This window comes from Molothrus aeneus, chromosome Z, assembly GCF_037042795.1.
Source record: "Molothrus aeneus isolate 106 chromosome Z, BPBGC_Maene_1.0, whole genome shotgun sequence".
NCBI classification, from domain to species: domain Eukaryota; kingdom Metazoa; phylum Chordata; class Aves; order Passeriformes; family Icteridae; genus Molothrus; species Molothrus aeneus.
The window spans coordinates 67,374,214-67,662,571 of record NC_089680.1 but is presented as its reverse complement, the minus strand read 5'-3'; the positions used below and the strand labels follow the sequence as shown (position 1 = coordinate 67,662,571).

Here is a 288,358-nt window from a genome sequence, read left to right as displayed (position 1 = left end):
TTGGGTTAATCTATCTAAAAAAGAACCATAGGATTCTGTTTCACTTTGTCTGATAGTAGTATAAGTATTTACATGGGTACTAGCTGGCTCAACTGAAAACAAAGCTTTTCTAGCAGCATCTTTAATATCTGTTAATATAGGCTGAGGCAATTCTACTGCTTGATTTTCCGGTCTGTGGTAAGGTGGGTCACTTGCTAATTGGCTAACATCTGTATCTTCATAAGCAGTATTTGCATATCTTTCAACCAATTTATTAAGAAGGTTTTTCTATTGTAATTCTCATAAAAGATATTGTGAATTGGTTAAAATCAGGGAAGCTACATTTTGACAATCAGCAGGGACTAAGTCATAAGAATTAAAAATACTTTTCAATATATTATTAAAATAAGGAGAACTCACTTTCTTTTAAAGCTCTTTTATATCATGGTGAGAAAGACTTTCAAATCGTGGATTTACATCATTACAACCATATCTTACAGGTAATGTAAGGAGTTGTTTTTTTGAATCTAAATCTTTTTTAAAATTTTGATTAATATTTGACTAATTAGGTAATCGCAATGGAGGGTCAACCTCTAATTTAGATTGTTTTTTATCTTTCTCACTGCTCTTTTGTCTGACTCAGGGGAGCAGGTAGCATGGTCACTGACATCAGCTGTTCTGGGAATCTGCTAAGCTCGAAGTACTTGGCAGGGGTGTTGCCACAGCAACAAACTTTTCTGGGAGCGTTGCCTGTATGGGCGGGGGAAGAGAACTCTGAAATCTTGGCAACAGTGCCACCTGAACAACACGCTTCTTTGGGATCGCTGCTAGGAAGGGCAGAGGAAGAGACTTTCATGTTCTCAGCAAACTTCATAATGGAATTATCGGCTAAGGACTGGTTGTATTAGTGCCAGGAAAAAAGCCAGAGCTTGGTTTTTGCTCTCGAACTGCAGATGCTGAATTTGTATTTGTGACACTTTCTAATGCACTGTTACAGGTTCTACACCGCAGCTCTGCCTGCAGGGAATCAGCTGGAAAATTGCCAGCATCAAGCTGCGACCTTAACACGCTATTTTTCCCCTCAGCAGCGAATGAAACAGATTTCAAGGCTTCTAAGCGATCTGTCTGTGTTTCTACAGAAACTTTTCTGAGTTCTCTTGCTTCTGCCCCAGGCATCTCTCTGGGCAGAGCTATCTTGTTCTGGCTCGGCCTCTGGCTGCTGCCTGCTGCTTCTGTCTTCTTTCCTGCCCGGTCTTCTGAAGGCAAAGCTAAATCTAAAGCTCCCTTACTGCCTGTATCTGGAGGCTGGGGAACTAAAGAAAACTCTGGGAGAGACTTGGGGGAGGAATTTACACAAAAAGAATTCTCAGAATTGCAAAGCAATCTGCCTGCTTGAACCAGATCTGAGGGGGTGTCTTCTCGAGAAGGGGAAGCAGTGGCAGGAGTGACTCTCACAGCCTTTCGGCTAGGCAGAGCAGACTCAGAGCCCTCCCCGGCAGTCTCTGCCTGCACAATTTCAGAACAAGCAGCTACTGTATTGCAAAGCCTCTTCAAATTCTCGTCTCTTGGGTCCGCGCGACTTCTACCCTCTCTTGAACGCAATCTCTGAACTCCTACATTCCTGGAACGCAACGAAAATCCTGAATGCTTTTCTGGGCATGGCAGGAGTGGCTGCTTTTGCGGAAGGATGGGAGGACGGCTCGTCACAGCAGCAGGGACGCAGGGAATCTTGGAAGGAACGGAGGGCACGACTGAAGCTGAAAGCTGATCCGATTCCTATTTCCTGGGGATCGGGGTGCTGCCCACACTGCCTGGAGAAATCCCGGGCACCCCAGAAGGGAAGGAACTCTGAACAGAACTAGAAATCTTCACAGAAGAGGATGACAGCTCAGCATCACTTGGAATTAACGTCTCAGAATGAGATGTTCTGTTTTGGCGTTCGAGAAAGTCTCTGTTATGATCATTTTGTTTAAAGCTCTCCATTAAAGCTCAGGAGAGGCATTAGTCGGCTTACAGTCTCTTCCTTTTTGAGAGAGAATAAATGATAAATTTTCTAGTTTATCTAACCTCAAAAATCAAAGGTAAAAGCAGACTGCAAGTCTGTATTTTGAGTATTCGCATTTACCCAGATTAATAAATCTTTCAGTTCATTTTTTGAGATATCTGAACGTCTTTTATCTTGTAAAATTTTCTCAGCTGGTAAAAAAAAAATCCCATTCTGTTTTAGATAAATGATTTCCCATGGCATAGTTCAAGAGTCCCTTAATAAAGTTACTTACACGGACATCAGGTGCAGTTGGTGAAGGGGATGGTTTATTCCTCCTTTTCAACAACTTGGGCTTCTGGCGACTGAATTTGCTACAATTTTCTGTATCCTAGTCTAATGTAACTCCTCACAGAGGAAGCACCATTTGACGCTGGCCAGGGGCTATTTACAGACACGAACGAGACGGGGCTGCTGCTGAAAGCGCCTCGAGCTGTTTTATTTTTCAGCATCAGTCTCACTACATGATTATGACAATGGGAAAATGCTAGCAGCTCACATTCCAGGCAGCAAGCCTGAAAACTTAATGTTACAACTTCCTTTATAAGCTTCTTGACCAATCAGACAAAGCAAAAGCATACTGACAGTAGTTCTATCCAATCACCATAAGCACACGAACCTTTGGTTAAAACAATGCTTGCTTATTTGGAATACAATACCTACTTGTAAGCCTTAAAACACAACGCACAGAGCTCCATTATTAAGCTTTAACCTTCCTAATATCTTGCTAGATAAACTTTCTGCAGCTTAGACAGCTATTCAGACAAGCATCAATACACAAGCCATTGTTGTATTTGCCCTTGCTTTTCTACAGTTTAAATAATTTTTCTGCTGACCTAACTCATGACTGCTGCATAGCTCTATTCACAGTTCTGCTGTATCTGAAGCCTGCATCTTGCAGCTTTCCCAAAACCCTCTGATTTTGTAAATCCCCACAGGAAGAGGATAACATGCAGCCAGAAGTTTAGGAGAAAAGGAGGCTACATCCTCCAAAACTTCAAGAGGGACCCCATGGGGTAATAGCTAGTGAACTCTCTCCCTTTACTTGAAAAAAGTTGCAGGACTGCTCTCTCTTTCATGGACACTGGCTTTTCAGAGTGTGGTCTTCCACACACTTTCAACACAGGAAAGAACGACTGCTCCTCGTTGTAGAGTGGCAAGAGTTAACTGCTATTTTACTTGAATGAAGTGGTCTGGTTGTTCCCTTGATGATACAGGGTGTGTGGAGGCAGTACAAGTTGCTTTAAGTCCTGCAAAAAAGCAGAATTTTGACCCTTGTGATAAGCAGATGTTGCATCCCAGGACACAGAGGGAGATGTGAAGGCAGGGATGTCTTGGAAGGAGACACCCCTTTAGGTCAGAGTGAGACCAAAAGATGCTCTCTCACAGTTCACTGCCATTATATGTTGATGACCCAAGTCACATCATCTCTCTTCTCCTCCCCAGTTCTACAATGTTCCACGCTCCTGCTTTTCCTATTGGTCCCCATTCCTTACAGCTCCTCCCCTGAATTCCAGTTTGTTGTCCCTTTGCAAGCCCACCTTTGTACTGCCTCTCTTCCCTCTACCCATTGGCCCACAGATCTGACGCTCTGCCTTCCTTGTCCCATATAAAACCCTAAACTCTCCTTTGTTCTTGGTTCTTTTGTCCCTGAACCTCTTCAGAGTGTTGGCCAATAAACCACCACTGGAACTCCAAAGAAAGAGCCCCTCCCACCTGTTTCTTAGCCATTGACCTTCAAGGTACAACATGTAGTGCGAGTGTCTGGTGTCTATCCCTTTCCTAGAGGAGATGCTCCTGGCAAGGTAGTGGTCTTGGCAGCTTCTGCCGCACGGCCACAAGCAGATCTTTAAAAAGCCAGAGAACACCAGCTGTGTGGGGTTGAAAAGGTCCTTCAGAGCTTTGTACTTGGAAGAAGCTGCATATGGTAATAATAAGGCTCACACGGCCTTCTCCATAGTTGGCAGTCGCTGGTTTTAGACACAGAGCATGGCTGTAATACCAATAGTCACAGAATATTCAATACAACTTGTAAGAACACCTTTGCTGAGAGTGCTTCATTTCCAGAAGTACATTTGCCGACACGGCTCACCCACATCAAAGCTTCAGGTCTGCCTGTCTTAGATGCTCCACAAAGGTAGAGGTGGAGCATTTGCCTTGCAATTTTTGCATATCAGACATTCCTTCTTCCTGTGGATCTTCTTTGTGATGCCCACTGGCAAATAAAGGGTAGCCCCTGCTTCATTCTTTTTTAGAGGTGTCCATACTTTTGCTTTGGCTATTGGCATTAGTAGGCTTAGAGTTCTTGTCCCATTGTATAAAAAAATACCATTCTGTAGAACATAACTGTGTAAACAGAAATGGTTGGTTTGATTTTGAGAGCATGGAGGAGATCTGCCTGATCAAGGAATGCCCCAAGGAGGGCAATATTCACCCAGTAGGGGTAATAGAGGGATGCTGAGTGATGAGGGCACATAAGCACCAATTTGCAACACAGTACAGATTTTGGGAGGATCTGAATTATCCTCTCTTTTCTCAGAAACCAGTGGCTCCCTACCTAAGACAACAAATGCTTAAATCAATTTGGTGTCCAACCTGTTCTGGGCAGATCTGTTGTTATCTCAAACCCTAGTGCTGCATACTGGGTGTCAATTAAGACTGTGTAGTTTACAAAGGTACTCCCACTAAAAACACTGCCACGTCACCTCCACATCCCCTGCCCCCTCCAGCTGAATGCACAAAAGGTAAAGATCACAGGTCAAAATGAGGACAGTTTACGGGAAACAGCAATGAGGTAAGAAAATTACCAGTAATAGCACTGATATTATAATAAAAAGTATAAGAAAAGAAATTACACAGGCATGCCCTGACAATAAACACATGCCAGACTGCTCTGTGTGCCACATTTTCTCAACCAGAAGGGACTCCCTTCCCCCAGAAGAGAGAGAGTCATGTCCCCCACCTCTGGCAAAGACATGAGGTGGTCCTGAAAGTGAGCTGTTACTGACTAACATCTGAGATCCAAGCAAGCCCCCTCCTGGAGGCTGCAAAAATTAACCCTCTCCTGGCTGAAACCAGGACCTGTCCTTCAGCCACACAAGTGTCTTCAACAACATCCTCTAAAGTGCCTCTGTGCACATTTTGCATCACCAGACAGAGATCTTCATCAACAAGAGAGGTGAAAGAAGAAAAGAGTGGCCTAGAGAAGAATGTGCACAGCTGAATTACCTTATGGAAAAAACTACAGTTGAATTTTGCTTCCAGGTCACTTGCAATTGAAGACAATATAATGGAGAGACATTCCTTTTCAGCTAAATACTACTTGGAATCTGCATGGTCTAAGTGAGAAAGGAGATTAACATGATCTCTCCATAATTAGGTCACTTACAACCAGGGCAAACAACCAGGGCTGCAACATTTGTCACAGTGACTCAAAGTGAAGTAGAAAAAGACCCTCCAAAACTCTCAGTTGGGGCACTGCTATTGTTCAGGTCTGTAGCTCACAAAGAAGCCCCTCAGCACTTGCCCAAGTTCATTAGCTCATACGCTATTTTAAGTTATTCTACCGTGGTTTGCATAGCTGTATCATGGAAAAAGTATATCATGAAAGTAGTGATGTGGAACACACTCTAGTGCTGGCTGTTCCATGTGCAGCTGCAGTGCTAAAGAATAAAGACTTTATTTTTCTTTCAGAGACCTGAAGCAAAACCTTCCGGAGATCTGGCAGACCTGGCAGCACATTCTTCCAGCAAGTGGCTAACAACCCCATATCAGTTGGAAGAATGATGAAAATCAGATTATTGGACAGCCAGAGGAAAGGTGAGAGTTCAGAAGTCTGTTTGCACTGACATATACAACTTTTATCACACCCCAAACCCACCTTTTAAGTGTCTTCACTTTTTCTATGGAATTCCAGCTTTCAGCCTTCATTTGATTACCTTCTTGCTGAGGACAGATTTCAGCATTAAATGCCAGCTTTGCATTTAATGGGAAATGAGTATTTATTTATTTATTTATTAGGGAAATGAGTATTTGCCTTCGAATCAGCTCCAACCAAGCTCCACAAGTCAAATGCGCAGGTACATTTCACAAAAAAAAATCTCAAAAAAGCAATGGCAGTCCACTTTTCTTCATCTAGATTAGGATATACATCAGATATGAATGTTAAATTCTTAAGAGGAATTCAGTTACCAGACAGGAACTTAATCAACACTGCCACCACCAACAAAAATAACTTCATTCAGAAGGAAAATGTTGGTTTAGAAGCACACACTGCAAAGGCAGAACATCATACATTCACATTCCTATGCATTTCACACTCAGTATTACAGTGTTGGCTTCTTGGCTTTAACCTTGTGAAAAATGCTAATCACTTGTTTTTAAAATTTTAAAAGTTTAATAGTAATAAAATGGTTATAAAAATAGCAATAAAATTAGAGTAATAAAAATTTGGACAATTAGGATTAGGGCAATATGAGACAATAAAAACAAAGAGTGATGGACAGCCTGGGCACCTTTTTCTGGGCAAAATAAACTTGAAAAAGGACACACATTAACAGAGGATTAACTCTTAAAAGTAATAGTTTGCTGTATATTCATATATTTTATATATGAAGCATAACTTTTATTTAAACAAAGGATTCTGTCTGGTTAGTGTTAACTTCTTAATCTTGATGGTGTCTCAGGGCTGAGTGAGGTAGGAAGAAGTTAGTTTCTTTTGATAAGTGTCGTGAACGGCGGAAGAAATGCCTCACACAATATGCGTGAATTGCAAATCCCAAAGTTTATTGAAAGCTCACACATATTTATATTGGTGTTAATGAAGCTTATACATATTGCAAAAGCTGAGCTCATTATTGGTTAAAGCACACTTAGATCAACCACACCTAATTCTATGCTCTAATGATTATTTTGTTTCTATGTTTGCATTCTTCTAGCTTCTCTACCTAGGATATCTCCATTTTCTGGCAAGCGATTTTCTCCCCCATCTTCCCGTTTCAGCGAAGGTCACTATGACCTTTGTCAGTGATTGGACACTGGTTGCACAATCGCCAGCTTGTTTCCCCTATCCTTATCCAACGGTATCACATCCAAGTGGCCCTTCTCAGCTAGCCAATTATCCAAAAAGCTCTCTACAGATAAGGGAGTAATAATTTTTTTCTCTCTGAAAGATTTAGGTGTCTTGTGGCTGCTATCTCAGTGTGAGTACTTCATTCCTCTCTTTAAAAAAACTATCTTAGATAGCATAGTCTCTATTTTAACATTACATTATAACATAAAACTATATTTAACACACTACTTAAGAAAATTAATACAGCATAACTTTCTAACATAACACATATAATATTAATTTTAATATTTGTGAAAAGCCAATCATAAAATACACATTTTTCACAACCTGTAATCCCATGAATGACTATGTACCTTAGAAGAGGCAGAAATACAATGTTCAAATATATATATGAACTGAGAACTGCAATGGTTTTCTTCTTGTTCCTGACTTTACTGACATTCAGGCAAAATATTCAGGGTTTACAGCGACAATGCAGATCCTACTGCATAAGAGGCAGTGAGATGGAAAAGGAATTGCTTACAGCCAGACTGGTTAGAGGCTGCTTCTTAAAAACTTTGTTTCAAGTGCTACAGAACAAAGTTTTGACTTGGAACAGAAAGTGAAACACTGCAAAGATTTTGAGCCAAATCCCCATCTCCCTCAACCTTAATGTAGAACCTTGTCCATGGGGATATTTTAATGTGACACAAGGAAAAGTGCTACACAATGCCAATAATTAAATGACCAATGAATCTGAGGCAGATGTTGATCCAGCAAGCTCACACCACACTGATGGTCTGTACAGGATGCCTGTGATTCACCAGCAGAACACCATTTACCCACTTCCCAAAAAACTATTGCCCATAGATCTTGTCAAAGTACAGAATACAAATGTCTTGTTTAGGAGCACCTCTTGAAAGAGATGTCAAATTCATTTTTCACAGGATTCATCTGTAAGCCAGCACTATATTATACCGGGATTGTCAGGAGATGGCACTTCCACAGAATCACATCAACTATTTAAGAATGGGGCTTAGAACAGCAAACAATGCAGCTCTTTGTGTCAGAGACTGCCCTTAAACATTTTCACACCACCGTTCACAAGACCAATTCAATCCTGATGGCAGTGACTCAGATCTGCTACAGCCTAAAACACAAAGATCACTGCATACAGATTTTACTCAAATGCTGAGATTCAACAACAGTAATAGCACTGTTACAATAAAAAAGCAACCCCAAATTGGAAACAGTAATCCTTGGAAGCAAGCAATAGAGATCCTTGATGCACCAGCACCAGGACACAGAAAATCTTTTTAAGAATAGTTTGCCTGTACACCTACAATATTTCATTCTTAATGCTCTAGTTATTGAATATTTATACACAGAAGTGATCAACTATATCACTAAATACATTTTTACACTACTACAAGAAAAACTGCAGCTTCCATCATTTCCTGGAATCTTTCCTATTTTGAAGTACCACAATGGGAGCCTCCTATTCAAAACTATGCTAGCTATTCATAAACCATTAGGAAAGAAAAGTCCCAAAACAAAACAAAACGAAATCCCAAAGCATAGAATTAATCAACCCAAACAACACTTTGGAAAGCCACTACCACCTGGCAACAAAAAATGCTCGACATCTCAGCGTTATAGATACGTAATGTGATGGATTTACTTTCAGAATTAAGGGATGAAAATTGTATATATGTTAAAATAAGTTTATTGATATGTAGTTATGTTATCGTAATCTTGTTTAGACATCCTTTGTTCTACCCATAGTCCCCTTCCCCCCTCGCTATTGTCACCACCAGACAGCCTTGGCTGCGAAAGACTTGTGAAGGTGATGTACACACCGTGTCCTCCGCACACCAGCAGGGCCTTGTCTGTCTCCGCAGGAGACAAGCTGAGATGAGCAGAGCTCCTCCGGGAAAATCCCGGGGCACGCCTTGGAGGTCCGTCTTTCCCCTCTGCCCCTGAGGGGACAGAGACGGTCCCATCTGGGTCTCCAGAATGTTTTGCGGAGATACTCAAAACTCCACAACTTTTGTGAAAGTTGTAAAGCCGGTATGTTTATTACAGCACTGGACGCATGTGGGAATCGCTCCCCTCAAAATGACATGCGTACTTCTGGGAACTTCAGGTCCTTTTCTATCCCCCTCTCAGATACATATCTCAGATACATATGCATACAATTTCACAATAGGTTCATACATGTTCATTTTTACGAATTTCGTGTGACATTTGCTGCTAGTTCTTCCTTATCAGGAAGAATTCCTAGGTCAGGTCGATGGCTCTCACAGCAGTCTCTCTGTCTCTCGCTATCACTCTCTGTCCCCCCCCACCCCTTATCTCTGTCCTTCATTGAAGCAGTTTCTCTGAGCCTAGGTTTTGCAATCAGGCTAAATAGCAATAGCTATGTTTTCTAACCACAGACTCAACTCAAAAATGTACATTTCACCTAAATCAAAATGGATTTCTACCCTGGAAAATTTCTACTTTGCTTCAAAGGGAGGATGAGTACACTGTGCCCTTTGCAGGAGATGGGAAAAGCTTGTTGCTAGCAGGCGCGGCTGTGACACCACCTCACCTCCAATCAAGGTGCAAGAAAGTAACCTCCACCAATGGATGGTAAAAAAGAGTTGACAGACAGACTTTGGGAAGGGCCAGGGTTAGTGATGTAACCACAGGGGTATAAAAGGCGGAGCAGCCACTGTGTAAACAAGCACATGGCAGTTTGATTCCATGCTTTCACTGGTGCAATTTTTCTTTATTCAGTCTTGTTGTATTTTATAATAAACCTCTGAAATTTTAAAAGTCAGCATCCTTTTTCATGAGGTAGTATTTTCTTCTAGTTACTCAAAATTATTCATATTCAGCAACTATTCCAGCAGCAAATAAACCCACAAGTTCATCCGAGACAAATCAAAATAGGACAGAACCTCCATGGAAAATATACCTGTTTTCTAGGAACTGTACAGAAAAATGTCTCCATGTTCTCTTCACTTAAAAGCCTGGGTAAATCCAGGCTCATAATCATGATACCCAAGAATTTACCACCAGAGTGAACACATCAAACTCCAACACACAGGGACTCAAGGACACAAACTGCACACACATCCCTCACACCCATGCTTGAACCATCTTCCTGCTGCAATATAAGTTAGAAATAATTGATGCTATAAAAGAATGTATTTTATAAAGATTGTGAAATCCAAACGAGTCTCAGACCACAAGCAGCCAGAGAGGCGGACGTCTATTCAAATTCTGAAGTTCCTGAAGGTGGCAGGAGAATAATCAGCAGTTAGCTCATGAATAGACACACCCAGCGTGATGATCACTGTTATCCCGAGCCATCGGAAGACGCCTAAGAGTGATCATCGATCATCGCCCTGTTGATAACATTGATCAAGATAGCCAAAGTCACCAGAAAGATGCATGTGAATACAAGACTTCTTGGATTTGATCAACGCTGGCTGTCGACCAGGAAACGGCGATTGTCCAGCTCTGCACAGTGAAAGAACCAACTATGAAAATTTACAAAAGAAACTTGGACTCCTTTGCCTCAGGCATAATAAACTGTATAAAATATCCCCGCAAGAAGCGGCTCTCATGAACGAGGGGGGGTCCAATGCGATAGAGGTCAGATCCAGGTTCACCCAGCGCTGATCCCGGGCTCGACGCTGTCTCTTTGGCTGTGGTGGTTTTGAGGATCGTATTTTGGTGACAGAAAAAGATAAATCTTTTCGCATTTTTGATAATTCGGCTTTCGATTGATCATTTATAACACTGCTGAGCTGACGACAAGAAGCGACCAGAATAGCCCGGGCACTCCAGCTTCACTGCAAGGCATCCGGCAGCCTTGAAGGTAGAAAGCGAGCACAGGTCGGAGCTCCTTGTGTCCGGAGCGAGGCCGGAGGAGCCCCCACCGCGGAGCTGACGCGGCCCCGGCCCGGCCCCGCTGCGCTCCGAGCGCGGCCCCAGAGCAGCCCGGCCGAGGCGGCGAGGGACGGGCGGTGAGGGGCCGGGGGATGGGGCGCTCCAGGAATGGGCGGACATCCTGGCAGAGGGGAGAGAGACCTGGCAGAGGGAGGAGTGAGCGGGAGAGCGGAGAGATGCTGGGAGGAGGGGGAAAATCCCAAGAGAGGGGGACGAGCCTGGGAGTAGGGGAAATCACGGGAGAGAGGGGGTGAGATCCCTGGGAAAGGGTGGGTAGCCTAACAAGAGGGTAGAGCTGGGGAAAGAGGAGAGAGCCTTGGGAGAGGGGGTAGATCCTGGAAGAGGGAGGAGTAATCGGGAGAAGGGGAGATCCAGGGAGACGAATAAAAGCATTGGCTACAGCCTGGGAAAGGGGGGAGCTTGGGACAAGGGGTAGCTTGGGACTGGGGAAAACCCAAGAGAGGAGGGAGAAACCAGGAGATGGGGGAGAACCTGAGAACAGGGGGGAGATCTGGAGTAGAGTGGAGAGGGCCTGGGAACGGGGGAAAGACGTGGGAGAAGAGAGCCCAGCGGCGGGAGTTCGGGAGCGGAGGCTCCTGCAGGCGGACCGGGAAGCCGGAGAGCCCAGAATCAGGGAGTCCTGCAGCCGGGCCGAGAATGGGCGCGGGTCAGTGCGGTTCGGGAGAGCGCGGCTGCGGGGCTGGCTCCGGAGCCGCAGGCGCGTGGAAAGCGCTGCTCGGCAGCCCCGGCGGCGCTGAGAGCACAGCCCTGCCCGGGGAGGCAGCGCCACGGGTGCCGCTCGGCTTCCCAGCAAGGCCTCGGCACCGCTCGCCTTCGCCGCCGTATCCGCGGCAGCTCAGAGCATCGGTCCCTGCCCGGGCCCGAGGCTCAACTGCGCCAGGTGCACCAGAGCATCGCCTCTGCCTTGACAAGCCACAAGGAGCAGTGCTGGGCAGGGACTGCAGATCCCCATTGGTGGCAGAGAAAAAAGAGCAAAGATAAAGTCCTTTTATAAGGGATATGGAAGAGATTAACCTTGGGTAAGCAATATGTCAGCTAGAGACAGCTAAGCCATTAGTACTGAGAGGAAGAACAGCCTTGCAACACAGGTGTGAGCTCTGGCTGATATTCAGTAGAAGCAGAACTTAGGCAGGATCGGTTAGAAGGTCCTGAAGAGAGAAGGGTCTAATCCTTTGGTGCAATATTGTATGGACTTTGGATCACCACTCCATTCCAAATGGCTTTCCCTTCAGTCACAAGAGGCTTCCATCTCTTCCAAAAATTGCCTGCTGAAACTTTTCTGCTCCCTTCCAAATCAGTTCATTACTCCAGCATAACCCTTGAAGCACAGACAGATGACTCTTCAACTAATTATAGTAGAAAAGAAGGGTATTTATTGCAGCGCTGGACACATATGAAGAAGTTTCCAATGACATGTGCACGGAGTTGCAGACTCCTGCTCTCTATTTCTACAGGTTTTACATTAGGTTTCTAAGGATCCATAATACATAATTATTACCTGCCCGCTTCGTATTTTTATCAGCTGAATATCTATTACAGCTACACAATTGTACTCCCTTAACTGGGTCTGTGGAATTTTGAAATGAGGGAGTGGTTGTATGGGAGGAAGAAAGCCGTCTTCCTCATGGTGAACTCTTCTCCCATGGCCAGTTGGCAAGACCTTTTGACCTGCTGGTCATGGTCCAAGCCTCTCCTAACTGTTCAATTATTCTTAAAGCAAGGTATTTCTATGGTCTCTGCTTCTTCACAATTGCTTCCTCGATCCCCATCACTCCTAGCTTTACATTCCTAATATATTTGGTACTCTTTAACTAAGGTGTGTGAGTTCTGCTAACTTAGCTTCTTACCTCATTTTAAAATCTTAACTAAAATATGCAATCTTCTACTATCCCAATTCTATTCCCAGCTGGCCCCTCAACTCATCTGCACTTTTCAATTATCCTAATTACATTTTCAGCTAAGCCCTTGACTCACCTCAGGCACATCCCCGACTCCCTCTCTCCCAGCAGCTCAGAGCTGCATTGCACAGCGCTTGCTGTGTGCCAGAGAGCACAAAGCAGGCTGGCCTGGTGGGCCTGAATATTTCTGCCAAACACTCTGCATCTCACACCTTTGCTCTGGCTGAGTGCAGAACTGCAGGATTGCAGGCGCTTCCTCCCAGAGCTGTGTGAGGCGCTGGCTCCTGCAGATGTGCCCTGCCAAGCTGTCCCTGCCTCACGCTGGCCTCGCTTCCCCTGGCAGAAGTGCCGGGCCTGAAGGAGGCTGCCCTGTGCTCCAGCCTGCCGAGCAGCCCGGCTCCCTGCCCCGGTGCCCAGAGTGCTGCACACACTGCTGACCTTGGCCAGGAGTTGCAGGGCAGCCGGCAGAAGAGGAGGAATCCTCAGCCAGCCCAGCGGCCCTCGGCTGCCCTTGGCCTTTCTCTGCTCCTGGGCACACTCCAGACAGCCAATGCCTCCAGGCCGGGCTGTGCCCAGCACGGCTGCGCTTCCCCTTGGCAGCAGCCAGCTGCCACCTGGGCTCTGAGAGCGCAGGATTCGCCCGCTCCCAGGAACAGGCACGCAGGGCCCGGCTGCTGCCTCTCGCAGCTCCAAGGGCCTCCTTCCAGCCTGCCTCTGCCGGGGCTCAGCCTGCTCCGGCCTCTGCTGCGGCTCTGCTGGGGCTCCAGCCCGGGCAAGGCCGGGCCCGCTCTCACCTTACAGGCGCTGAGAGCTCTGCACCTCAGGAGACCTTGCTGAGCACCCTGTCTGATCTTTCTGCTTTCTCACTTGAGCAAGGCTCTCCTCCAGCCAAAGACATTGCACCTAGGGATCCAAATCCAAGTGGCAGGAGCCCAAATGCTCTCGAGTCACAGCTCAATGCCTGAATCTGCACAGGATGTCTTGGCTGCCCCACTCCTCCTTTGGTTTTTCCTGCAAATGCCATTGCTCTTTCTGCCTCAACTAGAAATACCACAGCTGTGCCAAAACCAGCCAGTGGGCGGTATTCCAAAGGCAGTGTGGTCTGGAGAGGATGACTGAAGAAGAGCCTTCCTCACTTATGAAGCCAAAAGTGTGACTTAGCACCAAGAAAAAAACAACTGGTAATTCAGAAGGAAATGTTGAATTTTCTGAAGGGGTAAGAAGGAGAAGAATCTTCCAAATGAGTTGATGTTTCAGAAACTTTATTTAAATACAACCCTAATCTCTATAATCCTATTCTACAAAATTCTTCAACAACCCTACTCTACAATCCTACTCTAAATTGGTAACAGAGAAAACATCTTGACATGATTGTTACGTTCTTGTCTCCTAGGGTTAGGGTTAGGGTTAGGGTTTAGGGTTAGGGTTGTTCTTCTTCTTCACTGAGTTGATGAGTTGTGCCAGGATGAATGCTGGCTTGGCTGAAGTTACAAATGGATGCTGTCCACCAGAAAATAAAACAACAACAAAGAACAGTGAACCATTACTTTCCAAGCTCAGTGCTTCAGAGACTCAATCAGGATACATCTAGTTCCTAGAAAGACCCAGAAAGAGGAGCAATGGGACCATCTGCTCCCCAGTCATCCCCAATGTGCAAGACCTTGCCATCACAGGCAAATGTGGCCCAGAATTCCACTCATCTGTTTATTGTGATGTCTTCATCATGATGGGATTTTTTCCCTGCCAGTGCTCTAGAAATGGTGCTTTCTGTCCCTGGGATTTCTTCCTTGCAGGAAACTCCAATGACTCACATAGGTCCCTGTCTTTGCAAGACAGGCACTGTGCTGATTCCCACAGGGACAGAAAGCAGTGTCTGCCTTTCCACACCCTGCCCCTCGTGTGCTGGATGGCACCTTCCTTCCCAGCAGGGCCAGCCCAGTGGCACTGGGCCCTGCAGTTCCCTCTCTGCCACACAACCTGGCAGTACCCTGGCACAGTTCCCATCTGCTTGGGCGTGCCAGGCAGCAGATGGGGCTGGGACAAGTCCCTCCCAGCTGTCCCTGTTTGTGTGGCAGAAACCTCTAAGGGTGGGCTGGGGGGCACAAACCAGGGCCCCTCAGAGACTCCCAGTGAGCCCCCCACAGCCCCTCCTGCCCACAGCCAAATCTCTGACTGCTCAGCTGGGACTGGCTTCCTTGGGTTCCGCCACCACCATTCCATGTCTCTGTACCCTGCATTGCTCTACTTCCATTCTTTTGCCATTAGATAAAACTGAACACCCCACCAAATTACAAAAGAGGGCGACAGAAATAGAAAACAGAGCAGCTCTCCTCTCAGGAAATGAGGAGAGAGGTGGAGTTATTCAGTTTTGTGAAGAACAGGCCCGAAGGAGACTTTACTGCTGCTTTCCAAGACTTCAGAGTGGTTTTGAAGAAAGTGGGGACCTCTTTTTTAACAGGGCCAGTTACAATAGGATGTGGGTGAATATTTTTAGACAAAATGGGGATCAAGTCAGAGTAGGTCTAAGGAAGAACTTGTTTACTCGGAGCATGGTGCAACCCTGGCACAGCTTGCCCCAAGAGCTTGTAGCTGCCCCATCCCTGCAACCATTCCAGGTCAGGTGGCAAAGGGCTCTGAGCAACCTGATCTCTTTAAAGATGTCCTTGCTCTTTGCAGCACACTTGCACCACAGGACCTTTACAGGGCTCTGCCAGCCCAGCCCAGTCTGGGATTCCTCACCATTTTCATTTGAAGAGCACCAAGAGTGGAGGTGAGGAAGAAGTGGGCTCATCTGATGCCTTGGACTTGAGTGGGGGAGGAGCCCATCCCTCAGAGCCTGTTTCACCTGCAGCCCCTTTACATTTTACCTGCAGGAGGTCCTTGGCAGACCAGCGCTGCTCCTCGTCTGTCTGCAGGCAGCAGCTCAGGAAGTCCCGCAGCAAAGCTGAGAGGAGCTTGGGCTGCCGCAGTTTTGGGGTCCCTACTGTGGCTATCAGGCGTCGAGCCTGGAGAAAAAAAACCCACGAGGCTCCACCTGCTGCTTTCACATCTCTAAGGCTCTCCCAGATCCCTTTGTTTAACCTCTGTTCTTCAGTGGCAGTTTCTGCCCTTGCAGAGACCCAGAGATGACTTTCCTTTACCAACCAAAAGCCCAAACCCCAATGCAGCCACAGCTTTTCCACCATCCCGCAGATCTTGCCTTGGCAGCTGATTTGATTGACTGACCTAGTTAGTGGGAACTACATCAACAAATGCACATTTGCTTCTCTGAGGATTCACACCAGCTTGAGAGGCTTTTTGGAAGAGGGACTGTGCTATACAAACTAATTTCAAGGGTTAGTACATGAAAGGCATCTCTGCAGTGCTTGTTGGTCCTTTAAGCACACATGCCATAGAACAAAACTCATCAAGCTTTTTGTGCTGTTCTTGAAAACAATGGGAATTGGAAGGAAAGAAAGGAAATCCATCAGTTAATCCCCAGGGAAGGAAACAAACATTTACAATCTCATCTTCAACACAGACACATTAAGATGCCTGCACAAATGTGTTGGGATGAAAATGCCTGCTTGGGCACACAGGAGCCACCTGCAGCTCTATCTCTCAGCAGTCTGGAAATTTCAGCTTCCCATTTTGCAGCAAAAGAAAAATTGTCATGGTCAGAAGGAGGAGAGGTGCCATCCCTATGGTCACCCTCTGCTCATTTGGCTACTCAAGTCAATACATTAATGGTAGGCCCATCCCAGAAAGTGCCAGGAAACAAACAGGAGCTTTTGGCTGGCTCTCCACATCACCAGGCTCTGGCTTGGCGATGCAGAGAACGGGCCTTGGGCTAGAAGAGAAACACGGTCACTAAATGCAGTGCAGCAGCACTGCACAAGAAGCAGAAGAGACTCTGTGGCCTTTACACCCTCATGCCCAGGTTTCAGGAATGTTTCCCAGTGAGAAGAAACTGCACAGGGGATGCAGTTCCTCTCTATAATCCACTGTTTTAGAAACTTTGTTGGGTTTGGGTTTCCTTCCTTCATTTATGGAAAGATAACAGCAGTTCTAAGGTGCTTGTTTCCTGTTACTGGGGCCATCTCCACAGACAAAAGAACTGGAGCCACTTACAACCCAAGGGAAAGTGTTTCCTGAGAATGGAGTTTGTTTGCATATGGTAAGGCTTGAGTTCGACCACTGATGTATCCAAATCTACAGCAGATGCTGATGTGTTGCAGGGACATTTTTAGGAGGGAAAGTAGTGGAATAGAGGGAAACTTGATGGAAGTAGCTCCAGCAGATGGCAATGGGATTTTGTCCAATGGCATGCAGGACATGGGACAGGCGAGAAAGACAGTGGGATTGGTGAGTATTGCTCCTTACCGAGGCATGACTTTGGTCCCAGTAAGGAGGTTCTTGTTCTACCATTTCAATCCCCACAATTCCAAAAGACCATATGTCCACTTTGGGGCCATATGGTTGACCTGTCACCACTTCAGGTGCCATCCACCAAGGAGTCCCGGCTACCAAGCACGGTCTGCTCTGCTCAGGGGTGAGCTGAGTAGAGAGGCCAAAATCAGCTGAGGAGAAAGCAAAATACTGGTTTTATTTGGATTCTGTGCAATTAGGAAAGCGTACAAAAGAATTCCCCAGTAGAAGTTGGAAAATGTGCTGTTGAATCTCCTGGCATTGGCGACTTAAAAAAATCCCCCCATTTTTTACACTGCCTCCAGCAGTGGCTTTTGTTTTTTGGAAACTTTAGACTTGTAGCTCCCTCCCTCTGGAAGGGACACACACAGAGCAAGGCCACCCTTGACTGCTTGTTCCTTGTCCTACCTCTGAGCATGTTGCAACTGTGCCCTCAGCTCACAGTGGGTGTCCCTGCACTGCCACCAGCACCATTTTTGGGGAGCTGGCAGTCACTCAAAGCAGCCCCACAGCCACATCCCTGGAATGCTGCACATAACCAAGAATATACTGACTCAGCTTGACAGAACCATCAGTTCTGAGAAGGATGTTGTCGCTCTTCACATCTCGATGGATCACATCGTTTGAATGAAGAAAATCCAGTCCTTGCAGGCACTGAGAAAGAATACAGAAAGAGGAGGGAAAAATGCGTGATGTGATTTCATCACATAAGAAAGGAAACAAAGAATCTAAAAGATTCCCTCTCCAGGGGAATGGGGAGTAATGGCAGTAATGGCCACTGAGAGGAAGAGCTTGCTGCTCCAACACTGGCAGAGCAGGTCCTTTCTGAGGAAAGGCACGTCAGCTTTTGAAAGAGCAACAGCACCTGCTGTTGTAGGCTGTCCCCTGCAAACCAGCCAGGATGACTCCTGCTGCAGTGGATGTGCTCAGAAGCAAAGAGCATTTTGGCTGCACTCCTATCCTTTTTAGCTGAGGACTGAGAGAAATGAGTCTCTCTTTTTTCCTTTGCTGCTTGTTTCAAATCCTGCCACCAGCACCTTTGCTCTCACAGGCAAGGAATGCAGTGAAGACAGGCAAAAGTTTAGCGAGGCAAGATGGAGAACAGCAAATACAAGAGACAGAGCGAGAGTACAACAGCAGGAGATAAGAGTACTGGCACTGAGTACAGGGAGTGCAGGGGCACTGGCAAGCCTTTCACTTGAGGTGCTTTTACTTGCCCATAGCATACCAGCCACACAGAAACAAAGCTTGGAACAGGAAATCACTCCTGTTCTGAGCCCCTGTTCCCACACAATCCTGCCCAAGCCCTCAGAAGCACAGATGGGATTGCTGACCTCCCGACTGATGGCTGCAATGTGGTCTTCAGACAGGCAGGTCTTGTGGATGACATCACTGAGGGCGCCTCCATCCATGTACTCCATAACCAGCCAGAGTTCCTCACCCAGAAGGTAGCTGAAAGAAGGAAACAAGGGCATGGAGATAAACATGCATGGCTAGCTTGACTTTTTGCCTCCAGGTTTCTTGTTTCCAGGTGCCTTTGTGACTAGGACAGAATCAAAGGAATAGACAATCTGCAGTCTGTGCAGTTCTGGAGGAGAAAGACACAGCTGTGAAAAAGAAGATGTCTTAGATGGCCAGCAAGTGAAAAATGCAGTTTAGTAACAGCCCAGGTAAAACCTGTCAGGCATGGTGTTTCTGGAAATAAGCACCTCGTCTTCCTGGCATGCACAGCAATGGCAAAGAGGGGCAACAATCTAAGGGAAATCCACTTTAGGATGGTCCATCAGCATTTAAGAAACTTTAAAAAATCAATCCTGAAAAAATGTGGAGGCAGTGTACTTTGAGGGTATTGACTTAGGAAGATACAGCTGATCCAGGTTTTGAATAAGTTTGGAATAATTTTCAAACCATGAGTGGCAGGGAAAACTCATGCAGACAAGATGCACTCTCTTCTCATCCATTGGAGATAAGTAGAGAAATATGAATAAATAAAAATTAACAGCTCTACTTTCTGCCACTAACCAAAGCAGGTTTTTAACCTCTCATGTTTGCTGTATGTAAATGCCCATTGATGGGATAAGACCATGACCTCTCACCTGTCTAAATAATTCACAACACTGCAACTCCTATACCTCTTCATGATCATGATTTCATTAACAGTTAGTTCCTTCCTCCCCAGTCCTTGGAGATTTATTTTCTTTATGGCCACCTAAAATGACATTGAAAATCAGTAAGTTGAGAAGTTGGTGGCACAAGACCACAATGCACATGGAGCGAGTGATTTTGCAATGACACAGCTGAGCTGTGCCAAACTGCCTTGTGATGAGGCACTGCAGTAATGAGGAACTGACATCCCAACAGCCCATTTCTCTGCTCCCTTGGGGGCCAGTTACAGCACACGTGGGGCCACTGACATTTTGCCTTGACCACTTGGTAACAGTGGTGTCTCAGCTATCACCCACAAACCTCTGACCACACTCTCTGCTGCTCTTTCTAGGATTCAGAAGAAGTAATCCATGCCTTAATACTCTGTGGATACATCTTGGCCTATGGGCAGGGCTTTTAGGGCACCTTACAGATCTCTCCCTACGTGCAGTTCCCAAGTGCAGCACTGCAGGTGGCTAAGGAACTACCAGTAACTTTCAGATGTATTTGCTGGCAGCCAGAAATGAGGATCCAAGACTCTGAAGCTGTAGCCCCAAAGAGCAGTGAGGTGCTCAAAGGCACCACCTTTGTTTTAGCAATGGAGAGCGAGTGAGCGCGTCCTTCTCGGAAAGGAACCGCTGCCCTCCGTGCCTTCCTTCCGAGGAAGGCTGAGGAGGACAAAGTCCCAAATGTATTTTGCAGGCTGGCACCAGTCTGTGCTTCTTGTGCCTTTTCAGCACAGCTCTACCCAAAGCTCCAGCCCCAGCTCACACCAGAGGGGAAAGCCCCTCAAGAGCAGCAGAGTTTGCAGGGCCTGTTGACATTTACCTCTCCTCCTGTGGCATTGTTGAGTGCTCTGACCACATGTCCAAAACCTCTAGAAACAAAACAGAAGCAGAGAAAGGAGAAGCTGTTTAGCTCCTAGAGTGAAAGCCAGCCCACACAGGACATCTCTGCTGGAGTGTCAAAACCTGCAGAGGATGCAGGAGGGCTCTGCCAGAAGGCAGATGATGCATTTTCCTCTCAAGTGCATCGGCAGTGGGCCTGTTCCTGAAGCACTGGGGTTCAACTTCTAAAGGGAGTTTAGTCTTTCCTCTTCAGTTTCACTTTCTAAAATGTGTGGTTCGTCCGGCTAGCTCCCAGCACTGCTAGCAGCACGAGGGGGCACTTTTCCCGAGAGCTGGCTTCGGTATAGCGCCTAAGGCAATGCTCAGCTTGCGGCTGTAGGCACGCCTTGTGCAGGACGGAATCTGGTAAAAGCTGCAGCCAGCGGAAAGAAGAGGGCGGACTCCAACTGTGGCTTAATCCAGGCTTTAATGAACCCCAGAGGGACCACCAGGAGGAGACAGAGAGGGGGGAATAACAGCAGGTTTTAAGGGGTAGGGAGAACAAGGGAGGTGCCAGCCATTGGACCAATGGGGGTACAGTGGGGAGGGGGGTCCAAGGGACTGACACCTGAGCAACACCAACGGGAAACATTCTGGGGAGGGGCCCCGGTTCCTCAGCCAACCATCAAACTCCCCTGCTGGAACATTCTAGCAGTAAGGGTGGGGATGGAAAGTGATTGGCAGGGTTCTGGGGAGGGGTCAGAAGAAAAGATACAAGGGTTTCCAGGGAAACTGGGGCGGAGTTTAGGGGATACATTGTTGACTGAGGTGCAGCCCGGGAGACAGACAACTCCAAAGGCGGGAAGGGAGAACTGGGGCAGAACCATTTTCAGACATAGGGGAGTGGAACAAACCAACCTAACAGTGCAACAGTTCCTATCCTGACCACAGAGACTTTCCTTCTGCAAACCAGGGGAAAGAAATGTTCCTGGCAACTGTTATCTTAAAGCTTTGATGGGGGTAGGTTGCTCTTTCAGGCAAGCAAGTTTCTTCTTTTTTCATTAGTGTGCCAGTATGATTTTGAGACATCCAAAAATGCTAAAGAAATTAACACAGAGCTGTCCCACACTTGAGAGACAAGGAGATCTTCCAGGTCCTGTTCCTTGATGCAGGCAAGACCTTGGCAACATGGAGATGTCGCTGACAATGCCTTCTGAGCCCACTCACAAATTCTGAGCAGCACTGAGAGATGGGACAATCTATCCCCAGTGTGTGAATATCTTTGCAGCTTGCCTGACTTCACGCTGGATAGACGTTCCACCAGAAAAACACCTGGCCCATGGTTGTGCAGGAGTAACTGTGGTTGGACTCACCCGCTGCCAATATGTTCCAGCTCAGTGTATTTCATAATGGGATTTTCCTGGTTGACCATTCTCCCTAAGGGAAATAAAATGCAGGATGCTAACTTGAAAGCAGAGATCGCAGCTTTCAGGAGATATAAAAGGCAGCCCCACTGTCTGGGGCTCTGAGCCCTTTGTGCTCAGCTGGGTAACAACAACCACAACAGCAACAGGAACAGGACAGGCAGCCCTGCAGTACAGATGGCTGGCACAGAGACTGATTTTGTACAGTCCTTTGAATAGTTCTCTTTGACAAGAAACAAAGCACAGGGAGATGCATTTCCAGGAGAGAAGGAAATCTTCTCCACCTTTCAGCAATTTGCCAAAAGAATTCCTTCCCATTTGTAAACCAGAGCAGCTCATGCTATAATCAATTCCGACAGGACTTTCAGCATCAGGACCCTCACCTGTTTATGAGCAGGCTGAGCTCAAAGATGCCCCTCTCCCAGCTAAGGAAGGCTCCAGCCTCTGCAGTCCCTCCAGCCCAGCCCTCAGGGGCAGGGCAGTGACTACAACAAGGCTGGCAAAGCCCAAGCATGAGCACTGACAAACAGTGGGAAGAAGCCAGAGTGAGCCTGAGCCCCTTATAAGCTGTTGCCCCATTCAGGACACAACAGGATGGGCTTTGAGATCAGCCACACCAAGGCACAGATCAATGTCCTTTTTGTCCCAACAGGTGATGGTAGACACAGAATCCACCGGGCTCTGGTCTCAGCCCCACCAGGTCTTATCTGAGAGCACAGCACTGGCAGCTGTTCCGGGCAAGAAGCAGATTCATTGGGTGGTGCTGCAGAATCACAAAGGACTTGATGTGTTTTCCTAGAGACTGATCTGAGCAGGGCTTGGGCCAATGGCTAGGATTCCAGCAGTCATGGGAAAGAGTGGGAATCAGGTATGGAAAAATGCCCATGGATTTGAAGAATATACCATGACTGGGCTGAAGGCTCTCTCCTGAGAAATGCCTGCAGTAAAGTTTTATCTGATCATGCCACTTGGATGTGTCTCTTGGACACATCTTAATAAGCGTAAAACTAGAAGATTAAATAAAAGTTGTTCTAAAAGTATTGCTTTTTTCTTTGGGGGCACATGGAAAACACCTTGTGCTCTCTATTTGTCCTGTAACCTGATGTTCTTTCAAAGTAGTTCTCTTTGACAAAAAGATAGCATTCTCATGAAAATATAATGCAGATGCAGTAGTGGTAACAGTAACAGTCATAAAAATGCCATCAGTAAGATGTGGGGCAGAAGGGCTCTTTCAGGATGGAGAAAAACCAACTCCACCAAAAAAACCCCACAAACCGTCAACCAAAAAAACCCAAAACACAACAAAAAAACCCCACAGAAACAAAATACCAAAAGGCCCCTACAAAAAATAAACACAAAAACAACCCCCCCCCCCAAAAAAAAAAATCCCCAACCAAAAAGACAAAACTCCAAAAGCAGTCCATTTCTGTGAAGTTTTTTTGCTCTGATGACTGGTTGGAAATCAGGAGTCTCAGGAATATTTAGGAAGCTAAAAATTCTGTTTAGTGTGGCCACTAGCACACAGGATTTGCCTAGATCATTTGCTAGGTCACAGCCTTCTGCTGATCCAAGAACAATCCTTGCTTCAGCCTTTAGCAGAGAGGGAAGCTCAGGCAAACCCAAGCCAGTCCAAGGTGCCCTCAGAGGCAGCAGGAGCACCCAGAGCACTCTCTCGCTGCCTCGGAGCACAGCACTTCCTCTGGGGAGTCCTAAATGGCCCTGTGACACCAAACTCAGGAAGAGCATCTGGTATAGCTCTGCTGACACCTGCACACAACACACTGTCCCTCAGACAAGAAATCCCCCAGACGTACCCAGCATCTCCAGGTACTTCTCCTCAGTCTCCTGTTCCAGGGAGATGAAGGAACTGCCCCAGCTTGAGCTTCCAGGTTTGACAGAAAGGCTTCCTCGAGATGATGCTGCTGCGGCAGCAGGTTCAGAGCCCATGATGTGCTGCACTTGGAGCATTTCTGGTGGGCACTGTTCCTGTGCCTCATGGCAAACTTGGGGCTCTTCATTGCCAGACATTCGCTGGAAGTCTTCGCAGGCTGCCCGGTGAGATGTCAACACTCGCACCTCAAGTCAAACAGAACAAAGCAGTCAGACACTACAGCTTGTCCCTGTCAGCCAGGAGTCATCAACTGTGAGGAAAGGCAAAGAACAGACTGACAAGGGATACAGACAGCTTGTTCCAATCCTCCATCTGGGTCACCACATTCCACTGTAAAAACACCTCAAGAAACAAGGAGAGCAGGAACAGGCCAGCAGGAATCAACTTGGATGACTGCTGGCCAAAAGGCCAAAGGACAAGTGTCACTGTCCAGGGCAGCAGTTGAGATTCAGCACACCAGGAAATGTCATTTAGAGCAACTGTGATACATACTACAGCAGGATCAGAGGCATCACCCCACTCCCTTCTGCTCTGAGTGGAAAGGCAAGAAGGGCAGAAACCACCAGCTTGGTGACTGCAGTGACTGCATCCCTCTTTCACTCACTTCTAGAGCCTGAGGGAGGCGATTAAGTTTCTCTCTGATGATTTTCATTTCTTCCTCCAGCCTCTTCTCCCTTGCCTTGTTGCTAGCCTCAGAGTCCTGCAGCTCTGCCTGCACGTGTCCCTTGATAGACTGTGAAGGAGAAGGGAGAGGACATTTCATGAGTGGAGTGGCTGCCACTCTTTCACTCACCTGGTTTTGTTGATCGCTCCTCTGCTGATGGAGATTCTCCTCTTGAATTCTACTCATGTCTTCCTTGTTCTTTCTCTTCACTGCCATGATGGCACTCTGAGCTTCGGGCAGCTCTGCTTGTGGCTCTGCTTTGATGTTCTGTACACACAAATGCAGAGCAAGTGACTGGGAGCTGCCATCAGGCTCAGCTTTTTTCGTCTTGCAGCCTCAAAATCACATTTATTCAGCCCCTTCTTTCTGCTTCCCTCCCCACATCTGCTTCCATTGCAAACCTCCTGTCCCAGGGCTGATCTCTGCAGATTCCAAAGCTCTGTGCTTCCAGTGCCTGTGGGACTCCTGGCCTCCTCAGTCCCAAGAGCTCTGCTTTATGCCCCTCTCCCTGCTCTTCCCTCTGTCCCCTGGCCAGTCAGGCTTACCTGGCCATTCTCCTGTGGCTCTTCCACCTGCTGCCTGAGCTGCTCTTCCTGCTCTCGCGCTGGGAACAGCTCTCCCTGAGTCTGCCATGGCATCTCTGATGAAGCAATCTGCTCCTGCTCTTTCTCTAGAAGCACCTGCACAGAAAGCAAGAGAAGATGGGTTTCAACTTCCCATATGGGCTTTGTGGGCCAAGACTCAAAGAATGCTGGGCTCACACGTTCCCAAAGCACTGTGCTGCTGCTCTGCTGGGTCATTCTCTGTTCGAGGGGAGGCACAGATTCCAAAGTGACCCTGGCCCTACAATCAGGGGCCATCTGGGACTGAAGCTCCAACAGCCTCTCAGGCAGCTGACAGGGAAGGTGTGGCATTTCTCAAGGGTCTGCTGAGGGCCTCCCTCTGCTTCTGCCATGTCCTGTTTGTCTTTCAGTAGTGACTGACACCCTGCCCTGTCCCACAGCTCCATCCTGGCTCTGCAGGTGGCTTCCTGGGTGAGCTCACTCCTTGTGAGAGACACTTCTGGAGTTCATGTTCTCTTCAGGCCTGCATCAGCATTCCTGCCTTTCTGACATCTACACTCTTGTTAAAAAAACTGGTCATTCAGGAGATGAGGATGCATGCAAAGATCTCTGATGGAGGTCACAGAGCCTCTATGGCCACCTCAGTATATGGAAGAGGACCAAGATGTTTCTTCTCCCTCTTTTGTCAGCTGAGAATTCTGACCAGCAGAAACAGAGACTCTCCTAAGGCCCCATTAACGAATGCACTTACACAGCCCTGGGGATGCCAGTGAAGGAAACCATGTGTCACGTATGGCATGGCATGTATGACCAGAGTCACCAAACACCACCTAAACATGGAATTGTTCCACCTCTTTAGGACAGGCAGAAATCTACAAATTAACTGAGGACTTCAGGGCACAAGAGGCTGGAGGGGGAAAACAACTCTAAAGGGGAAAACCAACATATCTGGAGGGGGAAATATCTCTGCCTGCTCAGAATTGGTCAAGGGAACATGTCTCTAATCCTCTCCTGAGAGGGATGAATTAGGTGACCTTTACACCTCCAACTGCTTTGGACCAGATCCAGGAAAATTCAATTATGGAAATGTTACATAGATAGATAGGTAGGAAGATAGACAGATAGATCTCTACTATAACCTCCCTTTAATGTTCTCTCTGTTGCTGCACATATCAAAACTTGGTACCCAGTGCCCCGATCACCCGCAATCCTGAGATTGCTCTCCTGTTGCTTCAGAAAAGCACACTCTTAGGGAATCTGGAGTGTATAGGTCCTTATGGAAAGGGATCAGACCCAGAGCATAGCACTGGGAACTGCACTCTTTATGCGTCTGTGCTTGGGTAAGTTCTCTTGGACTCAAGCACACTGATGGTGCTAAAGTGGCTGGAATCAGAAATAAAGCCCAGCAACTCCCCACAAGTGCTATGATCTCTGAGGAGCAGCTGGAATGCAAGGGCATTGACCTCCTGCTCAATTCCCTAACACAACACACACTAATTCCCTGGGCTGTAGAAAGTCACAGGCACTGTTAAACTCAAAGTAATCTTAAAGGCCATGCATGAAGGCCTGGAAACACAAAAGCTCCATCTGGATCAAGGTCCAAAAAGGGTGCAGAATGCCTTCAAGAGCTTGATATGAGCAGGAAAGATGGTGCAGAAGCATCCCTGCTTGCTGGAAAAAGAGAAAAGGAATAGAGGCCTTCACCTCCTAGGAAACCCACAAACCACAAGATGGGAAGTGTAAGCTACTCCACTGTCTAAAGCCCTTGGATGCAGTGATGGCATGTTTGGCAGAGAAACAACAATAACGCTGAGCACTGTCATGCAGGGATTGATGGAAGTCTGCCTGAAGGTCCCCCAAGAGCCTCCCACTGTCCAGGCTAAAGCTCCCCCAGCACCTCCTCACTGGCCTTGTGCTGCACCCCCTTGCCCAGCTCCTCTGTCCTTCTGTGCACGCGCTGCAGCCCCTCAAGGACTTTCTGCTGCCCAGGGGCCCACAAGTGCACCCAGCACTGCAGCTGTGGCCGCAGCGCTGCGCAGCACAGGGCCACGCTCACTGCCCTGCTCCTGCTGCCCCACTGCTGCTGACACAGGCCACCATGCCCTGGGCCCTCTTGGCCACCTGGCCACACGCTGCCTCATCCTCAGTGGCTCAAGGCCAGCAGCAACCCTGGCTCCTTTTGGCCCATGCAGCTCTCCAGCCACAAATTTGCCCATTTCACTTCAGATACAGCAGGCACCATTGTACAATGGCCTTCCTGTTCTGAGCAACACAAGACAGCAGTCAAGGACTTGCAGCTTCACCCGCACTCTGGGCTCCAATGCACTTGCCAAAACTGCAGACTTCATCACTAAACGGATCAGCAGAAACTTGCCCCTTCTGCTGTTTGCACCTTCTCAAAAGCCAAAAGGCAGTTGGGCCAGCAGTGAATTTACAAGTGAAGAACGACTCAAGAAAACTGCAGAACACTTCCACAAGCCACACACCTTTCCAAAAAGGGAAAAGCAAGCAACAAAGCCTTTTGACCTCCAGCACTACCACGTGAGCCCTTGGCCATAACACCGCAGAAGCCGAGAGATGGAGCTTCCCTGAGCCAAGCAGCCAGAAGCTCCGCCAAAGCCGCGAGCTTAACACTGGCCCAACAGGACAGGTCAAAGGCCAATTTAGCTGCAAGGGCACTTGTTTCATCCGCTTTTCTGGTTCCTTTCCCCAACAGTGGCAGATTTGGGAGTATTTGTCTTGTGCTTTGGGAGTATTTGTCTTGTGCTTTGACTTCTGGCTCAGACTTGCTTATGAATGTGTCATAAAATCTTATCTGCTGAAAATCTTTCTAGTGAAAAATGCTTGCAGACTGGTGGGAATTGCTAGAGACAAGGCTTACAAACCAGTCCCCAGTATGATTAGCCCAGTGTCCCTGCTTAAATCCAGATACGCTTGTATTAAAAAGGAACTAACTATTCTAACTCCCCTGCCCCCTACCCTCCACCTTTTTTTCTTTATTTTGTAGCTCTTGGGTCAAGAGCTGTGTGCCATTCCAACTCTTTGTTATCAAATGTGTGAAGTGGCTGCTGTAGCAGCAGGCTGGGTTCAGTGGGAACAAGCCCAAAGCACTGGGTCCCACAGCAGTGGAATGGTGGGAGGCTTGCCTCTGCTGCCATGGCCATCCAGCCATCGGGAGAGCAGCTGCTGGGGCTTCCCCCATTCTACCAACAGCAGTCTGCCTCCAACATGTGGACTGTATGGCCACGATTCTGCCAGAATGTGGACAACACATCATTTGAATGTATTTTGATGTTGTTTCACATCACCTGACTGGAGCAGTTTGGTGGGCAGGACACCCTATGGGCAGGGCCATGGCAGGGATGGGTGGCTGGCACTGGCACTGGCAGTGTTATTTTCCCAGGCAGGCTCCTGATCCAGCTGTGGGGGAAGGCACCAACAGCTGTATCAGCCCAGCGAGCAGCAGCACATGGAGAACACCCTCAAATGCAAAGAGCCCGTCACCCCTATTGCTCCTCCCATGGCAGCAAGAGCAGATTCCAGCACTGGTGAAGGGCTGCAGCAGCCTGGAGACTCCTTCAGCCAGGACGCGTTGCAGTCTCCTTCCTGCAGCTGTGCCTGGAGCACATTGGCCTGCAGCAGTGGTGCCGATGCCCAGGAATGCTGCTGGGCTCAAGGGGCAGAGTGTGTACAAAAGCTGCATTCAAAGCCCTGATTGCGAGACCCCGGAGCCGCTGGCAGGTGCAGCAGCTCTTCTTCATTCTGTGCAGGTGAGAGTCCAGCCTTGGAGCCTGTCCCTGGGCACAGGGAAATGCTCTGAGTATAGGTTTGAATTCTCAGGGACAGTCAAAATGAGAATTGTTTTGAGGCAGGTACTGTAATGTTGGTTTGGGTGTGTCTGCAGGAAAGAAAGCAGGAACAAACCCCTGCCACAAGGAAGGAGAACTTTGCATGGCCAGTTTGCACCCTACAGATACACTGATTATATTGGCCCACTGAACACTGGGGGCATCTGATGCGGAGTGCAAAAGTTCTTTGAATAGATAGGAGAGCTCCAACTAGAACTAATAATTTTGCAGATGCAGAAAAAGGGATCAGACCCACATATCCCGTGGCTCAGGCTTAGTTCTGCCAAATCAAGCAGGATTAGTTTTATCTCCTCTGTTGGGGGGGTATTTTAGAATGACCTGCCCTGTGCTATTTCCATTTAGAAAATTTGAAATTGTCAGGAACTGCCAGGATCAGAAATGTTTTGAGGCAGATCATGTTTATGTTGGGTTTGGCTGTCTCTGCAATAAAGAAAGCAGGAAACAAACCCCTGGAACAATGAAGCAGAGCAGAATTAGAATGTTTGGATGTTGAATTTGTTCCCTACAGCTCTCAGCCAGCTGAATTTAGGAGTCATCTACTAGAGAGTGCAAAGTTGCTTTTTCTTCTACTGCCTGGTGCCATTGTTTGTGTTCAAGCACTTTCTTTGATGGGAAGAGAAAGAAAGCAAATCCCACATCAACAAGTTGCAACACAGAACTGAGTGGGAATTACAGAAATAAAGGCCTTGAAAAGCAGCCTTAGAGATGGTCTACTTCTCAGAGAGTGTAAAACCCTCAGGCCTGGCCTGGCTGGGCTTAGGGCTGGCTGCCCTTGGGAAGGGATTGGAAGGGGATGGAGTTGGGGTGGGGTTTTGCAGCCATGGAAACGAGAGAACCATGGGGAATGTGTCACAAAGGGGCAGCCCCAGGCTGGGCTGGTGCAGGTTGTGCTTGACACGGCCCCAGCGGCAGCAGACGCATCTGGCTCTGCCTCTCTGTGCCGAGCGCTGGCGCTTGGAGTCGCCCGGCCTTGTTCTAAGGCTGGGACCAAGCTCCCGTCGCTGTCTACACTGAGCGTGTTCCCAGATTCAAACCCTGATACTTCTGCCAGGCAGAAGCACGGCTTCAAAGATGGATTTTACTAGAAAAGGAAAGACCCAGGAAGGAAAAGGTGAGGATAAAAAGGAGCTGAAAGGCTGAAGCTGAATGGAAAAACAATCTCCCCAGATTTCAGGGAAAACTGGTCCATGGTGGTCAGTGCTGGCTCTGTGTCAGAGTAGGTGGCTGGCAGCTACAGATGATCATGCAAGGACACCCATAGCATCACAACATTGTCACAGTTATTTACGCTGCTTTCTCCTTTTTGACAGTAGCCAAATCACTCATACTGTCAACCAGGACAGGGACTGTGGCCACAGCTGACCCCAAATCGGACATGGTCATGAGATGCAAATCCTGTTGCTTTCTCTGCCATTAATGTTGGGTTTCACTACGGATAAATTTCCCCTTCCTCCTCTGCTTGCTGATAGGGTCCAACCCTGAAGATGGTATTATAGTGCTATAGAAACACCAGAAAGGCCTGCCTGCTCTCTGAGAGGCCTTTGTGGTTTGCAGAACTAGCAGTCACAGCTGTGTGGGTCTTTCCTGGGGATTCCCAGTAGGCCAGTTTCAAGAAGGAATATTTTTTCCCCTCTTACCAATGGAGACTTCCACCTTTCCCTTCAGACATGCTAACTCAATATTGTTGAGAGGAACTAAAAACATGCTACTTCCATGAAAAATAAAACCAGAGAAATTTTCCCAATAAATAAAAATTGCTTCCCTCGACTGACACACTTATTAGAGGTGTTGATGATAAATGTGGGAGTTCACGTAACTCAATTCTTCCCTTGTGAGCATGGCTCAGACTCACACAGAGGTGAGGTGGGAGCTGGGCCGCTCTCTGGTGGGAGGAAGGGTCTTGTGGCAGCCCAGAGAGGCTGTGCGCATTGCCAGGGAACAGCTGTGCCCTGCGTGTGCCCCCTGCAAGGAGCTGTGCTGCTGCCAGTGCCCCGTGGAGCTGCAGGGCTGCTGAGCTGTGGGGCAGGGAGAGGAGCAGGAGGGTGCATGTGCAGCTGAGCCTTTCCTGGAGAGCACAGGGCTCTGGGCTCCCTGCTGTCCCAGGGCAGCCCAGAGGCCAGGCTGTTCTTGTGGTAGGTCGTGGGAAATGGGTCAGGGTTTTTGCCTGGCTTGCCTCAAGTTCCTGCCAGCAGGAGCATGTTTCCATGTGCAGCTGTTTAGAAGTTTCCAGGAAATCTGTCCCATGAAATACGGAACTTCAGATGCTTTAGGTTTGCATTGCAGGCTGTGATACATTCTGTGTTTCCACTTTGCAGGCCTGACTGCCTACCCACTTGCCAAGAGGTTTTCCCTGGAAAATCCTTCTATGCTCCTTCCCTCCAAACCATTACTTCCCATCCAGAAGAGCTCTCCTTGTACCACACCAAGTCAGATACGCAGCGGAGAGCAGGAGATTGGGAAAAATGGCACCAGCTCTGATGAGTACAGGGTAAAAATACAGGAGGTGAGTTCCGAGGGAGAAGGCCATAAGGTAAGGAGACCACGCTAAGTCCTGTGTGCCAAACTTTCACATCATGTGATTTAGGCAGAGCTGGGAGACCTTTTCCCTGACAGGAACTGACCCTTTCACAGTGAAGTTGAAACAGGTCCTGATTTGACTCTTTAGCTGGGCCAGAAATTATGGGATACTAAGGATGGGTGTGCATCTACCCCCAGTGCCTCCACCTCCCTTTATGGCCATGGCATGGGGGCCCTGGAGGGACTTGGGCAGGCAGAGAGCTTGCAGAGAGCAGCAGGGCAGGGAGCTCTGCTGAGCTTCCCAAATGCCAGGGAGCCTGAGATGCTGGATGTGTGGGAGCTGGAGAGCAGCGAGCATGCCAAGAGCTCAGCAGCATCTGGGCTCAAAGGCTGCTGGGGAACTGTAGGAGGGAAGGGCAGCAGCAGAAGAAAGGAGGGGCTTGAGAAAAGCAGGTTTTGGCATCTGTCAGAATGGCTTTGTGGGGCCATGGCCGGAGATCAGCAGTGGCTGTTGGGTGCCTAAGGCAGAGCAAGAGAACACTGATGTAAACCCACTCCCAAGCCATCCAAAAGTGCCAGTGAAGGCAGTGGCACCCCAGAACATCTTGATATCAAACATGTGGATACCAGCCGGGAATGCAGCCACACTTGCAGAGAAGTGATCATGAGGGGAGAAGTGTCAAATATGTGACATGGTCTCTCCCTCACTAATTCCCTTTTCTAGGTCAACTTTCCCTGTCCTAGGCCAATCTGCTCTGTAAGTTTGACTTTTCCTGTCAGGTTCCAGTCAAACACATGTCTAAATGTCTTGAGGCAGGAATGGGGGCAAGGCTGGATGCCTGATCTGAGCACTGTGTTCTACTCTTTCCAGGCTGCCTTGCTGTATTCCACTGGTGGGGAAATGAAGAAGAGGTCACTGGGACTGCCTCTGATTCCCCCAATACGCAAGGCAGGCAGTCCCCCTGGGGGCAGTGCCGCAGGGTCCCTGCCAAGCTCTCCCCATCTGGATTTCCAGGAGTCCCGGGAGATGAGGTAAGCCAAAGTGTCTGCTGCTCCAGTGTGCTGCTCACCTCACTCCTCCCATCTCATGTGATTATTTTGCACAGTGAACTGTCCCATGTATTTAGGCAAACCTGTGTGTATTCATCATTTTACCCATCCATAATGATCCAGCACAATGTTAAACCCAGCATCATATAACCCAAGAGCCAAGGTGGTGGTGGGGAAGAGGAGGCAGGGATTCAAAGCACCTTTAAGATGGGTCCCTTGCTGGACTTGGCTATTGATTCCCTCTGTAATTGTTGTTGTGTCATTTGGGAACTGTACTGCATGGGATAGGGTCCTGCAGGTCTTTGAATGCTGTTATCCTTGACTGTCAACTTCTGCTGCCATGAGAATATGCATGGGCAAATATTGGCTACAGGAGAAGTGTCTGCAAGTTCAGGAGCTGCTTCTGTAATCAGCAGGTGTAACTTCACTGTGCCACGGCCTCCATGATGAAATGAGATGCCAGAAAAATTTTGGAGTATACATGTATAACCCGATTGATGTTTAATATTTTGATCTGGGCTTAAGATCAAGGAGGGCATGGTGCTAGAGAAGAGTTCTAGGACTGTATCTGAGGAAAGATATTGGCTTGGAGATGCATGAGAAAATGTAGCTATCAAGCTTATCCAAGTGATAATAATAAAGCAGGAGTCCCAGAAGTATCACTCCAATTGAAAATTTTTGGTAGGGCTTTTAAAGTGCCATGTGAATATCCTTCCCTGGCAGCTGAGTCAGAAAAAGCCATTTTGTTCTGGAAAGAGCCATATCATTCTCAGGAGACAGCAGTGCTCTGACCACGTGTAGCACAAGGCTGTCACCAGGGTAAGGCACGAGCAGGCAAAGTCAAGCTTTGGCAGCAGCACAAAAGTAGCTGCCCTCCTTACAGACTCCTGTCTCAGCTCAGCAGCTCTTGCTGCTCCAGAGAGGCTGTAGGAGCCACTTGGCTCCAAAAAGGAGAGGCAGCAGAATTGGGAGTTATGATGCAAGTTGAGGAATGACAGCTGTGTTTCAGCCAGAGCTTGGCCAGCTCTGTGTGACTCCAGCACCAGAAAGCTTAAGGACAATTAATCAGCTTTTCATCTTTATGTGTTTATGTGTTACATTTCCTCCTTCATCACAGTGACCATGCTAAAAAGTCATGCCTCCTTTCATGGTATGGCCATTCCCGCCCTTCTCTTTCTACCTCCTAATATGTCCTTTTGTCCTCCAGGGCCAAGACCCTTTTCTCAAGGCCAAGACCCAGCAGCAGAAGCCAAGAGAATTCTGAAGATGCAGGTAGGTAGAGGGCATGTCTTTCCTGGAATGAATATTGTATTCTTGACTCAGAGATGACATTTGGAAAGCTTGGTTAAAACCCATTCTTTTAAAAATTTCATTTAATTCCTTGATGTGCTCAGTGGACTCTCCGAGAGCAGTAGAAGTGGTGCAGTGAAATTCCTCCAGTGTGAAGTGTTGAGTAGCAAGAGCTGGAGTGGTACCTCGGGGCCCTGGAAATGCAGCAGAGGAAAAGGAAACCTTCCTCTTTACCCTGCACATGCCTTTTATCTCCCTGCAATCATTGTGGTGTCACAATTAGTAGGGAAAAAGAAGGCATTTAGCATGAAATGCAAAATGTTCCCACTCCTTCCTCCTGCTTTTGAAGGAGAAAGCCTTTCCCTGGGGCTGTTTCTCAGCTGAACCCTTTGAGATATGATGGAGATTCATGGATATTGCCTGGTTTTGCATTGGCAGAAATTAGGAAAACCTCCTATGATAGAAAGTCCTTTTGATTTTTTCCAGTGAAGGAGAGGGAGACTTCCAAATGGTGCAGCCTAGGCAGGGTGTGAGTTTGTCATCCTCTGACAGCACAAGCCCAAAGCCACCTGTGGCAGGTTCACAGTGACAAATCTCTTCCCTGGCTCTCTCTGCCTGTGTCAGTGTTGCAGGCTGAGGCTGGGGCAGGAGATGCCTTCTGCCTTGTCCCTGTCCCTGCCTTGCCTGATCCCTGACAAGTGGAATTGTGCCAGACAAAATGCTGTGTCTGGTGCATCTGGGTCAGACAGTGCTTTCAAGTTGAAAGCCTCATTGACACTGTTGTTGTTCCTTTGGCATCTCTGGGTGTGTAATGATAGGAGAGATGAGACTTGAAGAAATAATGCTGCTGATGCAGCAAAAGGGATCAGATCTCCTGGTCCCTTTAGGGATCAGGGTTATTTCTGCCAAATGCTGGGTATGGCCCCTTTGGAATGACTCCTTCATTGCTGATATGCATCTGAATGCTTAATGAAGCTAGGGACTAGTACTGCTCAGTAAATAAGGTGATATTTTTTTCTGCATTAATTCTGGACTAGAAATGACTTATCTCTTTAAACCTTTCCTGTTTCACTCTTATTACTGACCCGAGCATTCTACATGGTGAAAGAATCCAGTCTTAAGACACTCATCCTGCTTGGCTGCCATATGATTTTATTCTCTGTGCATCCACGTAAAGAATTAGTTCTCCTAGTTTAACAGCTCTCTTGGGGAGTATTTCAGAATGACCGGCCATCAGCTATTTCCATTAAGGACATTTTGAATTGTCACTATTAGCCAGGATCAGAACTGTTTTGAGATAGGTTGCATTTATGTTGCGTTTGGGTGTCTCTGCTGAAAAGAAAGCAGAGAATAAACCCCTGGAACAAGTAAGTAGAGCAAAAGTGGAACTTTGGGATGAACACGTTGTTCCCTACAAATACAGGCTCGCAGAATACTGGGCACATCTAATAGAGAAAGCAAAGCTGCTTTTGCATCAAACACATGGTGCCATAGTTTGTGTCCCAGAACTTCCTTTGTTGTAAAGAGTAATATAAAAAATCCCCAAAACTGCAAAACCCAACCCAGAACTGAGTGGGAGTTACAGAAACAAAGACCTTGAAAACCACTTTTGAAAACAATTACTTCCTAGACACTGTCAGATTCTAGAGAGCACTGTGAATTCCCAACTCTTTGTAAGGAAAGCAATCCTGTAGTAGTGGGGAGGCAACGGGCACCACAGAGGTAGTAGAGCTCTTCTCTCTTGGCTTGCCAGCTCCATATTGTTCAGAGAAATTAAACTGATGCTAGTTTCATGAAAAATAAAAAAAACAAGCAGTCATTTCAGTAACTAAAATACGCTTTGAATTCCTCACCCATTAGATGGGTTGATGGTAAAGGCATGAGTTCAATTAACTCACTTCTTCTCTTGTACCTGGTTGACAGCTTCTTCTGAATCTACAACAAAAACCCAGAGGAAGAAGGGAAAGAGCACTTGGTGCAAGATAGGACCTGGGATGCCTCTGTTCCCAAGGAAACTGGCTGACCTGTTTGGCTTGGAGGCTCATGTGCCAGACCCCGGCCTTGGGAATGGAGGTCTGGGCTCCCGGCCGGCTCAGGGGGCCTTGGCCCAAGAGCCCCAGGAGCATGAATCAGCCTCACAAAGAGGTAAGGTGGGAGCTGGGCCGCTCTCTGGTGGGAGGAAGGGTCTTGTGGCAGCCCAGAGAGGCTGTGCGCATTGCCAGGGAACAGCTGTGCCCTGCGTGTGCCCCCTGCAAGGAGCTGTGCTGCTGCCAGTGCCCCGTGGAGCTGCAGGGCTGCTGAGCTGTGGGGCAGGGAGAAGAGCAGGAGGGTGCATGTGCAGCTGAGCCTTTCCTGGAGAGCACAGGGCAGCCCAGAGGCCAGGCTGTTCCCGCTGTAGCTCTGGGGAAGTGGGGCAGGGTTTTCCCCCGGCCAGCTTCCAGTGTCTGCCAGCAGGAGCATGTTTCCCTGTGCAGCTGTTTAGAAGCTTACAGGAAATGTGTCCCATGCAATACAGAGCTTCAGATGCTTTAGATTGCGTCATGGCCTCTGTTACATTTTGTGTGTCTATTTTGCAGGCCTGACTGACTGCCATGGTCCCAAGGAGGTTACCCTGGGATCTGTGCTTTCCCTGCCAACTTCCCAAACGCTTTTACCTTCCAAGGCCTTGCCTTCCATCTGGAATTGCCCTCCTTCCTCAAAGCCCATGTCTAACTCTCTTTTTTTATTATTAAGCTGACCATTCTGCAGGGGTAAAAAATCCTGATTTAAGACATTGGTATTTTCTACTCCGCTGCTACTTGATTGTATCATCTCTGAAGCTGTTGTATAGAATGATTAGTTCTCAGAATTTTAAGAGCTCTGTTGGAGAGTATTTCAGAATAAGCCCCAATGTTCTACCTGCAATTAGAAAACCAGCCTTTAGTCAGCCTGGCCCAAAACCCACCCAATCTCACATAGTTTAGAAGGAAAAGACTTGGGGAAAATGAATTATCTAGTATCAGGAACACAGTTCACATTTGGGTATCACTTCAGCAATGCAGTGATTTTCTTTGAATTTCCTCTAAAATATTCCAACAAAGAGAAGAAAACATTGATCTAAATGCTTACAGGTATTGGAACCTGGGACTTCTTTTAAGAACCAGAAAGAAGATGTTTACTAAAATCAGCATGAATAAGGGCAGATAAGAATCTCTGTCAAGAGCAATCTCCATCTCTGCCCTTCTCTATCAGACACAGAGGCTCTCCAGCATGCAGGGCCTGAGGCCTTTGTCATGCAGCAGGTTTCAGGCTGCTGGCCAACAGAGTAATGTCATGTCTGCTGCCACTGGCCCATCCCTTGGGAGAGGGCCTAGGCATTGTACCTTGCTGCTCTCAATCCCAATCTCTGTGTTTTAGGAGAGCTCTACAATCTGGAACATGTCTTGCCTTTTGGCCAGCATGGCGTTTTTGGGGGCTTGAAGTCTGCCAGAGCTTTACAGGAACCTTTGCTTCCATTCCCAGGCATCCCACTGAGCCAGGCCAAGGAGACGGATCACCCCAGCAGCGATGGTCTTACGAGGGACAAAGAGCTGAGGGACGGCTTTGGAAAGGTAAGGGATAAGGACAGGGATGAGCAGACTTCCTTTCCAGTGGCTGTTTAGTGCTTGGCCCAAAATGTCACTGAAAATCATAATCTTCTCCTCCTGGAGGATAAGGAGGGGGATTCTCTTGGGAATATATTTCACAGCTACAGGGCAATTGCCTGGCTATTTCCAGTGGTGCCAAGGTCACTGTTTTGGAGATGGTGCTAAGGTGACGCCAGAAGCGTTCTTTAGGTGCGAAGGCTGTTTTAGAGAAGTTCTGAATGGCAGAGCAAGCTACACATCCGCGAACGTGGGCAAAGTGCATTCCTTGGAAGCAGAGAAGCAAAGATTCTAATGTTGAGTGTAAGCAAGGCTGCAAAATCAAATGGGAGAGTTTGATTTTTCCTGGTTACCTTTGTGGCTGTATCTCACAGCCCCCTCATTATCAATTTTTCTGCTCATTAACATCAGTGTTTCTGCAACTTGTTTTCACCAAAAGGAGTCCTCCTTTTGGTCTGCTGGTCTCAGAGACCAAGTGCTTGAGAGCTGAGTCCCTCAGAAGCCAGGAAGTGAGAAACAGCTGCAATTGCTGGCCATGAGTGTTAAGCTACAGCTCATTAGCCCTCCTTGCTGGGTATTGCACATGGTTTTCATTCTCCTGCCACGGCCTGTAGGAACTGAACTGCCTGCTCACTGTCATGTGAGCTCTTCATCTGTCTTGGAGCACTCCTATGAGTTTCATGCTTCAAGCAGGGCTTCCTGACATAGGTTGTAGTTGCAGCAGTGGAAGGTTGTGGCACTACAGTGTTCCACCTCACTGTGTGTAATTGTAATCCAGGTGAGGACTGGAGACATTCCTCTGAAACTATTGGAATGTATATGGAGCTGCATTGAAGCCTATGGCACTCTGTGCTCCTGATGAGATGCTGTGTCTGGTTTGTGTGTCTCTGCTTACAGTCTACTGTATTTCCATTGCACCTAGATCCGTGCTGCATTGTGGAAGTTGGCTCAAAAGAACTTAGAGCCAAAGGACATAGAGCATATTGTGGAAGAGATGAAGGAAAGAAGACAAAAGAAAAGATTCTTGCAGCTTCCTCCAGAGATAGTTGAGCCTGGGGATGCAGCTGAAGCAAGTAAGTGGTGGCTACACTTGTGGTGATCCTTTTCAACCACTTGCTTGCCCTTTGCACAATGTTGCAATCAGACTGGGGGGGGCTGTTCCGCTTGCATCTGAGTGGAAGCTTGCATTAGGATTTAATTCTGTTGCCCAAAGAAAAATACAGAGGCATGAAGTGTCTTGCCCATGGCCTCACTGGGTCAGTAACAGAATTGCAGCTTCCCACCTTCACCTCTAAAGTCTTTCAGAGTAGAAAACTCTATCTTGCAAAGTACGCTGGGGCTTCAGACTCTCTCCTGGAGAGCAGCCTCCAGGAAGGTGAGTCCAAAAGAATGCTTTTCAACCAGGCTGCAACCTGAAAGAAACAAATTCAATTCCTTCTGATGAAAACACCAGCGATCCTTCTCCTGCCACTCCCTGCTGAGGAGCTGGCGCTGTAGAGCTGTGCTGAAGCCCCAGCCAGGGCTTCTGTTGTAGCCCCAGGAGCAAGCAGTGCTCCTGACTGAATCCTGGCTGAGGGGCTCTGCCTGCAGGGCTGTGAGCGCTGCCCCAGGGCGGCAGCAGGGCCCTGAGGAGGCAGCACTCAGCCCGAGGGCATCACGCAGGGTTATCTGCACTTTCTTTGGCAACTTGCCCTGCCTGCCTCTGGAACAGAACAAAAGCAAAGCAATACTGGCTTTTCCTGGTTTCCTGGGGGAAGAATCACCACAGTTTGCTTTTAAGCTAGAAGAGGGTAGATTTAGATTAGATATTAGGGAGAATTTTTTGTATAATGAAGGGGATGAAAAGCTGGCAGGATTTGCCCAGAGAAGCTGTTGTTGGTCCCTCCTTGAAGGTGTTCAAGGCCAGTTTACATGGGGCTCTGAGGAACCTGATCTCAATGAAGATGTCCCTGCTCACAGGGGTTGGACTAGATGGTGGTTAAAGGTGCCTTCCAACCCAAATTCTTCTAGGATTCTGTGATTCCGTGATCAATGTCCCATGTTAGCGTTATACTTGGTATAAAGTGGTATACCATTGTTATACTTGGAGTTGTTTGCAATAACAAAGGGACGTTGCCCAGCTCCAGCAAATTTTCTGGCCCTTTATATCATCACCCTGTCCAGCTGCCTCCACTTACAAGCTCCTCTTTGCTCCCTGCAGCCTTTAGCCTACCACCTATCAATGGCACAGCTCCTAGTGTGCAGATGAAACACCCTGGTAGTGCCTTGAAGAAGAAGGTCTTGAGAAAGCAGGACAACGTGCACTTACTGCCCAATAAGCACGTCATCCATGGGGATGGCAGCTTCCCACGCAGCTCCTCAGGTAAGCCTGCTCCGTGGCAGCTTTTTCCCACTCGGGATTTTTCCGGTACAAGGAGCACAAGGAGCACAAACTGCTTCCTGCCTCAGCCATCACAGCTGGGATCTTGAGCCCATAGCCTGTCCTTGGAATGAACAGCAAATCTACTTTTGAGTTACTCCAGTTTGGTAGTAGCAGAGGTTTGGTTCTCAGAGATCCATCAGAAAGTGGAGCTGAATAAAGTCGTGGTAAAGGCCTAAGCTCTGGCTTTTGCCCATCCTGGCAGTCCAAACTACAGCACTGGTGCCTGGAGGCAGCTGTGACTGCAGGGATGAGCTGCGGGGCAGTCTGCCAGGGTGTGCTCCCTGTGCACCTACGAGTGCCACCACCATCAGCTGTCCACTCACCATCTGGGCCCTCTGCCTGTGCTGCTGTCCTGCTCTGCAGCCAGCTGTTCTGCTATCCCAGCAAGGGCTGTCTCTGCATGGCCGTCAGCAGCGTGGTGCAGCCGTGCCTCTGCTCCCAGAAGTGCCCGATGGCTCCTCGCTGCCGCCATCCCACGGCCTGCAATGCCAAGAGGGAACAAGCAGCGCCTCCTGTGTCACCCACCCAATACAGAGGCCGTGTGTAGCAGATGGCAGCCAGGAGGGGCTGCCTGCTGCTCCCAGGCTGTTTGCTGCCTGCAGCAAATACCCAGCAGATAGCCCTAGTGGCTCTTGTCTCTCCTTTGTGGCTACACAGCCAGTGATCACAGCCTGTGCTGTGATCCCAAGGAGGGTGAGGTTATAGGAAGGGAGCTAGGAATGATACTTGGAATGCTCTTTCCAAGTGATGCTACTTCATGTTCAGAATTGACCAGAACTAGCCTGACGTGGCTCTCCATTCACAGTGAATCTAGATGTGTGTGTCTACATACTTCTGCAGTGCCATCACTGATGTCAGTGACTGGGGTACATCAGTGACACCGAGATTAGCTCCTGTCTGAATATTTTTGATTTTATGGTTCCTCCATACTTTCTGAGAGCATGCAAGGTAGCACAAAAACCCTCCAGAGTCTAGAAGAGTTCATCTAGGGTCTGTGCAATATTTATACTCCCTCATTTTAGACAGCTCAAATGCTGCCATCTACACATTAGAAAATGAGCTTTTGAGTACATGATGTAAAATTTTTGATTGACAGTGCTTTTCATGACAAATGGGTTTCATAAGAAATGCATTTATCATCTGATTTTTTTCATGCCTTGTAAATTTTTTTTCTTTACCAAGAAATTCATTTAAGGCAAATCCAGGTCAATTGATTAACAAGAGAGTCTGTCTGCAACAATGTGCATCTGTATTTGCCTATTTTTATCCTCAAAATGCATCTGGAAGGCTTTTTTTTATCAACTGTCCCGTCTGGAAATTGCTTTTTCCACAAGAGAGCTTAGAAACTGCTGAGTTTGCAAACACATCCATTAGATGACAAATCAATTTCACCTTAGCATCTTTGAAATACAGCCAGTGTGGACCTCTAAAAGATGAAAGATTCATGATTTTTGGAAAGAACAAAATGCATGAAAGACTCCCTTTTACTGGGAAGGGTAATTCCATGTTACCCTTCCCAATAGTAGGCTAACATGGATGTGCACTCAGCTGCCTCTGTCTAGAATATTTGAAGTCAATGAAAACAGAGGTCAGATGTGAAGGGTCAGGTATGGCTGTTTCCTGGTCGTTGCTCCGTGGGCATTGAGCCGGGCCCCGCAGGGCTGGGTTGTTCAGGCTTGGCTTGGCGCTGTCACAAGGCAGCTGCAGGTCTTTCCTGAGGGAGTTGCAGAGTGTCCCTGTCCTCAGGGTTGGGGGAAATGAGGACACCGAAAAAAGAGAGGCCCCTGAGGGGTTCCCTCCTGGGCTGGCCAGTAGTGCTGTGGGCGCTGTTTCGCAGGGAGCGGGAGCTCTGCAGCCTCAGGAAGCTGCCGCTGGCTGTGGCACCTGTGGCACTTGGGAGCTGGCGCTGTGGGGGCAATTGTCAGGTTCAGCCTGGAGCTGTGCCCAGCTGGGGGAGGCTGGGAGCAAGCAAGGAGCCCCAGGATCCAGGCAGCAGGGAAGCCTCTGACCCAGCGGCAGCGTGTGTCACACAGAGCCCTGGCTGGGAGATGGGGCTGCAGGCCGCGCCAGGGCGGGTGCCTTGCCCGGGGCTGCAGCGCCCATGGCCGACCCTCTCCTTACAGTGACCCCGCAGACGGCCACTGGTGCCAAGCACCAAGAGGAGCCGCTCCGTGCGCATGGGCAGAAGGACAGAGCCTCTTCAGACCCACAGCAGTCCTTGCAGGAGGCACTCTCCATGCTGGGCAGCGATGACTGGTAAGAAAGGCCCCGTTCCCTCTGTGTCCCTCTGAGCGTTAAGGTCGGTCAGAAGCGTGTCTTGCTCGTGCCTCGGAGCCCTGAGAGCCCCGAGGGCCAAAGGGCACAGGTGAAACCCCTGCAGAGCAGGGAGAGCATATAGATTGGAGAGCAGCCTTTTCTTGGCCTTGCTCTGCAGCAGTGCTCCAGCTGCAGCAGGCCTGTGCTGTTTCCTTGCTTTGCCTGCTGCTCCATGGAGCTGCAAAGGAAATATTGAGGGAAGAGAGAAAGCTGTGGCATGAGATGATTTGCTGGCTGAAGGCAAGAAGCAGGATGGCAGCAGCTTTGAGTGTAGAGATTTGGGTGCCTTGGGCCACTGGCCCAGTGGGACTGAGTAAGATTCCTCTGTGCTCCCACTGCTGACAGCAATGGCAGGGACTCCTGCATGTGAGTCCCAGAAGCAGCTCCAGGGAGTTCCTCTTTCTGAGAAATGGACTGAGTTGTGCTTTCAAGTCCATCAGCATGTCATTAGTGGTGAAGCACTCATGGCAGAAGAGAAGGAAAAAGAAATAAAATCCTCTAGGAATCTTGCACTTTTGGAAGTCAACTATTTCCTTCTCACTGCTTCATATGTTTTGTCAATACTGAGATGTTTTGTCAATACTCCCAATGTGTCCCAAAATTATACACAGGCAGAAGGTGGCCCAGAGGTGATAATCCTACAAATATGAGATGATAATGGTTTTCTTTTTGATGGCTTTTTGATCACTCCCTGGTGGATGCTTCATTCACACAGGGCTTAGGCCTGCATTCACACTGGGATAAGCATGAAAAACTGGCCACAATGCATCTCCTTGTGCAGATCCCTTTGCTTTGCCCTTTCTCTTTTGCTTTCTCTTCCCCATTTCTCTTTGGTGCCCTGTGAGGTACAGAGAGCTTCTGCAGGTATGGGGGGTCCTGATGACACTCAGGGGTGCCCATGGGATCGGTCAGCAGCCCTGTGCTGCAGCCCTGATGCCTCACATACCTTCCTGTGGCTGAGGGCCTGCACAAAGCAAGTGCTGAGAGATGGAGTTGTTTGCACCTTTTAAATAACATGTTGCTCTTGTGGGGGTTGTTTTAGGTAGGAGTGTTGTGGGAAAGCCAGAGTTTCAACAGTTCTTGTCCAGAGATGGAATCTTAATCTTCTGGGACATCCTGCTTCTTTTTTGGGGAATGTGTGAGGTGGAGTGGAGTGGGTGACAGACAGGCCTAGATTGTGGAGGGGGAACTCAGCTCCAGAGTGGCAGTGCTGACTCTCAGTGCTGAACTGCCTGCTGGGGCTGACAAAGAAGGAAAATGTCCCAGTAGCAGCCTGCTGGGACTGTGTCTCAGGGACAGGTACAGGGAGGTGACAAGAAACAGCAGCATGGCCCAGCCTCACAGCTTCTAGGAAGTAGTGGGAGAGGCACTTCACGTGCCAGAGCTTTCAGAAAGGCTGTCTTCTCAAACGTCCACAAATGAAGACTCTGAAAGCCCTCTCTTTGCCTCTTGGATTTGTGTACGCTTTTGACAGCCACAACATCCAGTGGCAGTGTGTTCCATCATTTCATTAAGTGCTCCTTGAAAAGCACCTCCCATTGTTTGACTGAGCTGCCAGCCTGGTCACTTCAGGGGGTGCTGCCTAGTTCTTGGGTAGAGAGGAATATCAATCTTTTTGTTACTTGCCTTTCAGGGAACTGAAGAAGAAGGGACTCTTCAACATCACACGCCTGGCTGAGTCCCATGCAGCAGTCCTGCTTTGTCGACTTCGTGAGATTTGCTTGGCAGTTACCAGCGAGGTGAGAACATTGTTCTGAATTCTTCCCCATACTTCATACACGGCTTGTAGAGTAGATATGTGCTTGTTCATCTCCATGTGTGCTCAGGGACTGCCTTCATTTCTGGTTTTAGACCTTCTACTTCTAATGTCTGTAGGATCTGTGTGTACGTGCAGCTGTATTTACTGGCAGCTTGGGTATCTGGCACTTGTCATGAGGTGCCATTTGAATGCAATGTGCAAATGCAGAAACTGAGACACTAATGATGTTATTTGCCAGAATCCTAATCTCTGCCCAAGCTGTAATTCAACACTGCAAATGAGTCTGTAGACCTGAGCCTGTGTTTTCTGTTTCCTGTCTGAGTGCTTCAACTGCTGGTGTTGCTTTCCGGAACAGGAGCATCCGACACTTTTATCTTTATGACTTGTGCCTTTATGATTTGAAAGCAGCCCTTGTTTTAATTTTCTAGTGAAAGAGCCTAAAATCAATGTAGTGCCCATTGTAGAAAGGTTAAATTTCACACTTAGGTGAAATTTTTTTAGGCCTGCAGTAAGCAGGTGTGAGGTCAGAAATTGGTGCCAGAGTAAGTGCCTTTCTGTGCTTGTGCTCTCCTGCTCTTAATGTACTTTTACGATCCTCTGGACACAGTGGGATGTGTTGTCATTTCCTGGGACTTGTGTTGAAGGCAAGTGGTTTTCTGTTCAAGGTGATAATTATATTTCCCCTCCCGATTTCCCCAGGTGACCAACCTCCGGTCCAAGGTGTCCTACTCTGCAATCGTCACACTGGGAGAGCTCTTTGCAATCTTGAAGAAGGACATGGATTCCCAGGTGGATGAGGTTGCTCCAGTCCTTCTCCAGATGGTCTGGAACTCACCAGAGTTTGTTCAGAAGGCAGCCTCTCAGAGCCTGGGGATCATGGTGGAGAACGTGACTCCTGCACGAGCAATGACTGCTCTCATGGACAAGGGAGTCAAGTAGGTTCTTCTTCATTTAGTGCTATTCTTCACCTTCTAGTGTGTGGGTGAGGGGAGGGATGAGGGAAAGAATGGGAATGCTGGGAGGGAAGGGTCCGGCATCCTGCATCTTCTCTGGACTCAGGTACTCGATTCTCCCATCAACCTCATTTCTTTCCTCTTGCCACCTATTTCTGCCCTCCTGCAGCCCATTGGGTCACAGAATCACAGAACTATACAATATGGGGAGTTGGAAGCAGCCCTTCAGGATCATCAATTCCAGCTTCTGGCCTTGCACAGAACAGCCCAAGGGTCACCCTGTGTGCCTGAGATTGTTCAAATGCTTCTTCAACTCTGTCAGCTTGGTGCTGTGACCAGTGCCCTGGGGAGCCTGTTGCAGGGCCCAAGCACCCTCTGGGTGAAAAATTTTTTCCTGATATCCAAACTAAAGCTCCTCTGAGTCAGTTTCCTGCTGCTTCCTGGAGTTCTCCCAGTCTGTCAGAGTTTCCTAGATATGGTGAACAGTGGGGAAATGCAAGTGCCTGCAAAGGCTAAGGATAGAGCCTTGTGCTTTTGTGGGAAGAGGGACAATTGCAATTGCAGCTGTGAGCGCTCTTTGATATTTCACAGCACTAACCACAGAGGCCCTGGGGAAAACCACGTTTTCCTCATGATGCCATTAACCTGAGAAATAAGGAGGGTCCTTGCTGGGGTGTGGAGCACATGGGGGAGAATGTGCTGGGTGTGGCACAGCCTGCACAGCAGGTGCAGCTCGTGCCATAAGGAGCCCTGTGTGACTGTGCTGGCCTTAGAGCTCTGCTTTCTATTCAAAATGAAGTTTCATGTTAGCCTTGAGATGATGAATCACTTCACAGGCCCCTTCACAGGCCGAGTGCCATGGGACAGCTGAAGCAAATGCTGCCCTAAGTGTTGGTGCCTGATAGTTCCCAAGAGACAATCTCTAGATCAGGACAACCTGGCTAAACTGACTGCCCCCCTTTCCTTAGCTTTGCAATAGGGTAAAGCACTCAGATGTATCTGTTGCCAAGCCTCACAGAAGAAAGAGGCTGTATTGCTGGATATTCCGCAGCTTCATGCCCCACAGTGTGTTTTCCCTGCATTTGTTTCATCCCAGAGGTCTGCAGATGTGGGAAGAAATGGGTGGAAAGAGCCTCATCCTGCTGCAGCTCTGTGTAGTGGGTGCCCTCTGATGGGTCTGCATGAATTTTCCTTAATTTCTAAATAATTCATATGCGATCTATTACTTTAATCTTTCTTCGAGTAAATTTTGGGAAAGAAATGAAATATCAGATAGTGCAGGGAGACGGAATTCCTCCCTCTTCCATGCAGGCAGTCCTTCTGTACAATGCTAACTTTGTGTTTATCTGAGGACAGAACCTTCTGCAGGTGCCTGAAGCTGCAGGGAGAGCCCAGGCTCCTTCCCCCAGCAAGGACAGGGAGCAGGCTCTGGCCAAGGCCTGTGCTGCTGCTGCTCCTTGTCCCTGTGCCCCAGGGTTTGTTCTCTCCTTCCCAGGAGCCGCTACGTCCAGGTGCGGAAGTGTGCGGCCGAACTCCTCCTGTCCTTGATGGAGAAAATGGGAGTCACCAAGCTTGCAGGCACCCCCAGGGCTGAGAGGCTGGCACACGTGGCAGGGACACTGGCTCAGGACTGTCACAAGGACACAAGGTAATGATCTTCCTTTCACCTCCAAAACCAGGAAAACTGTTTTGTCTTTGGCTTTAAAGGTAAAACTACAAAAGAGTGGAAACTCAAGGAAATAATACGTGACCTCACTGTGTGGATGAGGGTCACAGAATCGTGGAATATGCTGCGTTGGATTGGACTTATCGGGGTCATCCAGTCCAGCTCCTGGCCATGTGCAGGGCACTCCAAGGATCACTCCACGTGCCTGAGAGCATTGTCCAAACGCTTCTTGAGCTCTGTCAGGCTTGGTGCTGTGACCGCTGCTCTGGGTTGCCTGGGGAAATGACTGTAGTGGGAAACCTGAGGTTGGCCAGCAAGAAGGAGCATTGCCAACTTCCTGTGACTTGAAGTATTCTTTACTGAGTTCAAAAGAGCTCATATTAGCCAGTACAAGAGTTTATTATGGCCTTAGGTATACAACACAAAGCCAAAGTGTTCGCTAATGTTTATCACTGAAGGATCCCAAACATCTGTTTCTGGCAAAGTCACGAAGACTTTCCTAGAAATATTTCAGGGGTCTTTAGCCAATGTATTCATTCTTCCTAAACCCCTTCTGCAGATTTCTACAATGCTGTTACGTGGGGCACACTGTCCTCCAACTTTCTTCTTGAAGAAAACTGTGGTTTCCTAGTGGCAAAATCAACCCAAACCACCAAGATCCCCTTACTTTGATGATGAAGTTCCCATTAATAGTTGCCAAGAACACCAGAACAACTAGCTGACCCTGTGCATACATATAGTATAGAATAATCAACAGGATGCAGGAGGTGTTTTGTCCTGGCTTCTCTGCCAGTTAAAGAAAGGCAAATTATTGTGCAATGGCAGCAGGACACTGCTAATAGACTCTGTCAACAAAGCAGATGTGTTTTGCTTGATCCCTGGGAACACCCACAGTTTCAGAGTGAATGGTGTTTTCCTGTGGCCCCATGTTCTCCTCTTGCTTCTTGTGTTCAGCTGACAACACTGTGCAGTGTCAAGTGGAGGTAAATCTCCCTCTTTGCTGAGTAGGTTGTGCCTTCTCATGCAAGGATTGCACCTGATGAGTTTAAGGTACCAGCCCCTTCTGTTAACACTCTTCCTTGGTTCACTGTTCTTTTGTTTCCTTCCTGCCTCCCTCTCTCCCTTCTTTCTGCCATCCTTCCTTTCTTCCTTCCTCAGGCATTATGGCCAGGAGATGGTGAAGATGTTGCTGAGTCATCAAAAATTTAAAATGCTCCTGGAACAATCTCTTTCCACGCATGACCTGGAAGATATCCTGACAAGAATTAAGAAGAAAGTAAGTGCTTGGCAGAAGAAATGCTTCCTTTGTCCAAGTATTACCACTGCTAATACGAGACCAAACATACCAAATCTGTCTTTATCTCATTCCTCTTCTGCTGAATCACTTTGCTCCTGGGAATGAGCTGTTAATCCTCAGCCTGTTCATCTGCAGGCCACAAAGGAACTGCTATTATTAGGGGAAAAGTGGGGTTTTGAAGATTTTGAATATCAGTCACAAAGAGGAAAGGGAAAGAGGAGAACATGGGTTTACATTTAAGCGTAAGCCCCCACCACGCTCTCCCTACTGACTCTGCCCCCAGTAAAGCAATTAAGTGAGAACAGAAGATAACAAAGTCTGAGGATAACAGAGTCTTTGCAAAAGTGACTGCAAGTAACACTGCCAAGAAAACTTCCAAATATACAAAAGATGTCCAAGTCAGTCCTAGTTACTACAATTTCTCTCTGTCTTTTGGGAATATTGCCCTGCTGTCAAGCCCTGTGGAGCTGGAAGAAGCTTGGGGAGTGTGCCTTTGTGCAGGAGCAGGGAGAGTGAGCATTGAACCAAATCAACTTCCAACACAATGGGCCAACCCCCAGAGTCCAATTTTTTCTGCTGCTTCCTTTAAGACCACTCATTGCCTATCAGTTTGCATTGTTCCCATTTATGCTCAAGACTAGTGAATTTGGGAATTTAGACTGCTGCTCGGTGTGCTAGCACCCATAACCTGCCTTGGGCTATTGAAAACAAAGAGTTGGCACCAATGAATCTCTGGTCTGTTTATTTCTGTAAGTTAGGAAGTGTTTCCCTAAGCCTTGGTACTACATTGATCCAGGTTCTAACTTGTGTTTTAAAGAGGGAATTTCCTATTTTATATTCTGAAGATTCATAGGGTTTCTCTATGTCTTTGTAGGGGATGGAAAAGCAGAAGGGCGAACGCCCATCTGTCAAGGAGCCGGTGGAGAAGAGGAACGATGGCTCGAAGGAGCCCCAGGCCACAGTGCCTTCTAGCAAACGGTACTGAGCACTTTTGTCAGATGTGACAAAGCACATGACAAGCTCGACACGCCTCTTCCACAGAAAAATCTTTCTGCTGGAGATGACCAGTGCAAGAGATTGTTTCCTTTTCCTACAAATGCTCTAGGATAAAAAACGTCTCCTTCTGCATTGTGTTGAACACAACTTCTCTGGAGGGCTTTCCACAAAAATTGGGTGACAGAAAGACATCCATTGGTTGCAGCTCAGCCCATCCAGTGCAGTGGCAAGGGCAGTGCTGTGCAGGCTAGGAGAGGGCAGAGTTTCTGCTGCCTGCCTTGAGACAAGTAAATTCAACCAGGTTTTTTTTTCATCCAAGTGGAATGATAAATAAAACACCCTTTTTAGATGGGTGTTTTAATGAGAAGTCCCAGTCTAGAAGCAACATGCCATTCCCCAAACAAGCAGTTCCCATCCATGTGGTTTGGCCTGGCTGAATCATGGTTTTCTTACCCTCAAACAGTGCCAAGTTTGAGTAGTAAGGAGCAAGGCAATTCCTGAGCCATTTTGGTCAACAGGTGTCTCAATGTGGACTTTTGTCTTGGTATTCCTTTCCTTCATAGAGTTTGCTTGATGGACAGCATGTTTGGTTTATTTCCCCCTGTGCTGCAATCAGCATTGAAGATAGGAATTTGGTCCTTGCTGTCTCTTCATGCCACTGGCAGAGCTACTTGCTCCTCTGATAAGAGAGGGAATTTCTTGAGCTCTGTCCTGCTCAGCGGTGGCAGGAAAGTGACCACATGCCTCAGTAGCATGGCCAGCATCTTCCCGTGCTCATGGAAGAGACAGGTTCATCCAAGGGGATTACTCCCAGAGAATTTGTTAAGTTGTGCATCTAGTCTCTAGGGAAGAAAAGGAAATGTGACTGTAATTCTTGGAGGTCTGGCTTCTGTTTCTATCTCTGTTACTGATTTTCTGGATCCTTCAGATATGCCCCTGTTCACCTGTTCAGATGCATCTGAGCTACTTTTCCAGATTCTCATGCCTGGTTGTTGAGACACTTCTCCAGAGTGATGAGTTTCCTTACTATAAGACACACACGTGCCATATGAGGAGGCATTTAAACTTGGAAGTAGTGTCTCCCTTTCCCCACAAAGCAATGTGACCTGTGTGCCTTGGAAGGCATCTGAAGATAGATCAGGTGCATCTCATCCTTGGTTTTCCTGAGGGAGCAGTGATGAGAATGCCACTTGCAGATTGTCTCCCGTAATGATTGTCACGAGGTCCACATTGTTCTTCAGAGCTTCAAGATTTTCTAGCTTGAAATCACATTGTTAGGAAAACTTGTCAGGATGTTTGGCTCACAATTAACTGAAGGTATTATCAGCAACAGGCCCTAATTTGGTTTTGTTTTCCAGGGTGAAATCTACCTCTGATGGACACCTCCTACACCGTGCAAAAGCCCAGGTCAGATTACCAGCAGCTGTGGAAGGAAGGGAGTCACTCCAGAAGCTTTACCATCTCCTGGAAGCCAAGGGGTTTCAGACACGGATGGAAGGAGTGGCACTCCTCCTAGACCTGTCCAAAACCAGCCCCCAGCTCATCTCCACTAACATTGTCCAAGTATGTAGGGCATCTTCATTGCTCTTTTCCTTTTGCTCCTTTCCCAAGCCTGGAGAAGCAAACTTAATTCAGTGTGTCTTGGCACTACACCCTGGTTGTTTGGGACAGGCTGGTTCCCTCTTACCCAGACAAATTTAATTCTGGTCCAGGCTTCAGGACAAGTTATTTCAGTCTAGTTGTATAGGTCTGGCAGGTGCCTATTGCTGCTGTTCATCAGAGATGATGGCAGAATTTTCGCTGGTGTAACTGCTGCTGTCTCCTACTGCTAGCTGGGTGAAGTGAAGGGAAAACCAGCCCTTGAAAGCATGGCAATTATTCTCCAGACCAAAGATGGGTTTTCCTGGGGAAGAGAAGTATCAGGCTGGGTTGGTTTAAACCCAGTTATTTTTAAAAGGATACTTCTGTAAACTCCATTTTGTCTTGCACAAGCACAACTCTGGCTACTCATTTCCATCCTCATCCCTATTCCTCTTGGTAAAGATGGTGCTCACCCTTCTTGAGGGGACCTTTTTTCTCTTTGGAAAAGGAGGAAAACAGCTAAGAACGGATCTCTGCCTTCTCCTCCCAGCAGCTGCTTTTTCCCTTTTTCCAGAAAATGGTGCCTGATGATGTGGCTGTCAAGGCACTGAACCTGCTCTAATGAGAGCTGTAGAGCACATTCCATTTCAGAAGTCCACCTGTTAGAGAGATGGTCTGGATCCTGGAAGAGTTGATCAGAGTCCTGCACTTCACCAGGCACAGGTTCTGAGACAGACAAAATAAAACTTAGATCTCCTCCAGCCACAGTCTTGATAAAATCATAACTGCCCTCAGTACTTGAGGCAACTGTATAGAAAAATGGGCATGGTAAATATCTGCTTCCATACTTGTAAAGCAAAGGTAGCCTTTTACAGTAATAAATGGAATTGATTTAATGATTTATAGATGGAGAGAAATACCATAGGAACATTTCTGGCCCCAGCCAAACCTCTTAAAAACAGATGAAAATCTCTCCAGCAGCATCAGGTTGTGCAACCATTCCAGTGCAACCATTCCCACAGGAAAACAGTGAAATTGTGCAAGCAAGGGCTGACCTGACAGAAAGGACCACTTTCATCTTTTATATTGCTGAGTGCTCATTTCTACATCCCCTCTTCAAACAAGGTCATTTTAATCCAGCTTTCATGTTGTTTGTTCTCTCCACAGATTTTTGATTATTTTGTCCTGAGAATAAATGACACCCACAAGAGAGTGAAGGAAAAGGCGCTGGACGTGCTGGCAGAAATCATTGGACTCCTGAAAGATGCCCTGAAGCCGGTGATGACCCCTTTGGTTGAAGGCATAACAAAGAACCTGAACTCAAAGGATCCTGGGGTTCATGCCGCAGCTGTGAAGGCACTGGACAAATCCGTTGCTCATTTAGGTAAGGCTGAGCCCTGGCATGGACTCTCCTCAGCCGTGTCTCTGTCTGTCCCACACGAGAGAGCGCTGAGTGCCTTGGGAGCTGTTGTTGTCTGTGGAACGCTCCAGCTGACACCCACCAGGAGCTGTGCAGGTGCAGTCCTTATGCACCAGTCCCCAACAGGCTGGAATGTGCAGCAGCATTTCCCAACAGTCCCAGGCTCCCTTGGCTCTGTGCTGCTTGTCTGAAGAGCAAGTCCTGGACTCCAGCTTTGCTACAATTCAGAGGCAAAGGAGTTTTGGAGTTTGCTTGGGCCCTGTCTGACTTCCCAAATGACCAGCTTTGCTGCTGGCATGAAGGGACACCGGCCCATCAGAGCTTCTGCAGAGCAGCCACCTGGAAGGCTCTACATTAGAGGCATTAGCTGCCTATTTCCCACCTTTCTTCTTTGTCTTCTTTTTCCAAAGAGGAACTGATGATTCACCAAGTTCATTTCTTTAGAACAAACAGGTCTAAATCCAGCTGTCAATGATGCCTTGTTCCACATGTTGTTTTGCATGGGGCAAGATGGCAACAGCATATACCTGCCTAGGCAAGGGCTGCTGTAAATTCCTTTGCCACAGAGATTTATGTCGCTCTGAAAATGCCTGAAAAACGGAGTGTTGAAGAGGCAGGTCTTCAAGGGGAGTTTCCACTTTCTCCACTTCAGCTGCTCTGTGAACTCACAAACTGCCTGAGTCAGTGCCTTTCTGTGTCCCAATATGGGCTTCTTCCCTTTTGCTCTGGGATGCAAAACTTTTTCACTGCTTCCATGTGACTGAACTGTTGAGGTCCCTGATGTGAAATATTTTAACATAGCTCCTGGTACAGCAGACAACTTTGGATTCACAAATGTGAAAGGAGAGCTTTTCTTTTGGAATTTAAAACTCTGCCAAGTAGGCTGGAAGGAAAGACAAAAAGGAATCAAAAATCAGCAGAAGTTGATTTTATTGTATAAAATGGGGTTGCCCCTGCTCTTTCCCTCCTCCTCACTCTCCTTTCTGCTATGCCCTCACACAAGTGAGCAGAAACGTGTGTTTCACTTGTAGATGAAGTGTCACTGATGAAAGAGCTCAGCAACCAATGGAGCAAACTGAGTGGCCAAGCCCTGCTGGATGTCACAGAGCGTATCACAGGTATGGCCTCCCCTTCTAAGCCAAGAAGTCTCTGGGGGAGTATTTACAGGGAATGCCTGTGAACAGACAGCAGAGTAGCTCCTCCAAATCAGGAGGTGCTGAGCTTGTCCCTCCTGCCCAATAGCCAAGGCAGGTGTAGCTGGAAGGCATTCCCTGGCTGCTGCAGAGCTGTGCAGCATCTGAGATGGGGGCAGAGCTCGGCCTGGGGGCTGAGCTCTCACTGGGGCATCTCAGAACCCACCTGCAGGAGAAGGAGGGCCTAAAAAGTACCCCAGCTGGCTCCTCTCTTGGAAGCCCAGGGACATCTGTGATCCTTAAGGGAAAAGGGTGACAAACCCTGTTTCAGGGAATCTGTTTTGTTCTCACAGAATCCTTGTTTTTCTCCTGGAAAGTTTTGAGGCTGAACCGTGCAGAGCCTAGGGGTCACAGCTTAGGTCAAAACTCAACACAGCTCTTAGAGGCACAGATTTAGTGCAAGGCAGGCTTTGGGGACACAGGGGCAGAAGCAGAGTGCTGGGGCTCCCTGCCTCTGCTGTCCAAGTGGCACTGGACTGAGCAGTTCAGCGTGTGCAGACAGTGTCTTCCTGTGTCTGCACTGTCCAAAATGCTACAAATGCAGCTGATAATTGATTCCTCAGAGGAGCTTGCTATGTCAGCAGTAGCCAAGGGATGGAAAAATGATAATCTCAATAGATAGTAGAGAAGACAACTGATAGCCTTGCATGAACTGGGGCTAAATCCACTGCTAATTATGCCAACATCTTTAAATGCAAGGTGTAATACACTTGGTGTCTTCATTGGGAATCTCAAAAGGGCATGTTCAGTGATTAGGATGTCAAAGGCCCTTTAAAGAGCATTTAATAAAGTAGATCTCCAGCCATAGGGAATTTAGTTTTGCAGACATTTTGATCTCTTTTTCAAAGAAAGGAATTAAGCATAAATTAGGACTACTTTAGAAAGAGCAGATGTTCTCTCTGAGATTTAGTAGGAACAGACAGCTTGCTCCTCATGTTAAGTAGTCACCAATGTCTTTAATGACATTTAAACTCAAATGAGCTCCCAATATAAAATGGGTACCATAACCCTTTTTCTGCTTAGCAGAATTGGTTTTGGGTACTTTCAGGAGATGTTTCAGTGTTGAATTGTCGCATTAAGGTGCTGGTGGATTAACAGCATAGAGAAAATGAAGTCTCTTCCACCACAGAATAATAAATGGCTACTGCATAACATTTTGCATGATCAGAAAATAAGAATGGACTCCAGAGCGTATTTCAGCTTTTGATCTCTCAGCCAGATTTGCCATGCAAGAAACCTGTTGGTAGTCATTTTTTGTCTGTGTTTGATATAGTTCAGAAAATGAGCAGAGAGCAGATTTCAGACACAATGATGTTAGGAAGCAATTGTGTTTTGGTTAAATTTCAGTCCCCTGTGTATTATTCTTCTCTCTCTATTACCCCTATTTCAGTGGACATTATAAGGAAAAATGCTATTAACATTGAGAGGGGAAATGCCATAAAAATGTGGAGATGCTCAAATGCCAGGGCAATGGGTAATTCTCTAAGGCACCCTGAGGTTTGCAACAGCTCTTTGCTGGAAGCCACAAAAGCATTCTGCCAGAGACACCAGCTAGCCACTGATGTTTCTCATCCAGCTGTCAAGCAGCAGCCATCTCTGGTGGGCTGGAGTTTTGAAGTGTGTTCTAATACTGCCCTTTGCTGCATGCCACAGAGCAAAGGGAAGAGCCAGATAAGACTTTTGGCCCTTGGCATCAAAGTTACAAAGATGGAATCATCCCTTTTATTAGAAATCTCTCCATTGCCTCTCTAGGGTGCATTTCCAAATCTTCCGTGTGGGTTTAGACAACTTCTTAATGGAAAAAAAAAGGAAGTTTGACATTTCAGTCATTGTTCATGCAGAAACAGATTGTGAAATGATTTAGTAAAGGTACAAAGTCTGCCACAGGTACAAAGCTCTGGCTGGAGAAATTGCTCCTGAGGGGTTGGTGGTTCTGTTTCAAGGATGATCAGCTGCAATGCCCATTTCTGGGCCATGGGGCTCTGTGTGCTATTTCACTGATCTTGGCCAGAGAGGCTTCCAAGAAGCAAACCCAGAGGTAGATCCTTGTTTGCATTGAGGCTGGTGGGTAAGGAGCTGTGTCTCTGTCCCGGCAGTGCTTGTGGAATGGGTCCATGCCAGGAGCCCTGAAGTGGTGCAGCGCTACGCCCTGCCCGTGCTCTGGTGCTGCCTGGAGAACAAGGCGCTGCCTGTGCGAAGCGCCAACGTCTGCGCCGTGGTCACCAAGCTTGCCTGTGCCCTCTGCCATGTGATGGGCACCCAGATGATTAAGTGTGCTGAGAGCAAGCCTCCACACATGCAGGAAAACCTCTCCAGCCTTTTGGGCTGGTGAAGGTTTGATGTTCTCCAGAGAGCTGACCAAGTGCTGAGTTGGACACCTCCGGATGGGACTTGTTAGCTGTGCCAAAAATAACAAAACACTAAGGAAGGGTGTGCATCTGCCCCCGCTCTCTCCATTGCCCTTCCTAGTCATGGTATGGGGGGCCTGAAGCAACTCCAGGCTGAGGACAAAGTGAAGACCAAGCATGGATCAGCCTCACAAAGAGGTAAGGTGGGAGCCGGGCCGCTCTCTGGTGGGAGGAAGGGTCTTGTGGCAGCCCAGAGAGGCTGTGCGCATTGCCAGGGAACAGCTGTGCCCTGCATGTGCCCCCTGCAAGGAGCTGTGCTGCTGCCAGTGCCCCGTGGAGCTGCAGGGCTGCTGAGATGTGGGGCAGGGAGAGGAGCAGGAGGGTGCATGTGCAGCTGAGCCTTTCCTGGAGAGCACAGGGCTCTGGGCTCCCTGCTGTCCCAGGGCAGCCCAGAGGTCGGGCTGTTCCTGTGCTAGCTCTGGGGAAGTGGGGCAGGGTATCGCCCTGGCCTGCCTCAAGTGTCTGCCAGCAGGGGCATGTTTCCCTGTTCAACTATTGAAAAGTTTCCAGGAAATGTATCCCATGAAACGTACCTTTAGCTGCTTTAGGTTTGCATTGCAGCCTCTGTTACTCTCTGTGTTTCCACTTTGCAGGCCTGACTGGCTACACTCTTACCAAGAAGTTTTCTCTGCACACTTCCCATTGTCTCTCCACCACGAAGTCCTTGCCTCCTGTCCAGAAGAGCCCTCATTCCTCCAAGCACAGGAAGAAGTTGGCACCTGCTAGAAGACTGTTGGAAGATTAGGATTTATATGTTAGGCTTTATAGTTGCAGATGTTACATATGTTCAGATCTTTAGATGTAGTTCTGAATAACTGTCTTTTCATTGTATCTTGAAATTTTGATTACTTATTTTTAATTGTATATTTTTTTTGATGATTTTAAAAAGTTAAATAAATGTGGCATTCACATTCTCTGAACAGAGAGAGAATTCTCTCTCAGAGGATTTTTCCTGGAGAAGTACAGAGAGAAGAAGAGGAAACATTTTTTAACTCTGCTTGCTGCTCCTGTTGTTTTGCACATGTGGAATGTGTTAAGAGGATTGTTTACTTGAAGGGACTTCCTAATTGGATTCTGGTTGTTCATATTAATTGGCCTGTTGGGTCAATGCTGTGTCCTGGCTGTCACAAGACAGCCACAGGTTTTTCTTTAGTATTCTTTGTAGTATAGTGTTCTTTAATATAGTGTAGTATAATGGAATATAATATACTTTTAATAAATTGTTCAGCCTTCTGAATCAATGGAGTCAGATGCCAATCATTCCCTGGTCAGCGGTGCCCTGCTTTTCAATAAATAAACAAACAAACAAACAACAAATAAATAAAATTGAAATGGAGAATGTGAGACCAGGACCTGCCAGCCTAGAGCTTCTGGGAGTGCAGCTCACTCGATGTGCCAGTGTCTCACCACATGCTTTCCTCATTGGGCCGCTCCACTTCCTCTTTTGCCATGGCTTCTCTGTGTCATTTGTGCTGCTCTTCGTTACTTGGCATTACAACGGGACCAGCTTTTCGCAAGTTTGGGGGACAATGGACCCAAAAGATCCTGTCTAGTCAAAAGTTTTCCATGTAGATGTATTCTCTGCTCACCAAAGGCCTGAGCAAAGAAACCTGGAGGAGTGTGCCCAAATGGCAAAACTTTGCTCCTTTGCAATCTCGCACTGGAAAAAGGCACATCTCTGCAAGTGTCAGTGTCTTCTGTCTGCCATCAATTGTTTTGCTGCAACTAGCACAGCAGGCATCAGGCTGGAGAGAGGCTCAGCTGATGTCAGGGAGCTGCCCCACAGTGAAAAAAAGCAATGAACTTTTATCTCCCAAACCCATCTCCCCAGAGGCTCCAGCAGGATTCCTCTGCTTCCCAGAAATACAAAGAAATAGGGCTGAGAAGACCCTCTGCAGCTATGTGTTCATGCCCAAGACTTTGCTGATGCCATTTGGGTTTTGCCTTTTTTTCTTTTCTATCTTTTCTGTATTCTTGCACATCTATTTAGAGCTCTGTAGACTACTCTATTTGTGACTACTTTTCCCAGTCCTTTGCCACGGCCTTTGCCTAAGCAGAAAGACAAACTTGCAGAGCTCCAAGCGCCGGGGAGGGGGGTAGAAGGCCCCAGTGTTATCTTGGTTCTTCCTGGGACAGACCCCTCCGGGGAGCTGGTGGACTCACCATCCCTGCAAGCCTTTAAAAGAAGACTGGATGTGGTACTCGCTGCCGTGCTTTAGTAGAGGTGTCAGGAAATAGGTTGGACTCGATCATTTTTGAAACTGGCTGTCTTCCAAGGCAGCGATTCTGTGATTCTGTCACTGAGGGAGCTTTTCTGCCAGCCCTGGAAAGGGCTGCGGGGACCCTTGGCCGAGGACCGCCATCAGGGCTCATGGAAAAGCAGCAAAGGGCTCAAGGCGAAGGCCGAGAGGGCAGAGCTGCCCCAGCGCGGCCCAGAGCGAGCCTCACGTCCTCCTCCTCAACCTGCGCCCTCTGCGCTGCCTTTGCGGCACCGGCGGCTCCTCTCGCTGCGGGGCTCCAGGGCGCGCTGGGGGCCGGGCCCCTCGTCTTCGGCAAGCGCCGGAGCCTCGGGGAGAGCTGCGGCTGCGGCCCTGGGCACGGCCAGCTGCCGCTATAGCCGGCTCCTGCCGCGGCTCCTGCCTCTGCTCCGGCCTCTGCTCCTGCCTCTGCTCCTGCCCTGTGCGCAGACACGGCCGAGGGCTGCCCGGCAGCTCCCTGCCGCTCCGCGGCGGGCCCGGCCGGGCTGCTGCTCTCTGCGGCCTCTGCCCGCCGCTGCCGGCCCCGCCGCGCTCCCGCCCGCCTCTGCCGCAGCCGGGCCCACACGGGAGGCAGCACATTGCGGCCGGCTCGGAAAAGCCCTGCCCGCAAACTGCCCGCCACGGCCTCGGCCTCAGGGCACGGGCTGCCGGCGTCCTTGCAGCTGCGAGCCGGCCCAGGCCGCCTGCCGGCCTCGGCCACAGCTCCGGCCTGTGTCCCCATGGCCGCGGCTGCTCGGCCCAGCGGGCTGAGCACAGCGGGCGCCAGCAGCAGCAGCTCCTGACGGGCCCAGCCTCCGCGCGCTCCGAGCCCGCCCTCCCCTGAATTCCAGCCCTGAGGGCCTTGGCGTCCCAATGCATCCCCTGCGGACAGCAGAGTCGGCTGCTGAGCTCAGCCCATGGTGACACCACCAAGTGACCAATGGAAAATTCACCAAATCCTCAGCAGAGACAAGAGAAAACTCCCATGCTGCCTGACAGCCTGAAGCAACTGCCAATTCCACATCATTCCATCCACGTGGGAAAAGAGACTTTTGTATTAAAGCAGAAAAGAGTTGTCTAAAAGGAGGCCAGGAACAAACAACAAAGTTCTTTGGACTCATGTTTCTTGTGGCTGTTTGAAAGACCAAGAAAATGCAATCTTTGCTCTTCTGACACAGCTCTCTCTTCATCATGTGGGACAGCGAGTGCTGATGTGCAGGAGAGTTCCAGCTGATGGAAGGCACAAGGACGAGGATGCAGCAGGCACAGTGCCAAGCTGACAGAGGGATGATCTCTGGCAGTGGCACTGAAGGAGAGGAGTTTCCAGGCAGGACAGAAAATGGCTCTTGCTTTCACCTCTTCTTTCAGTGCTGCTAAGAATGTAGCTTGGAGGAGGCTGCAACACCAGAGCATGGAGCCCTTTCCAGGCAGGGCTGCGTCTGCTGCAGGGGCAGAGAGAGCCCAGCAGGGATCAGACACAAAGCAGCAGGCGACTGAGGAGCCCCTGCGGTGGCAAGTGAGCAGCCTCGGGCTCCGCTCACTGCTGGTGCCATTTTCCATTGAACCATCTCCCAGGACTTCTGTTGAGCTCTGTATTTCTTAGCGTTTTCCCTCCTGAGATTTTTTGCTTGTGTCCTGCACCTTTATTTCTCTACATTTTCCTACTCTGTCAACAGCAGCCTTTGTCCAGAACTGGCTCTAAAAATATGAACAAAGCAGCTGGCAACAGCAGTGCATGCAATCCTGTGGCTCAGGAATTCTTATGCCGGAGCCTGCCTACGCCTTATGCTTGTCAGTACCTCGTCTTCTGTGCAAAAACTAGTCATCGGTGGAGTTTTTTTGCCTAAGAGCTCCTGAGAAGCCAATGATTGTGCTAGAATTCTCATGAGTGTATCTGTTAAGTTCATTGCTGGGAAACAGAAAGTAAGGCCAGGGTAGCAGAGCAGCTGGGAGCTGGTCACTCCCTGCAAAGGGCTGCTCTGTGATGTGGGAACACCACACATGCCAGGATGGGCAAAAAGGGTAAATGTGCTCAAGGTGCTGCAGGTGAGGTTTGGGTTCACTCAGAGGGCAGGTAGGGGTGGTGAGCACTGCAAGATCCAACTGCAGTCCTCATCCATGACCCTTTCAGTGCTGGCTTTAGGGTGTCTGCAGCCTGGATCCAGAGCGCCCTGGGGGGCTCCTGTGGCTGCCTTTGCACTCAGGGTGAGGATGCCCAGGAGCCCCCGAGGCCGGCAGTGGGGACCAGGGCTGGGGCTTGTGGCCTGGCAGGTGCGGCTCTGGGGGCTGTGGCATGCCAGGGCATGGGTCACTGTCACTGGCCTCCGGAGCCCTGGCTAGCTCTGTGATGTTCCAGAGGCAATGGCAAGAGTGAGGAACTGGCTAGGTTAGGGTTTTGCCTTAGCCAGAACCTCTAGGCCAACTGCCTAGCAGTAGAGACCCCTGGAGGACCGACAAGAACCGAGTGAAGGAGGCAGAGGAGGCTCTTCTGCGGCATAAAATACAGCAAATTTATAAGGAGACGCGGGAGAAAGGTGCATAGAAGAAAACTGCCAAAGGCAAGCAGACGTGAAAAGAGCTCCCAACACCCCTATGCACAGGTTTTTAAAATCTTTCAAAGTGGAGGATGGACACCATATAGTAACCAAGAAGCGACTCTCAGGGTGTGGCTTTGAGGGCTACAGCAAATCAGAACAAGGGGAGGAGAGAGGGTTGGGATAGGGATTGGATCTTAGGGTGAGAGACAGGGAACTTTCTGGAACAAAGGGTAGGGTTTGGGCTGATGGATGGGCCAAAGGGGCCGGGTTGTCTTGACAGACAGGGAAAAATCTGGTGAGGAGGGAGGGGATTCCTTGAGGGACGCCTGGGTAGGAGGGCATAACACAGGGGAGAAACTAACTGTAGTAACTCGGGGAGCACTCGAACGTACCACAAGATAACAGAAGATTTGACTCAGAAACTAACACACTGCAACACAGACATTCAGGCTTTCAGCAGCCGAGAGGTGGCACTAGTAGAACCCGCAGCAGCTGGTGAAAGCCATCTCTCTCCTTCAGGTTCTTGCTGCGTGGGAAGGGGCTGCGAGTTGGGGTGGCTGCACTCCCCCTTTGCTGGGAGGGTGATCTGTACCAGGGGAGAGCAGAAAGCTGCCATGGTGAGCAGAAGATGCTCAGAGCATTACAGTTGAGAGAATGGCACTGGCCCTGAAGTGCAAAAAGCTTGAAAGCATATAGTTCTGTGCAGAATCATTGTACAAAATTTGTCTTCTGGAATGTGCCCATTATTGTATTCTGTAGATGAATACTCTGGTTTTTACAGAATACATGGAGTTTTTTCTTAAGGTTTTTTGGGAGAACTCTCAAGTTTATTTTTATTTGCATTTTACATCCAGCATGTATACAGATTTTTTTTTAATTGTTCCTTTGTAAATGCTTAGGGAACAAATACCCAAGCATTTCTTAATCCTTTGGGATATTGTGATTAATATTCTTAGAAAGAAAACCTTGTTGAGAAGTGTGAAAACGGAGAGGGTAAACAGTAGAAAAGTCTTTTAGAACTTTTCTAAAGGGCATGTAATAGGTAGGTTCTGTATCCAAGGGTAGAGACCTCGGGATTGTTTTGCATTGTTCATTTGAGTTACTCATGGCAAGCTTGCATAACAGCCCTTTCTTGCCTCTGTGCTCTCTATCTGTTTTTTCAGAGCATCTTTAATTCTGTCCACAAATTTGATAAAGCTTTCATCTACTCCTTGTTTAATATTAGAAAGGTGTTGGGTAGGGATAGAGTCATCTGGCGTAAGAAGTAAGGAGGTTTTTGCTGCAAGTGCCACATCTTGTAATGCTTCCTTAGGTATCAGCTTGGTCAGAGGGTTTCTGTAAATCCCCTCCCCCAGCCAGCGTTCAACTGTAAAATCTGACTTATCAGCATTTGTAGAATTTGAGTCTGATAATGTTTTGAATTGTCTTTTCCAATGCCTTTTCCATAACATATATTCTGCTGGGGAAAGGAGGCAGTGGGCAATATTTTTAATGTCATGGGGTACTAAAACATGTGCTGAGAACATAACTTCTAGGAAATTTCTAAAACTATGTGGACTTCTGCCATGTTCTTTGGCAATATTTCTTAATTGTATGAGTTCCTTATTTGAGTTAGGTTCCCATGTCTTTCTGTTAGTGGTCCCTCCTCTTTTTCCCTTTTTATAATCTACGGAGAAGGTGTTAGTTTTTTGTGCCATCTGCCAGTCTCCTGCCTTGGTCGCTTCTATCTTAATTAGAGCCCATGGGTCAATGTCTTCTGTATCAGAATCAGAATCACTGTCACTGCTGTCCTTAGAGGAGGAATGAGAGCGAGCAGGCCATGCCCTATGCTTTTTACGGCGTGTTGGAGCAAGATTTTGCAGGGGTTTTGTGGCTGCGAAGAGGCACGTGGCAGAGGTTGGCCAAGGGAGCCAGCAGTGGAGCTGGAATGGCAGCACCATGGCATGCACAGGGTGGGGGAAGTGGGCTGGTACCGTGGGGGGTCTCTGAGGCTGCGTTCGGGTGACATTGAGGGTGGGTGGGCAGCTGGAAAGCCTGGGGGTGGCGGTAAGGGAGAAGCGGGGCAGAGGGGGCGGTGGGATTGGTCTGGGCTGCCGCGGGTACAGCGAGGTGTGCTGGGGCTGGCGTGCGCTGGCATGCAGGGAGACCTCCCGCTAGGGCAGGCAGGGATGGGATAGGGATACACACCAGGGTGCAGGTGGCAGCAGCAGCGGTGGGGGCTGGGATTGAGGGACTGGTGGCAGGGGTGGGAAGGACTGCGGCGGGAGGGGTGGGGAGAACGGGAGGAGGGGTAGGGGGAGCCGCAGCAGAGGTGGCTGCAGTGGGGGCAGGGGAAGCCGTGGTAGGGGTAGGAGAAGCAGCAAGAAGGGTGGGGGGAGCCGACTCAGTGGAAAGAGGCACATTTGCACTTGCAGATAAGCCACAGGATGCTGCAGTATTCGTGTTTGCTGTGTCCAGGCTGGGGAAGGGGGGACCACTGGAACCCTGCAGGTGCGGAGGGAGGCGGCGAGAGGTTTGCAGGGAAAGGGACAGAGGATGGAACAGTGGCAGAGGTGGCACTGGGACCAATGGGACCCGGAGCCGGAGGGCAGAATTCCAGGGAAAGATTGTTATCAGTGTGATTAGGATTTGAAGGGAGGTGGTCTGTCCCTGCTGCAGGAGGTTGCCAGTGAGCTATCTCTGTTGGCTTTCTCTATGGCTTTAGTTATAATGTGGAACATAGGAATAAACTGAGTTACAGAAAAATCTTGGTTAGTTGAAGTTATATATCATGTTCCCAACTTTGTCCCAAAAGAAGTCTTTAGTAATGATGTCTGTGTTAGTATCTGGAAACTGAGAAAGAATCCGTTTTATAAATTTTTTCAGGTTAGTTTTTGAAAGATTACATTTAGAGAAAGAAAAGTTGTTAGAAGATAGGATTTCTAGGATTAGTAAGTATAAATCTCCCTTGTTCTGGGATCCTTTCAATGTACTAAGTTTTGATCCCATGTTTTCCCATTCCCTACCAGCAGACAAAAGGACAAAAAAAAAAAAAAGAAAAAAAAAAGAAAAAAAAAAAAACCAAAAAGGGGACCCAAGATACCCGTGATAAAAGCTGTTTTAAAACTTACACTTCTTCAGCTGGGTGTGGGTCATGTTGCTGTTACGGCGTGACGACCTGGTTCGGGAGGTCCGGCACGGTGACCCAAGGCCCAGGGTCACTCGGTCCAATGCTACATACACCAATGTGGTGGACAGCAAATGGCGTTTATTGAGGGGTCTCAGGGGTATTTATGGCTTGGGCAGTCTGTGTCACTTCCCTCTGCTCATGTCCGGCCGGGTGTGGCCGGGTACGGAGCAACAGTCAGACTGCAGGGTGAGGTGGGCCTTCTTATCTACCCGTACAGCCCGAGATCTTCCGCACGCAGATCCCTAGCTCTCCACATTTCCCCCCCTCTCATGATTAGTAAAAATCTTATAAAGTTATAAAATGTAAAGGTTACAAAATTTCATGGGTTAGTAGAATTAGTGTAAAATCGTGTGTTAGTAAGTGGCACGCCTTAGAGTAATCGTCGGCGCTCGAGAAACAAAATGTTAGCCATTTCCAAACGCCTTTTAACAAATTGCACCAGTTTGTTTAATATGCAGGGCACGAAGATTAGGGTTAGTAAGATTATAGTGACTGGGCCTATTAGGGTAGAAATCAGGCTGGTGAGCCATGGAGACCGGCTGAACCACGACTCGAACCAGCCCTGTTGAGCTTCTCTATCTGCTTTCCTTAGGTTTAGCCGATTTCTCAGTTTGGCCATGGAGTCTCTGACGACTCCGGTGTGGTCTGCATAAAAGCAGCATTCCTCTTTCAAGGCAGCACAGAGGCCCCCTTGCTGCATGAATAAGAGGTCCAGTCCTCTCCTGTTTTGGAGGACAACCTCTGAGAGTGAGGAAAGGGATTTTTCCAGGGAAGAGATGGATTTCTCGATCCTTTGCAAGTCCTCGTCGACTGTCATCTGCAGTTGTGCCAGTCTCTGATGTTGTGTTGCAAGGGCTGAGATGCCTGTGGCAGCGCCAGTAGCTCCTAAACCGAGGAGCATTGCGATGGTGACGCCTGTTATCACCTCTCGTTTGTAGAGCCGGTTGGGTTCTTTGAACAAGCAGTACGCCTCTTCTTCTTGGCAATACAGGACTCTGGGGACAATTAGAACTTGGACACAAAAGTCAGTAGAATGGTCGAATTTGTCAAGGAGTACACATGGGCTTACCCCGGATCCGTGACAGACCCACATTCCTGATGCAGCTGGGATCACCCACTGGAACTTCCCTCCCTTAAGTTTGATGAATTCCTTGCAGACGTTGCCCATCTGCTTTGCCAAGGTTGCATTGCCAAAGCATTTGCCCTGGCCCGTAACCTGACTTAGGGTGATACCTCTCCGGGGGGTGTCCCATCTGCATTGGCGTGGATTGTTTGACTTAGAGAAGATGAATGGGAGATCAAAGGCAACACCTTCGTAAAAAGGGGGTTGTGCATCATAGCATAACCAGCATGATTCTGTGAAGTTCGGGTTGGATTGGTTTAACGATAAGAAGGTAGCATTTAACCTGAACTCGAAAGATGGGATGTCGGCTGTAACAATTTCTTTGATGACCCCCTCACCTGAGAGATGGCGTAGAACCCACCTGAATGGCTGGTGAAGGTAATGTTTTGTGTCTGCTTGTCCTCCGCCTACTAACCCTAGAAACAAGATTACACAGAGATACCGTTGCTGCTTTTATTTTGATGGCGCGAGCTTCTCAGGTGATGTTGGGTTGCTTGATTGCCTCTCTCTCTTTCCCAGTAGTGGGGCATATGAGTTTCGGGGACATCCAATGATCCAGTCCTGTAAACAAAGTCTCACAATTCTCATGAGTTTCCCTATGAAGGTCTGGTTTGATAGATTTGAGTGGACACCATTTAATGTCCCCGTCCTTTTAAACGGCCGCATATCCCCGCCCCGTGAGCACCAATCTCCAACCCTGTTCCCACTCCCCTAGTTCATTTTTGATCACCACCTGTGGGCCTTCCTCTAGCGCCCGAGTGGCCCAGTGTCTCTGAGCAGGACTGTTTGTTTCGTCCCCCCTAGGGAATTGATTTAACGCTAGCAGCGCAGTTGCCAGCCTGGTCACCTGGGGGAATGGCATTGGTGAAGCCTTCTGCCTTTGCTAGCACTTCCAGCTTAGTTTTCAGAGTCTGGTTTGCTCTTTCGACGATGGCTTGCCCAGTGCTGTTGTATGGGATGCCATGCACCAAGGCGATGTTCCATTTCGAGGTGAATGCTTGGACTACCTTTGAGATGAAGTTTGGGCCGTTATCTGTTTTGATCTGTTTTGGAACTCCAAGCCATGCCATGGCTGTTAGCCAATGTTGGATGGTCGCTTTGGAATCGGTCTTGAGATGCTGTGTGGCCACAATCATGCCGCTGTACATATCTACAGTAACCGCGAGCCACGCTTGGGGTTTCAACAGCTGGCATTGTGTAAAGTCTGTTTGCCATATTTCTGAGGCTTTGAGGCCTCTGGGGTTGACGCCACTCGACCACAGTGGCGACTTCTGGCAGTGGGGGCACGTAGCGATGACGTGCTTTGCGTCCACGGTAGAAATCCCGCACCTTTTCGCAAGCGCTTTAGCTCCGATGTGAAGGGATTCGTGCAACTGACGAGCTTCTTTCAGTGTCCATACGCCCTTTGCGGCAGCGTCAGCCTTGTCGTTGCCTATTTGGTAGAATCCTTTGATTGGGTCGTGGCTGTTGACGTGGATGACTGATATGGTGCCTTTCTGTGAATAGAGTGCTTCCTCCAGCATCGTTGCCACTGTGGACACTGACACACCTGGTCCGGACATGGCTAGGCAGAGCTTGGCCACAAATATGGAATCAGTCACAATGTTAAGGTGTTCTTCTGGGAACAGTCCGCACGCTAGCACTACAGCTGCTGCTTCAAGCTGTTGGACCGAAAGCGTGGGGTTGGTTGCCTTGACACATTGCCACTGTTCTCCTGACTGCCATACTGCCGCCGCGGTGGAGGTCTGCGATGATGCGTCCGTGAAGATGGTTGGTCCCGCCCGCGGTCGGTGAAGTACTTTTGGTGGGAGGTCGATATTGATGACCGTGAGCAGCCGAGTCCAAGGGGGTTTTTCCACGTAGCGAATCTCTCCTCCAAAGCCTGTAAGGGCCATGGCTAGATATTCCGATATTGTTGTTGACTGCGCAGAGACCTGTTTGTGGAGAGGCAGGCTTATCCTGGAAGGTTCGATGCCCAGATGTCTTAGGGCGAGTTTCCTGCCTTTCATGATGAGGCTGCAGAGGCACTCGACTCCCGGGGAAAAGGCACGCGACGGTTTCCCCAAGACCACCCATAGTATTGGTTGGGCCTTGTCGGAGGGTCCTTGGGCTAAGGCTCCCACTCCCCCCTTTTTTGTAAAGTGGACATACAGATCGACTGGAGCACTTGAGTCCCATCTGGTGAGCATGCTCTCTGACATCTGACGTTCGATGAAGTTGAGCGAGCCTACCGCTTCTGGTGTCAGGGTTTTTTGCTCCCATGGGTTCTTCCCTTTCAAGAGGTCATTCAGAGGGTCCATGACCTCGGGAGGAATCAGGACGATGTTGCGGAGCCACTGTAAGGACCCTACCAGCTGTTGCATGTCGTGGAGCGTCTTGATGTCTCGGCGGATTTTCATCTGGGGAGGAGTTATATAGGAGCTTGTGATTCCCACTCCTAGGAAGGTCACGCACGGTCCCTTTTTTATTTTTGCACTCGCTACCTCAAAGCCATTTGTCCTTAAGGTCTCGGAGATGGTAGACACCAGCTGGTCCACTTGTCTCGTGGATGGTGCGGTGATCAGGATGTCGTCCATGTACTGCACAATGGTTACAGTCGGATTGCTCTGCCGGACTGGTGCTAGCGCTCGGTCCACGGTGATCTGGCAGATAGTCGGGGAGTTGAGCATTCCTTGTGGAAGCATCCTCCATTGGAAGTGTAGGTTGGGCCGCTGGCTGTTTGGGAAGACGATGGAGAAGGCGAAACGCTCCTTGTCGTCTTCGTGCAGGGGAATAGAAAAGAAGCAGTCTTTGATGTCGAGCACTGCACAGGGTTGTCCTTTCGGTATCACAGAGTTCATGGGCAGCGAAGTTTGCACAGGGCCCATAGGCTGGATTCTCTTGTTCACTTCTCGCAAGTCGTGCAGGAGTTGAAAGCCTTCACCAGACCGCTTAGGTATTACGAAGATCGGAGTGTTCCATGGACTCGTGGAGGGTTCTATATGATTCTTGTGTAATTCACGGCTAACTAACTCAATGAGGGCAGTCATTCGAGGCGTTGACAAGGGCCACTGTTTGACCCACACTGGGTCGGCTGATTTCCAAGTCAGTGTGGTGGTTTGACAGGAAATGTGTTTTTTGGGATGCTGTGTTTTTGGCCAATGGATATTCAGACTTTAATATTGGCATTTAACCTGGCCATTGGGACTTGGACACGCCTCTGAGAACACGGGGTTAAAAGCAGAGCTCTCCCCTGGGAGGGTCCTCTTGGGTTTCCGGCAGGAAAGAGTTCGGGTCTCTCCCCTGGCCCAGCTGCTGGCTGGGCAGGGGGAGGGGAAAGCCATGAGGCTGAGAGAGGTAGGCCTGAGCCCCGGGGTGGAAGGGTGGAAGAGAGAGAGAGAGAGACCGGGAGCCATCGGGCAGCCCCCCCTGAGAGACACAGAGAGAGAGAGAGAAAGAGAGAGCCGCTGCCTGGGACTGTAACCTTGAAGCTTGATAAACATGGGCCTGTGCCGGCAGCACGGCTGGGACGGAGAAGAGGGGGAGGTTCAGCCGGCCGCTTGTAGGAGCTTTTAACCCCTTTTTGGAGAATGAGAACTTTACAGAACATTGACCTTTCCTAGAAGATAGAGTGGAAGATGAGGAAGGAAATGGGCCAGTGTGAGAGAGGTCTGGGCGAGTGAGAGATAGTAGAAGAATAGAGAAGAATCCTAGTGGGAAGGGATGACAGAGTAGCTTTTGCTGGACTCTTTTTGTATAGCCATGGACAGAACCATGTTCCTTGTGATACAGAGACTGCATTCTAGGGGGAGGCAATGGCCTCAGAACCAAGAGGGTTCAGTGTTGATGCCCCTTGGCCCCAGGGGGTGAAAAATATGGGGGGGACAGGTGTCCCAAAGGAGAGATTGTGGGGACAGGTGTCCCAAAGGAGAGACTGTGCCTTTTTTGGATTGGGACAGAGCATCCTTAAAAGACAACCCTAGAAGCAGCTCTGGTCCGTGTTCAGTGGTGAAAGTGCTGGACATGAAAAGGAAGAAGTCACGACGGCAGATGTACTCCGGGCGGTGCCACGAGTGACACAGAAACACACGAGGCTTCGACTGTGTTTCCAGGGGAAGCCCATGGTACAAGAAGGACTCCTCTCCTCTTGATGAACTGAGGATTGATTGTCTAAAAGGTGGTGCTGGACCGAGAGTTGGTGATTTGAGGAATAAATGTATTGTGTTGGAAATTTGGTGGGGGGAGGAGGAAATGCATTTGTGAGGTTTTCATTTTCCCTGTGTGTGTGTTCCTTTTTATCTGTAGTTGTAGAGTAGATAATAAAGTTCTGGTTCTTTTTTCCCTAAGTAGGAGCCTGCTTTGCTTGTTCCTGGTCACGTCTCACAGCAGAAACCAGGGAGAGGGTGTCTTCATGGGGGCACTGGCATTGTGCCAGTGTCAAACCATGACAGTCAGCTTGATGGGCAATGGTGGGTACGTGACAGTGGCCCTTAGAATAAATTTGTCACCCTAACATCCAGCAAGGCTAGGGCATCCCTCCCTAGCAAGGGTGGGCAGTCCGACATCACATATGCAGTGAGGGTGATAGTTCTTCCCGGTCCTCTCTCGGTGCAGAGGGTTATTGCCACTGGTTGGGTGCTCTTGTGGGCTCGGGACAGCCCTCCAACTCCGCCCACCATGGGGGCTACTTCTAGCTTCCATGGTCGAGGCCAATGTATGTCTGGGATGACGGTGACATCTGACCCTGTGTCCACCCAAAAGGGAAGGCAGATGGCTGAGTCGTCGGAGCTGTTGTGGAGACGACACACTGCCCACACGATCAGTGGGTGTTTCCCCACCTTCGCGGCGAAGGCCACCCATGGATCCCATTCCCATGCTTTCATGGCCAAAGCCACCCAGGGGCCTCGGCCCCAGGGAGCGGTTCTTGGTATTCCTGAGGTGCAGATGGGTTTGATTGAGCCTCTGGCTGGGCGACAAAGTTGGTCATTCCCTGAGGGGGTGGTGGTGGTGGGCATGAGAGCCCTGTGCCCCATTGGGGGTTGCTGTAGCTGGGCCGCTGCATGTTCCAGGTGGGAGGAGGCTGGATACGGCCCGACTGCCCCTTCCCTCTCCCGTTTCCCTGATGCCTGGATCTGCATTCCGTAGCTAAATGCCCCTTCTTTCTACATGCCCAGCATGGTCCCCTAGGTCTCCCCTGGCGTGGTGGAGCAGCTGCTGGTGGGCATCCCGACTGGGGGCAGTTTGTTGCCACGTGCCCAGCTTGGCCACACTTAAAGCATGCCATGACACTCGTTATTGCAGTGTGAACTGCTGCTTGAATGGGAGCTAGGTGTTCTTCTTTTGCAACGTGTCTGATCATGGCAGCTAGATTAGACCCTTGCGGCAGTGATCTTAAAATGTCCTTGGTGGCTGAGTTGCATTGCTGGCGTAGGCACTCTGCCAGCACAGGACCCTTTGCCTCTGAGGGTAATGTTGAGGAGTCCAAGGCAGCCTGTAAACGATCCACAAACTGAGTGAAGCTTTCACTCTCACTCTGCTTTATTGTGGACCAAGGCGACGGTTTGGCTATTACTTTGGAAGCAACACGGATGGCTTCTCGGGCAGCACGGGTTGTTGTCATAACCTCATGTGCCCGCAAGCCCTCAGCCTGTGCCTGAGGGGTGATCATTGTAGGGTCTGTGCCCATTAGCCTCTGTATGCTGGAGCCGTGCAGTGGATGGTCTGCCCCTGTTACCAGGGCCAGCTGCTTAATACAGTTATCCTCCCATTCCTGCTTAAAAACGATCATCGCTGCCCCATCGAAAATCATTCTGCAAGTCTGCTTAATATCAAAAGGTAACATGTCATCCCCTCCAAAAACGCTGTCAATGAGTGTGGAAACCATGGCAGAATTAATTCCCCTATCCGCAATTGCTTTAATAATTGCCTGCACGTCTTTCGGGTTTACCGGGGAATAGGTCCTTTGATTCCTGCCGGCTCCCCCCACCCGAACGGGGAACACCAGTTTCGCCGACGGAGTCCATTCAGCACACGCTATTTTTATTTTCCGCCAGTCTATAAGCGGAGTTCGATCTTTCTGCAATATCCCATTCACCCATGCAGGAGCGCTGTGGCTAGTGACCTTGTATGCCGCTGCTCTCCTTCTGTTAAAACCCGAATCCGAGTCGTGTAGTAGGCATAGGGACAGGCGTTCGGAAGATTTCGGGCTGTGACGGAAAATTACAGGAATCCTTCTACCCCCCTCCCCATAGATAAGGATCACCCTTGGAATGTAGCCAGACGTGTAGCCCCCCTAACCTATGCATGCCAGTAACTTTCCACTCCATACTAACCCTAAAAAGTATAGCCAAACCCCTGTCTGACGTAGAGAAGCCCCTTAGTCCATAAATACCCTCGAGACCCCTCAATAAACGCCTTTAACCGTCCACCACATTGGTGTCAGCGTCCGTTGTTGGCCACGAGGGATCCCAAGGGGAAGATCGCGGTGCTGGACTCCGATACCAGGTCATCGCGGCCTTCACAAGAAGGCAACATAGTGGTGCCGAAACCCGGGACACGGGAACGAGTCCGGGCGACGGGGGAACTCCTGGCCAGGAGACAGCACTCAACACCGGAACGGCTATAGCAAAGAAGGGGGACATCCCAGGACCCGCGATTCGTATGGAAGCGATAGCGAAGGTCGTAAGTTTGATACATATGCAATGGGGAATCAAATGTGAGCTCAAGAATTTTAATCTCGCATTGACGAGACTCTTAGAGCTTGGGGTCATTGCTCGACCCATAGATATATTACACTCTGAAGTGTGGCAGAAATGTACTGTTGCGCTAGCAGAGGATACAAAAGCCACAGGCAGCAGCAAAAGCCTGAAAGCGTGGGGGAAGGCAGAAGCCACCCTACGCAAAGCATTAGAAGAACAGGAGGCATGGAACACTGCGCGGTCCTGTCTGTTAATCACGCCGGAGCTGGGGGAGGGGGCGATAATGCGAACCCCCCCCGGTGGCGACCCGATTGAAAACGGGGAAACGCGGGGACCGGGCGCATCCCATCCCTCCCCGAGCCCAGAGCCCCCGGAGCCCCCGGGGGACCTACTGACCCCTTCGGGGGACCCGCCGGGGGCCAGACCACCTCCGGAGCCCCCCGGGGTGCCCGCGGACCCCTCGCCCATCCCTTCCCCGCCGATAGCCAACTTAGCGCAAGAAGCGGAGGGACTCGCACGGTCCTTTTGGGAGGGATTGGCGGCAGAAGCCCGAAATATCGAGAGGGCTGGCGCGCGGGCGAGTGGCGGAGGGGATCCGCTGCCCTACCCGTTTGAATATGGCGTGGGTGGCCGGGAAGAGGGGCGGAGCCCACCGGCCTACGGCGGGAAGAACCCGGAGACGCGGCCAGCCGCGAACACGCATGCGCGGGAAACCAGCGCTGAGCCCATGCCCAGCCGGGAGCGGTGGATCCCAGCAGACGCGCATGCGTGGGGGTGCGACAGAGGGCGGGCACTCACTCGGGAGCCGCGCCCACTGCTGCCACCATATATGGGAGAGATCCCTCCCTGCGGGAGGCAGGGCGAGCCCAAGGGGCGGGAGCGGCACCGCCCCCGAGGGGAGGAGCGGGGCCGAAGCCGAACAAAACGGCAGCAGAGACCGGAAGTTCATTGGCAGTCGACTTCCGACTCTGAAGGAAGCCACAGCTCCTCGGATTGCTCTACAGAGCCCACCGAGTCCAGCAGCGACTCGGAAGCAGAGAAAACTGAATCAATGCGGTTTCGGACGAAACCAAATGAAACTTTTAACACAATCGAGAACCAGCCCCAATACGAACTCACCGACTGGGGTAAAATCAAAATCGAATGCGCGGGATGGGCACCCGCAGCATCGGTGCATGCCTTCCCGGTGAGAATTACAGGACCCCAGGGGAACCAGCAAAGAACATATACTCCCGTTAATTCCAAAGACGTTCAAACGATAGTAAAAGCTATTTCAGAAAAAGGAATTAACTCAGGAGTGGTTTCCACTCTCGTAGACGGTCTTTTTAGCAATGATGATTTACTCCCTTTTGATATAGTGCAAATAAGCCGTATGCTTTTTGATGGGGCGGGTTTGATAATATTTAAACAGGAATGGACAGACCGATGTACGGCCATGCTCACTCAGGCAGCGGGAGAAGGGCAGCCACTCCACGGGTCGAGTTTATCTAGGTTGTTGGGGAAGCATGACGCAGTAGCCACACCCCAGCAACAAGCTGCGCAGCTTCGGACTGAGGAGGTCAGGGCGACTTCCCAGGCGGCCAGAGAAGCTATACGCGCCGCATCCAGGGTTGTGGACAGACCGACACCATGGTCGACCATCAAACAGGGGGAGAGTGAAGGCTTTACACAATTTGTTGACCGCCTTCAGGCTGCGGTAGACTCTTCTAACTTACCCGCTGTTGCTAAAGGTCTGGTGATAACCAACTGCCTTCGGCAGCAATGTAACACCGTAACCAAAGATATATTGCGTTCCCTGCCGGCCGGGGCCAGCCTGGCTGACATGATTAAGCATGTTGTGAGGGAAGAACAGCTGACCCCACTCCAAGCAGCCGTCCACACCCTAACCAGTGCGATGGCCTGCTTTAAATGTGGCCAGTCAGGTCATGTGACGGCCAGCTGCCCCCAACCAGCACAGCTTCCTCAGGTGACACCCTCGCCCCAGCAGCGCCCCAGAGGGATCTGCTGGAACTGTGGGAAGAGAGGTCACCTCGTTAGGGACTGTAGATCCCGGCCCCGGGGAAACGGGGGGGGGGGGGGGCATGCGGGCCATATTCGGCCCCCTCCCGCTATGGATGCGAGACGGCCCATCTATGCCAACCCACAGTGGGGCAGGGGACCTTCATACCCTATGCTCCCACAGGAGGCAGTCAGTATCACACCCCCGCCAGCGATACAATGGCAGAGCTATGCAGTACCACCAACCGTGCCTCACACCCCCCATCATCACAAGCCAAGCAAGCGCTACAGGACCAGCAGGGGACGCCCCAAACCAGGACCCCTGGGTGGCCCTGGCCATGAAAATAGGGAAGGAACCCCCGAGGGTGCGGGGGACATGCCGCCTCTATGGCAGTCAGGACCCCCACATCGTAGGACTTCAGTTTTGGGTAGACACGGGATCAGACTGCACGATTCTCCCCCAATCGCATTGGCCCAGACATTGGCAGTTTAAGGAAGTCCCTCCAGTGAATGGGGTGGGGGGACAAATCCGGGCGTGGAAAAGCACCCAGCTGGTGGCTATAACGCTTCACACAAACAAGGGACCAGAACAAACAGTAGCAATTTACCCCTACATTTTGCAAAACTCTCCGCCACTAATAGGAAGGGACGTCCTTGCTATGCTAGGAGTCAAGATTACAAATTTATCATAAGGGCCACTGCTGTACACCCTCAGCTGCCAATCAAATTGACTTGGAAATCGTCAGATCCTATTTGGAGGGAGCAGTGGCCTTTGTCAGAGCCTCGAGTGGCAGCTTTGCTGGAACTGGTCAACCGCGAACTGCAAAAGGGTCACATAGAACCCTCCACCAGTCCATGGAACACCCCTGTGTTTGTAATCCCCAAAAGGTCCGGAGAGGGTTATCGTCTCGTCCACGACCTGAGAGAAGTGAACAAGACGATTCGACCCATGGGTCCAGTCCAGACACTGCTACCCATGAATTCAACTATCCCTGAAGGACAGCCGTGCGCAGTGCTGGACATCAAAGACTGTTTCTTTTCGATACCCCTGCATCCGGACGACAGAGAACGCTTTGCCTTTTCCGTGGCGTTTCCAAACGGTAATCGGCCTAACCTCCGTTTCCAATGGAGGGTGCTTCCACAGGGCCTAGTGGACAGTCCTGTTATCTGCCAGATCACCGTGGACAGAGCACTGATGCCAGTCCGACATTCCTACCCTGCCGCGACCATCATTCAATACATGGACGACATCCTAGTCACTGCACCATCGACGAGCCAGGTGGACCACCTGGTGTCTGCAATCACAGAAACCCTCCGGGCCAACGGCTTCGAGATCGCAAGCGCAAAGGTCAAGAGAGGACCCTGCGTGACCTTCCTGGGAGTAGGAATCACAAGCTCCTACGTGACTCCTCCCAAGGTAAAGATCAACCGGGATATCAAGACACTTCACGACGTGCAATGCCTGGTGGGATCGCTGCAGTGGGTCCGCAACGTCGTCCTGATCCCCCCCGAGGTCATGGACCCTTTATATGACCTCCTGAAGGGACAACACCCCTGGGAACCCAAGGAACTGACACCACAAGCGGCGAGCTCCCTCGATTTCATCAACCAGCAGATGTCCACTAGCACGCTAGCCAGGTGGAACCCGGCCATGCCCCTGGACTTATACGTTCACTTCACACCAAAGGGCGGAGTGGGAGCACTAGCACAAGGACCTTCCGAAAAATCCCGACGGATCCAATGGGTAGTCCTTGGGAGACCCGCTCGTGCATTCTCCCCGGGAATCGAATGCGTCGCCAACCTCATCAGAAAAGGCAGGAAACTGGCCTTGAGACACCTAGGAACTGAGCCAACGAGAATACACCTTCCCTTTCGCAAGCAACCGTCTGCGGAGTCACCCGCGATTTCCGAGCACCTAGCCCTTGCTCTCACCGGCTTTGGAGGAGAAATCTCCTACTCTACAAAACCACCCTGGACTCGGCTGCTGACCATCGTCGAAAGAGACATACCACTAAAGGTCAAGGACCGACCACAGCCAGGACCAACGGTCTTCACGGACGCTTCCTCCACGACTTCTACTGCGACGGCAGTGTGGCAGGCAGGGGAACAATGGCATTGCATTAAAGCGTGTGACCCCACACTGTCAGTGCAGCAACTGGAAGCGACAGCAGTGGTCTTAGCGTGCGGACTTTTCAAAGATGAACACCTCAATATAGTAACGGACTCTATATTCGTGGCGAGGCTTTGCCTAGCCATGGCAGGACCAGGTGTGTCAACATCTACAGCAGCCCTAATGCTGGAAGAAGCGCTCTCCTCACGACAGGGCACCGTGTCCATCATTCACGCCAACAGCCACGACCCAATCAAAGGTTACTTCCAGACAGGCAACGACAAGGCGGATGCCGCAGCAAAAGGCGTATGGACATTGCAGGAAGCTCGTCAGCTGCATGAATCACTCCATATCGGGGCCAAGGCCCTGGCGAAGAGATGCGGGATTTCTACAGCAGACGCAAGACATGTGGTGGCGACCTGTCCTTACTGCCAGAAGTCACCCCTGTGGACCAGTGGAGTCAACCCGAGAGGTCTCAAGCCTTCACAAATCTGCCAGTCAGACTTCACCTTGTGTCAACTGCTGAAGCCCCGAGCGTGGCTTGCCGTGATGGTGGACACTTTCAGCGGAATGATCGTGGCCACACAGCACCCCAAAACTAACTCTAAAGCCACAATTCAGCACTGGCTGACAGCCATGGCGTGGCTTGGCATCCCCAAACAGATCAAAACTGACAACGGTTCCAATTTCACCTCCAAACCAGTACAAGAATTCGCCTCGAAATGGGGCATCACATTAGTACAGGGTATCCCGTACAACAGTACTGGGCAGGCCATAGTCGAGCGGGCGAATCAAACCCTGAAAACCAGGCTGGAGGTGTTGGCAAAAGCAGAGGGTTTTGCCAATTCTATTTCCCCGGGAGATCAGGCACACATACTAGCAACCGCCTTACTAGCACTGAATCAATTCCCTAGGGGGGATGAAACAAACAGCCCCGTCCAGAAACACTGGGCCACCAAGGCGCTAGAGGAAGGCCCACAGGTTGCAATTAGAAATGAGCTAGGCGAATGGGAACAGGGCTGGAGGTTGATGCTCACGGGACGAGGGTACGCGGCTGTCAAAAATGACGGCGAAATTAGGTGGTGTCCGCTTAGGTCGATCAAGCCTGACCTTCACACTGGGCGGGACAAGACTGATGAGAATTGTGAGTTTCTATTTACAGGACATGCTTATGGGTCGTCCCCGGGATGCGTATGTTCCCCTCCCAGAAGAAAGTGACAGTCCACCGAGCCGCCAGACAGCACCCGAGAGACCCGCACGGGCGAGACCCAAGCTACAACGGTGTTTCTGTGTGATTATGCTATTGGGGCTCGTCACCGGAGGGCAAGCCAGCCCAGACCACTACCCTCACCAGCCCTTCAGGTGGGTCATGCAACATCTTGATGGTGACAAGATGCTCAGAGACATCACCACGCCAAACGCCCCGTCCTTCATGCTTAGCATCACCGACCTGTTTCCGGGACAGCCAAAGGTAGACCCCCATTCTTCACACGCCACACACATGTACCTAACTTACTGGTGCCCAGCATCAAACCCAGGAAAAAGTTATTGCAATCGCCCAGGGTGGGGATACTGTGGGCACTGGGGCTGTGAAACAATAGTTACAGACGCCAGGCCGTCAGGACCTGCGTGGGACCCACAAGAGCCCGACAGATTCCTACAGTTCACCTGGGCACCCGCAGGTTGCAAAACACCCATCTTCCTTCAGGGAAGTTTCTATCGAAACCACCATAAAGTCCCCAAATTCCGGAAATGCACTCACTATAACATGACAGTTTCACAGCCAAATCACCCTAGCTGGGCCGTAGGCAAAACGTGGACAGTAGTCCTTCAAGGGTCAGGAAAATGGGTGAATGTGCGAATTACCAGACTCCAACCGTCAGCACCCAGAGCAGTTGGGCCCAACAAAGTAATCAAAAGCACACAGAAAGGGAGAAACATGACCTACCCCAAACCCTTGCCCACAAGGGTAACCGACGTCCCGACTGGCGATGAGGAAGCCTTCCAGATAGGCCGCTCAGCCAGGTTGGACCCGGACCCAATCCTTCGCATGTTAGAAGCTACCTTTCTATCCCTGAATGAATCTAACCCTAACCTAACCGATTCCTGCTGGCTTTGTTACGATGTTAAACCCCCTTTTTACGAAGGAATCGCTTTAGATACCCCCTTCAGCTATTCCACAGCCGATGCCCCTCGCCAGTGCAGATGGGACACACCCCGCAAAGGAATTACCCTGAGTCAAGTCACAGGTCAGGGCAGATGCTTTGGCAATGCAACCCTAGCTAAGCGGAAAGGCGATGTCTGCACTGAAGTAGTTGAGCCCGACAGGAAGAATAATAAGTGGGTAGTCCCATCCGCATCTGGGATGTGGGTTTGCCAGAGATCTGGAGTGAGTCCCTGCGTGTCTCTTGACAAATTTGATAACTCTAACGACTTTTGTGTTCAAGTTCTGATCATCCCTAGGATCCTGTATCACTCAGACGAGGAGGTGTACCACCTTTTCGAGGAAAACAGCCGGCTCCACAAGAGAGAAATATTAACAGGTATAACTATCGCAATGCTGCTCGGCCTAGGAGCGGCTGGAACAGCAACAGGTGTCTCAGCCCTAGCAACTCAACACCAAGGACTGTCCCAGCTGCAGATGACCATCGATGAGGACCTGCAGAGGATCGAGAAATCCATTTCCTTTCTAGAAAAGTCAGTCTCCTCGCTCTCGGAAGTGGTCCTGCAGAACAGGAGAGGACTGGATCTCCTGTTCATGCAGCAAGGGGGCCTGTGTGCCGCCTTGAAAGAAGAATGTTGTTTCTACGCTGACCACACAGGAGTCGTTAGAGACTCCATGGCAGAACTCCGAAACAGACTGGCTCAGAGACAGAAAGACAGGGAAGCCCAACAGGGCTGGTTCGAATCCTGGTTCAATCAATCACCATGGTTAACCACCCTAATTTCTACCCTAATAGGTCCATTGGCAATGCTGCTTTTAGCTATTACCTTCGGGCCATGCCTGCTGAACAAGCTAGTCTCATTCGTTCAGGCCCGACTAGAATGGACTAACATCCTGTTCGTGGGACAGCAACAATTACTGTGAATTCAACAGGGAACACTGCCAGTCACGAGAGACTTGCCTGGCAGAAACTTACTCAGGTTTCCCAAGACCCTTTTCCCTAGTCAGATCTCAACCTCCTACCTCATTTCGGTGCCTATGTATAAGACTACCTCGTTCATTTGTGAAAGAGGGGGGGGAAGTGTAGTAGGCATAGGGACAGGCGTTCAGAAGATTTTGGGCTGTGACGGAAAATTACAGGAATCCTTCTACCCCCCTCCCCATAGATAAGGATCACCCTTGGAATGTAGCCAGACGTGTAGCCCCCCTAACCTATGCATGCCAGTAACTTTCCACTCTATACTAACCCTAAAAAGTATAGCCAAACCCCTGTCTGACGTAGAGAAGCCACTTAGTCCATAAATACCCTCGAGACCCCTCAATAAACGCCTTTAACCGTCCACCACATTGGTGTCAGCGTCCGTTGTTGGCCATGAGGGATCCCAAGGGGAAGATCACGGTGCTGGACTCCGATACCAGGTCATTGCGGCCTTCACAAGAAGGCAACAGAGTCGGAACTCCCCGATCCCCTCTTGAGCTCGGAGCTCGAGTCCAAGTCCGAGCCGGAAGTCGACTGCCTGGATGTTTCTGGGCTGCTCTGCCTTTTTCTCAGGCTCCGACCCCGCCCCTTCTTGCGGGGGTCGGGCCGTTCCCTCCCCCTGGGGTCCCCCCGCCTCCTACTGGGGGAGGTCCTTGCCCCATAAGGACCTAAAGTGAACTGAGCGCTCTGATTGGCCTTACGCTCCTCCGCGGGGGCTGCCCTGTCCCCCCGCTTGCCCGCGCATGCGTTGTTAAGCAGGCTGACTGCATTTCCGCCCCCCGTGTTTCCCTTTCCGCCCTGAACACGCGGTTCAGCGCCATTTTCAAACACATATGGTGGGGGTGCTCTTTTATCCACCCCTTCGGGGTCCGGCAATTTCGCCGCCTCCCGCGCTTCCTCCGTTAACCCCCGCCAAAACGCCTGCGCGTGTTCCCCCCCCTCTGATGGTGAAGCGGTCTGCTCGGGGGAATCCAGCATTCACGGTTCCGCGGTGCCGATCTGATCGAAGCCCTCCGCGGTCTGCGTTGCCGCGCCCACCCCCAACTGCGGCGTGGCTAATAACCAAGCCTGCATGGCTTTCCAGATCTCCCGCTCTTCTCTAGCTTTCTGCAGAGCCTGCACGACTCTGCCCCATGACTTTAGAGCTTTCCCTGAGCCTGAGGACATAGTCTCCTCAGCTACAACCTTTGTACAAGTATCCCATATCTCCGAATGGAGAATATCCACCGGGCTGTCTATCGCCCCCAGCTTAATAAGTCTCAGTATAGCAAGACATAAATCTTTTAGCTTACAATCAATCCCCCATTAGGCATGCATCTGAGTTATGACCTTCGCTATGGCTTCCACGGTCCACGCTGGTCTGGGGGCGTCCCCCCCGCTGCACTAGGCCTGCTGTGCAGCCGCCAGTCCCCTGTCCAGGCGAAATCCCGAACTCCGGGCGCTGCAGCTTTCCCGGGGTTCCGGCACCAGATGTTGCCGTTATGGCGTGGCGACCTGGTTCGGGAGGTCCGGCACGGTGACCCAAGGCCCAGGGTCACTCGGTCCAATGCTACATACACCAATGTGGTGGACAGCAAATGGCGTTTATTGAGGGGTCTCAGGGGTATTTAGGGCTTGGGCAGTCTGTGTCACTTCCCTCTGCTCACGTCCGGCCGGGTGTGGCCGGGTACGGAGCAACGGTCAGACTGCAGGGTGAGGGGGGCCTTCTTATCTACCCGTACAGCCCGAGATCTTCTGCACGCAGATCCCTAGCTCTCCACAGGGTCAGGGGTCTGCTGGAGGCAGTCTGTTGTTGTCAGTCTCCTCGAACACTCGTTCAGATGTCAGCTGTGAGGGTCGACTGACCCCCCCCCCCCCCAGCAGAGGAGTCCTGCTATAATGAAGGCTTTTCTTCGGGGGTCCTAGCAATCTGAAGGCAATAACGATTTCAAAAGAAATGCTGCTCCAGAGTTCCTTCTGTTTGGTGTGCCATTTCTTGCGACCTTTTGCTGGGTTTCGGGGTGTCTCTAGCAGGCTGCAGCAGCCCAGGTAGCGCAGTCTGGTTCAGGACAGACTGTCCGAGCTCCCAAGCAATTCTTAGCCGCAGGCCACCTTAGCAAGTTTAAGTGATAGCAGCTCTTTAGTGACTATCAGCTCATTGTGATTGCAGCCCTTCAGCTTGCTAGGTGCCTAGGCAGGCAGACACAGGGAGAGAGAGGAGAAGTCTGTGTGGGGTTCCACAGGAGCATCTTTATTGATTCTTCTGCGAAGTTCCCAGTGACAGCTGTTCTGCCCGAGCTGGGCAAAAGCAACTGTTTATCTAGGGTACAGGGGTATGAGAAATAGTCCAATAGAAAGGGTTAAAGGAAAGTGACCTATAGCCTTACAGAGAGATAAGCAGGGGTCCGAAGGCAGAAGAGAGGGGCTTCTAGTCCATTCACCATGGCTTGGCATTTCCCATCTTAGGCTTCTCCATGTCAGGGAGCCCTTGCAGGCCCTGTGTCTGCTACATTGCTTATCATCTGCCCAGTCCCAAGTTACTGCAGCTGGCAAAACCAATCAGTCTGTCCTTACGGCCAAATAATAGTTGCGTGCCAGTGCAGGGACCCACCGTCTTCACTGATGGCTCAGGAAAAACAGGGAAGGCTATCGTTACCTGGAAGGATGAGTCCGGATGGCAAGTGCTGGAAGGCCACGTGTCCGGCTCGGCCCAATTGGTTGAACTAAAGGCTGTTGCTGTGGCATTCCAGAAATTTTCTCAGGTGCCTCTGAATTTGGTCACTGACTCTGCCTATGTGGCAGACATAACCAAGCATTTGGATTGCTCACTTCCGAGAGAGGTCAATCAGGCAGCTTTCTTTCAGTATTGAAAGCCTTGTGGTGTGCAATTCAAACCCAGGTTCATTTGTATTCCATCCTGCACATTCGGAGTCTCACCACTTTACCAGGTTTCATAGCAGAAGGTAATGCCAGGGCTGACAGGTTGGCTAACCCTGCATGGGTAGCGCTTCAGCCTGACACGATTGCGCAAGCCAAAGCATCGCACGATTTTTTCATCAAAGTGCACGTACTCTGCAAAAGCAATTTCAGTTAATGTTGACTGAAGCTCATGACATTGTCAGTTCCTGTGCTGACTGTCATGGACTTGCTGCACCTTTACCAGCAGGGGTGAACCCCAGAGGCCTAAGGGGCTTGTAGCTTTGGCAAATAGATGTTACTCACATTGCCGAGTTTCCTATGTGCTTGTGTCTATTGACACCTTCTCCTCTGCTGTGACCGTGGTCACAGGGGTTTTCAGGTGAAGGAAGAGACGAGAATGTTGACTCCATGATCAGAAGGCTCCATTTATTATTTGATGATATATATATATATTACATTATAACTATACTAAAAAGAGGGACAGGTTTTCTCAGAAGCTAGCTAAGCTAAGAATAGAAAAGAAAAGAATGATAACAAAGGCAGCTCTCTCGAATTCTGTCCGAGATAGCTCGGTCCTTGATTGGCCATTAATTATAATCCAAGATGGGCCAATCACAGGTGGACCTTTTGCATTCCACAGCAGCAGATCAGCATTGTTTACATTCTGTCCCTGAGGCCTCTCAGCTTCTCAGAAGGAAAAATCCTAAAGAAAGGATTTTTAGTGAAAAGATGTCTGCGACACTCTGCCATGTGGGCATCTGCTCAAAGGGGTTGCAACGTGATTGCCCATTGGAGGATGGCTTTGGCAGTTTTGGGGATACCTTCTTCTGTGGAAACTGACAATGGCCCTGCCTTGTCTCACAAGAAAACACGTCATTCTGTATGCTTATGGGGAGTCTCACACAAACTTGGTATTCTGCATTCACCAATGGGTCAAGCTATTGTTGAACACACTCATGCACTTGAAGCATGTTCTGGAAAAATATAAAAGGGGAATGCCGGGAGAGACTTCACATAGTCGACTAGAAAAAGCTTTATATCCAATTAATCACCTTACAGTGCCAAAGAATTCAGACATTCCTGTAATTCTGAATCATTTTCTCTTGTTGAATTCAGCAGGTGAGACGCACCTGCCTGGAGCCAAGGTCTGGATATGGGACCTTGCCACCAAGAAGTGGGAGGGCCCGTGCCACCTTATCGCCTGAGGCCGCGGGTATGCATATGTCTCCGCAGGTACCGGGGTACGATGGATACCTGCAAGGAGTGTTCACCCTGACTTGCAACATCAGAAACAGAATGTGGCCAGCAGGCAACCTTCAAGCAGTGGCCAAAGTGCTGACCATCGATCATCAGTCTGTGAATGATGATCAAGACACCGACTGGAGCGGTGTGGCCAGTAGAGCACGCCCAGGCTAGATGACCAGCCTGTCTCCAGCCGATGGGGCGCTTCCCCAACTCGAAGCTGGGTACCGTGCCTAAGGCGATAATCCGCCTTGAGGACGTTGGCCGCTGAACTCCAACCTGCAGGAAAGAAGAGGCGTCTCTCAGTGGTTCGGTGTAATCGGGTTTATTAGGCCCCAGAGGGACCAAACACTCCCAATGGATCCAGAGGCTGAGAGCCCTGAGATGAGGAAAACCTTGCCTTATAAAGGAGGTGGGAGGGGAGGGGGGCAACAAATCAGGAGAGAGAAGGGAAGGATACATTGAGGATTGACATAACGACAAAACCAATCATACACAACTAAGGGAGGGGCCCCGGCCCCCGAGCCAATCACCCGACACCCTGACCAGAAGCTTCTGGAAAAAGAGGCAGGGGTGCCGAGTGACAGGCAAGCAACCGGGGGTGGAGAAGTAAAAGGATACATGTCGTAACCATGGAAGTTGGGGAGGGGTTTGGGGATTGACAGTTAACTGAGTTAGGACAGAACCTTTTATCATGACAAAGGAAAGGGGAAACAGAACAAACTCAAAACGAACCACAACAACCTACCATCAACAAGCTGAGCCGTCTACAAGTGGGGAATGAACATTTTCTCTTTTCTTTGTTTCCAGAAACAGATTGTTGATGAGTTAGACTCCCAGTGTTATCAGCAGATTAACAATGTTGCTATACTAAAAGTTGGTAACTGACTTTTAGAATTAATAGTTAAAGTTTATGGAATGTAATAGAATAAGTATGAGATCTCTTTGACCATTCTGAGCCAATGTCTGATTGAGGTTTTGATCGATAACTGATAAAGCTCTGGAGCTGTGTTTATTCTCTTTCCTGCAAGGGATCGCACAGGATCAAACAAACACCGCCTCCTCCTCTAAACAAAAAGGGGGAATTGTGAATATCCTCAGTTCAGTCGAAGAAAGAACAGAGATAATTTCTCCCAGGCCAAGCCTGGGAAAAGAATTAAAACAATTATTATCTCTCCTTCTGTAACCGTTGTTTATAGATATGGTTCTCCAGTGTGTGCTATTCATAGTTCACCAATAGTGTGAGAGGTTTTTACTTTGAGACCAACCAAGTTTCGCCTTAGCAAGTCACATTATAAAAGACACACTACCTTCATTCAATTGCCTTCTGATTCAGCTTCTGAAGACTGGAGTCTTTCATTCCATCTCTGACTCAACAGCATCAGTTAATTGTTCTACTCATTCATCTGGAGGTTGCTGAGGCAGCAGCAATGCAGTTCAATATCAAAGATTTGTTATTGTTTAGGCCACATTATGAAATCTCTTGATTATCCATGTGCAGCATGATTCATTCCTTTGGCTAATATTTGTGCTCTTGGTAAGCAGCTATGGATTGTAGGAGACATTTTAGATCACAGACTCTATAGTTTCCATCTAGGAAAAGTAATATTAAAAAAGCTTTCATATTCTCCACATTTTGTTATTTTAAGCCATCTAAACCAAGAATTGCTTTTGCCTAAGTTTTTGTCTTTGCTCTTCTGGGCTGCTCCAGGATTGTATCTGAAGGCTCATCAAGTCTGTGATAACCAGGTATCTAGAATTTAGATATCTATAGTTTAGAATATCTAAATATTCTATAATTTAAAACCAGATATCTAGAATTTATCTGTAGTCTCAGCACAGCTGTCTAATATTGTTTTAAATGCAAAATGTCCACAATATGACCCAAGACCTGCAGAAAATGCCCTTTGGGACATGCAAAGAAAAAATTTCATATACCATTAAAATTGATAACAAACACTCTTAGGCAGCTACAGAAAGTCTCTATAGTAGGACTGCATCTTCTTTGCATTCCTTATTTCCCCCATTCCTTATTTCCACAGGTGTATTGTAGTTAGAGATTTAATCATTTCGGGCTGTACTTTAGTCTCCCATGTACCTGTGCCTCCATGGGAGCTTGTTTAGATCGATAGATAGATAGATAGATACAGATATAGATATATAGATTTATACACATCTACATCTAGAGATTAGACACAGCTATAGATATAGATATATAGATATCTATCTATATAGATATGTAGATGTATAGATATATAGATGTATGAAAATCTAGCTCAGCTCGGAGGCATGAGGGTCTGCAGGAGATGTTGGCAGCTACAGATGTGCTCAGCTGGCACTTCTGCTCTTAATTCTCAAGACAAACCCAAGAGGCTTTGTTGAAGAGGTCTCCATTGGTGGGAAAGCAGCTTCATGAAGGGCACTGACTTTAGGAGTCTGACTTTTGAAACAAATTAATCCCTTTACTGAATGGCTGTGATATTTAGCAGGTATGAATGGTTATAGTGAAACTCACTTAAGGAGAGGGTCACACACGTATGTGACATAGCAATAAAAAAACAAAAAACCACACAGTTGGGGTGCACTTTTTGACTCTTCACTGTGAGCTGTCAGCACTTTTGTCCCTACTCATGTGACTGCTAGAAGAATAGAAAGGAGAACAGCAAATTCCATTTTAAGAGTGCTGTGAAATACCAAACTAAGACTAATAGCAGAGGAATGATTGTGATTTATAAGCATGTATCTTGTTTTTATTGGAGGAAACAGACTGATTACAAAGGATACGAAGATCAGTTTAATGTTTTCTCTGGGATCTTTTCACAAAGTTAATTATTTCCAATTTGCATTTTCCAACCCACTGCAGTGAGCAAGAATCCTTTCACTGATCTGAACTGACCTAATTTTTTGTCATAGTAGAAAGCACTTATGCATGGATATTTATTAAAGATGTCCTAGCCAATCTTGTCTTTTTTTGCATTTATTCTGGTGTTTCTACTGTTCCTTTCAGTCAGCGACTAACCAGCAGACTTCAGATAGCTTCAGAAATTGCTTGACATGGTTTGACATGATTTGATTCTGCCTGTGTTTAACATCACTCTTCAGACGGTACTAGGTGTACTTCATGCTTTTCTTACTTTATTTGTACAGTCCTACTTAAAAATAAATGATGGAAAAATACATGAAAACTTATACAACTTGAAATAAAAGTTTCAGAGTCATAGCCATTCAGTGTATAAGATAGGTTAAAATCTGTATTATGTGTTTCTGTGCTTTTATTCTCAGCTCTAAGCTAAGTTTCTTTTTGATCCCTCTATTGCTTCATTGCCTTCTTTGAAGTGCAGCTTTCTCAGGCAGGTCTAGGGAATTCCCTGTTGTAAACACTATTTTTCTCTTTGGAAAACCAACATTTTTTCTTACCCATAAATCGCAGATCAAGCCAGGAGAGGATGTTTTTCCAATATCCCTTAACTGCTTTATTAAACACTGCTCAGAGTATGGAAGGATTACCATCTAACACATGAAATGCAAGTTGGTCCCTTCAGGCTTTACTCATGATGCAGTTCTTGAGGCATAGAGAGGGATTATCCACCAGTTCCTGAGGAAAGCAGTTCTTGACCATACAAACTGCCAGACCAAACAGCACCGAGTAAAATCATGTTCTCCTCTGTGTTTGCTACATCTGCTTCCCTGGAAGACACAAAATAAAAACTGATCTTTGAAGAGTTAGGTTTTAATAGAATTGAAGAGTTGTTCATACTGCCTACTACTACTTTTGCTCGTCCCTTCAGGTGGTAAGAGGAACAACTTGGAGCGACTGAGAGCATTCAGCTGTTTATTGCAACTTGCAGCATGAGTTGGGAGATGAGAGAGCAAGTGTGTTTATGTACATATTTGTGTATACATATAGGGTTTAGTTACATAGATTGATATCTGTATAGGTAGAGGCCTCTTTTTAACCTGTTTCTCTGCTCTGCTTCCTCCCTCCCTTCCTGCTTTTCCCCTGGTGCCCCCTGTGTCCCCTGTCCCTGTGCTGGGTCCCAGCTGGCGGCCGGGCCGGGTGGAGCAGCACTTCCAGCCCCGGCTGTCCCTGGAGCGGTGGGAGCTGCCGCTGGCCCCAGGCACTGTCCCCTGAGGAGCTGCGGAAGGACGGTGAGACAGAGGGGGCTTGTGAGAAAAAGTGAGAGGAGAGAAAGAGGGAAAAAATTCTCGAGACCAGTGTCTCTGCTAGCAAAAGGCAGGATTTCTCTGTTAACATTACAAAACAAACAAGCTCCAGTTGCTGTGAAATTCCTCCGAGACAATCTGTAATTTACAAGGTTGTGAGGGAGGAAAAGAACAGTGAGAATTCTAGTGATTCTGAAGAAGTTAACATATTACATACTAATCCCACAAAAAGAGAAAGAAAACCTACTTTACCTTCTTTTGATTCAGAAAATAATTGAAAAAGACTGACCGATTGGGGTAAGGTGAGATGTAAAGTCGTACAAGATAAAACCATCTCCCAAGTGATCCCAACTTATTGCCCCCAGGAGCACGATGCAAACTAACAAATTCCAAATTAATTTATTTTTAAAAAAACTTTTACCATGAATACACTCACACAGGAAATGTATTCACAACAAAAACAAGATTTTTTCATTATAGGCAAGGACAGTAATAAAATTCTTGGACTTTCGATTTTTCCAACTGTTGTCTCAGCAAATTATAATGAGGAGTTGATGATTTCAGCTCTTACTTACAATGCTCCAATGGTAATGTACCAAAACCAGCAATAGCTATCACTAGTACATTACCAGTGAATAGAAATAAGTAAGTTGTATGCTGAAAGTTCTTTTGAGAGTTTTAAGAGTTCTGGACCGATGCCTAATGTCCTTTGGATAAAACATGTCAGCAATGAAGGGCCAGAGCTGACATGGAGTCTTACACACCTTGGTCAAACCGTTCATATTGCAGGTATGCTGGACACAGGGGCAGACATCACTGTGATTTCTTGTGCATCCCGGCTGTGCAATTGGAATTTGGTGACAGCCATGGGTGCTCTCACAGGAACTGGAGGAGCTATCTTGTGTCTGCAAAGTGAATTCATGATTACTGTTCTAGGTCCCAAGGCAAGGACAGCAACCATCCGTCCCTTCGTGGTGCAGAAGCCCATCACAGTACGGGGGAGAGACGTGTTGTCCCAGTGGGGAGCAAAGACAGAAGTGGGTTTTTGACAAAAACCACAGCAACGCCTGCCGCTCTGAAATTACCATGGAAAACCAATCAGCCAATTTGGATTGATCAATGGTCTCTTGAGCAGAAAAAATTGAATATTCTCAAAAAATTAGTAAGTGAACAACTACAAAAAGACCACATCAAACCTACAAAGAGTCCCTGGAATTGCCCAGTTTTTGTCATTCATAAGACGACTTTATGATTCCTGGAGATTGCTCCACGAGCTGAGGAAGATCAACAAGATCATAGAGGACATGGGGCCTCTGCAACCTGGACTTCCCTCTCTTTTGATGATTCCACAAGACTGGCCTCTTGTTGTCATCTCTGGATGCTGACAGAAACAGACAACTTTCCCAGGCATTGTCCTAGGGAAGTTGTGAGAATGCTGAGAGAAAGAATGAAAACAATTCTTATCTTAATCTCTGCACCTGGTATTTGTGAACACGTGGAATGTTTGTACATGTTTATGGAAAGATATTTTTCTAGAAGATGTTGTTCCTCATTAACCAGTGGTGTGAGGGGCGCTCAAGTTCTGGGTGAACGATCTTGCCCCTAAATATGTGAAGTTCCTAATAAATCTCGCTTTATGCTCTCTGATCCTAGGAGTCAATGTCACCTTTCTTCATCCCTTCCTAACTCAACAGCGACAGTGTACCACAGCAAAACCCAGTCTTAAGTAAGAACTGTGTGTAAGATTTCATGGTGTCAAGTTTATTGATTTGAGTATAATGCAAATACTAATAGAATAAGGGGTGGATAATGTCTTGGGTTGGAAAATGTGTCTGGGAGTATGTATTCTATTGCTGTCTGTTAAGAGATTGGGCAATTATCTTCTGCTGATTGGGCCACCTGTTAAAACCAGGTGGGGCAGTTTTATTCATCTCTTCCACAACCAATCCTCCCTCCAGAAAATATCTTCTGTTAGTGGGCCACTGAATCTCACTGCATGACTGAAAAAATTGCATCATCCCACTGGGAGATGCTCTACCCAGGGGAAGGACCCAAGCATTCCTACCTGGATATAACCTGCAACACCACGGCAGCCTTTTCTCACTAGATTCCCAGAAGAGCAGCTTTCTTTTAGCAGATTTCCAGAAGAAGACCAAGTGCATCTACACCACCACTGCACCTTCAGAGGAAGACTGCACCCTTCTCCAGGATCACTGCTTGAAGAGAAGCACATCTGCCACTCCAAGAAAGCTACAGCCACCATGTATTTTTGGACTGCTCCCAACACCCCAACCAACACAGTGTCAGGGCATATTCTGACTCTGTCAGTAGTTTGTTTTTGTACTAGTGCATTTGTATTTTAATTTTCCTAATAAAGAACTACTATTCCTACTCCCATGTCTTTGCCTGAGAGCCCCTTAATTTCAAAATGATAATTCAGAGAGAGGGAGTTTGCATTTTCCATTTCAAGGGAGGCTCCTTCCTTCCTTAGCAGACACCTGTCTTTTCAAACCAAAACACAAGGCCATGACATTCCACAAGAGGAATCACTGGTGTACATATCATGGACCTCTCCCAATCCTATTAAAGTATTGAAATCCTGGTTTAGAATAGACAGATATGAAACAACTATGAGAGACAGAGACTAAAATGGCTTGTGATTGATTTATTTTTTTTTAGGAATGGGGAAAACTACCCAAAAGGTGTTGTTTTATAACATTTTAAAATATACTACATAAAAATTAAAAACTGCAATAAAAAGAGTTCTATAAATAAATGCTTTTTAATTAGAAACACAGAAATGTGAAGATATGAATGACATTTTCATAAAAATATGAAATTACAAAACAATATATACAGTGAACTACAATACAAAGGTAGGGAAGAGTGTACTTTATTTAGATCTTCTTGTATTGCTGGAGTATTTTCCTTCTGAAGAGAAGCTAGTATTTCAATGAAGAAGTCTCTCACATCTGATAATTAAAAGTCCTTCTTTCTTCTAGTGCTGGGTAACACATCCCGGCTGAAAGGAGCTACTGAAGGCAAAGAACTGGTTCTGCGTGGTCTGAAACTGAAGGATGAAGAGCCAGTACCAGCTCTGTTTCCTGTCAGACAGGAGGCCATGTTGCTTGAAGGGAGGGTAAAAGCTCTGTTTCGTCTGGTGTGGGAGGATGCATCCATGGAGGGCCCACTATTGGTTCTGGTTGGTATCAGGTTGATGGCTGGTTCCATTGATGACCCAAAACCTGTTGTGCGTGGCATGGCACGGAGGCTGCGTTGGTGTCAGATGCGCTGTAGGGGTTGGCCGGTAGCACAACGGGAGGAACGTTGGTGTCAGACACAGTATGGACTCTGTGTCTAGGCACTCTCCGCTGTGCTGGGGTTAACAAAAGGACAAAAAACAAAGCAAGAGAGAATCTATGTTTGCTGTCAAATGCTGCTCACAAGGGCACGTATGTGAAGTACTTATAAATGTTTGCTCCTTAATGCTTCTTTGAAACACATGGCACCTGATTATTAGATATAAATATTTAATAGACAAAGGACATTAGCACAAGTATCCTGCCCCATAAATTGGTGGTATAGCACTTCAAATAAAGTGCTACAAATACTCACTTCAAGACATCTTTTACCTCTCATCATATTAACTCCAAAGCTGTGTTTTTTATTCAAGGAAACAAACTTATTCTGAATGTTAATAGTTTATAACAGAAAGAAAGGAAAAAGCGTTTGGCTCTTAAAAAGAAAGCAAGAAAGCAAGCAAGAAAGAAAGAAATTAAAATAGGTTAGAAAAGAAAAAATTCAAAAATAAGACTTACCAGCAGGAGCAGAAGTAGCAGGTGTACGGGGTGCTCTGGGTCCAAAGCTCACCTGAAATATATCTGTTCAGAGATAATAAATTTACTTCAGAGAAGGTAAATTTTAAAAGCAAGGAAATGCACAGAACTGAAATGGTTGTGTTTGTAAGAGAAGATGATTAAAAAACATTAATGGTATAAAACATAATGAAAGGAAGAAGCATTTGGCAAAAAAAGAGAAGAGAAAATAAGAAAAAAAATTTAAAAAGTCAAAAAACCACCCACCCACTACTGCTACTCTATAAAAGCAAAAAAACCGTAACAAGTAAACAACTGAAGAAAAACCCCAAACCAAAAATAGCCAAGCAATTGGGCACCAATAGGAAGAACCACAGTAGTAATTTTAATCCCTGTGTTAGCTTTCACCACCCCTTTCTCTTCTGAGAAATGTCTCAGAATATTTCTGTTAGCAATAGTTTTAATGCTCCACTATGTTTCCAATTAAGGATTGTTGTATTTGCCTGCAGAAGCTGTGCAGGCAATATCCATGAAGGGAGATGCTGGCTAGGAAGCCACAGCCCAGGGACTCCAAGTGTTTGACAAGCAGACTTAGCATCATGAGCTTGTGCTGGTGGAGGAGGTGTACGAGCAGCTTGGGCTGAAAACTAAAAAGAGGCTGTTCAGAGAAAATGAATAAATAATTACTTCAGAGGAGGTAGATTTTTAAAAGCAAGGAAATGTACAGAATTGAAATGTTTATCGTTGCAAGAAATGGCTCTTTCAAAATGTCTGCAATAGTGTTATTGGTCCATGATGTTTACAATCAAGTATTGTTGTATTTGTCTGCATAAGTTGCGCAGCATGAAGGAAGATGCTGGCAAAGATCCTACATCCAAATGACTATCATTTCTTGACAAGCAGACTTCCCATCAGGATCAGGAGTACGAGGTGAAATGGGTCCTTGGGTATGAAGACAAGCTGAAATGATTCTATGTAGAGCAAGTAAATGTACTTCAGGGAAGGTGAATTTTAAAAATATGGAAATGCATGGAACTGAAATGGTTATGTTTGCAAGGGAAGGCTATTACAATGATTTATCACATCAAGAAAATAAATGCCTTCAGTAAAAAAAAAAAGTTGAAAGCGGAGATAATTTTAAAAAAGAAAAAAATTAAAACGTAACACCAAACCACCCAGTGGAACCACTCCCCAAAACCAAAGAACCCAACCAACCAACCAAATCCAAACTGAAAACAAAAATTTTGCATGCAGTCGAGAACCAAAAGAAAAATCACACAAGTGATTTTAATCCCTGTGTTAGGTTTCACCATCCCCATTCTCTCCTTTAAAAACTCTCACATTTCTGTTAGCACTCGTTTTATTGCTCCATTATGTTTAAAATCAAGGATTGTTGTATTTACCTACAGGATCTGTTCAGCATGAAGGGAGATGCTGCCTAGAAACCCACATCCAAGAAACTATCATTTCTTGAAAAGCAGACTTAGCATCAGAAGTAGGAGCAGCAGGTGTACTGGCTGCTTGGGATAAAATTGGAGGCTGAAAATTACCTGTTGAGTAAAAGTAAGTTTTAAAAAACAAGGAAATACTCAGAACTGAAATGCTTATGGTTGAAAGGAAAGGCTATTACAAAAATGTTAATGGTTTAAAACAGAAAGAAAGGAAAAAGGATTTGGTTAAAAAAAATGCAAATAATAGAAGTCATAAAAGAAAAAAAATCAAAAATAAAACAACGCCCACCCACAAGGACCACTTTGAAAAACCAAAAAGAATCCAACCAACCAAGCAGCTAAACCCAGACTAATATAAAAAATATCTAAGCGAATAAAAGACCCATAGGAAAAAAAAAATCCTCCAGCGTTAATTTTAATCCCTGTGTTACCCTCCAACTTCCCCTTTCTCATCTTTAAAAAGTATTACACCATTTCTGTTTGCATTAGGTTTAACGCTCCATTGTGTTTATAATTAAGTGTTGCAGGATTGGCCTCCAGAAGCTGTGCAGCATGAAGGGAGATGCTGGCTACGAACTCACATCCCAGTGACTAAAATTGCTTGAGAAAGAGACTTTGGAGAAGGAGCAGGAGCAGGACAAACAGGAGGTGTACGAGCTGCTTGGGGTGAAACATGAGGCTGAATATTATCTCTTGTGGAAAAACAGGACTTACAAACCAAGGAAATGCACTGATTGGAAATGGTTATGGTTGAAAAAAAAGCCTATTGCAGAATATGAATAGTTTGTAACAGAAATAAAGGAAAACCAATTTTGCAATTAAAAAAAAAAAACAACAAAACAGAACGAAAGCAAGCATGCAATTAAAAGAAGTAATAAAAGAAAAAAAATCAAAATGCAAACACCCACACATCCACATCATCCACTCCCAATGGATGTGGGCTCTGAACCCACATCCAAATGACAATAATTTCTTCACCAGCAGACTTATAATCAATAGCAGGAGTAAGATCATTAGGTGAAATAGGTCCTTGGGGACGCTGTGAGGAGTCTGTCCAGAGAAAGTGAATTTGCTTCAGATATAGTAAATTTTAAAAAGCAAGGAGATGTAAGGAATGGAAATGGTTTTAGTTGGAAGGAAAGGCAATGTTGGGTCCAGAGACAGTACAGGTTCTGTAGGATGACACACCGGCAAATACGTTGCTTCCAGACGCAGTACAGTATCTGCTGGGTGAGTGGCCTTCAGATGCAGTACAGTATCTGCTGGGTGAGTGGCCTTCAGATGCAGTACAGTATCTGCTGGGTGAGTGGCCTTCAGACGCAGTACAGTATCTGCTGGGTGACGTACTGAAGGCTGAGCCGCTTCCAGACACAGAATAGGTTCTGCCTGGTGTCATGCTACTGTAGCCTGAGTCGGTTTCAGAGTATAGGTTCTGAATCTTGGACGTCCCCAGAATGCTGGAATAAAAAAAAAATGAATATAAACAAATCAGGAGAGAATCTACATTTGCTGTTAAATAGCTCTGACAAGAGTAAGGATTTGAAGTACTTACAACTGTTTGCTCCTTGTCTTAATTGCCTATTTGAAACACATGGCATATAAATATTCTATATTAATCCTTAATAGACAAAGGACATTAGCACAAGTATCTTGCCCTAGGAAGTATTGTAATCAGACGTTGTTTGAAGTTCTACATATTCTCACAGACATATTTTACCCCTCGTCCTTATAATTTCTAGGGTGTGTTTTTTAATCAAGGAAACAAACTTCTACAGTTGGACAAAAATTTTAATCCCTGTGTTAGTTACACCACCGCTTTCATGTCTGAAGAATGTCTCAGAACATTTCTCTTTGCGCTAGGTGAATTGCTCCACTATCGTTACACTAAAGTGTTGCTGTATTTGCCTACAGAAGCTGTGCAGCATGAAGGGAGATGCTGGCTAGGAGCCCACATCCCAGTGACTACAGTGATTGCTCTCTTGAAGAAGAGACTTACCAGCAGGACCAGGACCAGGTCCAGGAGCAGGAATGACAGCAGGAACTGGAGCAGGAGCAGGAGGAAGAACAAGAGCTGGAACTGGAGCAGGAGCAGGAATGGGAACAGGAACAGGAGCAGGAGCAGGAGCTGGCGCAGGAACTGGAGCAGGAGCCAGAATTGCATGAGCTGCTTGGGGTGAAACACGAGGCTGGAAAATATCTTTTGAGTAAAAGTAAGATTTAAAAACTAAGGAAATTAACTGTTTGGAAATGGTTATGTTTGAAAGGAAAGCCTAATATAAACTGTGAATGTTTTATATCAGATAGAAATGAAAAACCCTTTGGTTATTAAAAAAAAGGAAAGAAAGGATGAAAGAAAGAATGAAAGAAAGAAAGAACGAAAGAAAGTAAGAAAGAAAGAAAGTTGGAAAAGAAAAAATTCAGAAATCAAACACCCACCCACCTACCCACCTCAACCACTCCCCAAAACCAAAAAATGTCCAAGCAACCAAACATCAAAACCCAAACTAAAACCAAAACAAATCCACAAGGACATAGGAACTAACAGAAAATACATTCCAGTAATGATTTTAAACCCTGTGTTAGCTTTCACCATCCCCTTTTTCTTCTCTAAAACGTATCACAACAATTTTGTTAGCACTAGTTTTAATGCTCCTTTATGTGTTCCCTTAAGTTGCTTTATTGGCCTACAGAAGCTGTGCAGCATGAAGGGAGATGCTGGCTAGGAACCCACATCCAGGGGACTACAATTGTTTGACAAGCAGACTTACTTGCAGGAGCTGGAACAGGAATAGTAGGTGGATGGGGTGGTCTGGGTCCAAAGCTAATCCGAAATATATCTGTTCAGAGAAGGTAAATTTTTAAAAGCAAGGAAATGCATAGAACTGAAATGGTTATTTTTGCAGAAGATGATTAAAAACTATTAATGCTTTATAATAAAATGAAAGGAAGAAGCCTTTGGGAGAGGAGGGGAAAGGGAGAAAATAAGAAAAAAAATTAAAAAGGTAAAAAACAAACACCCACCCACTCACTATTGCTACTTTGCAAAACAAAAAAATCCATGCAACGAAGCAACCAAGCAAAAAAAAAAAAACAACAAAACTCAACCCTAAAATAGCCAAGCAAATGGGGACCAATAGAAAAAAAACACAGTATTTACAGAATTCACAGAATGACTAGGTTGGAAAAGACCTTAAACACCCTTGAGTCCAACCCATGCCTTAACACCTCCACTAAACCATTAACCATGGCACCGAGTGCCACATCCAGTCTTTTTTTAAACATATCCAGGGATGGTGACTCCACCACCTCCCTGGGCAGACCATTCCAGTACTTTATCACCCTTTCTGTAAAAAACGTTTTCCTATTATCAAACCTATATTTCCCCTGATGCAGCTTGAGCCTGTGCCCTTGGGTTCTGTCAGTTGCTGCCTGGAGAAGGAGACCAACCCTCACCTGACTGCAACCACCTTTCAGCGAGTTGGAGAGAGTGATAAGGTCACCTCTGAGTCTCCTTTTCTCCAGGCTGAGCACCCCCAGCTCCCTCAGTCATTCCTCACAGGGTTTGTGCTCCCAGCCCCTCACCAGCCTCGTTGCCTCCTCTGGATGCCCTTAAGCATCTCAAGATCCTTCCTAAACTGAGGGGCCCAGAACTGGACAAAACACTCAAGGTGTGGCCTCACCAGTGCTGAGTATAGGGCAAGGATGACCTCCCTGCTCCTGTTGGCCACACCATTCCTGCTCCAGGCCAGGATGCTATTGGCTTTCTTGGCCACCAGGGCACACTGCTGGCTCATGTTCAGCCAGTGTCAAACAGTAACCCCAAGTCCTTTTCTGCCTGGGCACTGTCCAGCCGCACCATCCCCAGCCCATAACATTGCAGGGGGTTATTGTGGCCAAAATGCAGGACTCAGCACTTGGATTTATTAAACTTCACCTTGTTAGACTCTGCCCATCCATCCAGCCATTCCAGATCTCTCTGCAGAGCCCTCCTACCCTCCAATGGATCAACACACACTCCCAGCTTAGTGTCCTCTGCAAACTTACTCATGAAAGACTCAGTCCCCTCATCCATGGCATCAGTGAAGATACTGAACAGAGCTGGCCCAGCACAGAGCCCTGAGGGACACCCCTGGTGCCCGGCTGCCAGCTGGATGCAGCACTGTTCACCACCACTCTCTGGCCCGGCCATCCAGCCAGCTCTGAACCCAGCACAGAGTGCTCCTGCCCAAGCCGTGGGCTGCAGCTTTTCCAGGAGTATGCTGTTGGAGACAGTGCCAGAGGCCTTGCTGGAGTCCAGGCACACACCATCAACAGCCTTTTCTGCATCGACCAGGTGGGTCACTTGCTCATAAAGGGAGACCAGGTTGGTCAAACATGACCTACCCCTCCTAAACTCCTGCTGGCTCGCTCTGATACCCTGGCCATCCTGTAAGCGCTGTGTGATGACACTGCATATAAACTCTTCAGTCCCCCTTACTGGGGACTGAGGTCAGGCTGACTGGCTATCATTAACAGGATCCTCCTTTCCACCCTTTTTATCAATGGGTGTCACATCGGCCAGCTTCCAGTCTTCTGGAACCTCACCAGTGAGCCGGGACTGTTGGGAAATGATGGAGAGCAGCTTCGCAATCTCATCTGCCTGCTCTCTCATCACCCTGGGATGGATCCCATCTGAACCCATGGATTTGTGAAGGTCCAAGCAGCTCAGCAGTTCTCTGACTGCCTCCTCTTGCATAATGGGGGGACCATTCTGCTCCCCAATATCATTGAGCAACCCAAGAGGACAGTTGTCCTGAAGGCAAGCCTTCCCACTAAAATCTGAGGCAAAGAAGGTGTTAAGCACCTCTGCCTTCTCCTCATCTGCAGCTACTAAGTTCCCTTCTGCATCTAATAAACAACAAAGGTTGATCTTACTCTTCTTTTACCATTTACCAAATGATCTTTTACCATTAATCTATTTACAAAAGCATTCTTTACAAAAGTCAACACTTTAAGTTCCAACTGAGCTTTGGCCTCTTTAATTTTTTCCTACATGCTCTAGCAGCCCCCTTAAATACTTCCTGAGAGACCTGACTCTCCTTCCAAAGATAATACATCCTTTATTATATTCCTAAGTTCCTCCAAAATCTCCTTGCCCATCCAGGCTGGACATTTGCCTCATCGACTCATCTTTCGGCACACAGGGACAGTCTGTTTCTGTGCCCTCAAGATCTCTGTTCTGAAGCTCACCCACCCTTCCTGAACTCCTTTGTTTTTAAAGGCTGCTTCCCAAGGAACTCTCTGAATAAGTGTCCTGAACAGGACAAAGTCTGCCCTCCAGAAATCACATGTGAAAGTCTTATTAATGTTCCTCTTGATTTAACCAAATATAGAAAATGTTATAATTTTATTATCACTGCAGCCTAAGTGACTTCCAACCACCACATCTCCCACCAGTCTGTCTCTATTTGCAAATAACAGATCTAACATTGTCCCTCCCCTGGTGGGCTCACCCACCACCTGTGACAAAAAGTTGTCCTCTGCAAACTCTAAAAATTTCCTGGACTGCCTTTTTTCAGCTGTGTTGAGTTCCCAAAAAATGTCCGGCAGGTTGAAATTGCCAGCAAGAAAAATGGCTGATGATCCAGAAACATTCTCTAGCTGTTTATAGAATGAATTGTCCACCACTTCTTCCTGGTTGCGTGGACAAGAACAGACTCCCAGTAGGATGTCAGCCTTGTTGGCCTATATATTCCCTAATATAAAGGGCCACCCCTCCACCTCTTCTCCCTTTCCTGTCTCTCCTGAAGGACTTGGAGCCATCCAGTGCAGCATTCCAGCCACGTGAGTCATGCCACCACATTTCTGTGATGGCAATTGCATCATAGCTTTGCTGCTGTACCGTGGCCTCCAGCTCTTGTTTGTAACCTGTGCTGCGTGTATTGGTATACCTGCACCTCAGCTGGGCTGCTGATTTCACTCCTGTCTCAGGCTTACCACCCTTGGGCCTGCTTCCAGACAGCCCAGATGCATCCCCTTTCCCCTTCAGACCTAGTTCCATGTCCTTTCAACAAGTTCTGCCAGTTCGTTCATGAGCTAAAAACCTTCTGTCCTTAACAGAGAGACAGAGCCCATCTGGTTCCAGTAGAGCAGGTGCTGTAAAAGTTGCCCCATGATCAAAGAACCCCAAATTCTGCCGATGACAGCAACCTTTGAGACACTTGTTGATAATGTGAGCTCTCCTATTCCTTTCACTGTTTTTCTCAGCCACCAAAGGAACTGAGGAAAAGACTACCCCTGTCCTATCAACCACTTGTCCCAGTGCCCTCAAGTCCCTTTTAATTGTCCTGACACTCCTCTTTGCAATCTCATCACTGCCAACCTGGAATATCTGCAGCGGGTAATAATCAGAGGGCTGAATCAGCCCAGGAAGCCCCTCAGTGATATCCCAGGCCCCAGGGAGGCAGCAGACCTCTCTGTGGGGTGGGTCCTGTTGACATGTGGGGCCCTCTGTTCCCCTCAGAAGGGAGCCATCCACTACGAGTACCCTTCTTTTTTTCCTGATGTTAGAGGTGGTAATCCTTCTCACAGATGAGTCATAACTGGGAGGCTCACTGGGCAGATAATTTTCTTCTAAATCATCTGGTTGACTCTCTAGATGGAGGGGTTCAAATCTATTCTGAAGTGGCACCTGACTTGGGGATGGGGGTCGGGAGGAATTTTTATTTATTTTTATTATTACCTCCTCAAGTAGGTACCCATTTCCAGTCCCCTTCACCTCTCAGGTGTCCTTCTATTGTCTGACAGTGAGAGACATGGGAGTCCTCTGACTCTTGGTGGGCTTCCCTCAAGGATGGAAGGGCAAATCCACCAATCTATTTCCCTTTCACTTTCCCTGATACTCCTTAGTCTTTCAACTTCCTCTCTAAGCTCAACCACCAGAGAAAGGAGATTGTTCACCTGTTCACACTGCAGGCAGGTTTGCTCCACAACGCCCCCTGAAACTGCTACTAAGCTCAAACAGTCCGCACAGGAATGGGTCTGGACCGATGTAACCTTTTTGGAGGGTTCCATTTGATTATGTACACGTGTACTAACTACAGTTTTCAATTGCATAAAAACCATTACTAACACAAACCCCAAAAACCACCAACCAACAGAAACACTGCAAACAACACACAGCAAACCTTGCGGGCAAGAAAAGCTGCAACCCTGCCTGCTTGCCCTGCCTGCGCCAACTGCTACGCAAACTGCTGTGCCACACCCTCAGAGAATAAAAATTCATACTAGTAAGTTTTAGTATATTTTTAGTATATAAAATGTAATTTCAATCCCTGTGTTAGGTTTCACCATCCTCTTTCTCTTCTGAGAAAAGTCTTACGGCTTTGCTGTTAGCGCCAGCTTTGCTACTTCATGATGTTTGCAATGAAGTATTGTTGTATTTGCCTACAGAAGCTTTGCAGCACGAAGGGAGATGCTGGCTGGGAACCCACATCCAAGGGACAACAATTTCTTGACAGGCAGACTTACCAGCAGGAGCAGAAACAGGAGCACGAGGTCTTCCAGCTGCTTGGGTGAAATGGGACACTGAAAGGCGTCTGTTCAGAGAAAGTAAATTGACTTCAGAGAAGTCAATTTTAAATTTTCTTCAGAGAAGAAATTTTAAAAAGCAAGGAAATGCTGAAATGGTTATGGTTGAAAGGAAAGACGATTAAAAAAACGTTACTGGTTTATAACATAATGAAAGGAAGAAGTCTTCAGTTAAAATAAATACAGAGAAATAAAGAAGAAATAAAATAAAAAAATAAAAAATCAAACACCCACCCACCCACCACCACCACTCCCCAAAACTAAAAAATCCAACCAGTTTAGCAGCCAAACCCAAAATAAAAGCAAAAATAGGGACCAATAGAAAAAAACATTACAGGAGTAATTTTAATCCCTTTGTTAGGTTTCACCACCCCCTTTCTATTTTCCAAAAAGTCTCAGATAATGTTTCTCTTAGCACTAGATTTAATTTTCCCTTATGTTTATAGTTAAGTATTGTTTGCCTCCAGAAGCTGTGCAGCATGAAGGGAGGTGCTGGCTAGGAACCCACATCCCAGTGACTACAATTGCTTGGAACACAGACTTACCAGCAGGAGCAGGAACAGCAGCAGCAGAAGGAACTGGAGCAGGAGCAGAAACAGGAAAAGCAGCAGGAACAGAAGCAGGAATAGGAGGAGGAAGAGGAATAGGAGCAGGAGGTGTACCACTAGGTTAAAGTGAACTTGCGGAGATTCTGTTTAGAGAAAGTCAATTTTAATAAGCAAGGAAATGCACAATACTGGAATGGTTGTGGCTGCAAGGAAAGGCTATTACAAAATGTTAATGGTTTCTAATAGAAAGAATGGAAAAAGCCTTTGTTAAAAAAAAGGAAGGAAGGAAGGAAGGAAGGAAGGAAGGAAGGAAGGAAGGAAGGAAGGAAGGAAGGAAGGAAGGAAGGAAGGAAGGAAGGAAGGAAGGAAGGAAGGAAGGAAGGAAGGAAGGAAGGAAGGAAGGAAGGAAGGAAGGAAGGAAGGAAGGAAGGAAGGAAGGAAGGAAGGAAGGAAGGAAGGAAGGAAGGAAGGAAGGAAGGAAGGAAGGAAGGAAGGAAGGAAGGAAGGAAGGAAGGAAGGAAGGAAGGAAGGAAGGAAGGAAGGAAGGAAGGAAAGAAAGAAAGAAAGAAAGAAAGAAAGAAAGAAAGAAAGAAAGAAAGAAAGAAAGAAAGAAAGAAAGAAAGAAAGAAAGAAAGAAAGAAAGAAAGAAAGAAAGAAAGAAAGAAAGAAAGAAAGAAAGAAAGAAAGAAAGAAAACAAAAAATAGTAATACCAAAAAAACCCAATAAACCCACCCACTCACAGCCAACACTTCCCAAAACCAAAAAAATCCAACTCCCCAAGCAACTAAAACCAAAGGAAAATAAAAAAACCCAAACAAAGGGGGTCAAATAGAAAAAATAAATTACTGTAGTAATTTTAATCATTCTGCTATCTTCCACCATTCCCTTTCTCTTCTGAAAAGTCATAGATCATTTTCATTAGCACTGCTTTTGCTGCTCCATTATGTTTACACTAAAAATTATTGTGAAGCGAGATGCTGGCTAGGAACCCACATTCAAATGACTACAATTGCTTGACAAGCAGACTTACCAACACTAATAGGAGAAGGAAGAGGAATAGCACCACCAGGAGAAAGAGGAGACAATCCAGCTGCTTTGGATTCAAAGTGAACTTGTAAAAATTTTGTTCGGAGGAAGAAATTTTAAAAAGCAAGGAAATGACAGAACTGAAGGGGTTATGGTTGCAAAGAAAGGCCAATACAGACATGTTAATGGTTGCTAACAGAAAGAAAGGAAAAAAGGCTTCATTAAAAAAAAAAAAAAGAAAGTAACAGAAAAGAAAGAAATGAAAAACAAAACCAGCAAAAATCAAAAACCCACCAAAAATCAAAGCCCATCAAAACCAAAAAGGAAACACCCTCCCAACAACCACCACTACTACCCAATAACAAAAGATTCAACCAACCAAACCCAAACTAAAACAAAAAATATCTAAGCAAATCAAGACCAATAGAAAAAAAATAACAGTAGTAATTTTAGTGCCTGTTTTATCTTTCACCATCCCCTTTCTCTTCTGTAAAGTCACAGATCATTTCTCTTATCACTAGTTTTATTGCTCCACTATGTTTAAAATCAAGTATTGTTCTATTTACCTACAGAAGCTGAGCAGCATGGAGGGAGATGCTGTCTGGAAACTCACATCTAAAAAGCTATAATTTCTTGAAAAGCAGACTTACCTGCAGGAGCAGGAGGAGTAAGAGGAATAGGAGATGAAGTAGCTGGTGCAGGTGCAAAGTGAACTTGTGGGGATTCTGTTCAGAGAAAGTAAATGTTAAAAACCAAGGACATGGACAGAACTGAAGGGGTTATGGTTGCAAAAAAGGCTATTGCAGAAATGTTAATGGTTTATAACAGAAAGAAAGGAAAATCCTTTGGTAAAAAAAAGGAAAGAAAGAGAAAGAAAGAGAAAGAAAAATAAAGACAGAGAAGGAAAAAGAGAAAGAGAGAAAAAAGAACAGAAATAAAGGTAATGTATAAAAATAAAAAAAACTAATACCCACCCACCCGTCACCACCACTCCCCAAAACCAAAAAACAGTCCAACCAATCAAGCAAGGAATCTGAACTAAAACCAAAAAACCCCCAATCAAATAGTGAGCAATAGAAAAAAAAACATACAGTAGTAATTTCAATGATTGTGTTAGCTTTCACCATCCTTTCTCTTCTGGAAAATATCTCAGGCTATTTCTCTTTGCAGTAATTTTATTGCTCTCCATTATGTTTACAATTAAGTGTTGCTGTATTGGCCTACAGAAGCTGTGCAGCATGAAGGGAAATGCTGGCTAGGAACCCACATCCCAGGGACTACAATTGCTTGCAAAGCAGACTTAGCCTCAGCAGAAAGAGTAAGACTCTCAACAGCTGATAAGGATCCATAGTTAGAGCTCAAAGAGTCTCTTCCTGCTCTTAATACGTCAGTTTTGGAAGCCGCCAGTGAGTAGACATCCTCAAAATTTCTAACCACATTCTTAAATCAAAGTAGAAGGAATCATTAGTGCCAGGCAAACTACACTTAAATGGCAAATAGCACATATCCAAATTTTTTACAAAAGACACATTTTTTTTTTAGCAGAGAAATAAAATAGAGTTTGTAAGCTGTGGTAGGCATAGGGACAGGCGTTCGGAAGATTTCGGGCTGTGACGGAAAATTACAGGAATCCTTCTACCCCTCTCCCCATAGATAAGGATCACCCTTGGAATGTAGCCAAACGTGTAGCCCCCCTAACCTATGCATGCCAGTAACTTTCCACTCCATACTAACCCTAGAAAGTATAGCCAAACCCCTTTCTGATGTAGAGAAACCCCTTAGTCCATAAATACCCTCGAGACCCCTCAATAAACGCCTTTAACCGTCCACCACATTGGTGTCAGCGTCCGTTGTTGGCCATGAGGGATCCCAAGGAGGGGATCGCAGTGCTGGACTCCGATACCAGGTCATCGCGGCCTTCACAAGAAGGCAACAGTAAGCCAGGGAGAGTGTCAGTCTCAGGACTTAAACATCAAAAACACCTAACACTGGATTTTCTATTTTTTATTTTAAATGTTGAATATTAATATCATTGAGGAAAAGGGAATTGCTCCCTAGTTAGGAGCTGCTTTGATGAGATGTTTTCAAGTATGCAATACAGCGTTGAGCTCTTGATACAACTTTTTCATTTTATTTCAATACAAGACGTAGTGCAGGTTCAATTTCTGTTCACAATTACCACACAGTTTCAGGCTAATGTTCACACTTGCAAGATCAATCCATTTACTAATCCTTCCACTCCACAGCAAAACAATTAACCTAGCAGTAAGAAAAGAAACATCACAAACCTACAGACTTCTGAAAACAAATAATCTGATTGCACTAGAACTGGAAAAATGTAGCTGTTTCCATGTATGCAGTGGAAGAATGTCCCAATTTTGTTATATTGATTGGATTGATCATAAAGTTAGCAGGACAAGAGAGCACAGATGATTTGGCAGTACTAGTCACTTTATATCTACCCCAAATAGTGTCAACTAACTGTTGAAATTATTGGTCTTCTTTGCAATGGTTAATCACATTTTATTTGTTATGATTTTTCCCTTCAGATAGTATTACATTGGTCTTTTGAATGCAAACCTCTGATACAGACAAAAATCAGCTAAGTATCACAAACAGGGATTTGCAAAGGTTTTTCAGTTTTCCTTTCCTTGGTTTCACATTGATGATTTTCAGAATAGATGTTAACACAGCTAAAATCCATCAGGTTATTTCATCATGGTGTCTAGGAAACAGCAGTGGCAAATTAACCCGTATCACATCTTTTCTCATCAGAAAGAATCTCCAAAATGTCTTGGTGCTGTGGTCCTAGTGCCAAAAAAGGATTATTGAAGATTATAAGGCCTTTAATTGAAATGTTCCCATCACAGACTAAGGCAGTTCTAGAGAATGTGCCTGCAAACAACTCCACTGCTTTTAATGACAAGTGTCCCTAAAGTCATTCCTAGCTGCTTACCTCACTCAAGATTGCAGGACTGCCCTTAATACAGTTTGGCATAGAGTAAAACTAAAATCCATTAAGTCACCTCTGTCCATAAAAGGCAAACTTTGTAATAAAACCTCAGTAATGAGCTTGGAAAGAAATCAAACAGGAACTAGAGATGAGGGCTGAGGAGAGAGAGAGGGAAAAGGGTGAAAGAGAGATGAGGAAAGGGAGAAAGAGAAAAAGGGATGGAGAAAAGGAAGTTCACAGTGACACAGACTGTGAGCCATTGCTGCTGTTTGTATATGTATTGAGTTACCAAATGCACCTGAGGCTGCAGGTGAACAAGAACTTCACAGTTCTGCCCCACCAGCGAGCTCCCCAGCACATACTGTACTATGTTATTTATACCACAAGCACTCTGTGCAAATATGAAATGCAACTTTTTGTGTTTATGATTCTCTTCTAGAGAGAAAGAGGGAACAGGCTGCAGGTTCTTCTGCAATCATTGTGAGGTCAAAAAAGAATGGGAGTTGAGATGGGACTTAAAAAAAAAAAAAGCAGCATCCACTACCAAATTCGAAAATAAGGATTTTAAAGCTGGTGATTGCCACAATGCCTCCTGTGGAAAGATGCCACCCATGGGACCTTTTGTGCAGCTCTAAAATGGATCATCACTGTACTGGGGAAATATTTGTAATTCAACCGTTTGACAAAAAAAATTCATCTGTGCTAATTAGCTTTATGGGAATCTCAAGGCATTCCATATTCCATATTTCCATATTTTAGTGTGGAAACATGATAATGCACACATAATTTATATCTTTATCATATTGAAATGTATGTATGCATGCAAGAGGGCAACAGTGAAAAATTTCCAGTTTAGAATCTGCCTTTCTTGAATGTTTGATTTTGTGACCCCGATCCTGCAATTATATACTGCATTAGAACAGAAAATCTACAATCAATTGGGAGGAATTACTGCAGAAGCTTACACACTGTATGCAATACTTACTTTGCTAAGTTCCTTGCACTTTACTTGATTACCTACTCTCTCTCTAATTCAGACAGGGAAGCACAATGAAAGACATATGTACTCACTTTGCCTTTTGTTCTCTCATTGGGAAAAAAATTCTGTCTTGGCACTAATGTATTCTGCACAGCTCTAAAGACTAATATAGTTTCTGTAGAAGACATCTAACTTACAAACAATGAGGAGGCATTGCACTGAATCTATGTTCAGAGCTGAAAATATGGCACATCTTCTGTTAATTTCTCTTTTTTTCCCACTCATTGTTTTCATATTACTACTAAAATTAGTAGTTTGAAATGTGCAAGTTTTTAAACCTACATGGGCAACATAGCTTCTATGTTTAAACATTCTAAATAGCAGTTTCTTTTAAATAAGGAATGCTCAAAACCCCACAACTGATTCTAAAACTCTGGGTTGAAAAAAATCGGATACTGACCAAGAAGGAATATGAAAATTTTGTCTTTTTTTGTTTTGGTTGGTTTTGTTTGTTTGTGGGGATCTTGATTTTGGTTTTGTTTGTGGTTTTTTGGGTTTTTTTAAATTAGTCTTTTGTATATCAATAGGAAAAAAGGGAGGGGGATAGAGGGATATTAATTTTTAGGTATATATACTTCTGTCCATGTTTGTATTGCTGTCAGTTATTTAACACTGTAACTGCAAAATTAAAAGTTACCATCATCTCTGAAATACCATCTGCAGGAGTATAACTGGAAATTGTCTTTCAACTGTTGACTGCAATAGTTTTGAAGCTTTTTGCTCTCCACATGCTCAGAGCAGCTGTATCTCAGATGCAAAAAATGAAAGAAAATTTAAAAAAAAATTAAACAGGATTGGTTTTAGACTCTAACCTGGAAGGATGCAGCCTCTGGCCTGCCCGCCGTTGCTTCCTCTGGAAGGGTCTGCAGCTGCAGGCTGGGGAGTGGCGCGGCTGCTTCAGCACCTGATGCCGCTGCCTGCTCTTTGGCCTGAAGGGAAAATACCCCAGCATCAGTGGTAATTCTCCTTCAGAGACACCAGCGGGGATGAACGGTGGCCCCTTGAGCCCATTGAGTGGACTTGCTTTGATCACTGCACCTAACATCCATGAATAAAGTATGACTGATTGAATTTTCGTTGCAAATAAATCTCTAATTCAAAGGGCTGGGAGAGAATGCTACCAAAACAAAGCACCTTGCCCTGCCCTGAAAAGAGAAAGAACCAGGATATGGCACATATGTATTACTGTAAGAACACAGCACTTGCTGCATGACATTCACTTCCAAAGTTTGAAAGAAGCAGTATGGAGATGGTGGTGGCACAAAGGAAATTTTCTATCAGCACAGTTTGCTGTAGGAGAAAGATGCAGTTCAGATTCTGCCACTTTCTGTGAGCATTAAAGGAAAGAGACTTGAAAAAGATATCTGAAAATAAATAAATTAAATAAATAGCAACAGTTTTGGTGACCTCTGAAACTAAAATAGTGATTCCCACATTGCTGGGAATTAAAGATATAGTAAGGGAAATTGACACTCCCAGGTAATGAAATCACTTTTGCTCTGTGCTGCTCTAGATTAAAAACAGTTATGAAACCATCTGCCATGAGAGCTATAGTTGAAAAAGTCCTTTCTCCTAAATAATTCATATGTACAGCTTTGTTGGAATTTCAAATAGTCCTATATCAGGGCACAATTGCACAAGTCAGAGGGAAAACTTGAGATTACTATTAAGGTTAAAATATGATTTTAAAAAATACTATGGAAGTTTCTGACCACAGATTACTACTTCCTGCCTTTTCCTTTCCTATTGATGATGTTTCATAGGTTAAAGTAGCAGACACAAAGCCAAACGTTTTATGGCCACCAAGTATGTGACGTTTTATTATTCAGTAGAGGGGGTAACTCCACAACAATTGCCAATTTTTGGTGTGTTCCATTAGTCTTCACTTGTCAACCAGAAACAGTGCTCAGTGAGGGAAGGCAAGTGAATTTTGTCATAACTTCTACATTCAGAAAAAGTTGTGTATGTACTACAAACTTGCCTTTTATTTCACTGTGGTTTTTTAAGATGGAACAAGTTGAGAGGGGAATCTTCAACACTAAGGAAAGGAAGTTGCTTTGCTACAACTTCTCTCGTCCCCTGAGAATAAGCAGTTCTAAGGCTTTAGCTGATTTAGAAACACAAATCAGAGGGAACACATCAAATTCTTACCTCATTCAGGGCAGCTTCCACAGCTTTCATTTGACTAATGATCAACTCTTTGTCTCTATTATAAAAGAAAATAAAAGAAAACAAAACAAAACAAGAACAATGAGGTAACTTTATGGAACTGAAACTACCAATGTAGAAATTAATCTTCTGCTACTTTATGGCTGTCATGTCTTGTAAAATAATTGTTGATAATACAAACTGTTAGGATTTTCTCTCTTTTTCATATTTCCAATGCCAGCCCTAAATATGTACCACTATTTTGGTGCATTTCCATATGAAAGATGCTTCTGTTGAGGATAAGCAATTAAAATTGAGATAATTATAGGCCTATCAATGAACAACCATCATGGCTTGGATATAGAGGTCATAAAAAGTCTCTAGCAGGATGGAATTATATTCTTGTATTGGAAACCACAGACAGATTCTGTTTATTTAATCTCTTTTGTTTATATTCCAAAGGGAGATATAAAACCTATTAGTTGTGAAGAGTTGCTGTAAGATTGGAGGAAGAGTAGCTTTCTTTGTTGATATTCAGCTGCTATATACAGGAGAAAAAAAATAAAGTCAGTTTTAAAGTTACTTCACATTAGAATAACCTTTTCTGGTTATATATATGGCCACAAGGAATGATCTCTACTGAAATGCCCAAAATAGATTGGGGCAGGATGAAAAGGGCAAGCTTTCTGGAACAAATCTTTCTGCAGGTGACACCTGCTTTGATCAACTCATACCAAATAACATTTGTCATTTTAATTAGCTCGTTAAACATTTCATTGATGACCATACAAATTGCATTATTTCCCTGGTGCATAAAACCCCTAAAGCTTCTCAGATATTGTTCTTCAGAGGTTGAATGATCCCAGGTATGATGAGAAATTTTAATTAACTAAAATTTTTTTAGATCCTAGCCATGGAACAACAATATTCATAACACATACTTCATACTATGAAAAGTATTAGACAACAAAGTCTGCAAAGACTTATTTTTTTCATATGGTGTAAGAATAGGTTAGTAATAAGCTCCTTCAAGTCAAGGGGGCTCCTTTTGACTACCAATCTTTTCAAAACCAGTGCCTGAGCCTTTTCTGCCACTCCAGGTTATGGTGCAAGTGGTGTGGGGATTAGGTCTAAATCCAAAACTCCCTGAAATCAGCTGGAAGATCTGTCTTGTACCACAGGAAAGGCGAGATCCAAAATGGGTTTCAGTCCCTTTGGCAGTGAAGACCTGTCCCCTAGCTGATGCTTCTGTATTTACTATAAATAAATTGTATCTGTCTATAAAAAGTTGGCGTGGAAACACAGAGACCAAACAATCATTTCTTAAATAAACAGAACTTTAAGGATCTGCCAAAGAGATGTTGTCAGATCAGTAAGATCACACAGGTCTTTTGTTTGCCAGTTATTTCAGCACCCAGAATTTGGAGCACTATTATGGGATAACTGCATAAAATGTATGACCTAATATTTTGAACTAACACTTTTGCTTTTAGAAGACTATCCCTGAATTTCAAAATAAAAGAGACAGATGTACTTTTCTCTTCTAACCTTATGCTGTCCAGGGAAGTAAAGCCCTGCCCATGGAAGTAGGAATTTCAATTTTTGTTCATTTTAAGTGACATCCCCCAGGCCCCAGGGCTCACTTTACTCCCTGTTCAAGGGCACGTTCTGCCTCCTCGAGAGTCTCTCACAGCTGCTTCTGGTCCTGCTCCATGTCTTTCAGGAGTTTCTCCTGTTGATCCAGAACTTGGTCTCTTTTCCTCAGCTCCTCTGCTGTATCAGGGAGGTCCTGCCAGCAGACAGAGAGCAGAGTTACTCTGTCGCCCAAAGAAACTTCACTTTATGCCACTGGCTACTGACCAACATGGAAGACAAATTGATTGTGAAGTACATTTGGACCACTGCATCCTAAGGTTTTATGAATTTCCTAGCAAAAGCATTACTGACTCAGAACCCCCCTAGTGTTTAGTATATTTGCTATATATAAATGTGCTTTAGAATGCAAAATGATTGTAGGAAAAAGAAGCCCCAAAACAAACCCCTATTGAAGACTTTTTCTTAAACTGTTAAAAAAAAAACAGCTTAAAAAAATTTTAAAAAGGAGTCTTTGAAGGGTTTTCTCAGTAGCCTAAAGTTCCAGCAGACTGAGTAGTGTGTGTGTATTTACTCCTGTTATTTTATTTACACAAGGACTGCGCTATTTGGCTTATTTCATGAAAGGTAATACTCTGGTGACTGTTCCAGAAGAATAATCTTACCGTTGGAGATATGTGGCTTTTACTTAGCTCAGTAAATGAGTGTGATTCCAGTCTATTGCTCAGCTCCTGAACCCGTCGCTGCTATTCTTGTAAAAGCAATTGTGCCTCATGCTCACGCTGCAAAGCATTTTGTAACTCCTCCTGTACATTGTCTTTGTTGATTTTCTGGAAAAAGAAACAAGTTGTGCCTGATTCTGTAACTATATTCAGTGGTTTCCCTACCATTGAGTGAGTTCCACTTGCACACATATCAAATTCTAAAATAAACGCATGCTTATGATTAGTATTGAGGTTTTTTTAACATGAAGACATCACTGACCAATAAGATGGCAGACAAGTTAATTGCTGTGTTTTTTATAAAGAACATTCATGTAAAGTCTTGGCATTCATTATTCTATTCTAATTAGCACCGTGGGATGCAAAACTTCAGTATTTAGAAGGAAAAATATGCAGATCAATGTTCAGAATTTTAGTGGAGAGCTTCTTAACCCTTATAAACACCTTTGTGGACTGTTCTTCTTGTCCAAAAACTGTTCCAGAAAGAAATAATTCTTCAAAGAAAGTTGTCATCTGCATTGCAACTACAATCTAATATGTGATCATTTTCATCTAACAGTCCAAAACCACTAAGGGCATAAAACCTGTTAAGAACAAAACTGAAGATGATTAGAGATTTTTGAGTTTAAAAAAAAATCCATTTCACTAGCTAAGAATGGGAAGGACAATGGGTGAGACATCATCTAGCAGATATTCTTTGCTTAGAAGTGTTTGGATTGGGACACCCTGACACGTTCTACCAACTAGGCTTCAGGTTAGGGAACCCACAGTGTCTCGGTAAGTCAATCAGCAACAGCAAAAGACTCAGGGGAATTTTGTGCTACTGAGAATATAGACAAAAGCTTTTCCTCCCCCTGCCATAAAGTTACTTCTTCAGGGAAACAGACCCGCTAAAATTTGTCTTGTATTCATCAACATCCATACAGAGTTTAAACGGCTATCTTTATATTTCATTAACATTCCTATTGAATACCCCCATTCCCACTGACTTTACTCTGTTGAAGTGAAATCTTCTTTTAGGATACATAAATCAGATCAACATTTCCAACAAATGGGAGAACCTGGATTGCTAAAGACCAAACTCTAATTTATACAGGATACCTCCTTCTACAAATCAAAAGATAACTCCAGTGGAAAAGGGATATTTCTAAATAAATCTGTCTTTTGGTTTAGTGACATTTACAACACAAGGTTTCTGGAAAACTCTGTTGAAAGTAAATCAATTTTATGCTTGTTTTCCAAAAGAACACAAATCAAAAAATGTGTAGAAAGGAGAATCTCTTTTAAGCAAGAGAGCCTCTAAGTCAAATGCACTTACTTGCTGAACTTCACTTAATTGGCTCTGCAGTCTGTGGGTTTTTTCAGCATCTTTTTGCATCTCGTTTAAAAGCCCATCTGCATTCTGCAAGCTACAGGTGCAGTGAGTGGGACTCTACCTCTCCTGCATGAAGCCTTTGTGAAAATTCAAATACTTCTTGCTGCAAAGTTGCTATGTTTCTCTGTCAGCAAACAGAAACAAGTTGATGGGCTATAAAATCTGCTATTTTAGCAATAAAATAAATAATACTCAAGACTCAAGAAAAAGAAGAGAAAACATAATTTTTTCCTCCATCTCTAAAAGACATACACAAGGACAAAAGTTTGAACCTGTCACCTACCAAGGGTTACTGCAAATTCTGTTTACAAGGAAGTACTATTTTCATCTAAGGTTTACTAGGAAGATTATGAGAGAAAGAGTTTATCCTTTCATTTTGGTTAAAGGGAAGAAGGTTATCTTTACTGAAAGAAAGGATGGTAAACATGAGAAAGTAGAAAATAATAATAAAAAGTAACCTTAACATTTATATCAAGCCAATTTGTTCTTATAAGCTAATACAGATCTGATAGAACTTGAAAAAAAATCGTTTACTTGGATACACTAAACCTCCTCCAAAAATTCTTTCTCAATAAAAGAAAAGACTCATTCACACCCTAATGTGTGACAAATCAACTTGTGGAGTGTCCATATAGTAGCACTTGACTGTCCTGGACTCATCACCAACCTGAAACCAAATAAATGCTGCTATCAAGGGAGCTTCACCGTTGCTGTAAACCTTCTGTTTCCATGAAGGAGGACTGTCAATCTGCTTACTGTGCTGGGCAGTCTGTCATGGAATCCAGCTTCCAGGGCCTGGCATTTACTCTCTGGAGGCCACGAGCCAGCCTCTCTATCAGTGAGTCCCTCTCCAGGTAGGCTCTGCACCCACGAGCGTTCCCTTGAACTGTCTCCATCAGAAGGCTCAGGTTGTCCATCAGTTGTGCAAAGCAGTTCCTGGCTGTGCCGATCAGCGAGTTACTAGAAAGCCAGAGCTCTGAATCTTTAAGAAAAAAACAACACAAAGGAAACATTGAGCAGGTTATTAGTTCCCGTTTCTTGTAATATCACGTTCTTTTTCACTTCTACAGGATGGAACCTGTAAATACTCTGAAACACAAAATGCTGAATCTGAACCACTGTTCCAACTTTGCTTTTAAAGGATATGAATTCAAATTCTTGAAAACAGCATAATCAAAGAAGAAAGTGCCTGAAAGTGAATCCAAACACATTTGATTCAATGGCAACTTTTATACCAATTTAGGGTTTAGGCTTCAGGAAAATGCATCATCTTGTCTTTGTCCTGCTATTTCCCTTTATTCACATAAATTATCCCTCTTCTAAGATCCTTTCTTCTGGGACAAAAATGTGGGGATTCTAAAACTAGAGGTTAGTAAAGAACCAGGGATGGCAGAAATGCAGATGAACCAAGGGAACGTGTATCAGTTTTCACTGTAAATAAATTCCAGAAACACTCTCCAGCCTTCAGCTTCCATGACTCTATATACTGAAAGGATAAAATATCCTATCAGCTGCTTAAGAAAATGAATCTGTTCCAACAGTACAGAGATGTGATCATTCAGAGAATGTAGAAAAGAGTTATTATTTTACCCTGTAATCAAATTACTCTTTCAGGGAAACAGCCCCACTAAAATTTGTATTGACTAGCTCAGGATATAACCTCTAGTCAAAGGCGTCTATCATAAATATCAGAAATATCTCTTCAGAGCTATGATCCAGAAGAGTTTAGATAAAATCATAAAAATGGAAATGATATGACCACCCTGACTTACTTATTTTTAAAATATATTTCTGCTACAACAATATAAAGTTAAAATTACCTTGTTTGCTGAGAACACCCTCCAGTTCTGAGATGGAACTGATTATTGCAGTATAGAGGTTAGAGCTAGACAACCAGTGAAGTGCTTCAATACAGTCAACTCCTTCCTCTCCAAAACCTGTGAAACAGAATTGCAGCTAGCAGGATAAGTAAATCACTAAAATATGGCACACTGCTGCCTCCAGCTGTTTCAGAAATCAACCAAAAATAAGCATATAAACAAGAAATTAGTCAGGACAATTTAGACTGTTTTAAGCGTGCTTCCAGAATGACTCAAAAAAAAAAAAAAAGTAGATGAATCTTCTAATTTGGAAAACATTTTTAATACCATTTATCATTGTAGAGGGAAATATAAACTGGTCTGGCAACAGAAAGGGGCAATCTAGACATAATCTCTAAAGAAAACTTTGAAATCCTATGCTAATATTTTACCTGAATCAGAAAGCAATTTTTGTGGATTTTTAGGAAATAAATATGAAAAATTATTTTTAAAAAAAGAGGAAATACCTTTTCCAAAAAAAAAAAAAATAGGAACATTGCAAGATATTTACCACAGAGAAGATGCTGTAGCACCTAATTCTGAAATCCATAACACAAATATCAAAAATACCAGATAGTGTTGAGTTCATGTGCATAATTGCAATTTTACCTGCAATGTTTAACATAAGACTAGGCATTTCCTCTTAGATTGAAATAAATTCATCAAGCAATATAATAAACATAAATCTGTAAATAACATTTGTCAAAATGTCATTAAATATGTCTTTATGCTCCAGCAATAAAAATATTATTTCTCTTTGTTATTCCCTAAGCGTGTAATTTGATTTAACTCTTTAAGAACATTTCACTTACGTGGCACAGGATGCCTGCCTCTGGATTCTCCCAGACAAACTTGAATTCCAGAGCTCTCTCTGCATCCATCTGTCCAGACGAAAAAGGTACAAGAATATCGGGCCAGAGCCCTCAGCCTGTTAGCAGCCAGAACTGCGATCGCGGCTCTTCGGAACACATAAACCAGGTTCTTGGCTCTTCTCTGCCTCAGCCTGCCTTCGTCCTGGTTTCTTTCCATGACAGCAGGGAGAGCATAAAGGAGGCTGACGATCTTGTGGTTCAGGAGTTGGTTCTGGTTCACCTGTTCCTGGAGAATGTCTCTTTGGCGAGACGTGGCGCACAGTCGGCCATAGAGAGAGCACTGGGCCCCTGACAGCAGCGCACAGGCTGCCAGCAGGGATGAGCGTGCCTTGAAAGCATCTAATAATGAATTTTTCAAGGATTTGTTTTCCTGGGCCAGTTTGTCGGAGAGTTGTTCAAGGCCATAGAGTTTTTGCCTCATTTTCTGCGCCCTTTCTTCACATTCCTGCGACAGAAACAAACCAAACAATAATGGAAGAAACCATAACTACGTGGTTTTTACCTAGACAAGAATGAAAAGAAAATTTAGCTTTGCCATTCAAATGATGCATTAAATGAGCAAAAGTTGCTAGTAATAATTGTGAATAGAGTATCTCTTCTAGTAAGCAATTACAGAATTAGATGTCTGAAACAAAAACAGTGGTAGGAGGGAAATTTACACGATCATCAACTGCAAATGGACTCCTGATTTCTGAAAACAATCCACCAACACCATGACAGCTCACAGAAGGTCCAACACCATCTGTCTGCCCACAAGACAGTTTTAGGAATTGACTTAACAATAGTAATAACATCCTCCAGTTTCAGAGAGAACACTGCTGTACCGAGCAGAAAGCCCCAGTGTAAGTGAGAGGAAAAACATAAGGAAGGCTGGAACATGAAAGTAGACAGATTAAATTTTTCAGCATGCAAAGACTTCCAGTCCTGAAATCCGCATCAAATACAGCATTATTCTGTGAAGTTGCAGTAACTGACAAATAACAAGGGACATCTATTTCCTTTATTCACAACGCTTTTAATTGAAACAGGTGCGAAGGAGTGTGATGATAAAGACAGTAAATGGTGGTTGTGGAAGAACAGGGAACATTCTGGATTGCAAATAACTCATCTAGCAAGGAGTGACAGTTTCACACTTTTAGGCCACTCCTCACTGTAGTATCAGAAAAACAGAGTTGCTTAACACCATTGAAATCTAGCACTGCTCTTAGGGTCAGGACATATGTAACTAAATTTATCCCCAGGTTTATCCACATGATTGTTATTCTCTACAATCTCTGCAAATGATGATGCTGAAAAAGTAGCTGCTGCCCTCAGTAATTCTCAAAACAAGCCAATTTGATCTTCCAGCTTTAACATTCTCAGAAAAAGAATCTGCCATCTGTAGGTAAAATCAGGCTTCTCAGCTGGGCCTGCAGACTAAATTCTCTTCAACAAATGCTTCATCAAAGTAATTGATTCTTATTTGAGTGATGTTAATATTAGCACAGGGATGGGTTGGCTTGTTGTTTGGTTTTGGATTTTTTTAAACTTTAAACGTATACTAAAACTCCCAAATGACCTTTAACTGCTAAGAGGCTTCAACTATTGAAATAATCCATTCAATTTTTAAAGAAAAAAAAAATCAGACGTTCACAGCACCATACCTGTGATCTTGCATGAACTTCTGCAAGGACGTTTGAGTACTGCTGCTCAAGATATTGCTTTTCTTTCTGCCACCAGTGTTCCTGTGCTTTTAACTGTTCAGACATTTTCTCCAAAGCATCCTCCTGGTTCTGCTGAAGGTCGTTCATAGTGTCAGTCTTGTGCTTGCAAATATATTCTAGGTGAGATATCCGTTTGACAAGCATTTAAGAAGAAATTATTATTTACCTTTTCACTTTAGGTTAAGCACAGACTATTCCAGCATCAAATCTAAACTGCAGTTTTTTCAATATTTTTATTAAAACTAAGTAAAACCCTTCTAACGGCAGGTGAATTACTTGGTTCTCAAAACAAAACTGAAATGTATTTTGAAACAAAGTATTTTATTTAGTTTCAGTTTTGCTATCCTTCTACCACCTTGCAGAGATATTTGTCACCCTCTTTGCAGGAAACCTGAGCCAGACACTTCATAGATTTTTTTTTAATGATCATATTAAATTTTAGGAAATTAGTAATCCAAGTATATCCTTTAGAAGTTTGTGATGATTGCAAACAATAATTAAAACACAGCCTTTAATTTTTTGTTTGTTTGTTTGTGGTTTTTGGTTTTTTTCTTCTGTTGAAAAGCCAAGAGATTCCAGCTTATTATTAAGTTTTAAAACAATTTCAGGGAATTCTAGCACAGAGAATTTTTTCCTTACAAGTAGCTCATAAGTTTATGATGTATTTTCAACAAACATGAAGGGATTCACTCTCGTGCTTTAACACTGCACCTCATGCAAGCTAAATGGAGGAATGAACCAAGCCAACAATGATCCTCAAATGCACACACCTGAACTTTCTGTTCCTAGAAAATATCAAGACACTTCCAGATAGACCACACTGAACTGTGTGGAAAAAAAGTTTTTTCAGCCCAGTCTAAAATCCCAGAAAAGCTGCTAAGTACATGAGAAGAGCCCTAGAGACCTCATAATCAGTCTCAATAACAAGGCTTAACTAAAAAGCAAGCAACAATAAGACACAAGCCCTACAAACACTGCCAGCAGTGTTCACCTTCCCTTCCCTTTCCTCATCTAATTCAAAAGAGAAATAAACCAGAACACAAAGTGATACCCTAAAGAGCTCTTCAGGCATAGCTTAGTCTCTGGAGCCAGCTGAGTTATTTTAAAAGGGGCTTTTTCCTTCATAAAAGCAGAAGGTTTTCTGGGGAGAAAGGCCATGTAAGCTCACTTGCTTTAAAACCACTCAGAAAAGTACAGCTCCTCCTTCATGCAGATCCTGACATGTTTTCTAATAGGTATTTCTGTTGTGTTTCTGAATAAAAATGTCATAATCCAAAGTTACAATTTAACAAAAAAACCCCACACTGGCATTCTTTCAAGTAGTAAGTCTGAATCATAAATACATAATTAAAAGGTGATATTCCTGGAGAAAGTGTATTTCGCTGCTGGATTATAGTAAAATAATGACTTGATTTATGACTGTAAATGACTATGTTCAGAGAATTTCTTCATCAGTAAGATGAATTTATTATCTTTTAATTAGGTCCCTGTGGCTACTATCAGATTGTCCTTTCAGAAGATCCTGCACAGAAGGTGGAGCTGAGAGACTTGATGCACACTCCAGTCACATCTAAATGCCCCTGGCAAGAAAGTGAGCAGTGGACAAGCCAGAATCAATGGTGCTCATTTGTTAGTGTCCAAATCCTTTTGGGGGGATGAATATCAGTCCTTTTTAGCGAGACTGCAGTGTGAGCAAATGTCACTGAGCTCAGCAGAGACAGCTGATGCCTGGGGACACTCACCCTCTGGTTAGCCTTGCTGAAGTTCGAGAGCAGGGCTTCAATATTCTCATGCAAGAGGGCACAAAGCTCTGTCCAAGGTAACTCTTCCAGGGGGACGTTTGTCTGTCTGGAAAGCACCTGGGCATTTGCCAGGGTCTGGTATAAGTTCAGGAGGATGGACATCTCCCTCTGGAACACAAAGAAAAAAATTAATTGCTGTAGCTGGGCAATGTTAAAATCAAAAGAGATGCATCCTTATGTGTGGTAGGTAGTAGTGCTGCACGCAGCTGAAAATGAGCCCTCAAGGCTCATTCTCACAGCTTTACAAAATTCCTCAGTTCATTTCTAATAATTGCAGCCATAATAGTGCATAATATTACAGCAGAGTAAGAAAAGAGATTTCCCAAAATTTATCTAATTAGACACAGTATGTAAATAAAGTATGTGAGTAAATCCCAGTCCTGTGGGGGCCACAACCAAGACCTGGCACAGATAAAAATTTCCATGCTCTTAGTGGATGCAATTCATTCACCCATGTTAATACCTTGAGGTGCCTCCAAATTGTGCCCCAACACTTGCACAGCACACAGAAAACTGTCCAGTTGGCCTGGCAGCACAACACACTCTAAATTCCTTTAAAAACTTGTTTTGCATGGATTAGATATGATTAAAGCGCTGGCCAAAATGGGCCTACAGCTCCATCAGTCAAACTCCACAAGCCGTGCCTCATTTATTTACAGTGATTTTAATCAGTGGTATATGAAATTGATTCAGATTATAAATAAATTTTAGCAACAACAGCATGCAGTAGAAATTCAATTCTTCATACTTTAGTACATACAAGTGCCTTAGAAACTTTTTAAGTTAAGATAATAGAATGCTGTTTCTCAAATGCTGTCTTAGTACAGGCAGAGATCAAGATAAGATTATCAGACTAGAGTGGAAAGAACATATTCAGGAAGCATAAAAATGGCATAAAATATGAAAAAATACTGTACAGGTCAGGAAAGCAGGAAGGGAAAATGAAGGGAAGAGAACACACTGACATTTTTACCCAATTTAAGTATGGGTATAGCAAAGACCAACAGCAATATATTAAATGTTATCTATACTTAGGTTCTGCTACAATCTTCTGCTTTTTCATTTTGGGCAGCAAAACCAGAGCTATCTCAATGGAGTAAACAGGATCACATACAGGCATTTCTGCTTCCCAACAAATACAAACAGCTTTGGGAAAAATGCAAAGCCATCCAAGGCAATAAATACCTGATCTCATAAGGCAACCAGTAATACAACTCTTCCAAAAATGAATATTTTATCACCTGCTCAGGACAGTCTTGTGGTTTGAAATCCTTTGAGTAAAATAATTAAAACCACCAGCTCTATGAATATGACAGTGAGACAATTATTATTATTTTTTAACCTTTCAATACCGTAACATTAATTTTGAGTCTACCATTAAATACCATTTCCATTACCAGAAATCTTGATCATGAATGGAATCTTGTCCATAGTTCTTGTCATGTCATATATTTTACTAAGGAATACAAATAAAAAGGAAAACTCCTACCACAGCAACAGCTAGCAAGCACTTCAGGTTTGGAAGCAAGCACTTCAGTAGAATATTTGCAGCTTGCAATTGTGTTTTGTAGTTAGAAATAGCAATCATTAATGCCTGTAGTTAGGGCAGACAGTTGCTTTTCTCTGTATGCATTCCTTTTGTGCCTGATGAAATGACTTTTTCAGGCTAACTAGGCCAGCAGATGTCTTTTAATACATTAATGCTTGCATGGAAGAAGCTGTTATGCTCCCAGAAAGAAAAAAGAAGATCCTGATTTTATTTGCCTCCAGTTTATGAATGACAGATCTGCCTGGGCAGTGGACAGCACTAAGACAAAGTGGGGAATAACTCCATCAAGTGAACAAAAGACACCCACAAATCTGAAGACTCTCTGATGCAGGTCTCTGCTCCTGTCCACAGGGAACAGACCTCATGCACCTTCCATGCTCAGAGCTCTGACAGAGAAAGAGGAGACGTTTCCAAGCCACCAGCAAAAAAAATGTATATTGCTAAGAGTAGAAAGAGAGCAAATGTTACCACATAATGAAAGGAGAGATTTTCTAAACATGCTAAGAACTTTCCTTTGTCCATACTGCTATGCAAAAAGATGGCAAAATTGTTATTCAAGGTGTAGCTCGGTAAAGATAGTAGAAAAGCCCAAAGTGGTCATATAAAAGGAGAAAATTTTCAGAAAATAATCCAGCGAAATACATCCAATGTGCCAAATCCACAGCAAAACAAGTAAAAAACAAAAGAACAGAAAATCCTGTCTGCTTTTCCACCTGAAAGCTTGAAACAATTTTCAAGTGATTTTTACAGTCAAATACTTGCACTAAAACTAAAAGGGTGTATGAAATAGAAATAAACATTTCTACAATGATAGCTAATGAAACGTGACAAAAAAGTTAGATAGAAAGAACATTCTTCACATGAAATGATCATCAATATCTACAAAATGCCTTAATTAGGAATGCCAGTACATCCTACCCATGCTTAAAAAATATTTTCAAATTAGCTTCTCCAAGGCATTGGTTACATTTATTCATGTAGTAAATTTTTTTAAAGGTAACATAATAACAACAAGGGTGAGAGAATGGCAGAATCCTTCTACAGCTCAGCGCAGCAAATGCAGCAAATCCTCACCTCAGTAAATATTTTGACAGTATGTCTTAAAAAACCTAAGCAATGTGTGCTATAGATTATTAATCCAATATTTCTGGGTGGGACGTGCCTGGCCCCATCTGACCCTTGCTGCTGGACCAAAGGCGGCAGCTGAGGTGTTTCACCTCAGAGACACCTTTGGCTGGCCGGGTGCTGCAGCTGCGCACTCGCAACAAATCCAGGCATAGTAGAAACTCAGTCTACCTCTGGTGGAAAAGGTTCAGGCGACGGTGAAGAGAAAGGAGAGGATTCTATCGTAGAGTTTTAATCCAGAGTTTTATTCCAGGATGGTAGACCTCTGAAAGAGCTCCCAGTAGAATCCCAACTGCATGGTCCCGTCTTCTTTTAAGCCCCAGGCACAGGGGGAAGGGAAGGGACAGGTGAGGCACCGACCAGGTGTGAGGAGGGGAAGGCTCAAGGGATACAGACACTTGGACAGGCCAATGAGCCCGGACCTGAGGGGCATCTTTTGAACGTCTGCCAACCACACCACGACCCTGCTGGAATGTTAAGATTGATGGACAGCTCTCAGCAGAAGGGCAAAAGGGGAAAGGAAAGGTTGGCACACCTGAGGGGTTGGGATAGGTGAAACAGGAAGTGGCATCACATTGCAACAGTGTGCCACATTTTTTTCCCTACTATTGAGCTTTTTTTTCAATTTACTATTTCCTATGGAGGCTCTTTTTCCTTACTATTGAGCCTTCATGCAGGCTGAAGCTGTCTGGAGGAGCCACTAATGTTGCATTGGAATCTTGAGCTCTCTTCCTTTCCTCAACCTGGTCTTTCCATTGCACACTGGAGGATAAACACTGTCTTCGTGATGGAAAGTTTCCACAAAAAAGATACTTAAACAAAATTACTTTTGTCAAATGCACTGTGTTCTTTTAAAGGATAATCAATGGATTTGGCAGATACCACTTTAGCACATCACATGGATTCTGAAGCTGCTTGCTTTTCTGAATTGAATGAAGAAATTTATATTCCTTCTAAGAAAAGATTTTTCAAGAGGTAATATTTTCAGTTACCAAGCCTTGTGTCATGCAATTCATAAGATTATTTGGATGTGGCCTCAAAGTTACATATAACAAACAGAATTTTTCATATTTTAATTAACACAACAGCTGTCTTCAGAGAGACCATGTCACATCTTGCATCATCAATGCTGATTTCAAGTACAGTTCTTGCTCTTAAGGTTTCCACATGCCTGACTCTACTCTGTCTGGCTTTTAAAGCAAACTATCCAGAATTTTAATCTGTTCTTGTACTGTGTCAGTCAGGAAAACAGATATATCAAGAGCCTGGCATGACTAAACAGGCAGCTGAAGAGGAAACTCCAAGGCCAAACAATAGCATAAAGGACACAGAAGCACAGAGAGGGAATCCAAGGAAGAATTTAAAAAGATTGCCTGAGTATTTAGGGATGGCATCAGGAAAGCCAAAAGCTTGCTTAAAACTGATGTTTGCAGAGGATGACAAAGGCTTTTCCAGCTCAAGTTTTAAGTATTTTACTAAAAACATGTCCATAATCATGAATCTTGAATGAGTTGCTGAGGCCACAAACTTCCTTTCTTGTGGGAAAACATTTTTTTCCTTCTCCACTGCTCCTTGTGTGAGTAAGACAACATAAACACCTGTGTATACAGAGCCATATAGCTCTAGGCTGAAAGAGAGCTCACCCAAGTTCTGCTACCACAGGCACAGCAGACTGTGCTGGCCAGGAAACATCCCAAGAGATTTCCTCTGCTCTCACACTTTTCGGTATTTTTTAACCATTTAAATATTTCTACAGCCATTCAAAAATTGAAAATAAAGATTATCCACTATAAATGATACACAACTTCTTGACAGGAGTCTTAGAGATCCAACTGACTCACTGAAGTGGAAAACAATGTTTTCATAATAATATAAGATATAGAGTATATAGAAAAGCCATCTTTTCTAGACCTGCTGGATATCTTTTCCTACAATCACCCCAACCACTGCTGCAGGCTGGACCTAACCATAACTATGATTTTCAAAATTTTTGGTTTGGCAAATAATCTGTAACAGGCCAGTTATTATCTGTACCATTCACGATACCTTTGGTTACTGATATGGGCCTGTTATAGATGGACTGCCAGGTTCTGAACCTTTAGTTTGGTTTGGCACATTGCACCAGATTTTCTGCTGACTGAAAAATGCAGGGACTGTAAACTGCGAGTTGTACTGAGGCTGTCTACTGCCATTTTGCAATGGCTTTAAAAGGAAACTTACGCTTTTTCCCCTGTCTCAAGTGCATTTTACTGGCTCTCTGAAATCTTCCCTTGCTGTCCCTTCTGGAAAATCTCCTCTCCTGCCGCATTGCTCTTCATTCAAAATGCTTTCGAGTTCTTGAATTCTCAACTACCAAGTGATAAGACAGCAGTTAAAGGAAGTTAGGAAAGACTACCATGGTCTTGAATGCTGTTCACTGTTCTCTTCTGCTTTTTATAGGTGAATATATTCTATTAATTCTATATGGAATTAGAAAGCATATGGATTAATACATAGAGTTAAAAACAGAGAGAAATAGATATGCTGACCAAAAGCACATTTTGTTCTCCTTGCATGGTGTTTGGATTTTCCTGTTTTCCATTATTTATATTACAGAAGTTTTCCAGGGGAATTCTATTCATTAAGTAGAGTCATAAAAGGGTGGGATGAACAGTAAAAGCTACACTTGCACTCAGAGCAAAGCTCATGTGGAGCTTGTTCATGTACATAAACAAGGAAGAAAACCTTCTGAGGTCTTCACCCATAAAAGATAAATCTCTAACTTCAGGGAATGTTACTTTTCCAGCTCCTTTGTATGTTGTAAAAGTAAAGAGGGAATAAAAGAACCTGAATCATCACAATTTATTTAATCATCACTTCAGAAATCCAAATGCCTGTACTTAGAGAAGGTCATAAGAAAATAACTGACTGAAGAAGTGGCAATGCTTGTGTTCCTTAGAAAACCAGAAAAAAAAATATGAAATTCCCTTTTGTTTTCTCATTTAGTTCTTCAAAAATCCACTAGGAAGGCTTCGTTAGTCAGTACAAGATCACTCAACAATCATCTTACAGGGTTTTTCACTTTTTTTTTTTAATAAACCCTAATTGCTTTAATGGATCAAACCCTGTGTAACACAGTTTAGTAATACAAAAATTTAATATTCAAGTATACATATTGCATTTTTTCATATATTCAAACTTTTCTGGTAACAGCAGATGTAATAGCTGAAATGTACTCTGAATAGTTACATTTGGAACTGCAGTCTCAGGATGCATTAATATCTCACACCTAGAGAAGCTGGGTGAATGCACGCTATCTGAAATTACCTAAGTGCCCATTCCAAAGATATAGGACAGAATATTTTAGCAGTTTAACTACTGTGAAACATTTCCTTTTCCCTCACTCTTTCAATGCTCCTTTGAATTCTAAAACATAAGAATGTGACATTTTATTTGACTATTGATTCTATTAACTTGATGGTTCCCTGGAAATAAAGGAGATATTTTTCTATTACCTTTTACAGTCTTGACAATCATTGCAAAAAATCTACTCAGTGTTTCCCCTGGAGCAAGGAAGTCTTAACATTTTTGGAAGATTGCACCTTTACAAGTTCATCTTCTATTTTACTGCAAACTTCTACCAAATATTTAATCAAAAGTTTACCTGCATGGCTTCTGTAGTGTATTTACATTCTACATGTGCAAGTCTTGCTGCTGCAGCATCATCCTCCAGTTCCTTTATTTTCACTGCAGCTGCCTAAAAGTAAGTACATTTAAAAAATATCTAAGTCCAGAAAGATGATAACATCATGCAAAGACAACTTAATTTCTTCAGTTTATTAGGTCTCCATAAACCAACCTGTGGTATCTGAACTACTTGCACTTTGGAACTGTGAAAACTCATGTCAATAAATAAATAAAAGGAAACAATTACATATCCAGAATATTAAAGTAATATTTTCTATTTAGTTAAAGAAATTGATGTAGGATTATGTTCTTGCTACAGTTTTTATAGTCACAGATACCTGTCTCTATATAAAGGCCTGGACATGGTATTTCAGTTGAAAAAATGTTTTTAGCAGAAGCAGTAACTACAGAGCCGCTATAATAGAAATTCACATGAAATTTCAACTGCATTGTTTCCTTTCAAAAGCATCATCTCACTTTGACTGATGATTGATTTGAAAAGAACAATACACCCAAAATGATTTCTGCCTTCAAGTGATGCCAGAAAGATGAAGAAAAGGACATTCATATTAAAAGTAATTTAAGACACTCAAGGTTACACAGATACAAGTCAAGTCATTGATTTTGGACAGGTAAAGCAAAGTAGCAAGCATGTGAGACTGAATCCTAACTCTAAGCACTTCAGTTAGGGAAACGTTAACTGAAAAATAAATAAATAAATAAAATGAACGTATGAGCTGTTGGCAATAAATTTAAACTTTGTATTAGCTCACACATTCACAAAAGGAAATAATTGAGAAACAGAGATCTATGGAAGGCCTATTAAAGAGAAAGTCACAGCACAGAGCTTACCAAACCCACTCCACAAAAGCATCAGCCAAAAGGCTTAAGCTTTGCCTCCTCCCACAAGATCTATCTGCTTAAGATGCTTCAATAAAAAATAAAAAAATCACAAATCCTGCGCAAATACTCCCTCTGTACCCATATTGCTAAGAGTACTTTCCCAGTGACATAAACCCCTTTCCATCTGCAGTTCAAACACCACTCTCAGGTCAGGCTCGCAGCATCCACCTGTGAATCCACCTTTCCTGCCAAGTGATGCTCTGCATTTTGTTATTAAAAAACACGGGGCACTCATAGCCTAACTCAGAGGTTTCACCCCTCAGAAATGAAACTGCTCAGTTGTGCCAGTGTTTGCTGAGGCTCCCAGCAGCAGGCAGAAAGCTTTACCTTCAGTTCTTTGAGGAGCCTCTCCTGCCGTTTATTCTTGATTTCCAGACAGGCGGCCTGGAGCTTTGTGGGAACTCAGCACATCACTCCGGATGTCCAGAGTTGCCAAGAGAACCCTTGGGGGTCTTGGAAATCCTGGAATGTTGCCAGGAGTGTTTGGTGGCTTGATTTTGATCCATCCACAGAAGTGACAGCAGTTTGAGGACATGAGAATCACTTTAGAGTGAAGGGTGTAAAAGGGACACATTTATAGGGTGAAATATAAACTTTAAGGTTTTTGGTACAGGGGGGTTATGGAGACAAGATGGAGGGATCAGGGTGTGTCTCGTCCTTCCTTCTTCTTCTTGTCTTCCATCTTTTGTGGTGATGTTGGCACTTGGGGATTGGTTTATGGTGAAGGTGCACTTGCTAACATGGGTGAAAAGTATTGGAAAATAAAGGTAAATATCATGTACATAGATTTTAGTATAAAAAGACATGACCGCCCCGTGGGTGGTCAGAGTGCCCTTGGCTGCCTTGCAGGTCAGACCTCTGTTGGGCAGACAGAAAATTTTGTAGATAAGAAACAATAAACAATCTGAAGATCGAAAAGCTGAAGAGTCCAGACTCGTCCTTTGAAACGTGTGCCACCCAAGAATCACCCTACCCATGTCTGGGCAGAGACAGACAGCCGAACCCGACAGAGCTTCAGCACCTTGGTGCATCCATTGTGCTCTGCCTCCATATCCTTCAACTTCTTGGCAATGCTTTGCAGGGCAGCATTAGTTTTCTAAAGATAAATAGGTAAAGGAATAAATCAATACATCAAGAGGCACTTTTTCTAAGATAAAGTATTGCAGTTGAGAGTTCAGCTGCAGTTTGAGAGGAATGGAGACTGCATCAGAAGATGATGTTAGAATTTTAAAATCTACGACGCCAGCACACGTCAACAGAAGTGTTTACCCAACAGCAGACGTGCTTTTGATTCACCACCAAGAAATCTGTGTTGGCCCAAAAATCACTGTGAACATGATCTTCTGTGGTAACACTAAAATCAGAGCCAGATCTCCACTGGAAACCTTTCCCTAAAAGAGTATAGCCCTTCCAATCTCTTCTGTCTCCCAGCTCAGTGGCAATGATAGAAACAGAGTGCATTTGGTGAAATTATGCATGGGGACAAAAGTTCATTTTTGTTATGATTTTGATTGCTGAAACTTCAGATGTTTTTAGAAACAGTTAGTCCCACAGACTAAATAATTTTGATTTCTGCTTTTCTGAAAAGCATTTTCTTCTTTCTAGAAACTGAATTTAAAAACTTATGAAATATGAAGTCCTCAGTAGAATAAAATAAGATAGTCCCCACTTCAATTTCTGCATACAGAAATTGAACTCAGCTAGAGGCTGGAAGCATTATTGACATTACTGACTCTCCCTGGGACCCTCTTCACACGGAGAGTTGCCTGAGTACACACACCTATCTATATATACATATATATATATATTCATATATACATATATATCTATATATATATCTATATTCATATATACCCACATATGTACAGATACATACATATCTATATATATATGCATACATATGTGTATATATATATGTATAGATGTATAGATATAATATGCATAGATATATTTTTATATAACACTACCAAAAATTAGTTAGTTTCAGCACATAGATCACTTAATATGGTAATGGTATGTCAAGTTTATCTACACTTTGTACAAACGTGTCTTATTTTCCACGGCTGTAGTAGCCTATCTTGTCAGTATCTATATTTATCTACTTATTATATGTACTGATAATGAGTTATATATACACACCTATATGTAGACCGATGTATACATATACATCTATCTATCAATCTATATCTATCTATCTCCATATTCATGTAACCACATATGTATAGATACATACATACCTATATATACAAACACACACACATATATACCAATATATAAACACACATAAATAGGATCTCTAGCAGTTAGTTAATCTGTTAATCTCAGCTCATAGATTATTTAAGGATTGCTTGTTTGTATGGTAATGGATTGTCAAATTTGTCTACACTGTGTACAAATACGCCTTCTTTTGTAGGGCTGTAATCACCTATATTTATATATATATATATATATATATGATATAAATATATTATATAAATATATGTAATATAAACTGACAATGACCTATTTATATATACATATAAATATATATATATATATATCTGTCAGGTTATATTGGCATGTCTGTATCTGTATCTGCATCTCTATCATATATATCTATATTTGTATCTATTATTATATAAATTGTTTAAGACATATATATATATGCACACTTATATATACCTATGTATATATATTTATACCCTCATATGTACAGATGCATACATATCTATACACACACACACACACACACACACACACACACACACATATATATAAATATATATATATATATATATCACCCCTACCAGTGAGTCTCAGCACATAAAGATTATTTAAGGATCATTTGTGAATATGGTACTGCTATGTCAGGTTTGTCTCACTGTCTACAAATTTCTCTAGTGCAAAACCAGTAGTCTGATGTAGGGAAAACTCACTTCCTCACCCCCACTCACCTTCAGGGACGTGCCACACAGCAGAAACACAGCAATAAAGGCGTGTTTTCTGAATGTTCTGAAGTCTGCAGGAACTTTCTTCATCCCAATGTACAAGAACCTGGTTATTTGCTTCAATGACACAGAGGAGAGTGTTTGTAGTGTCACTGTAAATTTCCTTGAGGAGGAAGCCTGGCTGCCGTTCCAGGGCCTTTTCTGATTCGAGCCTCCTCAGTGTTCTGTGCTCATGGAGCGTGGGAGCCACGCTGTTCACTGAGCCTCAGAGTCCCGCCCTTGTCCATGCTTGCAGTGCCTGCACACCACCTGCTGACCAAACACTGATGGGCCATCGCCAGACCCATGGTAGCAACACCCTGTGTCTCTCTCTCCTGCTCTTTCCTCCTTTTCCTTCATTTGCTTCTTTCTGCCTTTTCTGTCCTCTCTCTTAGGGTCTTTTTATTTTTTTTTCCTTTTTATCAAGAAATGGTTCTCAGGTGTAATATCAATCTTGTTTGCATCTACTTTCATTTCAGGAATCTGATAAGTTTCCCTCCCCCCAGCCTCACTCTAAGTTGGGACATCTTTGGTGTCAGAAGTGGGAGTGGACCAAGACAGCCAGCCAAAGTGGGGAGGGAGCAGAATAGAAAATTAAATCCCCCGAACAAGAACAACAAAAACAAATGTGCCTGTATGATGAGTGTTATTAATTTTTAATATATATGGTGACTATCAAATCAAGAGGAAAGGCAAGGGTAGGTCTTTGACTGGTTCATTAAGGAACAAATCCTTAAATATTTTCCCCAGTATTTTCCTCGTGCAGACATAAGCCTGTCACACCTAAGACCGGGCCTGAAATCAAGCACAATTTAGGGTTGCCTGCTGCACTGCACTTATGGATGCCATTTGCTGCACTGGAGGAACTGCAAGGTGAATCCTGGGTGGATTCTGTGTGATGGATGCTGTTTCAGGCTCAGCATTCTGTATATCTGCACACAAGATCTACACAGGAAATCCAGAGGTATCACATGATACCGTAAAAGGTTCATCATCATCATTACTATGATCTGGCTAGTGCAAGGTTGTTCTGCTGTACACAGCCTGGCATTCAGAGGTATCCCATGCATAATATAAAGGAGGAGATGAAGGAAGGTTCTAATGAAGTATGGCAGGCACAGTGTTGAAAATGTAGCTTAGTCCCATAAAAGCAGAATAATAATATTAATATTTTAAAAATAAAATATTATTAACATTATTTAAAATTAAAATATTGACACTTTATAATATTTTAAAAATTAAATTGACACTTTTGCCTCTAAAAAGCTTTCTAAATGTCAGTCTGTAATAGGATGCTCTGCCTAAGCCCAGATACAGAAGCTTGAACTTAGTCATATTTACATTCTGTCTGTGATGAACTGAGCAAGGAGGGCCTGCTGTTCAGTGATGAGACTGAGCAAAGAGGATATGCTGGTTTTAGGTCTCCTTGACCAACTATCAGACCCAGTGCAAGGCCATGCAAGGCCCTGATATGGAGAGTCAAAAGTGTTGAACAGAAGAAACCAAAGAGCTGATTACAAAAAGAAAAAAAAAAAAAAAGAGCATATTTTGCTGAATAAGCCTGGCAACACTTAGCCTAAAAATATCTATGGCTGACAGTCAATTAGGTCATACTGTAAAACCCCAGTCCCACTTTTTCACAGTGAAGACTTCTAGCACACCCCCTAAGGTATGTGAAAATCCTTCCTGTGAGTGTGAGTACAAGGCTGCTCCTGGAGGTTGGGTGAAAGAGATTGCCCATGGTAGCTGGTATGAGTGAGTAACACCAGTCTCTCCTGAAGAATGGTTTTTGCTAGCCTTAGTGCTGTGGCAGTGCTTCAACACTGCTTCAACAATAATGCATTACAGTAGTAGTTATAAGTACCTATACTGTGTGGAAATTCTGATTGAACTATTTATTATCTACTAATTAGCATTATTGTAATAGTTTTAAAATAAATTTTAGATAAATTAATAAATAAATTAAATAAATGGTTTGCCATCCTTAGTTTTGTTGGACAAATCAGTACAAGGGTTGTATTACAGCTGTATAATCATTTAGGCATAAAGCATTGACTAAGTATAGGGCTAAGATTAAATTGAGATGCATCTTGATCCCTGTCTGAGGAGGAATTTAGGTAGCAAGGAGATCCTTTTGCACTTTATGTCTCAATGAAAGGGCTTCTCTTACAAACTTTTACTGATGCTCCCATTCTGCGTGCACCACAGAGGTGTCTAGGTGTGACACTATTTCTGTCTACTGTGGTACTAAATTTATTTGTGTCAGAGCATTGCAGGATTCTAATTTCAAAGCAGTAAAGTCAGTCAGCTGGAGAGTCTTCCATTGCCTCAGTACCCCAGAGAAAATTCTCACATTTAATTGTAGGTCAGTAACACAGGAGTGGCCCTAGATAAGCATCAACAGTTTGACTTTCTCCCTGATTACAATAAAAGCCTTTCGGATTTTTTGGCAAAGTCCTAAAGGAGTAAAAGCCAGCACTTGGTACAGGCAGGTCACTTCTGTAAGCAAAAACTTCCTTCTCCCCAGTATGGATAACATTCATATCACACACCTCTTTACACTGTTGTCATGCTGCCTAGACTGCCCACAGAAAATAAAGCCATACAAGGACCTGAGCCTTCTGTAACACAAGGTCATACAGTGCACTTAAATGACCTGTTCATATAGTAAAAGATGTGAGATCTGAAATCTCACTTACTCTTTGTAAGGAGGATTATAAATATATAAGTAAGACACAAGAAATTATGTGTCTTAAAAAAAATAGAGCAGTTAAAAATAGTTCTCCACATAGTAGTTATACTTACAAATATTTGTACATCATCAAGCTTTTGGGAGAAAAAGCTTGCAGGAACAGATAACTCCAGTTAGTCTTACTTTCCTAAAGAGAAAAAGATGTTAGCTCTGTCCTTAAACTAGAGAAGAATTTTAGATTGCGTCAAAGAGTTCTTTATACTGCCAACCATTGAAGCTTGTTATATGTATACTGGTGTCATATATTGCATACAGAAGCATTGGGGAGGTGCTGAGGAGACCAATAATCAGAGGAGTGCCTGTCCTGTCTCTAGTTACAACATGATTTGCACCTACATTCAGGATGTATGTCACCATTTGAATACTTACAAGAAAAGGAATTACTAGAGTCTTAAATCTTAACCATAGAACTATTACTCTCTTTAGAGTACAAGCAGATAAGCCTGGAACACAGTGTTCTCAGTGGTGGGCAGCCACTCTTACTAGTCAAAATGCAAGATTTTTAAAAAGTGCCTTTTTCCCTGCCACTTGTTAGTCATAATTTTCCCTTGACTTGATAGTCGCAATTTTACAACTACTTCTGTCTGCAGGTGTTACAAATAAATTTGTAGGTATAAAAGTGTTACAGCTTATCTTTCTTTTGAAAATGATCCATCTGTATGATTTCTAACAGTGCTTAACCTGTCTTGTCACCACACACAGAGATATCCTTGTGTTGTGAATGGCGGAAGAAATGCCTCACACAATATGCGTGAATAGCAAATCCCAAAGTTTATTGAAAGCTCACCCATATTTATATTGGTGTTAATGAAGCTTATACATATTGCAAAAGCTGAGCTCATTATTGGCTAAAGCACACTTAGATCAACCACACCTACTTCTATGCTCTAATGATTATTTTGTTTCTATGTTTACATTCTTCTAGCTTCTCTACCTAGGATATCTTCATTTTCTGGCAAGTGATTTTCTCCCCCATCTTCCCGTTTCAGCGAAGGTCACTATGACCTTTGTCAGTGATTGGACATTGGTTGCATAATCCCCAGCTTGTTTCCCCTATCCTTATCCAACGGTATCACATCGAAGTGGCCTTTCTCAGCTAACCAATTATCCAAAAAGCTCTCTACATCCTTGCTTTGCCCAGAGAAACAACAGTTATGCTAAAACAGAAAGGGGAATATGGGATGACAACTTCCTTTGTCCATAGCATTACGACAGATAGTTTGGCAGACCAGAAGCTATTCCTGCATCTTAAGCAGCTGTACTAGCAAGAGTATTGAGCTACCTTGAGCTAGTTCTCAAAGCCAACACCATATTTGCATCATAGATTACTTTTCATGTCTTCTGGGTACCAGGCCAAAACATTCCCTCATTTGCTGTCTCCTTCTATGCTTCCTATTCAAAGAGAATTCCAGTGCCCCAGAAACTTGTGCCACTCTTGCTGCCAGCTGATGGACTTAGCTCTTGTCCCTCTAGATGCTTCCCCTGTGCCAGTTGCATATACACTTTGCACTTGTTTGAGGGCAGGCTTCCAAATCAAAAAGTGTGCATTGTGTTAGGGCATGGTGCTCACATCAGGGCACTGCATCTGGTACTATCAACAGCCCTTTCTCTTCTTGTTAACTGCAAGTGGCAGTGCGGAGCAGTCAGTTTGAGAGGGCTTCTTCTCCCATGCCAGCTCATGCCAGCTCCCTCCAGCCTCTCTGTGGACATCTGTAGTGTGTGAGAGGGGCTGATGCGGAGCAGTGTCTTTTCTGTGCAGCTAAGGGGGCAATTTGGGAATTGCTCCCTTCCTCATCCAGCCTGTGTCTTGCCACGTCTTACCTCCAAAATTTCTGCTTTAGGTGCCTTCAGCTTTGCCTCCAGGCAAGGAGAGTGAGAGATCCATGGAGGCCCTGGCTGAGGCTGAAGCCCCCTGAGCCTTCCTGACTCATGCAGGTAAAAGGCGCTTGCATTGACTGCAACAAGAGGGAACTTGTCTCGTGCCTCTGGGCTTTGCCCATCTAATCCAACCGAGCACATCAAGGCTTGGAGGCTACCCCAGTAGAGGAACCCAGCAGGAAACAACAGCGGGAAGGCCTGGGCCAGAAACGGAGAATAGCAGTCCGAGAGGAAGAGGAGGAAGAGGGATGGCAGGAGACGCCAACAACCCCGGAGGCTGCGGCAGGCTGGGAAGCTCAGGTAGGAATGCCCCAGCTCTGCTGCCTTTCTCTCCACACTGCCCTGAGTCGGCCCAAGGTGCTGGCAAGGGCCACCAAGGGCTGCTGCTGGCCAGGGCTTGGCAAGAGCTCCACTGCAGCCCTTTGCTTCTGGCACGGCCATGTGCTGTACCTCGGCAGGAGGAGTGCTCTGTGCGGGAGAAAACGGCCAAGGGAGAGGCTGTGAAGTTAGGGCAGCTGCCACGGCTCTCCCTCCACTTCTGGGTGTAGCTGTCTTTTGAGCCGCTCTTTTGAGATAAGGTTTCAATCAATTTCAATTTGGAAAGTACTAGCTCCCCATGACTAAGGAAGTAGATCTTTCTCTATTGGGAGGGGGAGATGCTCTTTTATGCGCTCTTCCCCCAGTCTGCTGCCCCTGTGCCCCGTTGCCTTGTGCGCCCTGCCACCCTGTCCCCTCTGGCCGTACTGGGGTGCGGGCTGGCAGCCAGGCCGGGCCGAGCAGCGCTTTCAGCCCCAGCTCCCGGCTGCCCACACCTGACGGGAGCGGCGGGGAGTGCCGGGGGCACCAGGCACCGTCGCTCAGGGGTCGCGGGGTGCAGTCTTGTCCCCTGGCCACTGGAGCTGACGGGGCCGGCTAGCTGCTCCCGCAGTGTCCGGTGGAGACTACAAATCCCGCCACTCCCAGGTCCTCTGCGAGAGCCCTGAGTAGTGGCTCCGTCTGCGGTGTAGTGACGCAGGCGAGAGCCGGACTGCGAAGTGCTGATGCGAAGGAAGGAAGGAGTGGACACACATGCGGGTGCCAAAGCACTTTACTGACCCAGGCGGAGCCAGTAACGGTGTCAGGGGAAAACCGTTAGGGAGGCACTTATAAAGGGGAAAGGTAACGGAAAGAGACAGGAGGGACCAATGAACAAAGCCCAGGGGAGGAGCGAGGGACACAACTGAACCAATGGGAATGGCCTGGGGAGGGAAAAGGCTCAGGGGACAAATCATATGTTAGGTAAGGGAAGACTGACACAGAAATTTCTTGAAAGGAAAGGGGGTTTGGTTACATTGATTGACAGGTAACTGGTGGAAGGCACGAACCATTATGAGGAAGAACATGGGGGCAACCGAGGGTCAAACCAAATTCTTAACTTATAAAAAATAACCGACTTTACAATAAACCCATGCAGGACACTCAATGCTACAGCGGGCTCAAGGCACTCAGGAGCCGCTGAAGGGCTGGTAAGGCTGAGGGCACTGGGGCTGCCACAGCGGGCACAGCGCCTCTGAAGGCACGCTGCGGCTGCTGAGGAACTGCTGCTAGTGCCCAAGGCACTGAGGGGACGGTGAGGCAGTGGGGACTGAGGGCAAGCAGCGGCTCTGGGGGCTGAGGGCGATGGTGGCGGAGGCTGGGTGGGCAGGGAAGAGGTGCGGGCTGAGAGGGCTGGGGGGGCTCTGGGCACTGAGGATGCTCAGGGGAATGGCAGCACTGTGGGGGCTGATGGGCTAGGAGGCTTTGAAGCGACTGGGGAACTTGCGGGTGTGCTGAGGCTATGGTGGGGCTGAGGGCACACGCAAGTGACTCAGTGCTCCCTTTGCTTCGTAGAGATCTCCGTCTGCTCGATGTTTCCAGAAGGACTGCTCTGCACAGGACCAAGGGATGGAGGGGGAGTGGGGGGAGATGGGCCAACTAGGTTCCCTCTGTATCTTGTCCTAGCCCTGTTTGTACCGGCTTAACGTTGTGCCTCTATATAGTTATGTATTGTAAATGCATGGCGAGCCCTGTGGCAGGGAAGAACGATTCATCTGACTCCATGTTCTCAGAAGGCTAATTTATTACTTTATTATACTATATTATATTAAAGAATACTATAATATACTATGCTAAAGAATGCAGAAAAGATACTTACTGAATGCTAAAAAGATAATAATGAATACTCGTGACTCTTTCCAGAGTCCCGACACAGCTTGGCCCTAATTGGCCAATGAGTCAAAACACTCACACCAGAGTCCAATGAAACAATCACCTTGGGTAAACAATCTCCAAACACATTCCACATGAGCACAACACAGGAAAAGCAAATGAGATAAGAATTGTTTTTCTTTTCTCTGGGGCTTCTTGCTGCCTTTCAGCTTCCCAGGAGAAAAGCCCTGGGTGAAGGTGTCTGGTGAAGGTATCATGTTCAGAGAATGTGAATGCCACAGTTATGTCCCTGTCTGTCTCCAGTTCTACCTCAGTATGCACGGAATGGTAGAGCTATACACAGTTCTGTGTCTTTAGTTACAGGGACATGGAGGTGTAGCTGGGTCATTGTATATCTCTGCACAGGTTCATGTGGTGTAGAGCCATTTGTATACAGAAGTCAATATATTTTCACAATGCAGATCCTTATGTTTCTCTCTGCATCAATTCCTATGTATACCTGCATTGCATTGGGCAGTTTCCTTCTAGCTCTGTGGGTATTTAGAGTCCAAGGATGTTTGTCACCCTCCCCCTGTATATGGATCTGTACAGGCACCACTTTGTAACCTGTCAGTGATGAGATGGTGTGAACTGGTAGTGATCTCTGTTGCTTGCCATGGAATCTGCAGAGATATAATTATGTGCAGTAAGCTTGTAACAGAACTTGTAATTGCATGTAAAAAGCACGGGTACAACAAGCTGTAGTACATTTCCCTTTTCAACTCAAGTTGCCTTTGGTGCACTTCTACCCGGACAGCGCTGCTGGAGCAAGGTGCAGTCAGTGAAACTGGAACTGAAACGAGTCTTGGTTGGTGTCATTGGGAGCAATTAGCAGATGCCTGCCTTAGGATCCAGGAGGGTTTTGGCAAAGAGGGCTGCTGGGGGCTGGAGGAAAACAGGCAGGCCTGCCCAGCTGATCCCCAGTTGTGCAAAGACAAGCCAAGAAACCATAAAAGGGTCTGGGCAGGTGGCAGAGCTACACGTTTGGGGAGAAGGTGCTGCAAGAGCCTGCTGAGGAAAGCTCCATTTGCCATTGGGAAAGTGGGCAAAGGAAAGAAAGCCCTAAGGCTAGAGAGCATCTCCCTTCTTTTGGGATAGCCCATCCCAAACTCATCTGTGCTACTATGGAAGGGCAATACACCAAGGAAGGCTCTGTGCAAGGATGCCAGTGAGGCCACCTGTCCCTCCCTGCCTGCCTCTGCTCTCTGCATACGGGGCTCTGCCTGGCCCTGGACCAGCTGTGGGTGCTGGGCGCCGGGAAGGAGGAGGCACTGCAGACACAAGAAGAGCAGCAGCAGGAAGGCAGTGATGAGGATGCCACCTCCATCATCCTCATCTGGCCCAGCAGCTCCTGCTTTGCCACTTTTGGGTGAGTCATGGTGCCACATGTCATGGCAGGGCAGGAGAGCTTGCCAGCTGTGGAAGCAGGAGGCCTTGGGCAGCCTTGCCTCTGGCCTCTGTGCAGAGCAGGAGCAGAGAGTGGCCTGTGTGGCCTGGTCAGCATTGGCTTGCCAGAAGGCAAGGGCAAAAGCCACTGCTCTGGCAGCTGATAGGGAGTCAGTGCTTGGGCAGCATCCCTGTCCTGCCCCCACCATGGGGCTTCAGGTGCCTAGGCAGTGCCGTTCCTCTCTGTCCCCCAGGGGCTGGGGGCAGTGGGGCCTGCTGCTGGTTCTCCTCCCCTCTCCCTCTCTCCTCTCTTCCTGCAGCTCCCAGGCACTAAAAGAGCAGTGGGTGGGCACACTTACAGGGGCAAGCTGCTGCTGCTGCCGCAGGGGGATGCTCCCATGGCAGCTGCACTGGGGAACACAGCTCCTCAGCTGGGGAGAGCTGCGGCTGCGGGCAGCTGTCGGGCACAGCTGCCTGATGAGGCACCACAAATGGCTTGGGGCTCACCCAGCTCTCTGCCCATCCCTTTTGCCACTGCCCAGGACCCAGGGAACACGAGTCAGCCACCTGCCAAACATCAAAGCCCTGGCTGTGCAGTTGAACAGCCACCCTGTGGCAAATGTTTCTGTGCTGTGGGCTCTGTGCCTGAGCACTTCTCAGCGCACTGTTCTGGGCTGCCAGGGAGCCTTGCCTAGTGCACCGACCTCGTGTGCAGGGAAGCAAGGGGCCCTGCTGCCACTTGGCAAGCAGAGGCTTTGAAGAGCCAGCAGCAGCACCAGCATGTCTTTGCTGCTGCCGCTGGCAGGAGCGCTGTTGCACGGGGCAGAGAGGCCGGTGGGCCAGAGGCTGCCAGCTGTGTGCGACGCTCAGGCTGCTGGAGCTGGGTGGCTGCTGGCCGTTGGCCCTTTGTGCTGTGGGGCTGCTCTGTGAGCGCAGCTGGCTTCTTGCAGACTGACCCCGAGCAAGGGCCTGCCACGGCCCTGTCTGACGAGCGAGGACAACCAGGCTGCTCACTTTGCAGATGAGTTTGGGAAGGAAAAGCAACCTTCTGCTCTAGCTCAGCTGCCCTCTCTTGCGCCCCAAGTGTGGCCGTGCAGGTGTGGCACCCTGAGGGAGGACGTGTGCTGCTGCCCACAGCATGGAAAAAGGCAGGGCCAGGGCTGGGGCGGCTTTTCCCAGCACCACGCCAGCTCTCAGGAGCCCCCATACCACAGCCACACCTCCCTGGGCTGCCACATGATTCCACAGGGCACTGAAGGCTGGGCAGGGCAGGCTGTGACAGCACCGGCCTGGTGGTCTCCACTGACAGGCTTTGGTTCTCTTTTCCTTTGCAGCGGGATGGACCAATGGCAGCAGCAGCAAGATGAGGAGGAAGTGGCTGCCCTGGCCCTTTGCTCTGTGGCAGGCTGGGACTGCCCAGGCCCCAAGCCAGGAGGGCTCTGGCTGCAGCAGGATGGTCTTTGGGCAGCTTCTGGCAGCCTCTGCATGGAGCATGGCACGCTGCCCCAGCCCATGCAGGTAAGGCAGCCTGCACAGGGGCTGCCCATCCCTGTGTCCAGCTGCTGCCCAGTCAGGGTCCCCACGCATGTGGCCCAGCCAAGGACCTCTGGGGTCTTCAGCCATGGCTCAGCCTTCTGCTGCTAGCCCTTGGCAGGGAGCCCAGGCTAGGGAAGAGCAGAGCTCTGCAAGAACTCCCCCTGCTCTTGCACCGGGCAGCTTCTCACACACGTCCCTGCCCTCCTGCCTGTCCTGCAGGAACTGCACAGCAAGGGCTCACAACTGAAGGCATCTTCTGCAAAGCCGAGAGCATCACTTAGAGATAGATAATACCTGTTCAGTTTAAACTTCACACTATACGTGAAGAGAACTATACGTGAGAACAGAAGGCAGATAACAGAACCCCTTTCGGCATACCTGTGGTTACATTTGAGAGAGGAGGGGAAGGAAGAGCTTATAAAAATCTCAGGACAGATAAATTGACAGTATTCGAAAAAAATAATTAAGCATAGAGGAAACAGAAAAGTGCATAGCTTTCATAAGCTTTTTGAACGTTGGTCTTTCTTATCCTCTTGAATTACTTCTTTGTCTCTTCAATTTTTGACCTCTCAGGGCAGAAGCTGATATGCTGTAAACCATGAGAGTCTAAAAAGTACCAGTTGCTTTTTGCACTGTTTTATTTGACATCACTGAGAAAAGGAGAACTATGTGAAATGTTGGTATAAACAATTAGAGACAATGCAGTTCAAGTAACAGTTTTCATTGCCTTTGGATAAATATAGCCCGTGGATAATAAGTTATGGCAATATGGATTTAACACCAAGGTCAATGAGCAAACCCATGTTTCCCATGTTTTGGCAGGAGAAGCAACAGTACAGCGGAAGAAAAGGGTTTGGAGTAGATATAAATATTTTTTAAAAAATCTCTGTGAAACACATCAAGAGAAACAGAAATTAGTATATATAGTTATATGTATGTATTTACAGCACAGAGGGAGTGGAACAGCTATGTAAATTTAAAAAGACTGTGGTTTATACAGATTTGAAAAATAGGTATTAAAGCAATTAAAGGAACTCAAGCTTACTTGAATGATGAGTTGTTTTTCTATCCTGCATAATTTTAAAACTATGTATGTGTACATGCTTTTGTAGTAAGAAATGGTAATTTACTTTACTTTAAGTACTATCATGTATTCTTAATTTTTTTTCTCAATGCATTTATGCAATTTTGGGTCCAAATAAATCCTATTAAAATACAATCTTTTAAATATATTTTTAAGCAAATGTCAAAGAACGAAATTAATATGACATCTCAGTAACTATGGAAAACAAGATGCTATAAGGATAGAACAGAGGATGTATAGCCATTTATCGGTATAGCAAGAGTAGAAAAAAGATTTGGAAGTCTCTTGTACTTTTTTTTGCCTTGTGATGAAATCTTCAAATTTACATGAAAAATATGACTGGTACAAGAGGCATTTAACTTTATGTGTTGTGGTTCTATCTTTAGGTATTATGTAATGGTAATTTTCTTATCTAAAAACAAAATAAAAAAGTATAAGACTTTGCCTATTTTATTTTAAAATTCACAAAAGTTTGAAGTAGCAACATTCTGTAGTGCATACTATATTAAAAAATTAATTTTAATTCCAGACAAAAAACAACAGGGCATCCGATTTATCATTGTGAAGGGGACTTCACACTTTTCAGTCAAACAGCTGATTACGTTGTTAGTAAATTATTAAACAGTGCAAATGAAGGAGATAGATGTTTAAAAGACAGAATAATGTTTAGGACACCAGCTACTCTTAGCACACTATATTAGCAGCAGATTAAAAAACATTACATACCTACAAGAAAATGGAAATGATGGTCATAAAGAATGTGGATTGATTGCACTAAGAAAATATGTGGAAAAATCTTTCCCTTAACATGTCACAATGTAGAGAAGAAGATCAAAAGAGGTGGGTTTAAAAGTAGTAAAATTTTAATACTTAGTGGAATAAGAATATCCAAAGCAAACAAAGAAAAATAATAATGTAAGGGAACCTGACAAATAGAAGAATATTGTACAACTCAGAAAAAGCAACAAGATAAATAATTTCAGATTTTATCTAGCATACTAAAAAGAAATACATTGACATCATCCAGTATAAATACTAGTAAATCACCTGTAATATGTAGGAAGTATACCCAAGAAAGAAATTAAAACTATAAAAAAGAAACAGAGCATCATGTCTCAACTCTTCAGTCAATGCAGCATTTACTTTCTGATTACTGAAAGCCGGATACTTTTGGTTAAATTAAACTTTCTAATGGGCAGTCCCAAAGCAGTAGAAATAGTGGAGTGATTCCAGGAGCCTTTAGAATGCCTTCAGCTACTGAAATAGGCAATATTTAAGAATTTGATTTACAAAATCTTCACACCATAAGGTCTGGTTGCTTTAGATAAATTTCAAACTGCACATGTTACTTAGAAAATATAGATTTAAATTCTGCATTTTTAAATACAATATTTTATTCAAATTGGGAACAGTTGGTGAATAAACAGAGGCATTTCTGAAATGAAGATAGTGATCACTATTTTCAGTTTACATATAGTCACTTTGACCAATTTCATATATTAATAGTCCTAATAGATGGTGAACTGAAATAAAAGTTCATTAAGAGATGATACATTTACTTCATATCTTAAACCATACTTCTAAAAATAACATTTTGTTTCCTCAGTATAACTACAGATCACACGTTGTTATATTTTAATAACCAGTTCTTTCAGAATCAGTGAGGAGCTCTGACCTTGCTCACTGTGCAGCTGAAGATATTTCTTAAATTGTCAGTGACTTTCAGCAATCTTTCTTCCCGTTCAATGCTACCAGGCTTCCTAGGGATGACCCACGTAGCTCTTGTATTCACTCCAGTTATTGTCAAGAAATGTGATTATTCCCCATATAATCACATATCTTCTCTCTGGCCACCAATTCAAGCCTGAAGCTCAGTATGCCTCGGTTTGAGTGGCTATTGGTTTATTTAGTCAGCCTTCACAGAGTGGATTCTGGCTGCCTTCAGGGATTGTGTCTTCTGGCTATGTCTCCTCTAGAGAGTAGTGCCAATGCAGTCCCTTTTGATGAAGAGCAAATCAAAATGATTCTTCATTAAAGCAAGCTGTTCTGAGCAAATGAAACTAAGAGGGACATCCTGGAAATAGCTTACATGGGGGAGCTTTTCTAAGTGTTATTCCCAAAAAGCTGGACATCCCAACTAACCAGCAATCAAATTCTTGACAAGGTTAGTAATTTCATTATAACTGAATGGCTTTTCAGTATTCTTTAACCAGGTATGTCTCTGCCTATGAAGAAATATACAGGATGATCCCACAAATGGAGATATTGTCTTGTTCTGTAGGTATTTGAATAATCTCAGAACCCAGCCACTGTTCAGTTGCTCAGATTTTCTCTGTGAACTTAAAGGTCATGTATAAGCCCAAATAAACATCAAAGTGTTAATGAGTTTCCTCTGTGATTATGGTCAAACTATTAATCTTGTATAAGTCTGGTGTAAAGGGCATCAGGAGTACCCTGTTAAAGAAGATAATGAAGTTATGTGTTAAAGAATCCTCTGTGGTTGGAGAACCCTGGTATGTTCAAAACCTCATTCAGACTAACGTGGTGTCTGATTTGTTGGCTGTCTTGTGCATATTCATATAGATGCAAAAAATATTCTGCCCTGATGACTTTCATTTACCTGTGTGAGACTATAAAGCTATGTAGTCTCCAACATCTAAGGTTTTAAAAGCAGGGCTGAATAATGTCCTGAGGAAACTTTGTCTAGCCTCACAGTTGATTAAGCTGGAGTTTGACCTAGAAACATCTTGAAATCCTTTCCAAGCTTATCTTTTGCTACCATCATCCTAAGATATTTGCTGATATCAGGTGAATTATCATCAGTTCTCTGGTGAGTCAACCTCAACTGAGTGCCAGGTGTCCACCCATTCTTTTTCACTCACGCTTCTCAACTGGATAAGGGCAGAAAATATGATGGAAATCTAATAGGTCAAGGTAAGAACAGGGGCATCTTTTACTAATTAGTGTCATGGGCAAAACAGACTTGACTTGGTGCATATTGGTTTAATTATTAGCCAAATAAAAATAGAGTAGCATGATGAGAAACAAAGATAAAACCTGAAAGCCCTCCCCAACTCCTTCCCAGGCTCAACTGCTCTCCTTCAGTGTCAACACTTCTACTTCCTTCTGCCTCCAGCAAGGGACGTGAGAAATAGGGGCTGGGGTCAGTCCATAGCAGTTCTTTCATGCTTCTCCTTCCTCCTCACTTTGCTGCTGCTGCAGCATGTCCCTCCTATGGGATACAGACCTCCATGAACTGCTCCAGTGTGGGTCCTTGCCACAGGATGCAGATCTTCACTACTGCTCCAGCTGATCCCTTTCCACGGGGTCAGTCCTTCAGGAACAGCTTGCTACAGTGTGGGTCCCCCACAGGTCACAGTCCTGCCACCAAACCTGCTCCAGTGTGGGCTGCCCTCCATTGGCAACAGCCCCTCTGGAGTGGGCTCTCCATGAGCTGCAGTTTCCCTCTTGGGACCTTCTGCATATCTGCGTGGGTTCCTCCATGGGTACAGGGATCTCTGTCCCCTGTGCCCTCTGTGGGCTGCAGAGGCACAGCTGCCCCACCATGGTCTCCTCCAAGGTGAGCAGGGGTGTCTCAGCTCTGGCACTGGAGCACCTCCTTCCCTCCTTCGGATCTGACCTTGGGGGCTGCAGAGCTGTTCCTCAGATTTTTTCTCAGTCTTCCCTCACAGTTATTGTGCAGCGTTTTTCCATGTTGTTAAATGTGTTATTACATAGCCACCACCATCTTGGCTGAGGGATTGGCTGTGCCCCACAGTAGGTCTGCTGTGTGGGGCTGACCCATCCTCCCTCTCCAGTGGCCATTCCTGCAGCATATCCTGCCAAGACCTGGACACTTGTACCTGGTACAAGTTCTGTTCAATAGCATTCTAAGCTTGGTTTCTCCAAGTGCAGAAGGATCACACAGGAAGGAACAAGAAGTGGGTGATTTTTAAACAATATTTCCCAAAGTGGGATCCTTGTCCTGAAATGTCATGCTTATTCTAAGCTGAGTATGCTTTCTTTGAAAGCTTCAAAGTAGTGGATGAAAAAATCAATTTAGAAGACCCATGTGTTTTTCTGAAAAGGTCAATATTGTTTCAGTCAGCTGTCTGCCTTTTCTGCCAGTCCTTACATCTTTTACAAAAGAACTATACAAAAGAACTTGGATCTATCTGTTCTACTATAACAGTCAATATTGCCTTCTTGGTTTTCTTCATACCTCTATTGAGAGAGAAGTATAAATAAAAGACTTATTTTTTTTGATGGTACAGACATCAGCAAACAGAAATACAACATTTATTTTTAACTAGTAAAAAAATATTGGTAGCATTATAGTCTGTACAAACACCCATTTATAAATATGCAAGGAATGGTGCAGAACTTGGTTACAAGCATCAGTTGGGTTAATAGATGTCAAAGTATAAATACCACCATTCAAAATTGTGTTTCAGGTATGCTGTTCTGGCAATGAATTAAGATCCTAGGAATACAGACCCTATCAAAACAGCATGAATATGATATAAATACATGTACAAGCAAATTAAAAATTCATCGTGATCATTCAGTGCTAGCAGCAATGGAAATTATCGGTGAACTTGGTATTATGAATATGGAACACTATCAGTTTTTAAAGAAAAAGCATTTCTGTAGATATATTAATAGAGACGGAATGACTTAATCTCATTAATCTTCTCTTCACAAATGCTGTGTACAGAGCCCTTATATCCTTGGAGCACTGCTGTATCAGTCCCTGGCAATCTGTGCTTTTCTGTAATGTGGTGGGTTTGAGAATATGCATCTATTAGAATAGTATTGCATTTTACATGCTGTGTAAGCTGTAGCATTGCTACTTTCATGTCATAGAAAATAAATTAATGTCCATAGTGTAATCAATTTGTACATAATATTTAGCATGCTAAAAAGGGGTCTACACTTTGACTTATTCACAATCATCTCTGAACATCTGATGTGGGACACATAGTTCTCCAAGGCTGACAAAATCCCATTTTTATTTTCAAGGTATAGAAATGTACTTGGCTTCATGAACAATTGTTTCATTTTTTATGTTCAGGTGCAGGGGAAAAGAACCTCCAAACATTGAAAAACCCAAAAACCATATTATATGAGCAACCTAGAGCATACCTTGCTGTTTAATAACCCATGTGCTTCGGAGGAGTTACAGCGAGACAGGTTACCAGTTCCCTGCAAGAAGCACCAGAAGCACACCTTTAAAAATTGTGTTTTACTGTGCACCAAGGTAGGAAGCCAGGCCAGGAATGCAGCTTGGGTTTTTGAGGAGCACAACAGGTCTGTGGAAGCAGATGAAGGGGAGGAACACCCATGGTGCTTAGACCACATTCCTGTTGCCTTCAAGGCAAAATGTTACATTGGAGAGGATTAGACCTGTGCAAGCAACATTTGCACTTCAATTCCATCAAGCTGTTTACATTTTCATGACCTCATCTGATACTCTCTTTCTGTCCCTGCTTGGCAGGCCCAGTTCCTACAGAAGCAATTCCTGCTTGGAGCATTTTTATAATACTTTCATCCTCTTTCTCTTTTTCAGTTTATATGCTTTTTCCCTCCACTTTTCTTTTTATTTCTGTCTTCTCTGATGTACCTCTCATAGTTGCTTTTATTTTCCTAGCTTTCACCTCTGTGTGGTATACTTACTTTTCAGTTCTTTTCATCCCAGCAACAAACAGATGTTCTTTCTCCTCCTCCTCCTCTTTCTCCTGCACTTTTCTTGCATACTCCCTTCTCCTCCCCTATGCTGGAAATTGAGTTTTTCCTTTTTTTGTTTCAGCCAGCTGAATGTTAGCATGGCCAAGTAATTTGAACTTAGCAGTGGGGTGGCAGTAAATTAGACTGTTATATAGACTGATGAGGAGCAGAAGGTATAGTTGTGCTGTTAAAGCCTGTGTCAAACACACACTATGAGAATATGAAAGGCAGCAGCAGTACCAGGACTTTAAAAATGCTCTGAACCTCTTATTCACCTCATCCATTTCTTTGAAAAACACTGGGTGCTGATAATTTTTATTCTGAATGCAAGATGAGTTCTGTAATTTTCTTGCTTTATAAAGGACTTGCTGTCCCATGGAGGTCCCATTTACATTTTTTTCCATATGTCCTAAGGAGAAAATCAAATGTTAAAAAAGGATACACACAGAAATATGTCAGTCAGGCGTAACCATGCTTAGAAACTCCCAGAAAAGGGGAAAAGTTTCCAGGTTGTACTGTTGTTCAGCCTGACTTAATAATTCCAGAAAATATGCTATATCAGAGTGAGTTTCTGTCTTCTGCAGCAAGAAACATCCCCCATATTGAAGAGAATGTGATAAACATGAAATCAATTAGACAATTTAGTGGCCCTGACTGACTTTGAGCTGGAGCAATCTCTCTGCAGGCTCAGCATTACTCAGAATCAGAGGCTGATGTAGGAGCTTGCGGGAATCCTTCTCATCTGTCTGCTGCCAAAAGGAAATTTGAAAGGAAGACACAGCAGGCTACATGTGGCATGCTTTAGTCTGTATCTTTTCATATTAATCTGAGTCTACAAGATATATGACAACCTGGTTATTTCCTTAATCAGTTGCGGGAGCTATTTAAATCTCTTTGCTTTTGAAATCAACATAGATAAGTGTAGTCACTGAAGAAAAGATTTATTTCTTCCAATTTCCTCCAGCATCCCATCACCGCCCCATCTCATCGTAGCTCACAATAGATGATGTTGTCCAGACAATAACTGTATTTTCTGCTTTCAAGGTTCAGCTAAAGAGCACTGCTTATCCAGAAAGGGCAATTCTTCACAGAAATTGTATTAGAAAATCTCTAGATTTTCAGGTTGTCCAAAACTTGAAGTGTTGCTGCATACTACAGCTGATATTATTTTAGTATACACCTCACAATAGTAGAAATTGATATTAACTACATAAGAATGACATGTTTAAATTAGAAACTGAGTTTAGGATTAGCATTGAAGTTATCAATTGAGAATGTGGCTGTAATATCCAAACATCAGAAGAGAGAATAAATGTAGATGTAAAACCTGTAAAAAAAATTGGACCTGAATTTTTAAAGTTTAAGGTTCACAGTAGTGAGTTTATTAAACATAAACGTAGTCAGCTGTTTTCTCCATCAGAGCTTTCTACTGATGGCTTGTATATATAAATATTTTCTTTTATGTGTGGAAAATGCTTGTCTTAATGGACATCTATGTCACTCTTGACTAATTGCCTCTCTGACCTGGCTTGGAGTTCTGGCTGGGGAGAGTCGGAGAGTCCTCCCAGCCTGTCTTTGCCTTGCCTAGATCATTGCTTAGGTTTATTGTGTCCCTGTGTTTATTTGCTGTGGCATTTGTAGACCTCTGTCTAATTAATCTCAGTGGAACAGAATTGAGGATCTCCAAAACTTGCATCCAGAAAGTGGCAGAGAGGAAAAGAAGAGGTGATGGTTACAAATAAACATGGTTTCTGTTGTGTTTGCACAATGTGGGGCACAAAAGGCAGGTTACCTGAGTCTCCTGTCATTTGCCAGCCAGCACAGCCAGCCTGTCCTTGGAATAAAAAATGCTTCACTAAGTCTATTCAAAGCAGCTGCTTTCTACAAGAATGTCAGAGTATATCGGATGCCTTGGAACAGGCTTAGCACCAGATCCCTGAGATGTAGGTTCTGGCTTACCATTGTTCATTGTCTTACCCCAAAGATGCATGTCTGGAGCTATTCTAATGGGATAGGAAAAAGTATAGTAGTGTGGAGGCAATATTCTCCTTTCTGTGCTTAAGCATGGATCTAGTCTGTTGTGCTTTATTAAGAAAAGCAACAGTTTATCCACTAGGTAGTATTCTTTGAAAAACTCTTTGCAAGATTACCTCCCATTTATCCACAGTCCTTCACAGCCTCTGTTTTTCTCTGCAGACTGGGGCTACAAGGTACTGTTTTAAATTGTGAGAGCATAACTTGAAGTCATGTAGAGAATTCTTGGTTTTGTTTCCTCTTGGTGAGTTAGATTGTTACATCTTGCCACCCAATTACCTTTACTATTAAAACTTATTAAGTTCTGCCGAGGAAGCTAAGCATAAGCAAAATAAAACAGGATCATCTGGTTCTTCTTTGCATAGGGGTAACTTGTCAAAGTCTTGGCAGAAACTTTGTAAAACCACATCACACACAAAATTAGGTTCAATAAATAGTAGCTAAAACCAGATTTTTTTTCTTGCCTTGATAAAAGTGTACAGATCTTTCAGTTTCTAATTTTAGCTCTATGGTTTACAATAAATACCCTGAAAGCTTTATTTTAAATTTTTCTTGGGTGGAGAAGGTATAGTTAATGCCATGTGTTCTTATTAAAAAATCAGGAAGTGAGAGATGTTTATTATTTCCTTGATTGTTAAGTGTGTGTTTGCAATGTTGCAATCTTCTGGGGTCTTGTTAAATGTGTGAAGAAAATCAGGAATTGATTGTCACTCAGTCCCATGTCTGTTCAGAGGATTTCAAGGCATTTATTGCTATAGAATGACTAATAAATATAATCTGTTTAAGTTTACTTTGTAGCCTCCTAAGATTTTAAAAAATGTTTTATTTTGTTTGCCTGTGTGGGTTTTTTTATGTTATCCTTGCACTGTATATCTGAACTTTGGCCTTTCTGTAACATGTTTTGTAATTAAGTGGTCGTAACTGGCATGTCTTGCTTTAAGGACTCTAAATCTATTGTGTAGAGCATAATGTCAACATTTTTGCAGGAAGTATAAAACTGATGAATATCTGAATAAATTTATTTTCACAGTGGTTTTGATCATAGATTCTAATGGTGCAGTGGGTGCATACATGTCTAATGTGTAGTAGTAAGCCAGAATCCAGATAAATCAGTAGTTGGCAACATCCTTGAATGTGTTTTAAGTAAAGCCTTTCGTTAGTTAAATGAGAAATGTCAATTCATGAACCATTGCAACAAACTTTTTCCTCTGAATACTGTAAAATGCTATGTGGAAAGTATTCTTTTTCCACTGCCTGCTTTGCTCCTCTTTTTGGATCCAAGAATCACAAATAAGTAGAGTTCTTAACAGCACGTTGAAGCTCTGGAGAACCCCTGTGGCAGGGCTGAGGACAGGTGTGTCTGGGCAGGTGGGCAGTGCCAAACCAGAGCAATGCAGTGCTGCTGGGGGAGTTGTACCTTATTTTCCCTGTAAAGACCAGAGACACTTGAACAGTTGTCTCAGTAAGATTTTTTTCTTTAATAGAAGATACACTCAGGATTGTTCATGTAGCCCAGAGAGTATGTGCTGTTTCTCTGTTTTCATTTTAATTTTCTTGTATTAGACCTCAGTGCTTTGCCTCTCTCATTGTTTGAGCAGGGAACTGAGTCTAGGAGACTTGTTTTTACATGTAAAGAAGAATGAAGAGCTTGCTCTGTGCCTCTCAAACTTTTCACTCAGTCACTGGAAGCCCATATGGATAAGATGCAGCAATTGCATCCCTTCATATCAATGGGTAATAGTGAAAGGTAAATGATACTGATAACAGCTAAAACGAGTCATCATAACTCCTACTACATTATCAACTCCTGACAGCAAATGTTTGTGAGCAAAACTCTGTAAAAATGAGGGAGAAAGCAGATATGCCACGCTGTGTCCTTTGGGCAGTCAAATTGCTGTATGTTAGAATATAGATATAGGTCACTTCACGTATAGGAGTCCTTGTGGTGCCATTGTGGTGCCTTGGTAATATGACCTCATTGAAAATACTGCATTACAGCTAAAACTGAACATTTTAATGAGGGTGTACTGGATCACAGAGGCTGCAGCGAGTTCTGCTGGCTACTTCATCAAACAGGCAATAGACAAAAATGCCTTTATGCTCTGGTCCTGTACTTACATGCCTGAGTTAAACATGTCCATAAGTGTTTGTGTGATGAGAGCTTACATCAACAAGTTTTCCTCTGCAGTGCTTGACCTGTGTTTTTTATTGTAGAGAGAAGTAAAAAGGAGTTCAGTTTCCTAATGGATTTGGAAAACAGATGACTTTCTCAGGATCTTCATGAGTTGTGAGGTGGTCCTGATACTTGAAATACTGAGGCAGGGCTGATCTTTTGTAACATGGTGCTCCAAGATAAAACTATGTCCCTATGTTTTTGCCTGCTGGTTCTTTTGATTTCCTGAGCTTCTCAGGGCTCATACTGGTTCATAGTCTAGATCCCATCTATTCCATCCTCTCTTCCTCTGCTCCCCTAGCTGATTTTGTCTCTTCTGAATTTCAGAATCTCCTCCCAGGCTTTCACCTCAAGTAGCAGGCTCTGGTACTGCTTCTTTATCAAGTGGTTAGCTGTTGGCAATAGCTGGCTAGGAGACAAATTTGTGAGTTAATTTCTCTGTGCCCTAAACACTGGCATCAGCTCAACATCACTGTGTATTATGTATTTTTCCCATGGACCAATCAGCTAACGTGCAGCAGCACAAAATGGATCTTCAAAAAGAGAAGACATGAAATAGTTCACTTGGACAGCTTATAAGCAACATATAACCCAGAGCAGTATTGATAAAACTGCTCAGATTTGGGATTGTGATTGTATGAACACTTAAAATTATCAAGAAAGATTTTGAAGCAGTTTTGAGTTCACTGAACCCTCCCTCCCACTTGATTAACCAGTGATTTACACATATATAATGACTTTAACTGACTTAGAGGGTAATTTATATCACAATGTGCATGATATATACTAAAGGGAGGGGAAAAGGAACCATCTGATCTCTAGAAAATTGTCTGCTATCAGAGGGGCTCAAGAACTGTTTGAAAAATGTGTTTAGAAAGCTATGAGTAAATTTCCTAAATTTTCTGTGCTTTCTGGGTGGCATTCTCCCTGGGTACATATTGCTCAGGAAAAAAAGTTAGGAAGTCGAATTTTTTAACTGGCTAGTCTTTTTAAGTCTTTCTAGGTCTTTCAAAAGGCTTTATTTTTATGAACCTCTATAGTGGGTTTTGTCCTGATCTTCCCAGTGCTCATGGAATATTGTTTTTTTGCAGCTAGAGGATGGATATGGAGATCCCAGCACCCCAAGGTCCAAGTTCAAACATGAAAATGAGAGTGTCATTACTTGGGAGTAACAGGGTTATATTTAGGACAGGTGTTTAGAAGCAGACTTACCTACATATCCAATAGGTTTTGTAAGCATGATTTCCTTGTGCCCCTCTCTTATGCTACACAAACAAGTTATTGACCATAAGAAAAACACCTCTGCATATTCTTAAATTTATACATGTGAACTTCTTCAATAGGACGACTCATGCATACAGATTTACATAAAAGACAGGCACTTGTGGGATCGGGGCTTAGCTTGTAGGATCCCTCTCCTACCTGAGAGGGAAAAATCCTGGAGGTATGTGCATCAAAGAAAGTGGGTTGTTGCGTGCTCCAGAAACTATAGAAAGCAACTGCAAAAGCAGTTGGAGGATCTCTCGGGTTCCCCCTTTTCTTTGTTGGCTGGGTTTTGGTTTCCATTTTCTAAACTGATTTTTAAAAATGGATCTATTTATTTGTTTTTAATACTGTTGCTTTGCAAATTAAATATACCTGTAGCAAGCTCAGTATTTAACAGCCCGATGGAGAACAGACTTCCGATCTAGGGCACTTTCAAAAATTCAACCTCTGCTGGACCCTTCACTCGTGGTGTCTCCTGAAGCGCTTCTTTGTCAAGCGCAGAGACGAAACCCGCTCCCGATCTGACTCCCGCCGGAGCGGAGCCGGCGCAGCCCGCAGGGGTCAGTGCTGCCACGGAGACCGGGGCCGCGGCCGCCGGGACGGGCAGCCGTGCCCAGCGGCGACGGGGACAACTGAGGGGCGCGGGCCGGGGCAGGGGTCATCGCCCCCGCCCCACGGCAGAGGGCAGGGAGCGCCCGGCCCCAGACCAGGCACGCCGGTGGGTCCCGTGCCATGATGTGGCGCGGTGCCGGGGCCGGGCAGGTGCCGCCCGCCGCTCTCCGCCCCAAAGGCGCCTCGGGGGAGTCCTGCCCGGCGGCCGGCAGGAGGCGGCCGGCGCTGCCGGACCGCCGGGTCTCTCTTCTCTCCATCCCTCCGCCTCCGACGGGGAGGAGGCGAGCGCTGCCGGAGCCCCCCCGCACGGCCGCGGGCAGCCGAGGAGCAGCGCAGCGCCGGCCGGGCACCGCCACCGCCCCGCTCCGCCCGCAGGCTCCGCGGCCGGAGGGAACGCGCTGGCCGGGCGGGGACCACCCCCACGCCCCGGCAGCGGCGGCCGAGAGCGCTTCCCCGGCCCCGCTCCTGCGCACAAAGGGGAGGCGCGGAATCGTGCGCGGACGGGGCGGAGGACGAGGCGGGTGGGCGGCTCGGTACCTCCCCGGGGCGGCAGCGGCGGGGGAGCCGCCGTGACAGCCGGGCGCGGGCGAGGGCTGTGCCCTGCGATCCTTCCTAAAAAAGCCGCCGGTCTTTTCCCCCCCTTTCCCGGAGAGAGAGGCCGGCAGCCCCGTCCAGGCTGTTGGGCGGGATGGCGGCGGGCCGCCCCGTGGGGCTGGGCGCTGTGCCCTAGCAGCCGCTGGGCTCCATCCGCGCAGCCGGGGCGCGGAGCCGGGTGCGGCCCAGACCCGGCTGCGCCTCAGCCCCTCTCCGCCGCCGCCCGAGGCTCTTTTCGCCTCCCCGCCCCGTCTTCGGCCATCGCAGCAGGCATGGGCTGTTTCTGCGCGGTCCCGGAGGAATTTTACTGCGAAGTTTTGCTCCTGGACGAGTCCAAGCTGACCCTGACCACACAGCAGCAGGGCATCAAGGTAAGGACGCCGGCAGGGCTGCAGAGTCGCGATGCGGGAGAGCTCGCGGGGCTGCCCGGCGGCGGCTGCCTCCCGGCTGCGCTGCGATAGCCGGGAAGGGAGCGGCGGCGGAAAAAAAGGGGTTTCAGTAGGAATAACGTCGTAACTTTGCTTACGGTCGCGCAAAGGACAGATGGATCAGGGTGACGCTCGCCGGTGGGGTAGACGGTGCTCTGGAAGGCTTCATCTCGAGATAGTGACTTAAAGCGAGCAGGTGCCGACCACCCCGTGGCACTCGGGACGCTCGGCGCAGAGGTATTGTTCTGTACCTGCCAGAGCAAGAAAAGAGAAGGCGGCTGTGTGCACGGTGTGTTGCGCACCCGTGTTGAGTCATTCCCCGCTCCCTCTGCCTTGGGCCGTGCCCGCCTGGGACGCGCTCTCCCGGGAAAGGCCGGGGGTAGCGGAGCGGGGCGGGAGCGCAGCAGCGCCTGAGCGCAGGGGCGAAGGTCCAGCCGCCTCCCTAGCCCGGTGTCCTGTCGCCCGGCCGCTGGGAACAGCTCCTGCGCCGCTGCAGCACGCTCGGCGTGATGAACTCTTCAAAGTAGTCATCTGCCAAGCGCTAATGAGCCCTGACAGAGCTTGTGAAAACTGAGATTTTTCTAAAGGCCCTTAACTTGGTCCTGTTTGGTTAAGACTGATGACAACTGATAGCGTGTCGCAGACTTGAAGTCCTTGTTCGAAGAGCCACGGACATGAATTTATTAGCAACGTCAGAACGTGGTTTCAGTGTTGGATTGTCGGATCAGAAAAAAAAACCGAACAAAAAACCAAACCAAACCAACCAACCGACCAACCAAACAAAACACATTTGAGAAAGAGAAAATACATTCAAAGAAAGAAATTCATTCTTCTAAAATTTATTGTTGGAAAGGGCTGTCTGATTTTACCTAAGACATCCAAAGAATAAAATTCTGTATGCCTTTGTGCTTTAGTTTGAATGATTGAAGCTTGGTGAAACAACTGTGGAAAGGAGAACCTGAAGGACGGTAGTGGGGAGTGGGGGTTTATATTTAACAATATGTTTTCAACCCTAATCAGTGGAATTACTAGGTCTACGTGTATTCAGCATTATCAAGCTTTGCTGAATCAACTGCCTGCAGATAGGCCCATAAATCCATGCTTAGCACAGAGGAATAAGCAAATCACGCTGGAATGATACTGGAATTCAGTACCTGTGCAGGGTCTTTGAAGTCTAAGTTTAGACACTTCTGAAAAGCCTTACCTTTCAATGTGCAGATGTGGGTGTGTATATCATGCATACTTTTGTGCAGTAAACGTGCAGTCACAGAAGTATGTTAGAAGTATAATCTGCAAAGATGGTTAGTCTAATGAAGCTAAACCCTGAAAGTGAAGGGTTTGTGCAGTGTCTAATAAAAATTATTGTCCCATGGGAAAGAAAGAGTCTGAAGACGTAACTTCTTTCCAAGAACGCATGACTTGCAGTGTTGGGAACCGTCTAGTTTAAGATGAGGGTGTGTTTTCCTGCCATTCTTAGTGTGATCTGAATGTGGTATATTGCTAAATATTTCATCCCTTCTACCTGCTCCTTCTCTGTCTGAAACTCAACCATAGAGCAGTCATGGAATCAGTTGGAAGAGTATGTGGATCTGACAAGAAAAATAATAGTTCATTAACAATTTGGCATAGGCACTCACACTGCGCAGTGGGAAACCTTAGGGAAGTGAGAATGTCCCTTTTTGTAGCAGCCTGTTTTCTGTGTTTTCTTTTTCTTTCCTTTGTTTTAAGATATAGTTTGTACATGGTGAAGCCACACCTCAGTGCTGTAGCTCCATGAGCCTTTGAAAACCCAAGGTGAAGAACTGCAGAGCTCTCTCCCAGGCATTGTTTTAAACCACGGAGCCCTCCCTTGCCTCTGTACCTGCATGAGTGTTTGTGCAGCTGTGCATGAAGAGCAGCTGCTGCCCAGCTGAAGGGTGGCCACTGGTTTGCCTTTTGCTGGGTGAGCCTTCAGCTGGACCTTTGTGCCCTGCTCCACTTCACAGCTGGAGGATGGCAGAAATGGCTTTTTCAACACAGTCCTGGCATCTGTCATTTTCGGCTGCTGTTGTTATTATTCTACAGCTTTCCGGGGATGTTATATTATCAATTCTTAGTGAAACAGAACATAAAATTTGTCATATTCTGTCACGCTTTGTCATTTGGCACTTTACCCTTGAAATACAAGTGCTTTATTTTAAATCTTTTAAAATGCACTCATGTAAATGCAGAGACTTTTATTTTTAATTTTTTTTAATTGGCATTTCAGCTTTGGCACATATCTATGGTTTGTAAAAGTTCATATAGGTTTCATTTTAAACTAATATTTAAAAAAAAAAAATTTCCTTAGAACTACAGATTCTGGATGGGATCTTCCTTTTGTCATCTTAATTTTTAATTTGGTTCAGAGATACATGGGACATAAGCTTTTGGTCCTCTTTCAAATATCTTGAATTGTTACAGAAGCAACTTTGTTCTCTTATTTTCCCCCAAGCAGATGCATGTCTGTTAGAAACAAAAACCACAGCTCAACAGCTTTTGGCAATCTATGTACTTGCTTGATATTAGTGGATATAAAACTACTTGTTTTGAAGGGTGGAAAGCAGTGCCCTGTAGGAGTCTGAGGCAAATTTGTTTCTTCAGGGAATTGGATATGAAGTAGATACATGTGTCCAGAGAGTTTTGAGGATGCGTTGCTTACTTTGTATAGTGGTTATTTCTGACTTGTTATGCTTGGCAGCAACTCTACTTATCAAAACATGACATTTTTTAATTACAATATTATTGACACATTTTTCATTCTACAGTGGGCTTCAAATTGCACTTCACATTGAAACAATAAGCAGAGGTGAACAAGACTGAGACTTTGAGTGCAATTTAGGGATACTTTTCTCTATGGACTTCAAAGAGCTTGTTAGGGAAAGGAAAAGTGCGGCCGCGCGGATGGCTGGAGTCCCGGCGCTCCACAGCCCAGCTCGCAGTCCAGGTGCTTGCCCGACTCTGAGTCAGGTCCACACCCGTGGGTCCGCAGTTCACGGGAGGGCGAAAGCCACGAAGCACGCGAGAAGAAAGGGAGGACTCAGGCAGCTGAGAAAAGTCAGATTTATTGTCTGACTTGGCGGGTACAGGACGGGGAGGGGCAACCTGAAATGGCCTGAGCAACCTGAGACCCAGAAAACTGGAGTGCAGCAACTTATAAAGGCAGGGGGTGGGTAGGGGTGTACACTTACAGCAACGAATAGGAACATCAAAACTTAGATACATGTTGCGAGTGACAAGTCGACTCAACAAATCAGCGAAAAATCGAGGAGGGGCCCTAGCTCCTGTCCAATCACCCGATGCCCAGGAGGGAAGAATCTAGAAGAAAGGGATGGGTTGCTGGGTGATAGACAAGGGGCTTGGGGTGGGGAGAACTTGGATACATCGAGAACCCTTGGTAACCTGGGTGGAGTAAATAGATTGACAGCAAACTGCCTAAGGCAGGGACAAACCACTGCTGCTCAGGGTAGGGGAAAACTGGGATGAACCAAAAACAGAACACCACAGAAAAGATTAGTTTTCTTCTGGCTCCCAAGTGGGGAAGCTGAAATGGAAAGAGGTCAAGTGGCTTTTTCAAGGTTGTATGGCAAGGAAACAACTTCCTTTTGCTACTGGGGTGATAGCTACTGACCATTCTGCCATGGGCCATGCTGTCTGGAGGGGTCTGTGAGGAACTCTTCCTCAAACCAATTATTGCTTCTTTGCTTCTCAGTTTTTTTTGTTTTGTTTTGTTTTGTTTTGTTTTTTGTTTTGGTTTTTTTTTGTTTTTGTTTTTGTTTTTGTTTTGTTTTGTTTTGTTTACTGTTATTAGTGCTGCATTGCTGTTCTCCCTTTCTGTCTTTGTGCTTTAAGGTTAGAGCACTGCTCTATGAAAATGTGTAAGCTGGGTGTTCAGCACTGAGGCTTACAGCAGACTGATAAGAGTTAGTTAATCAGGAAAAGCCATCAGGTGTCTCATAATCTTAATTTTTATGTTTCCTTATAGTACATTAACAGAGATATTCTGGAGTGTACATGCATTGAGATAAAAAAGTGATGGCACTTGTTAGTCCCAGAAATTTTGGGATGGAAGAGGCTATTCACCACAATCTCATGCTGCTTTCTAGTCAAGGTGCATGGCCTCATATAGGGACAGCTTTTCCTCTTAAAAGGATGTTCAAGTTTCCAGTTAGGAAATGGGTTTTTGCTAAAGATATGGTAAGAATGAGCTACCAGCTGACAATAATCCCTTTTCCAGGACTGCTACTTTGTCTTCTCTTCACACAGACTAAACAATAACTTAGGCATTTTTATGGTACAGCACCAGTTGTAGCTCATCTGCTGATGTTGCAAGACATGTCAGTGGTCTTTTGACATGATACCCGACTGAGGGGTTGTGGGCATTACATATTTTGGCTCTGTTGAGAACTGGGCTAATTGTCCTTGTAAACAGTGGTGTGCCTTATTGCACAAATTTGTTTCTGGAGATTAAGGAAAATCTCTGTGGGCCCTTAAAAATAATGCCTTGAAACCTATTGGTTGTCAGCTGTTTCATAAAGAGTGCTCATCTTGAAAAGTGTGTGTTACAGGAACCTAAGAGCCCTTTTTTCCCCCACCCTGAAAATAGTATTTAAGGGAGATATTTGTTTTGTTTTTTTTCTCCTGAAGAAGCTAAAAATTACATGAAGCATCTGTGTCTCATGTTTACATCTCTTTAGTTGGAACAAAGATCTCAAAAAAAATATTAGCTACTTCTGCAGTGAAGAAGCTCTCTAATTAGTCTTAAGCCATCTGGTCATTGCACTTTTGAAGTGCTCCTTGAAATTCTTCTCTGACCACAGTTTTTATGTTCTGTTTAGACTGACATGTGTGATGGGCCATCAACAGTATTTCATTAGAAGAGAAGTGATGAACAGGAAAGATACACAAGGTCTTCCTGGGAAAAGTATATGTTCTGTAATATTATTTTTTTAGGTGGTACCATTTATCACTGGTGGCCAGTGATAGTCTGGCCATCATACCATTTACTTGATGATTTACTGAGAATTTAGCAAAAGGATGGCTAAAAAAACCCCCAAACCCTCACCTCAAAAAAACCAAACCAAAACAACAACAACAACAAAACAAACCAAAACCCCCAAAAAAACAACAAAGCAAAAAAGCAAACCTGAAATAGAGAGTGACTGATATTAGGAACTGTGTTAAATAACTGGACATGTAAAAAGCATGAGTGGGTTCATCAGAATATTATACATATTGTGAAGATACTTATGGAATAATTGACAAAAGGATTCAGTATGATCTACAGAAGTAGGTAAGCACACCATTTCTTAGAAAGTTTTCTGTGGATTATTCTTGTATTTTTCCTTTTTTGGTGTGTGTGTTTGTTTGTTTGTTTTTCATTTTTGTTCAGTTTGGTTTTTTTGTTTGTTTGCTTTTTTCCTTTGTTTTTGTTTTGTTTGACTTTTTTTTTCAGTCCCCAGTGAAGCTAAACAGTTCCAGACTTCTTGTCTTTAAAATACACTGTATACAGAAAATATACAATTTTACACTTTAACAAGAGCACTTTTACATCAAGCTATATTAGCTGTAGGTACACCAAGGAGTCAACCTGGGAATGACAGGGATCTGTTTTTTTTTCCCAGTGAAAATACTTAATGGATGCATTTGATAGCAGGAAATAGAATCCTATGAATAGAAAGAACTCATATTGGGTTAAAAAAATATTTTAATTGAGAGTTAGCATTAAAATCAAATTGGTAGTAATTTGCTGTGAATGTAGAATGTATTCTTCATGAAAGTGATTTCTGCTGATTTATTCTTCTAAATTTTTCTAGGAAAGGAAACCATCTTTTTTGTGAGAAATTTCTAAAATTTTCTGGTTACACTACTTCAGAAATCTGAAAAATCTTTTTAAAGATAGATAGCAGTTGTTTTCTACCTATGGTATTTTCATCACCTACAGGAATTACTAAACTGAAATATCAGAGTTCAAGCATATTTAATCATATTTTCCTCTGCCCTCTTTGGTATTGATTAATAAAGAAATAATTAATTGATAAATATTTCAAGGCAGATTCTTCTTGATATTCTGCCTATTGATTTGAAAAGAATAGTTAATAAAAGTGAGTTGATTAAAAGGACACAATCTCAGTCTCGTTTCAACCTTGTAATAGATTTTCTTTATAAAGCAACAGTTCTGCTATGTGTACATATTTCGCATAGCAGCAGGAAAACTACACAGACAATATCATCAAGTTCCAAGTGTGAATAATTTTCTTCTTTAATGCTGTTGACACCCCGCATCTAAGTATTGTCTGTAGCAAAAGCAAAAAAAAAAAAGTTAAAAAAAAGTACATTACTGATAATCCCTTCCATATCAGAAAGGTGCTGGTGCTTCTTAAAGTTCCTTTATGGGTGTAAAATGGTCATCTGATTGCACACTGAAGACCAGATGGTATATATGAAATTTTGAACTGTTTCAGTCCTCTACAAATGGGCTGAAACAGTGCACGATTCTAGTTTACAGAGAATGAAAGGAACAAAATGGCTCATGAACACTGCTATTAAATGCTCTGCAAAAATTTGTGTCACAAATTTGAAATAGATTACTAACGTCTTACAATATCTTTACAGATGAGGCCAGCGATCTTGAATACCCCACAGAATAACCATAAAATAAATGAACAATGAGACACTTTGTTTTCCCTAGGTTCACTTAACTAAATTAATGAAACCAGCATGACTACAAGAAGTAAATCCATTAACTTCTAAATGGAGTTATGTCTTGGTCAACCTCAGCTTTGAGCAATCATATTGTCAGAGGTGTCTGTTCTTCTGTTTTCACTGAGCAGTAATTTCATAATAGGACCAGGGTACACGTAAACTATGAGGCTGCTTTTTTTGGTACAATTTTGGGTTTATGTAACTTGGATCAAGCATTTCTTATATTAAAATATTTTAGTATAGTTAAATACCATCTCTTGATATGTTTTTCATTTTAGTTCCTGAGAATTCTGAACTAAAATTCAGCTGCAGAATTGCAATCCGTTCCCTCAAAAAAGAAAACTGCTAAAAATTATCACATTGTATGAGGAGAAATCTTGAAGAGACTGAATTGAAAAGGTGTTTCAGAAAGAGAATGTTTCTAGAAGCTAAAGTTTTATGTCACTTCATGCTGTAAAAATATCTGTTTTCAAGATGATATTGAACACATATAAGGAAAAGAGAAATTATGTATTGGTCATATTGCATCATTATTAATATCTGCATTTTCGCTAGAAAGATGAGAGAGGATTTGCCAGTCTTTTAAATATTTTTAAAATTTATTTTTCTAAAGGGGGTTTAATTTTTTAATGATAGATCAGCTATATTACCTTAACTTCTTTCACAACCGATATATTTGGAAGTGAATAATCACATTTCAGTATCTAGGTTTAATTTTGCAAACTGCATTTTTAAATGCACATTTTAGATGCTGCTTTCTGATGAGATCTTTTGCTTGCTGCATACTGATTTAATCACAGAGTTTAAAATGAAGGTTGTCATTTCAGTATTGATCGAACTTTTGTTCCCACTTCTTCCGTTGCATCCTGAGTTGCGGATGGCTGAACACTGCAGGCGCTAAGGTCAAAAGGACATGCTCGAGATCAACCTGTGCTATTATTCAGAAGTGGAAAACCAATAGAAACATTGCAAAATGAGAGCTCTGCTCCTTTGGTTTTGCTGCAGCATGAAGAGGGGAACCTGCCTGTTTTGCCAAGTGGGAAACATGCTTTATCTGCTCTCCTTGGCTTGTGACCACAAACATTGATTTCTTTGAAGGGAAGTGACCTGGTAATTCTAGCAGTACCTTTCCAGAGGCAGGAAAAAGACACCTCAGAACTTCCTTTGAATTGATATACAAATTGTCTTTATTGAAAGTAACAACCAAAATTTAATATACCCGCATAGGCATTTTTGATCATTCTAGATGGAAATCCCTATTGGGCTGAATGTACCATTAACCTATAGTACTAGGGTAGTTATGTTAAAGTTTGGTTGTTAGATGTCTCAGAGGTCTGTAAAGATTCCTTTTTGAGAAGCCTTTCTTTCCTCTTGCCCCTCATGATTTCTTTTTAATTCTGTCTTGTTTGACAGTGGCAAACTCTCACTCCTACCAGGAGCTTTCATTAGTTATGCTTGGTAAGAGCAAGCATAAGACTTTATATTCAGCGAAATCCAACTGTTCCTGCTTACATTTAAGATAAATAATAAAGTCATTACAGTAATGGGTAGTTACTAATGTAAAGGAAAAGTGGATCTAATTTGTATGGCGAGGTGTTTATTTGTTTGTCAATATTTACATTTTAAACTCTGCAGATTACAACTGGTTGTCCATAAAGCAGAGAAGAATGCAATCTATCTTCCTGTAGTTCTTGAAGTTTTGGGTAAAATCTCTCTGTGGCTGAGTGAGCCAGTTTGATAATAAATCACTCAGCACTTCAATAGTTTTCCTGTGTTCTCAGGAAAGTAAGAACTGAGTGCACCCTAGAATAAATTCTCTTGTTTGTGTGAGAGACAGAATGCCTTTTAGGAATGAAAAGGAAGGACCTTCAGTATCTCAATTCCATTAAAAGAATTTGGAAGGCAGAAAATGGCAGTTTCCCTATATAATTAGTGGAAAAATTTGGCATGACTACTAATGTAGGCAAGCACATGATTTAACACTTTGTAGAACTAAAGACACTTGATTGTCTTGTAGAATTGATCCAGAATACAGTTCATCCAAACAAAACCCACTGGATCTGGTTTTTGTTTTCCACATACTATATATTTCTCACTTATATCTGAGAAGAAGTTATTTGTAGTGTTTTGGAAAATATTTTCTATCTGTAATAATACTCATTTGTGTGTTATATAGAATATCTGGTTTATTTCATTTTTAATTTTTAAAATACATTCTATATGAGAAAAAAACCCTACAGTTCTTGTTTTGGTTCCACAGTTTTATTCAGATCACAGTGTAAAAGAATTGTGACAAACTTTTTCCTATTTGGTGGATGAATGGTCGCTGGAAGGAGTGTAATCTTTTCCCCCTTTAGAATACCAGAACAAGTATTCTCTTTATAAGAGACTACATTGAATACCATAAGGGAAAGTAAATTTTCTTTTTGTGCTGTTTGTGAGTACCACAGAAAACTGGTGGAGCTAACAGTTCAGAATTATAAAAATGAGGAGGAATGCATAGGAGACTAATGAGGACTGAGTTCAGCACTGACTCAGGACTTGAAGCAAATGATTCAACAGCCCTTGTGAGAAGAGGTAATCCTGCAGTGCTGGTGTGATAGTTAACATGGAAGGAGATTCTCCACATCTCGCTCAGGGTTGCCTTAAACTGCCTGCAAAGCTCCCTGTTTTGAAATGAGTTTTGCTTTGTTTGGCCAGCACCAGATACAGAAGAATGCTGCAATGGGCCTTGCCTCTGCCCTTGTTCTGTGCTGGTGGAGGTTGCTGTGGTGTAGAAGGTGGCTGTAATTTATAAAGTGGTGAAATCTCGTCATGGCCATCGAAAGCAATGCAAGTCACATGTCAGAACCAAGTGGGACTGGAAGGCCATGACTGCCAGCATTTCTTCAATGCTTGTTCCCATGGGGGAATCCTCAGATCCTCGTTCCCTGTGGTTCCTGTGGCTGTGGGAAGTGAGAAGTAGTGCAGAGGAGCTTGTTGCAGCCTAACACTTCCACGCTGTGTCACACAGAGCCCAGACCTCCTACACAGGGATCCTTTCAAGTGTGCTTCAGGCTGATGGCAATCTTTTGTCTGTGTGGTTGTTATGTTTATTTAATATGCCAGAACGAAAGAAAGCTGAGTGTCATACTCTCATAATTCTGGTTGTCATACCATGACAGTTAAGGGGTGGGTGATATGTATTGGGGTGCCTTGGAGGGGACAAGACAGCAGATAATCCTGAAACCTGTGCCTGGATCTCCCTTCAGAGCAAATTAGGACACCTCAGGAGGGACCACAGGAGAGAGGTGGCTTAAGTTCAGTAGACAAGATCAGGAGAAAAAGTTCTTGGGGAAATGAAGGAGAGTTGCAAATGGACAGAATAGTCTTGCAAAAAACAAACTTTTTTGTATTGCCATTCGCTTTCTGAAAGAAGGGGAGAAAGCCGCAAGACTTTGTAGAGGAACCTTTTGATGAGGTGTGTGAATGTCCTGACCTGACCTGCCCTCAGCTTTTTAGTTTTAATTTCCATTGGCTACTTTGGGTAGGGGAGGAGGAACTGGAGAGAGGAGGAAAAGGGGAGGGAGGAGGAAAAACATTAAAAATGTTTTTTTAATAACATTTTCAGGATAGAATAAAGCCCTTATGTTGAAAAGATCAAATATTTTCCCCCTGCTTTGAAGTGATGTCAGATTCTTCAGCTGTATTCTTCACTTTATTATTTTTTACTTTCTAAAAGTCCCATCTTTTCTTTTTGTGTACAGCACATAAGTTGGCTGAACACTTCAGTTCTCTTTTCAGTGTGTGCGTCCTTCTTCTGGAACACAGCAAACTCTAAAGCTGTGGGAAACAAAAGTTTCTGGTATCCTTCAAAGGGTATCTACCACATTTATTCTTATCCTTTTGTTCTTAACAAATGCATTTCTGTAGGCAAATTATAATGCCTTTAAAATCACCTCTGACTGAACCATCTTTCTCCAAAAAGGGGAGTGTTCTGGAGCTCTCTCAGTGCTCCAGGTTGGGATGGATGAGATTTACTAAGAAAATATTCTTGGCCTTGAGGTTCCTTTATCTGTGTCTTTAGTGTCTCAAAGCAGTTCCTGCAAAAGCCAATTTTCTTTCTTGGACCACCATTTAGTATTAATGCTTCTTTTTCTTTTCCTGTGAAAGCAATAGTGAGTTACCACTGTCTTTCCTGGATTGGAGAATACTTGAAATTTTGTACCCGGTTTTAATTTCAGTGTTGATGACATGGGTTTTGAAGTGCTTTGGCACCAATTTCAGCAGGAGCCAAATTGAACCCAATTTTTCTGTGAGCAGGTTCAATTAATAAATGAAAATTTACTTGAAAGAAAGAGTGTAAATTCTTGGATGAATGTGACAGATGTTATTAATCTAAAATAAACATGAAAAATTTCTACCTTTTTAACAGAAGTCAAATCTTTTTCTTAATCATCCTTGGCCTTTCACCAGTATTCAGCTCTTGTATCCGTTTAGAGCATGAAAGCCACGTTTGTTGTTTCCATGTCTGTATCTTTATTCTTTTGTTTCTTTTTTCCTACTTTCCTGGAAAAAATCTTCTACAGAACTAGGTTTCATGAACTGTCTCCTGAAATCTTTATTTAAAGGAAAACGGCAATGCTGACCATGTTTGTTTATGATGTCTGCTGCTTTGGGAACAGGTGAACAGAAGTCAGAACAAATGATCAGAAAAAATACTAGGTTTAGTTTTGGTATTATGTGTGTGTTTGTCTCCGACAGAAATTGGAGGGGCCTTGGCTAAATGAAGTTGTTTGGGGAGAGGAATCTATAAAATGTCCAAAACAAGATAGTTCTAAGTAGTGTTGTTGTTTTAAATCTTTCTTTGTAGTGTTTGTAGTTTTGTGAAAGCTGAAATTTTTTCCTGTGGCATGGAAAAGCTCCAGAAGTAGGCAGAAGTCCTGCAGGAGAGCTTGACTCCAGCTTGATGTATTTTGTTGAGAGGAAGGTTTGATTGGGAGGGAGTTAAACCACTTCCACTGAGTTGGCTGAAAATGGATCAAACCCAGTTTTTTGTTTTATGTACATTTTCTTTTTCCTGAGGCTTAGTCTGTATCTCAGATCACGACACTTTCAATTATCTTGATATTAATTAATTAATTAATTAATTAGTTTATTTACGCTAATTTTTTGTTTTGTTCATGAGTTTTAGAAAGATCAGGGTAGAAGATTTGCGGTAGATTTGCAGTAGGGCAGCACACAGAAATATTTCTACTGCTGCGTGTGACATACACAGAGAGTGTGCTTATAGAACCCTCCCTTCGAGAATATTTACTTGGAACTTCTCATAGACAAATAGTGCCCCCAAAGAAACTCAAAAATTGAAAGGGTGATTTTTTCTTTAGTATTAGTTAATCCTGCTGTGTGTCTTACCTGGAAGAGAATTCAAACCAGACATTTTTATGTGCCTGCTGTACTAAGGTATAAGCATTCACTTGAAAAGTTACAAAAGTACAAGTCAGTGTTCATTACAGCATTCACTTCTCTGAAAGTTACATAAATGTGTGCACTGCCCATCTCCATGCCCAGCTTGAGGTGATTATACTCTGTTTGTATCTAATCCACCAGTGGATTCACGCAATTCTATTGAAAGTGGCAGAGTTTCTTTGCCTACAGTGGATTAAAGGCTCTTCATCTTAATATGCATTTTTTCCTACCTAATCTAACCACATAGAGCAGATGGACTTGGTATTATTATCTATAAGATGAAGAGCATCTAACACGATGCTGCTTATTATCTTGTTTTTCAAGCTTGCTGTGATTCATATTCCTTTTCTTGCATACAGAAGGAATATGGGATAAAAAAATCACTTGAACTGAAGAAATTGCAGTGTAATTGAATTTTGAACATTGATTTCTGAGTGTACAGAAAATGAAGTGAAATAATGTACTTGAGCAGCAAATTACAGGATGTAGGACAGTGTACAGTGCCTTTAAGAAGCAGGTGTTTGCTGGGGAGTTCACTGTGCATACAAATGTACTCACATTTTGAAGTTGGTTAGGAGCAGTTACAGGGAAGAGGAAACCTGACTGGCCTAATACAGGCTTTTTCTATTCAGTACAGGCTTGAAAAAAAGGTAGAAATATAATAATGTAGGGAAAAGCTGGGTTTTGTTTGCTCTTTAAAGTCTGAAGCAGGGGAGAACCAGAAGTATGATTTAAAGGAAATTGTAGTAGTGGTTGTTGTAAGTACACAGAGAGGAAGCCTTGCATAATTTTCAGTCTGGAAGGAGGAACTGAACATTTAATTAAACAATGCCTTTGACTCAATTAGTTGATACTCCAGTCTTCTTAGTACATATAGTTTTAGGTTATTCTTCAACTGTACAGCTGTTTCCTACTGCATTACATGTGGGAGGGAGGTACACTGTGGTTCCAGAAGCAGAGGGAAGGGAAGTAGATTTCTAGGCCCTAAAATTTTAAGCATCTCTAACTCAAAGCTGCAAAGGTAGCACATCTAACAAAAGCCTAACTGGTAATTTCACAGTGAGTATTGACCTTATCAAAGTCTACCCAAAATCTATTGAACCCCTTTTATCATCCCATCACTCCTGCCAGACTGCTGAGCCCCGAAACCTCAAGAGTTTCTCTGCATGCAGAAATAGTATTTGACTAACTGGATCTGCTTTCATAGGGAAAATAAAATACAGTCCACCTGTAGTCTGTTTGAGTATGCATTGTGATAGTGCTCATGTAACATAAGTTACTCCCTTGTGGGCAGAGGAATATGTTGGACAAGGTTAAAACACCTTGAAACATATTTATATATATAATTACACTAAAAATTAGCAGAAACAGTGTTTGGGTGAAATAACAGACTTATTGAACCACATCATAACAGATGATTGTTGTGATTTTTTTTTTCCTTGATCTACCTCATTTAGATAGGAGGCTGGATCTGCTTGAAAGAACACATTATTTTAAACAGAGATTTGTTCTGGATTTTGGCTCTTGTTTCAGGGGGAATTATATCCTCTAATGACACTTGTTTAAGCCAAAATAAGTCAAGTCAGTTGTTGGAGTTTAGTCATCTCACACATGTTCTGCTACAAAAGGAGGAAAGAATACTCTCCTGTGTTATCTCAAATTTCGTTTAAGCAATAGTTTATCAATGCAAATAAAGTGCAGATCAAACAGAAGAAAATTATGCATAATAAAATGAAGAAATTGGAAGGATCTGACCTTGGTGAGGAAGAGCCTGACAGTTTCAGTGGGAATTATCATGTGTCACATAATCATAGTCAGGATTGCAATTGTACACAGAGGACACAGGCATTGGAACTTATTTTCAGAGCTGTTTAGGTGCTTGCATAAGAGTCTTTCAAAAGTCTTTTTTAAAGATTGTACTGGGCACTCAGGCAACTCTGAAAACTTCTCAGGACTGAATTAATGGTTACGGAGTAAATATCAGGAGAACAGTGTCACTTAAATCAAGGTACCTGCTGTATGAGAGCTTGACCCAGAAGCTGAGACTGGGGAGCAGCATTTCAGCTGTGTGAGCTGGCATTTTCTTACTCAATGCTAGAAACAGAAGACAGAGAATTTTATGCTGTTGAGGCTGTGGACTTAACAGATTTAAGGAACAGCTGCTGCTGAGACAAAGAAATGTTTGCCGCATTTGTTCACACAGAAGAACTCCTTCAAAAGGAAGGTTTGGCTGTCATAGGGTTGTTTAGGTGTGACATTGTGCTGAAAGTTATGTGATTCAGGTCAGTGTGTTACCCTGAAATTCAGTTCTCTTGAGGGATTACAGTATCTAAGTATTTTACTTGTGTGTAGTATTTGCAGTCTCTGCTGATTCTTACAAGTTTCTATGGAAAGGTTTGGACATGTGATCAAACTGGTAAGTGTTCAGTCTGGTAGCTGTCCATATGCATGAATAGCAAATATTTAGTAATTCAGTTTATTTTAGATTGCACTAAGAGGATTTAGTTGCATTACCTTTTATTTGCTGTTGGCTAAGAGCCTTCACTCATGCTGGTTGTGGTGGTTCAGCTTTCATATCTTGAAGGCCTCTGATTTCTCTGGGAGATTCAAATCTGCAACACTTCAGTCTGATTCTTACAGTACATTTCACTTTGGTGTTTTTGTCAATGCAAAGTCTTGAATTTCTTTCTTGCTTTCATTTGAAATAAACTTTCTGTTGTCATGGTTGCTGAGAGGAGCTCAAAAGCATGAGCCCTGCTGACTCCTAAAACCAGTAAGCCTGCATTTTTCAGTGAGGAAGCTTGGAATTAAAGCAAGTGCTATGATTTCTTTTCTTTCCCCTTGAAGGTAAAGTCATAATTTCTCAATGGCCAGGATTGCCTCTGTTGAAGAGCAGGGACAGGAGGGAATCAGATGAGGAGGATATATAGTCAATGTACAGTGAATTACATTACATGAGGGCATGGTCACAATTATGTGGCTCATTCTTTACAGGTTCTTTTAGTGTGATCTGTTTTTGAAAACCCCAACTAAAGGAGCCTCCCAGGAGCTCAGCTGCAGTCCTTTGTTACTCTTGTAGTAGACAGCTTTCCCTGACATCTCATCAGGGTCACGTTTGTTTTCAGTTAATCTACTTTCATGTTTTTCTGACTTCCGTGAGCCTGTGCACAGAGTACATTTGATCCTTAACCTTTTTCCACATGCTTTTTTATAGAACATTAGGAGACTTGATGCTAGGAGATGCTGGCAGCTTTGACTTTGAGCAGAGGCAGACACCCAGGCAATTGTCTGACAGCCAGGGTGGAGGAGGTTACCTGAGTATAGAGCATTAAATTATGTGCCGACCTCTTCCACCACCATCACTCCTACTCATGTACCTAAGGAAAATATCTGGATTTGGGTTTGTTTTACCTTAGATGCTTCTCTCACGCTCAGTGTTTCTGAGTACCTCCAGGAACCTTAATCTTTGTTCCTGTAGTATGTCTTCACAGTTTTGCAGTTTTCTCTTGCCTTTCTTGAATAGTTCTTCTTGATCTTTTGTTTCCTTGCTGGGAGCATTGGTCTGCTGGCCAAAGACTTGAGATGGCATGTGAATGAGCAGAGTGCAGTTCTTTTTCTACCAGCACTTGGGACAATCTGGGCTTCATATCTCTGCACTTAAAAAAGTGGGAATGGGGAAATGTTTCTATTGTTTGTTTGGCTGGTTCACTATTTTGGCTTTATGTTTTGGGAGTCAGGGATTAGTAATTGTATCTTTTACAATCCATGCCACAGGGAACTACAGTATTTTAGCATCTCTTTTTGTGTCTCATCTCTAAATCATGGTGACAGTAATAAAGCAGGAGGGGCAAGTGGCATGAGGGGAAATAAGCACTGCAGTATGAAACATATATTTTAATTACAATTGATCTTATCAGATATAGATCCTTCTTCCACATACAATTCTCATACAGTTCTTTGTTAGAAGATCCAAGAGGACCCTGAAGACTGGAAATATGTTGAAGCAAACATCTGGCTTTTTTTTAACTAAAAGAGAAAGAGTTGACTTAAAACAAACCCACAAAACAGAAGCAGAACAAAATATATGCAAACAAACCTCACCCACCAGCTCTGCCAACTTCCTGGCCCTTCTCCCCTTAAAAAGCTGTGGACAGATTTTTCTCTCCAGAATTAATTTTGAAATTTAAGTTTGCTGGCTTATGCATCCAATATTTATCATTTCCACTACACTGTTGCATCCAGTGTTCCTTCCCATTTTAAAATGCTTATGCTTTACTTTCCAGAGGTAAACCCCACAATTTTAGAAAGATTTTAGAAAGTTCATGGTTTTTAGAAAACTCATGGTTTTTAGAAGATTCCTCTGCTTACAGGCATCTAGCAACAGGACAAGAGGACATAGCCTGAAGCTGTCCCAGAGCTGGACATCAGGAAGAATTTCTTCATGGAACATTGTTCAAGCATTGGAGTGGGCTGCCCAGGGATGTAGTGGAGTCCCCATCCCTGGAGGTGTTCAAGAAATGACTGGACAGGGCACTACGGGGTATGATCTAGATTGGTCAGAGTTTGGACTTGATAATCTTGGAGATCTTTTGCAGCCTAAAAGATAGTGTGATTTCAGGAAGTTCCTTCAAGTGAAGTCATCACTATTTGCATTCTGGTCTCAGGCTCTGAAGAAGCCATTTGTAATGACTTCCTATTAGATCAGTTCTGACCTTTCATGTTTGTTCCGAGGTCTTTGTGCTCATGCTGTCATTCTGACAGTGAAGCATTAGACTGAAACTGGAAATGACATTAACCACCTTTCTCACCAACTGCTATGCAGGCAGCAAAATCACAGAAACAGAAGAGGAACATTGAATCAATATTTTCCACTGTTGCTGGGTTCAGTTTTACTGAAGGCCTGTAGAACTTTAGTGTAGCAGTTGATGTTTGTTTCCAGTTTGGCACTTGGCTTGCTGAGATTCACGGAGTCAGGAACAGCCTGTTTTGAGTTACACACCTGATGCACTTTCTGGGCTGGGGGAGTGGGATAGCAGCACTGGTATTGCACTTGAATTTTTAACTCTGGCACCTTTTTTTAAGATCCAGGAATCTCAAGTGCCGTAGAAATAGGAATGACACAGCAGAGGTGATGTCCCTCCCCATTCACACTTCTTCCAGCCTAGAATTGTTGGTATTTTTAAGTCTGGCTGTGGAGACAGGTGGGATGGAGATAGGCTAAGCAGACCTTTGTAAAACTCTTATTGCTCAACAAAATTAAGAGGAAACATGTCTTTGATTAAGAGACTGCTTCTTGAAGTTTATCCTGATTCCAGCTGCGTGTTTCTCCTCTCCTGACTTGTCCCAGCCCTCTGTAAGGTAGTCTGAGGTCTACTTTAATTTACTCTAGTTGGCAGTGGTCCCTGTGGAGGTGTGTGCCACGTGGCCATGGCTAGAACAGGGCTGATCCAGCCACTCCCTTTCCCCACCCTGCCAAGGTGCTGTGGGCAGGAGAGTGTGGGAGCTGGATCTCTTGGATCAAAGCCCACCAGCTTCCCTCCAAGTGAGGAACCCCTAGTGGGGAACTTGCTGAGACTTTCCTGTTGAGGCTGTGTGGTGTGCAGAGTAGGAATGAACCTGCTGTCTTCCTTCAAATACTCCCTCATGCCCACAGTGAGGAGTTTGAATGCTCCAATGCCATGCCCTGTAATTTGAAAGACAGGCACAAGGACTTGTGGCTGAAGTCAGTGGGTTTTATCAAGGACCTTCTCTAAAGGCCCTGTCAGAACAACTCTGCAGTTTGTTAGTCAGAGATATGAATGTCTCTGCGTCTTTTGCAAAAATGTTACTTGGATGAGCAAAATAGGAATATTTCAAAGAAAATTTAGTTGCCTTAATTAATTTACAAAAGATAAATTTATTTTTCATCTTGCTGGAAAGAGTTTTATCATCCTGTTTCACTTAACAGAGTGTATATGAATAGTAAATGCAATAAATAATTACAGAATACAGTGTAACATGATCAACTGAGGTCACAATTCATTCAACCTGTTAATATTTTCTTTTCCCATTCATCTGCATCAGAAATACATTAATAATTGCTTTTAAATCTACGCTTCTTGCCTCACTCCCTTAATATATGCCATGTTTGGGGGGTTGTTATTAAAAATGTTTGTGCTGATGTATAGGAATTGATTCCTTGTCCACAGTAGAGCTGCTGTTTCTTTAAATAAAAAGAAAAAGGCACATCCATGGATTATATGCTATCACCAATACATTTTCAGTGTTACTTGCCTGCTTCATGCATTTATTTAACTTTGTGATTTATAGCCAGGCTCAGTATTGACTTTCATCTGCCTTGATGGCAGATTTAATGCAACCACACATGCATTAGGAATTGGGATGTCATTGCAAGAGTTTACAAATCAAAAGTGTTGCTGCAAAATGCATTGTACCTGTGCTAAGAACACTGTTTTTTATTGCATGGGGAATTATTCTCTGCAGCCTTCTGAATAGGCTTATCATCCATCATAGAAGATGCATCCTAAAATGTGTAATATTGTTTTGTCATAATGTTGTCAGATAACGGAAAAAAAAATGTTTTTTTTCTTTTTCCCATATTAACCTTTAACTTCACCTTCATGTTGCAGTAGGCTGTTATCAGCAAGAGCAAGTTTCACTTTAAAGTTCAGCAGACTAAGTAGTTACAAAAAAAAAATTCATTATCTCTCTGGTTTATAGAACCTGAGTGGGTTTGAGATTATAGTGAACAAGATTAGATTGCATAGCTGGAAATCTAAAACATTGAGTAAATATTGACTGTGAAAATTTTCAGGATTTTTAAGCATCTGGATATGTTCTGTGCAAATCACCTGCATAGTTTTGTAACTATTTGATTTTACTGAGTAGTTACTGAAAAGATTAGCCTTAAATAGACTAAAAAAAAAGAAAACAAACACACAGTGTAAAAATACCTTAAAAAAAATTATATCCTTTATATAGAAGAGTATACAATACATAAAAAGTATAAATGTAATTTATGCCGGGATTTCTCTATGTATCTGTCTACCTAAAAAAGTAATTAAAAGACCAGACCCTTTTTCCAAGAGAGTGGTGGCTGAAAAGTGCAAGTGTGCTGAAGAACTGCTGAGCTGCCATTCCTAAAAGTCTGCAAGAGGGCTTTGAACCTCTTGTGAAAGAGCAGAAGGTGCTCAAATTTTTGTGAGTTGGTTGCAATGGGAAGAAATTTAAAGATGTGTTGTCCATGTAATGTACACTATCAGTCACCTTTGCTGACTGAGATGATGTAAATTCAAGGAATTGTAATTGGATCTTTATACAGACAGCTTAGTTAAATCTCACATTTTCCACTGATTTCAAAAGACTAAAGGTCAACTTTTATCACTTTCTCCTCTGTTGAAAAAGACCTTGATGAGGGCCTGGAAAAAATGTGTGTGTGTGCAATTTTCTCAAGATATTAAGACAATTTAAAAAACAACATAAATGTTCTAGTAGAACAGGAATTGGTGGTAAAAGTTTCAAACCACTGGTGTTCAGTGGAATCTTTTCATTTTAGAGGAGATTTTGCACACAAACATCCCATAATGTTTGCTTCATGTCTCAATAACTTTTGTCAAGAAAACTAATTTAATATGTAAATACAGTATTAACATAAGCCTCCACAATTTATTATATTATCTGATCTTGTGAACACACATTTTTAGCCTACCTTTTAAAATCCTAAAAGTAGTGTATTTTTTCAGATTTCTGGGTATATTTACCTGAAAACGTAAGGGCGGGACTTTCAGGTATGGTTTCTCAGTGGCTTATTTCCTATTTTACATGGCTTCGTAGATTTCCATTGGCTCTGCATTAAACTTATGGAGTTTGAAAGTGTTCCAGGAAGTTTTGCCTGAACATGGGGAAGAACTTCTTCACTGTGCAGTGACTGAGCACTGAACAGACTGCCCAGAGAGGCTGTGGGTTCTCCCTCACTGGGGGTATTCCAGAACCTGGGCACAATCCTGGGATGACCCTGCTTGAACAGGGCAGCTTGACCAGATGACCCCATTGTGTCTCCTTCCAACCTCACCCTTCTGTGATTCTGTGATTCCAGCTGTGCATTGTTAAGGTTGATCTGCATGTCCAGGGGTTTCTGCCTGTGGTATGGGACAGAAAATGTACCAGGGAAATCAGGTCAGTTGAGACAGAGTTGATTGTCCCAGAGACACAATAGCAGGGAGTAGCAAATCTCCTATGAGCAGAGAGCTCGTTTCATTTTGGTTTCCCGAAGGATGTTTGCAGTGCATTGTCTGAGTAGGGCAGGTGTGTTTTGGTGCTTTGTTTGTGTATGGTGCTGTGTTCTGAGCTGAAGTGAGGCCAGACTAGGAATCCTTTGGATACAACCTGAATATTCCCAAAGTTTTCACTAGTACAGTGTTTAGAAGTGAGTTTATAGCTGTTGTCTGGACTTTTAAGTAGTTTGTGGGCTTGTGAAGAAAATAGCAGAATTACAGTTCTGGTTCATGACAGGTTTTGCGGATTATCACTGTGGAAGTAATCTGTCTTGACACGACTGTGGGGTGCCAGTCATGGTTTCATAAAGCCAGGTATGCTTTGCACAGTGTCACAAACTAACACAGAATTAGCCAATTTTTAGAAGTGAATAAACAACAAATCTCAACAGCATGTCTGGGTCTGTTTCAAAGAATTTTGGAGATTATGTGTGGTTACCAGCATGTTACTAACATGCTGGTAACTTTCTGGCAGAGCAATTAAATGTTTTCCTTTATCCCTACTTGGGCCAACTGGGGCTGCTGAAAAGCCTCTGTTTCTAGTTCATTTCTCACAAATTACTCTGCCCTGTATTCTGTTTGTGAAATACTGAGAATACTGTAAAATACATCTTATCCTTTCACCTGTGTAACAGCAGAAAGCCTTGGAGTAGGCAGGGACTGCAGAAAGCATGTGATTTTTTGCCTTGTAGGTGATAAATAGTATGATGGAAATATAAAGCAAATCTAGGTTGTGTTCTGTATACTTCACCTGCCTGGGAGTGCTCTGTAATTAGCCTTTCATGCAATACCCAAGGGGAGGTAAAAATCACGTTTTAAAACCAGATATGGATAAACCTGCACAATAAATTGTTGCCTGACAGGTAATTCTTTGAGCATTTTAGCAGCACACTTTGATTGCCTTTTGGTTCCTATTTCATCCTTGCTCTCTTTTTACCTTTTCCTTTTTATTTTGTTTTTTTATGAGGTGTTTTGAGTGTAGGGCTTTTTTTTGTCCTCTCTCTGTGGTTGCTTGTATAGGCTTGTTAGGCAGGCTCTTTCTCATCTCGTAGTGCGTGATCAGGTGATGGTTTTGCAGAAGCAGCAGCTCACAACTGGCATCTCGAAAGGGGGTGAGAGTGGGTGGATGGGGCAAGGGGGACACGCAAAGCTCATGTGCTGCTCCCTGAAGAAAGATGTTTGTGCTGCCCTCCCTGTTAGGCAGGAGAAGGTGTTTATTTCTTTCACAGAGGGCACAGTGTTCGGAGTGCAAGAAAGAAAGGAGCCGTGCTCTCCCACCTTCTAACTGTTTCTGCTCTTTTACCCTGCCTCCATTTAATGCATTTTTGGCTGTCTGCTTCCTGGCTGGAGCTCCTGGGACATCCTTCCAGTTGCTACCTATCTTCTTTCTGTTTTGCAGAAAAAAAAGGATTACTTTAAGAAAACAGACTGTAGGGTTGATTTTTTTTTTTCATTGTGTTGCTCTACTGTGTTGAAAGCAGACATTTACTGCCATATCTTATGTTGCTTATCAGTACATGAAGCCTAATGCACAACTGCTTTCAGTACAGCTTAGGGATGTCTGGGTCTCGGGCACATGGCTTTGAAGCAAGAGCTCATTTTCTCTCTCACTCAGCCAGAGAGATCCAGAAGAAGCGTATTCTTCATCTGAGTCCTTCCAAAATTTGAAAGCAAATTTAGAGCTGAGGGCTGTTGACGAAGCCACCCCCACTAATGAATCAAAATAGTACTTGTATACTTGGTTTCCATTCAGTTTTAAACAAAATCCATTCTCTTCCTGGGAGTTCTTCCTTCTCTTCACTTCTTCTTGAAAGGAAGTGTGGGAACCCAGAACATCCCTCTGGCTGTCCAGGATGGCCAGGACTCCTGCCAGGGCGTTCAGAAGCCCTGGCACGGAGCCCAAAACACCTGTGGGTTTGATTATGACCCGTGGAGAAAATTACCAACCTTATATGAAGGTCAGCAAGCCACAACAGTTTAGGAAGAATAATAGTAAGTTATCACGGGGTGGAAAAGTAGATTTTAGTGTTTTTGGTATGGGGATTCAGGAGGCAAGATGGAGGGATCTGGGCGTGTCCAGCCTTTCTCCTTCTTCTTCTTGGCCTCCATCTTCTGCTGTGATGTTGGCACTTACAGATTGGTCTAGAGTAGAAGCTCACTGTCTAACAGAGGTGATAGGTATTGGAAAGTAATTGTAAATATTGTACACTTACTTTTTAGTATAAAGACATAGCACTGCCCTGGGGGCAGGGAGTGTGTCTGGAACTGTCCTGCTGGATGGACCTCGGCAGGGCAGGAGAAAATTTTTTATAGATAAGACGCAATAAACAACCTTGAGACCGAGAACTGAAGATCTCTGACTCATTCTTCAAGCGCTCGGGCTGGGAAAAGAGACTTTTAACAATCTCGGGGTCGCAGTGACCCAGAAAGACCCCGAGAAGGAAGAACTGAAATGCAGTTTTTAAGTACCCATTATCTATTTCTGGTATAGATCACATCATTTGTGACAAGTTAAGTTGCAGGTATGGCTTGCATATGGAAGTCAAAGTCTGACAATGTAGATCTCAGAGTGCTTTGTGTATGACTTACAAAAGTTACCATGAACAAGGAATTTTTGGTTTCAGGTAGGACACAGGTAAATAAATGTGAGTGGAATACAGACACTAAAACTTGTCAGAGAGGATAAAGTATGAGAATATCAGCTCAGAAATTGAGCCTGTTTATTTCATCTAAGTAATTCAGTAATTCTTTTCATTCTTTAAAAAGCAGCATCCATAAGAAGAAAAGGCAGTGCCTTTTATGGCAGATTGTGCCAATTGAAGTAAAACCCACCCATCATCTGTGAAGGAAAAGGATTTTGTTTCTGCTTTAAGTGCTAATTTCAATGCAGCTTCAAATTTGGAGCAATCATTATGTAAAACTGCCCATACTTTAGCTCATTTTTACTGTCTTATACAGTTTCATAAACCTGCAGAGACAGATATGACAGAGCAGCCTGTCTGGCAAAAGCACAGCAAGAAAGCTAAGTGCTTAAAAATTGGCATTCATCTTCTTTTAGACAAAATACATTAGAATATTCCTTTATACCTGAAATGAAATTACTGCTTTCTTGAGCTGCTGTCATGTTTGTGCTATTATTTTGCCATTCACTTAATGAGTCCCAGAGCTTCAGGATTGTTTTTGACATAGCGATTGTAGTTGAATATAGAAATAATTTTTCCAACCCTTTCACATTGTCCTTGCTTTTTGAGAGTACTTTTTATCCATCAGTGTTTGAATCCAGAACTGTTTTCTTGCTGTAAACAAAAAGGGTAATGAAGGGATGTATCTTCTTGGAAATAGGGAATTGCATCTGGTATTGAAGTGACAGAGGGGGAAAAAGGGTCCTCTTTTATTTACTGAATAATCACCCCTACTTTGTCTGATATTATGCAATATACCTGTAAGATAAAGCCTAACAGATGTTTTATGTTTCATGTAAAATTTAGCTTAAGCTTTCTCATGAGAGAACCATGGAGGCTTCCGTAGGATTTGCTGCTGCCTGATACAGTGAGAAAATCTGGGTACCACCAGAGGCGGTACTTTAATTTATGGGGAGTTGAGTTTTACTAGTCAATAGTGTCTTTTCACCCCTCTGGACAGAAAAAGAAAAATAACAAAAATAAAGAAATTAACTCCTCCACCACGGGAGTCTTTGGCTTCAGAATTGTGCTGCCCTGAGCCATCCCCCTCCAACATGATAATTTGGATCCTTAGCATGGCTATTCCTAAAGGAGGATTATGGAGAACTTCAGTGGCAGTGAGCCCTTCTGCTGGCAGTGCTTTGAACTGGAAACATGAACATGTGAGTCAAGTGTCCAGGCTTTGAAATATACATTCTTCTGACGTGTTTGGAGACAGCCACACGTCCTCCACTGCAGCTGTGACTGGTCACTACAATGGATGTTTAATATTGGTGATATCCTGTTAACAGTCCTGACCCAGAAATCGTTCTCTCTTCCTTAGCTGGTGAAAATTTAGACATATGCAGTATTGCCTCTCCAGAAATTTGTGCTCAATTTTTAAAAGGCAGTGATGAGAATGTAAAGTTTAAAATAAAGTGTTATTGTTACTGTATCACCTGTTAGGTTGTTTGACGTGTTATTTTTGTTATTGTCACTGTTAATTCTTTTTAATATTTACTGTGAAATTGTGCAGATATCTTTTATCCATTTCAGCTTTCTCTGCCTTTTGCTCTTAAACTCTTGCCTTTTGACCTCTATCAGAGACCTTCCTTGTGTTGATACTGGGAGGCACAGACCAAATCACCTTTAATCTCTTTCTGATACACTGACTATTTCAACATTCTTTGACACCTCCCAAATGGCAAGATTTCCAGAATTTATCCATTTGTTTTTTAAAAATCCCCATCTGAACGAGTTTTAATTCTTGAAGTGCAGAACTAGAAGAGAACTAGTTACATTTCTTCAATTATATTAAAGTATTGCCACCTTCCTACAGGAATAGGAACTGAAGTTCATGGGGTTGTTGTACTCTCTCCCTGCCCTTGCTTAATAACTGTATCACTGTGATCTCAGGTTCACTTGCTTACTCCCAGTGATGCCCAAATTCCATTCAGAGCTGCAGCTTGTCAGTACACAAATCTTACTTCATAAAATTGGTGTATTTCCTTGCCATAGATGAACTCACCCTTTGCAGTTGTTAGAATGCATGTTTTCAGAGAGCTTGTCTTACCAAGAGGCTTAGGTGATTTTCACCAATAACTGGCTTTTTTCATTACTTGTCACTTCAGTGATTTCTGGAATGTCTACAAATTGGAATGTCTACAAATGTCTACAAATTTCTAGGGAGGTCTTATATTGCAGGTCATAGAAAAACTGTTGCAAAGCCCTCCTTTGAACTTGGAAGACAGTACTCTACTAAAAATTATACTTTAGAGATGTATAATTCACAACATTTATTTAATTTTATTAAATTGTCCATTGGTATTTTTTTATAGTATAACTTTTAAACATTATTTAGGGTAGATTTACTTATAACTGTCAGACATCTCCAGTAAAGTGTTGCTGTTATAGCAGGCTCCAAAATTTGAATGTGTGTGTGGGAAAAACAGACCCCTGCCATAATACACATTTATTTTACACAAAGAAAATTGTTGATTTTATTTTTTTTTCCTGACTGTGGTTAATTATTTTGGGGAAGGAAATTTTACATATGATATTTCTGGTGCTGGAGCTGAACTGTTATGAAACCTATAAACAGAGCTTTCCCCCCCTCCCACCCTCCAGAATAAGATCATTATGGAACACTATAGTCAGGCTCTCAAAGGCTTATTCTGTAGTCTATTTACACAATCACATTGTGTTTACATGGCAAGGCTTTTGTGGTGGGGTCTGCAGGGGTGGCCTCTGTAAGGGGAACAGGGGAGAAGAGGAAAGGATGGAGCAGCAGCGAGGGGCAGTCGTGGGTTGAGCCCGACCCCTGCTCCCCAGGTCTCTGCACTGCTTGGGGAGGGCACACAGGACTCAGAAATAAAGTGAAATTGAGCCTGGCAAGAAGAAATGGAAAGCATTTTAAGTTTTGCTGCTGTTTCTCACCACGCTTCTTGTAATTGTCAGCAAATTAAATCACCTTTCCCCAAGCTGAGTCTGTTTTGCCTGTGACAGTAACTGATGAAGCAATTTCTTTGTCTGTATCTTGACCCATGAGCTTTTAATCTGGTTTTCTGCCTTTGTCCAGCTGAGGTGGGGAAGTGAGGGAGTAACTGGGTGGGCATCTGGAAGCCAGCCAGGTCAACTCACTATAACAATAAAGATTTCGGACACAAAATGTTAGCAGCCTGGTTTCCTTGAATTAGAGCAAGAATATATTATTGTAAAGGGTTATGATAATGCTGCTCATATTCATGAAGAAGGGTACTGAATAAATTGAAATTCTAAGAAAATACTAAGTTATACATGTGCTTGGCAACAGTCATGGTGGATGATTCTCTTCCACTCCTGTTGTAGCACTGAGTTGATACATTCAGTTCTATTCTACACTTACTATAGTTCAAAAATATTTAGTTGTATTTAAAAGGTACTAGTTACAAAAGCTATTTATCCTTTGTTTTGTTTAGTGGCTTTTAATGTTTTTTCAAATACAATTCCTTTTCTGGCTGTAGAAGGAGTAGATTTTTGACACTATTGATAATTTAATTGGTTTTGGGTTTTATAAGGCGTTTTAGCCTTGGTGTAAAACACCTACTCTTTCATGGTTTTTACTACTGGTGCATATGAATGTTATTCTTCCCGTAATGAAAATGGAAAAAATAAAAGAAGAAAGGAGGAAAAAGTGCCAATATTAATGGAAGATCTTTGTAATTGTTTCTTACTGCAAGCTCCAGTTTTGAAACAGTATATGAGAAAGTAATGTTGATCATGAAATTCTGATAGTTTATTTTGGTATGTGATCAACATGAAAGTTCCACAATTAAATTGCATATGTTCAGATATGTTCTGCTGCAAAAATTGTACTAATAATTTATAGTGAAAAAGACTACTTTTATTATTATTGTGTGGATAGAGAAGAGCAGGAGGAAAACATCTCCAGGTCTCCCCAAGGGGTTTGAGAAACATGCAGTTGTTAACTTGTTTCTTGCCCCACAGAACAGTATGTTTTATTTTTGTATTTTCTTTAATATCATGTATGTGGTGTCTTGGGTTGGAGATTTTCTGTTTAAGTGCCCTCCTCGTGTGGGTTAGCAGAAGGAGGTGTGGTATGGTGGCTTTGTTTTCATTCTTCACTGTGGAGACTTTCTTTCTGTTTACATTATTGTTATGCAGTTTAAAGGCCAGCAAATTTGGAATCAAACTGGCTTTTACATAATGTTTACTTATTTCTCTAAGAAACTGAAAGTTTTTAATTGAAAAACACATTACTGGGTCCTGGAACCACCAGTGGTGGTGGTTTTGTTTTGTTTTTTGTTTGTTTGTTTGGTTTTCAGTGGTTATTGTTTGCTTTTTGGGGGAGGGGTCGGGTGTGGTTTTTGTTTGTTTGGGTTTTTTTTTTAATTTCAAATAAATAAAAAGGCCTAGGATCAATGCAAATTCCTCAGCCTCAGGGTAACTCTCTAGTACTGCAGGATCTGGATGTGAGGACATGGGGGACTGGCTGGAATGAGATGGCAGCATAGTGTCACCACATGGATGGATAAGCCACCAATGTTAATAATCTTTGTTAATGACAGTCTTCTGTATTCTTCAGCTGGGTTGGTTTGAAACAACTGGAAATAAGTTCTTGAGTTTAAAAAGTGTTGTTCTTGTGGAACCTGCCACTACCTGGCCTTCATATCCACAGCATAATTTCTTGATTGAGACCTGATTTGGTTCTCCTGTTTTATAGATTAATTGGACCAATGCCTAAGGCAACAGCTTTAAATCAAGATTTTCTGGCATATCTGTGTGGGGTCCAATTATCACAATATTCCTTTCCAAAAGAGAGCCTGGGGCTGCAGTACCACACATTTGGGCTGAAATTTTGAGTTAATTTATTTTCTTTCCAGCAGCTTTATAAAGATAAGATAATGGAGGACCAGTAGGATAAGTATCTTCCCTTTTGCAATGGGAGCACAAATGTCTTGCATGCTAATTGATTGCACTTATTAAAACCAGGGTACAGCTGTAATCTGAAGAAGCCATCAGTTATCTAGCTGCCTATATAGTGGAGGTTATGAAATAGTATTTTGCCCTGGGAGACTTAGTGTCTTAAGTCATGAAATTACCTAAGGTCAGAATGTTTTATTTCATTTTTCTGTATAAAACAGCAAAAGAAGTGTTAGAAAAGTTCCCTGAAAGTTATTTAAGTATAAAATTTTAAGGAAGTATGCTGGTAGGAAAGGAACTTTTCTTTTAAGGCTAAACTTACACAGTTCTGATGGTGCCTAGCCCATGATGAGCTAGGACTTTGCTTGTTGCGACTAAGAAACGTTCTTGCTTCTTGCCTTTGAAACAACCAACTTTTAAAGAGATTATGCTTGAAAATTTTAATATTGATTAAATTACTTGCAACTATTGTTTTGGAGATTACTTTTGAACTGTGAGATGTTACATAGTCTGCCTGAGCTTTATAGGCTGGTAGCACATGTTTCTCCTGTGCTGGAAGAAAAGGAAAAAGAAAAAAATTCAGATAAAGATGCTTGGAATTTGCTAGTCAATGCTGCATTTTTTAGACACTGTCTTTCTCATTTCCATATATAAATGAAGAATGAAGTTTAATCTTTAAGAGAAACAAATTGTAACTGCAGATTTGGCTGTGAACTGCTTGAGTTGCTAAGCTCTAGTCAGAAATTGTCTATGTCTTTTAATTATAAGTTATGCATAAGAAATGTTTTCCTCTATCAACATAATGTTTCAAAAACATAGCAGATTTGACTCTGTGACATAGATGGCAAAAATTACGTCCATAAGTTCAGTGCTAAGTTCTGGGATATCTGCTCTATGTAATGGCAAGGCTCTGTTTTAATTTTTGCCCGTTTGGCAGTAATTACTGGAGAGTGAAAGATTGATTTCCAGTTTCTTTTGGGACTGGGCTTCTTCCCTCATCTAGTTGGTAAATGTAAGCAAATTCAGTTTGGTATTGCCTTTCCCAGAGGAAAATCAAAACATTGTCCTGTTACAATAGAGGTGGCTATAGCTGGCCCTGTTTAACCTGTCCAAATTTTTCTCTTTTCAACACTAATAATTCATAGTAGTACATAGGGCTAAGGTAGTTGAAAAACCATGAAAGACAAAAGTAAATATAAGAATTGCAGAGTCAGTCATCTTATGTTATAATTAATTCTAAGCTATCAGATCATGCTGTGACTGAAATGGCTTTGAGCACTGAGATGCTTGTGCCATTGTTTCAAAGTGGCCCTGTTAGCAGCGCAGTAATTTATTGAAAGTAGTCTGCTTGAACTGAGTCTTCTGTTAATAATTACTGAAAAGAACTCATGACAAGTGCTGCTGGCCTCAAGTTTCTAACTATTCTCTTTAGAAGCACCTCAGAGGCAGCATTTCTGGAAATTTTGCTATAGGTAAACAGAGCTGAGTTGTGGTAATTGACTTTATGCATAACCTGTCTTCTGGTGTATTTACTTTCAATGTTAAGCTGACTTGATGTTAACACTAGAATATCTCATTGCAGTTAAGAATTGTAGTTAATATCTAAGAGATTTGTGTAACTTCTTTTAACTCCTGCTCTCCTTTTATATAAATATAAGCAGTATAAAAATGAACATAAAGTATTTTTTGGGAATAGTCGTTATGAGCATGTCCACTATGAATTAATCATATGCCGTCACAATTACATGGAAATATTTTTCAGTATGTGTATTTATACCTTCAAAATATTTTTGAAGTTAAAATGAGTAGCATGTGGATAAAAAATACACTATTGTCTTGGGACGATATGTGTGCTATTTATAGTAAGTGTACTATTTATAACCATTTAAATAAAAATACTGATAATGCTTGTTGACTAGGTGTCTATACAAGTTCTGTTAGGATTTAGGAGTTTTACAGACTACCTCCCATTTCCCCCCGTTTTTATAGTTGTATCAATTACATACATTTATTTTAATAATTTCTGTATGACAAAGGTTCTTACAACATCCTTGGGAGCTGAGGATATGTGCATATTTACCCCAAACTACTATTTCCATTTATTCACATTCAAATCTAATTTCAGACAAATGCAGATAAAGTGATGCAGCACTAATTAGCTCTCTTCTGTGGGCTGTGTTAAGTGGTGTGATAGGATCATTAAAGCTGGAAGGACCCTCTGGAGGTCATGTAGTTTATCTTCTTGCCAAGTTAGAGCAAGAACTTTCCCAGGTGAGTTTTGAGTCTCTCTAATGGTGGAAGCTCCGTAAACTGTGGCTGTGGGCAGCCTGTTCCTGCACTTACTCCCTCTCGGGGGGAGGGGATTTCCTTTGCTGCATCTTGTGATCCTTTAATTTTCTTACTGTGCATCTGTGATGAGAGTCTGGCTCTGTTGTTTCTTGCTGTAACTACAACCTCCCTTGAGTTCTCTGCAATGTAGATAAGTTCTCATGGATACTTGGATGTCCATGTGCTGCACATGGCAACTTTTGCAGCTCTCTGCAGAACTTTATCCTGCTTTATCTTTGTGTTGGACTTGGATAAACTCACCTTTTTACAGAAAGGAGGCTTAATCAATGTCATGTAACTCAAGCAACCAGGAGAGAGTGAGGAATAAACATGAATTTTCTCATGTCTGTCCATAAATAATATTTAAAAAGTTGTACTTCATCTCTATCTAGATATGGTGACTATAAATTAACAAGACTTTTGATGTGTAACTTCTGGTCCTAATCAGAACTTTCCCAGGGTGGTAGGAGTGTGAATATACCAGATTAACTGCAACTGATCTTACCTTCTTTGGGTCTGGCTTCTGAAAGCAAGCAAAAATAGGTATTACAATGGCTATAAAATTCTTAGAAGGAATTATTTGCCCTCTTCGTAGTCCTAGTGGCAACGTATTCTGCTTGCTATTTTATGAGCATCTGTTTCTCGAGTAAGCTACTGAAATAATGGTACTCCAAAAATTGCCTTTTCCATTAAACAGAAATCTTAAACTTCCCAGTCTGTTTGTTAGGTCTTAAATTTGTGCTTATTTTAGTAAATGTTATGTATATAAGCCCTTCTGTGAAAGGCAGTTTTTCTGAGCAGTATCTTGCTTGTGCAGTGAATGCAGGATTGGGACACAATGAGTGCTGTCAAAACAGCCATGTCACCAGCTGACTTGTCAAACAGTGAAGTATTTGGAGCCTACTTATGCCACTTGGTTTTGACAGTGGAGTTGCACACCTTTTCTCCTTTGTGACAGATTTGAGAGCAAACATTTTATAGGGGAACATAGTAAGGCCTAGAATATTCTGGTGTTTGGTAAGCCAACAATGTCTTTGACTTTGACTTTCAACAGCTGTGCATCTAGCTTATTCAAACATTTTCTTTAGTTTTGTCACCTGGAGCAGTGCAGCCAACTGGTTTGTAAGAGTTGTTTGAACACCAGGTGTTTACAGGTCTTGTGAACTGCCCTGTGAACCTAGCTGAGGCTCTTCTGCTGGTGTCAGCTGAAGATCCTGAAAAGTCTTGAGGCTCTGAGACTTGTTGCACACATAAAATTAATCAGATAGACATTTAAAAGTTTTTCTTGCCATTGTCAAATGTGTAATGCATTTATGATCTCCACGGGAAGAACTTAAAACTGGGTTTCATGGCTAGGATTGTATTTTTTTTTTCTTCTAATTTGAAAGAAGGACCTGCACAATGAATGTAAAGTTCACTGGTGTATATTTGAAGTGTAGGCTTTTTCAGTAGGATTTTTGTAATTAACCTGTCTTAGCCACTTGGATCTTGGTATTGTGTGATGATATTTACTAGGTTTAGGAATGGAATGCTGAAGTTTCCTTTGGCAAATCTCAGTTGTATTGATTTTAGTGGATTTATGCAAAAAAAGTAAGAAGTAGATACATACACAAATAAGCATTTTAGTAACAGAAAGGATGCATGATCATGCTTGCAAATGTGGAGGTGAGAAATAGAAAAAAATTGATTCTTACTGTGGGAATAAGTACAGAGAAGACTTTCCTATCAGAACAGGAAGAACTTTAATAGTACTAAAAATACTTGTGGACAAAATGAAATCAATACAAATTTGCAAACATCTCAATTCTTGAATATTAACATACTTTTGTCTTCTTACATTTGGTGCTAAGTGTAGTCTAGTTTCTGTAAGAACATGCAACGAGTTTGCTCTTGCTAGTTGCTAGGGCTTTATTTGAAACAATATTTAGACCCCTAATTATGGACTAAAGTAGAGTGATATAGAGGACATATATGAAGCATTACCTCAGAGCTACAGTAATGAGAAACTACCCTTCTCCTCTCCAAAAATTATTAGTCAAATAAGTTGGCCTAAGTGGTAACTGTCCCCCTACCTAAGATGGGAGCTCCAGCATTGTTTGGGTTATTGCAGCTCTGAAGGGGATAACAGATGGGTTCCCCTCATCTAGCAAAACAATAATGTTATTTCTGCTTCAAACAACAACTCTGAATTGAGCAAAATGTGTTTCTTGGCAGCTTCCATGGACCATTCTCAATCTAGCTGTGCAAGTGGGGGTGATGGTTTCTCTTATTTCACTTGCTTTCAATTGCCTGCCCTTGATTTTCATACTCTTCTGCTTCTGTGTCAAAATGTGACATCCCCAAATCCATCAGCTGCCTTTCTTCAGGAAACATCGGCAGCATATTTCAGACTAGGATAATATTAAATTCCTGTGTTCAGCTTTGAGTCCCTCACAACAAGAAAGTCAGTGAGGTGCTGGAGCATGTCCAGAGAAAGGAAACTTCTCTTGGAGCTGGGAAAGGGTCTGGAACACAAGTCTGATAAGAGGGGTTGTTTAGTCTGGAGAAAAGGAGGCTCAAGAAAGACCTTATTGCTCTACAACCACAACCACCTGGAAGGAGAGCATTGGTTGCTTGTCCCAAGAACAAGTGATAGAACAAGAAGAAATGGCCTCAAGTAGTGTTGGGGATTTTTATATTGGATAAAAGGGAAAATTTATTTATGGAGGGGTTGTCAAACAGAGGAACAGGCTGCTCTGGGAAGTGGTTAAGTCATCACCCTGGAAGTATCTAAAAGATGTGGACATGTGGCACTTAGGGATGTGGTTTAGTGTTATGGATTTGCAGTGCTGGGTCAGTAGTTGGTCTCAATGATCTCAAAGGTCTTTTCCAACTTTGGCTTTTCTATGATTCTCTCATGGAGTCAGTGTCACCTTTCTTCTCAGTGTTGCCAGAAGTTTGTGCTCTTGCAGCAGGGAGTGACAGCTAGGTAGTAGCTGAGTTTATAGAAGCTGTCAGACAACTGTAAAGGAGTGAACAGTTTGAATGTAAAGAAGTGAGAACTACTTCACTCTGGGAGGAAGTGAGGGTGCATAGGACCAGGCAAACCTTCAGCATCCATCTTGAGTATTTTCCATATTTTCTTAGGTAGCCTGGATAATCTTTGATCATCCTTCTTTCAGTGAGGGTTTATTGCCTGTTCTGTGGTATTGCTTTTTGTTAAAATGTATATTAGAATACAGGGAAGATACTAGGGTAGTGCTGTCCACTCATCCATCATTGACCTCAGCACTGACTTTGGTGGCGTGTTTCATGGCAGCAGGTCCAGGCTGGGCCTTGGAAATGTCAAATCCACTGGTATTACTCCTCCTTAATTAACTGGATGAATGCCACGTACATCACTGGCATAGTGTTCTAGTCCTCCCAGGCCCAATCTAGATATAAGTTGTGTATTTTAACAGCATAACTCTGTCTGGGAGATGGCCAATTTGCAGTTAAAATATCATACGTTTTGCATAACTGGATATACCAAATGCCCTTTATCTCTGTGCTGTGTGTGCTGGGTTAACTGATGACTACTCCAGTGCAACTCCTGCAACCTGGGGGACTTGCTCATTTTCATACTGATTGGATACCTGCCTAAAATTCCTAGCAGGTTTCTGACTGAGATATCAGCAAGCTATGGCAAGTAAAAATGCATTAGATTTGTGACATTTACCTGAGAGATCTGTGCTATCCTGGATCATTTTCATTGAAACCAGATGAGTTATACTCCCAGGAGCAGCTGTGTAGGCTGGCATCCACCCTCTCTTCAGCAGGGGCATGGGGATGTCAAGCACCTTTGGCATCTTGGTGAGAGCTGCTGGGTTTGTTACAACTGGTAAGTTGGATGAGACTGTCCTTCAGGGCATTTGTTAAGTGGTTATTTCATTATATATTTATATAATAGGGCAAATAAATGAAAGCCTTGGTCCTTAGTCATGGCTGAGACATTATATGTAGTACAACCTGGTGGCTGAGGAGCAGGGCTGGGAGAAATAGTGCTGGGATGAATCTTTAACATGGTGGATACTGGACCAACATGCTAGGTTTAGACTTTTATGGTGGAAAAGATTTACTGAAACCTACTTTGACTCACACAGAACTGCACCTTTCAGTAGAAAGAGACAATCTTGCAGTTTTAGTGCCTGTCTTCCTTTTATTAGCTACCTGGGATGAAGTTTCAAATCACCTTGGCTGGGAAGCATCAGTATTTTGGGGAATGCCCTAAATAATAACACAACCTCCTCCACTTATAAACAAACATGGTTATTTAAAAATAATTTTACATACATGTTGTAACATGTATATAGAAAGAGATACATATTCTAATATGGTTTTGAGTGTTGTCTCACGTAGCAGTCCTGGTGTGATTATTGTCAGCTGAGAAGTTTTGTGAGCAGGAGTTCATATCACCAGAAAAAAAAAGGATGCAAAAATTAAAACCTTATAGTTTACAAGGAAGGGTGCTTAGTCACAATTAATTCTGGAAAATGAGAGTCACTGACTTTGCAACAGAACTTCAAGAATCATTACTTTGATATATCTCATTTAGCAGCCCATTGACAAAGGGATGAGTATGGGCATGGTTGGGGTCCACATGAAGTGGTAGACCTTAAAAATTTACAGAAGTGGTGCCTCTTCACAGAAATGCCAGGGGAAGCCTAGGGGCTATTACTTTATTAAGTTCTGCTGAATATGCTGCTGGTTTTACTCTAAGCAAACCACACTATTTGATCCTCAAGCAATCAGATCAGATCAAAACTGAAGGGTGTGAACCTCCTGTCTTTAAGCAAAAGGTTGGGGTTTTGTTTTTGTTTTTGGGTTTGTTTTGTTTTTTTTTTTTTACTTTTGAATTTCAGTGTGAATAGGATTTTGTCCAAATCATCCAGTAAGCTAAATTTACTGTAAACAAAAGTAATACTGCCAAAAGTCTTGTATTCAACACAGATCAGAGATGGGTAATTTTGCCTTAGAGATTTGGACATAATCAAGTGCATTTTTAGCAAGTTAAAAATGAAAAGTAGTGATCTATTTGAAATGAAATAGTCTAGTCTGCAGAATATGTCATGACTTGACTGTAGTGAAAGAATTGTGTTGGTCATATGCAGTATCTAAAAAAATTCCTTTAAAACATGACCATTTAAGGTTCATCCAGTGCTCTGTGGCAGGGTACAGCTGTAACAGAAATGGAGATTCTCTGCTGAAGACTCCTGATAATACACCAGTGGCTTGCCTGCAAGCTCAGGATTTTAAACATAAGAGTTTTTACAATCAGCCTTCAGTTTCATAGTTTATTTTGCTTTTCTTGCAGTCATCAGTTTTCTACTCTGATTATTGGAAGGTAGCTGTGTGTTGTTTGGGTCCAAAGAAAGCACTGTGAGCACAGCTCCACTGTGTGCAAATTTTAGGCTAAAGGCCTAAAATCTTATTTCTAACATTAATATAAATTTCTCTGCCGTAAAAGTCAGTAATAAATTTCACATTTACATAAATCTGAATGTGTTATTTTCACATCACCAGTGAAAAATTTAAACAGATTTTTGTTGTCTTCTGGTCATAATCAACTCCTTTTTTTTTCCCTAATGTGAAATATGTTTGTGATTTCATGTCCATAGTCAGCAAGCTGTTTTAAAACCTGTTTTCCTTCTTGCTTGAGATGTGTAAGTGTGTAAGTGGACTCATGGAGTATAGCAGATCGGAAAGGGTGGTATGCCTTGGGCATTTAATTTAACTAACCTCGTGAGTCTGATAATGGAGATGCTGCAAGGATGCCTTTTTTCAGTGGAGTCACAATACTGAGACTATGAGCATTAAGGAGTTAACTGCTTACATCTCTGTAACTTTTGTTAATGCACAGACATATTTGTTGGTTTTGTACTAAATGTAAAGAAAGAAGGATCTGGTTCTGCAAAATTATATGTGCCATGTTTGTGTATAGATCTTTACACTATGCTAATCACTGATCTGCCTATCAGCTGGCAGTAAAGAAAGTTATCCAGATTTGCACATGTCTTTAATTGCTTTATATTTTCCTTCATGGAGATGTATTATAGAGATGCTAATTAAGGTGAGTATTTTTTTCTTTTTTCTTTTTTTTCATTATATGGAATATTCTTGTTAACTTACATAGGTAAGCTGCCACCATGTATAAAAATATAACTGTCATATATGTAAGTATATATCATACATATCATATTACACCATGTATAAAATGCTTCATTTCTTGAGTGTTCCATATCAAAGAATAAAAATCTGCAGGAACAGGTTTCAAGTCAAGGCATAGCAGTTAATTGGTTTGTAGCCTCATGTTAAAAGCATCTTTCCCCAACAACTTTGGTATGTTAAATATGTCTAAAAAGTAAAGAGATTGTGGTCATTTTATTGATGACTATGTGAACATGCAAATTGTGTTCTCTGGTTTGTGCAGTTCCCATATCATATAAAGGCACTTCAAAATATACTACCCATTTTAGGGATCCAATGAAGACTAAGCAGTGAGAAAGTAATGCCCTTGCTTGAATCACTGTGATTAACATGAAGTCACTACTTGAGAGGTTTAATTGCTGAAAGGGAAAAAGAATGGAGGTCACAGGGAAAGAAAATCTTACTAAAATACACCATAGTTTCCCTTGAAACCACACAGAATGTTTTGTGCATTACCCTTTTCATAGGGAGATACATGTGTTATCACTACAGTTCCTTGCCCAAGAGCTTGTTCAGTGTAATATTGACTTTTTAATGAAATCTCTGAGGAAATAGCTGTAAATTCAGTGTGAGAAGCTTGTGGGACTTTCCAGAAGGGAAGGTGCAAGGGAGAGGGTTGTTAGCTCTACTGGAGTTGGTTGTTCTCTTTGTTCTCTTTGGTTTTCTACTCATCAGTTTTCAAACTCTGCAATGAATTATTTTACAAAGTTTTGTTGAAATCTGTTTACCTATTTCCAAGAAAAAGAAAACCAGGCAACTTTTGTCTGAGAAACTCTTGGAGCAAAGAGATTACAATTGCTGTCAGCATGGTCACCACACCAGAGATGTGTTGTTCTCCATTTTTTTTTTAAAGATATGCCTAAAATAAGCCCATTTAAGATGCTGGAATCTCTCTCTCAGGAGAGATTTCCTCAGACTTTCTCAATGAAGTCCTGTTAGGATGCCATCTCACACTGGCCCTATCAGGTCTGGGTGTTCTGATGCATGAGTTTGGGCACCAAAACTGAAAACAATTTTCTTGCATTTGGAGCCATCAAATGTGTCTCTGCGTTACAATATGGGAGTGTGGAGAAATTTCCTCTCTTCATTCACGTGGGGACAAGGACAAAGTTGGTGGGAAGAGTGAAGAAACAGATTGGAGGTGGGTCGGAGTAGTGGAGGGAGGATTCAGTGCAATCCGCTGGAACCGGTGAGGATGTCTGGCTGGGGAAGCAGCAGTGTCTGTGCCAGGGTGTCTGTGCCAGGGGGGTGTGAGTGTGGAGGATGCTGTTAGTGCTCCGTGGAATCAGGCAGCATGTGGGAAAGGACGAGGAACTGGGAGGTGGTTCGGGAAAGCACACAAAACCCCCTGGGTTACACCACGGGTAGATCTAATTAAGGGGCAGAGCACTGGCAGCCAGGGATGAGCAATGATGCCAGGGAGGAGACAGTGATAGTCCTATGTGAGCTGCAGGGGGAGGGGAAACAACCGGTGGTGACACTGCCCCATTCACACAAAAGAATGAATTAATGGTTGGCAGGTTCTCTCGATGCTTTAAATTTAAATGATGTGTGTTGCTATTTTAACTTAACACTTGAGTTTTGTGTTTATTTATGTGCAGGGGTATCATTCTACCAAAAAAAAAAAAAAAAAAGGGGCTGGCTTGGATTCTGTTTTATGTGAATATGCAAGGCTGGAACCTGCAGCGATTCGGGGACTGATTGACAGTTGAATGATTCGGGAGTTGATTGACAGCTGAATGAGGCACTCTGGCTGTGAGTGTGGGTGTGAGGGGCCAGGGAGCACTAGCAGAGGGTGACAAGAGCTGGGAGCTGTGATGGATACCTCCTTTTCATCCCCCTCTGCTGCCGCGGCTCCGTGAGCGTCCTTTCCTTTCCCATGCACGGGCTTTTATGTTGGGGTTTTTTTTCAGTCAAGCCTGTTAAAGTTGAATGCAGCCCAGCACCAGTAAAATGGTAATATGAGCCCATGCAGTGTGTGGCACTGGATAGCATCTCTTCAGGACAGCCAGAAATTCTAGAAGGGGAAGGAGAGAATGCAGGTGTATAGAGTTCCCCATTAGCAGCTATTATGGCCTGCTAATGGGTAACTTATTCTTGTCCTGGTGCAAACGTGTTGACTGCTTTTGTTTTTTTTTTGTTAATGAGAATATCTGGAAAACCATTTTTAGAACAAAATACTTGCAGTGTATCCTCCATTGCTCTAATGGGAAATGGCTATTGAACAAAAAATGAAGACTAAAAAAAAAGTCAGTCATCAATTTTTTTAAAATATGAAATTCCAGATGTTTATTTTGAGAAATTAGGAATTAAGTTTCCAGTATAATGAATCAGTTTTCTGGGAAGCACCATGGCAAATCAAATTATCAAAGATGTAGAGAAATCATATGTACATTTTTCAGGATAATATATTTTTGCCTTCTGTCTGTCTCCACTGCAGAAGTAAGTAACTTGGTGGTGTCAGCCCAAATGAGAATTTGAACTTCATCAAACGGGAAATAACACTTTTAAATATTAAAAATCATAAAGTGTTTGGGAAAAGCTTTTTGGGATGTGAGCAGCTCTGTGGTGGGCAAGTTTGTGGTGGAAGAGGAAGGTTCCAAAGATCTGTGTGCTTTGAAAGGCTTGTTGGAGAGCTACTATTTTTGTTTTGCATTTCCCCCTCTCTTTCTTCTCCGAGTCACCTATGCCAGAGCTAGGGAGAAAAGGTGGCCCTGTCCAGTCAAGAAATATACCCTCTCTTTGTCCTTTCTGTTAGTTTTGCATCTGAGAAGGTTCTACTGTTTTTCTTGTAACTTTTTCTCTTGTAATATCTCTTGACTGATAATGAGAGAGTTCAATTAACAGAATCAGCTGATAAACAAAATCATGCTAGCACCATTGCTTTTGAAGAAGGAAAATATAAGAACTTACTTTTTAAAAAATTAACTGAGCTTGATAGAGGTTTCTAAGGTGTGAATTGACTTGAAGATGAATATTTAAGTCTCTATGTTCTATGAACGTGGGGATTTAGAAAGAAAGGGTTAAAAATAAATTGAGAATCTACTTGGGAATTGCCATCATAACCTGCTCACTTCATGACCAGAACGCTGATGAGATTTTGACAAATGGAGACTAAAGGAGGGGGAAGAAAAAAGGGGGATGACACAGGTAAAAGTCAGAGAGCAGCAGAAATAATTATCTTAAGAAAAGAAGGAGCAACTTGAAGGCAAAGATGTTAACGAGGCTGAGAGCAGGTGGTAAGCAGGGCCCTAAATTTGGGCTTTGCTGAGGGACCGAGAGTATGAGAAGGTGGTTTGTTTTTTGCTCAGTCTAGTGGAGCTCTGTACAAACAAGCTTCTGCAGGTATGCTCAGCTCTGACAGTACAGCTATTCATTCTGAATGAAAAAATGGCAAAATAAAGGATTGGCAAGATGTTCACTGACCTTTTCTCCTTCCCATTCTTCTTGCTTCTAAAAGCTTCCCAAACAATCTAGCACAGAAAACCTTCAAACCATTCTGCCAGCTAATCGTTTGAGCCAACTTCTTATAATGGGAATATAACTTCATTACTTCTTTAACAGCTGAAACGATAGTAAAATCCCTGAGCAGTTTGACAGAGTGAGTGTCTAGTCTTTAATTTTTAACATTCTCTTTCTGGAAGCCTTTTAGAGTTCAACTCTTTACTGACACTCTCCCTTGTCAGTCTTGCACTTAAAGCAGTTAAGCAAAGCAAGTGACATATTTAAATTTCAAGTCCCTGTGCTCTAAAACTGCTATGCATATTCAGTTTAGTATGCTCCATGAAAATGCATGCAACACCTAATTTAAAAGAGGTGTTTAAGTGGATGACCATAGGAAAAGATAGGGTGTTAGAACTGAGGCTTTAGTTCCTCAAGTGCCTCCCTTTGGCACAAAGGCAGCAATCACAAAATTACAAATAGGAGGAATAGAACCAAATATAGCAGGACTAGATGACTGATACAAAAAAGATTATACCTATGTATTTATTTTCAATTGATATTTTGTACGTAAGTTGACAAAACTAGCATGAATTGCTGTAATAAAACATAACAAATGAAGAAAAATAAATAAGGCAAAATAACTAAAGAGAGGACAAAACAGAATCCAAGAATACCAAAATAAGCAGCAGCAAAAATAGACTTTTAAAATGGCAAGAAATTTATATAAGAAAGGTTTCAAGAAAGATTTCAATGACTGCAAAAAGAATTGCAGAAACTGTGTCATGAAAATCACCTAGAAAACGGGATGCTTACTTTATTTAAAATGAATGTGCCAAAAGTAAGTACAGCATCCTTTCTCTGCCAAGATAACTCTTCCACCAAGTGCTCTACCATGGAGCTGCTCACCTCACAGAGTAAAGGGCTGTCTCCTGACCAGAAGGTACACCAGGTCACACAGCTGTGAGTTAAGAGCAGTTTCATAAAGTAGAAAAACAATAGCAACCTACATCTTCACCATTCCCAATGAGTAGTTGTATTCTGTGGTTTTTAATTTCATTATTACATTATTCATAATTCCTTTCTTAGGTGTAGATTTATTCAAAGTACATTAGAATGATGGAAATGTTCATTGTTATTCAGTTCTTCAGAAAAACTCTTTTCTGTGAAAACTTGGAATGCATTATTGTTGGTAGCTTAACTCATCTGTCATACAGTGACTGTAGATGCTAATGAACTGGATAATGTTAATATCAGGGGATAGATTAGTAGATAGATTTTAACAAAAAATTTATATGGCTAGAATTCCTCTAAACAGAACCAGTTGCTGCCATTTTGTAAAATATCATTCGTTATGGAGAAAAGATCAGTTTTAAAGCACTAGTAAGTAATTATGTTTCCAAAATTTATTTGTCTTCCCATTACTTATTTACTTGCTCTACTTGTCCTTTGTTTTCTTCACTGGGCTTTGATTCTTGCTTAGAGCATTCCTTTTAATGTGTGTGCATGTCCAAATTGCATTGTTACACCATGTAAATATAAATATACAACTACAACTTGCTTAAATCTTCTCCCCAAAAAAGACCCCAGTGAACTGAAGTAATTTTTTCCCAATTTCCCATAATTTCCCAACATTCCCAAGAAGCCAAACATTTTAAAAGCATAATTTCTTTAACTTATTTTCTTCTGTGTTTAGGAGTCAAGTAAATTAGTTTACATCTATCTGTGACAGTGCCTCAAAGTGCACTCCAGCCAGTAGTTACAAGGGGAGATGTTTAATTGTCTGGAGCCCATGCTTCTAGGAATGTATCCCTCTCTCAAAGAGGTTGCCCCTAAGCAGATGAATTTGTGACAGATACAATAATTGTAAAACCAGAAAAATATGGTGCATCTTCAGACATTTTTTCTAGAATAGCATTTTCTGACTGAAATGCAATGGATTGACCACTAGTGAAAGCTAAAGAGATTTACAGGTATCTTAATATACAGCACTTAGAATTCAGTGTCATCTCTTACATCCAGGCAGGTCAGACACTGTGCCAAGTTCTTGGGAACAGTGATAGGGAGGTCTTCCTGTGCCCATAAATCCAAGGAGTTCTCACACAAAAACCTCTGAAAACATGTTGGCATGACTGCTGACAGTGAAATACAAGCAGAGAGGAAGGGATGGATGAGTACATTTTGGATGGTTCATTTTACTGATGTATACTTATGGCAGCCTGTGATGTTTCATTTGTATTTGTTAAATTCTCAGTTCCTCAAAGTATTCACTTCTGTAATATGATTGTGCTGGGGAATACCTTGCACGTATAAAATAACACTAATGTAAATCCTCTGTTTGGACATGCATTCTGGAAATTAAGGTTAAGCTGTTTTGTCTGGGTGAATATTTGTAAATGTTTAGCATTTTTAATTTAAAGACTTTTCTGTGAACGTGTGGTACGCAAATTGAGGCCTGGGTGGCACACTGCCTTGGGGAAAAGGGATCCTTAGTCTTCATTGTTAAAAACCAAGAACTTTGATTTCAGAGCTTCATGCCTTGCTGCTTTTGTCAGGGGAAGGTGATGAAAAATTGCAGGGTGTCTAGTCTTCTCTGAGTTTGAGGTAAGGAGGAAGAATCGGCCAAGAAGAAAAGTGAGAAAATGCTGTTTGGAGACAACTATTTCTGCTCTGTGTCTGCTCACTCTCATGCATGATTGTGTGCTGCCTTTGTGCATAATTTTAATCTCTCCTTAGTAACCTTTACCTAGGGCAAATACTGCAATTTGTCTCCAAGCATGCTGCATCAGGGGGGACTCTCTGATGGACATCTCAAAAGGCAAAGGTTATGTTCAATCTACGTTCTAAGCTCTTTTTCTGAGCAAAGGCTCATGAATTCTGCATTTCCTTAGCATTTTTTTTTGGGTTGTAAGAGGTAGAGTGTGTGGATTGAATTATTTTCAGGAGAAAAGCCCCATGATGTCTGCTTGATCTAAAAGAGACAATAACAAGAGGCTTCACTACCTATACCACTTTTCCTTCAATAGAGGGACTAGCATCCTACTGGGGCAGAGATTTTATCTTTAAATTCAGTTAATGCCAGTAATAGTTCTGATGTGGCCTCCACTGCTCTGTACAACACAAGAGAGAAAATTAAAAACTACCCAACAAGAAAAACCTCACTGGAGCTAAAAAGCAGTGAGCTGTGTGAAAGATAAGAATTTCTGGTGTCTAAATATAGAGTAATATGAATATGTTAAAACATAGAACTCTATGTACTCTTTTTAAAAGAATAATTTCAATTTGGTTAAGAAAACTACAATTAAATCAGCCTTCTCCTGAATGTTCTGGCTGTCATTTTCTTAGCCAGTATAAACCTGCCTTTCTGGTTTATGAAGCCACAGTGCTAACATGTAAAGCAAGATGTTATGACTCATTGAAACAATTCTTTGTTCTCTCTTGAAAGCATTGCTGATGGTATTTTCAAGTGTACTTGGGTTTACCCCTAAGAATGCAAACCTCTTGCAAGTCTGAGCTTAATGAAAGGCAGATTATGTAATTTTTGCAGTGCCATATGATGTGAATGTAATCCTGTTAACGTCTTTGATAGTTTTGGTTTCCAGCTTTGCTGAATTTTGCTGTAATTTTATCAGGGGAAATAAGATGGCTTCTCTTAGTTTGCAAAACTTTGAGCAAATGCAGTAAAAATGTGTTTCAGGACTGAGAAGTAGTTACTAAGGGATTCATCAGCAAAACTTCTTTCTTGATTTGACTTGAAGATGCAAATTACTTGCATGAAACCCTGAAATCATGTGGCTAAAACTGAGAACTTAACTGAAAATGAGTCTGCAGTGATTTCACCAAGGGTCAGTGTTTTATGTGGACTGTGCTCCCCAGTGCTGGGAAAATAGAAGGTTAAGGAAAGGAAGGTTTAAGGGTGTGAGGATAGGTCCTGGCTCACATCCTGGCTGTTCCCTTGCAAAGCACTTCTTTGTGTTCAGCAGGCTGTGCTGAAAGATGTGAAAGGGATTGGCAGAGAGGGCTGTGGAGACTACAACATGCAGTCTGTTTTTGCTGTGAGTAACCAAAGCACTGAGCACCTTGCTGCTGTAGAGGTGGAGAGCCCCCAGCCACTGTAAGCTGGATAGGTTTGCTCAGCCTTTCCTCACAGCCAGACCACCTCTTTCTGAGGATCTGCAATTATTGAAATGTTAACTGAGCTGCATCAAAAGAGAATAAATTAATAGGAATTTATGTTTTCTATCTGCCTAGCAGTATTAGTAAAAAGCAGTTTAAAGCCTTTTATCTCTGAAAGGAACAAAAGGGGGCTTTAGTTTTAACCAAACCAGGTCTGATATATGCATCTTTCTTGGGGATAACACACCAGCTTTAGGGTCCATAGAAGGAAAGCTGTCCCAAAAACTCCTTGAGCAGTCCTCAACTTAATGAAGCAGAAGACTTCCAGACAAGAAGGGTAGTTGCATTCTAAACTGGTGCAGAGTCATGAAAGTTGAACTCCTTTAAGACTTAAGCTTCTTTGATTACTCCCAGGATTGTGTACTCTTATTGTAAGTAAAATAATACTTGCATTATTGAAATTGACAGCTTCATCTTGGTGGCTCAATCACTGTTTCTCAGTGCTGTTAATAAAACCAAATGACACTGTGAATAATGGTACTGGTCAGACAAGGAGTGGAAAGCTCATTGAAAGAAAACAGATTTGAACTTCACACAGTCACAGAAGCTGAGCAAGGCTTGGGTGGGCACCACTCGATGTGTCCTGTGAGCCATGGTGCAGGCACCTCTTTTTGTACCTTCTGCAAGGGTTTGCTGACCTCACTGTGTTAACTGTGTCAAAACCCATCGACTCTGAGTGGCTGAGGCTGGAGATCCTTTAGTCTAAAATGTTCTCTGAATGTTGTGCACAGCTGGAAGTGTTGCCATCATTTATCTGCATGGGTCGTTTGGAGTCAGGGCTGCTTGCTTATTTTGAACTTTTCTTATGTCTGTTTCTAAAGATGCCTGTCCAGTCCTAGGTTCCCAAGACATTGCTGTACTGTTTAAGTGATGATGGAAATAGTTAACAATGCTGAAGGTAATTTACCTTCAGCATTCAAGGTAATATGACACAGAATCAGAACATGCCCACTGGAAGGGGCCCCCTTGGATCATCAAGTCCAATACATGAATGATGAGATAGCAATGTCCTTTTTAGTGGGATATCTCCTCTGCTTCTTTTGAATGACAGCTAATTTAAAAATAAAATGAGCAAGGACAATTACTACTTCAGTCTTAAATCCCTACTGTCTAGTAATAAAACCTGTATTTTTAGTATTTTTAAGGTGTGTTTTGTTTTGTTCCAACTTTTTTTCCACAGTGCTCCTGATAGTCACTCTTTAGCCTGTCTTGCCTTGTTCTCACAACCTGACTTCAGCTTCTTATTGATGAAACTGATGATAAAATCACTGTTTTTCTCTGCTTTATCCAACTTGATAAATTGAGATGTAGTGAATTTCTGCTTACCTTAATCATGTTTCCCCCCAGATTGCCCTCTCTTTTGTGGCTGATCATTAAGGCTCACTGTACACGCTGGGGGAACATGTAATTGCAGTTGCCTGATGTAAACAACCAGTCTGATGGATTCAGACAAAGAGAATCTTTCAAGTACCTCTCCTAATTTAAGCAAATGTATAGTAGATCTGGTGAATAGCATGGATATGCTATTTCCAGCCTACCAGAGATGTTTACCTTGTTATGGCTTGCTTAGTCTGTGAGTGGCCACCTGAAATTGTTGTATTGTCCCTGCTCGTGGGATTAGATATGAATCCTGACCAAATGCACCTGCTGAAAAAAACCCAGACCTTCACTGTTGTGATGTGATTAATACTTCACCAGCAGAACTAAATTAAAGAATTTTTTAGTCAGTATTATTTGCCATTTTAATTTTGAAATTATCTGTTCATAGGTTAGAAAGTGAAACTGCACAAACAATATCTCACAGCTTCCACTTTCTGTTTATTTTCTCTGTGGTGACTTTACTACAGTCTAGTAGTTTATAAAATATGAAGCAGTTAAGCAAAACGTTATTATGAGTTATGTCCATATTTTCTTGTGGAATTTAGGACTGTAATCATCAAAGGCTCTAATTGATTCTGAGAGGGGATCTTTCTGTGTAATTATTCTCCATCTTCCTCATCTGTTTGTTGTTGGCTGCCAGGCAACCAACAAATACGAGGCATTCAGGTGGAAGTGAGCTTTTTATGGAGCATATTGCCCCTGACATTGTTTGCAAATACTGCTGTAGACACTTAATGAAGTGCAATTCAAGAAAACAGTGGGATTATTTCAATTCAGGGTGTTGGACTGTTCTCCCTTCTACTATCAAAAATATTTTACAAGAAAACAAATAAAACTAACCGTCTTTACAAAGATTAGTAACAGAGAAGTTAATGATGTATAATTTAGGTCTTAAGGGCAGTTTTGCCTCCTGTTCTCCATTGTCAGAGCTTGAGTGACAGGTCTGTACTGGAAGGGTGAGTGGGATTTGAAAAATGCTGTGTTCACTAGAACCATGGGGTTTTTGTTTGTTTGTTTGTTTTTCTTTTGGTATTGTGTAACTACTACCTTGCCAGCTTCCTAATAGTATCTTACAGAATTATTTTTCAAACATGCAAAATATTTTCATCTTTACTGCTGAAATTTTTGTTAAAGGCACTGGGAACTGCCTCATTTTTTTTTTTTTTTCTAGACAAAGCCAATTGAATGCATAAATGCCACTGCACATAGCTGACAAAGGTAGAACATCTTTGTGAATAGGCTGTGTAAATTCTTTCCCACAGAAGTCAACGAAGGGGTCGGTTGTCCTGGGCTACGTATTTCGTCACTTAAACCTGGTGGAAATAGATTACTTTGGGCTGCGCTACTGTGACCGAAGTCATCAAACGGTGAGTGAGAGACACAGCAGATTGGATTTGCCATGCATAAAATTCACCCTGTTGTGCTGGTTGCCTGTACAGCATTAGATTGTCATACTTCCCCTAACTTTCACTGTTTCCTGGCTCAGGTTTCCAGTAATAATTTATTTTGTTTATTTCCAATAAAGTCTTGGAATAGCCATTAGCATCTTAGATAGGAATGGAATCAAATGTTAAATGTTGTTGAAAACTAAATTAAGAAAGTACAAATAAAAAAATTATTATATGAACTTAGGATTGATATTTTTTCCTCTTTAATACTGTGCCCTGAAGCCAGTGCCTGGTGCTCTGTACTGCTCAGCCTCACTTGGCGCTGCAGTGCCTGGGAAGGAGCACCCCTGAGTGCATCACAGCCTGCTTCACTTGCTGCAACACTGGCCAAACACCTGTTTCAGGCTGTGCTGGGCAGTGCCATTTTCACTCTTCCTGAACCATCTCTGTGTCCCTGAGCCCATGTTCTCTAGAGCCTCCTTGGCAGGGACTCACCCCACATCTGAGGCTTTTTCCACTGAGACGTTTCCATCCTAAATAGACAAGGAGATGTTTCAGCCAGGCTGAGATGTTTCAGCCAAAGCAGGCAGTGTTTTGGAGCAGTGCTGTCTACCCTACCAAAGGCTTGTGCAGGACTGCTGCAGGCAGAGGTGAGGAGCAGGGAGTGCTCAGCAAGAGAAACCAGTGCTGTATTCACAGGATGGTCTTCATGCTACCTTAAAATTATGAAGGGAATAGTGCAGGGCCTATGGTTAAGTTAAGTCAAGCCATTACAGTTTTGAAGCCAGTGTTTAGTGATGATAACACTGCACAAGATCCTGTTTCACCTATATATAGTAATAACTTATTGAATTGGCTAAACATTTGCTGAGTTCTTCTGTTAACCAGAAACTGATCATGTAAAGACTGAATTTAGAACAGTATTAAGCAGATTGCTGATTGCTTCTGAGAGCTACAGACTGCCCCACTCCCTGTGTTTTAACTTCTGTGCCATAGTCCAGAAATGTATGAATTCAGTTCCTTGATGAGCTTCTAATCATTTTTTTCCATGAAGATGAAGGCCAGATTCAGCTGTGAATTAAAGTAGACTGTTAAAAATGGTGGTTTTGATTTCCTGAGGAATTTGAGGTGTGAATGAACAGCAGGTAGGTATTTTTTGCTCTCAGAAGTGTTTTCCTTTTAGCTGTGGTTGCAAATAAAATAGAAATGGCTGTTCCTGGGAATATTTCCAGAAACATGCACAGGGTATGTTTAATGGTGTTTATGAAAATATGAGTATAAAAATGGATTGCACCTCTGTTATGAAAGGACACACAAAAGCACATTTTAGGGCACATCCTTTTGTTCTACTTTTTCTCTCATGTGGTGCTCCAGTGGTGTTAATTTAATGTTAGCTTTAGGCTTTATCCTCTGGCCAGCTCAGTGTCAGGAAGCCACTGTGATTCTTGATTTTCCCATGGATTAGAAAGGTGTTTATCCCACTTCTGTCATTCGCCTGCTCTTACACAAACTCTGGCCTTCTCATGTGGATACAGGACCTCAGCTGTGTGCAAGGCTATGGAGTGTTCCTGCCCAGCCATGGAGATGCTGCCACATGGGCTGCCTTTGCACCTGGGCTGCCTTTGCACCTGGGCTGTTCTGTAACACACCATTGTGAAAAGGCCTGCTTGTGTTGTTTGTCCATGTAAGGATAACAAAAAATTGATGCTCCTTCATCTGAAAAGTTCATAAATGAGCCAAACAGTGCTACTGTGTGTAGTTTTATATGTTTTATGATGTGTGGTTTTATGCTGCTAGCTTGCTATTTTTAGTGAACTCCTGTAAAATTTTAAGAATGGGCAGTAGAATGGAAAGTTTTCACACAACAAACAACACCTTGTGCTTTAGCTGTAAATATATATTTAGTTGCATGCTTACTGTGGCTAAAACTCTCTGGGCTGTTGTGGGAATTAGTTCAGTAATAGCTGGCAAGAAGCCTAGATCTGCATTTTGGATTGGATATTTTTTGGATTGACCACAGTAGATTTCCTAAGGGAAGAGGAAAAAGGTTACCTTGCTAATTAGCTTTAAAACCATGGTCCTGAGTTAGTCTCAGAGGGAGAAAAGGGTTTGGGGGTTGGGCTACCTATTAATACGTTGCTTGTGGTGGGGAAAGTTTTATTATTTGTACTGTCAGGTTTTTTTGTCACACTATAGATTTAACTGAATGACAAACAAAGCAGCATAGACAAAATGATGTATTTTAAAGAACACAAATCAGTCACAAAAGAAACATTTTTCTTATTAAGGGTTTGAAAGGGATTGTTTGGTTATTTTCCCCATTACTCTTGCATGCCTCAGCACTTCCCGGTGGTCTTTTAAGTGCTGTGTTGGTGAGCTACCTCTTATGTGGGTGGTATCATAATTATTTTAGTACTACCAGTAGGGCTTTAATGAGTGAACAAGGTTTCACTGTGCTATGTAGTGTATATGAATGTGTAGCATTAAAATGGTCTCTTCCTGAACACCAACAAACTAATTAGCCGGTGAGAACAGCTGGATGCAGCAGATTGACAGAACTGGGTGGCACTGGCAGGGGCACTAACAGTAGGGTAAAGCATAAATTGGATAACCCTGTCTCTAGGGTAGTAATTTGGTCATATTGCACAAATTTCGCTTTATTGACATTCCAGGTTTTGCCCAACTCTCCACAGTAAAAGGACAGTATTCAAATGGAAAAATCAAGCTCTGGAAGATTACAAGTTGATGTCAGAATAGCATTACCTATATCTACTTAATGCTGAGCAAGTGCTTAGACCTGAGCAAGACAGGTCTCCAAAGAAACAACAAAATATCTCTTCTAATAATTGGTTAAAGTACAACATTTAATAATGAATTAAAAAATCCATGATATAAAGTTACACCCCAGTGAACAGATGGGTTCAGCTAATGCTGTGTTGTCAGTAGTGTTTCCTGATAGTCCCTCTGCTGACAAACTACATGGTGCTTCTTCTCATGTGGTACTTGAGTACCTTTCTTAGTGCTGCAAGTTCTTTAAAAAAAGACCAATTTTCTTTGAGAGCCACAGAATCCCTAACTGTGCTCCATCATCTAAACCTCACCTGAGCCTATTGCATTACTGCAGAGAGTACTGGCACCCAAATTAATGTGAGTTGACGCTAGATACTGTCCTCATGGTTCTCAATGTGGATATGGTTCTCAGCTGGGTCTTCCTGGAGAGGTCATTTGTGTCTTCTGCCTCATCTCCCAGGACTTTGTGCCCCATTTGCTATTTCTAGGTGAGACACAATCACCAGAATATGTGTAGCAGAGGCTGAGGGTGGCTGAGGAAACTCTGTCCAGAATCACAGGCTCATTGGGTTGGAAGGGACCTCTGGAGATCACCCAGTCCAACCCCCTGACAAAGAAGAGTCACCTGGAGCAGGTGACACAGGAGCACACCCAGGAGGTTTTAGGATGTCTCTGGAGGGGGAGACTCCACACCCTCCCTGGGCAGCTCTTCCAGTGCTCTGCCACCCTCAATGGAAGGAAGTTCTTCCTTGTATTGAGGTGGAAATTTCTGTGTTTTAGTTTATGCCCATTGCTCCTTGTCCTGTCACTTTGCACTATTAAAAAGAGTCTGGTACCTTCCTCCTGCAAGCTGCCTTGGAGATACTTACTTGCATTAGTGAGATCTCTTCTCCAGACTAAATAGGCCCAGATCCTACCTCTCCTCATAAAAGACATGCTCCAAAGCCCTCACCATCTCTGTGACCCTTCCTTCACTGGACCCTATCCTTTTGCTCCTCGTCACTCTTGCACTAGGGAGCTCAGAACTGGACAAAGTTTTCCAGGTGTGCCTCACTAGGACTGAGGAGAGGAGCAGGATCACCTCCTTCGACTTGCTGGCCACACTCTTCCCACTACAGTCTCTCATTGCTGTAGTATTTAGGGAAAACAGTGTTCCAGGGGTGTACTTCTCCAGGGGCTGGGTGAACTGGTGCTGGAGAGGGCTGTCCTGCCACTCACTGCTGCTTCCTGCTGTGCTGCAGCTCCCAGGTGCTCTCCACACAGTCCCTTTGCTACTGCCTTTGTGGCTTTGCCAGGGTGTGTAGGATAGCCAAGCTGGTCTGGAAGAGGCCAGTGTTTTATTGAGGTACACAAAAGGCAGAGATTGCAGTATTAATACATGATATGTCAAGAAAAGCTGAGCAGAATTTGATGAGGGAAGGGGTCCTCCTGAAGCCCAAAGGTGTTCCCTTTTGTGAAATGCCAAAAGAATCATGCTATATACACAAAATAGTACAGCAGTAAGAATATTTACAACAGTAAATATTTTTTGATAGTGCTAATATGAGCTATTATAATCAGAATGTACCACATACTGATACCTTTCTAGGGCTCTAAGTGGAGAAATACAAATACAGAAGGACAAATAATGATATTCATTCATATTGCACCATGCTCCCACCCTGCAATGTAGGTGTGTTTTTCTCCCCTGCTCAGAGGAAGCTCTGTTTGAGCACACAACCCTGAGAGCACAGCAGGTAGGAGTTAACCCATGACAATACAGGGAATTAATGTCATACAATGTACAGCATATTTTGTCTTCAAGATCTTAGGAAAAAAGTCAAATTGTACTGAGCTAGTATTTTGTTGAATGAAATTTTTTTAAATGGATTTTTACACTCATCCCCAGGCATGATATACTAAATTATCTAGGAGGAAAGAGAATTGTTTGTGTGTGTTAAATTAGATGTCATAACCAGTGGAAAGAAAATGGAGACTGATAATGTTGCGTAGAAACAAGAAATTTTAGAAGAATATTATTGGATTAAAACAACAGACACAAAGCTGATGGTCAGGTGAGTTACAGATAGTAAGAATAAACTTTTAGAGTGCAGCAGGATCAGTTCACTGATGATATCATAATAAATGTAATCTATATAACTTCAGATTCTAAAAACAAAGATAGTACCATTAAATACACATTTATATGCAAGATTTGCCTGAAAATTTTTACATTTCTTATATAATAGGGACATCCTGAACTTGGCAGATTGAGCTTCTTTGCACTGGATATTTGCAGGAAAAATCTGATACAGCAATTCCAATTCTTAGTGTTGTCTTAGGCTGTAGGAAGTCTCGCTAATTTCAGATTCTAATTGAAAAATGACACATTTTCTCTCCAAAACTGTGTTTCTTCTGTTGTAAATGTGATCAAAAACTAACACCTTGATTGTGAGAATCTAATTAAGACAGTCCAACATTTAGTTTGAATTTGGTAGATCTTTCTGCACCAGACACTTCATTGATTGATACTACAGCAAACATTTCTACCTAGTTAATATTTTGTTTCAAGCAGGTTCATGGAATTTGACCCAAGTTTAACCCTATGCAGATACAAAAAATTAAGATTCCAGGTTTGTGGTAAAGTTCTTGCAGGCACTTAAAAGGGCTAATTATGAAATACTGCATGGAGCTTGGTTGCATGCAGCTTACATACCTGGCTTGTATGGAAGCCAGGTTTGTAAAAGTACAAAGGACAAAAGAGTCCATTTATTCTTTATGCTGTATACTTTAAAACATTTTCTTAATGTAATTTCTACCTAAATTTAAAAGGGAGCTATTTTCCTTAATAACATTGTACCTTTTTAATCAGTCTTAGTTAATAAAAAGTTATTAAAGTAATACTGTGTGCATTTTTAAAGAACAATTAGTAAACTAGTCCCTTTAGCAACTGGATAGTTGCATCCCAATGCAACTATCCACAATATAATCAACAAAATGATTATATTTTTTTCCCACTTCTTCTCTAAATGTTAAATACTTTTAGATTCTCAGTGCTGGTCCCTTGCAGCTGGGTGAGGAGGTGCTGTGTCCTCCAGCCCTTTGCAGCAGGCGTGAGCTGTTTGCAGGCCTGTGCAGGGGCACAGGTGGGAGAGCACTGGGGGTGTCCCAGGGGCTGCCAGGAGATGGGAAGGGCGGAGGCAGCAGTCGGAGCTGCCTTGGCATTCACCACCCTGGGGTTTGTTGTCAGCAACTGCTGTGCAAGTGCGCTGGGTTAATGAGACACTGTTTTTTTGTTGCATTTCTCTTGGCACTTCAGTCTATCAGCTTGTGGTGTAACTATAGCTGACACTGTTTATCCATCTGTACAAGCATTTAACAAGTATCTAGCACACATTACTGTGTAGGTGTGCCCAGGTGTGCTCACAGGGCCCTGGTGTTGGGGTTCTTGGATCTCTAAATGTTCTCATCTTTACTGTCTGACTTTGGTTTGAAAAATGTCTTTGCATTATCCATGAAATTCCATTCATCTTTGGCTTGCAAATAAAATGTTAGAAATCTCCTGCTCCTCCTCCCACCTCTTGCATTCTTCAGGAAAATTTTGGCAGCCTTTGAAATAATAAATAGCTGCGCGGTAATTTTAAGCGTGGGTTTGTGCCACGGCCACAGAGCTAAGTGCTCCCTGGAGAAATGAAAAGGCAGATGAGATTCTTGTCTCTTCTCCACCACACTGAAGTATTTAATCTCACCTGCACTGATCTCAAGACCTGTGGCACTCACAGAAAAACATAACTTCTCATGGCAGCTGATACTTATTTTTACTAGCACAAGCAGCAGCACTCTCTCTCTTCCAGGGATGAGAGTGCAGTTCTTCCTGTCAGCTCAGCATGAGGGAAGGAGAAGAAAAGGTTAAGTGATATGAATAACCAATTGTTCTGTGCTAATTTTCAAAGTTAAGTAACTAATTTCCATAATTATCTGTCTCACAGTACTGGCTGGATCCTGCAAAGACCCTCGCTGAACATAAAGAATTGATAAACAGTATGTATTTAATTTGAACTTAAAGGACAAAGATGAAGTAACAATGTTCCATCTACACAGTTGGCACAATATTCTACAGATTTATAGTTCTTAATAAGTTTGTTATTGCAGTTCTTTGCTTGCAGTTCTTTGTATCAAAATTTCACACATGGGTTACACATGGTATCATTTAATAGTATAATTATTGTCCAAAGACTGCTGTGTGCTGAAATTTTGTTTTAGGCTAATAAGCGGTGTTATTGTTAATTAGTATAATTTTATAGTGTCTGTGATGCCTCTATCATGCTTAGCATACCATAACCATTTGCTGTGTGAATGTAACATTTTTTCTGAAAATTTTAAGTTTCATAAAATATTAAGATAGGCTTATTAGTAGCTGTTTTGTAGTCAACTAGTAACAATTAATACCAATTAGCCATTCATGACAACTCACTTTTACACCAATTTTTTTTCGTGCAGCTGGACCACCATACACTCTGTATTTTGGCATTAAATTTTATGCAGAAGATCCATGTAAACTTAAGGAAGAAATAACAAGGTACAGTATTTAATAAAAGTATAGTTTGTTGATCTCAGGCTAGCAATACATTTCAACCAGGTGCATATTGTTGTGCCCGGGTTGGTTTTTTTTCTTGAACATCTGAATGTTTTTGCTTGAATGTTGGTGTGTATAAAGAAAATTGTGATTAACTTCACAGTGGTTGATAGTGAGGACTGTTAGGAAGCCCAAGAAGAAAAGATATTCTCTGGTGCATCAAAAATCAAAGGGCCTTGATGTGCATTTTTAAGAGTGGGTTTTTGGGTTTTTTTCCCATATTTTCAGTAATGCAATGTTACAGCTGCATTTATACTATGCTATAACCAAGTTTAGAGTTTACTTTGATATCAGATATAAATACAGGGAATTTTCTTCTTTATTTGCCATAGCTTAAATTCCAGAACTGTTTTTCAAGGGGATTTCTTTTGGACTTACTAAAAATATGTGAAGGAAATTGAAGAGTTGCATGCCTCTGATTCTTTTACCTAAGCTTGATCTCTGCAAGGTATGAGGATGCACACAGTAACACATGCACATGCTTGCACACAGACACACACACAAGGTTATCTGAACTCTCTCACAGTTTTGGGGTTATCTGTGTGTTTTATTTATTAAATGTCTTGGACAATTAACTTTAGGTTCAAAAGGAAATTTGAGAATTTGAGTAGGTAGGCGGACAAAATTAGTGTGCTGGCTCGCATTAACAAATGCCAAAATACTTCTTTTGATGTCCTAAGAATGTGGCACATGAGGATTCATTAGAATGCATGCAAGGTTTTTAATTTTCCTAAATCAAAAGTTGCAGCACAGGCAGAATATTTTTCTTACTCCAGAGTGAGAAAATTCTTTTGTTTCCAACTGGCACAACAGGAATGGAAGTCTCAAACGTAACAAGACTCAGGCTGGCCTGGTAAAAATAAAAAATGCTGTGACTTGGCAGGTATAAGAACATAAGCTGGCAGCAATGGGATGCCCCTGTGCTATGGAAATTTGGTGCCATTTTCTTGTACTTTCCCAGAAGAGCTTTAAATCCTCCTCACAGGGAAAGACAGGTGTCCCTGGGAAGGGAACTTTGGCAACAGAATTATGATTGCCTCTCAGGAGGCAGGGTGGGGCCAGGGGGCTAAATTTTCACAAGTTCTTCTTTTGCCCTATGATAAGGCCAGCCAATGATCTACACTGCTGATTAGCGTGCAAATCCAGTCAAGAAAGGTCCCTGTGTCTTTAGGAAGCCTCTGGTCATGACTTGACAGTGTTTGGTCATGCAGAACTGGCACCTTGGGTGGTACAGAAGGCCAGCCTAGGAAAGTGATATAATGGTATTGTCAGTCTTCTATGAAACACATTAAATAGCCATCTGCCTTCAACCTCTGTGAGCACTTATTCCCATAGGCTCTTAAAACTTGGAAGAAAGGCTTTTTTTTTTTTTTTGTTCAGGAAAATAACAGTAGTAATCCCAATCCCAGTAGTAGTAGTAGTAGTAGTAGTAGTAATACTACTACTACTACTACTACTACTACTACTACTACTACTACTGATACTACTACTACTACTAATATACCACCATCTCCTTAGAATAATTTGGGTTGGAAGGGACTCTTAAAGGTACTTTTACTTAGGAGGTATTAAAGATCCTCTTTTCCATTGTAATAATAATAATAATATTCTGCCTAACTCTGTAATTCCAGTGATGTGTTAACTGCTTTGTACTAATGGGTGTGTTTCTTTGGAGCATGTATTTATTACTTTAATGGACAAGAGAGCTAGCTCTGTTGTTATTAGATTCTGATGATCTGTGCCATTACATGATTACTCTTTGCAAATAATGAAAACCTGTCAAATTTGTAATTGCTTTGCAGCAGAATCTGTCTGGCTTGTTGGCAAAAGCTAACACTGCAGTGTTTGCTGGATATGTTTGCTAGAGAAAACTTGTAATTTGGCACTCTAATATATGCATGACAAACACAGGCACACAAGATGAGACTACTTTAGCTATAGGTATGGACAAAAGGCAAGGAGCTCAGTGGCTTCTGGGGGAATTGAGATTGTTCACCTTACAGTAGTCACTTAAGCAATTAACAGTGCAGGATGCAGGTGTATTTTGAGGGTTCCTATGCTATTTTATTTTGAGACTACAGAAATACAGGTACCTGCTGCAAGGATAGTACGTTTTTAGCATCCTCTCCTTCCAAACTCTGCTTTGTATAGGTGGAGAAATGCTAAGAGAAGTACGGGTGTGCAACAGAAATGCATTTCATATCAGAAAGATGATATTGTGTATTTCACAGAGGATGTAAAATCATCTTGGTCATTATCATAATTCATACAGGGAAGATTTATCTAGGTAGGATTGCAAGCATAAACTAGAAGCAGGACTGAGGTATTGCTTAGAGTGAGGAAACACTGAGTGTCTATGCTTTGTATTGCCCAGAGACATTCCCAGGAAATTCCTATGCTAATGCCATTCCTCTAAAGTAGAGAACATTAACGATTTTTTAGAGGATGGACATTCCTACCATAACATCTGTTCCACAGCACAAAATCTGTGGGAAATCATTAATCAGAAAGACATGGGTATCTTTATTCAGAGGCTGATGAGAACATTTTCTAAATTTTCTAAAGTCTAGAAAATTTGGTTGAACCTTAAGTTTTCTGAGTCAGCTATCATGTAACCTGCAGTTTGTAAATCAGTGTAGGTGCACTTTGAACTTACAGAGCATTCCAAGGTGCTTTCATAAGTTACTTGTACTAACACAGAATAAATTATTTGCAGAGTAGCTGAATGGCTCTATGTAGATAAAATTGAACCAGTGAATAATGAAAAGCCATGTGCTTGTGTGGAAGATTTTTTTCTTTCTGTAAAAAATTACCTTCATTGTTTTTTTACATTTTGTAGGAAATCAGTGCAAGAAATTAACTTAGGCTGATGTGAAACACTGCATAAATTTGTTGTAATAAAAACAGACAAAATCCAAATAGTATTTAAAAGATTTCGTATAAATCATTATGGAATGTTGCAAAACTGCAGATCCTTTATAATGGCTTGTTATCTTGTCTGTTCCATCTGCTTTGGGAATATTGATTCATTCTAAGTGGTCTCAGCTTTATCAAGTGTAGAAGCAGGTTATGACTTTGAAAATTACATTTTCACCCCTGCTATCACTATTCCAAGCAGGAGAGTATCCTGTGCTATGACAGATTCATTTAGTTGCTGATGGCACACCCATCCATCTTTTTCATGGGCTCCATCAAACTTCCCTGCTGCATTGTAGTCAATAGTCTGGTATGTGGAGAGGAAATATTTGAGTAAGCAAGCATCCACTACCCGGTCATCCTTTACATTGATCCCATGATGAGGTTAAACTTTTGCCCTTTGATAAGTTTCTTGTTCAATTTTTCTGATTCCTATCCCTCTTCCCTACTTCCTGACTGCTCTGTGAAAGTTCAAAAGAGGGAAATGAAATTTTAGGGGGATAAGTAATTGCATCTGCACAGTATAAGCAGATTGGAAAATAGGGAGTGCTCCCTTTCCTGGGTTCTTCCACTGGATGAATCTTTGCTACTTCAGGATCAATAGGGGAAGTAATTTAGAGGGGAATACAGGCATTTACTGTCACATAGTTATGGTACATGGTATGTGCACAGTTACAGGGATAATTTTGAAATATTAAGTGGCCTTAAAATAACAACTTTTTGTCTCTGTGTTTTAGGTATCAGTTTTTCTTGCAGGTAAAGCAAGATGTTCTACAGGGCCGTTTGCCTTGTCCAATCAACACTGCAGCACAGCTGGGAGCATACATAATTCAGTGTAAGTTCTCCTGGTCCTCTGAGAGCTTATTTCTTTCAATCCTGCATTGTGATTATTTTAAGTGATGACTGAAGACAGCATTAACACTTCATGCATTTGCTTCCAAACAGAAGTAGCATGACTGATTTCACTTCAAGAGCTATAAATAAATGACCATTCTGAATAGATAATGCAGGAGTAATATAGAAATTAGTGTAAAGAAGAAACTTTAAAATCATTATTTGCTTTGCTGGTGAATATTTTATCACGTACTCAAGTCTTTATGACTTTGGATTACATGTAGAGTATGACAAAACCTTCATCAGGAGTTTTACAGATTTCAAAGGCTATTAGTAACCTCAAATCTGGGAAATAAAGTATTATCTCAAAAATTACATGATATCCATATGAATGCAAGTTTACTTAATGGGACAATATGATCTGACCTGAAGTGAAGAATTTTCATTTTATTTAGTATTTATCTACATTCATTCATCAGTAGAGATCTTTTCAGGAGTGGAGGTTATGTGCTGCATGCTTAATAGAACTAGCAATCAATTATAAAGGAATTTCTGTCTACTGGAGCTGGTATTCTTTTTCCATTACAGCTCAAGATCTATATTCAAACAGAATTGCAACCAAAAATTGTGTGACGTGCCATTCTGGGACCTCTATCTGTAATTTCTTCTGTGTTAAATTTAGATTTGTCTAAAGTGATATGTATCAAGGAAAGATTATTTGTATTTTTGGTGGTACAAGTGTGACTCAACAACACTTAATGTAACATAAAAAATAGTCCTCCTTTTATATCCATTTAGAATGACAGGGCAGAATAACTTGTGTATGAAACAGGAATGGGCCTAATACAGGATTTTGTGGTGGATTATATGTGTATCTGAAAAGCTAAAATTTCAGGTAGTATTTATTTGTGTACAATTATTTTTTACTTTATTTTGCCATCTAAGAAATATGACGTCATTCTCTAAAAATTGTTTGCAATGCACATTTCAGTTTACTGGCAGACATGCCTTCTCTGAAAAATACTTCAAGTGTGAAGCAGGAAAATATGCAATGATGCATCTTCATTTTATTATGAGAAATGAATAAAAGGAGTAAATTCATGGCCTTCAGTTATTTTGTAAGGTGGTGAGAGCTGTTGTTTTGGTATAGTGTCCTATTCCTGTAATTCTAATCTCAAATATTTTTAGTGGAAAACAATGAGAAAGTTTATGGGAGAGGGAAGAGTTAAAGCATGGCCAAGGTTACATACAGTGAGTTAAAGTTAGTCCAGGCTCTAGGAGGTATGCATTCCTATGGGCTCTATAAAAAACTTCATTCCTTGTATTTAGGGCTTGCAGTTGTTTCAAATATGTAAAGACACCTGAGAAATGTCTGTCTCAGACACTGAATGCATAATTTTAATGGAGGTTTTCCAGTGAGACTTCTCAACATCCCTACTGAGCAGCTCACCATCTTTTTCTAGCAACTTCATTTCAACATTTAGGAAAGAAACATTAGTAGTTAGATGAATCTTTTCCTTCTTGGCTCTTGAAGCCTCCTTTTGTCTATGGTTTTGGCTCAGTGGGCATTGGATAGAAAGCTCCTGTGAAATCTTTCTCAGTAAAACTTGGTGTACAGATATTACCCAGGGTTATAAAAACTGAAATATTAACTTTTGCAGAATTTCTTAGATGCAATTATAGTTAAGATCAGTAGATGTGAATTCTGGCCAAGATATTTGTTTTATAATTATGTTACGATATATGAACAGACATGACTAATGTGAACAAATTCAGGGTTGCATCAAACAAAATTACGTTGGCTATTCTTTTTTTTAAGAAAAGTCTTTTGAAAGCTGTTTTTATTTTAAAGTGAATTTAATATCCAGGAAATACACCAATATTTTATTGAAAAAGGAAAGCTTGTGATTCTTCACAAGAAGCACCATTAGAAGACCTTCCCTCCAGGACTCACAGGATATTTACCTCCATTTGTATTCCCAGTTTATGTTAAAGTCCCAGCAATATTATGGAACTTTTCTGCCAGTAATATTGAAGTATATCATGAGAGCATAATATTACAAAACTAGGCTTTTCTTTTACACTTGTTTTGCATATGCTGCCAAATAATCAATGTCATTGAATTCAAACTTAGCTGGCTTGGTTAAAATTTTGTCTGGCCTGTAGAAGCAGTCGGTTTCCTTTTGACAAGGCTTCTAGCTCTTTCTAGCTCTTACCTTCTATATAGGTTTTAAAATGTGTAAAGACAATTTTTTCTTGCTTTTATGTGTGCTGATGTGAATAGTTCTGTATTCTCTTCCTTCATTCCTTTTTTTCTTATCTGACTGCCGATAAAATTTGCCGTCAGTTGGAGGGGGGTAGCTGGGCACCGGTAGTTGGATTGTATAACATGTTTTTTGGTTGAGAAGAAGCACAGGTGACCTCTGTTTTCTCCCCGTGTTCTGCAGCTGAGCTGGGGGACTATGACCCATACAAGCACACTGCAGGTTATGTCTCCGAGTACCGCTTCGTTCCTGACCAGAAGGAAGAGCTGGAGGATGCCATAGAGAGGATACACAAGACTCTGATGTAAGAATTCAGTTCTGTTGGGAACCTGGCAGGTAATACCAGACTCAGGGATGCTAGGCAGGTGGGGAGGAACAGCCTGTGGGGCAAAGTGGAGGTTTCTAGACTTGAGGAAAGGACACAGGGAGTCCAGTTATACCTCTCAGAAGCAGAAGAGATTTTACGTATTGAAGCTGTTCTTTTAGGAAGTGACTAGGACAATAGCTGGAAATGTGAGGTGTGTCAGACCTAGGTATGGGTGTTTCAGAGCCAGCGGTTTTAATAAAACATATGCCAAAAATTCATATGTAGAGCCAAAATAAACATTTACTTGCTTATCTCCAAGTTCATGTTCCTGGTAAGTGTAAGGAAGCTTGTTCTAACAAATCCAAGTTATGTGCAATTGTGATATAACCATTTATGAAGATGAGAGCAATAAGAACCCTTTCATAAGGGTGTTCATCATAGCCTTTGTCAAAGTAATGCGAAGAGAATCCGTTACCCATCTTGTAGTAGATCTAAATTTCTTGATTCTTTTCCCATAATGAAGCCACAGTCTGGATAAAGATTAAGTAATTTTTGCCTGTAGCACTGTGTGTTAATGTTACATGTGTCTTGTTTAATGAGAATAGGTATTAACTCAGGGTCACAGCTGTTCTCTGAAAAGTTTTCCAGTAATTGGAGTCTGTGCCATTTGCCACGTTGACCTGAGCTTTCTCTTCCAGGGAAGAGAGTCTGTTGTTACTAATTATTTCTGTATGGTTGCATGACAGCCTTATACTAATTGATACTTTTCAGAGAACTTACTACATGTATTTCTATAAAGGAAAAAAGTATTGTTTTTTTCCATTCCAGAGAGAGGAAACTGAGTCACAGCTCGTTAGTTTGGTTCAACATCACAGAAGTGGTTTGTGAGAAATGAGATAAAATTGCTGTGAACTAAGCAGCCTTCATTTCTCTCTCTCAAATTTCTGTAGTCATTAGATTCAGAGGCCAGTGGTTGTGAAGGGCAGTGATCACTGTCAACCACTAACTGATCTGGAGCCCTGGTACTGTTCTGCTGCTTGGCTGCAGTTGGGTGTCAGGGATTTAGCAGCATCAGAACAGAGAGGAAAGCCAAGGTGTACTCATTGCTACTTCAGCCCAACTGTTACCATCAGCACTGCCAGCTTTGACTCCTGCACAGGTGACCACAGTCTCTTCAGCTAAGGAGTGTGAAGCTATAATGGGTGTGGGCATCCCAAATTATCTCATTGACCTGAGACATTTTAGGGACAGGTGTGTGATAGGGTTTGGAAGAACTGTTTTATTCTATCTGGATCCCAGCATGGAAACACGGGGGCTTTTTGTGTTTGGTTGGGTGGTTTTTGTTGTTTTTTTTTTTGTTGTTGTTGTTTTTTTTGTTTTTGTTTTTGTTTGTTTTTGGGTTTTTTTTGGTTTTTTTTGTTTTGGTTTGGTTTGGGTTTTTTTGTTGGCTTTTTTGTTGTTGTTGTTTGTTTGTTTGTTTTTGGGTTTTTTTTTGTTTTTTTTTTGTTGTTTTGTTTTGTTTTTTTCAAAACAGCTGGCACTGCATATACCTTCCTTCTCCTGGTTATGTCAAGAAAAACTGGTTTTGGTTGCATGTTTCCTCTCAGGTATTGGGTTTTTTTTACACAGCACAATAGCTATTTGGAGATTCAGTAAGGATGCAGTCTTTTGAGAAAGGTGAGGGAAGAAAGTGGTGGGGGTTTCTGACTCTGCAGCCTGCTTACTGTGACCGTAGTCCCATCTATAAACCAACATGACAGTTCCAAGGTCAGAGAGCAGTGTGAGGCGACCTGATGTTGTCAGGCACATCTGGAGGATCAAGCTGTGACTTTGGGGCTCACTTGTGAGGGAGGAAACACTTGGTGCTGGAGGAGAGACAGAATCCCTCAGTGCAGACAGGAGAGCTGGTGTTGTGCTGCTGATAGTGCCCATTTCAGGCTGTGGGAGATTTATCTCTGACTGGTGCTTGGCAAGTCAGCTGCTGCTGTGTATTGAATCAACACTTCATGCTGCCAGTAGGGTACAAACAAAGCAAAAATGCCCCTGATATTTAGCTTTAAAAGCAGCTTTTAATGTTGCTTAGGGCCTCAAATGGCACTCAGGTGCCCTTTGTCCATAGAAACGAGTGTGTGTGTGTGTGTGTGTGTGAGCTGCATGGCTGTCACTTTGCCAGCTCTGTCATTCCCACTGGCAAAGACTGCTTTAGTTTTGGGATGTGTGATGCTGAGGAGAGTTTGTGTTTTCACACATGATAAAAATGAAACACTCTTTGTAGTAATGGGAGTTATTTCAGTCCCTGACAGTTCTTCGTCCCTTCATGTTCTGGCTTCTCCATCTGCTTTTGGGAGGACTTCTACCTCTGGTTTCCATCTGCTTCCTTCAGAAGCTCCAGCTCACATCTTTGCTTCCTTCAATATTTTTGCAAATTCGGTTTCCAAAACATGATATATTACTCTGAAAGTATTTATAAAAACACACTCAAAAAATTTATTTGACATTTGAGCTTTTTGGTCCTTTCAGAAGCAGGAGAGAATAGAGGAATAAGTGCATCAGCATTTTTCTAAGCCTGGTCAGTAAGGAAAGACTAACAGCAGGGTTTAAATTGGAATTGTATTCTAGCACTAATTCAGTAATGGAATAATCCATTTTGCTCAGGACTGGTATTTAGCCTATTTGCAAATTCAGTGAGACAATGCAGCCCCTGTGACCATTTTGCTTACATTTCTGACATATACTTGCAAGACTTTAAATTTAAAAATCAGGCTGCAGAGTAAATTTTTACAGCAAAAGTGTGTAAAAGCTGTGACAGATGTGACATTACTGATGTGCTGAATGTCCAGTGTTCTGCGTGTTCTGAATACACATAATGAATGACACATCTACTGGGATTTGAAGAAAAGGATTTCTCTTACAAGCTTCAGGTCTGCTGCTTTTCCAGGAGTCCTTGAATGAATAGTCCTATTCGTTCTATCCCTGCTTTATTAATAATAATGTAATTATTGGGGAAAAAAAAAGTTATTTGAAGAAAGAGATTTCTCTTACAAGCTTCAGGTCTGCTGCTTTTCCAGGAGTCCTTGGACAGAAGAGCACCTGGAAAAGGGGCAGTCCTGCTACATGGATAAGATGAGCTAAAGCAGTCCATCTCCCAGATACAAAGAAGTAATTTTAAATGCCTTTGAATGCCTTTAAATATGTGTTGCATTAATGCAACACTGCTTCTTCATGTCTTTGACCTTGGAAGTCCTTTTTTCTTTGTCAGCCATAACACAAAGTTGGGAAAAACTGGATGGTAGCTTCTAGGCTAGAGAGAATGGTGACACAAGAAGCAGGAATGTGCCTATTCCAGGACTTTTCCAGATCTTTGGTCAAAATGTTGAATGTAGAATGCTCTACTTCACACCTTGAATTTGAAAGGTAGCAATCCAGTGAAGTATTTCCCAAGAAAACCAACAGGATGAAGCAGGATATGCATCTTTTTGAGCTGATATTTTTACAACATGTACTGTACTTTCCCAATAACAGCCAGTTGCTTTCAGATAAGTATTAAAAAGAAGTGAAAACAAAAACATGACTTCAGCTCTTTCAGGCTTACAAAAGAGACTCTTGTTCTTGTATCAGTGACAGACATTAAGCAAAGAGCAAATTAAATTCTGAAGATAAGGCTTTGAATTTATTTAGTTGTTTTGTTCTTTTTGAAAATAAGTTAATTTTCAGTAATGTCAAATATGTTCCTACCAGCCAGGATATTTCCCTTACCAGTTTTCCCAGTTGTTTCCTGCCAGTGGTACTTTTAAACTGATGGATTGATATCTGTAGCTAGGAAGGCAGGCAGGATCTTTGAAATGGCTAATCTCATGAGACAGACTCCAAATCTTGTTTTCAACATAGCAGACCTGCATGCTACCAGCTGGTGTGACTTACTGTTGGCAAGATTTTATGGAGAAGGTAATAATTTCTCTGAAGTTACCCACCTTGCTTTCAGGACCTTCAACACTTTCATGGGGAAATAGTACCCCAACCAGTCGTTCTATTCCTGCTTTATTAATAATAATGTAATTATTGGGGAAAAAAAAGTTATTTGCATGTTGAAGCCTGAAAATGAAATGTGTGAAGTGTTTTTGTGGCAGCAATAAAAAGGCAAAAGGCAGTGCATTAGGCAAACATTATATGTGTGATAGCATGTATGTCTGTGCTAGGAGACCTCTAGAGATCTAGTCTTATCTGGAATAAGAAGTTCAGAGTTGAAAAGACCATGAGAGTCTAAAAACTGGTAAGAAGGGCTGCATATGTGTCCAGAAAACTATATTTATTAATATGATCTATTTTGATATGTTAATTGGAATTACAAGATTCTTAAAAATAGTTGTGTTTACAGGGGTCAAGTTCCTGCTGAGGCAGAAGTGAACTACTTAGGTGTGGCCAAATCTCTGGAAATGTATGGAGTGGATCTCCATCCTGTTTATGTAAGTATTAACTGTGAAAAATGGTTACTGCACTAATGTGTGAAACAGTACTTATATGGTTTTGTTGCCTCAGGATAACTGAAAAGGGAACACTACTCAAGAAATGCAAAGGAACACGTATTTACAGACGGAGAGGATTCAGTTATTCGTATATACAAAAGCCTAATGATTTTCAGATCAAATGCTGTGATTGTGTTACACCTATAAAAACCAATCAGTTATATTCTGGATAAAAACAATTCAGATAGAAAAGAAGTAATTTATACAAGTGTCAGGAGACATGAGTGAGGGTTATCATCTTTGTTTTTGACAGAAGAATTTGCACATTATTTTAGTTTAAAAAAGAGCAAGTGTGTCCTGAAACCTTTTCAATACCATTGCAAAAATTAGGGTGGAGTAGCAGTAGCATGTCTGGCTTTTTAAAATATTTGTTGTCAAGGTTTTGCTAAAGATCCCGAGTATGTTTCCATTTTTTCCCATGTTGTATCATGCAGCATTGCAAGTTGTCTGTATTGCCTCAGAAAACCCCTCCATTTCTTTTGTCTGTCAGCATGTATGTTGGGATTGGATCCAAGTTATCAACTGGAGGCTATGTGCTCCTGGTGAAAACATCATTCTCTCTTGTTTGAATTATTCTGCTTGTGGCAGGCATTTTTTTGAATAAAAGAAAATCAGGAGTTCAAATGGGGAGTTGTAGTATAGATAGTTCACTGAGTTAGATATCAGTACTTTGTAAAATTACTTGAAAAAAAAGAAAGAAATCAAGATAGTACCTGAGGATTAAATATGTGTTTCCTCTGGAAAATGTGTAGCCTGCAATATAAAGTACCTTTAAATGCAACCTATGGCTTAATTATATTCATATCCCAGGCTTTGTTCCCCTCCCACCAGTGGAAAAATGGGGAGTTACTGGAACAAGATCCAACATGATCCAACAAAATCATGTTAAATTAGTACAGCCTGGAATTTTTTTTGCCTCATAACTTGCCTTTGTTGTGCAATGAAATCCCTGCCTGGGTAACCTGTGAACATCATTGTTCTACTTAAATTACATCAGCAGCAGAAGCCCTCGTTTGAGACTGAAGCTGCACACACGATGAGATGCAGTTATTTTCCTCCTTGGTCACATTAAAAGTAAAGTTGCCTTTAGCGGTTAATTCACTGAGGAGCACAGGAAGAGCTTGCCAGATATGCTTGACCTTTGCCAGCCCTGTACTCACACAGGACACTTTTTCAGTGTCTCAAGTCAGTGCCTCTCACAGTTGATAATTCTGCTGCTCATGCTCCACTGGTTTAGACTTGCAAGGCTCTTCCTCATTGCCTCAAGTAGGAAGATGAATGAGCTTTTCCAGCTGACTTTCTTTTAATCTCATGCACTAGGGTTTGCACTCTTTCAGCTGTAACCTGCTTCTGGTTTTGGTTATTGACTGTAAACTGGGGAGGTGGGGACCTTCTGCTATAGAATATTAATCCCGATGTTTCCGGGTGTGTCGTGCCTGGCTTTGTCAAGCCCTTGCTGCTGGACCAAAGGTGGCAGCTGTGGCGTTTTACCCCAGAGACACCTTTGGCCAGCTGGATGCTGCAGCTGGGCACTCACAACAAATCCAGGCAAAGTAGGAACTCAATTTACCTCTGGTAGAAAAGGTTCAGGCGATGGTGAAGAGAAAAGGAGCGGGTTCTATTGTAGAGTCTTAATCCAGAGTTTTATTTTAGGGTGGTAGACCTCTGAATGTGGTAACAGCTCGCAATAGAACCCTGGACCCCCGGGGACAGGGGGAGGGAAGGGACAGGTGAGGCACCAACCAGGTGTGAGGAGAGGAAGTCTCAAGGGATACAGACACTTGGACAGGCCAATGAGCCCAGACCTGAGGGGCATCTTTTGAACTTCTGCCAAACACACGATGCCCTTGCTGGAATGTTAAGATTGATGGACAGCTCTTAGGCAGGAGGGCAAAAGGGGGAGGGGGAAGGTTGGCATACCTGGGGGGGTTGGGATAGGTGAAACAGGAAATCACACTGCAACATTCTGCCAATCAGCAGCAGGGCTTTCACCCTGTTCTCACCCAGTACAGTTTGAAATTTGTATCCTGACTTCAGGAATGGTTTCCTTCAGAGGAGTTGATGCATGTGGCTGTTCCCTGCATATCATTGCCCTTTCTGAACAACAAAAACAAATCTTGACTCTCCCAAAGGAGCTACTTCACTTGGAGGCAGCAGCAGCTGACACTATTTTAGGAGGGAGAAGGCAGCTGTGTGGTTCTATTATAGGTCAGAAAATCACTATTTACTTTCAGCTGAAAGTTGGGTTATCTATTGCATTCATGCCTGAATAAGGAGTTCAGGTTCTGAGTTTTGGCCATTTGCCAAATAGCAAAAGTTAATTCCGTAAGAAAGCAAAAAAAAAAAAGGTATTTTTGTTTTTCACCATGGTATGAAATTCCCTTCTTTCCTCTTACTGCCATTCTTTCTTGCCTCTTTTCCCCCAGTTCTACAAATTTTCATATAGAAGCTTTCATAACTAGATCAAGTACTATTTTTCTATTTGTACAGAGTGAAACAGTATATTCAAGTCACCAGGATGAATTTCTCACTGGATCTCACTGATACTGTGATTCTGCTTGTAACTGTATGAATGACATAGATTTTTATTTTCTAGGGTGAAAACAAATCTGAATACTTTTTAGGATTAACACCCATAGGAGTTGTTGTCTACAAGAATAAAAAACAAGTAGGAAAGTATTTCTGGTATGTACTATTCAATTGTGCAGTCTGCACTAAAACAATAACAATGTTGTATGGATGTCTACAATTTGTGGTATCTATTTAAAAGTTTAATCATAGCAATATCAAAAAATTATACATAGAATTATTAATATTTCTTTGGATGATGCAGATTTTTAATTCTTTGATACTCCAGGTGATAGATCATTTTTACCATACTCATGCTGAAATGTTTACATGTCACTAATTGTCTGCTGACATCTAGGGCATACCTGAAAAATAAATCTACCTGTGAATTTTTTTTTGTCTTTGTATGCAAATGTATACAACTTTATATCTTACTACACATGAAATTAAAAGGTCATGAAGTTTGGTCTGTCTTTTTTTCTCAATATTACAGGCCTAGAATTACGAAAGTTCACTTCAAGGAAACACAGTTTGAACTTCGAGTCCTGGGAAAAGATGTAAGTTTTCATTTAGGCCTGAAAAGATCAAAAAAATAATTTTAGGTCTAATGAAGGTGGAAATTTAGTGTGTCTGTGGAAGTCTAATTGGTTTTATTGAAATTTACTGTATGAAACCAAATGTAGGTGAAGGGAACCTCACAAAGCTGTCAGGCACAAAACAGGGAGCCATCTTGTATAGCTTGAAACCCATTTGTCAGAGTTTATCATCACTTTGCACTTAGACCATTTGAGAGAAAACAATGTTGGTTCTAGTGGGGCAAGGACAGCAGGTTGATAGGAAGAGAGGAGGTTTTAAGATGCAGTAAGTAAAAAAAAAAAAAAAAATTATCTCCTACAAAGCATGTGGAATAGGGAGAGGAGGAGACTGTTGAGAATGTAGGAAAAGATAATGACATGCAATAAAAAACATAGTTGCAATCAGTTTGTGATTTTTGCTGTCTGGTTTAGTTAAAAATTTAGTTAGACATGAAAGTTTATAGTTTCATAAGGACTGATAGTTAATAGTTTTAAATTATATTAACCTGCTGGCAAAAATCCCCTTTACTGTTTATCTATGTATTTTTGTTCATCCTTGTAATGGTTGTCAGTCTCATCCATGGTTTTTCCATGAGGACATTTGTCTTGCTCCTGTTGTGGACAGCATTTCTGGTGTCTCTGCAGATGTCTTGGCAAATCTCTCTTTTGTTACTCCCAAGTGGCTTGTTTATATTTGGTGTGGTAATCTATGGGAATTTTATTTCTGAAGGTGTGTTTGTTGAAATAGGAGAGTTATTTAAAGGCTGGCGGAAGGTTGGGAAAACTTTTCACCATGTTTCATGTAAAGGGTGAGTGATAGTTCATGTACAAACAAGTCTGAGTTTGACTTGGAGTGAATTGCTTGGAAGTGAATGAAGTTGTAGCTTCTCTTTGGTGCCACATTTCCACAGTTTTCTTTTAACCATATGGAATTGCAAAGGCTTAGCATGCTAAGTAGAAAAACCTGGAAGGTTTTGGAAAAGTTGAGGCTGTGAATATTGACAGCTAGTGAACTCTTACCATTGTGATCATAAGGCAAACATTTTGACAGAACTTGGTAGTTTCAAGCCTTGACAGGTATTTCTAGGAATTGTTGGGTAGAACAGTAAGTACAGAGGTGTGTACCTTCACTAAATTTGCCTTTGCAACTAATACTAATCTGAAGTATTTCTACAGCACTTCATATCCTAACAAGAGCAGGAAAGGCCAAAATGGCATAGAGAAATCTTCTTTTTCCCTTTTTTACCAGTCTGGGGGTACTTTGAACAAAATTATATATTGGAATAAGCAGACAGCAACCTCAGTCTCTGGATTAAAGTTGTCATAACAATTTATGCTGTTCTACACAGAGGAGGAAAAGCTCATCAGTGTATTCATGTATGTTCCAATACTCCAAAAAATCTGTTTCACTAATTTATTTTATTCCTCTTGTGTTTTTTTTTAATAAATGCTATCACTTTGTCCTCCCACATGACACATGAGTATATTACAGGAGAGTAAATATCCATCCTGCCTCCTGTAATATAATTTTACAGTCCAGGGAATTGATACTTTCCTTGTATCAGATGTGGTATACTAAGTCTGGAATGTCTGTTCCAGTTAGTTGTAGAGAGCTCCACAAGAGATTAGGGAGGAGTAAAAATAATGGGGGTTTTCCAATGTCTTTAAGTTGAACTATATGTCATAAAGTGAAGGAGCTAACACCATGTAACAGAAGAGATTATTTCTGGGTGAACTGAGTGTTTTTCTTTTCCATATGTTGTAAAAACTCTCTGCAGAGTGGGTTTTATCTGTGTTTACACACACACCAGCTCCCCTTATTCACACTGACTGTCACCTTTCACTGCACATAAAGAGGAAACTGTGAGTGCCTTTAGTACCAGAAAAGCTCTTCCCCTGGATAGAGTTACTTGTGGTAACTTCTTTGTTGTTGCTTGCTGAGATTGGTGTGACATTTTTGCAACCATGCCAGAAGAATCTGTGTATTTCTGACTAGGTGGGTGGAAATGGATATCTTATCTTCTTGACAGATGACAGTCTAAGTGTACAAGTCCATGCCTTCAGACTACCTAAACCTCGCTGTTGTCTGTGTGAGCCAAACCTATGGCTGTTCATTCTCTTGTTTACATTGCTTCACTTTTAATAAACTTGATGCTTACTGAGCAGAACATGCTATTGCTTAGTGTCCTACAATAAAGTAAGCCGCTTTGCCTTTTCTGTTTTGTAGTGTAACCTCTTGTACTTCTTCATATCTCTTCCATGAGAATAATTCCCGTATATTTAGCTGCCTCATATTTTTTTTCCTGCACACCTGTTGCTGTTGTTTACAAGCATGACCATCAGTACTTTGGTTCTATCTTTCACTATTTTGCTTGTATTATATATTTTTTCCCTTAGGTCATTGTTGTTGCCCCCTCATAAACAAAATATTGCCTTTCATATTTGGCCATCCATGGACATGTGAGACTGAAGCTCTTTTTCAGTGGTGTTAATAATTGAATCAGTGTTTAATTGTCCTCCTGTGTGAATCCATGCTGTGAATTCTGAGCTATAAAGGCGTTAGGTCCTCCCTGGCACCTCTAAGCATCAGCATGAAATGAGGAACCCTTCCCCTGCAAAGGCTTCACATGTTCACATTCCCTAAACATGACATAAAATAGCCAAGAATTTTTGAAGATTAAAGAAGTTTATTTCTTAGAAAACTGAGAAATTCATCTAATGCCTGTGCACAGTTCCTGGCAGCATGTCTGTGGAGCAACCATACTGGAAACAATTCAGTAACACAGGTGGCTGCCAAAGCCCTCCCCTCTCCACCAGCAAAGCAGAGCTTGGTCACAATGGATGCTCTGTGTGGAAGTGAGTAGTGTAAGGGGTGCCCAGCATACCTCCTGTGATTCCCCATGTGAGGAGCACAGCCTGCTTCCTAGATTTCTCTGTCAACTAGGGAATGAAAGGAAACAGAGAAAAACATGCTGTGATAGACTGTGTAGGCTGGGAATGTAAATGCGATAATAGGCAGGAGTGAGAGATGAAGAGTTTTTTTGCCTGTAGGTACCAAGTACTTTTGTGCTGTTCCCTGCACTCTGGTGCTGTTTGGTGTAACTGAGCCTTTTACTTCAGTTGCTCTGTGTCTGAACATGCACGTGAATGATTTCACTCCTTAGCAGGGTTTATGCAAAACTTCTGTTCTTACTTTTCCTGTTTCACAAAACAGAAAGAATTCAATGTGCAAAACACTGGCTTTCATCATTTTTCATGTAAGAGAAAGGCCTTTTTGAATTCTGAAATTTTTATTTCAAGAGATCTTGGAATTTGGGTATTTTTGAGTCAAAACAATCTCTCAATCTGTGCAGTTAAAGATTATTTCCACATTTTTGTGTGTTCCCCTGCAGTCTTCCATATTCAGATGAATTCACAAGGTGAAATTGGTAATGACTCTTTAGGAACAGCACCAGCCACTGATGCAAGTCCAAAGTACATAATCCTCCCCATTTTGTGTGGCTGAAACTTGTATAAACACAAATTTTTTTTTGTTATTTTAAATAGTCCAGAAAACACTGTAAATATGCTTTATCTGTTTAATCTGCTTCTCATTAGTCTCATTAGTCTGAAAAATAATTATGTTAATAAGGTGGTTCTGCTGTACCCCTTCTTTTTCTATCAAATGCTGTATTCTGTCTTGAGTTACAAATTCCAGCTAGGAACTTTTAATTTGATTTATAGTTCCTGCAGCTTCTTGGGAAGATTGAACAGGATTTGAAGATATGTTACTCTCACTCTTAAGTCAAATTTATTGTATGTGTAGTTTCCAAACAAAAATAGCGGTTTGATTTTTCTTATGATTTAGGAATTGCAAATGACTTTTGTATCATTTGCATTTGCACCCACTTAGCTCAGAGTGATAATAAAGGGTGGAGGTGAACAAGCCCAGTGATATTCATATATCATATTAAACAGTTTTGGCTTGTTTTGGTTGCTTGCGGGTTTTCCTGTCTTTTCTTAATTGCTTTTTGAGCCATCATAGAAGGACTGTACGATTGGTTCAAGGCCTGCATAAAATTAAATTCACTGACACTAAGGTGATACTGTCAGCTTTCTTTAATTCTCCCTTAGTGTTTTTGAATTGCTGTAATTGCTGTAAAGCTGAGATATGTTTGTTTCAATGTTGACATGCAACTGGCACAGCTTTTTCAATTTTAATTGCCTACTTGGTATCATTTTCCTAAAGACTGACCTTGTGTAACCAGTAATAGTACATTGTTTGTTACATAAGCTGTGATTTGTCTGCATATGTCTATATATAAAGACAGAATACTTCCTATTGGAATTTAGTGCTGATGGTACCCAGGTATGTGCCTAAGAATAATTATTCTGGCAAAGAATAATGTTCTGAAGCAGTAGCTTCAGTGTTAATAATTCTGTTACATGTGCAGGTGTAGTATGTGTATGTGCAAGTGTGTCCTGTAACAGGGCAAGATCCCTCCTTGTGTAGCATTAGCACTCACTGTGACTGGGAGGAGTGGTGTGTGTGATGGTATGGCTCCTAATGTGGTTTTGGGATTTTCTTCTTCATTTCTGAGCCTGCATTGCTGGGAGCCCATAAATGTCTTGTAAATTAAGGTAGCGAAGCCTGCTCTGCATCGGTGATTCTTGAATCATTTTTGCTCTGTGGGCAGGGTGAGTTCTCCCTGCAATGGGTGTAAATCTGCTGACAATGGCCTCTTATCCTGGGAGTAATCCATGAGCTCCAAGAACAAGGGATATTCTGGCCCTCAGAGAGAAGAGCTGTCATTTTAAGCGTGTGTCTTCTCTTCCAGGTCGAGCTGAGCTTGCCCTGCCGAGGAGCTGAGCTAGGTGGGCACAAAGCATCTCTGAGCCTGAAAGCTGTGTAATCAGGCTGGCGAGGCAAAGCAAGCAGGAAGATGTTTGCCAAGCACTCCTGAACTTTTGTACTAGTTCCAGAGGTGTTCTGTGCTTAGACAGAGCAATGACCCCTCTGACCTGTCTCCTTTGAAGGGTTTTGTAATACGCTTTTAATCTTCTGCCTGAGAGGCGTGGGTATTTAGGGTGCAGCACTGTTCCAGTTCCCAGCTCTCTAGTGGAGGTCTTAGAGGCCCTGCCAGATCAGTCTTCTGGCTGCTCTGGGAGCCAGCATAAAACAGGGAAGGGCTTCAGTGTCCGTCTGTGTATAAGTTTGTAGTGTAGACAAGCTATCTGCATCCACTGTGCTAGTCTCTCTCTCCTCCTCTGGTTAAAAATGGTGGTGAGGTACTAGCAGTATGAGCTGTAGCATGTTTTGGAGACTGCAGAACAAGTTTTCAAAGCACCTTAAAGGAGAGGGATATGTAATGTTCGTCCTCACATTTTTTGACAAAGGGTGTGTGCCTTGTCAGGGCTAGGAGAAGGCAGTCCCACAGCTTGGTTATTGCTGCAAGGGTCCTTTTGCAGCCTCTGGTCCCATCCTCCTGCCCCTCTCTTGCTCCTGCAAGTCACAGATGGGATTGAAAATAACCATACAAAAATAAGTGGTTTTCTACTTGTTTGATCAGCAAAATGGGCTTCCTGAAAGAGCAGACAAACACCAAAATGGTTCAAAGGAGAGAGATCTCCAGAGAGTGCAGAAGCTGGGACTGCTCTGGAAGGAGTTCATGATTTACAGTGCCTCACCTTTAGTACACTGGGCACTCTGAAAGCAGCAGGATGAGTAGCCAGGAGAAGCTTGTGTTGCACCAAAGAGCACTGAATGACTTTGGAAGTGTAATTTCCTATAAATAATTAGTAAAATTACAATAGGTCTTTATTTCTTTTGGTTCAGATATATAAGAATTATAAGCAAAACACCCAGCTAACACTAACTACCTGTAGGAAATTGCTATGTTCAAAATGCTAAAAATATTGTCTTTTATTGGGAACAAAAGGTCATGGTCTTAACAGAAAAGGCCATCTTTGCTTTACCAATATAAAAAATGTCATTCTCTTGGGGGAGAAATGTTAATCCAGAAAGGTATTGATGTTCTCAGTACTGATAACTTTTTATATAGGCATCTATGAATTGTCAGGGTAATCACTACTCTTACAAGCCTTAAATAGTCCTAAAACGAATATGGAGGAAGTCCTAAACCTGGCTGTGCTGTAAGCAGTGTCATACTGGACTTGGTTGCAGTAAGTTACAGAATAATTCCCAGATAACTGAGAAATGGTGAAAGAATTGTGAATTGTTTCCCCTTTGATGGGGTTGAGTATTTTAGGCTTTTTTTTTCTCTATATAGCACAATTTTCCCTCTCAATAGCACAATTTAATTGTGCTATTGAGTTATAGCAAGCATCAGTTTTGAGGCCATAGTTTTCAGACATATGGTTTTCCTTCAAATTTAAATAAATAAATAAATAAGACTGCGTGTGTTATCAGAAGGCTTGTTGGTCTGTCCTATCACTTTTAGGCAATTCTTTCATTTTCCAGATCTGAATTCCAGAAAGTTTTGGTAAATTGGATCTATAGGGTTATTATCCTCCTCTCACCTCCCCCCCCACCAGCCCTTCTATTTTTTGCCCTCCCTGAGTGCCATTGATTGCTGAATACTAAGTTTAGATGTTTCAGCATCATCAACATTTTTCTTACCAGCTAGGGTGAATTTTCTTCTGCCTTAGAAAATAATGCCTTCATATGATGGAATCAGTAATTTTTGCTGGTCAGATCTTTCTATGAAATGGCAGTATAACTATATGGTCCCTCTTACTGTCACTTACTGATTTTAATGTGTTTTCCTGCTGTTTGTTCTGTGTATGGGAAAGTTCTAAAATTGCAACTTAAAGAAGAAAAAATGGATGAATAGAGCTTTTTTCCTCAACAGAAATAGAACTTTTCCCCCAACTTTTTCCCACTGTCGTTGAATGCCAGTGGTATTCAAATTGGTCTAATAGTAAGATAAGGCAGAAACACCTTATTTTAAAAAGTCTCTTCAAAGAAAAAAAAAAAATCATACCTGTCTTCTCTTTGCCTCTCCCTTCCCACATACCAGAAACTCCTTCCTTTGAGATTATGTAATTAAATACATTTAAGTGCAACAGAGGATTCTTTGCCTAAAAGTAGGAGTAAACAAAGAAGGAGCAAGATCCTGCATATTAAAAGTGAGTCATTGAGTTATTTCCTAACAGAAGCTAAACTGATTCATCATATTGCATCAAGTTTGTAATACTACAATGCAGTTTGATATTATCCTTTTGAAGATGAGTTGTATGGGTTTATATGAAATCATATGAGATGACAGTCTAATATAGAAATTGTAATTTAAATTAAGTAATGAAATCCAAAGCTACTTTTCTGCTATGTGCAAAGTAAGCAAACACAAAGCACCACTTCATATGTTTTCTTTACAAGTTTTACAATGTAAAATGCATTATGATTTTTCAGTGGGTAGACTCTTGTTTCTAGCCATCAGAGGAGAAAGAGCAATGTTGTTACTCTAGAAGAGTCCATGATAAATTGAGTTTTCTCCTTGACTATTTTCAAGATTTTTCAGGAAGCCTTTACTTTTCATGAATTAAAGTTATTTTGTCTATAAGTTAAACCACTTGTGAATCCTGCAGAGGGATGATGATCCCTATCAGACCTGAGGAACTTTGGGAATATATTTATTGGAGCTATCTATTTCTATTTTATGCATATTTATATATATATGCTTATATTTATGTACTACAAAGTAATTTTATGATATACACAGCAGTATCAGATGAATCCTAGGTTTCAACATTCTTGGTGGTCATTGTCTTACTGTACTGCCTGTGTTATTTTCTCTTGCCATGGAGAGTAAAATGTGCTTTTGATGGAAGACCAGAGAATTATTTTAATTCCTTGCCTGTTCCATGGCACTGTTCCAACCAGACATTTAACTAAAATAAGGCATGGGAGAAAATAAGCTCATGTATAATGTTTTTTGGTTGTTTTTTTTTTTTTGGTCAGGGAATGAAATCTCTATTATTCTAACCACAGGTGCAAAATTCTGTTGTTTTGCTGTTATTTGTTTCAAGGTGAAGGAAAAGCTACTTGAGGAGGTAATTTGTGGTTTTGTGAGGCTGCTTGACAGCTGTTAATGGGGATATAACTGGATTTTTGTTAAAGTTATAGGTGAAATTTTGAATTCTACAGAACATAGAGAATTAATTCACAGTTTGCAAGGTGCTTGCAGATAATAATAAACGACAATAAATCAGGAGAGGGAGAAACTTGCCTGAGCTTTTTACTTGTGTACGCATGGCACTGGGGAAGTGTAAGTAACGCAGGGACATAGGTTGTTCAAAATCAGCTGCTGAAGGTGGTGTGAATCACACCTCCTTTGTAACTCACACCTTGCTAAAACAGTTTGAGACTCAATTTTGTTACAGGGGGTGTCATACCATGCTGAGCTCTCACACTGACATCACTGGGATTGCTCATTCTTCGTGCAAATCACAGCTGAAACACCAAGTGCTTGAGTTCACCAAGTGAAAAATAGATAGAAGGGTATTTTTTGTGAACACATCTGAGTGTTTAGCTTGTTGAAAACCAGCACTGTGATGTATCTGTTGCTTCTCCTTTTCTGTTGGAAGTATTTCATAGTTTGTATGTGTCCCACTTCTCTTTTCTCTGCCAGTTTCCAGAGTTTGGCTTTTAAGCTTGGTATATGCTTTTGTTCCGGCTGTTGTTGTCTTCCTTAAGAGATTTTAAGTTGGGTTTTAAGACTTTCAACTTTTTCTCAACATTTTGAATTATTCAGAAGTTAGCTTTCTTTAAAAAAGAAACTTCTTCCCTTCTTCAGTATTCTTTTCTCCTCAGGTTTACCTTGGCCTGTTTTGTGTGTTTCCTCTGTCATTGCTTCATAATAGTTTATAACAGATCATGACCTCCTTTCTTTCTTTCATTTATTCCTGCCTTTTTTTATACTGTTAACCAGAATATTTTTGATTGACATCTGAGCTGCCATTTTAGAAAACATCAGAAACTTAATTTTTTAAAAAAAACCAACTTGTATTTTATTAGGAAAACTTGTGGTTTTTTTAGGAAAGAAGATGTGTATGAACAAATGAACATAAGTGTTTCAATAATCTCTTTTCTCTATTTTTCAAAAAGAAAAACAATTTTAAATGAAGAATTCTACAGAATTATAGAACTTGCTTTTGTTTGTGCTGATTTCTTTTCTTGCATGGACTGACATGCAATGGCTGGTTCTTGTGTTCCGTAAATGAGATTCACTCCAATGGCAGGATCCCCCATAAGAGCATTAATTTGTTTTGTTTTGTCTTTAGTGCAATGAAACTTCCTTCTTTTTTGAAGCACGTAACAAGGTCACATGCAAACATCTCTGGAAATGTTGCGTAGAGCACCATACATTTTTCAGGTGAGTGATGCAGAAGTTAGGTTGTGTTTTCCATAGGGCCACTACACTGAGTGGGAGCCTTGTTGTACCTGCAGAGTGGTGCAACAAAGGCTTGCTGCCTGGAAACGTATTTGTGCTCTTGGTTATAGAATGCTTTTAAAAGCCAAAACCTTTTCTTACAGTGATGTGAAACAACGTTTTTAAAATTTGGTAGTTTGGTGGTTTCTTTTATCTTAGCACTCTTTTCTAAACAGTACTTGAGATTGTGTAGAGTAGACTTTATCAGAAAGATGGCAGGATTTAAGTTGCCAAATAGATTTGGATGTATTTGATCATCAGATTTTCTGTAGCAGCATTGGCTTGAGGGAGGCCTTTGGAATTCAGACATTACTATTTTCTACCATGCACAGAAATATATATATATATATATATATATGTATTAATAGAAATTCATTGAATTTCCATAACATTTTGCTTACTTACTGAGGTGTATAAAATCTTCTCAGTACTGCACATCTCAAAGCACTTGCAAAAAACACCACGAGAAATGTGCTAAGGTGTGTAACTGGGAATTGGTGGATGGAATCCTCGGGGCTTCCTTTAGCAGTGCTGTAAATGAGTGAATTGAGAATCCCTCCTGCAGTCTCACTACTGTGTCAGGGTGGATTTGCCTTCTCCCAAAATTAGGTGAAAGGCTGCTGGTGCCAGCAATTTACACTTGACTCTGAAATAAAGAGGTGTGTAGTCAAAATAGGGGGGACAAACAGGTGTCTTTGGGAGACTCTCAACCCCATAAGAATCTGTCCAGTGGTAGGGATGAAGAGGAACTTGCAGAAAAAATAATATTTTTTTTGAGCCCAAATTTGTATTGTTTTTTCTTGACTTGGGAAGGAGACTATAATTCAGACCTATCTTTGCAACTTACTCTGTTATTTTATTTTTCAAACTACACAGGGTGCCAGAAAATGAATCAAACTCTCTGTCAAGAAAAGTCAGCAAGTTTGGATCCATAGGTTATAAACATCGGTACAGGTGAATTTGTTTGATTGTTTAAAACTTCAGTTCATTCCTTCTTCATTCCTTTTCTCCTCTTTCCTTCCAGTGAAAGAAAACCACCACCCAGAATATGACCCAGCAGAGTTCTGAAGATGAAAGATGAATCAGGGCCATTTTAACAGACTGTCTTTGGGAGCTTGAAAATTTTGGGACAAATGTTTCTTCTTCAGATCCCCAGAATGGGTTGAGGCTTGCTATAGTCTGTATTCAAAGTGGGAGTAGCTTTGACAATTCTCTAAATCATTATCTCCTTATAAGTCCTGATGTTTATGTCCTAAAGAGGTTTTCCTGACAGCTGGGGAATACCAAAATGAGTGTCTATCTTCTCTGACTTGAATAGGTGACAATATCGGATGAATGTTCAAGGCTCTAAACTTTGAAAGATGCTGTAACTTGAAATTAAGGATGGATAAGGAGCACTGTTTCCACTATCATGCAAGAATTAAGTGGATCATAATCATCAGTAAGGTTGATAATCATTTGTTAGGCAAATCTTTGTCATTCTGCCTTTTTCCTAATGCAGATTGAGTTATCCCACTCTCTATCATGATCCAGATTCTCCTTGCTGTGGACAACAGGGCAATGATTTTCCTGCCTTTTTTGTTTGTAGTGGATCCTGGCCTGCATTATCCCATCTGGGATAATGGGTAGGAGCTCACTGATTCCTGCCAGAGTACTGCAGATGAGTTTTTTCAGTTGGATCACTTCAGCAGATTGGAGCAGGGCACTGGTCCTGGGGAGGAGAAAGCTTTGTACTGGCAAGAACTTTTCAATCAATTAAAAAAACGATGCCATAAAGCAGTTAACTGTGTTTGAGCTATGGCTCTTGGTGGTGCAGTTCAGTTCATCTTCCTGTTTTAATAAATGTCATGGGTGATAAGTGATCAGGCATGCCATGTTGGGATGATGGTCATAACTGACAATTTTGGTTGTCTTCCCTTTTTGTCTTTGGTCCCCCACTGTATCATCAAAAGCAGTGATAGTGTTATGTGTCTGTACACATCATTAGCTCAGAGCAGAAGCCATAATCCCATTGTTTTTCTGGGTAAGTGGGGGGACCGTAATATTTTCATTTGTCTTGTGGTATTGTGTTTTTAATGTTGTTCTGTTTTGTTTGTTTGTTTGTTTTTGGTTTTCTTCTTATTTCTTTTTTTTTTTGCTAAATCTTTTAGAGATGTCTCATTGTGTGTCAGTTTTCAGGAAGGCAATTTTTTTGTCTTAAGATCAGATGCTTTGGAGGTGGAGGTGCTTAGTGGGGGTGGAAAGTCCTATTCCCAGATGTTTGTTAAAATTGCTTCTGGAATTTGCAGTACTATCATGGTTGCCAACCTTAAAAGTTGAGCAGATGAGTTTTTTGGCTAACTTGGGAGCATTCTATAAACTAACTACATAAACAAAAAAAAATTACATCAGTACTGTGATGTAGGATTAGGATTTGAGATTTTTTTTGTCCTTCAATTCTTTTATAATTTTGAAAACATTGAAATTCTGCAGTGCTGAATATCTATGAAGGGCTACTGGTGAAAATATTATCAGTATTTCATGGAGTCTATTCACATAATTCAGAAAATCTGCATAAGTAACTCCTGTATAGTTGCTTAGTACTTTCTAGTACAATCATTTTACTTCACAATGATCAAACTTCAGGTGTTAAGGAATTAATAGTGACAATTACTTCTCTTGTGTAATAAGTTTCCAGGAACAAATACAGAGTTTTGGGGAGGAATATGAATTTTAGATTTCTGTTATGACCACAATATTCTGTTTAGTCACACTGAGAAGAATATTAAAATGAGTATAAAAGAATTAATTTAAACTTAATAATTTACTTCAATGGTGCAGTGAAGGAAAACCTTACTGTAAACAAGAATCAAGACTTTTACTCAATTTGTTGTCATCTGGGGCTGTGCTAGTGAGAGTCCTTTATTACAGTTTGTTTTGCAGTCTTTCAGGTTGTCATTCCACATGCCAGAGGAGTAGCCCCTGACTGACTGGAACTGAACAATATTAAATATGTGTAAACAATATTAAACATGTTTTCCTGGGAGGAAACTTGCAGAAAAAGGTCAGGAAGAAATAATATTACTTAAGAAAGTCGTATGTTAGAATATTCTAGGTTAGAAAAGGTCATGCTATCTTAAGCTATTCCTAACAAAAAGCATTTTGTTTTAGTGGCATATCTCCACTTGGAAATGCCAAATATAGGAGTGGTTGGCACAATCTGTTGATGATTTTGCCAGTGACTGATTCAAAACAAAATTCGGGTTAGTGCCACTCAACAGGAGAACGAGAAGTGGGGTGACAAGTTAACAGCATGTTTTTTTTTCAGTCTAAGGATCCTGTTGGATAACTTTCCCAAGTGTTTTCTCATGATTTTATTGTGTTTTGAAGTGGAAAAACATCTTTGCGAATGACGAGAGACCCTTCTGTACAGCTTCCGCGGCCTGACCAGAGCATTGAAAGAAGTCGCAGTAAGACTTACCCCAAAAGAGCACAACAGACAGGTAGGTCCTTCTCTACTGACCTTGGGGCAGATGTCTTCTTTTTTTGGTTCATTTAGTCATCATGAGGTGACTCAGAACTGCTGCAGTGTCCTTGAGGTTCTCTCAGAATGGATTCTGTGTTTTGCTTTCAGTCAGTATTTATATCTAAGGTTAACAGGATATGAAACCTCCAGCTTTCCAGATAAAAGAAAAGAGTTTCTGTGGATTAATGAGGATAAGCCCCCATGTGTGTAGATCTAATGTAAAGGTTGAAAGGGAAGTTTGAAAACAGGCAGTGTGAACATGTTTTTTTCCTCTAGAGACCTATCTCTTGCAAACGAATTTTATACCTTTGTCTCTTGGTTAGTAGCCCATTGTTCGGCCTGTCTGACCCAGGGTGTCACTTTTTGCACCATCTTCCCATTTCAAGGACAGTATCCCTTTATTTTGATATTAAGTGGAACAGTAGTTAGTGCCATGAAATTTTAACATGCTTCAGATGTGTGAGCTGGAAATCTGTTCTGCATGTGGAGGCTGTCATGGCAAGCTGGAAGATTTCACAGGTGTTAGAGGAGATAGGATTAAGGATCACAGAATTCATGCCCTAGATAATGGATGCTTCCTGAAATTTAGTAATAGAGATGTCAAGCTCCGGGTCTATATATGATTACATGGGTATTGCTTAGCTTCATCTATGACAAGAAGGCAGACACGCTTGAGTCAAACTTGTGCCTGGAGTAAAGCGTGTGTGTGTGTGTGTGTTTGCTGTTTGAGAAAAAACTTGTCTAGGCTTTAAAATGTAAATAGTATCTCTCTTTTATTGTCGTTCAATATGCCACTATAGATTTTGAGAACCTATTTTTAAAAAGAGAGCAGATATATACCTCTGGAAACCTCCAGTGGTTATCCTGAATGTATTCTTTCGATTTAGTAACAGAACTGGTGCACTTTTAGAAACAAAACACTGCCTTTTAGCTGTGGTGGCTCTTGAAATGTAACATAATTAAAAGTGTAGCCTTGGAAAATAGAGGCAGTTTACAACATTTTTAAAAATTTTATTTTATTTAGTGTAAAAAGAGAGGAATTGCTTTGCTTTCTGATTCTGATATGTTTCATTGTGTGTGCAGTTTTAAGTGGATGTCTGAGAGGACAAGTAGCTAATGACCCTTGAACCTAATGACTTAAACTTTTTGTTCAGCTGGAGTGTCCTGTTCTTAGAGCAGCAGTTCAAGCCAAACAGTATTTCCTACCTCATTAGTCCCTGGTTCTGTTTCAGGAAATTTGTGTGGCTATTTGTCAGCTAAAATTCAGCTCTTCGTTTAAAATAATGTTTGCCTTAGCCCAGGCAGAGAAGGTCAGTCTGTGTTGCTGCGAGGCTGTGCATGTGTTTGTGTTTGTTCATTTTGTTTTCAGTCTCTTTGGCTGGAAATATGACGAAAAACTGAAACTTTTCTGTAGCCTCTTCTGCTGATGTAATTGGAATCAGAATTCTCTGTGCAACATGTATTTGCTATTTTGATGTATTTAAATACTTTCTCCCACTTTAAAATAAAATGTCTGCTTTTTCACCATTTTACTTACATGTAGTTGTGTAATCTCTATCATCCATCTGTTTTCTTTTCAAATTCAGCTTAATTGATGTGTTCCAAATGTGCAGTCATATCATTGGGACAAATGTATTAACTTAGATTATATTAATGTTAAGTTAATTTGTTTAATTTCCAGCTCAAAATATGGGCTGAGGGAAGAGAGCTATGTCTTTCAAATGCCATCTTGCCCTATGAATAAACATATTTTCTCCTTTTTTAAAAAATTTTGTCTTTGCTATTCACAGTGATAAACATTGAATACTCTTCCTCCATTTAAACAGGATTTCAGAAGAAGAATGAAGGCTAACGCTGCTTCTCCTTGCTGTGTCAGGCAACATATGATAGTCTATTGCATTAAATAAATCTGCCTCTTTTTACCTAAAGTTGTTTTTAGATGTAACATAGTCCATTTCACTCAATGAATCAAGACTATTTGGCATATTTTTACCCATCATTTACTTAAATATATTATCCCAATGTAGATTTAATTTTGTAGACTATTTTTAATCTTGCAAATTTACCTGATGCTCTAATAAGTTTTACAGGTTATGTAAAAGTTTCCCTGACTAAAATATTTGAGAAAATTATATTACATTTCTTCTTAAAATAAATACTCCTTTTGCATAGTGACATTATGCAGATGGTCGTCATTGATGGCTAGTCCTTTGTTCTTCATTTTCTGTTTGTAATATAGTTTATTAAGGCTAAATATTACTTGTCCAACATTTTAAACAGGGTTATTTCAGTTAACATGTGTTATATCATAAGGTTTTTTCAGTCAAATACACCTTTAATTAGGATCTAGCTAGATGAAGTCTTATAATTTAATTTTTTTGGGTGAAAGTCAGGTTTCCATTTACCTCCCCAAATCCAACAACAGCTCACAAATAGCTTGGATGAAATAACTTCCTTTCACCTTTTCTGAGTTCAGCATCTTTCCTCATCTGCTTCTTTCCCTTTTATCTTTTCTTAAGACTGCAAAGTGAAATGTATTAAAGAGCTTCATTTTTGCACTCACTACAATTAGCCATTTTGATTTTTTTAGTATTTTTTTAAGCTGTTGGTACCAGTGATGGGACCAGCCACAGCAGTGGCTTTGGGGGCAGTTAGAACTCAGTGCATGACTGCAGCATATAATACTGGCATTGCCTCCATCAGATAAGTGTCTGTGAAGTGCTAAAACCTCTAACGTCTGACATCTAAATAAAACCCTTCCCCTCGTTGCATCTTTTTGTGTACATGTTCTGGTGTTATAAACATAGTATGTGCTTTTTATATATTTTTTCTGTCACCTGAAGGTAGAGGTTAGTTATCTCTAGCAGAGCTGAGCAATAATGTTTCTTTGTCTCATTGGTCCACTAAAGTACCCTGAAGTCCTTAGGACTGCATGCACTTGGTGAACTCTGGGTTAAGAGCTGGAGCAGGTGCCAGCCAAGACAATGATAGAAAATATTATTTCTGTTTTCAGTAAAAATATTTGTGGTTTAACATCAAGATTGAAGGAGATGATATTGTCAACAGAGAGAAACTATTTTTTGTGTATACAAGCCACTGCCGTAGATTGCTTCCCCTGATAGGATGAACAGTGCAGACCTTTTGGCTTTATCATGGCAGAATATTTTCTTAGAATACAGATTGCAGTGGTTTAAAATGTAGTAACCTCTATTTTGTCACTTGTTTGATACATTTCATATTTCAGTTGTTCTAGGGCTAGTGCAAAAATCATATCAGGAGACTTTAATGGCTATGATTTTACATTAGATCTAGACTGTGTTTTTACAGTAGCCCATAGGGGTTTTTTTGCTACATGTTTAGGCTGGTATTCAAGTTGGTGTTCATTTAAAGAAAGAGTTTTTTTGTTTTGTTCTGTCAAGTCTTGTGAGTGAGATAAGACTAACTTCATTCATTTGCTTGTTTTTCCCCTTTCATGTGAGTGAGAATTACAGTTGCATTTTGCTCTACTTGCAAATAATAAACTTAAACATGGAACAGGATCTCTTGCTGTTCTGTCTTACTGTCTTAAGGCCTGACTGATAATGTTCAGCGTTCACCACATACAGTGAAAGTATTCATTATTCTTTTGGCTGAGTGCTGAACATGAAAAGCTCCTTGGGAACATCCTCTCAGGACAAACATTGATGTGACCAGACCTGTTGCTGTGATTCTGAGTTTATTCAGAGGTGGAAAACACATTGCTTAGGGTTTGTTGTTGTTTGGTAGCTGAGGACTTGTTTTGTCCCTGCCTTTGCACGTGGGGTAGTTGTATAAACAAGTGTAAAATAAGTGTTTAGAAGCCAGGTGGAGAACTGGGTGTGGGTATTACAATTACAGTACTGTCAATTCCCTAAGCAATCGCGTTTTGCCACAGATGCCTCTCACTGCCCTACTGGTAGCTGTGGTCGAGCTGTTGGTCTGGCCCAGTTAAAGTATTTTCCCAGAGAATTGTAAGATTGGATTTGAAAGTTAGATTTTTGAGAGAATGGATCTTGGGGTGATTTTAACTGTTTCCTAATTTATGTACTTCGAGCTTTATACTTTAAAATTTACTTAAAATCCAATGTTTGGTAAAAGGATGGGTGTGACTGCTTCCGCATTTCAGTTATGGGGCATGAGATGAACAAACTCTTGAGGCTACAGTCTTAGAAACTAATAAGAAAAACAGCCCTTATCACAAAGTAGGCTGTACTGGTGTAGACATATGAAAGTCCATTCATTTTTGTAGGCTCACAGTAACCCAGGGTGCAAAGCATGAGCTCTTACTGCATGTTTTCCATTTGGTCGCACTATCTGCTGCTCTCATGACTCGGTTTAAACACAAACACTGCTTCCAGATAATGTCAGTTAAGTGGCTTTACCTGATAAGAAACAGGCATGCCAAGCTAACTAACTTGCCAGGCTGATATGGTTTTGGACACTTGAGTTTTTAAAAATGTAATAGTTGGCTTGAATTGAATGGACAAATCAGTGTCAATATAGCTGTAAAAGGGAATTAAGTGTGTGCATTCACTTCATTGGAAAAGTTCAGTGCAGTGCACTCAATCCTGAGAGTACCTTTTCCAGCCAAATGTAAACAACCAGGGAAACTGGCCACGAATGACATGTTCAAGATTTCTGCTTAAGGTATTTTTGAGAGGCCCGTTGCCTTGGCAAGCAGGAAGCACCCATATACGTAAGTTTTGCAATGAAGTTAGTGTTTGGACAGTGTTTTTGAAGTCTGCTTTTTTATATTAGATAACTATATCATACAGAGATATAAGTTGGTAGAACAGTACTGTAGTCAGTAAAAGATACACCAGGTGGAACATACTCGGAGACAATCATTACAGTTTCTGTAGGCGTGGACAGAAAACTCCTGATTAACCCACCATGGCCTGACACCCAGAGGTGACTGGGTGCCTGCAGAATGGTAAGGATATTACCAAACATAGCAAACAATCACTTCTGGAGGTGTCTATTACTTTTATATCATTTGACCCTTGGCTGTTTTTCTGGCAGCTGTTTCACTGCTGTGGTATGTTTTGGAGTGCAAGTTTTTATTACTCCATTAAGTGACAAGGACTTTCTGTGACTTAATCGAAAACTGCCTCACAGAAGAATATGTGAAGTACGGAGATAAATTCCTTTGTTTGAAAAAGTCATGTATTTGGTGATTTCTGCAGAAGACTGGTAAATCTAACCTGTAAGAGAACCAATTGATGAGCAAACAAAAGGCATCAGAAAATCGCAAGTATTTGTGTTGAGGTAGGGTCCAGAGACTTTGTATGCCAAAGGGGTGGTATAGGAAGTTGAAGGAGATTGTGAAGAAATCTTTTCTCTGAGGCAAAAACTTACCATGCAAAATCTTTTCACAGCTTAAATTAAGACATCGCATTTTTGTTTTAGCCAGTCAAAATGGCTTGGGGTTTGTACTATTAACAACATATATTAACAACATTGTGATGCCGTTGCTTTTGTCCAGAGGACATCATATTATAATCTTCAATCTGTTTAATTATCTTCAATGAACATGCTCAGAATCCTGTCCAGAGGAGGTCTACATCAATAATGTCATTTTTTTGTTGTTCTACTTGACATCTGTTTCTATAGATGGGAACAATTTTGTGAGAAATGTCTGAAATTGCCAATTAGGTGGAAACACAATGTGTGAAGGGAAATTACAGATTGATATTAACAGCATAGCACGGAAACTGAAATCATGGCACCAGCAGGAATCAAACTCTATTCTCCTCACACCTTTATTCTCATTGTTGACTGAGCAGGGAATTTCCTTCTGTTGGCAGTGGCAGAGTATCCCTTGGAGAACAACTGCTTCAGACTTCTCTGTCTTATGTGGAAGAGTAATGAATGAGCTTCATGTTAAACTTTATAGTGCCCTGGTACAACTAGAAATAAGGCTAAGACACAAAGGTGTGATCCTTACACACCTTTAACAAGATGAGCATGCACCAGATATTTTGTGTCTCATCTTATCTCTCATGCTGCCCTGTAGGTGATTATGATGAGTAGGTATGCAAATATTTATGCTACAGGATTCAACTATTTTGGGCTTTTTTATTTTTTTCCAGGTTCTAAGAACATGAGCCAGATCACAACAAATGGGGAAAATGAAGGAACTACCAAAATTATTGCACCTTCTCCAGTAAAAAGGTATGTAGACCCACAGTTTCCTTACAACTTTTAAGACATTGTACAATGCATTGGATAGAGGAACATATTTAGTAATTATTACTATTAGTTTATCCTGCCCTTGAGTTCAGGACCATCTGATCATCTGCTGACAAAGGTCTGAGAGTGTTGCCAAGTATTTAATTTTATAAAACCCTGATCTTCCAATCAATTCGGAACAGGGATTTCAGGTGACACATGGTTTGAAAACACATAAATCAGCACAAGTTAATGGGAAGGCAGACAGTCTCAGGTTTAAATAGGAAAAAAACAGGTAATGACCCAAAGTGCACTGGTCAGGGTAGTCCTGTGAAGTCCTATTAGTCTCTCCCATGGGAGCTGTGGGCTGGCTGTCAGTGCCCTCAGGTCATGGGCCTTCTGCCTCTGAACAGGGCAAGCTTGGGGTGTGTGGAAGGGAGGGGCTGGGCATGGACTCTCTTCCAGCAGGTTTGTTAATCTTGCAGTGATTGCCCATTACACTGTTCAAATTATAGTAAAAGTCAGGTACAAATCACCTTTGTTCCTGATCTGTAGGAGTAGTGAATTGCCAGGGGTCCCCTGGACTTGTGTGCTCAGCCGTGTCTAATTTATCAGTGTTGAAATGCACATCTCTGGTTATTAAGCATATCTGAAAGGAAGAGGTAAGGCTCAGATTCAGAAAGGGGTTTGTATCCCCACCTCTAATTTTAGGTGGAATTTATGTGCCTGAATCAGAAAAAGAGTGATCTTACAAAAGAATGAGTCAAAAACACTGTACCTAACTTTTGTTTAATTTCCTAGATATCTGTCTCTGCATGCTTGGCAATTCTGACAGTTGGGTTTTTTTCCTGACTGAGTAACCCTTAACTGGACATACCTATGCATTGAGGCTGTTGGCTTCACAAACTAGTTATCTGGACTGAACTCTCAAAAACGATTTAAAAGATGTACTGCAAATACTTGGTGGATAGTGTTCTCTATTGCCTAACATTTAGAACAGTTGATCTCCAAAAAAAAAGTTGAGCTAAATTCCTTTCTCATTTTGAGGGAAATTGAATCCACTATTCCAACCCTTAGAAAAAAATGCTAATTGTGTGTTTAAAAAAAGTTTATGATTGCCACTTGGTCATGCTGAAGCTAAACCATTAAGTAGAAAAGAATACAGAGGTAAAAAAATACATGAAGGGAAGGCACAAAGAGGATGGATCCAGGCTCTTTTCAGTGGTGCCCAGTGACAGGACCAGGTGGGCATACACTGAAACACAGGATATTCCCTCTGAACGTCAGGAAAAATTTTTCCCTGTGCAGATGACTGAGGACTGGCAAAGGTTGTCCATAATTGTGGTGGAGTCTCCGTCCTTGGAGATAATACCACAGCTGTCTGGAGTAGTTCTGGGCAACTGAGTCTGGGTCACCCTGCTGGAGCAGGCAGCTGGACCAGATGACATTCAGAGGACCCTGATGGCCCCACCATTGTGTTGTTCTGTGATTTGTTAGGAGAAAGATATAAAACAAAAGGTACCATTATTCCACAGCGCAGAGGTCATTGTTTTAGGAGGCATGGGAGTCCTTTACTTCAGAATTTTTAACAATGAGCTGTTAAAAAGAAATGTATAGACAGGTTTTAGACAAAGAACCAGAATAAGTAACTCTCAATATGACAGCTTCAAGGTTACTGAGTTTAGTTTCTTACCTTGACAGATTAAAAGCAGTTCACAGGCATATTCTTACTGAGTCATGTTTCAGACAGTGTTAGTCACTTCCAGAAAAAAAAAAAGGTGTTGGAAATTGTTTTTCCCTTTAGGATTTGATTTGTTTTTCCCTGTGTCTCTATCTGCACGTGAAAAACACCTTTTGGGTCTGCCAGGCTTCGTGTATGTAAGAGGTAGCACACAAAATTTGTGTAGCACTTACAGTTTGGAAGTTTGCTCCATCGTGTGTAATTCTTGCATTAGTTGTTAGTGATGCTTGCAGAACACTATCTTTCAGTAGTGTTCACAAGCTGAGTTTTCATATTTAACATCTAATTCACTGTTGAGATCTATAGTTAATCACTTCTGTGTAAGTGGTATAAACTGAAATCATAAAAACCCTCCAATGAATCTCACTTGACATTCACCTCCTAACCCTTTCACATACTTTGAATGAACTGAGTACCTTTTGCAACTGCATTCCTGGAGATACTGCTGGTATTTGAAGAGCTCCATGGTCTAGCTTCCTGTCTGTAAAGTGTGTGTCTGCTCAAAATGAATAATGACTTGGGAATTTAATGCATTAAATTCACCTCCCAGGTACATTTTCTTTCTCCTTTTAAGATTTGAAAACAGAATTCACATATGTTTAAGTTGAGCCTAGGTAGTACTGCATGCTGTGCAAATCAATTCCTTTTTGCAATATGGGACAGAAATGTATTTATGTGGGATTACTTGCTCAGTCTGTAGTAAACACATATTTTTGAGCCTAGGAATAGATTCCATGCATCCATGAGTCAATAATTAATGGGTGCAGTATTAAGAAAATTATTTACCTGATAAGGTGTAATTTAATTTCTTTTCCTGCTGACTTACTGTAGCTTTGCATTTTGTTCACTCTGTGAGAATTAAATGATTAACTCAGTGACCTGTAGTAACCAAAGGCTGAGGTTAAAAGTGGATTAGTGAGTTAAGTAGCCACGATTCCTTCATAAAGCTGAGTCTGTCACCTCCTGCTCTGGGGAAAGAATTCCCAGTTTGTATTCTCCTCTCTGTAAGCAACTGTAAAGCTTTTATTTTTCCTGCTTGAGTTGCACTTTATAACTATATGGTGTATTAATGACTGTACGGGGTTGCTTTCAGTAGTACTTGATGACCTTAGTGGAAATCAGTGTGGCTGCCTTGTCCTGTCTCAGGTGCACTGCAGGAAAAGAGCTCTAGAGATGGTGCTGCAGGAAAAGCTCTGCAAAGCTTTTGGACAGGGGTGTGCTTCAGCTAAGAGCCACTTCCCAGCATTTGAAGTGCAATTTTCTGGGAGCGTTAATGGGTCAGAAGCTGTAAAATCTGACACTGTGAGAATGATAGGAATAAAGGAAGAATTGAAGCATACTGCTTTTTCCCCTCATTCCCATAGGTATGGTGGGAGACTGGTTACAAATGCTGACATATCTCTCAAGCCAGGTGACTGTTATGTTAATTTGCCTTGCAGCAGTCAGTGAAGTCAGCTCTTTCACAAAAATGTCTTTCTGGCAAAAATAAAACCCAAGGCTTTACTGGGGAGGGTATGAGAAGGATATGCTACTCTGTGAACCTATGAACCTGTGATCTGTCATGCTTTGAATAGTTTTCATCACCCCTGACTTTGTTGCTCCCATTTTAAAGTATGTACTGTACACCTGGAAAAATGGTAGAGAAAGACGATAAGGATAACCTGAGGTATGTGGTGACTCCTGTACTGGGAGAGATTAAATAGTCTGTGGTTCTTTCACTTGGAAAAGGGATTAGACAGTTAAAAATGTGTAAAAAAAAGTAAGGGGTAGAGTTTTTGATTTAGGGAGCCATCATTCATAGCTGTTTGTTTTTCTTTATTTCTTTTTATAATCACAGAAACAGTCAGGAACAAGGGATTGAAGTTTTGAACCAGATGGAAGTTTTGAGATAACATTAAATAATTGTTTATGCCATAGCCAGATACTGGAATATTCTCCTACTAGGCACTATTTATGATAAAAATCAAAAAATGTTCTAAAGGTATTTAAGTAAACCCATGGAAAAAAGTTTCATTTAGAGCTTTGTAAAATAAAAAGGAGGTAAAGGCTCTGATTCAATAGTCTTTTAAATGCATATTATGGACGACTATGAGATCATGCTGTATGTTTGCCCTACTGTTAGACTTCTTGCTTAAGTATCTGCTCACGTTTATTTGGAGACAGCATTACCTGTTTTTCTGACTCAGTGCTGCCACAATTATGAGGTTGCAGAGATTATTTTTTCTCTCTTTTCTTTTTTTTTTCTTCTTCTTCTTTCTCCTTCTCCTTATGTTTGCTCTTTATGGGAGAGATTTTTCAACATAGGAGCTCTTTGCCCTCTTTCACATGACAAATAAATAACTGTATGCCAGGGTTGATCTCTCTAATAACTGTATGTCTTAAAATTAAATTTTAAGTGGTCAGCATAAAAGAAAATGTGATCTGCGTACAATGTTTTGAGGTTTTTTTTAATATATATACATGTGTATTTGTCTGTACTCTTATTTAGCTTTAAAAAGATGAAAAATGAAAACAGTCCAGAAACACAAAGAAGTAAAACAAGTGCTCCATGGGAGGAAAATGGCCCACAAAGGTAAGGCAAGACTTGATGTCTTAGGTATTGTGCAATAATAAATATCATACCACAGCAGAAGGTCAAAGGTTATTAATACAATATATTAATGTGTTATTTGATTCACAATAGATATGTATTGCACGTAAGCAGATAGGTTCTTTCATGGATAAATAAACAGTTAAAAATTAAGAAAGTATGTGTAAGACGAGGTAGCCAGTGATTGAATGTCAGCAGTGGCTTTTTACAGAGATCTGTTCATAGACCTCTGATATTTAGAATATTTGCCAAAGAATTTGAAAAAGGGGTAATAAAGTTTGGTGACAATACAAAATTGTTTAGGATAGTGAGAAATTTGTCTGTTAAGAGTGGCAGAAAGATTCCTAATGTGACAGATGGGTATATTCTGTTGAGTCAAAAAATGTAAAGAGAGGTACATAAGGACAAAAAAAAAAACCCTAGATTTCTGGTTAATATGATGTACTATGAAATTATGATGGATAACAAAGAAAACATCAGCTGTGTAGCAATCAGAAAAACAACTAGCAATCATTAGTAAAGCAAGAGGACAGAATGATGCTATTATATAAATTGGTGGATCACATTTTGGAAGCACTCCTGATGTTCTTATCTCAGGAAAAGGCATAGGCTTTGAGACGAGCAGCAAAGGTGATCAAAAATGTGAAAGGCTCTGCAGTAAATCTGTACAAGGAGCAAGGGCAGAGGCAGAAAGGAATCTTCCTTCAGAATGTAAAAGAGGGAATATCAGGGGATGACGTATAGAAAATCAAAAGTCATATTGAGAAAAGAGGAAATGACCAGGACTCTATTTTTCCAGTAAAAGAAATAAGGATCTTCAGGTGAAGCTATTGAAAGTGGTTTAAAAGGCAGTCAGTAGTGACTCACCATGAGTGGGAGACCTGTGGTCCTCCTTTGCAAGGAGGTGAATTCCTGAGGGAAGCTGGGTGAGTCTTGGAACAAAAATCCTGAAGGGCTTGTGAAGACGGAGGTGCAGCAGCTGGCTCAGTAGGTCCCCTGGACTGGGAATGGTGTGGGACTCAGGGAGCACTGGGGAGCTGCCTTCAGGGTTTTGCTTCCTGTAGCTGGCTATTAACAGCTGCTGTTGGAAACAGGCTACTGAACCAGACAGCATGTAAAGTGTAATCCAGAATGGTCTTACCTTTCTGTGACAATTCAGATCTATATCTGGTGTGTCATTTGGGGTACCCTGATGATTTACCCCTTGTGCTCCTTCTGTAAACAGTGGTAGTTTCTAGAGCAGGAACAAAGCAGTGAGCAAATATTCTTTTGCTACACTCCTTCCTTTGGTTATATTTAGGAAAGTGGTGTCATCTTGTCACTTTGTCTCCAGTGTTTCAATTGCTCTCAGGACAGCAGGAGGTTTGATCTTGCAGAAAGCAAACAATGGTAGGATTGAGTTTTTGCAAAACTATTATTTCTAAAGCATTATGCAGGTTTAGACACATAAGCAGGCTGGATGTTGCACAGAGGCTTTCACAGCTCTTAATAATTCTCATTGAGATGAGCTGTGGGAACTTTTCACCTGTGCAGAGCAGTGCTGTAATCAGCTGTGTGCAGAGGTAGATGAATAAGAATGGATTCAATTTGAAGGCCAGAGGCTTTAAGGAAAACAGAAAGAAAGCTAGAGCTTGGAACACCTCTATACCATTGGCAGAGGTTTGCATGGATGAACAGAAGAGAAATGGAGATAGAATTGTTTCCTGTTCCCAAGCATCAGCTCTGTGATGAAGACAAATGTCATGACAAAACATGGGAAGTGTTCATACTTACATCCATGGAAAACATGAAGGATACCTAGCTTTGGGTTGGAAACGCCATACTAAAGCACAGAAATTTTATTATGGTAAAAGAATATTAATAAGGTAAAATCTATTCTTTGTAAGCTTAGAGTTGTTGACCTGGCAATGCTAAGAGGCCTCTCTCTCCTACATTTCAAGGTTCAGTGCTATCTGCATTTACATAGAACACCCACTAACACCCAGAAAAGCGCACATAGCCGAATGCTCACCTGTACATGAGTGTGTGCGTGCGTGCATGGATCTGTTCATTTTTGTGAGCTGAATCTCAGCTGGCCTAGCTGCCCTGGAAATTTTAAAGCTGACTCTTTGCTCTTCCTTCTTAACCTCAGTGGACTCTATAATTCTGCCAGTGACCGCAATAAATCACCAAAGTTTCCTTACTCTCGCCGAAGGAACCCATCTGGTGGCAGTGAGAATGAGTCTGGGCAGCCAGTTCGGAGGAGGTAAGAGCCTCAGGATTAACTACTGCCAGCTTTTCTGTGTAGAAACTGAGGTTCTGCATGCTCAGTGCTCAGCTTGTGGAGGCACAGCTGGATCCTGGGAAAGGGGCTATTCCAGGGGGCAGTAAAAAAACATACCTGCTTTTTAAAAAAAATTTTAAAAAAACACCTGAGCAAGAACACCATGGCTGTTTTTGGAAAGGAAGCTTTGGCCAGGTTGTTTGCTTGTGTGCTGTTGTGAGAAATGATGTTAAAAGTGTAAAAAGTTGCATTATTGGCATGGCAAGATTCCTTTAGTTACTGGAGCTCTTTTTGCATGGTGAATGGAAGCCCTGATGGATTTGCTTTCTTTCTTTGAGCTTCCAAAGTGGTGTTATAAGTACATTTCCTAATTTTAACTGCCCCAAGGATTACACAAATGAGCCATAAATCTGTCTTCAACAGTCCCATATAAGAACCACTTTGCATTAGAAAGGATGCCAGCAAAAGTACAACTAGTGACAATTTCAATTGGTATAAACTGAATGGAATGACTTAGAGGAGTAAAATAGAATGGGTGGAGATTCTGTGCAGTGTGTCCTTGAGCATGTCCAAAAAGCAAATTACAGGGACAATTCTGAAGCAATAGAGTATTGAGAAGACTGTGTGTTACCTGGGATGATTTGTCCTGCTGAGAAGCTGTTTTCATCACTGGGGCACCATGCCTGGTGCTGTGATCTGTTATGAAGTATAAACAAACACAGATACTGTGCCATATTCATTGCAGTCTTCTAGAACTGCCTCAGGAGCCAGCACCTGAGAGTTACATCTCTTTCTGACAGCTCTGAAATGAGTACCTGTTGGGCCTTCAAAGCCAGAGCTGGCAAAGGCATCTCTGACAATGCAGCTATATTGATGAGGAAATCCAATTTCATGTGGAGCTTTTATCCTTGTCAGGTTTCTGAACTGTTTCAGACCTTTTATCTGCCATTAGCTGTCTGGGACAGGAGAGAAGAAACTCACCCATAGTGAGTGACTAGCATGCTTAGTGACCTCAAATAAATCAGTGTAACTCTTAGGCAATGGAGTTATGTTTATTTGCTCTGTTGGATAGAGCCCTTGTAGGTGCTAACAGCATTGTGTTTCCTGAATGGGTTTTGTCATGTTTTAACCTCAGCCAAGTCCCCTCACTCACTCCCCTGCCAGCAGGGAGAGAATCAGAAGGGTAGGAGATAGAAACCTTGTGAGTTGAGAAACACAGCAAAAGCCACACACCCAAGCAAAGCAAACCAAGGAATGAATCCCCTGCTTCCCATTGTTGAGCAGATGTTCTGCCATTTCCAGCAGAGCACAGCCCATCATACTAAGGGTTACTTGGGAGGACAAACACCATCAGTCCAAACATCCCCTCCTTCCTCCTCCTTTCCCCACTTTATACACTGAACCTGATGTTACAAGGTCTGGAATATCTCTTTGGTCAGTTTGGGGTCACCTGTCCTGGCTGTGTCCCCTCCCAGCCACCCACACACCCCCAGCCTCCTCCCCAGTGTGGCCTTGGCTCTGAACAGTCCTTGCTCAGCAATAACAAAAGCATTTCTATATTATCAACCCTGTGTTCAGCACAACCCCAAACTACAGCCCCATGCCTGCCACTGTGAAGAAAACTAACTCCACTGCAGACAAAACCAGCACAGTTCTTCTGGTGCATTGCTACCTTAGTTCTCAGAAGGGCTCTTTTGGCTTTGTAAAAACAAAAGAGTAGAGATGTGCAATGCAAAGATCTCTCATATCAAGAAAAGTGTTTGTGCACTGTGCAGCAGGAAATTGTTTTATCATCTGGGATTTGCATTGGGCTGATCTAGTCAGTGGACACTCATGCCAATAGCAAATTTTCTCTTGAGCTACCACATGAACTGTGGTTTTTAAATGTTTTTAAAGTTTTATCTCATATGTGAGACTGTGAAGACTGACAACAGTAGGTAGATTTTAACTTAATTATGCCTTCCTGAGTCTTGGTTTTATTCATGCACTTTCTTTTTCCAACTGTTAATAACAATAGCTCTGCTGTTTATCCACCCTTTACTGGAGTTAAGAGGAAACCACCACACTCTGCTATGCTGGAAACAGTAGGAAACTCTAAAGGCAGCATGCTCTGCTGAATTTTGCAAGTCAAGGGTTTGTGATGAGACCTTGAATGGAATCATGCCTTCAAAGCTTATTGTAAAGGTGTTCTGAAGGGTTTAAAACAAGCACATGCCCTATTTTCTCTGCCTGACATCATACTGGCAAAAAAAATCCATCAAAAAACTAAAACACTGGGTTTTTTATGGGTAGTTCTGTGTATTTGTATTAAGTAACTCTATGACACTTCATTAAAACTTCCTTAATGTCACAGGAAAAATCAAAACAGTGGTGAAGATTCAGATTTAAAGCAAAGGAGAAGGTAAATATATGATCTATAGCACCTTTGAAATGATACTGAAGGTACTGGTCATATTTTTGTTCACTGCGTTCCCTTCTTTCATTCTTCTCCCTCATCTTCCTAAATGTCTAAAAGGTTTGTTGTGTTATGATCTTTTTATTTTTGATTTCTTATCTTTTGCTAAAATGCTCTGTGGTGTAGCCTCATCACAGCAGAGTCTTGCAGTACATGGTTACTACTCCATGTCAGAAGCAGCTTGTGAAAGTTTCCTAAGGGCTTATCTGCAACTTGAAAGTCATTTCCAGAACTTCTAGCTTTTGGATTTTGAATCTGCAGATTTGTTTTTACTTCTCCAGCCTCCCTACCCGCTTTTAATTAATCTGTTTTGCAAACAATTGTGCTGTCATCTGAGATAAATTGTCCTGCCAGAGGTAAGTGCAAAGGCATATGTAACTCCTGATGGTCCTCTTGCTGTCTTTTACATTTTTTGTCGATTTTTTTAAGCTTCTTCTCCCTGCCTCCATCTCCCATTTCAGACTTCACTAGTTATTACATTTCAAATAAAATGCAGGTGTGAATTTGGGTGTGACCTTCAACAACCTCAGATTTTTGCCACATCTGCCTGTCATGACTCTGTTTAGTGCTCCTCCTTGCTCCTGTGCTCCTGCTTGCTGGAATAAAGAGACAGTGGAGCGCATTTCAATGTCAGAGGCTTCTGGAGCTTGGGAAGGCGAGGAGGCACTCCCAGGATCTGAATCACTGCAGCAGCATGGGAAAGGAGCTCTGGCAGAGATACAAACATCTCGGGACAATCACGGGAAGCCAGAGAAAGTGCTCATGTACTTTGTACTTTCTATGAGATAACAGAATGTTTTCTGGAAGGATGTTAACATTACAAGCTCTAAGTGGTAATCTTGTGATAGATGTCCAGCACATAAAACTGGGAAGATTTAGTTAAGCATCTCGGGTGGAAAGCCTCAGGGCTCAGAAGGGACCTCTTACCACATGTTTGTTATTGTACATTGCAAAAGACCTTCTCCACTTCCTCTCAATTTGGCTATTCTCCTCTCATTTTTACCAGAAAAAGACTGTGCCAGAATGTGAGCTTTCCTCAGCCCTCCAAGCCCCCTCCTAGGCAGTATTTGTTCTGTACTGACTATGACCTCTTTCTGGCTCCTTATGCCACAGTATATATGTATTCTACCTGCAAAATATCAAATATATTGCATGACAAGGAAAACAGGGGAATGCAGGACAAAAGGTACCTTAAAATTGTCAGAGATAGGGATGGCCTCATGTATTCTTGCACCTGATATGGGAAACTATATTTTTTTCTACCCATTTTTGGTATTTTATTCATTTTAATAAAAGATTATAGTTAATATTCAGTGAAAGATAATATTCTGACAAACAAGCATGAGCAGCTGCCACTCAGCTGACAGCTCAGGAGTCCTTCTGTCTCCCCACAAATGCTTTCCTGACAAGAAACACAAGGTAATTCAATGGGCAATATCTAAAAGGTGAATCAGATTTTCATTCCTGAAAAGTTAGAGAAAGGCTCATCTTGAGTTTGATCAATTTGGATGTTTTATCTTATACTTTGCCTGCCATGCTGTGATTTTTGGCTGTTTGGTTACCTTATGATATAAATTACTTAAATCCCATGAAAAAACTTCTTGTCATACTGAAAAATGTAGAAGAGTCATGTTAATGACCTGGAAGTGTGAAAGAACAGTGTTGCTCAAACAACTTATTGATGTTGATGTTAGTGGTATATTTATTAAACATCTGATAAGACTGGGCTGGGGAAAGGTATCTTTTTGGCTGTGTAAAGTCTCCTGCAATTCTAGAGCATTTTTATTGCTCTTCACTCTTCCATTGTGCTTGAGTGACTCTTTTTGACATCATCTTTTAATCTTCCTTCTTCCTTTGGGGTTACAATTTTCTGTATTAACACATATATTTTTTATTCCCACTTTGAGCTTCACCCAGAAAAGTGTATTTTTAGCTGGCAGCAATGATAACCTGGCTTTAAATTATGAACATGAAGTTTGGGGATGACAATGTAACTGAAACTGTGGGAAAAACAAAAAACCCTCCAACAAAATTTTTAGTATTAGAGAATCAAGGCATTACTTTATTCTGGATAGGATGTTGTTCTGACCAGGATCTCAACAGAACAACAGAAATAATTTCATCCTCACATAGCCTCAGTGTGCAGAGGAAATAATTCCATTACACATATATTTTACCAGACTTTTCACTAACTTTATACAGTCAAAACCCATAGAGATTCATTGGTTCAGTGTTCATTGGTTTCAAGTTATGTAGTTCCCACTATTTGGTTTTCTATTGTATATGAATTTGTTTGCCTCCAATGCTAATTTGGTCCTTGTTCCTATCTTTCCTTTCCCAGACCAGGTGTCTCTGACCATGCCAGGGTTGATATTTAGAGTTGATGGTCATTAATGGTTGTTGATGGCCGTTATCTTTTGTGTTTCTTCTGTGCTACTCCCAGTCTGTTAAGATGTTAAGTTCATCAGGCCTTGCCTAGTGGAACAATGCCCTGAAAAAAAATTCAATTCCTTCCTCCAGGGCAAAGATGAACAAACTTGACTAAAGCTATAAAATGGGGAAAAAAATTAAACTTGGTGTCTTTTCCAACAGGGAGAAGCTCCTTCTCTGGGGGAAAGTTCACTTTACCAAATTTATTTCCTTCAGGCAAGCTGGGTTGAACTGATTTTCCTAGACTTTAGCTGTCATATTATTCTAAGACATTTCTGTTTGAATGGGAGCTATTTGAGCTAATGATTTCCTAATTTGGAAGAGAGGGGAGAACAGATGCCATAGACCAGGGGATTTAAAGGCTCAGCAATTTGTTGGAGGCAACTATAATTCACTGGTATTATGGAGAATTTCATGAGGCTCTCAGGTGTATCTGAGTGACATAGTCCTCTAGAGAGCAGAATGATGTGTGCCTGAGCAGATAGAACAGCTCCATGCTGCATCTGTGCTGTTCTCTGGGAACAATCTTCTCTCATCCTGCTTGGGCTCTTCTTCCTAAACCATTAGAACATGCACTGAGCAGGTGCTAGTCAGGCACTTCCTACCTTGTCATTGAATGCTTCCCCTTACCTGTTACTCACACCTAAGAAGTGCTTTGTTTCCTTGGCTTGTTTGAGGTGTAGTTTAACAAATCTGCCCTCTTACAAATGTCAACTAAGAGTGAAAGAAAACCCAGGAGGCATAAGAAAATATGTATCTCTACCAGCATCATCAGGAGTTATCCCCTTATAGCTCCTATTTCATGGCCAGAGATTTCAGAAGAAAGAGTCTGTTTTCCATTGAAGCAAAACCATCACTGATTCCAACTCAGCCTAAATCCTTGTAGACCAGCTCCTGTTAACATCAGCCAGCTTTCCTCATTAATCAGCTGGGCTGTCAGTATAGCAGAGAAACATGTCTGTCTTTGGAATCAAATGTTCAGGGTGGGAAGGACCTTTTCCAGATCATCAAATCCAACCATTCCCAAGCCATCCTCACACTAAAGAGCAAATAGTCCAAACCAGACTGTGATGAGAGTGCCAGCTTTAGCCAGTGGTAGAGTGGCAGAGTCCTGGATTCTAGGACCAAAGCCCTGACATCTGGTCTGTGTGCTCCAAAATGCAGTCACAGATTTAAGGGTCTCAGGTAGTAGAGAGGAATTTGCCTGTAGGTAGTGCAGCCTTCTTTTTTCCATAAAGAGCAGCAGAATCCTAGTGCTACTGGTGTTTCTTCAATGCTGCCTAACACTTCCTTCAGACAAGATGGGTTGAACTGATTTTCTAGATTTTAGCTGTCCTGTTCTTCTAACACATTTTTGTTTGAGTGAGAGACATTTGAACTAATGATTTTCTAATTTAGCATAGAGAGGAGAACAGACTCCATAGACTAAGGACTTAAGAACTTACACATTTGAAGGGAATAGAATATATAGACCTGTGAGCATTTTGTTTTGCCTGCAAACAGAATTCTGGGTCATTTCTGCTGGGTGTACCAGAATCTGCAAGAAGAAAAGAGCCATACAGATTAGAGATGCAACATTTCACACCTCCAAGAAACAAATTGATGTGGCATTCACAAAAAGAATGCTGAACAATAAAATAATAAAAATTTTAAAAAATAAATGAAACAGTGAAATTATTCAAAATGAAAACAGCATTCACCTGATACTACAGTCTGGGTGCACTACTTTTGCAGCAGTTCTTTCCAATCAATTAATAAGAAAAAGATAATATGACTTGCAGGTGTAGACAAGCACTCCAGAGTCTTTTAATTCTGGTTTTCTGAGTAATGTCTTTACAGTGTTGTTCTTTCCTCATTTAGCACTGCAATAATTTTGGTGTTGGTAGATAAATTCATCCTGAGATGTTGCTTTTCTCTTCTCCAGGTCACGGTCCCGTTGTAACACCAGCAGTGGCAGTGAATCTGAAAATTCCAACAGAGAGCATCGGAAGAAGAGAAACAGGTGACAATATATTAAATATTTTACACAGGAATACATGAAGAATTTCATGTCTTTAGGAAGACATTAAACACACAAATGGAGATGGACTTTTCTCAGATAAACATAGTAAAAATGGATTTAATGTATTTTATGTGAATAGAGTCCTCCTGAGGCAGCTGAAGACCCTTTTCTGAAAAAGAAGAGTGATAATTGCCAGAATACATCATTATGCAATGAATGCCTGCTCTCCTGTTCCTTGGGAAGAGCTCAGTAATGAACCACAAGATCAAGTACAGGGCACGCTTACAAAAGACTTGTGGTATAAATGCAAAGAAAGTGGATAATATCTTGATAATGATATTCTCAGCATATACTTTTACCTCACAAATTCAAGTGCAGATTTTTTCAAGCAGAAAATTGCTGTTGAGAAGTAAAAATATTTTAGTGGTATGAATCTCAATGTTGTTTTTAAATTCATGTATTTAATTGTGTAAAGATTTTGTTTTCCGAAATGTCAGGTGTGGGTCCAAACCTAAAATGTGTACAGCATCAAGTTTTAATAGGACAGCAATAGTTCATATCAAGTGATGCTAACAAGTCCTGTATTATATATTCTATTTTTCTTCTTGCTGGTATGAAAAAGAGGACATAACTATTGATTTCCTATAAATTCCCTTCAAAGCTGTGTATTTTATGTTGCACTGGAGATCACAATATACTGGAGGTATTTCTGAAAATATACTTTGTAAAAGCACATAGAATTTCCTCATATTGCATAAACACAGTGCAAGAGAAATGTAACTAGACAAAAGAGGAGCTGTTTTAAGGCGAAGATTCTAAGTTACTGTCTGCATGAGCTGCCATCATTTTTTCATGTCTTATATTCAGTGATAAATGATTTCCACATCTCTGGAAGGTCTGAGAAATAATTGCATGCTATATAGTGCAGCAGGAGTATGTAGTATAATTACATTTTCAGCATGACTTGCAGTAGTTAAAGAAATATTAAAAACCATTGTGACACTCACATGGGATGGCATAAAGCACATCTGAGACATGAGATTTCTTTGAAGCTTGCCTAAATCAGAGCACAGTCTTGTAGGGTACTAGGCTAACAATAACCTAGTGTGCCTGGAAGGTTTGTTTTCCAGCTGAAGTTTAAATGACATGCTGAATATAGTTTCAGTGATCAGCAATAAATGGTATTTTGTATCCCTTTCTCCCAGAACACTCTTGCCAGGTTTTTTTCCTCTTGTGAAACTCCTTCTGCAGGGAGCTCCACAAGCAAGTGAAAGAAATTAGAGACTGACCACAAGAATGTTTTTAAGAACTCCTGGAAATATAAAGACTGAATTTTAAGAAGGATTAAGTACTGCTTATCATTTTTTGAAGAATGAAAGGGCTTTTACCCACACTTCCTCACTTAATGGAAAAAAAGAATTAAAATAAAAAGAAAAAAAGATCAATTTTTTTGCTTGTTTCTAAGTTTTTCACGTTTTCAGAAATGGAAGATACAACAAAAATGTTAATGTTTGAGCATCTGTTGTTCTTAGGTGATCACTTGAAATCTGACCAGAAAAAAGATCATTATCAGTGTTAGATTAAACAAGTACTAAATGAGCTGGAAGTCTAAGACTTTTTCCTTGTGAGCAGGTGCAGGAAAACAACCAGTCATAATGAATTTCTGCATTTTGTTAGCAGCCATTGCAGGAACATAACAAGCTGGAAGGTCAGAGGCTCTGAGCAACTTTCCTGTTTTCAGAGATGAGCCAGCACTAGCAGGGTTAAATAGGACATTATAATGAGGCTTGCAACTGCTGTTACCCAAATTTCTGCTGTTGCATAGACTAATACAATTTATTTCCCAGTACAGTAATCAGGTTCCTGACACAACCAGAAACAAAAGTGGTTTATTTTGTTGAAAAAAATAGTGAATATTCACATTAACCAAAGACGTTTGCTTCTGATCACATTAGAGTAGAATATATTTTTCACATGACAAGAGATCACTGTGAACTATTTGCCAGAAGAAAACAAATTATCAGAGAAAACCAGAAACATAGAGCTTCTGAAGGTAGAAAACTAGAAAAATCTTGGGGAAGATCTTTTTACCTGATCTCAGTCTTTGAGGTTTCACTCCATTATATAAATGTTTTCTCCTAAGCAGATGTTCATATGAAAGTGAAGAAGAGCCTGTGATGAGCATATTTCAATCACAGAAGAAATACATTTGCATTTTCAATGCTGTGGTCAAAATTTATTGTGTAGATAAAAATAGATTAAAGGAGCAGGCAGTACATACTGAAGCATACTTTCCTTCCTGGCTACACTTAGAAGATGCATCTGATAGATTTAGAGAGTGACTGAATGGTTGAGGCTGGCAGGGACCTCTGGCTGTCATCTGGTCCAACCACTGCTCCAGCAGGGCCACCAAGAGCTGGTAGTTCAGTACCATTCCCATGCAGCTTTTCAGTATCTCCAAGGTGGGAGATGCCACCACCTCTCTGGGCAACCTGTGCCAGTGAAAACTTTGAAAGGAAAACTGTAATGGACTTTTAGGGCAAGGGCAACAGTTTTTATTCAAAAATATCTTTAAATAGAAAATTAGGATTTGAGTTAAATTTCTTTCAGCATTTTTTTTTGTCATTTCTGTCACCAAAACCCTAAAAAAATTGCCCCAAAATGATTAGAATTTGAACATTGCATTCAAATAATGTATCTAATATAGAGATTGTGGTACCTTGGTCATCTTTTACCTTGTTAAATGTGAGCATACTACCTTTCTTTGCAACTGCAAAATGCATGTTCTTCATGTCTCCATCTAGTAGAGTTTTGCTGTGGTGCAACAGTACTTTGAGTTTGCTAACATCCCTTGTTTTAATAGCTGCAATGCTAACTTTATATATTTAGATTTTCAGTATTTTTGTGCAAGTGGCTGCCGTGTGTGGGAGGCAGTTGGTGGTGTCTCTACCATATGGGATGATTGCTGTTAGCACAAATTGGATTATTTGGGATGAAAATCACAACTCATTACTTGTTGCTGTGTGAGTCTTTCTACTAAATCCTTAGATAGAAGTTTATGTTAATACCTGTCAGCAGATTACAGATTTAAAAAGATTTGCTTAGAAATCAAAACCTGAGGTTGCAGTCTTCTCCAGATGCTTCATACCATTTGGTAGAGTTGTGTCTGTTTACAGTAGCTGGGGATTGAGCTCAAAATTCATTATGCATGTAAGAGAAGATCTGATTAAAGGAAAAGCAGAAGCCTGTGTAGCTGGTTTAGCCTGATACAATTCAAAACTCAAAGAGAAAAGTACATCTGAAGTGAAGAGCAACAACAACATACTTTGCATTGCCTACATCTCCAGTGTAATCCCTTTATCTCTGTTGGCTTCTTTATTTGTTGTACCTGTCAGTCTTCCCCCCTGGTTTCTCCAGTATCCCAGCCATACCATCCAATCAGACAGTCTACACTTGGGAGATGTTTTCTAGGGATATTTTGAAATCCCTGCTGAATTTTAAATTCACTGCTGTGACAAACATATCCATTTGCTCCACTACCATAGCACTTCATCTCAGCAGTCATATGTGCAACCTCAAAACTGTGGGAAGCATCTGCCTGGAGGACTGTGGCATTGTGGAATCACTGCAGCCTGCTGACAAATGTGCTGAGTTGACAGGATTTTGATATTTGGCTCAATCTGTAATGCATTCCATCAATTAATTAATGGATTAAAAAAAAAAACCTGAAAAAAAGAAGGAATAAAAGGCATAGTATGTCATTTAGATCCACACAAGCCATGACAGGGACCAAACCCTCAGGGGATGGTGCGGAAGGAGAGCCATGGAGATCCACATGCTTCCTGAGCTTTGTTGCAGGTCAGGATGAAAGGATGATTCTTCTGAGTGGGGACTCACTGAGTGGATTTTTCCCTGGATCCTAGGAAGTTGCATGCTGCAATAAGTGATTCTGAAAGTTGTAGTAGAAGAACCTTGTAGCATGATGTGGGTCTTCTCCCATTTGGTACAGATGAGGTAGAGTGGAATATGTAAACAGGGAAAAAATTCCAGATGTGCGGCCTGGACTGGGAAGAAGAATGCAAGTTGTGGGTCTGTCCTTAAAGGCATGGATTATTACATTTTTGGCTCATGCTGTTTCTAAATAACAAATCAGCAGGTTTTCTTTTATATAGTTCTTACGCTAATGCAGTTTGGGAGTATTAGTTAAAATTTAGCGACATTAAAGGTTAAGTACAGCATTGCAGGAGCAGATTTTCTGGGGGGTGGGGGTAGAAATACCCCATTGCTTCTCAGAGCATCCTGCCCTTAGGGCCCTCAGACTAAACTCTTGGTACCTCTTTTGCAGATTGCGGCAGGAAAATGATATGGTTGACTCGGCTCCTCAGTGGGAAGCTGTGCTGCGGCGGCAGAAGGGGAAAACCCAAGCAGATCCAAACTACCGGCGATCCAGGCACAGATCTCGATCGTATGTAACCCTTGAACCCTTTGATGTGTAAATTAAGGCTGTTGAATCGTGTTAAAGAGCAGGAGGAATATCTCCAGTGTGGCGGTGGCCCTCAGCTGCTGAGGAGCAGAGATTTTCACCTGGCATATTCCCACATTAGCAGATTTGTCTTTGTGGTCAAATTGCTTTTGTTTAGTGATTTGAATTTTAGGGCACAAATAAGGAAGAGAGGGCTTTGTAACAAAGATTCTGAGAAACTCTGTCCATCACCTGGGAAGAAGTCTGGGCTGGTTCTGTGGCTCATTGAACATCAGTTCTGTAATGAGTACAATGATTCCTCTTTTCTGGGCAGCACATCTGTGGAGGCATTGAGATTTTACTTGATAGCTGCAAACATTTTAATGGAATACATGCACACCTGTTTAATCATATAATATCTGCAGTGGTGTTCCAGATGAAAGCAGCTGCTCATGTTTCCATGTCAAATTATCCCTGACAAGCAGCAGTCAGTGATATATTGCCTCTCAATGTCAGGATTCCATGATGGAGCTGTACTGCCAGGCGCTGCTGTTCCTGCTTACAGCCTGATCTGACATGGTGAAATTATCAGCTTTTGAAATTAATTTTCTCAAGCTAATGAAAATGTTGGTTTCCTTTAATTTATATTTCTTTTCTAAAACGGCCTGTTTTTGGGGCATAGACACACTGTTTGGTATCACTGAAATCTTAGTCAGCATTGAAGTTTCCAGCATTAAAATCCACTTGAATTCTATCTTCAATTGTCCATGTCGCTAGAACTCTTTGTTGTCTCCAGTTTTACAGTGCAGAGTTTTATTTCTTTATGAGGAACAGAATTTACCTTTAAAGATCCAAGTATTGGAATTTCTTCTTTAACAGGCTTTGTACAGACTTGTTCACTTTCAGCTGTGCAAAAGTCTTGTGTTATTAGGTGTAATTATACAATGATATATTACTAAACTTTAGGAATATTAAAGCTTACTTGTATGGAATCCAGTGAATACAGTTCATTTAATTTGATTTTGGTTTGTTTTATTATATACAGAAAGTGCTGTAAACTAGGAAATGTACTCAGTTAATAATGGTTACAATTAAATTTGTAGCCAACTTTTCTTTTTTACCCACAGGCCAGGTAAATCTCATTGTTTGGACTGCACGGGTTCCCTCTTGTGGTTAACTTAACTTATGAAATTGCTTTGATTTTCCAGCACAGTGACATTCTGAGTTATATTTCATTTAAACTACTTATAGCAAAATCACATAGATGTTAAGCATCTAACTTTGAAAGAAAAGGTCCAAGCGGAAGCAAAGAAATGAGGAAGTCCTGAAGATTTTGGAAGGTGTCTCATTTCCTTTTGCTATTCTTTTAGTTATTCATGAGTTTCTCCTTTTTATCATACTCTCCAGGTTAAAAAAACACCCACAAAAACAAACAAACCCACAATGAAAGAAGCCCAAACTAATTTTTGAAAATAAATTTGTAAAAGGCATTTTACTGTTAACATGTAGTACATTATTAGAGAATGTATTTCATTTAGTTTGGCTCAGCTGTTTGTTTACTTGACTAGATACAGTTCAGAAGAAAAGGAAACATAATTCCATAGGTTATGGTTGTTTTGGTTTTAAATGTTGTCAAATGGTCATTTCAACTTGCCCATTCAAAAATTGATACAAACCCTTAAATTTAGTAGAACGGGTAATTCTTTCACAGTAAGTCCATTATTGCATTTTTAAATGGAACTCCCCTTTGGATATGTGAAGTAGTGCCTGAAATGTTTGTTACTGTGCCTGGTATAGTGCATTTCATTTGCTTGATAATGAGTAATATTAATAATTTGTGGTGGCAAGGTAGTGTCTCCTTGGTCTTGGGAATAAAAGTATTTGACAGGAATTTGACCTTTCTTTCTCCTCAAGGAATAAGCAAATGCAGAGAGCTCCCAATTCTAGTTCCACAGGGTTTATTTTCAAGACTTCATGTAAAACATCTGTGTAGCCAAAGGGCTTTTTCTAATTAAGAAGAATGGCCATAAAATTCCATGGCTATTTAAATTTACCATTTGTGACTCAAACTGAAATATTAATAAGGGTGCAGATGCAGGCACAAAAAATAATGTAGACCTTATTAATGTGTAGAGCTGTTCCAGCTTGTGCAAACGAAATAAAAAATAAACAAAAAACCCCCATGAGATTCATCACTTACTGGGAAGTCCCATTAGGTTTCTTGTGCATTAGAGAAACTTATTAGCATGCAAATTGTCCAGAAGGTATTGATTCAGATACTGAGATAGCACAATCTGAGTCCTATATATCAAACCAGTGAGTTTTAAAAAAAATTCACAGTAAAAAGATGAAAACAAAGTAAAAGAGGGATTGTGATCTGACTTTAAAGATTTAACAGAAGAATTGCTTTGTTGTGGGCTCTTAAGAACCATACAAACACAAATGTCCTGTGCAGAATATGCAATACCTACATTTCATCTTACATTTCACTCTTCTTTTTGTAAGCTTTCTGTCGTTTTACTTTCAAAGAAAGGGGGAACAGGCCTTTGGAAAGAAAACGCCTTAATTAAGTTACTTTATCTGCATCATATTTCTTTATATTCTTTGGTGGGGAGCTAACCTGAATAAGTGCTGTAAGGTTATCCTAGTATGGTAACACTTCTTAAATGGATGGAAAATAACTAGTTGCAGGATGTGAAGTCTAAGAGAAGTTTGGTCTGAGGAATCATTGTATTCAGCCCTTTTTTCTTTTTTTTCCCCATGGTATGCCATACTGCTAAATTGGTATTGTACAGCAAAGGCTTTATTATTAATGTAATTGCAGGGATGGAAAGAAGGAAAGTGGCAGAGATCACAGAGCAAAATACCTGGAGCTGGTCACAGAAAGCAGGAAGCACAGTTCCTAGAAAGTGGAGAAATGGAGATGTTTTCCTTTTTAACCACTCTCTTTCCACGCTGTCCCACAATTAATATTTCTTACTGTTGGTGTGGCTTCACACGATGCTTTTGTGATACTTGAGTCTTAAGGCCAGGTCCTGAACTGCTGTATTTCCATGAATAAGTAAAAGCCATGAGCTGATCAAATGGGTCAGTGGTGTGCACAATACCCTGCTTTGTGCGGGTCCTAGGTTAGGGAGCAACCTTGGGGCTTTCCTTCCTCAGGCAAACTAGGGCTTGTAAGCATGACAAAGCCTCCCTGGAGAAGCTGGCATTTCCAGGGAGCTTTCACATTCCCTGCTGTCTGATTATTCAGCCTCAGAAGAGGATGCCTATCTTCCACCCCCCAGGGTGATCGCAGGGTTTGCAGCTGCTATTTTGTGAGCAGGAAGCTACATGGGGGCAGAAATCAGTTCAAAACTGAGGGGAGAAAAGGCTTTTAAATGCCACTGAATTTACTGCATCAGGGAGTTAAATGCAGCATGGAAAGATGCAATAAAGAGAAGTAAATGCAAGAAGGGTGAAGGAGTGAAGGAGTATTAGGAGTATTGTGCTTAGCCCCTTTTTTTTTTTTTCCCATGGGATGCCATACTGCTGAATTGTATTGTACAGCAAAGTCTTTATTATTAGGCTAATTGCAGGGATGGAAGAGGGGAAAATTGCAGAAATCACAGAGCAAAATACCTGGAGCTGGTCACAGAAAGCAGGAGGCACAGATAGAAGTGAAAATCAGAGAAAATTTAATGCAATATAATAAACAGAAACACAAAAATATTTTAAAAGCTCTGAACACAGAAAACAAATGGACTGTAAACCACCCACACTGTAGCTGTTGCCATCATGAGAACCTGAGGAGCTGGAATGGACAGCAGTTTGTCAAGGATGAGAATCATCCTGCCTGGAAAGTCTTGTAGCCTGAGGTGGTTATGCATTAATTAATTTTAGCCCTACTAGGGAAACACAAATGCTAGATTGTTTTTCACCCTTTGGTTCTTCTCTGGTGTTTATAAACCAGTCAAGTAGTATCTCCTAGTACTTCTGCTCCTATAAAATCTAAAAAATATCCCAAAACATCACCATTCCAAAATATTCTGCCTTTACATCAGCTGTATAGTGTTTACTGCCATATAGATGTCTCTGAACATTATTCCTAGGCTGAAGTCTGGAAATAAGCCAAACATGGTAAAAATGCAGATCTCTGCTGTCCTCCTTGATCTGCATCTAAATTTGGATAATATCCCTTCTAAAGCATCTTTGAATATGTTAGGCCTTTTTGCCTAAGAGAAAAAAAGATCAGGCTGTATGACCTGATGGTGTAAGACTTAGTATTTGAGAAACTTTGGGCGTGTTTATGTGTGCTGTATGTGTCTAAAAGTTGCATCCCTCACATCTTAGATAGTGTGGAACAGTCTAGCTGTTGACACTGAGCTTATATAATGACAAGGAAAAGAGTTACCAGATCTGTCAATGCAAATGTAGTCCTTGCCATTGTCTAAAATCTTTACTTATCTACTACTCTGAATGGGTTTGGGTGAATTCCAGGTGCAACTTAAACAACAGTGGTGGTTTTGCACTTACCTTGCAATAGAGAAGGAAAAGAAAAGTAAAAATAAAGGAGTTCTAGTTAGAAGCATCTATTCTGTGATTTAGTAGAAAATGTGAAACCTCCCCCTCAGGCTTGCTTTGCTCCATCTCTATGTCTGCAACAGGGAGATTACCATTTTTGGTAAATTCTTTGTGTGTGAATTGAATACTTGCTGAAATATTTGGGTGCATAAGTAGGCATAGTTGCTAGTTTGATTAGTTTGTTGCTGGGTTTTCTTTTTGTATTGGACACCAAAAATACATAAATTGAGCAGAAACCTTTTTTGGAGATGACCAGAAAGAGAGAGGCTGCACTGTGATTGCAGTGGAGTTGTTTCATTCAGGTTTTTCCCAGTGGTGTCCATGGGTAACGGCTGGGATCGCTGATCTGTGGCCTGTGCTTCCTTCTGCCCACCAAGGGCTCTGTGGGCCACAGGACATTTCTGAGGGCCTTTTTCAGAAGTGTTATTCCAAAATGTGCTGTCCTTGGAGGGATAAGTGTTGGCAGCGACTGGGCAGTGATTTGGCTTGGGGAATTCTGCTGTTGTTTATATTTTATGTACACTCTTGATAAAGGCTGGTGAAACTGGAATTGTGATTGAGAGCCTGTCATTCAAGAAATGACTTTTCAGTTGAAATACAGCGATGAAGTTTAATGAATTTTCTGAGATAACAAACCTTAAAATTGAAGTCACTGGTGGATTATATTTATCATGATTTCTGTGCAGGGTCTGTGCTGTTAAAAGTTATTTGGACAGCAACATGGTCAGACAATGGTTTTCACAGCTGAGCCTTTGTTTTCTTTGTTGATATTTATAGGAGAAGCCCAGATGTACAAGCTAAAGAAGAACTGTGGAAACATATTCAGTAAGTATGGTCCTTGTAGGGTCTGAGAGATGCTTGGTTTGCCTTTAATGTAGTTATTAAAATCCCATCCACTGTGGCACTACACTGATTTAGTTTCAGTAAATTATGTATATGTTAATGACCTCCTGTGTGTAGAAGATACTGCAGGTCACTGAGTGCACTGAATAAAGATGACCATTGTATGTAAATGAATTATTAAAGAACAATACCTAATTTTAGAGATTTATTCCTGTGTGGCTTCCAAAATGTCAATATTGACACTTTTAGCATGACACCCCATTACCCCTTAGGAAGATATTTAGCAATTCCAAAGCATGTTCACTGTTCAGCACACATAATGTTCATGATATTGTGAAGCAACAAGATCAGATTTGCAGGGAAGTGAGAAGAAGGTAGAACAGGATGAGACATGCAGTTGAAGCAATCATGGTGAAGTTATACTTATTTCAAAATAAGTGTCCTATTTTGATGTCAAGATAGCTTCAGGGCTGACAACAGCTTGTTTTAGTAAATATTTTTAGCCAAATAGAATAAAAATTTTTGCACTTCACAGTTAATGTTACAGTTTTTACTTTTCCTAACCCTTTATAGGAAGGACCTTGTGGATCCATCTGGCCTATCTGAGGAGCAATTGAAAGAAATTCCATACACTAAAGTAGAGTGAGTTTGGTCAGAATTTATTTTTTGTGAATATAAAAGCCCACTTTTTTTACTTTACTGTGAACTGTGTCCTACTGAAATAGGAATGGGTTTACATATAATCTATAAGCTCATATCTATTCCAAATACTCCCCTAGGATGGGTTTGGTGGGGATACTTAATAATCTTAAATCAAATATTTTTACTTTTCAAAATAAGAAAAAAAACCCATCTTAATCTCTCCTAATCTATTCCACACACTCATGAAGGTATCTGTATGTTCTGTATGTCTCCCTATGCTAGCCATGAAACTTATATTATAAACTACAGAACCAGAAAGAAGTGAATGCAAACAAGAAAATAATTTTTTTCCTAAACTTCTTCTTTGTTTTAAATATTCCAATCATCCAAGGCACTCTTTAATCTCTGCAACCCCTTCCCTGGGTTGTCATGGGCAGCTGCCAGGGCATAGCTATTTCCTTAAGAACCAACATCCATTTCACTGAAATAATTGCCCATTTGGGATTCCAAGTGTCAGTGCAAGCAGCTTGAATGTGGCAGAAATGGGATCCTGGGTTGCATTATAATGTACTTCCAAACACCACTAGGCAGAAAAGGCTGATGTTAAGGACATATGAATTAATGCATTCTTCATTAAAGTTCCATTCTCAAACATGGGCATGCCAGTTTGTGACCTCTGCTCTCTTAAAGCATTGAATTCCAAGTGCAGATTTCCAAAAAGAAGCATCAGCCCTTTAAATTCAGCCAGTGCAAGAAGAAGCCATCTGTTACACTTCAGTACGAAATGCGAAGACTTAGTCTGCAGCTGAATTTGTGTTCTGTGCCAAAGATCTGGTTTACCAAACCCTGTTGTGAATTCTGTGTCTCTCAGGACTCAAGGTGACCCCATCCGCATCCGGCACTCGCACTCCCCTCGCAGCTACCGGCAGTACCGGCGGTCCCAGTGCTCCGATGGGGAGAGATCTGTCCTGTCTGAAGTGAAGTATGTGAACATGGTTATTAGCACTGAACTAGTCTAGTGCAGCCCAAAAGTTGACAGAGGTCATGGTGGTAAGAAGCTGCATAAATGTGGCTTGTTGGTGGCACAGGGTTCAGGTGACCCCCTGAATAGTATGTCTTCAGAGCTAAACATAAAGGAAACAACTCCAAAAACATTTATGGTCTGTTCTCAGCCAAAGTGGTTTTCTTGATCCATTTGAAAGGAAGAAAAACTGAAAAGGCTGAAGTAAACCTGTATTGGTCTTTAGTGGTGGGTCATAAAGCTGCTTCGGGGATGAGAATCTATGGGTTGCTTTCCAAGTAACTTCATCCTTGATAGAGTTAAGATGTTATCAGTGTTTGGCCTGTGATTTTTTTCATGGGAACTCTAGTACAACCCCTTTCATCATCTGGTGGATCAGTCTTCCCTAGAAGGCTGAAGAGTACTGATGAATGGAAAAGTAATAGCCCCATTTTCGGTTGCAGCAAGGCCATAAAAATATGAAAAACAGTCCCAGCCTGGAAGACTAGTTTTAGCTGGATAGCACTCTGAAGGAGGTGTGGCACACCAATGATTTCATATGAGACTTGTCTTTGCCATGAGGGTGGCTGGGCCCTGGCAGAGGTTGCCCAGAGCAGCTGTGGCTGCCCCATCCCTAGAAGTGCCCAAGACCAGGCTGGAGGGAACTCTGAGCAACCTGGGATAGTGGAAGGTATCCAGGCCTATAGCAGGAGGTGGAACTGGAGGATCTTTATGGTCCCTCCAAAATCAAAACATTCAGTTATTCAATGATGTTGTATCAATTTGGGCTCCTTCCGAAGACCAGGAAAAGACAGGAATGGGATGGGCTATACCCTGAAGGTGCCCACAGAGGATCAGCATGACAGCTTTCAGATGTCCTAAGTCAGGTGATAGAAGCCTTTCAGATCAATAGAGTAGTCTGTGTCAGTTTCATTGTTCTTCCTCTGCACAGTTATAGTTAACCTCATTAAAGCAACATCCATTTTGTGATATCATAATTCCAGTGTCAAAACTGATCTGGTCCCTCCACTGCCTGTTACACGATCTTCAGATGGGAAAGTTCCTAGTATCCAGCTGACTCAGCAGGTTAGTGATTGTACACCCTTTTCAATTTTCCTTCTTATTGGAGGGAGAAGTGGGACTCTAGTGCTTTATTTAAGATAGTCTTTGATTTACAGTGAAAAATAAAGACGAGATTTTTTTTTAATCAAATTTTTGTATTTTACTTACACTTTGTTTGTATTCCAAAATACATGTACTTCTGTAGCATATGCCACTGTGAACACCTGCTCCTGCTGTTGGAGAACTCTTTCCCATCTGATGCATTCCTAAGATGCATCTCTGCTTGTCACTGAAGGAAAACTGACTTTTACCACTTCTTGAATTATGCAGGTGTGGTTGTGATGCAGGTGTAATCACATCATTTATTAATCTCTTTTAGAGGTTGTCTGAAGAGTTTTGTTGCTTGGGCTTGAAACAGCGCTTCTTTTATTTTCCTTTCTCTTTTATTCCCCCCACCACCTCCTTCCCCCAAATAATTTTTTAGGTTATTGAAATCTAAAAAGGACAGAAGTTGCCTTTTGTTAATCTAACTTAATCACTGTCTTTCATCATATATTACACTACCATATCTCTCAGTTTTGATGGTTTTATTGAGCTCAGAATGTGAGAAGCAAATTCTGTTCAAAAGCACTCACAGGTCTTTTGTACAAACACACAAAAGGAGAACCAAAACATGGAAGGGAGAATTCCAGACACCTAACTTACCATACCAGTAATGTTAAAATGTTCAGTGTGTACAAACACCTCTCTTTTCCCTCTGCCCCAGGCTCCCTCACAACAGTGGACATGAATTCCTTGTGGGTGTTTACTTGCAGTGTTTTGCTAAATATCAACATGGCATTTCCTGAATAGGCAATAGCACAAAGGGGCAGCAGCTGGCAGGAGGCAAGAAGGGAAAAAAGTTCTGTTTGATCAAGCAAATGTAGAGACTTTAATATTCCTGATGCACGTATATATACGTATACACGAATTGCCATACCATAGCCTAAGGCTTTCATAGCAAGTTAGCAAAATACAATGTTTAAATTCTTCTGTATCTTTTCAACAACATGTTTAATTTATTCTCTTCAGAGGCAGAAAGGATCTAAGGACAGCCTGATAGAAGAACCATCTCTGCTATCCACTAATAATGTTGATGGAAAACCCAACACTAAGATTGTAAAAACTGTACAGGTGTCACGCTTCAAGGTGGAGACTTGACTGATGAATTGAAGATGGTGAATGGATTTTGGTCTTTGGAAAGTGAGAATTTGTTTACTTGTGCAAGAGAAGGAACTGAAGTCGACGTGGTGGTCTTTCCTTCAGGACACCTGGCAGTGCAGCCTGCTTGCTGGGAAGACCAAGCAATGGTTTTATCACCAACACCATTCTAGAGGTGTGACTGATTGAGGACAAGCTGCCTGATAGACAACCAAAACCAAAAGTCTTTTCAAAACTGAAAGATCAGTAGTTAAATTTCCAAAAAATGAACAACAACAAAAAAATTGCTGCAACAAAACAGGCTTCATGGTCTGCTCTGTAACTGAAGAGCCTTGTTCCAAGAAGTGACTGTTAACTGACATGATCAGGATCAGATGCTTCAAGATAAGTAAATTAGTAATATTTTTGGTCAATTGTGCAATACAGTGTGATATGGGGAAATTATCTTCACAATTTATATGGGGATCAACTTATGTTCTGAGACATAAGGACAGATAGCTCTTATAAGAGTTATTTTAACCTAGCACAGTAACAGATGCTTGTGTTGTTGATACAAAATCTGACTCAACCCATTTTAGCTCAAAAACAGTAGACTCTGTAACATGCTGTAGCAGTGCATTCCAGAGATGATACAGACTTACTTTGCTTTGGGCAGGTTTAAGTGTTCTAAATTTTGAATGTCCTTTTGTGTAGAGAGACTATTTAAATGAACATTCCATACCACAGAAATACATTTACCAACTTGTAGTTAAGCACATTGGAAACTGGGGAAGATAAATTGACCCACTGTGTTAAGACTGCTTAACAAGGCACTTCAGTGCTGGTTAAATGAAACTTGTGGAGTAGTATTTAAAACAGCTAGAAAATAGCGCCTTTTTTTTTTTTTAATCTAGATTAGCAAAATCTGTCTTAATATCTCATATAAAATAATCTGACACTTTTCTCTGAGCCATTTCTACTATGTTAAAATGACAAAGGCGGTATTTCAGGTATGAGAACTATAATTTTTTTTTCTATTGTCATGGTAGGAATACTAAGTTTTAATGATGCTGCACATTGAGTGGGTTATCTTCTAATATATATCTGAAGTGATGCCTGGTTCTCCTCTTGTCCTATCACTTCTTACATATATCTGAAAATCACTTCTCTGCCTCCCATTTGTCCACAGTCAGCCCATGGATGAACCTTCAAGTGTTGCTGACTTGCTAGGGAGCTTAGCAAAGTCTTTGTGTTGTGGAAGTAATTTTTTGCTAAGTGTAATCATTGAACTAAGTACTGAATTTGTCACACAGTGTCACAAACAGCTGTAGCAGCTCATGTGCCTTTCTACATCTGTCCTCTCTACATTCAACCCTCACAATCCACAGAGATTTGCAGTGATCCTGTGTCTTCCAGTCCAAGCAACACCAGGGAATTGCAGTCCTGTCAGAAAAGCAACACTGCTTGAGAACTGGAGTTAGCATAAAGTGTTTAAGTTACACTTTACAAGAGGCATGGGATTATAATACACATTTTAACTGACTAAACTGGTAAGCAAAATGTTGCACAATGTGTTTTATTTTCCACTTTATTTTTTGATTCTTCATTGTTTCATGATGTGAAGTGGTCAGGTGGATGTTACTAGCCAGGGTGGCCGCCATACAGTTTATATATTCCTATCACAGTATAGAGTGGTCTCTAGGTTAGCAAGTGCTGCAGGGAAGGCAGATTCACTTAACAAATACTTTTCTTTGGTCATTTACTTGGGACAGCTCTGCTTCTACAGTCTCAGTAAACAAATCTAAGGGAAGGAAAGAGCAAGATCAAAAAAATTCATGTAGTAAAAATTCAGTTTTCATGGAGATTCTTTAGAATTTTTTGAATTTCCTGTGGATTTAATTCTAGGACATTGTTGGGCTTGGTTTAAAGTACTTACTCAGCTTTTTAAGTTTGTTAAATGGTTTCATTGCTCCAATTTAAAGTGATCCTGTAGGATCTGTTTATGACCTTGTGTAGTACTGTCAAGAACAACAGTCAAGAAAAGCCCAAACAAAACAAAAAACCAAAACAAACCAAAATGAAAAAAAAAAAAAAATCCAAACCCAAACCACAACAAAAAACCCTGATCAACCCTGATCAAAGAAATCACCATGGCAAAATGGTGAAAAACAAAAACAAAAAACCCTGATCAAAGAAATCACCATGGCAAAATGGCTTAATGGAGAGCATCACAATCTTTTGGAAGGCAACTGAAAAATGACAAACTGTACAAGAACTGATTAGTATCAGCAATGAAAGCTGCTCCTTGTTCCTTTGAGAAGGTATTCCAGCTTGGAGCATTACACACTTGCTTATAGTTTGGTGCTTTCTAATCATTACTATGAGTTTGCTATCCTTACCCAGCACAGGTAAGTATCACATATCTACTACTGCAGGGGGATTTGTGTTATTGAGAATTATCTGTACATAGTGTACCTATCTTGCCAGTCTTTAAATATTGATCAAAGGTTTATATCAAACCTCATGTTTTCCTGTATGCTTTCATCTTCCTGTGGCCTTTTGTGTGTTATTGCTGGATACCCTCAGCCAAGTGCATGGTATTTTACTTACTGCACTACATCAGAAAATAGCTTGTCTAGTCTAGTAGTGAACGGTTTAAATTCTCAAGTCACTGGAGATTTGTTTTGTAATCAAGCCAACTTTTTTGCTTTTAGATGAGAAGTTTACAGAGAGAGCCCTAGATTTGAGTTAGTGATCTTCTCCCTGATGAAGCAGGTTTTTAGCAAGTCTGTTAGCCTGGGCCACTACAATTCAGTTTTGTGTCCACAAAAGACTAAAGATATAATGCCTCTATTACACATTTTCCAAATGTTTTGTTGTGCCAAAACAAGGCAAAACTTGCAACAAGGATATCACTGTCAGCTAACAGTACAGAAAAACAAGTTTCTTTCATATATGTGATTCTCCTTTCCCTTCAAACTTCTTTTCCTCAATCATTTGAGGAAAAGCACCTTTTTAATGATATTTTTGTGAGAGATACACACACACAAGTGATCAATCACTGAAAACACTGTGTCACAGCTATGCCTTCTACACCTAAACCAGCTCTACATGTCTAAGTGATCAGCCTCTTACAGCTCTGAGCTACACCTTGCCCTCTCCGCTGTTGCTACCCTTCCCCAGCTCTCCTGGGGCGTTCAGTGCCTAGAGGCAGTTGCATTTTCAGAGCTGGAGTCTGGATGTCAGTCTAAAATCCTTGTACATCCTGATGAATCAGGCAAAAGACATGAGATCTGTAACAGTGTCAGGAAGTTTACCCTGGGGTTGAATGCCATACACAGACCCCTGCTCACTTGGACAAAGGACTGGTATTTGAGGCCTTCTCATCTTAATTCTCCTGAACTGATTTCAGGCCAATGATTTTAACTTTGTGCCTCTGCCTTTACCTTTTCTGAGACTTCCATAAGTGCTAAGCATTGGTAAGTTATAGAACTTTCACTAATTAGCAACAATTGCAACATATTTGCACAACCTTTTGCAAAACATGTATTTTATACAATAAAGAGGGCTTGCTAATCACAGCACAAAAGGACTGTAGTATATCCTATACTGGTTCCCTTGCTTAGTTGGCTGGTTTCTTTCATTTGGAACTAGCCTGGACATGCTGTTTTCTACACTGCACCTCTTACCACTATCACTAACTCTGCAACTTGTATTCTAACCAAGCTCATTATATTGATGATGTTTGTTGCAAAGTCATTACTATTTAAGTTGCCAAACTCATTCCCTTTATGCAGGTGGATATTGAACTGAAGAGATAGCATGTTTTCTTTTGGGAAGATTTGTTTAATTCAGAACCCCTTAGAAAGGTATTTGAAGACAACATACATGAACATACCAATGTGATACATTTGTTCCATATACATTAGGTATTCATGAAGCAACTGTGTGCTTTATTTTAAAATGAGTTTGATAGATGGCTGTGTCAATACTTGTGTCCAGGTTATTTAAAAGTCAAGTAAAACTTGAATTTTTAGGGCATTGCATGGTTGCCTGTGTGTCTTATTTACATTACACTAAGGAGCAAAGCCTTCAGAAACACAGATTCATTTGACACCACCATCTGGTAAAAACAGGTGTAGTACCAATTAAAATCCACTTGAGGATACAGCTTCTCCAGATTAAGTATTTTATCTTGTAGCAGGAAGTTGTCAGTGTAAGCTTTGCATTTCCAGTGCACATCTATACCAGTTTCCTTTCTCACCTAAAAATCACCAGAGAGGAAGCAGCAGACTATGTAAGCTGTCAAAGCAAAAACACAGATACAGAGCCAGTGTGGCAGACACTCTCTCCTTAATGTGTCTGTTTTTATTCCTGTATTTGTTCTCCTTAGTAAGACCTGTGGTGTGTTGACCTTGGCAGGACACCAGGTGCCCACCAAGCTGCTCTATCGCTCCCCTCCTTAACAGGATGGGCAAGGGAATTAGATGGAAAAAATCCTTGTGGGTCAAAATAAAGGAATTTAGTAAAGCAGAAACAAAAGCAAAAAATAACCAAACTCTGAAAGATTTATTTTTTCTACTACCCAGGAGCACATGGTGTCCACCAAGTTCCCGCAAAGCAGGGTTTCAGTGCATGTAGAAGGTTGTTCCAGAATATGAATACCTTATCCTTTCTCTTCAGTTTTTATTGCTGAGCAGATTCTTATACTCTGATGTTTTTTTCAAGGGTGCAATTCAGTTAGCCAGTCATACAAAGTAAAAGGCAGTCCTAATGTTTAACATCGTACTTCATATTTACCAGCATTATTATTTAAGTAATCTGTGACCCTTGCACGCACCTATTGCTCCATGTAGCTCACTTTTCTCTTGTTCTACCCCACTCTAACACCTGCATTACATATTAAAGCTTGGGGTTCTACATCTTTTTTAGTTGAAAGGAAGTTTACCCTGAGGTTGATACCAATCAAGTATCTAACCCTGGGGTTAGGTACCAATCATCAAATCCTGTCACTAGCTGTAGCTCATGAGATTTTTTTTAAATTTTAAAATGCTACTCATCTTGGTCTTACACTTCAGGAACAAAGGCCCACGAGCGGAACTCCTGAACAGATGGTATCTTCAGGGAATGTAATCCCTAATAAAAACCCTAAACTTTCAAGTACATCCCATAATTACAAGCTGGATCTCTTAAAAATTAATTACTCTTGTCTAAACCTCCTTCTCTCTTGACAAACTAAAAACAACCTTGCACTTAGAAGTATTAACATGCTTACATTCAGTACTGAAAAATCACAGTGCAAGATACACAATTTAAGCATTTGTTCTTCTGATAAACCATGTTAAGTCTTCCTAGGAAAATAAGCAGCAATCCCAATTATCTCAAGAGTATTTCAGTCCAAGTTATGCTGAAGTACCACATAATGTAGATGGTCAAGGTGATAATAAACCAAGCTTGATGTTCTCCATGTTGGATAAACACCTTTCCTGCTATTTTTAAACCCAGGTTTGCTGAATTTTTACTTTTTAAATTTCTGCTTTTGCTTACAATACAAATCTCAGCCAACTCTATCTCCAAATACTGCAGGACACCATGGTTTAAATCATCACATCCCAACTCACTCCTAGGCTTTGTTTCATACAGAGATTATTGGTATCCCAACAATAACACAAAGACATCTGAACTCTGAAACAGAAGCACTAAAGCTTGGAAAAGACAAAAATTCTGAGAGGAGAAACATAAATCTTTATTTCTTTGTCTACATAAACATTACCAGACACTGACACAATGCAGTTAAATGCACTTTGTATTACTACATGGAGGCTTAGTAGTCCATCTTTTAAACAGTTTTTTTGTTTCTTAGGCAAGAGTGTTTCAATAGACAGGCATTGCTCTCAGGCTGGTTCTAGCAATTGTTCCTAAGGAAAAAATAAACACACAATGTGAGACACATGTAGCACACAACTCTTTGCAGGAACATCCTCTAAATCCCCAACACTAATACAATATTACAAAGACGAGCTTCCCCTCATCCCTTGGGTGAAAAGGTAAAATTTGCAAATCTAATTTTTAGGAAGCCTGTCTGTAAGAGAGCCTTCTGCCCACCTAAGCAAGAATTCAGATGATAACTACAGGCTAGTGGCAGTAATAACACTTTCTGGCTAGTGGGAATCAACAGAAATTTCTGTAGTACTAACTCGTGCACATTGGAAAACACTCTGGGAACAGTAGGCCAATAATACACATGATTTAATAATTTTATGTTGGAAAACAAGCAACAGCCCTGTTACTGGACACTTTACTAGTAATGGATTACACAAACTTTTCTCTACCCAGAGAGAGATTTATACACAGAGTGCCCACCTTGCCCACAGTGCCTGGGGTGCAGAAGTTGTGGATGGATTTCACAGGCTCACTTCCTACCAGCAGCAGGGGTAAAGGATTCAGTGCATCTGTGTTGCTCAAGCAGATTCTCACATTTCGTTGATGAAACTTTCAGATTTTATTACTTTCAAGAGCATTATGGCCAACCTGGAGGAGTTTCATCACTTCACTGAAGATTAGTTGTATTTTCTCCTGAAAAAAACCCAACCCAAACAAAATCTACAGTGATGTAGTAGGGGATCATTCTTACACCAGATTTCCAGTATTGACCTATAAGTTCCTGGCTTCAGAGACTTGGATTACATGTCACACCCTTGGGAATGTAGGTTACACAAAAAAAAAGACTTGATAGTGCATGTAATTTTTATTAATACCTTGTCTGTACTAATGAAATTTGGGCTGACTTGCGCTACTCAGCTTTTCAGTAGTGTTGGCTTTTCCAAGACTTTACAGTGAAGCAGTATCTGGCATATTCCAAGCGTTCTTTCATACTTTGCCAGTCTTTTTAACATTTTCAATCCTTATGTTCTGAAATGCTCCACAATATCACACCCCTAAAAGCAAACATGAGAAAGCAAGTCCTTGTCTTGGACACACTGGCAGCCACATACTGATTTAACAAAGCCACCCACACCAAAATTTTTATTTTGTAGCTTTCACTTTGGTCTTTTTGATAAGAATAGCCATCAGGCTGATCTCACTCTCACTGTTTCAGTTCTGATTTCTGCTCTAAAGTCATTGTGCCAAACCTCCTTCTCAGCAGAAAGCCTGCTTCATTTTAACGGCAGGCTACAGGAGAGCATTGCACAAGGAATTATTGCTACTCACAGCTTTGCAATCAGCACTTGGCGGCTTCTTCCCACATGTCCTTCTCAAGCTCAGAGGCTTTCACCACACAGGGAGATCCCAAACTTCCAGCAAAACACACTAGAAACCTGCAGGAAGCATTCCTAGCATTAAACGTTCTGTCAGGAATTTGACAATATCCAAGAACACTTTACACTTTCAAAAGGGCATCAATGAAAGTCTATTATTCAGTATTAAATAATATGTTTTCTACTCTTTTGTCAGAATAGAAATATTCTGTTCTGACAAAAGAATAGAAAACATATTATTCAATACTGAATAAGAAACCCACAAATCTACAGAAACAAAACACAATTTTTGCTCTTTAAGAAGATTTAATCTTTTCTGTGCATGAGTATTAAGCTGTAAATGTCTTTTTACAATAGAAAATCTAGAAGCCACTGCTAGAAGCCTGGAAAGTTATGTACTAATTACTTGCAGATGTAATGACAGACAGGAGAGCTAAACCATGCTAAAAGTGGCCATTATAATTTTAGCTTTTCCTCTTTTAATAACTGTCAGATTCTCCACTTTAAAAGACTGCAGAATAAAATCTACTACATAGCTACTCAACCATACTATTCCTACATGTTGTTTGGGGTTTTTTGTCCTTGCAAAAACAGAAAGAAGGAAGGTACATAACCGGCTCCCTCAACCAGTTTGAGCAAGAATTCCTGTTTGCCTTTTTTGACACCACATCCATTCTGGACAGGAATGAATGGGCAACACAAAGGCCAAAAGTTACGTATGGGAACTCTTTACCCCTGAAATTAAATTCACAGTTTATGAAAAAGAGAAATTAATCAGCTGAAAAATATTTCAAAATTCGCAATTAAGTAATATTATATACAGCGCAAACATTTAATAGGAAAAGCCAAGAATACCATCCTCCTGGGACATCTTTTGGTCATGGTGGTGCACGCTCCGGCCACTGACCAACTTCCATTGCTTTCATCTGGGAAAAAAAAAAGGGAGAAGACATATTTGGAAGAGCGACAGACACACGAACAGTACAAGGAGTCTAAAAGGACGTACTAGAGGTAAGTACCCGATTTCGAAGACAAGCAGCGCCAATAACCACAGCCCCGCACCGCAGCTCCCTCAGCAGCCCCGACCGCCGCGCCGCTCCCGGCGTGCCTCCCGCGGGGCGAACCATCCCTCCCGAAAAGGAGGGGGGCACGCCGTGCGCCGCCTCCACCTCTTCCCGCAGCGCAGCGCCCGCGTACTGACTCTGCCGCAGACGCGAGGCTACAGATTCGGCCATCCACGCAAAAGGAGTTCTGAGCAGGCGACACCGCCCTGGAAAGGCGCCGGGGTGCAGATCAGCATCGGCTCTCCCCCCTGTCTTACTGCGGCGATGGAGGCGCCTCCGAGAGGGAAGCGGTGTCGCATCCTGCTGTCTGCGCATGCGCAATGCCGCGCCCGCCGAGGCGTGTGGTGTTGCGGAGGGGAAGTTGCTGGTGCTTCCTGTTCCTTGTGGCAGCTCCCGGTGTTCCCGGGGCCTTTGTGGGGGCTCCGGGGACTCCTGTATTCCCTGTGCTCTCGCGGCGACGAGGCTGCGGCGGGAAAATTCCCGGGGTTCCCACGGTGAGGTGACTGCACGTAACACCCCATCCCGTGCACCGCTCGCTCGTGGTTGCGATGTCTTCAGGTTAAATTGTCTGTCCCCAGGCTGAACTCCCCTCGCCTTTTGTAAACATAACCAGTGCCCTCAGATGACATACAGTAGAAGTTGCTTAATAAAGAAAAGGACTGTGTTTGAAGAATTGCGCAAGGTTACATCACAGAAATAAACGTGCATTAGGTGGACCGAGGATGTTTTGCTCTGTAAGCTGTGACCTTTTACCTTTCTCTGTGCTTGACTGGTGGAAGCCTCCACTTTGCTCCCTTGCAGAATACGCAATGTTTCTTTTCTAAATTTAGCTGTTATGTCAGTTCAGAGAGCCAAAATGTGCCTCATCTGCTGTTTCCTCTGCCGGGAGCACATGGAGAGAGGAACCGGTCTTGGTGCACACTACAGGTTGAGACAGCCCTCGATATTTAAGGCTTGAGTGCTGGCAGAAGCTCAGCTCTCCCAGAGTGGATATTTTCCACATTTCCTGAACTTGTGTTCACACATTTGAAATCCTGTGAGAAGGGGGAATCAGAGCAGGCAGGTACACCAGGAGGATAAACTGGCAGCGTGTCCAGGGAAGAGCAGGGTGAGGCTGGTGCCAGCTATAGGGAAACCTGTACAGCTCTACTACCTGCCTTGCTCTGATGGATTAAGCTATCATCTAACAAAAAATTCTACAACACTACTGATTCCCACACTTATAAATCCCACCCACCCAATCTGTGGGTGAAACACAAGACCTAAGGCGCAAGTTGGAATCTCTGTGCAGTTCACGTCTGTGTGCCTGCTTCTTTGCTTGTGGAGTGGTCAGCATTTTCTTGCACTCAATGGGGTTTCACGTTCTTTGCTGGAATCCACCTTGCTCTGCTTCTTTGGGCTGCTGTGGTCTGCTTGCTTCTTTTGGCTCCTCCGTACCTGGGAATATCAGAGGAAGCACTTACACAGTGTCCAAAAGGCAGAGTTGCCAAATCACTTCTGCAGGACAGCCTGGAGTGTGTTCTGCAGGTGTTTGTTCACCTTAGCTAAATTACAGGAGGTTATGAGAAGGCTGCCTAATGCCCAGGCAAAGAGACATGATTCATTGCAGCCAAGACACTTAGGAGGAATAAAGACAAATAAAAAGTTAAGGGGCAAGCAGATGTCATCACTTAGAGCTTCTGGGAAAGCCTTCATACTTGCAGGGGTGCAACATTAGTTTGCTTTACAGAAATTAGCTTTTGCATCCTTATGCTTAGACATGTCTAAGCATATATTAGTGCTCTGTTTATAGCACAAACTAAAATAACATCAACATTAATTTTAAATAGATTCACCTCTAATAGCTTTGGCTTGTCATTTGAAATTCTGTTTTGCACATGAGGAAGATGCACAGTTGTCTTAGGCATTGTCTCAAGCTAAACTTATGCATGCATAAAGGTCAGCACATTGAGTAAAGTGATACTTATAATTCACAAGTAGTGGTCTTGGAGGGACACATGAGATTGTAGGTGACAGTCAAGGTATTAAATCAGTGGAGATCTGTTACTCTGTGTTGCTGATACAGTCAAGTGTTGATTTGCTGCTCAGGGACAGCAGCGCTTGGACAGAAGTTTAAGTCAGATATAAGTAGGTTTTGATTATCTAAGTAAATAGTATAGTGAAGAAAAAGCTTTAAATGTCTGTGATATTTATTATTTTTGCCTGGGGATACAGGAGAACTTGATTTGCTGTGTTCCATCTATAGAACAATAACTGACTGTATGAACGATATGGTCCCTTCAGGTGAACCCAGAAATTGTTACTGAGTCACAGAGTCACAGAATGGTCTGGGTTGGAAGGGACCTGCTTGTCCAAACTCTGTGCCATTGGCAAGGGCATCTTTCATAGACCAGGCTGCACAAAGACACCCCACCACCCTGGCTTTGAAGACTTCCAGTATAATGGGGACATCCACAGCTTCCCTGGGCAATCTGACTCTATCCTCAGAGTAAAATTTATTCCTTATGTCCAATTCTAATGTCTAAATTTCTCCTCTTTTAGTTTCCGACCATTGTTCATTGTTCTGTCACTACAGGCAATGGTAAAAAGCCTGTCTGTATCTTTCTTATAAGCTCCCTTTAAGTATCGAAAGGCTGCTTTAAAGTCTTCTCCAGGTTGAACAACACCAAGTCTTATGAACCCCCCCTCTCAAACCTGTTGAGGTCTCTTTGAAGAGAATCCCTTCTCTCAAGCCTTTCAGTTTGGTAAACTTGCTGAAGCAGTCATATACCATGAGAAAACAGTGATCAAAGCTTTTCAGATCATGAACAGGTTAGGGACATTGATCACACATCCTGTTTTTCTTTTTTTTACTGAACAACTTGGAAGACAGTAAAAATAATCAGTGGCACAATTTACAAAAGACAGGAGATGATACTGCACAGCTGGATTTATTTACTTTTTCAAACTGATTCATTTAGTCCTACTAGGGTTAGAATTTTCTGGAAAGTGGCAACATAATTCAAATTGGAATGACTTAATGTGCTTCTCTTCTAGATGATCACAGTGAATCTGAATTCCTAATCTCTGAGACTGTGATCATTTTATTTGTTACGAATATTCCCACAAAACCAGGACATGCTAGATTGAAGACATAACTAACAATAATTCTTAGTTACCTAGTAGATAAGAAAAACCTCTTGAGGTGGAAACAGAAACCACATTTAAATATGTGGGAGGTTTAACAGAAGGTTAAAGTGTGAGTCCTGCTTTGCCAGGTCAGGACAGTTCTGTCCCAGCAGTTGGCCGTGTTGTTCAGATTATTTATTGTACATTTTGCATGGTTAGCAGCTTTGAATTATCTGCTCTGGTACAAAGCCCCATTGTAGCTTTGTGGCCTCTTATGTGGAATTTGAGTTAAACCACTGTCCAGTACATGCAGTGGTTGATGTATTCCAATTTGTCAACACAACCACAAGGCACAAGAGGACAACTTTGACCCTAGAGTGATTAAGAAAGAAAACCTGAACCTACCTAGTGAAAGGCATAAGACACTCAGGTTTTTGTCTTTGAAGTTAACGGTAAGGTACTACTTTCTCTTTTGTTTCCTAAGCATGTGATCAATTATTTAATCACTGAAATTATTTCAGTGTCAATTGGCAATATTTTTAAAGCCAAATTATAAAAGGGCTAAAGAATATTAATTTCTTGAAGGTTTTCTGAAAAGTCATCATTTGGCTGGCTGAAAGTGCGGTGTGCACTGCTTGTCATCCTGCCAAATGGAGAAAACATGGGAGGAAGCAATGATAATGACTACATTTTCTAGTGTATTCATTCTTTTGCACAAATTTCTTTTCAATCTGTTTAACCAACTTGCAAATGGCACTGCAGACTTCCAGCAGCAAGGTACCTGTGTCTCTGAGTATGTGTGGACAGCATTTGTGTTTTCAAGGTCTGCTGAACTGCTTCAAACCCAGCACTTAAGTGAGTCTGCTGTTAACAGCTACATAAGCTGAGATCTTTCCTTTCTGTTAAAATATTCTTAAGCACTTCCTGAACATGCACAAAAGGCCTATACCTATTACTGATGTGTTTTGTCAGACCTGAGAATATTTCTGACAAGTTAGTACTGAAAGAGCCCATTAGGCTTTAAATGACATTAACTTCAGTTTTAAAAAGTACTGCATATCATAAATGATCTCTTAATTCACTCTTACTTCTTTTCAAAGTAGAATTCAACAGCTGGCAACTGACATAGTCAGAAGGGGGCTCCCTGCACCACCACACCCCAGGAAAAATAATGTCAAACTAAGTCTTTTATAAATTTATTACTATGTTCAAGGGAGAGTGAATATTCAGTCTTACCCTACAAGTGGAGTAAGCACAGTTCTGTCTCCTTATCCTTTTCAGTAGTCATTGATTTCCTATGAATGCTAATAAGCAGTCAAAGTCTGAATCTGCAATAAACATCTTGTTTTGTTCCACTCTGTCTGGGTGTGTCCTTAGTTTTCCTGAGTGAATTCCAACACTAACTTGTAAGGCTAAAATTCCCCGTTGTGCTTTCTTCAACAAGAAAACCAGTTCCTGCCCTTCCTGCCTTATGGCCTCATTTCAGTTCCCAACATCAATTAACTGTTCCATGAGTTTTGTCAGTGCTGGTGTTTGTGGCAGCATGCCACAAATCCGGTCACTGAAACGGTCAGAGTCCCAAAAACATGCAATTTGCCTTCAGGCACACTAAAATGTGCAGTAGAAGATGATAAAATTAATAAAAATAGTTCAATATAGCCTGAGAAGAGTCAAGAAAGGTTAAACATATGGACTTCAGTTTGAGATGTATGTTGCAAAGAAAGCTTGCAGATCCACCTATTCTTTGCTTCCTTTTCTTCATAAAGATTAAAGGGCCACTGTGTGCACAATATTTTAGTGGTGTTACAGAAAATCCTAACACAGCACAGTGGACTATTTGGAGGGAGCGTAGTTGTAAAAGCTGAAATATCTCTAAAGTGATTTGTGAGCAGCAAGGCATTAGTGTGTTCCTATTGGGCTGTCTTGAGGCACTTGCAAAATCAGATTTTCTGCATGCCCTTGCTGAACTCCCACCGAAGTTGCAGGGTATGATTTCCTTGGATTTTTATCCGCCTTAATTTTCGGCGTCTTGTTTTCCTGCAGCCCAGCAGAGGTCAGTGTAATTCCGAGAATGGCGAGCAGTACGGCCAGGACAGTAATGCCAGGTTGCCGGGCTTTTAGGAGCCTAGCAGCGATCTGTCAACAGCGCGTCCTGTCTTTTGTCAGTACCAGCTGAATTAGAGAAAGGGTATGGAGCTGGCAATGAGTCAGTGTGAAGTCAGCTGTAGGTGGTGAGCTTGCCTCCAGAAGCATGAAGCTGGCTATATCTTTGAAAGAGTTTTAATGTCAATTAGCAGTTTTTCAGATACTCTGGAGAGCAAAAGAATGGCCGAATCTTATTAAGCTCTTCTCTCAATGGCTCATTCCCTTCCTTTTCTGGCAACACTTTTTCATTGAATGAAGCCCCTCACTGGACTATAATGACATGTCAATTTCCTTCAAAACTTATAATATTAATGGAAAACATTTTGGGACTCTCAGTGTAATTTTTTTTCTCCTTTTTATTTGTTGTTACTGATTTTGTTTGCCACTGTATTTCCCTATTCAGCTGATTTGTGCAAGGCATTTGCAAGTTCCTCTCAGCTTCTGTTGGTAGCCTCACCTGCTGAGTATGATAAACTACAAAACCCACTAAAATACCGGCACACTAAAAATTTTGTTAAACCTGTAAGAGTTTTTGTTTTCAGAAATTTTTTGTAACCACTCTGTATCAAAGGTCTCTTCTTCTCTTGCACTGCATTTGGAGCTGATTTGCCAGAGTGTTTTCCTACCTGTTCTGTGATGTTTATCACTACTAACAAGACAGTGGGCTAGGTTATCCTGGACATAACAAATGTTTAGAGCAATTGTCTTTTCCCCTGTCATATGAATCCAGCAATTGACTCTTTTGTGGTAGTTCTAGGACTGAGTATTTGGTAAAAATAAGTACTCAGGCTCAGGTAAATCAGTTAGTAAAGCAGATTTTCATGGACCTGATCATCCCCAAAAGAAGAGTCATTTACTAATGTGTAGATTTGGGCATCAGTGGCAAATAACAGACTGCTCCCTTACATATACTTTTAGGATAATGTTTCCATTATTGTATAAATCTCACAATTATTGAAAAAGCCACAGAAAATCAAGATGGGAATGGCTTGGTGCAGAGATCTGCCCAGCAGAATATATTTATTTACTTTTGAATTAGGCAGAAAACTTGAACCTGGTTCAGGAAAATGACACATTAGTCCTTGGCATAGTGTCCACAGTTCTGCTCAGCAGATATGAGCTCTGCTCAGCTGCTCTGTGGGGACAGCGCATGAACCTGCCCCAGATTCTGATTGTGAGAATTTCTCCATTGTTAAGTCAAACAATTTTAATTTTTGAATTGGTGGACTGGTTATTTTCAAAGAATGATGTTTTTATATGTGTATTGGCACTGTCTTGCACTGTATATGGTATACACACTACACTTGTTTTGGAAAAGTTAACTCTTAATTCCTGATACATTCAAATGGTCTGGAAACAGCTTTTATTTTCAAAACATTAGTTAACGTAAACATACACTTATGTGTATTCTTACCTCATTCTTACCATCATTGTTAAGGATTTGAACTGTTTATTTGTTGTTGAGAAGCTCAGTCAAGGTGGGCATGGAGTAAAAATGGTGACTATTTTTTTGTCTAAATTACCATCATGTAGTAGTGGTAGTGCTAGTAGTTTTTTAGGGTGGTTTGTGAAAGTAGTTTTTTTTCTTTCCACTAGAAGTTCAGTGTTATTACAGCACTTTGCACATTAGCCAGGAGTAGTGTCAGTTAATTTGACACTGGGCACATTTTGAATATGGCTTCCAGGTTTAGTTTGAATAATTTCTTCAGTTTCTTGGAACAAAGTTCTTTTAGTCCTGTGGAAATGGGCAGAACGATAGTGAGTAAGATTACAGTATCCTTGCTTTTCTTCAGGGTGTGTTCTCTTTGTAGAGTCCCTTGGACAGGTCCCAGGCTCTCTCCTTGTTCCCTGTCCTTTAATTTCTAGTGGAAAGAAGAGATTCAACAACATTTGTTTTACAGAAAAGTTCTTGTTTATTCTTGTGCAGATAATCAGGAGCTGTCACCTAGGTACTTAAATTACCAATCCATTTCCTTTGTAAAAATGTTCTGTAGCTGCAGCTCCTCTGGCTTTGTAAGAATGGAGCCTATGGCTGTGTTACAGATGCATCACTGTTCTGGCTTTTACTTCTATAGAGGTTTAGGAAGTTGTAACAATTGCCTGGGCACTAACTGTGTTGGCAGCATTTCTCACTCTGAAAAAGGTGCTGGCATATCATTACTGTAAGTGCTGCTGTCTGTATATAAATGACATATCTTGAAAATCACCATGTCTCTAGGTCACTGGGAAACAGGGGAACTGGAAGGAGAGAGATGTGCTGACAAAGTTTCTGGTGAGAGGAGTGTTTAAAAATGGCCATCTCTGAAAAAGTTAACCACTGATGTCTTTCATCTGGCCTTTTCTGTAGTGATCTGACATTTCTGTGTCCCTGCTGGAAGTTCCTAGTCCTGATGTGCTTAGGAATTACCTAATTTGGACTAATAAAGAAAAAATTATGCCCTTTTAAGAGTATTTTGACACATATCTATGTTTGCCTGATGATCATATTTTCTAGTCAGTGAGCAGTGTTGTTTTACCTAATGGTGGCAGTGGGCCCTACTTATCCCCTAACAGAAGAGCAGTTATGAATATAGTACAGTTCTGTTCTGCTTAAATGGTAGACCTGAGGCTTCCTAGAAATATGGAATAATTAGTGACAGATCTTGAGGGATCCTTTGAAGGGAGGCAGCTAGGTGCAAGCTAGGTGAAGATTATGTGACAATTCATGCACCTTGTGACTTGCTTCCATAGAGTCCTCAGGGAAAAGTGCATCTGGAAGGAAACTGCAGGCCAGAAAAATTGGCTTGGCTTGCTGCAGACTGACCACAGAACTGGAATTCAGTTCAATCCATGTGCTTTTCTGCCTTCTTTCCCCATGTGCTTCTTCTGCTATGCACTTCTATAGTATTATTTGATGACCATTGATCTTTTGCATGGTTCAGGTTTTTTAAATATATCCTTTCTGAGTAGGATGTAAAATTCCAGGAGATTTTTCTTTTGAAATGACAGCACAGTGTGATTCAGAGAATGAAATACTCAGTTGTGAGACTGTGCTCCTAGTTGAGAAATAATGCTATCTGCTAGTGTTAATATGCAGAATTAACATTATTTTACACTAATGCTGCTCATTAACCCTCAGTATTGTAGTTTCACTGGCAAATGTGTTGGCTTGACATAGGCTAAGATAATCAGAGCTTTTCTTTCATTCTGTGATTGCACACATCCTCTTTTAATTAGGAAATTGCAGAGTAGAAGATCCTTTCAGGCTGCAATATGAAAAATGTCAGTATTAATCTACAATATTTGTCCCATTCACGATGAGCAATTATGAGTGATGAATTATAAATGATAAATTATACACTGTGGTATTCATTTGTACTGCAACATGAATAGGTTTGCGATTCTTGTCCCATGCATAAGAAAACCCCCATAGCTTTATTCACTATGGAAATGGGATACAACTTTTCACTTCTCCTCAAGAGCTATTTGCTTTAACTTAGACTAGAACATCTGCTGGTCACAGGTGTCCATTCCCTAGGAGAAGTTTGTGTTCAGGGTCCACTGAGGACATACCCAGCTGCAATGGCAGGGAGGCACATTAGTTGCAGACCAGGGTGAGCCAGCTGAGGCACTGGATACCTCACATACCTGTTCCTCCTTGCAGACTTGCCTTCTCACTGGGGTAAATGCAATGCCAAGCTATGGAAAGGGCAGAGTGAGGCTTTGGTAGCAAGCTTTCTATTGACCCTTACAGGTAGCACTTGGTGATTCTTGTTAGCCACCCAGGTGCAGGGCAGGTTTTTCCTCCTGTGAGTGGTGGGGTAATTAAAAGAGGGCTCTAGGGAGCATGACACGGCTCTCAGAGCATGGCATGGCAGTTTGTGTGGCAGTTCGCACAGGCAGGGTTGCAGGTTTCCTCCTGCTAGTGAGGTTTTTAGTAAGTTGTTTCTTTTGGTTGGTTGGTTTCTGTTGGTTTTTTTGTTGTTGTTGTTGTTGTTGTTGTTGTTGTTGGTAATGGTTTTTGCACAATCAAAACCTGCAATTAGTAAAAGTGTATGAAGCCAACCCTCCAAAAAGGATGTGTCTGTCCCAACCCATTCCTGTGCAGAGTGTTTGGGCTTATCAGTGGTACCAGGGGGCATTGCAGAAGAAGCCTGCCTGTGGTGTGAACAGGTGAGTGATCTCCTTTCGCTGGTGGCCAGGCTTAAGGAGGAAGTTGAAAGACTAAAGAGTATCAGGGAAAGTGAAAGGGAAATAGACTGGTGGAGTTCAGCCCTTCCATCCCTGAGGGAGATCCATCAGGAGTCAGAAGACTCCCATGTCTCCCACTGTCAATAGGAGGCAGTAGGAGGACATCTGGTGGATGAAGGGGGGTGGAAATGGGTCCCTGCTTGAGGAGGTAATAAAAACTCCTCCCAACCCCCATCACCTACCCAGGTGCCACTTCAGAATAGGTACGAGGCCATGGATCCAGAGGGTCAGCCAGCGGATGTAGAAGAAAATTATCTGCCCAATGAGCCTCCTACTTGCCAGACAGAACACTACTTCTGGCATTAAAATGAAAAGAAGGGTAGTCATAGTAGGTGACTCCCTTCTGAGGGGAACAGAGGGCCCCATTTGTTGGCCAGACCCATCCCACAGGAAGGTCTGCTGCCTCCCTGGGGCCCGGATATGGGATATTACTGAGAGAGTCCCTGGGCTGATTTGACCCTCTGATTATTACCTACTGCTCATACTCCAGGCTGACAGTGATGAGATTGAAAAGAGGAGTGTCAGGGCAATAAAAAGGGACTTTAGGGCACTGGGTCAAGTGGTTGATAGGGCAGGGGCACAGGTCATGTTCTGCTCAGTCCCTTTGGTGATGGAGAAAAATGTTGAAAGGAACAGGAGAACCCATGTTATTAACAAGTGGCCCAAAGCAGAATTTTGGGTTCCTTGATTATGGGGCAACTTTTTTGGCACCTGGCCTGCTGGAACTGGATGGGCTCCATCTCTCTGTTAAGGGCAGAAGGATTTCAGCTCATGAACTGGCAGAACACATTGAGAGGGCTTTAACCTGAGGTTTGAAGGGGGAAGGGGATGCAGCTGGGCTCTCTGGAAGCAGGCCCAAGGGTGATAAGCCTGACTTAGGGGTGAAATCAGCAGCCCAGCTGAGGTGCATGTACACTAATGCACACAGCATGAGTAACAAACAGGAAGAAATGGAGGCCCCATTGTTCAGCAGTAGAGCTATGATGTAATTGCCATCATGGAAATGTGGTGGGATGACTCACATAGTTGGAGGACTGCAGTGGATGGCTACAAGCTCTTCAAGAGAGACAGGAAAGAGGGAAGAGGTGGAGGGGTGGCCCTTTATATTAGGGAGGGTTTTGATGCCATGGATATTGAAACTAATGATGCTGAAGTTGAATGCCTATGGGTAAGAATTAGGGAGGAAGGCCAACAAGGCTGACATCCTACTGGGAGTCTGTTGTCGTGCATCCAACCAGGAAGAGGAGGTGGACAACTCATTCTATAAGCAGCTGGAGAATGTTTCAGGATCACCAGCCCTTGCTCTTGTAGGTGATTTTAACCTACTAGACATCTGCTGGGGACTTAATACAGCAGGAAAGAGTCAGTCCAGGAGTTTTTAGTGTGTGGAGGACAATGCTTTGTCACAATTGGTGAGTGAGCCCACCAGGGGAGGGACTATGTTAGACCTGTTGTTTGCAAATAGAGATGGGCTGGTGGGAGATGTGGTGGTTGGAGGCCTGTTGGGCCATAGTGATAATGAACTTATAGAGCTCTCAATGTTTGGTGAAATCAGGAGGAACATCAAGACTTTTATACCAGATTTCTAGGGGGCTGACTTTGGCCTCTTTAGGAGATTTATTCAGAGAGTTCCTTGGGAAGTAGCCCTTAAAAATAAAGGAGTTCAGGAAAGGTGGGCTTTCAATAGAGATCTTGAAGGCACAGAACAGACTGTCCCCGTGTGCCGAAGGATGAGTTGATGAGGAAAACATCCAGCCTCGATGGGCAATGAGGTTTTGAAGGAGCTTAGGAATAAAAAGAGGGTTGGTCTATTTGTCCAGGCAGCAACTGACAGAACCAGAGGACACAGGCTCAAGCTATGCTAAGGGAAACATAGGTTGGATATTAGGATAAATAGTTGGGTAGAAAATTTTTTACAGAAAGGATGATAAAGTAGTGGAATCATCACTGCCTGGGGAGTGGTGGAGTCACCATCCCTGGATGTGTTTAAAAAAAGGCCTGGATGTGGCACTCAGTGCCATGGTTTAGTTGAGGTGTTAGGGCTGGATTGGACTTGATGATCTTAAAGGTCTCTTCCAACCTTGTGATTCTGTGTGTGTGATTCTGTGTGAAAATACTGGTTTTTTTTCCTCATGCTTGTTCTGAAGTACTGAGCTCTCCCTTTGTAGAGTAGAGAGAGATAGACTTCAAAGCCAAGGCAACATGGAATCACCATAGTACTCTCAGGATTGTGAAGCCTATATTCCTCTATGGATCTGATCCAGAGCAGCCAAGTCTTGCTCTGTACTGCAGTACACCTGTACATATGACTCAATATGGGCATGAAGGCAGAAGCCTTTCAGAGCACCCTGATACCCATTTGAAAACAGTTTTCAAACATAGATGTCACTATTTCACTGTGCTCATTGTCTGTTTGTTGCTGTGTAGTGCTGGCTTTGCTTACCAATATATACTTGCTGTTTCACTAAGACTTCTAAATGGAGGACTCTGCTGCTACCTGGCCAGGTTCAAATTTGTCTTTTAGGTGCCTGGAATAAATGCAGATTTTCAAATTCAACATGTCATTCCCTAGTGTTTAACATCTCAACTAGTTAAAATCCAGAATCCATTCAGCTTCTCTGGAAGTTGCCTTTACACTGGCATCCAGATATGATTTTGTCTAAATTTCATTTACTTAGAACTTAAATCTGCTTTGTGTCAGGAAGTGACTACAGGAAAAGCTTTTGTTTCTCAACAGATCTGCTCACTGGATTCTGGAGGACAGGATAAACAAGTATTAACCACCTTTTCCTCCTGTTATCTTAGAGTTCACTCATCTAAAAGGAATACACTGTCTTCTTTTTGTATAGTTTTCATGAAGTTGCTTACTGAATGCCAACTTTTGTATGTCCTTTGAAAACAATGGGTTTCCCTGTTCCTGCTGAATGTTCTCACGATCATATGCAAACAGGAATTAACTCATCTTGACTTTCAAATCCCATGCTAAATTTGGGCTTGTCAGAAAGTACTTCATTTTAATTTGAACATACTGATATGAAGGTTCCAGAAGAATAATAAATGCAGAATGCCCAAAAGACCTGCCTAAAAGACATCAGTATATCAGTTAAAAAAAAAAGAAAGTTTTTGTTTTAATATGAAGGTGGAGAATACAAATTGGAGTGTCTTAGTTACAATGGACACATTTCAGCCGTGAATGCTTTTACCAGCCACAGATGCCAGTTGTGCTTCTTTGTGACATGTTGGAACCCCACATGTTGTCTTAGTGTACTTCTCAGGTTCCTCCTGCTATATTCAGTCTGTCATTCTGGCAATTGTGAACTCATGGTTCCTTTCTTCCCACCAACAGAGTTTGGTGACATGGCACACATGTCACTGGGAGTGGTGTGAGAGGAGCATATGGTATTGCTGCAAATGAGGAGGGATTCCTTGTGGAAGCATGAGTGCTGGAAGTTTTACGTCACCTGGAAGCTTTTTTGTTCTTGACAATTGTTATTTTTGCTTTATTGAAATGGACATGTCTGTCCATAAGCAGTCACCTTGCCACTGCAACAGATGGGCAGGAACATAAGTAGCCAGGAGAATAGATCTGTATACCTCTCAAATGTGTAATGGTCTGACTCTCAGAAAGCTGTCACTGTAGTTCTTCATAGGGAACTTCCTTGGCATATAGCTAAAAGTGAGATAGTCTGTTATTACTCAGTTACTTAAAAAATCCCAACTATCAAATGTAATGTGCTGTGTTTCCCTCTCTAATGAATAGGGAGCAGAATGTCCCGAGATAACAAAAAAAATCTTCAGGTTTCTCTGTTTATGTGAAGAAAAGATTCTAAGAACAAAACGGCTTGAAACCTCTCTCTGTGTGTGCTAATATGTGGTAAACACTAGTTGGTAGTGCTGTGTTCTATGTTTACAACCCAGAAGCAGGTGATGGGTAACTGGTGCTTGAGCAATCAAGCAGCTGGAACACAGCTAACACAGAGAATGGATATTACAGTGTCTATAGTAGTATGTTTTCTTCATTCTTGGTTAGTATTATAGATTTAAATAAAATAATAAATAAAAATAAATAATAAAAATAATAAATGAAAAATAAAATAATTATTTTTTAGAAACTTTCCTCCTATAGATCTAATGAAAACTACTGACTCTTCAGAAACAAAAGCTGTCACGGAAAAAAAAAAACCACAGACAGCTCAGGTGTTAGGTGTTGTGCTTGGCAGCATATTAACCAGCTGGGAGCTGGATGTTAGCAGCTGCATGTTCTATTTCTTGCCTTTGTGAGGGTTCTCTAAAGGCTGAGAACAAAGGATACAACCCTAAGAAGCCTGCTTCTTAGTTCTGCTACCCATGGAACACCTTGTAATACTTTCAGGTAATGAGAAAATCAGTATTTTCAAAACAGAAATTGATCCAATGAGAAATGTAAAAATAGGATCTTTCCTCAGGACTGCTGGTTTATGAGACTGGTCAGAGCTACGTGTGGAACATTAGAGAACATTAAAACAGAATAATTAATAATATTCAATTATAACAAAATAGAACATTCTTTAGTTTTATAGGGGAATAGGAGGTTGTTTGTAAGTCTTGGCTTTCTACTTCCATGCACATCTAGAGGAAGTTATGACCTTCACTCAAGCAGACACCTGCAAGGTGTTGTTAAATGGAGCCATTCAGGAATGAACAATAATGCAGCTTTAGCAGTGTGCAGCACTGCAGAACCCAGCTGCACAAGGGTTTATTTCTGGGACAGACTAAGCAGAACCCCACGCTGCTGCACTTGTAGTTACCCCTGGAAGGCTTGCCTTGGTCACCTCCAGAAAAACTTAGATAGCATGGTAGAGATGCCACTGGCCACTGCCCACAGCCCCAAAAGTGAGTATTAGATAATTCACTTGCCCTTGAAATGGAGGCATCAGAGTGTGTGTGTGTGAGCCCTGCAAATTG

General features: G+C 42.5%; 3 protein-coding genes, 2 long non-coding RNA genes and 1 other non-coding gene across 8 annotated transcripts; 3 read left to right on the top strand and 3 right to left on the bottom strand.

Moving 5' to 3' along the window:
• Window positions 1-14,510: 14,510 nt before the first annotated feature.
• LOC136569407 (serine/threonine-protein kinase PAK 1-like) lies at window positions 14,511-36,287 on the bottom strand. The gene is made up of 10 exons (XM_066569800.1): window positions 36,236-36,287; window positions 35,494-35,516; window positions 24,838-24,972; window positions 24,233-24,559; window positions 19,438-19,550; window positions 18,676-18,793; window positions 17,896-17,995; window positions 17,297-17,493; window positions 15,802-15,939; window positions 14,511-14,528 (listed from the first exon to the last, which is right to left on the bottom strand). Exons 1-10 carry the CDS (start codon window positions 36,285-36,287, stop codon window positions 14,511-14,513), a joined length of 1,221 nt encoding a protein of 406 aa, XP_066425897.1.
• Window positions 36,288-41,727: 5,440 nt separating this feature from the next.
• On the top strand, window positions 41,728-55,960 carry LOC136569406 (TOG array regulator of axonemal microtubules protein 2-like). The gene is made up of 12 exons (XM_066569799.1): window positions 41,728-41,882; window positions 43,576-43,681; window positions 44,401-44,636; window positions 46,150-46,302; window positions 47,479-47,596; window positions 48,492-48,595; window positions 49,972-50,176; window positions 51,362-51,578; window positions 52,646-52,732; window positions 54,904-55,135; window positions 55,277-55,353; window positions 55,809-55,960. Exons 1-12 carry the CDS (start codon window positions 41,728-41,730, stop codon window positions 55,958-55,960), a joined length of 1,842 nt encoding a protein of 613 aa, XP_066425896.1.
• Window positions 55,961-133,194: 77,234 nt separating this feature from the next.
• LOC136568887 (uncharacterized) lies at window positions 133,195-134,781 on the top strand. 2 transcript variants are annotated; one of them, XR_010785291.1, is made up of 2 exons: window positions 133,195-133,333; window positions 133,698-134,781. It is a non-coding gene; the product is annotated as an uncharacterized lncRNA (long non-coding RNA). The 2 variants fall into 2 exon arrangements; XR_010785290.1 differs by lacking the exon at window positions 133,195-133,333 and adding an exon at window positions 133,385-133,437.
• Window positions 134,782-150,605: 15,824 nt separating this feature from the next.
• Window positions 150,606-269,649, top strand: EPB41L4A (erythrocyte membrane protein band 4.1 like 4A). Of its 2 annotated transcripts, none has more exons than XM_066569103.1 (23): window positions 150,606-150,837; window positions 197,734-197,838; window positions 204,618-204,669; window positions 205,129-205,207; window positions 208,918-209,015; window positions 211,462-211,582; window positions 215,961-216,048; window positions 218,705-218,793; window positions 219,170-219,233; window positions 228,534-228,625; window positions 229,559-229,630; window positions 232,052-232,164; window positions 238,298-238,379; window positions 242,606-242,689; window positions 244,839-244,952; window positions 247,324-247,371; window positions 251,780-251,857; window positions 256,203-256,322; window positions 261,660-261,707; window positions 262,299-262,367; window positions 263,239-263,349; window positions 264,372-264,453; window positions 265,501-269,649. In XM_066569103.1, the coding sequence occupies exons 1-23, from the start codon at window positions 150,739-150,741 to the stop codon at window positions 265,627-265,629; spliced, it is 2,037 nt and encodes a 678-aa protein (XP_066425200.1). In that variant the 5' UTR covers window positions 150,606-150,738; the 3' UTR covers window positions 265,630-269,649. The 2 variants fall into 2 exon arrangements, with proteins under 2 accessions (XP_066425200.1, XP_066425198.1); XM_066569101.1 differs by having other exon boundaries at window positions 229,559-229,636.
• A 1,681-nt stretch (window positions 269,650-271,330) lies between these two features.
• On the bottom strand, window positions 271,331-273,982 carry LOC136569123 (uncharacterized). Its single transcript, XR_010785314.1, has 5 exons — window positions 273,887-273,982; window positions 273,723-273,793; window positions 272,821-272,927; window positions 271,972-272,184; window positions 271,331-271,526 (listed from the first exon to the last, which is right to left on the bottom strand). It is a non-coding gene; the product is annotated as an uncharacterized lncRNA (long non-coding RNA).
• On the bottom strand, window positions 273,442-273,574 carry LOC136569462 (small nucleolar RNA SNORA13). The gene has a single exon (XR_010785355.1). It is a non-coding gene; the product is annotated as a small nucleolar RNA SNORA13 (small nucleolar RNA).
• Window positions 273,983-288,358: the final 14,376 nt, after the last annotated feature.

Bases quoted from the DNA above. Each gene is read 5' to 3' on its own strand.
- EPB41L4A (XM_066569101.1), top strand. From the start codon at position 150,739: ATGGGCTGTTTCTGCGCGGTCCCGGAGGAATTTTACTGCGAAGTTTTG. The intron at 218,794-219,169 runs GTATGTACTATT...TCAATATTACAG, and splicing joins CAAGTAGGAAAGTATTTCTG to GCCTAGAATTACGAAAGTTC. The intron at 261,708-262,298 runs GTAAGTATGGTC...AACCCTTTATAG, and splicing joins GAACTGTGGAAACATATTCA to GAAGGACCTTGTGGATCCAT.
- LOC136569407 (XM_066569800.1), bottom strand. From the start codon at position 36,287: ATGGGCTTTGAGGAAGGAGGGCAATTCCAGATGGAAGGCAAGGCCTTG. The intron at 17,494-17,895 runs GTCAGTATATTC...CTTTCTCCTCAG, and splicing joins TGATGGTTCTGTCAAGCTGA to CTGATTTTGGCCTCTCTACT. The intron at 15,940-17,296 runs GTAAGGAGCAAT...TTTTTTCTCCAG, and splicing joins GGGACCAAAGTCATGCCTCG to GCTCGACGCCTGATAGCCAC.
- LOC136569406 (XM_066569799.1), top strand. From the start codon at position 41,728: ATGGCCGACCCTCTCCTTACAGTGACCCCGCAGACGGCCACTGGTGCC. The intron at 43,682-44,400 runs GTGAGAACATTG...CGATTTCCCCAG, and splicing joins GCTTGGCAGTTACCAGCGAG to GTGACCAACCTCCGGTCCAA. The intron at 51,579-52,645 runs GTAAGGCTGAGC...TTTCACTTGTAG, and splicing joins CAAATCCGTTGCTCATTTAG to ATGAAGTGTCACTGATGAAA.